This window comes from Thalassophryne amazonica, chromosome 16, assembly GCF_902500255.1.
Source record: "Thalassophryne amazonica chromosome 16, fThaAma1.1, whole genome shotgun sequence".
Taxonomy (NCBI): Eukaryota; Metazoa; Chordata; class Actinopteri; order Batrachoidiformes; family Batrachoididae; genus Thalassophryne; species Thalassophryne amazonica.
This window is the reverse complement of record NC_047118.1, coordinates 56,804,878-57,093,235: the sequence shown is the minus strand read 5'-3', so window position 1 is coordinate 57,093,235 and position 288,358 is coordinate 56,804,878. Positions and strand designations below refer to the sequence as shown.

At 40.8% G+C, this 288,358-nt stretch overlaps 3 protein-coding genes across 12 annotated transcripts in view; all 3 read left to right on the top strand.

Moving 5' to 3' along the window:
- The first annotated feature begins 87,905 nt into the window (after nt 1-87,905).
- Nucleotides 87,906-219,927, top strand: LOC117528273 (protein tweety homolog 2-like). The gene is made up of 15 exons (XM_034190881.1): nt 87,906-88,233; nt 104,379-104,551; nt 127,912-128,023; nt 134,653-134,873; nt 146,323-146,433; nt 189,744-189,816; nt 199,555-199,624; nt 199,723-199,778; nt 204,930-205,022; nt 205,112-205,199; nt 205,662-205,665; nt 209,632-209,775; nt 209,926-210,111; nt 210,188-210,266; nt 219,408-219,927. Exons 1-15 carry the CDS (start codon nt 88,105-88,107, stop codon nt 219,486-219,488), a joined length of 1,620 nt encoding a protein of 539 aa, XP_034046772.1. The 5' UTR covers nt 87,906-88,104; the 3' UTR covers nt 219,489-219,927.
- Nucleotides 219,928-232,230: 12,303 nt separating this feature from the next.
- On the top strand, nt 232,231-244,700 carry LOC117528531 (charged multivesicular body protein 6-like). 4 transcript variants are annotated; one of them, XM_034191167.1, is made up of 8 exons: nt 232,239-232,437; nt 233,393-233,502; nt 233,976-234,063; nt 235,195-235,281; nt 235,610-235,675; nt 236,295-236,375; nt 244,243-244,318; nt 244,415-244,700. In XM_034191167.1, exons 1-8 carry the CDS (start codon nt 232,354-232,356, stop codon nt 244,462-244,464), a joined length of 642 nt encoding a protein of 213 aa, XP_034047058.1. In that variant the 5' UTR covers nt 232,239-232,353; the 3' UTR covers nt 244,465-244,700. The 4 variants fall into 4 exon arrangements, with proteins under 4 accessions (XP_034047060.1, XP_034047058.1, XP_034047059.1 ...); XM_034191168.1 differs by having other exon boundaries at nt 232,244-232,432; nt 244,415-244,464; XM_034191170.1 differs by having other exon boundaries at nt 232,246-232,391.
- Nucleotides 244,701-260,799: 16,099 nt separating this feature from the next.
- The window catches only part of baiap2a (BAR/IMD domain containing adaptor protein 2a), a 243,980-nt gene continuing 216,421 nt past the window's right edge, over nt 260,800-288,358 (top strand). For 5 of the 7 annotated variants that reach the window (XM_034191131.1, XM_034191134.1, XM_034191129.1 and 2 more), the window contains exon 1: nt 260,800-261,025. In XM_034191131.1, coding sequence (XP_034047022.1) covers nt 260,954-261,025 — 72 coding nt within the window. In that variant the 5' untranslated portion in view covers nt 260,800-260,953. Of the gene's footprint in view, nt 261,026-282,964; nt 283,172-288,358 lie in introns of those variants that run through there. The other 2 variants (XM_034191132.1, XM_034191128.1) reach the window with 1 other exon arrangement.

Below are 288,358 nucleotides of genomic sequence, written 5' to 3'. Positions count from 1 at the left end.
TAAGTCTTCAATTTCTATGCCATATGTCAGAACAAGATCTAAAGTGCAGTTAAAATGGTGGGTGGGCTCATTTACATTTTGAGCGAAGCCAACTGAATCTAATAATAGATTAAATGCAGTGTTGAGGCTGTCATTCTCAGCATCCATGTGGATGTTAAAATCACCCACTATAATTATCTTATCTGAGCTAAGCACTAAGTCAGACAAATGGTCTGAAAATTCACAGAGAACCTCACAGTAACGACCAGGTGGACGATAGATAATAACAAATAAAACTGGTTTTTGAGACTTCCAATTTGGATGGACAAGCTTTCAAATGAATTAAAGCTCTGTCTGGGTCTTTGATTAATTAATAAGCTGGAGTGGAAGATTGCTGCTAATCCTCCTCCTCAACCCGTGCTTCGAGCATTCTGACAGTTAGTGTGACTCGGGGGTGTTGACTCATTTAAACTAACATAATCATCCTGCTGTAACCAGGTTTCTGTAAGGCAGAATAAATCAATATGTTGATCAATTATTATATCATTTACTAACAGGGACTTAGAAGAGAGAGAGCTAATATTTAATAAACCACATTTAACTGTTTTAATCTGTGGTGCAGTGTGTTACAATAGTGTGTTGTTTATTCTTTTTGATCCAGGTTCAAAATTCACACACTTCAGAACAAAGCTTGGCACCGGCACCACCCACCGCCCATGTCCAGAATGTGTATTACATATTTAATTATGTTCACTACAGTAAAATGATTTCAAATCTGCACAGACTGAGGTTTTATGAGATGCCATGATTTGCAGAAAAAACAAACTTAAATATGGGCAAAATATTGAATGTGATCTGGCTTGACAAAAAAACAAACAACCACAAAACAAAACACATAACACACTGCACAGTAAATTCATCCCAGTGACAAGTGATGTAATCCAATTATTAAACGTTTAATCAGAAATGAATGGTTACATTTACACTTTGTCCCACAGTGCTAAAGTGTCTGACAGCAGATTGCAGGTACCGTATGAAGGGCCCCTTCGCACATAACACGATTTACGTGGACTACCGCACAAAGGAGGAATTGCATGCCAATTGTGAAAAAACGGAGCTGCCTCCACCGCGTACACCTATTGCTACAACTATTTGCACACAGCAGCAGCTGAAAGACAGAGTGTGCCCTGTGAGAGCCCATTTGATCCCGATCGCGGCAGGTGTCGGCCAAATTCCAGGTGACACACACGAACATTTAACAGCGCTCGTTTGGCACTTAGAAAATGTGTGGCCATTCATGCTGTTAGCACAAAAACAGTCAGCAGACAATCACTTTCGAGCTGGATATGAAATTTGTCTAAGTGCTCCCACGAGTGTGGCTTTGCAAAAAGCAACACACATGTGGCGTGCATGTGTACCGCATGTGTGCGCGTGTGTCACTCCCCCGAAACGTATGTGGTGTACGTGTGGTTTGCCCCCCTCCACCCCCCAACACATGTGGCGTGTATGTGGTTTGCCCCCCCACTCCCCCCAACACATGTGGCGTGCCGGGGGGGCACACTTGCATAAAATCCTGATATGTATGCTGCCCAGACATTATCACATGGGGGCTGGACAGCCAGGTCAGAGCACACAAAGCACAGCGAGGTGCCTGTCAGCTGCTGACGAGAGACTCACTGACAGCTCACATAACACAGACACAGAGTGACACATTGGTGTATGCGCTGGACGGACAGGGGGTGTGGCTGCCGACAGCCGCAGCTGTTAAGTTCTCTGGTTCTGGACATCCTACCTGGAGAACATGTACAGTATTTGGACGGACATGAACTGTCCACTGTGATGCGCGTGTGTCTGCTTGCTGTCCTACATAAAACATATTTCAATTTCAATTTATTTTCCTTTATATAGCGCCAAATCACAAGAGAGTTGCCTCAAGGCACTTCCCACAGGTAAGGTCTAACCTTACCAACCCCCAGAGCAACAGTGGTAAGGAAAAACTCCCTCTGAGGAAGAAACCTCAAGCAGACCAGACTCAAAGGGGTGACCCTCTGCTTGGGCCATGCTACAAACATAAATTACAGAAACAATTCACAGAACAATTCACGGACGAATATACAAGAATTGCTGTTGGTGCACAGGACAGGAGGGTCGCCAACACAAATTCAACACCCATCTCTGGATAGAGCTACACCTTAAACAGAGAAAAAACAGAATCAGGCATCAGAAAGACAAAAAATACTGTATAATTTGCCAGCATTAATCAACAAGAAAAAGAGAAGAAATACTAAGTTGATCGCCAGCCGCTCGCCCTAAGCTTCACTAAAAGACCCAGAATTTAGGTAAAGTTGAGGCTGCAGCCCGCTCCAATTACTAATAAGATGAATTAAAAGAGTAAAAAGCGTAAAATAAAACTGTACCAGTATGCTAGCCATATGAAAGGGAAAAGAAGTGAGTCTGGACTTGAAAGTCTCCACAGAATCTGATTGTTTTATTGACGCAGGGAGACTATTCCAGAGAACAGGGGTACAATAAGAGAAAGCTCTGTGACCCGCAGACTTCTTATTCACCCTAGGGACACAAAGTAGTCCTGCACCCTGAGAACGTAAAGCCCGGGCCGGTACGTAAGGTTTAATTAGGTCAGCTAGGTAGGGAGGTGCCAGTCCATGAATAATTTTATAGGTTAGTAGTAGAACCTTAAAATCTGATCTCACTGGGACAGGAAGCCAGTGAAGAGATGCCAAAATGGGTGTAATGTGGTCGAACTTTCTGCTTTGTGTCAAAAGTCTGGCTGCAGCATTTTGAACCAATTGGAGAGTCCTAATACTAGACTGCAGTAAACCAGAAAATAGAACATTGCAGTAGTCCAATCTAGAAGAGATGAACGCATGGATCAGGGTCTCAGCATCAGCATCCAACTTCTCACTGCTGCAAGGCAATCTTCTAAAGATTTTATGTGAACGAGATTACCAGCAGTTATCGGCATATATAACTGAGTATCATCTGCATAGCAGTGAAAGGTAATCCCAAAATGTCGCAATATGTGCCCAAGGGGTGCTATATAAAGGGAGAAAAGCAGGGGGCCTAAGACAGACCCCTGTGGAACCCCAAATTTCATGTCACTAAGGTTAGAGGTAGTGTTACTGTACAAAACACAGTGAGAATGACTGGTCAAGTATGACGTCAGCGATGCAAGGGCACTCCCAGTAATCCCCAAATAATTTTCCAGCCTATCAAGTAGAATATGAAGATCCACTGTATCAAATGCAGCACTGAGATCTAACAGCAACAGAACCGTAGTGGTGTCCGAATCCATTGTAAGCAGAAGATCATTCATCACTTTAGTGAGAGCCATCTCTGTGGAATGAGATTTTCTAAAAGCAGACTGCAGTGGCTCAAAGAGATTATTCTCAGTAAAATAGTCTACGAGCTGCTGTGACACCACTTTTTCCAGACTTTTAGAGCAAAATGATAGATTTGATATCAGCCAATAGTTTTTCAATACACTAAGGTTAAGATTAGGTTTCTTAAGTCATGGTTTAATCAATGCAGATTTGAAACATTTAGGAACAGATCCAGAAGTTAAAGAAAGATTAATAATTTCCAGCACAATCAGCCCAAGAGTGGACCACAGGTCCTTAAACAGTTTTGTTGGTATAGGATCAAATAAACAGGTTGTGCTTTTTGTTGACGTTACGAGTTTTGTCAGCATGCCTAGAGAGATACTATCAAATTCTGTAAATCTAGGTAATACCTCATATATCACTGTTGCAACCAGCTGCGCACACATTGCCAGGCTGCCCAAGGTGATATGGACTGTCAGATCATAATATGCAGTGGGTGATATGAATATCATGTCAGCCACGTGAGCTCTGTTCCACATGATGCGGTGTGTCCTGCGGCATGCTGTCCACAAGACACGCATGTCAGGCTCGACACACCGGACCAGTAGATGTGGACATGATAAGCGTGCACTGCTGCATTCATGTCATTTCATGACTGTCATTTCAGACGGTTCATACTTGTATTGTCTCCTTGATAAGAGGGATTCAATAAAATGCAGCACAAAAGTGTGGCTTTGTTTTTTAAATACGTCCATTTCCTTGTTGATTTCAGGCATTTTTCCGCACCTTTTACAGACCAGCAATGGTAGCGCAGTGGTAAAGTTTCTGGCTGGCAATCAGAGCTTTTGCAAATTGCAGGTTTGAATCCCATGTTTGGCATGTATTATTTTATTTTTTTCACAGCAGCTGCGCAATGTGGTTACACATGCTCCAGCTGCTCACACTGTGTTCCCACTGTGACAGTTTTGTGTACGCTCGTGCATGACACCATCACATGCACAAAACCATTGCAGCGGGATCGTTCACACCTGCCCGTCGGCTCATTGTTTTCGTGGTTCACTCATACGAGCTGTTCTGCCATGATTCACCCTGATTTGTAGGGTGTGTGAAGGGGCCCTAAGATTTGAAGCATTTTCAAAAACCGAACTTGACCAAACTATGATGTCTAAACAAAGGTGTGAACTGAACAGTGATGTAGATAGATAGATAGATAGATAGATAGATAGATAGATAGATAGATAGATAGATAGATAGATAGATAGATAGATAGATAGATAGATAGATAGATAGATCGATCGATCGATCGATCCCGCAAATCCACAGTGCACAGATTAGCTTATGTTGTTCTCTGATGTGAGCAATAAAACAGCCTCTTTTGTGTTTCCTCCTACTCAGTGACACATGTAAGTGAAATACCTGTTAAATACTTTTCAGACAAAAATAACTTTCTTTTATGGTCCTGGATCTAGTAAAATTATTAAAAGGGTCATACTGTGCCAAATCACTTTTTATCTTTCTTTTACATTGTCATGTGCTTGATGGTTAATGTTCAACATCTCCGTCACACAGATATTCTCCTGATATTTGCAGAATTTATTACTTATTTATGGCTATATGACAAAGATTTCTAACATTTCATTATTAAACCCTTTTGACAAAGAAATGTAACTAAGACTTGATGATTGACAGTATAAACTTGACTTTTGATAAAAAATTACTGCAAATATAGCCAACAACCAATCAAGGTATGTCATGCTGTCTTCATTGGCAGTCACTGTGTTGTATCGCTCAGCATTTGCATAAATTAAACTTCTTATCTATTTTGACCCCACCTAAATAGCATCAGTGTGTCTCTTATCACTGTAAAACCCCCATTCTGATTGTGAATAAATGGCAGCTGGTTGCTTTGCATCTGTCTCTTGTAGCTAATGTGACCAAGGGGTGATGGGGTCCCAGCTGTACTTGAACACACTGTAAACATCTGCTGGACAAATTATGTAATTGTGATATGCAAGACACAACCCAGGATCCCTTTGCAGGATGCAGTGATTTAAAAAGGTATTTAATGCTTATTACGTGATGTTTTTTTTCTGCATTGTTTTTGTAAGTTTTCATATCAGCTACAATCACGCTGATACAATATGTTCATGAAAGGCTCATACCTGCAGATATATATATATATATATATATATATATATATATATATATATATATATATATATATATATATATATATATATATATATATAAAACGTGAAAACATGAAGAATGTAAACTGAGAAAAAGAAGAGGTCATGTCAGTGAGACAAGCAGGTTGTATCATTATGTTCTCCTCATTTGCCATGTGACCATGGAGTTGATCTCTGCAGTGGTAGCCAAACACATATGTGCACATGCATAGATATAAACAAAAAAATTGTTTCCCTCTTCCTGATTGCAACCCCTTTGTTTTCTAAATCTAAATTGTAGCTCCAAACACAAAAACAGTCTGTGTTTCTGAAGCACACCAAATCAATCTCTCCCGCTCACCATCTCCTTAACCGCCAAATAAAAGCGTATGGCCAGAAAAGCCCCAGAAGGTAAAGTACCCAATGAAAAATTCTGCTGCCTGCAATCTATGACCTTGTGCTTGAACAGAGCCTTAATTTTCTGTGACTAATGGAATGACAAGAGATTAAGTGTTCCATGTTGTGCAGTGAGATTAAAAAAAAAAAAAAAAATTTTTTCAAAAAATGGTCATTTAATTTCCACAGGACAAAGTGGTGTGCAACGACAACTTATGATGTGTCAGTTCCTTCAGCGTGACTTCATATGCAGTGTTCTCATCACAACCGGGAACCAATGAGCACCAGCTGTACATACCATTGATCTGCATTCTCTGCAAAGAATTCGCAATTTGCATTTTAACAATCTTATCAATTAAGCCCACTGAGGTGCATCAGCACTTTTCACAGTTCATATCTACTGTGGAACACTGTAGAAAAAAAGTCTCAGTGTGTGACCTTTCGAGCCAAACACAACACATGAAACTGAAGATTGCAGCTGTCAGGTGTGCAGATACAAATTAACACAGCGTTGGATTTAGAATTTGGATTCCTGGGGCCCCATGAGGTTAAAAACTTTGGAGTTCCATTCAATCACTGAATTTTGATGGTCAAATGTGAAGTACACCTGAATACAACTCCTTTATCTTCCCTGCATGGTAAATACAGTTTATGGTTGTTGATTTTTCTTACAGCAAATTTTTAGTTTGTCCTTTGTTTTGTTTTGTTTTTTGTTTTGTTTTTGTTTTTGCAAAGAAATTGCAGGAATAAGTGAAAGTTGCAAAAATTGTTGCAATGATTATTATTATTTTTCACACAATGCAGTGAGACATTTTATTGATTTTTTTTTTTTTTTTTTTTTTTTTTTTTTAGTATACTGCATTGTGAATGTTTTACTCACTAATATCAGTATTGGCCATCAAAAAATCCATACTCTACTGCATACACATTCGACTCCCAAAGCCAGCCACAGAAAGACAGAAGGAAGAAGGTTTTGCTGGGTGTGTCCATGTTTAAAAAAAATCATCAAATTTTTTTTTTATCTCATTAAGAGTTTTGCTTAAGTGAAAGCAGTTATATTCTCTGACCCCATGCTCTCTGTCTCATCACTTCTTCACTCGCTCTGACTGAAACATTCTCCCTGCAGCCATGAAAAAAAATTAAGTTTCCAGTGTTGAAGCTAAGCTATGTGCAGTGCTCTTGCAGTGAGGACTGCTCTAAACAGAACCTGCACTGGACTTTATATAGAGTTCATTTCATGTCCCCAGGATGCTATGTGTATGTAAAGTCTGCCATTTTTATGTTCATTGTTTTTTTTGTTGTTTTTTTTTTTGTTTGTTTTTGTTTTGTTTTGTTTTTTCTTTTTTCTTTTCCTGTAAAGAGGGATGGTGTTAAATTGAACTCTGGTAATACAAAAGAGTATCAGACAAAAAGAAATAGACATTATTTGTCATTAAACCTTTATTTATTGAGAGCGAGATCTCTTTAACAAGGGCGAGTTTGTCAAGAAAGGCAGCAGCACACGTCATAGCAGACAAAATAAAATAAACATCAAGGTAATGATTTAAAATAAATAAAATACAAGCAATTAACAAATTAAACACAATCATTTCTGACTCTGAATCTATATATAAGTTTAAAAAAAAAGTTTAAATTTTAAAAACACAGGCACTGTTCAAAAGATTTCCATTCTAGACTTCTTAAAAGAGATTGGATAGCATTCAGAGCAATAAACACTGACAGTCGCAATTCAGTTTGGAGGGCATTCCAAGCAGAAAAACGAAAAAGCCTTCCTTCCTCTTTCAGTCGAAACACAATGTACACAAAAGCACATGTCATTCGAGCATAACGCATAGCAGCCTTTCAGATCTTTGAAGAAAATCAGATCATTCGGAACTAATCCAATAGCCTTGGAAATCAGAGTCATCCAGTGTGTATATCACCTTATATTCAAAGTGGTTGATGAGACGGCTACAACCAGTGATGAATCTCAGAGCACAATGGTACTGCGGGGTCAAGGACTATAGACAACTGGTTGAAACACACATATGCACAACATGACCATAATCCAGTACAGGCAAGAAGGTAGCAGTTATCAGGAGCTTCCAAGCTCCAAGGGAGAAACATGACTTGTTTCTATAAAAGAACCGAGCTTCACACTTAATTTACAGATCAAGTGTTTAAGATTAACTTCAGAAGAAAGCTCTATATCAATAATTAGTCCCTGATACTTGTAATTGGTGACAAGCTCAAGAATTTAACCTCAGACAATTTCAATTAATGATATATTCTCTGAGGAAACAGGTGACTTTAAGAAAAACATTATTTTGGATTTTTCAGTATTTAAGATCAGTTTGAATTTTTCCAGACAGCTCTGCACCACATCAAAGGCAGACTGCAAGAATTCAAATGCCTGTGAAATTGAATTTGAACAACAATAAATTACAGTGTCATCGCCATACATATGATGGAAGGCATTTGGTACCTTGAGGAACACCTTTTGTGACCTCAAGAAAAGTGGAACTAATGCCAGTCATCTGAATGTACTGCAAGTAATCTGCAAACCAAAAGATGGAGTGTGTGGAGATATCATTTTTGTAGAGAGTTTCTAACAAGAAAATATGATCTACAGTATCAAATGTTTTTGAAAGATCAAGAAACATTGTAACACAATCCAGTGTTTAGAATCCAATGCCTCAAACACATCATTTAAAACTTTTAAAATAGCACGAAAAGGTCGGTACACAGGTAAGCAAATCAGCAACGGTATCCAAAACATGAGATAAGGTCAAGGTAAAAAAAAAAAATGGCAATAGGTTCAGTACATGACAAAATAAGATCAAGAACTATGGCAAAAAGAACCAGAACAAAGACACAAAGGAACAATGAACTGGCAAAGGTGTGTGGAAAAGCAGAGGGTTTAAATAACAAGAGTGATTAGCGAAATGAGACACGGGTACAGGAACACAACCAGGAAGAGGGCATGGCAAACAAAAGGGACAAGACACACCCAGATCCCAACCACCAGACAAGATAGTGCAGTCAGAAAACACCAAGCAAAACAGACACCAAGAAAACCTTAACATGAGCTCAAAGAAAATATATGAATCCCCACATGACACAAACCACCCACCTGACAAATATCAGCAAAGAGAGATATTCAGGTCCACTCGAAAATAGATTATGCAAGAAAACCTCCTCCTTAAAATGTTCACTATCACTTTTAAGTAAAATGCGTGATTTTGTTTTGGAGAGTGTGGCATTCCTGACCACTGCAATCACACAGTGGTCACTTCGATCATTCCCAAATACCCCAACATCAGAATACTTGTGGGGGGCATTTGTCATTAATAAATCGAGGAGTGATGATCGAGAGGGATATGTAGGGATATGTAGGGCTTAGTTGGACGAGTTATCTGAGGCTGAAGACAATCAATCAAGGGACAATCAATCAAGGTTTAGGTCCCCCACTAGCACAAGGTCACTAGAGCTTAGCACTGAGATACAATTATTTAAAGAACTTAGAACTTCACAACAGGCCGAGGGGGACCTGTAACAGCCCATGACTGTGAGTGAATGTCTCTGCTGAAATTCAAATTTCAATGCCAAAAATTCAAACTGTTGCCTAATAGTTCTGATGAAAGAAGCGTCACATTAAACTTCTTTATACAAATGGCTAAACCTCTGCCTTTCCAGGGTAGACAGCCAGCAGAATTCAGAAAAGTGCTTCAAAAAAATTTTTTTTCGGCATTTTTTGTTACAAGCAGGCATCTATGCTAGATCAAGTCCTTATATACAACCCCTGGCAAAAATTATGGAATCACCGGCCTCGGAGGATGTTCATTCAGTTGTTTAATTTTGTAGAAAAAAAGCAGATCACAGACATGACACAAAACTAAAGTCATTTCAATGGCAACTTTCTGGCTTTAAGAAACACTATAAGAAATCAAGAAAAAAAGATTGTGGCAGTCAGTAACGGTTACTTTTTTAGACCAAGCAGAGGAAAAAAAATATGGAATCACTCAATTCTGAGGAAAAAATTATGGAATCACCCTGTAAATTTTCATCCCCAAAACTAACACCTGCATCATATCAGATCTGCTCGTTAGTCTGCATCTAAAAAGGAGTGAACACACCTTGGAGAGCTGTTGCACCAAGTGGACTGACATGAATCATGGCTCCAACACGAGAGATGTCAATTGAAACAAAGGAGAGGATTATCAAACTCTTAAAAGAGGGTAAATCATCACGCAATGTTGCAAAAGATGTTGGTTGTTCACAGTCAGCTGTGTCTAAACTCTGGACCAAATACAAACAACATGGGAAGGTTGTTAAAGGCAAACATACTGGTAGACCAAGGAAGACATCAAAGCATCAAGACAGAAAACTTAAAGCAATATGTCTCAAAAATCGAAAAATGTACAACAAAACAAATGAGGAACGAATGGGAGGAAACTGGAGTCAACGTCTGTGACCGAACTGTAAGAAACCGCCTAAAGGAAATGGGATTTACATACAGAAAAGCTAAACGAAAGGCATCATTAACACCTAAACAGAAAAAAACAAGGTTACAATGGGCTAAGGAAAAGCAATTGTGAACTGTGGATGACTGGATGAAAGTCATATTCAGTGATGAATCTCGAATCTACATTGGGCAAGGTGATGATGCTGGAACTTTTGTTTGGTGCCTTTCCAATGAGATTTATGAAGATGACTGCCTGAAGAGAACATGTAAATTTCCACAGTCACTGATGATATGGGGCTGCATGTCAGGTAAAGGCACTGGGGAGATGGCTGTCATTACATCATCAATAAATGCACAAGTTTATGTTGATATTTTGGACAATTGAAAGGATGTTTGGGGATGATGAAATCATTTTTCAAGATGATAATGCAACTTGCCATAGAGCAAAAACTGCAAAAACATTCCTTGCAAAAAGACACATAGAGTCAATGTCAATGAGCAGATCTAATTTGATGCAAGTGTTAATTTGGGGGATGAAAATTTACAGGGTGATTCCATAATTTTTTCCTCAGAATTGAGTGATTCCATATTTTTTTCCTCTGCTTGGTCTAAAAAAGTAACTGTTACTGACTGCCACAATCTTTTTTTCTTGATTTCTTATAGTGTTTCTTAAAGCCAGAAAGTTGCCATTTGAAATGACTTTAGTTTTGTGTCATGTCTGTGATCTGCTTTTTTTCTACAAAATTAAACAACTGAATGAACATCCTCTGAGGCCGGTGATTCCATAATTTTTGCCAGGGGTTGTAGTAAGATTTCACATCAGGGGCGATGCCAAAAATAAAAATCTTTCTTTGGCCATTTTTGGGCCAAAAACCCCCATTTGTGGGTCAGAATTAAAAAAATGGTCCAGTCCTTTTGATATGCATATCAAATTACTCATCTTGACGACTAGAGTTCAAAAATATATAGTTTGACCTATTTTTGACCTTGCGTTACGTCACAATGACCGAAAATGTTATGTTATGATGGTCCGATTATGACAATTTTGGTGTCTAATTATATGTTTTCTTGCACAAGAAAACCAATAAGACAACTTACATAGACCATTATGCCAGTCTTAGCTATGAAAATACAATTATGTCAGATAAGATGGGTCTATTGATTAACTTTATCCAACTTCAAAATGGTTATGACATCAAAAATGATCATAATTGGCCTCTTTTACATCAAGCACATTAATTAAATATAAAAATTGCATAAGTATGTTTTTTGTGAATATAAAGAAAATCAGAATACAAAAGCAAAGAAGACAGAAACATTTTAGAGTACACTATGGCTAATTTATTAAAATCATTTTTTATGATTCATTGTTTCCATTACACAACATACGAGGTCTATTAGAAAAGTATCCGACCTTATTATTTTTTTCAAAAACCATATGGATTTGAATCACGTGTGATTACATCAGACATGCTTGAACCCTCGTGGGCATGTGAGAGTTTTTTCACGCCTGTCGGTTACGTCATTCGCCTGTGGGCAGTCTTTGAGTGAGGAGTCGCCCACCCTCTCGTCGATTTTTTCATTGTTTAGGAATGGCTCAGAGACTGCTGCTTTGTTTGATCAAACAGTGGAATGTCCGCATAAAGTCCTATTGCTGACCTCTTCTGAATCTTCTCTGTTCTCTCACGACGTCCTGGGTGAATTAAGCCTTAAATTAGGATGTTTTCAGGTCGAAACAGGCCGACGACGGCGCCTGGAAGCGCTGCGCGACGTCCCGCTCCATGGGAAGTCTTTACAGCAACAGAAACACCCCATAATCTCTCATCAGCCATTAAACTTTCCACCAAAAACCAGCTAATTTTCTCGAATAGTGTCCACTCGGATATTCCTCACAGGTCCACAAAAAATTTTGATAAAGTAACGCGCAGTCTCGAGCAGCGTGTGAAAGGAATTCAGCCGAGAGGGCTGGACCACATATCACTCAAGGCCTGCCCACAGGGAAATGACATCACCGACATGCGTGAAAAAACTCACGCATGCGCACGAGGGTTCAAGCATGACTGGTGTAATCGCACATCATTCAAATCCATCTAGTTAAAAAAAATAAATAAAAGTGTCGGTTTCTTATCTAATAGACCTCGTACACTCGATACCTCAAGTATCAGAACCATTAAAAATAAGTTCAATACACCCACTGACATTATTTTTGTTGTTGTTGTTATTAGTACTAAATTGACAAATTTTAGTTACCTTAAAGGGGCATTCCATAAAAAAATTTAACTGATTACCACCCATGTTATGGAAAAACATATATTAATATGATTTTGGTAAAACTATGATTTGATGTGATTGACATAATTTGAAGTATATTTGGGTGTAAATAGAGGGGGGAAAGGGTACAAACAACAACCAAAACAAGACATCTTAGGGCAAAAAATATCAATTTTCTTAGAATCACATTTTCTGATTCATTGTTAACTTTACACATCATAATTTGCAAGTTCAAGCATCAGAGCCATGAGCTATAAATTGTGTTGTTAATGTAAGTTCCAAGAGGTACCTTTTTTCTCTTGTAATAAATGTAGATCCAAAACTGCATAATTCTGAAATTAGATTACAAATAAACGCATAAACTGAAAATATTGCATTTTAAGTGTTTTGTTGTGTTAGCTACTTAAAGCAATCAATCTGGGTTTAAACAGCCTTCTGTATGACACACAGGCACTCATGCAACGCTGACCACTCTTAAAGCACTTACAGGCTTCCTTCTTGCATTCAACATACCCCATTTTAATTTTTAGTCGTGAAATGATGTAGGTAATATAGTATTAAAATACGATTTCTGTAGTATATAATGTTTGCAATTATTACCGTAGTTATAAATAGACTGCACAAAAGTAAGTCAGTAAGCTTATGGAATGTGATACTTGCCAATTATATACCTTGAAGCTATCCAGATGGCCATGTGCTTGGAGCAACCTTGACTTGAAATACCACATAACCTACATTTTCCTATTGAGTTCCACTTTACTTTTCTATATGCAACAACATATTACTGGAAATTAGCAAAATATGTGAAACTTACCTAACAACAGCTACAAAAGGTTGACTTTTATCTCCTCAAACTTCTGAGCAATGGGAGAAAGTTCTTTTCATATGCAAATGTTTACATCCAGCCTGTACCCCTCCTGTCACCCATGCATCATGCTGCTTCTTGTATGGAAAGCCACATGGAACATGTTTTACATTTTAATTGACAAAAAAGTTTTGTAGTTTCAGAACTATGCACATTGCTAGAGAAGCATCTGACGTCTTGCATCATGAAGATGTCCAGGATATCTGGGATCAACCATGAGGCCTCACAGGGGGCATTCTACCAGACGACGACTGACAGGATGACACAGGTAACCGCTGTCACTGGAGACCACCAGCTGACCATCTGGATGGCACCAAACTGTTGGGTGCGGAGTGGAGCAGCTCCCAGTCTGACAATGTGGACAGCCTTGTTGGGCAGAGCTCAAGCTGTACATTTTTCCCTCAGATAAAATAGTATTTAGCGTAAAACAGAAATCATCACTATTGACAGAATTGATTGAGTTAATTTTGCAAAATCAATATAAACACAGAAAGGTGAATATATCAATGACACATGGATGACACAATTAAACATAAAGGCTTATTTCCATTGTGGGCCATGTGAGGCTAAAACATGACAACACTGAGGAGCTCGATTAAACATGTAAAGCTTGCAAAGACATTATAATCTCTTCAATTAATGTAAGTAGCAATAACTGTATAGTTTATATATAATAATTTACACTGGGATACCAATGAAATAAAGTACAAATTGAACAGAGAACAATAAGGTCTTAATAAATAAAAATAAATAGCAGCTGTATCCCTGTAGAAGTGTAGATGACAACACATTTAGCACCAAGTTTCAGACAAGAAAACAACAACAAATAGCAACGAGATTCACCAGGTCATCATTGTAAATAAGAATTTTTTTTCTTAATAACTTACCTGGTTAAATAAAGGTTAAATCAAAATCAAAATTTGGACTAGAAAATACTGGACGAGAAGATAAGCTCATCTTTTGGACCAGAAATCACATAAAAAAAATAAAAACAAATAAAAGGGTGGCATTCCTCTTCCCTTCAATGACTGAATAAAATGTACTTTATCTGTCTTTTAAAACTTGCCTTGTTGCTAATCGACTGCAAGATCTATATTTTATACAACCCCAATTCCAGTGGAGTTGGGACATTATGTGAAATGTAAATAAAAACAGAATACAATGATTTGCAAACCCTCTTAAACCTATATTCAATTGAATACACCACAAAGACAAGATATTTAATGTTCAAACTGATAAACCTTTTGTGCAAATATTCACTCATTTTGAAATGGATGCCTGCAACACATTTCAAAAAAGCTGGGACAGTGGTATGTTTACCACTGTGTTACATCACCTTTCCTTCTAACAACACTCAAGAAGCGTTTGGAAACTGCCTGCAGTCCAGACGTGTTGCCCATTGAAAATGTGTGGCGCATTATGAAGCGCAAAATACAACAACGGAGACCCCGGACTGTTGAACAACTGAAGTCGTACATCAAGTAAGAATGGGAAAGAATTCCACCTACAAAGCTTCAACAATTAGTGTCCTCAGTTCCCAAACGCTTATTGAGTGTTGTTAGAAGGAAAGGTGATGTAACACAGTGGTAAACATACCGCTGTCCCAGCTTTTTTGAAATGTGTTGCAGGCATCCATTTCAAAATGAGCAAATATTTGCACAAAAACAACAAAGTTTATGAGTTTGAACATGAAATATCTTGTATTTGTGGTGTATTCAATTAAATATTAAAGTTGAAGAGGATTTGCAAATCATTGTATTCTGTTTTTATTTACATTTTACACGACATCCCAACTTAACTGGAATTGGGGTTGATCTGAATAGTTCCAGACGTGGGGGATATGTGGGTTATATCTCAACCTTTCATCCTAACCGGTTGTTTGCAAACCTTTGCAGCAATAACAGTTCAGCACTGACGATGCGTCTTCATTTTGAGAGCAGAGTGACTTTGTGAGCGATTATCGGGGCAGCTACAAAACGTAAGGATTTGTAAATTATTCAGATTAACTGATCAAAATATATGTTAATCTTTAACCTTATTTTGTGATGTTTGATACCATTGATTCCCAGTAGAATATTGGATCTGTGAATGAAGCTCTGGCTGCAGAGCAAAAGGCCAGAAGTTAAGAACCTCAAGTCCTCTTGCGCATGCACTGCACAACCTCAGCCCCCAAGAATAGAAGTTAGCATTCCATCTCTCTGCTTCTATGACAGTACCAACCCACGCAAAAACACACGAGAATACAAGAGATAAAAAAATGAAGTACATTATTGCTATCTGTAAAATAATATTGTGAGTAAAAATAAAATAAACAATACGGAGAAGTTCGTGTTGTGTTTTGGTCTATCTCTCGGCAACCAGCAGCCAAGAGAGTCCTGCCACCGACAGCTAGCAAACGTCGTCAACCGGAAGGCCAGCAGGCTCCAGCAGCTACAGTTAGCGTGCTCCAGTGGCTCCACAGGCAGAAGACCAAAGGCACCACAGAACCCACAGACAGCGGATGATCCGGCAGCCCACAGACACGATCCCAGAAGGATCCAGCCCAGGATCCACAGCAACACCTCAGGAAACCAACGTGGTTCATAAAATGTTAAAAAGATTTTTAAAAGTGTCCAATAAAAACACACTGATAGATCAGTCTGATCACATAAAAAAAAACCAAAACCCAGTTAAAATAACCAAGACTGAGAATAAAACAAACACTGTTGTGTGCTTGCGAAACATATCCAAGAATAAAAGCAATTGTTGGCAAATACTGTATTAAAGGAATAGATAGATAAATGAACATTTTATGGTGCTATTTGTGAAGTTGAATTTAGTTGAATTTTGACTGTGGAATACTGGTGCAGCTAACATAAATGAGACATGCAGTCCAACACAGAAAACACCAAAATGAAGAAGCTGACTATGACAGAGCATAGTTATTTCTGAATGTAACTTGTCCATTATTGTTGATTCCGATGTTACAGTGATTCCTTGATGTAGAATATCAAATTATTGACATTTATCTGAGTAAAGCGGGGTGACTCTCTGCACTTAAATAATCCATCTCTTGCTGATTGTCTGAACATTTTTTTTTCCTTGTGTGACAACCAACAAAAGCTGAAAAGTTTAAACTATTGACGGCAAATGCAATTGTGTTATGCAGTTGGCACATTCACAGCCAGAGGTGGCAGAATTTTTCCATCAACTTCTTATTCAAGACAGTGGAACATCTGGTTTAACACTGCCTGCTTGCAGGCAGCGTGAATCAGAATCAGACTACTTTATTAATCCCAGAGGGAAATTGAATGAAATGCAGCATGAGGGATGTTGGGTGTATTAATCCAAGACATAATAAATGAAGCCCAAATGGCACCAGACCTGAGTGAATGTGAAGTCATAAATAAAGATGATGAACAGAGAAAAAAAAACAGAAAGAGACTAAGAGACTAAGACTGTCATTGCAAGAATTAAGCAAATGACATCATGAACACAAGCATGAATCCCCCTTCAATTTAATCACTTAAATCATCAGCAAAGATCAGGACCCAAACATTCCTTAAGAGTTCTATCTGGTGCAAAGATCTTAAGATATCAGGCCAAATAGATCAGCCAGGTCAAAAAGATAGACTGACACTTTCCAGTGTAGCCAGAAATTGAAACTGTGCTTAGCAAAGGCTATGCAAAATCAGAGATTATTGATGCTGTAATATTTTTACTTCAGTTTTCATCACTCATGGACAGTGATGCCGGTAACGCGTTACTCTAATCTGACCACTTTTTTTAGTAACGAGTAATCTAACGCGTTAATCTTTCCAAATCAGTAATCAGATTAAAGTTACTTCTCCATGTCACTGTGCGTTACTATTATTTTTCATTGTGGGTCGATAACAGCATTAAACTTGGTCCGTGGGCAGGAGGTCGGGGTTCGACTGAACTGCCCACTTTAAGCGAGCTGTGAGCTTTTAATCCGCGGTTTTTTGCAGCTGCTCGACTCGTCCTCACCTCTTAAAGCACGGTGATCAGCACACCTGCACTGAGCTTTACAAAGACATTTTTATACTTTTTTCCTCCTTTATTTAGAATTCTGAGCTGAGCCGCTCTGTATCTGGTCATTAAAAACAGCTGATCCTCCGCGACGCGTCAACAACTAACACTATTTTCCACTCAAATGCACCTAAACTCTCTTTCTGAGGACCACATGATGTGAAAACGCAATAAAACTTTCTTACCTGTAAATCTGGTCATGTTTTCTGCATAAATAAATGTTATCCATTCTTTGTGCTCAAACGCCAAAGCAGGGGCGAATCCAGATGGAATGGGGGCGTGGGGCAAGGATGTGCCCCCCTCACAACACCCCTAGATTAAAGGTGCAATTTTGAAGCCGTTTTTTACTACAACTAATATTGCTTAAAATAATAATAATTTCGACAAGTAAAATGTTTAGAGAGAATTTAAATGTTAGAAAAATGTTAGAATTTAATAGTTACCTTTATAAACAATGTAGGCTCGAAATTGCAAGTTTTACTGTTACAGTGCTGTCAACAGTTAAATATGAGGTCAAGAAAGACGTCTTTATTTTACTTTTTATAAAACAAGTATTTATTTTCATTGAAGTCAAGAAAGGGTGACTATAAAGTGAGTTTTGGCAAAACAGGTATCATTGTCATGTTGAGGTGGCAGAGGGTTGTTGTCGGCAGCTGGGAAAAGTAACTAAAAAAGTAACTAGTAATCTAACTTAGTTACTTTTACAATTGAGTAATCAGTAAAGTAACTAAGTTACTTTTACAATTGAGTAATCAGTAAAGTAACTAAGTTACTTTTTCAAAGTAACTGTGGCAACACTGCTCATGGACAATATTCATCCAGAAAGGAATTAATCAAAGAGAGAAGGCATCCACCATACATGTAAGTGATATCATTTTATAAATACGCTGTTTTGGAATGTTCCATATCCCTGCTGTTCATTTCCCAGTAGGTGGCACTACTGCACTGCACATCACATATTTTTCTTAATTTTCTTTTACCTTCTTCTAAACATGGGCACCATGGTGGATTAGTGGTTAGCATTGTTGCCTCACAGCAAGAAGGTCATGGGATCAATTCCCACCTGGGACCTTTCTGTATGGAGTTTGCATGCTCTCCCCATGTTTGCGTGGGTTCCCTCCGGGTGCTCTGGCTTTCTCCCACATCCAAAGACATGCAGGTTAGGTGGATTGGAAACTTTAAATTGCCCATGTGTGTGTGTGTGTGTGTGTGTGTGTGTGGTGTGTGTGTGTGTGTGTGTGTGTGTGTGTGTGTGTGTGTGTGTGTGTGTGTGTTTGCCTATATGTGGCCCTATGACAGACTAGCATCCTGTCCAGGGTGTACCCCACCTCATGCCCTGTGAGTGCTGGGATAGGCTCCAGCACCCCGCAGCCAGATGTTGGATACGCAGTTGAGTGAGTGTTTTAAACATTTTTTCATATATTACAGTACTTTTGTGATCTGAAGACTTTCTTAAACCCATGTCTAACACTGAAACACCTCATCTGTAAGAAAAAAGTATATATTCACTTCAGGTTTGAAGAAGTTTTTTTATATTAATATATCTTTTGCACAGTATCCCAGACAAAAAAATATGGCTAGTGTGCAGGAAGATGAGATTGTTCTGAACATTTTGATATGCAATACATAGACATTATACTATATGGAAATACCTTAACTCACTCGATGCCATTGACTCTAAAATGCGTCTTTTCCAATAGTAACTCCCGCGCCAAAGACGTGTCATCGAGCCAATTTCTTTTCTTCTCTTTTCTTTTCTTGTGGTATGTTTGTTGTTGACATGGACATAGAACTCAATTTTCTATGAGTCTTGACAAAACACTCAAATGCTGAAGAAATCCTGGCACTGGGATGTTCTGACCTTTGAAAATGGCTGGCACTCAATGAGTTATAAGAGTAATTACTGAAGATTTGGTAAAACTGAGAATGCCCCTGGACCCCAGAACATTAAAGTTGAGGTTAAGTTCAATTATGAGTGACTGTCAGAAAGTTTTTTTTATCCCCACATACGCCAACAACATAATAATTTAACATGTTCTTAAGCGTAATTACTTAGCACCATGAATTAAAGTTGCTTGTGTTTTAAACTAATATTATTTATTACCATGTACTATTACATGGATTATCATGTAAGAAAATAAATGTCACAGGTACAATGCAGTCAGTGTGTGTTTGACATGCTGGGGAGTGTGGCATCTTCATAGTGGAATCGTCCACCTGCCAAATCCTACTATGGATTAAAGATAGTATATTTTTAACTAATATATGATGTCTCACCTTTGGTTTCTTTATTACATGTGCTTTAGTAAAGCAGCACCCCCTATCACCACATCAGCATATTTAAGAAGAGACAAATCCAGGACTGTGGACCCTTGGCCAAGGCATGCGTTCTGTGAGTGCAATCTAGTTTTTTTATGCAAATAATGAATCTTTAAGAATGCAATGGTAAGAATATTTTCATTCACAGAAAAATGGAATGTTCCCTTCAACTTGCCTTTATCTTTTTGGTAAAAGCCAGTTGAAGGGAACACTCCATCTTGCAATGGTTAAATAAAATATTCTTTCATTCCAACATGAAAAACATTTATTTTATATGACACCTAAATAGATCATTTGATGTTTTACTGAACATTTGACAGGTGAACAATTATTCACATCTGCTTTCCTTAGTACAGTGAAAAATCATGATAGGAACGTAACGCATTGTTCATTTGACAACACTTCTACAGCTCCAAGAGATGGCCCCCAGAATTGCGTAAGCTTCTAATCAGCTTACTGTGTACTGGGTTTAGTTTCCTTGTATTTTAATTTTGATTTAACCAGGTTAGTCCCATTGAGATCTCTTTTACAAAGGAGACCTGGGCATTTATAAATTTTCCAATCCACCTAACCTGCATGTCTTTAAATGTGGGAGGAACCCAATGCACCCAGAGGAAACCCAAGCAAACACAAGGAGAACATGCAACTCCACACAGAAAGGTCTCAGGTGGGAATCGATACCATGACTTTCTTGCTGTGAGGCAACATTGCTAACCACTAAGCCACCGTGCTGCCCAAATCATGGCTGCATTATGAAAAGGAACTGGAGTCATTCAATGAAGTGAAATACACAGACCCAAAATGAGCAGTAAAGGGAACCAAAATGCATGAAAAATTATGTCAGTCAATTTTTTCTCGACAATGAGGGAAATAATCAATGCCACGTGACATACAGTCCACCAATTAAATTAAATGTAAGTGTTCTGTAATATCTAACATGGCACATGGGCTAGTTTAACTTCTGGGCTGCACATTAAACCCTTAGAAGGTTAAATCAGTTGCAAACAAACTTTACAAGCACCACAACTTTGGAAATGGGAATTATGGATTCCATAGTCTGAAGTGGATGAAAGTCTTGAACTTCTGGATGGGGCACCAGTTCAACGCAGGTTACTTCCCCAGGCAAGATTGGTAGCAACTTCCATCTGTGTGGACTGAGACAATGCAGATGAAGTGTCTTGTCCAAGGACACAAACAGGAAGTGTGACCGGGACTCAAACCCAGGTCTGCGTATTGGTAGATGGTTACTTTGAAACAAAATATAAAGTTATTTCAGTGGTGATGAAATCCATAATTTACATCAGGTGAAAGCTTTTACAGCACCACCAATTTTGTGTTTTTTGAGAGAAAACTTCTATGCTCAATCTTCTATACTCATACCTTCATAGAATTGATTTATTTTTATTTATTGCGTGATTGTCCAACCAGGTTTTCTGAGCCAGTTGCCTTGTTGAGTCATTCAAGTTTGACTCTGGAGTGTTCAATGCCCACACTGAAAAAAAAGTGAAATGTCTGTGTCATTCACTGAAAGTGGATTTTTATATTAGTCTAATTAAAAAATCATGGTTTCTTTCATATATCTGCTTTTAAAAGTTTACACAGAACTAAATACTGATATATATAAAACCCCTGGCAATAATTATGGAATCACCGGCCTCGGAGGATGTTCATTCAGTTGTTTAATTTTGGAAAAAAAAGCAGATCACAGACATGACACAAAACTAAAGTCATTTCAAATGGCAACTTTCTGGCTTTAAGAAACACTATAAGAAATCAGGAAAAATAATTGTGGCAGTCAGTAACGGTTACTTTTTTAGACCAAGCAGAGGGAAAAAAATATGGACTCACTCAATTCTGAGGAATAAATTATGGAATCACGCTGTAAATTTTCATCCGCAAAACTAACACCTGCATCATATCAGATCTGCTCGTTAGTTTGCATCTAAAAGGAGTGATCACACCTTGGAGAGCTGTTGCACCAAGTGGACTGACATGAATCATGGCTCCAACACCAGAAATGTCAATTGAAACAAAGGAGAGGATTATCAAACTCTTGAAAGAGGGTAAATCATCACGCAATGTTGCAAAACATGTTGGTTGTTCACAGTCAGCTGTGTCTAAACTCTGGACCAAATACAAACAACATGGGAAGGTTGTTAAAGGCAAACATACTGGTAGACCAAGGAAGACATCAAAGCGTCAAGACAGAAAACTTAAAGCAATATGTCTCAAAAATCGAAAATGCACAACAAAACAAATGAGGAACGAATGGGAGGAAACTGGAGTCAACGTCTGTGACCGAACTGTAAGAAACCGCCTAAAGGAAATGGGACATACAGAAATACATACAGAAATGGATGAAAGTCATATTCAGTGATGAATTTCGAATCTGCATTGGGCAAGGTGATGATGCTGGAACTTTTGTTTGTTGCCGTTCCAATGAGATTTATAAAGATGACTGCCTGAAGAGAACATGTAAATTTCCACAGTCATTGATGATATGGGGCTGCATGTCAGGTAAAGGCACTAGGGAGATGGCTGTCATTACATCATCAATAAATGCACAAGTTTAAGTTGATATTTTGGACACTTTTCTTATCCCATCAATTGAAAGGATGTTTGGGGATGATGAAATCATTTTTCAAGATGATAATGTGTCTTGCCATAGAGCAAAAACTGTGAAAACATTCCTTGCAAAAAAGACACATAGGGTCAATGTCATGGCCAGCAAATAGTCCGGATCTTAATCCAATTGAAAATCTTTGGTGGAAGTTGAATAAAATGGTCCATGACAAGGCTCCAACCTGCTAAGCTGATCTGGCAACAGCAATCAGAGAAAGTTGGAGCCAGATTGATGAAGAGTACTGTTTGTCACTCATTAAGTCTATGCCTCAGAGACTGCAAGCTGTTATAAAAGCCAGAGGTGGTGCAACAAAATACTAGCGATGTGTTGGAGCATTCTTTTGTTTTTCATGATTCCATAATTTTTTCCTCAGAATTGAGTGATTCCATATTTTTTTTCCCTATGCTTGGTCTAAAAAAGTAACCGTTACTGACTGCCACAATTTTTTTTCCTGATTTCTTATAGTGTTTCTTAAAGCCAGAAAGTTGCCATTTGAAATGACTTTAGTTTTGTGTCATGTCTGTGATCTGCTTTTTTTCTACAAAATTAAACAACTGAATGAACATCCTCCGAGGCCGGTGATTCCATAATTTTTGCCAGGGGTTGTATATATATATATATGTAAACATGAACTAAATGTATCTGGAGACATTCGGTTTCTTAATTTCAAAAGTTAAGTTGCATCAGGTAAAAAAAAAAAAAAAAAAAGATACCAGGACAAGGAATTAGCTTATTCCAAAGCAAAAACTTAAATTTGATGTTACTTTAAAAGTTATGTTTTCCAAAAGTAAAACATGAAATTGTACCAAGTCAAAAAAGCGCAATGTCTTTAAGACAAAACTTTTGTCTTTGGCCAAAGAAATATTTCAATTTACACTAAATCAAAATTCTGAATTAAAATTAGAATTTGAGGAAAAACTAATTAATTTAGATGTAGCACTTTACAGTAATTTAGAAAAAGTTAATGCAAAGTTTTGTTTTTTCATTGCAGTATTAACTTGCCTTTGCCTTGCCTATTCCAAACCAAATGTTGTGTGTATGCTCTCCTCTGCCCCGTTAGTGTTTTTGGAGTGTTGGATGCGTCTTTGTCTGTATGTATTTGCCTGTTTCCTCGCCCTCATGCGGTTCTGTGATTCACCTGTCATTCATGTGTTGTGTATACACCTCTGAGCTGTCATGTGTATGGGTAATTGTGTGTCTGCTTTCCTGCCTCATGTCCGTGTCTGGTGTGAGAGTGTGCATGTGAGCACGCGCCCTCCTTCTGGTGTGTGCATTTGTGCATATCCTAGGTCCTACGCGTGTGAATGTGTGTGTCCTTCCTGTCATTTGTGTGGATGTGTGGATGTGGTAATTCATGTCTGCCTCTCGAGTGCCTGTCTGAGTCCTGGGTGTGGGTGTGTCATTCTTGTGGTCCCGTGTGTGTGTCTGTGTGCACCTGTCTTCCCACTTCCTGCATGTGTGTGCGTCATGCACATTACCTCCGTCTGTTCTCTTTATGTCTGCTGTCTGTGAATCCTTACCCTCCTTGGATCCTGGTCCTTACGTCTGTCTCTGTGTCCTCCATCCTTGGTTCTTCTTGTCTCTGTGGCTGTGGTTCTGCAGTGTCTATTGTTGTATGTCCGTGATTTGTCACCTGTTCACTGTGCAATTATTGTGATTTGCATTTTGCCTTTTGATTAGCCTTATCATCCAAGTCTGAGAGTTTATCATTTATCATATGGGTTTTTCTAAGCCATTATGTTTTCATGTTTCATGTTTCTTTCATCCTCACGTGTTCTTGCCACTTCCGTTCTGTTGTTAGTTTGCACCTGTGTCCCATTTTAGTTTTTGCATTTAAGCCACTCCTGTTTAGTTTTTGGTTCAAGGTTGACTGAGATATTGTTACGGTTTCTGATCGTCATTGTGAAATAGTGGTCTTTGCCCTAGTTCCCTCTGCGTATTCCTGATTGTAAGTACCTTGTGTTATTCATCACCCTTTTTCTTGTCAACTCTTTTTGGTTATCTCCTCACCATTGCACCCAAGACACTGTATTTTTGTTGGAACCCGCTCTGCACCTGTTTATACTTTTTTTTGCACACTGTTGGATAAGTAAAGCTTTTTTGGATTTTGTAAATTCAACCCTTTGTGTCCTGGCTGTCCTGCATACTCGGGGTCCGATACAGACTCAGCTCCCGTTGACCGCAACACCCAGTGAGACATCAAACCAAGCCATTCATCACTGTGCAATAGTTGTGCTGCAGCTTCTCTGGGTTCCCGCTGGGTTCTCTGCAGTACACTCACATGTAACACAAATCAGTTTTAACATGTCCTTATCTGTCACTCACAGCAGTTACCACGAGAATGAATCTGAGACCTTGTCCTCAGCAGATGTATTCAGGTTAATGGTTGTCAACTGTTTGGAATGCATCTCCAACTTGCAATCAAAAGCTCTACAACTTGATATAAATTAATTAAAAATATAAAAGCCAGGATGGTGGATTGCATAAGGAATCAGCCCCTTTGGCACAATACCTGTAAATAATCAGTTTAATTGCCAGTTTTCTTCAGACAAGTCAGGGTATGGATACATGAACATTTCCAAGTCACTGAATATGTCTTGAACTTTATTTACATCAATTATGAAGAAATACAAACAGTATGGAACTCTATGGTAAATCTGCATGGAGTAGACAGTTCTCTAAAACTGAGCGACTGTGCAAGAAGGAGAAGAGTGAGGAAAGCCACCAAGACACCAGACAACCCAAAAGAAGCTTCTGTGGCTGATTGGAGAAATTGTGCATAGCGCATGTTTTGCATTTTGTATCCCCAGTTATACAGCTTCATGATGAAGTGGTACAAAGGAGGATTTTCTTTCACCAAAACATTAAATCTAGGCTTGCATCACAGATGTACACAGTAAAATCACCAGTGTTAAATTAACACTGACATGTTAATTTTACACTGGTGATTTTACTGTGTACCTTCTGGCAAATTGTAGCTAAACTTTCAGGTCTTCTTTTTAAGAAAATCCTCCTCTATACCACCATGTAAGCGTTTGTGATAAATAAGCCATAGGAGATGGTAGTGTGCATGATGCTTCCCTCACACATTGCAACAGTTGTTATATGTGTTATACGTGATTGGAATGATATTTCAAAATTGTCGAAAGTAGTAATCACAGATGGTACATAATTTCTAAGTATTTGCAACTACAAATGAGATACTCTACTGTCAATGCTATATGTTTCTTGTCTTTATTTTCAACCATGAGCCACCTGCAGTGTGTAGACCTGATGAAAGCCCTACAGTTAATACTTTGCAGTTTATCAACAATTTTTGACCATTTCAATAATTCTGCAAAGTTACTTGGGATAGGCAACTTGCTGCTATTTATGGTGTGATTGTCCCAAATAATTGCAGGTTTTCTGTTGCCTGTGTGAGAGGGCCATTACATGTAACCCTACGGTCAGATTAGCTACAAGTGAGGGCCACAAGCAGTTAAGTGTTTATCACTTGAAGGCTTGACCGTGGTTACTTGACATTACTGTGCACAGTGTTTAATGATAGAATATAAAGGTTGTGGAAACCAAACACTATAATCATGTTTTTTCCTCCATGCTTGATGGAACCAAAGTTCACTTGAGTTGTTTCAGTCCAAGATCTTTGGAATGGACTGCATCTATATAGTGCTTTTCCATCTATATCAGAAGCTCAGAGTCCTTTACAGTAATGCCTCACTTTCACCCATTCACACACTCGCACACTGATGTCAGGGTGCTGCTATGCAAAGTGCTCACTACACACTGGGAGCAACTTGGGGATTCATGGCCTTGCCCAAGGGCCCTTAGTGATTTTCTGGCCATACGGGTTTTCAACCAAGGATCCTCTGGTCTCAAGGCTACTGTTTAACCACCAGACGATCACCTCCCCACAGCGGCATTCCTGTATTGCTAGTTAGCATTACAAAATAATATAAAGATGATAAACCATAAAGATGTCTTGTAAATAATTTCAGAGGTATTATCTGGTTACAAAAAGTTTTGTTAGTTTGTTTGTTTGTTTGTTTTTTACATTAAAACATATGTTGGCTTGGAGCTAATCTGATCATAGGGTAAAACTCAATGGGCCATTCTTTTCAAATAACAAACTTCGGAAGCCCCGTCACTGGTGGATGTGAGAACTGCACATTACACAGCCATGCAGTTGAGTAATTTTTAAATATATATTACTGACAGAGCAACTACTGCCATTGTGCATTTTAAAAGTAAGAAAAAAGAAGAAAGTTTGACCACATTACGCCCATTTTGGCATCTCTACACTGGCTTCCAGTTGCTGGAAGATCAGATTTTAAGGTACTGTTATTAGCTTATGAAATTGTTCATGGACTTGCACCTCCCTATCTGGCTGATCTGGTAAGCCCCTATGTACCAGCTCGGGCCCTGCGTTTGCAGGGTGCAGGACTTTTATGTGTTCCTAGGGTCAGGGTCGGACTGGGAACAAATTTTGGCCCTGGCATTTTTCCTCTGGACCAGCCCACTATTGGCCTGACGAATCCACCCCCAAACACGCACACCCACCCGTCCATACCGAACCCCCAATGAACAAATACTATACTCCTAAACACCATGAACACACACCTAAACACACACTTTCACTGTCATTTCACCTTGATCATAGTACAAAACGTGACCCGGCGCCACGAGGGGGCGTCCTGATAACATTAAAGGCAATTACATATTTTGACGAAATTACAAGTTTAAATGACTATATATATATATATATATATATATATATATATGTAAAACATCATGAGGTTTATGTCACAGAAATCCTACTTTACAATCACACTGCAGTCATTGTTAAATTATTTCCTTTTGCATTTATAATAAACACTTGTATTTATTTAGTGTTTGTTTTTCTGGTTGAAATAAGATATAAATAATAAATAAATAATCTACCAGACTTCAAAAAATATACAAGTTTCCATGTTATTTGTCTAAAAATAAATGTCTGAGGTTCCTTATGTTAAACAAGAAATTATCTAATCTGAAATAACAGGTGGTTTTAATACAGATGAAAGGTTTCTAAAGAACCATTTATTGATTTATTTACCTATTTTAATTACAAGTGTTCTAAACTTTTTTAACAGTAATCAGAAATTTTGAGGTAACAACAACAAAAAAAACATTTCCAATGATTTTTCTTCAGAAAACTGCTCTATAAATGAGCAGTCCTGTCACACGTTAATGTTTTGTACAGATCAGTGGTTTCTGCACCAATCGGATTGGTACAATCCATTTTGTAGAGATCAGTGGTTTCTGCCACGACTCTTCCATGTTTTGGCCCGACGCGTCGTTCCTATTGGACAATGCGAAGGTACATCACAGCTCAGAGTGTCGAACGTTGGCGCACCTCATCTCGACAGAACACCGGCTCTGTGGTATGCAGGAGATCAATTGAACGAGGGTCTATACGTTCAAATAATAATTAAAAAAAAAATACTGTCATCACTCCTCACTCTTGGTCAGTCTCTTACAACGGTGCAGCATAAATACACAAGCTTTCCAGGAGCGCACGTCTCCTCCGGTGTGCCCCCTTAGTATTTTTTTTTTTTCTGGCGCCGGGTCTGACAAAACGGAAGCAAATGCACACAAGCGGAAAAAAGTTTTTGTGTCTCCAAAGTGTGTGTGAGTGAGTGAGTGAGTGAGAGAGAGAGAGAGAGAGAGAGAGAGAGAGAGAGAGAGGTAATGTGTAACCACTGCTAGGATTCACACAGCAGCAAATTAAGGACCTGAAGTCTGTAGCTGTTGCATTTAAAGATTAACAAAAGTAAAGCACAGATTTTTTTTAATGAAAGACGTGCAGGCGGATTGCAGCGTCGGCTCGCAGCCGCCGCGACGCTCCGCCACAGGAAAAACACCTCTGTTGGAAGCCTTGAGGACAAGTTGGAACATCTCCAGCTGATAAACAATTTCTCATATACTCACTCCACTGAAAGCCATCAAAAGCCGCCTGGATTTTACAAATGGTTATCAACACGGAGGTGTTTTTCCTGTGCCGCCGCGCCGCGTCGGCTGCGTCCCGACGCGCGGACCCGTCCGCACGTCTTTCATTAAAAAAATCTCCTTTAACAGTGGAATATCCGGATAAAATGCTGAAACCGACTTCTTCTGAAACTTCTCTGTTCTCTCACGACGTCCTGGATCAATAGAGCCTGAAATGTGGAGGTTTTAAGCTTGAAACAGGCTGATGACGCTGCCTGAGAGCGCAGAGCGACATCTCGCACCGTGAAAAGTCCTTAAAGCGACAGAATCACCTCAAAATCTCTCATCAGCTGTTAAAATTTTCACTGAAAACCAGCTTAATTTTTCGAACCGTGTCCACTTCGATGTGTCTCACAGGTTTAGAAAAAATTTTGATCAAACAAAGTGCCAGTCTCTCAGCAACTTCTCAGACAAAGGAATTCCGACGAGGGGCTGGACGACTCCTCCCACAAGGAGTGCTCACAGGCGAATGACGTCACCAACAGGCGTGGAAAAACTCATGCATGCGCACGAGGGTGCAAGCATGTCTGACGTAAAAACATATGAATGAAATCCATATAGTTTTTGAAAAAAATAAAAAGGACCTATACTTTACGGACAGCCCTCGTATATATATATATATATATATATATATATATATATATATATATATATATATATATATATATATATATGGGTGCTTAAAATATTTTTAGGGGTGCTTGAGCACCCCTAAAAATAGGCTAACTCCGCCCCCGTGTAGCATTATTTGTGTATGTGCAAATACATGTATGTACACCCTTAATCCTTTGTTATATTTGTCGATAAAACAACCACAGCCAGATCTTTTTGATTAAATAAAAACAACAAGATGATAGAAAGTTCTAAAATACATCTTTGGGTAAGCAAATTACTGTGGTCGCATTACGGCATCTATGACTCACTTTGGTTGAAACACTAATCTGAAACACTAGACAAGACCTGTACCTATTTACAGGTGGGTGGACTGAGACAATGCAAATGAAGTGTCTTGTCTAAGGGCATAGACCACAGACAGGTAAAATGACCAGGAATTGAACCCTGGTCTACATATTGGTAGCCCATCTAAGTGAATCAATGTGACTATAACTTACACTTTCACTGAGTCAATGCTGCATTTAGGTTCTGACTTGTTCCTTCTGTATTATCGCTTATCATTTAGCAGAGTTCTACACTGGAAACAGACACAAACACAGCACAGTCTGAACCACGATAAGATCAAACTATTTCACAGACGGTAAATATGTATTATGAAAGGTTCAGCACAGTAATCTTATATCTTTCCAACCTTTGAAGATCAAACAAAGGAATTCATACCATTAGAGTTTCTGTTCACTGGTAGCCAGTTAAAAACTAAACTCTGCACTTTGTCTTAATAGCTCACTGTTACATCTTTACAAAGCCCAGATAAACAAACCAAATATTATTGCACAGAAGCAGCACCCTCTCCTTGTATTTGTATGCTTTGTTTGTTTCCACTCTGAGGACTCACAGATCAATACGAAGCTGTTGCAATTATTACCATCAGCAACCATTTGGAATGATGGGATTTGCTCCAAAGGCTGAAAAATAGACTCAGGCTCTATCATACGGTCGACTTTGCACTGCTGTAAGTCCGTAATTGGATAAATTGCAGTCTAAGAAAGCCATTTTCCTAGAGGGGAAAAAAGGACAAATGTGCCAATGTCAGTTTAGTCACAAATCTCACAAAAATCATTATTGCATGAAATAACCCTTATAGCCTCGGCAGCGGCAGATGAAATAATACTGTAATGATGACATCAAAGCTCCTGTTTTAAACTCACCATTTATTCATCATATCTGAGTTTCTTATTTAAATACATAACCACACACAGGGATTTAAGAAAGCAGACTAGAATAGATAGCACGGAGAAGTGACTGGAGGTGTAGCTCTCAGCAGCCCTTGGAACACTTCCTGAATACTTTGCACATTAAAGGCTTCACTTCAGCTCCAAAGCATTTGCACACAGTGCAAGAAGTCCACCCTCAACAAAACATGACTGGAGTTCAACGCGCCTTTTCTATTCTGTGAAAAGGAAATTGACAATCACTTACTGACCAATAGTGCACCAAACCCCTTTTTGTTGAGAGCTTTGTTCATCTGGGAACCAGTGATGAAATTTCCTCTGCGCTACATTCAACTTTATGCACTTTGGTCGATAATGTTTTTCAGGTGAAGACGGCTCAGAGAAACTTTATTCAGTAAGCTTGTAACCCTCCGGGCAGAGTAGGGAGAGGTTGAAAACATGGAGGACAGGTGATCTCAAACAGTAGCGTCGGTGATGTTAAGGCAGAGCTGCGGAATGACCAGATTGGACCCAAAAATGCAGAAAGCTGAGTGAGAGCAAAAACAGAGTAATAGTTGATTGGAGTAGTTAATACAGAATGGAATTTGAAATGTGCAGAGGTCGCTGGAAACAGATGGCATGGGCTGGAAGAGGACTGGAAGAAGATCTGGTAACTGGAACCAGGTGGCCACCCACAGAGCTGACTGGTAGTAGGTAACACTAAAAACAAGAGCACAAGGGTTACTGAGTCTAAGAGCACAGAGTAAAGTGACATGGAATATCTTACAAGACAGTGGGCCAGGTATCGATAATGATAACAGAGTTTCTGGTGAATGTGGAGTGAAAGAACCAGGGCTTAAATACAGGAGGCAATGATTGTAGACAGGTGTAGCTCCATGAGGCGGCACCTGTAGGAAAAACAGAAAGGGAGAGGGAGCAGAACACAGCATACACCAAGGCAGCATAACAGTACCCTCCCCAATAGGAGCCCCCAGGTGACCCACCAGGCCTGCCCGGGTGGCACAAAAGAAGTTCTGCAGGAGGTAGGGGTTCAGGATGAGGCACCGTGACACCCAGGAGCATTCTTCAGGCCCATAACCCTCCCAGTCCACCTATACTGGATCCCTCGGCACAGCAATGAATGTCCAGAATCGGCCGCTCTGTCCAGTCAGGAAGACCATCCACAAGATGTGTGGGAGAGGGGGGATTGGCCGGAGATCACAAAGGACTGGAACACATAGGTTTGATCTGTGAAACATGGAATGTAGAATGAATGCCAAGAGCCCAGGTCAGGCGCAGCCGAACGGCGATCCAGCTGAGAACAGTGTCCACAACATAAGGTCCAATACAGCTTGAGGCATGTTTCTGGGAGTAAGTCTGCAGAGGGACATCCTTGTCCTATAACCACACCTGCTGGCCTGGTCGGTATGGAGGGACAGGGGTATGACGTTGATCTGCGTGGTGTACAGTCCAGTCTCTTGTCCGGAGCAGAGCGGAATGGACTGTCTTCCACATCCACCGACAGTGCCGTAGGTGGGCCTGCACAGATGGAACAGATAGGTCTTTTTGCTGAGATGGAAATAGTGGTGGTTGATATCCAACAAAGCATTCAAATGCTGAAAGTCCAGTGGCTAAGCTGAGTTGCTTGTTGTGAGTGTATTCCACACGGCAGCTGATCACTCCATAATGTGCACTGAAAAAAGTGAAACAGTGCACTTTATTCAAAGTACTTATTTACATTGGTCTAATGGAAAATGGTGGTTTCCAGGTTAAATCTGCTGGAATCACTTTACAAAATCATAAATATACATTGTGAGAAACTAAAAAAAATTGCTGTAACAAATTACATCAATTTTTTTAAGTTGATCCAAAGTATCATTTTTTTAAGTGTGGGATGGGAAGATGTGGCACATTGGAGGTAGGACTCCAGGTCCTGGTTTACCTGTTTACCTGTTGGTCTGAGGATAGTAACCAGACAAGAGACTGACTGAGGCCCAAACCTCCAAGCAGAAGGTCTTCCACACTTAAGAATTGAATGGGGGTCCTTGGTCCGATACAATGTCCGATGGAATGCCATGCAGTTGGAATACATGGTGTACTAAGAGGTGGACAATAGCTGACCCCTGTCCGGGACCAACTGATGCCCAAAGTGGAAATTTTGCCACTGTGGCTCTTGGATTCCAGAAACAAACGTCATGTAAATCAGTTTATATACCTTTTCAAGAGGTTAATATAGGTCACTGGTGTCTTGCAAACAGACAGTAAAGCTTGTGGACAAAAATACCCCATTGAGACTCAGGGGATATGTCAGCACATTTTCTCATCTCTTAGGCAAAATTTTTATAAGCTTTGGAAAAGTCTAAGACTGTACCCTGGAAAATGTAGTGATAGATAGATAGATAGATAGATAGATAGATAGATAGATAGATAGATAGATAGATAGATAGATAGATAGATAGATAGATAGATAGATAGATAGATAGATAGATAGATAGATAGATAGATAGATAGATAGATAGATAGATAGATAGATAGATAGATAGATAGATAGATAGATAGATAGATAGATAGATAGATAGATAGATAGATAGATAGATAGATAGATAGATAGATAGATAGATAGATAGATAGATAGATAGATAGATAGATAGATAGATAGATAGATAGATAGATAGATAGATAGATAGATAGATAGAAGTCCATCTCCTCCAGATTGTTAACATTCATCAGTAAACCTGCTGATTCCTGTTCAGGGTCATTTTGTCACTCACTAAAATAAAGCAACATATATCATGAAATATGGTGGACTTTGATCCACAAGAAAAACCCAAAAAGCTACTTTATTTTGCCTATTTAATATCTCTAGACATGTCTGCTGCCTGCTGGATGGTCAGTGGATGTTGGATTGAAGATGGATTAGGAACAGGTGTGGTTGTCAGTTGGACTGTTATCTCACAAAAATGAACTAAATCAGAGAAATGAACTGTTACTTTCTCAGTGCAACCTGCCTGTGTCCTTGCACAAGACACTTAATCTACATTGTCTCAGCCCACCCACCTCTAAAATCAGTGTCAGCCTTAGTTGGGAAGTAATCTGTGATGGACTGGTGTCCCATCCAGGGGTAGTGATGGACTCATGTTCGTTTCACGACACGGAAACAGGAAATAAGCAGATTGCCAAACGGCCTATGAAGACTTACTTACTATCTTACTTAGTTTCTTTTTGTTTTACAGCAGTTATGTTGTAGATATAGATTGTCAGATAACAGTCATACCTCCACACAAAGGATTTGGTATGAATTTTGCAAAAAAAAAAAAAAGAGAGTGATGAGATGGTCAAGTGAAAGCAGTTGTGGTTTTCAGTAAGAGAGAAAGACAGCGTCTGGGCAGAAATTTAATAAATCAAGAAAGTAAACCAGTATTTTCTGGTTGTTTCACAGTGATTATGTTCTAAAATCCAAATAATACTGTTGTAATGCCACAATCCTAAATTTTGTATGAATATAGCTGACAGAGATACTTCTTCCTTCCCTCTCTGTGTAAACATGTGGGTGGTTTGGAAATTACAGGTAGCTTGAAATGAGACTGGTATTTTTTATTTATTTTTTTTTGTTTCAATTGCAAAGCCAAGGTCTGGTGGCCACCATGATTACCACTGTATCTACTTAGTTGTGATGTTGTCCCTGTATATATATATATATATATATATATATATATATATATACAGTGCATCCAGAAAGTATTCAAAGCCCTTCACTTTTTCCACATTTTGTTCTGTTACAGCCTTATTCCAAAATGGAGTAAATTTATTTTTCCCTCAACACCACATAATGACATGATTTTTTTTATTATTATTATTATTTTTGTAAATTTATTAAAAATATTTTTTTAAAAAGTAAGAAATCACATGTACATAAGTATTCACACCCTTTGCTCAATACGTTTGTTGATGCACCTTTGGCAGCAATTACAGCCTCAAGTCTTCTTGAATATGATGCCACAAACTTGGTACACCTATCTTTGGGCAGTTTGACCATTCCTATTTGCAGCAGCTGTCAAGCTCCATCAGGTTGGATGGGTAGCGTTGGTGCACAAACATTTTCCGGTCTCTCCAGAGATGTACAATTGGATAAAGGTCTGGGCTCTGGCTGGGTCACTCAAGGACATTCACAGAGTTGTCCTGAAGCCGCTCCTTTGATATCTTTGCTGTGTGCTTTGAGTCATTGTCCTGCCAAAGTGCTCTGGAGCAGGTTCTGATCCAGGATGTCTCTGTACATTGCTGCATGCATCTTTCCCTCAATCCTGACTCATCTCCCAGTTCCTGCAGCTGAAAAACATTCCCACAACATGATGCTGCCACCACCATGCTTCACTGTGGAGATGGTGCCTGGTTTCCTCCAAACATGACACCTGGCATTTACAACAAAGAGTTCCATCTTTGTCTCGTCAAACGAGAGAATTTTGTTTCTCGTGGTCTGAGAGTCTTTCAGGTGCCTTTTGGCGAACTCCAGGTGGGCTGCCATGTGCCTTTGACTAAGGAGTGGCTTCCGTCTGGCCACTCTACCATACAGGCCCGATTGGTAGACTGGCGCAGAGGTGATTGTCCTTCTGGAAGGTTCTCCTCTCTCCACAGAGGAATGCTGGAGCTCTGACAGAGTGACCATCAGGTTCTTGGTCACCTCCCTGACTAAGGCCCTTCTTTTCCGATCACTCAGTTTAGACATGCAGCCAGCTCTAGAAATAGTCCTGGTGGATCTGAACTTCTTCCATTTATGGATGATGGAGGCCACTGTGCTCACTGGGACCTTCAAAGCAGCAGAAATGTTTCTGTGCCCTTCCCCAGATTTGTGGTACTGTCTTGTTGGTCTACAGACAATTTCTTTGACTTCATGCGTAGCTGAGGACAGGGTGCGTCAATGTCTATTTGACTGGTTTCATAATGAGATAAAAAATATATTTTTTGGGTTCTCCCATTTTGCTCAGGGTCATCATAGCAGATCTGCATTAATCTGCTTGTTGATTTTGCATGAGTTACCCTTCTTGACACAACTCCAAGTGTACATGGACAATGAGGTTTGCATGGGTGGCTTCAAACTGTTGACCTTCTTTTGGGTCCACTTCCCTGTGCAAGATCCATTGTACAGATGCGTCAGTGCTGAGGACCATGCAAAGGAGTCACTGAAACTTTGACTTGTTTTAAGCATCTCTCTGTGCCAGGAAAAGTGCTTGCAAGGATTATTATTAACATGCTTCAGTACAGGTTACTTACTGCTCAATGACTGTTCAACAGTCTGGCTTCACCTCCAAGAAGTCCACCATCAACCACATCCTAGCTCTGCAAGTACTCTCTGAATACAAGCTTGAATACTGACAGTGCTTTAATTGTTCATGCTGCTCTATGGAACATCCTGAGAATTTGTAGGCTCCCCAAGAAGTTGTTAAACATAACCTAAAGCAGGCAAGTTTCCTACGGTCCATGTCCATGAATATGATCCAATGTTCAGGTGCCTCAGTGCTAAGGACAGTGGTAACTGGAAAAGCCAAGACAACGCCCCCATGTCACCCAGCTGCTGTGAATAGATGTCTAATTTTGGGAAGTGGGGATGGTGTGGTGTTGTGCCTGGATGTGTGCCAAACAGGAGATGGGGGGGGGGGCACATGCTTCAAGGCCTGATCTGACCTGAGATATACAGTAATCCAAAATAAATAACATTACAATATTTTATGATACTTGGCATCTAATTACATTTTCAGGAGATGTCTTTACTGGAATGGGAATGGGACGTACGCTGGTCAGCCTTCTGCTATCCACATCAGCAACTAATTACTGTAGGCTCGTAAACAATTAGGGTTATTTAATATGTTGATGAAGGCTGCAGAAGCCCAGGTAAGAAAAATCATTATAGCAGCTCTTTCCTGCATGGAGACTCCTCAGGGAATAATATCCACAGACTCTGTGTTCAATCTGATTTAGAGTTCAGAGAAAGATAGATTAGTCTGCTTGTTCCCTCCAGCTTTTATTTAATTATTTTTGGATCACCTGCAGCAATTTGACATTTAATTTTTCTTTCACCATCCAATCATTGATCAAAGAAATTAAACATGTATATGCAACGTTTTATGAATCTACCAATGCAGTCGTTACTGGACCGGATGCTGCAATCGTAACATGCATCTATAGAATCAGTAAGACCCAGAGTATTTCAAAGTGGCAATATCACTCAGATTGCTGCATTGATATTACACTTTAATGTAATCTCAGGAGCCACTGAGCAGCCCGGTTTGATTGGATAATACCGGCACATTGAGCTCTCAGGGAGAAATCTTCATTCATATGTATAAATCACTCAAAATAGAGCAAGGGGATTTCAGTCACAAATCCCACCCGAAAAAAAAAAAAGCAATAACCATGAAGGAGGAAAAGTCAACACATTTTCACATTCCACTGAGTAGTAACTATTACGGGAGCTTCTTCAGGATGGTGCAAACAAAAAGTGGAGTATAACTCTTTTTTCCCCCCCATCTCTTTTAGTCCAAAACACAGGTGTGAAAGCATCAAAAATCAACCAATCATGCCTGATTGTCACGGAGACAGTCAATCACGAGGTAAAATGTGCTTGCTGATGATACTTCAGAAGATGAGGAGGCAAAAACAGCCGGTTTCCCCTTCAAACTGCAAATTCTCAAAGCATTCCACACATTTCTTATTCTGGTCATGATTCCCGACATCGCGGGAGGTTTTACAACCAAAAAAAAAAACAGTCAGATTGGTCTTTTCTGTAACCTGAGTCACAGACGTGACAAATCTCAAAAGTGGCACCAGGTGAAATGTGGCCACTTACCCCAGTTGGAGGTTGGAGTTTCACCTGGCGCTGGAGGTTTATTTGGGTCAAAATGTAAAATTCATTCGATCCCCACACGTCGTCTAACATTACAAAAGAGTTGTTGGAAATACTGCTGACCTTGAGACTTTCACTACACCCGCTTTTACTTCTAAGTTGCAGTCTAAGTTACTTGACTTCAAAGCCCGCTTTGATATGTATGTTTTGTAATATCACCCCCAAACGGGCAACCCCAGAGACCGGTTCTGCTGAAAGACCCGAGAGATCTGATCTATAAGCCACAGTTCATTAAGATTAGATCTCACTTTACAGGCAGAATTATGCACAAAGGACCTTTCCCGATGAAGTAGGGGGGTGAGATTTCTTGCTTCGGTGCAGAACCAGAACACTCGACTGGTCTCACAGAAAAGTGCTGGGCTGCCACCTAATGGTTCAGGATCTTTATCTGAGGGAGTGCTGCATGAAAACTCTGCATATTTTGTCTGTTTTGGAGGAGACTTTTAATAAATGCTTTAACTGCACACATTCCAGCGGCAGTGCAGTATTTTACCTGCTGATTTACACAATCAGACTTGTGTAGTTTTGTTTAATTAAGGAACTAGCAGGAGAATGTGCTTGAATGCAGACAAATAAAATCCTCACTGGGAATTCAGACAGGTTTGTGGATTAATACTCACCCCCGCCATCGCCGCCGTACACTTTCACAGTGTATGCTTTCTAACATTTTGTGGTGCATTGCACAGACTTGCATTCATTCCAAGAAGACATATTTTAATATTAGAAACCTGCAATGTCTCTAACCCAGTAAGCCCACCAGATGCCTCATCAGTGAGGGATTACATGACCTCGGTCATAGCTGTAAGCTTATATTTAAAACTAGCTGTGGTACCCGGCGCTGCCCGGGTTAACCTGTTTTAGACATGACCCAAATGCCAATCATGTTAATCAAAACAGTTGCCCAACATTTGTTTTTGTAATGCTGATGTCTTATAATTATAATAGTTAATGGGCTAAAGTTTGTCCAGCAGAACTATAAGACTAACTAAGACAATAAGACAATAAGACTATAAGACAAACTAAGTGGCAATACTTGGTTAAAAGACAAATATGCAGTCCTTCATTGCAATCAAATTTATAATAAAATTACACACAAAAGGTAGATAACAGTAAATGTAAATATAAATGAATCAAAATTGAGGTAGTGGTGTATTTCAATGTTTTTACATTGCAATTTTACAAACATAAAATGAATGTATTCAGACAGGAAGGCAAACTGGGTTGTACAGGACCGTCAGGTGCTTAACAGTTGAGAACATAAAGTAGCTGTAGAAAGGGATTAAATAAACAGAGATGGCCAACACATATACAGGGCTGGAAATTTGAATCTGCCTGGTCATACCCACAACCTCAGCCTAAGCATGTTGTTGGTTGCTGAGTGTGCTGTGGCTGTGCTGTGCTGAGTGTGCTGTTGAAAGGGATTAAATAAACAGAGATGGCCAACACATACGAGGTCTGTTAGAAAAGTATCCGACCATTTTTTTTTTTTTTTGACTGAAAAGCCACCGAAAGCCGTCTGAATCTTCCAAATGGTTTCCACCTGGCTGTCACCCAGTTTCTGACAAAATTTGATTCAGTAGCGCTGCTCCAGTCATTCAGCCATTTTCCTTGCAATGAAAATCCGCTGAAAGCACGGCACACGTCTTCACACAAATGCTCCTTGCCAGCAAATGACGCAATTGACAGGCGTGAAAAAATTCACACATGTGCACGAAGGTTCAAGGTTGGCTCATGCAAGCACATGTGATTCAAATCCATCAGGTTTTTGCAAAAAAAAAAAAAAAAAAAGTCAGATACTTTTCTAACAGACCTCGTATACAGGGCTGGAAATTTGAATCTGCCTGGTCATACCCACAGCTGGTTATTTTGGGGGTAATTTTCAGTTCAACTTTAAAAAAATGGTACCAGTTTGTTCCCCATGTCATGAGGAGTCAGAATATATATTAGGGCTACATATTATAGTTTGGGAGTTTATCCGGGACAGACAGACAGACGTAGCCCTTTATGTATATAAATAGATTTAATAACAATAATAATTTTCCTTTGAAGAATGTCAGACTGTAAATGCATATCACAGCACTTGTTAGTTGGCTCAGTCATTCATCCTTCAAACTCGTCTCTCTGCTTAGGTTTTGGAGTGCACCCTGGTGGTTACGATGGATAAACCACTCATACTGCTCACTTGCATTGAACTCGTCCTATCACACAATAAACTTAATTTTATTGGAGAATTGAGATGAAAAACAATGCAAATGTAAAATAAGTGACATATTGCAGAATGTCGCACAGAACAACAAGAACAAACAGAGGTTTCTGACGTCCGTCAATCCGGATCTGAATCACCTCCAAAATTCAGTGGAGTCTTCCATGGCCTATCTATCAGTGGTGCAAATTTGGTGATAATCTGTGAAGTAGTTTTGATGTAATCCTTCAAAGCCTGTATGAAGTGAAAACTTGATCCAGAATTCCGCATCCAGATCCAGATCACCTCCAAAATTTAATGGAGTCTTCCGTGGCCTAATATGTGGCCATGGTTAAAATTGGTGAGAATCTGTGACGTAAGTTTGACATAATCCTTCAAAGCCTATATGAAGTGAAAACTTGATCCAGAATTCTGATCTGCATCCAGATCCAGATCACCTCCTAAATTTAATGGAGTCTTCCATGGCCTAATATGTGTCCGTGGTTAAAATTTGGTGAGAATCTGTGACGTAAGTTTGACGTAATCCTTCAAAGCCTATATAAAGTGAAACTTGATCCAGAATCCAGATCCAGATCACCTCCAAAATTTAATGGAGTCTTCCTTGGCCTAACATCTATCTGTGGTGAAACTTTTGTCAAAATCCGTGCAGTAGTTTTGACGAAATCAGTCAGACAGACACAGACAAATAAATAAATTAATTAATTAACGCTGATTATTTTATTACGTCAATGGCAGACAAAATTATGGAATGCCTGACAATTTCCCTCATAACGCTAATAATTCTGCTAAAAAAAACTGAAAGATGTGCTGACTGTAATGGCCTTTTATGCTTCTACTACTCAGTAACTCCATGGCCACGCAATCGCTTTAATGAAATCGTGAACCTTTCGAAGTTCTCCATCAGGGTTAATGCATTGGTGGCAATGAAATTCGCCACCAGAACAGTAGGGGGTGTATTGTTTTTTGTGAAGACTGGCCTACTATCTAATGACCTCTATGTTCATGAATGTCATTGATTGTGAAACAGGAAAAGTGAGATTCCAGAAATGATGTAATTAGCAAAACAATCACTCCCCATGCAGTTTCCGGGCAGTCTCTGCCATCCCAATGTGTAGTTACAAGTTTTGCAGGTGCACATCAGGGAATACAACAATACAGTGGGCACCGCATGGACAAGGAGTTGCGTATATGGAGCAGCATGAATTGGGTTTATCAACATGTGGAGGCTTATTAGAGGTGATCCAGAATAAATTCTGGAACTGAGGGGCCAGAAGAATTTTTAGCACATAGCAAGATTTAACTCAACCTCAGCCACATGGGGTGTGCAGCCAGTACATTCTGAGTGCCGGTCCCAAGCCTGGATAAATGAGGAGGGTTGCGTCAGGAAGGGCATCCGGCGTGAAACAAGCCAACCCAAATATGCAGACTAAGAATGGAATTTCCATACCGGATCGGTCGCGGCCCGGGTTAACAATGTCCGCCACCGGTGCTGTTGACCAACAGGGTGCTGGTGGAAATTGGGCTACTGCTGGGCGAAGACGGCGAAGAAGAGGAGGAGAACATTTCCACAAACAGCGGGAGAAGAAGAAAACTAGAAGGGTGGAAATGAGAGTGGGGACTTTGTATGTTGGTGGTATGACTGGTAAAGGGAGAGAACTAGCTGATATGATGGAGAGGAGAAAGGTAGACATATTGTGTGTGCAAGAGACCAAGTGGAAGGGAAGTTTGTACAAGTTGTTGTACCATGGTGAGGACAGGAAGAGAAATGGTGTTGGGGTCATTTTAAAGGAAGAGTATGTTAAAAGTCTGTTGGAGGTTAAGCGAGTGTCTGACAGGGTGATGAGTGTGAAGTTGGAAATTGAAGGGGTGATGATGAATATCATCAGTGCATATGCCCCACAGGTAGGTTGTGAGATGAAGGAGAAAGAAGATTTCTGGAGTGTGTTAGATGAGGTGGTGGAGAGTGTGCCCAAGCATGAAAGAGTGGTGATAGGAGCAGATGTCAATGGGCATGTTGGTGAAGGGAACAGAGGTGATGAGGAAGCAGTGGTGGGCACAGATAACCAAAAAATTTACTTCGATAACAGATAATCAGATAACTGAAAATTTATCTTTGATAAAGATAAACCAATGAACCACCCAAAAATGTATCGGAAGTTACAGATAACCGAAAAATTCCAATATTGTCTTTTGCACAATTGCAACTACTAGCAGAACAAATTAAGTTTTAATGCCACTATAGCTTCTACTAATATTAAAAGTAACAACAGACCCAAACAATAAGACCACACTTTTGCATTTGAACATTCCGCCCCTGCTGGAAGCTCTTGTTTACTACAGCACTCCTAGCACAGAGGCACCCTGAGATAAATTATTATAAATAAATTACAACGCGCCGGTCAGGCGGAGGTCTTGAAAAATAAAGTCATACTGACTTATGGTTTTGATTTATAAATAACATTAATACCGATAGAATAACTCCATTAATGTCAATTCTGTCATTTGTACAAAGTTAAAGTATAGCATATATCTTTTAATGTTAAATAATGCACTAATTCTGAGGTTTTGTAACAAACACAAACAGATCGCAAAGGATTCTGGGTAAAAGTGTCTCTGCTAAACACTGATTGGTTCAGTCATTCATTATGTAAACCAACACGTTAATGTGACGTCTGTCGTGTGTTGGTGTTTAAATGTGCTTTTGTAAAATATTCCAATTTTTTATTTGTAAAAACAGGCATTTTTACGGAGCCCTGGAAGTGTTATCACAAAATGTTTTGCATGTGGAGAGAATGTGCGCACATTTTATGATGTTGTAAAACGTGCTTTACATTGTGCGAGATGATTTTTCATGCAGGAATTTTTTGGACCAAGTTTCAGGTTAATTGCACGTCCTGCATGGTGTAGTGTTCATGGAGTAACAAGCTGCGTTCAACACCACCTCCTGATCGCCGATCGTATGGTCAAATGAAAATCAAACCTGTTTGATATTATTCTGGTTGGCCGTCGTGAACTTATCCTCCTGCTGCAGAGCTACAAGCGTCCAACCTCTTGCACTGTGCATGTGCAAACACCGCAGAGCTGTCTTGTAATGTTTTTTGCAAAGCCAAAAAGTTGATTTGACAACCAGACGCTTAGTACTTAGGGCGAATGCTGCCATGAACACTACTGGCCAGTAGATGGCAGCAGAGGTCTGAAAAACTTGCCAAAACAATATTCCAGATAATCAGTGTCTGGCGTCTGCTACATTTAAAATGTGTGGAATTTAACAAACGCAAATACAATAACGTCTATAAACCCAGAGAATATATTCACAAGAGTTTTAGGCACTAGAGTTTAATTCTGTTGTCCGTGGAGCCTGAACAGTGTCTGAAGTGCATTTGTCCTGTCATAACGTACTGAGATTACATCATCCTACCCATAATGCACTGCAGGCACAGCATGTGCTCACAAAATCTTAAAAATTAGCACATTACTTTAAAACTAAAACATATATCTGGTGTTTTCACTTTATAAAACTTCAGGCATGACAGTAATTTTAAATAACTTAAAATTTGAACCATAAGTTAAAAATGTATGCCTCTGGATGACATGGGTGATATTGCCCACATATTAGTATGGTGTAAAAGAAAATGATTTTTTTTTTTTTTAATGACCAGTTGATCTTTGTCAGCAGAGGGTAGAGTGGTGTCTCCTGAAACTAGCTCACTTCTGTTTGCAGAGAGTAGAAGAACTACATGTCTCTTAACGAATCTTTCAATAGGTAGGTCTTAACTGATTCTAAATTTTATAAATGTATGCTGCTGTTCAGCTTGGTTTACTACGTTACTGGTCTAAAATTTATCGGACAACAATTCATCGGAAGATAATTAGTCCGATAATGTTTTTTATAGTTATCTAAAAAGATAAAATGATAATGAAAACATTATCTTCGATAATTATCTGTTATCGGATTATCGGAAGTGTGCCCACCACTGTGAGAAGTAATGGGTAGATATGGTATCAAGGATAGAAATGGGGAAGGACAGATGGTAGTTGATTTTTCAAAAAGAATGGAAATGGCTGTGGTGAATATCTACTTTAAGAAAATGGAGGAGCACAGGGTAACATATAAGAGTGAAGGAAGGTGCACACAGGTGGACTACATTCTTTATAGGAAATGCAAGCTAAAAGAAATCAGAGACTGTAAGGTGGTGGCAGGAGTGAGTCTCGTTAGACAGCATAGGATGGTTGTTTGTAGGATGACTTTAGAGGTAAAGAAGAAGAGAGGGAGAGCTCAACAAAGGATCAGATGGTGGAAGCTGAAGCAGGAAGACTGTTGTGTGAAATTTCGCGAGCAGGTGAGAGAAGCACTGGTTGGAGGGGAAACAATTTTGGACAACTGGAAAAGTACTGCAGATGTGGTGAGGGAGACAGCTAGGACAGTACTTTCTATGACATCTGGACAGTGGAAGGAAGACAAGGAGACTTGGTGGTGGAATGAAGAGGTCCAGAAAAGCATAAGGAGAAAGAGGTTGGCAAAAAAGTTTTGGGATAGTCAGAGAGATGAAGAAAATAGACAGGAGTACAAGGAGATGTGGTGTAAGGCAAAAAGCGAAGGAAAAGGCATATTGCGAGCTATACAAGAAGTTGAATAGTAAGGAAGGAGAAAAGGACTTGTACCGATTGGCCAGACAAAGGGACAGAGCTGGAAAGGATGTGCAGCAGGTTAGGGTGGTAAAAGATGCACATGGTATGTGCTGACAAGTGAGGAGTGTGTGCTGAGAAGGTGGAGGGAATATTTTGAAGAGCTGATGAATAAAGAAAATGAGCGAGAGAAAAGGCTGGATGATGTGGTGAGAGTAAATCAGGAAGTACAAGAGATTAGTAAGGAAGAAGTGAGGGCTGCTATGAAGAGGATGAAGAGTGGAAAGGCAGTTGGTCCAGATGGCATTCCAGTGGAGGCATGGAAATGTCTAGGAGAGATGGCAGTAGAGTTTCTAACCAGATTGTTTAATAAAATCTTGTGTGGAGTGGAGACGAAGTGTGCTGGTTCCTATTTTCAAGAACAAGGGTGATGTGCAGAGCTGCAATAACTACAGTGGCATATAGTTGTTCAGCCACAGCATGAAGTTATGGGAAAGAGTAGTATAAGCTAGGCTTAGAAAACAGGTGAAGACCTGTGAGCAGCAATATGGTTTCATGCCGAGAAAGAGCACTACAGATGCAATGTTTGCTCTGAGAATACTGTTGGAGAGGTACAGAGAAGGCCAGAAAGAGTTACATTGTGTGTTTGTGGACTTAGAAAAAGCTTATGATAGGGTGCCAAAGAAGAGGTGGTATTGTATGAGGAAGTCTGGAGTGGCAGAGAAGTATGTTAGGGTAGTGCAGGACATGTGACAGCGGTGAGATACGCAGTCGGAATGATAGACTCATTCGAGGTGGAGGTGGGATGACACCAAGGATCAGCTCTGAGTCCTTTCTTGTTTGCAGTGGTGATGGACAGGTTGACGGATGAGATCAGACAGGAGTCCCCATGGACTATGATGTTTGCAGATGACATTGTGATCTGTAGTGAGAGTCGAGAGCAAGTTGAGTCTAGTCTGGAGAGGTGGAGATATGCTTTGGAGAGAAGGGGAATGAAAGTCAGTAGAAGCAAGACTGAGTACATGTGTATGAATGAGAGGGAGCCCAGTGGAATAGTGCAGTTACAAGGAGAAGTGGTGAAAGTAGATGAGTTCAAATATTTGGGGTCAACTGTTCAAAGTAATGGAGAGTGTGGTAGAGAGGTGAAGAAGAGAGTGCAGGCAGGGTGGAGTGGATGGAGAAAGGTGGCAGGAGTGATTTGTAACCGAAGAATATCAGCAAGAGTGAAGGGGAAAATTTACAAGACAGTAGTGAGACCAGCTATGTTGTACGGTTTAGAGGCGGTGGCACTAACAAAAAGACGGGAGGCAGAGCTGGAGGTGGCAGTGCTGAAGATGTTGAAATTCTCTTTGGGAGTAACGAGAATGGACAAGATTAGGAATGAACATATCAGAGGGACAGCTCAGGTGGCACGGTTTGGAGACAAAGTCAAAGAGGCGAGATTGAGATGATTTGGACATGTGCAGAGGAGGGACCCAGGGTATATAGGGAGAAGGATGCTTAGGATGGAGCCACCACGCAGGAGGAGAAGAGGGAGGCCAAAGAGGAGGTTTATGGATGTGCTGAGAGAGGACATGCAGGTGGTTGGTGTGACAGAGGAAGATACAGAGGACAGGGTGAGATGGAAACGATTGATCTGCTGTGGCGACCCCTAACGGGAACAGCCGAAACACAAAGAAGAAGAAGAACTAAGATTTAACTCAAAAATTTGTGAGAGGATGTTGATGAAATTTGTTGAGCATATGAAAATGTCTAAGAAAATGTGAGATTTATTTTGAATTTGATGCAGAACATATTTTGGATCCAGAAGAAATTTGAAGCAATATGGTAAATAGTAAATGGACTGCATTTATATAGCACTTTTCCATCTGCATCAGATGCTCAAAGCGCTTTACAATTATGCCTCATATTCACCCATTCACAGAAACACACTCACATACCAATATGTGTCTTTGGCGGAGGTATGAGCTCTCCAAGTGTCTACTTGAATCTGCTGTGGCAACCCTGAATAAAATTAGAGAAGCAGCAAGAAATTACTTTTTGTTGTTAGTTTTACATTTTTTGTGATAGACCCAGTGGAAGTTGCTGTGTCAACGTTTTAAACAAGCCTTGGTGGCCACCATGCCTCGGTCTGGGAATTGCAACTGGAAAAGAAGTTTATTTCAACATACACGTTACTTCAACCATGACTGCTGCTAATTTCCATCATGCAAGTGATGAGAAAAAAATATATTCCCTGTAATAATCCCAGACATGTCAAGAAAAACAAAGTCGCATTTTGGATTGATTTGGCTCATCTATGTTGACCAAATTTTAATGAGTTCATCTTCGTGATGTGCTCTTTTAATTTGTAGATTTATAATATAACATTTTTTGTTTTGGGTTAAAATCAATAAATTATCTACCAAGCTGTTCATTTACTCCCTGCATTTTACGGGCTACATGCTTTCATTTTTTTCAGTGTCTATAGGAACAAATGAAAACTTGCTGATATAATTAATAACTAACTTAATTAAAGATGAAGAGACTGTGGTGGGATGAAGTTTAACAAAACTGTTGTGTGTTGGGGGGTTTGGCTGGACATTTTGGTGTTGTTTTCTTTTCTTTGCTCTCCAGGTGGTATGCAAACTGTTTTTTTCTGTGGAGAAGGTACTGGCAGAAGAGTCCTTCACCCTCATCAGCATTATTGGCTGCACTTGTGGAGGATGTTCACGTGCAGGCCTAATGACTTGCAGCACCTGTGGATGATGCTCAGTGCAAACTTAAAGACTTTCAGCTGAAGCAGATAATGAGATGGCGTTTCTGCATTTAAGCCATGAGTGATTCGAGCAGAATTGCCGGGAACTCGACCTTGTGACGTTCGTTTGTGAGACGCTGAGGACCGCGCCTGGGTTTGACACATCATGCCTGTGAAGGAGGACAGGTGAGGGACACATGCTGTCAGCACATATCAGAGGTGATGATTGTCTGAATAAGTGTTAACAGTAATTTGGTATTTTGTTACGCAGTATATTGAACATTGATGAGATTGTGCGTTTGCTTCTCACTGCCGTGGCGTACGGAATGATGATCCTCCACCTGTTGTGAGAAGCTGCTCCATTTACATAAAGCTTAAATTCAGACCTGAATGGTGTTGCTGATAGTGTGTGCCTCTGAAGGATATTTGTTGTAGCTGTTGACTTACCTCCCTTTTCCATCCTTCACAGAGTCAGTTTGTCGTATCCACCTGGGGGGTGTTCGGCGGTGAGTCTGGGTCCAGAAGCGCCGAGCTTTGATCCATTTGGGCGCTGGAGAGCGCGCCGTCCTTCACCTCGCCAGACAACCGCACATTTATGTTGTACACAAATTATTGCACAGGAGGGAAATAAATTTGTTTTGTTTTTGGAACCGCTTTCTGGTTATTTAGCACTGGGTTCAGTCAGACGCTGGTCCGCTCCTCAACCCACGTCTGCACATAACAAAAACACTTTATACTTTAAGAAATGCAAACCACTGAGATAACATGCACTAATACAGAATCAAATATAAATATAGCCTGAGAACGTCTGTCCATCTCTTTTATTTGACATTAAAACCTAACCTTGCAACCGGTGCCTGAGATTGAGCTCTGGAGTAGTCACATATTTATGCACGCTTTATGAGCAATAACATTTTGTGAAAGGTGACTTCATCAGTTTTTGAGAGCTGGATGTGCAAAATCCTCACAGGTTCCAAGCTCACAATGTCCTCTGTAGGTCTCCTGTTTTTAATTTCACTTATCACATGGTGCAGCAAAATAATCTGTCCTACAGAAACAACATATGCCAGAAGAGATAAGCAGGGAAATTCTATATTTTTCCTCATCATTGTGATACATTTTTCATTTTGCATCTATGTAAAGTCTTGTACCAACCGATCATGTAATAACGGGCATTAATGTAATACCTGCCAATAACGTTATAATTTTGGCCATTTTAAATGTAATAAAGCCATTAATGTAATAACATGCTAATAATGTCATAAGATTATTCCATTACTGGCAGGTATTACATTATTGGCCATTATTACATTATCGGTTGCAACAAGCCTCATTCACAACCTGCTGTATGTGGTACTACGGGCAGGGGCGTAGCACCAAATTCTGGGCCCTAGGTACTAGCCATATTGAAGACCCACCCCCACACACACACTGTTATGTTCTTTTTTATTAACGCAAACACCAAATTCCTAATGCGTAGTCAAACCAGGTCTAAATGATGTATACCTTACATCACACCTGGGAGTCAGAACCCTTTTTAAAGCTTTCAAGCTCACCTCTCTTTTCAAAGAATTTGTTTAGCAGCTGCTTTCCCTCATTTAGTTTTCTTTCCCTGTCCTTTTTTCTCTTCTTTTTTGAAATCCGGACTTTGATTTTTTTAGGAAAGACATATTTTATTTTAGCCTAAACACTAGGGCTGCAACTAACGATTATTTTACTAATCAGTTCATCGGTCGATTATTTTTTCAATTAATTGTTTTGGTTTTTTTTAACTTACATGTGAGTTTTGCCATTATTTCTTTAATTGAGTTATTATTAAAAGGCCTTTGTCACACAACATCAACGTTTGAGCTTGTAACAAAGTCAGAGCCGGCCCAAGCCTTTATGGGGCCTTAAGCAGAATTTCATTTGGGGGGCCCCCCTACCATCACCTCAGCACCAGATGCCTCATTATTCCATAGGCTACACTGTTATGTGTGTAACGTGCCCATAATCATTAGCATTATTTGTAATTATCTTACATCATACAGGTGTCATTCTTGTTTTTAACCTTAAAGGGGTAGCAAACTCATAAATATGTTTTAATTAACTTCTACATACAGAGTGATGTATAAGTATGGCTCATTAATTTAACTATTTGAAAGTAACAGCAGCAGGCAGGAGACTGCATTTATAGTAAACACGTTAAATAGTTTAATTTCTTTCAGATGTGCAATGGTGTGCAAAATTGTTCAATATCCAAATACAAATAGAATCAAATGACATTCACATTATCTTACAGAAAATTAAGTTGTAATCAAAATAAATACTTAAATAATAAATACAATACTTAAATAATCTCCAAAATGAACATAGAAATCCACAACATAACAGCAATGTGTGTGCATAGCAATGCACAAACATTGCACTGGGGGCTATTGCTTTAACTTTGGCCTGCAAACCATTGAGAGCTGAGCTACTTTTCCCCACCTTTTGCACCAAATTAATCTGAGGAGTTGATCTGCCCTGCTGTTTAAGTTTTTCTTCGTAAGGAAGACTATCAAATGTCAATCAAAAAGGGATTCAGCCTCAGACAGATCATCCAATCATCATGCAGAAGCTGAGCGTCCGGGCCAGCCGAGGCCAGCCCACTGCCCCATAGACCCCCAGACACGCTGAGCGTCCGATGGGCGGGACAAAGCCCAGCATTTATCCAATGACTCGTCTCGTTTCGCTGCATGCTTTGTGTCGCTATTGAAGTCTGTGGACGCTCATTCCATGTGCAGCCATCATGGAATGAATTAGAATGAATTTGTGCTGCCGTGATGAAAATGAGGCGCTTTTCGTCACAATATCGCAAACCAATACATTAATGTATATTTCGTGCTGCTGAAGCACGACTTGCCGTGAGACCAGGTTGGTCAGGCATACGTTTGGCATAGGCTGATATTCCCCACGCCTCATGCAAGTCAGGCATGCAGCCTGTATGTGACAAGTACCATGCCCATACTCTTTCACAAACTTTCCCCCAGATACCTGTGGCAGGGGTGCAGCCTGCCATTCGCTGTGACTTGTGTGTGTGGCCAACATACATGCAATGGGTTGAGAGTGAGGCTTAAGAAACTGTTTATCTTCTCCACCTACATCCTTGCAGATGTCATGTTTGTTTGTTCCATAACTGCATAGATGCATGGGCCAATTTGGACCAAACCTACTGTGGGTATGTAGGTTGACCTCAGAATTGTCCTGCCCCTCTGTGGACCATGGACACATCAGTGTGTCTAAGTGTACTTTATATCATGTTTCTATCAATAGATCAGCAACTGAACATAACAGAAACTTTATTTGACCACTTCTAGAAATGGCAAATTCTTTTCTGTAAAATCAGTCTCTCCTCGAGATGATATTTGTCAAACAGCCAATCTGAAGGTCACATGGCATGTCTCCTCTCTGTCCCTGTGAGAGGCTACACTCTGACTGCAGTGTCTGTTCGTGGGTATTCTAACTGAAACACAGCACATTGAAACCATTTTGACCTTTGACACACTGGGGTCAAAGGTCAAAATTCTGGTTTATCTGTCTGTTTTGTTTGTTCCGCTACTCCTTCAGAGCCCTTGGTCAAATTTGATTTTTCACACTGATGTCTACTAAACCTGGCACCATGTGGATGGAGTTCTGAAGATTCCCCGGTGAGGTTAAATTTGACAAAGGTGAAAAACTAAGTTCAAGGTCATTGGGATCGAAGCTCAAAATGAGGTTTCTCACTCAGATTTGTACTAAATCTAGCACACATGTAGAGGGGAGTTCTGGAATTGTTCAGGTGAAGTCACGTTTGCAAAAGATCAATCACTGGGATGAAGGTCATTGGGGTCGAAGGTCAAAATTTAAGGTTTTCACTTTGATCACATCTCTTCCAGGACTGTTTGTTCTTCATGTCACTGAACACTTCTGCTGTTACATTTTGGATTGTTGTTGCCACAGGTGGGTGATGACTGAAGATCCCAGTGCAGAGATAAAGGCTGGCTGTCGTAAAATATGTAACAATCTTTATTGTTAGAGTGCAGCGGCCGGTACACAGAAATCAGTTAAATCACACAACAGTGTCCATGTGGGCATATGGCTCATGGATGAAGCAAAAACACAGCACAAGGTCAAAGTACAGAGAGCAATCCGAGTACTGGCAACAGTGTCCGATAATTGACAGGCAATCTCAAAAACAAACTCGGTGAAATAAGTATGACAACAAGAAGTCAAGCGCGATGAAACACTAGATTCTACGGGTGAGAAGGGAGCAAAAAAGCCATTCAGGCCAGATCAGTGGTCTTCCCGATGGTACTGCATGAAGAATAAATATCTATTTATTTCTCTAAAGTCACGAGACCATTTATTCCAAATCCCCAACTCACTTTGCAGAACACTGCAGCCAACAACACTGAACAATGGACATTGATAAGTACATTCTGGACTCCCATGCCATTCCAGCAGGGGGTGGTAATTTCAACTCAGTTTATTTCATTTATATAGCACCAAATCAAAACCAAGTTGCTTCAAGGTGCTTCACACAAGTAAGGTTGAACCTTATCAACCCCAAGAGCAATCACACAGGCGACAGTGGTAAGGAAAAACTCCCTCTAATGATTTGAGGAAGAAACCTCAAGCAGACCAGACTCAAAGGGGTGACCCTCTGCTAGACCATGCGACTGGCAGAATTGACAATACAAATATACTGGAAATTTTGGGAGTCCATGCTGGTGGACAGGACGGGAGGCCTGCAGAAGAAGACACCCACTCCCATCTCTGGATGGAGCCGCACCTCAAACAGAGAGAAAAAAACAGAATCAGGCATCAGAAAGACAACAAATACAGTATAATTTGTCAGCATTAAGCAACAAGAAAAACAAGAAATACTAAGGTAAGACACAGACTTTAGATAAAGTTGAGACCGCGGCTCGCTCCATTTCCTAATAAAATGAATTTAAAAGAGTAAAAAGCATAGTAACATACTATGCCAGTATGCCAGCCATATGAACGGGAAAATAAGTGCGTCTTAAGTCTGGACTTGAAAGTCTCTACAGAATCTGACTGTTTTATTGACGCAGGGAGATTATGCCACAGAACAGCGGTATGATAAGAGAAAGCTCTGTGACCCGCAGACTTCTTATTCACACTAGGGACATAAAGTAGTCCTGCACCCTGACAACGCAAAGCCTGGGCCGGTACGTAAGGTTTAATTAGGTCACCTAGGTAGGGAGGTGCAAGTCCGTAAACAATTTTATAGACTAGTAGCAGAACCTTAAAATCTGATTTCACTGGGACAGGAAGCCAGTGAAGGGATGCCTAAATGGGTGTAATGTTGTCAAACTTTCTGCTTCCTGCCAAAAGTCTGACAGCAGCATTTTGAACCAATTGGAGAGCCCTAATGCTAGACTGTGGTGAACCAGAAAATAGAACATTGCAGCAGACCAACCTAGAAGACACAAACACATGAATCAGGATCATCAGCATCAGCCATAGACTGGATGGGACGAATCTTCACTATATTTCACAGGCAGAAGAAAGCAGTCCTCGTAATATCCCTAACGTGTAGGTCAAAGGAAAACATAGGATCAAAAATTACCCCAAGGTTCCTCACTTTGTCAGTGTGATGTATGATACACGAACCTAGCTAAGCACCAGCTGGTCAAATTGTTGGCAATGTCTCAATGGACCAAGAACCATCTATATACGAGTATTAAAGGTTTGTATGATTTTATTTTGTAAGTTCAGTGTAAGTACATAATGTAATTGCAAATGTGTTAAAATACATGGGTGACTCAAGAAAGAGAAAACACTTATTTCCATTGCAGTCCAATTAAAAAGCTAATGACAAAATAGAAGAAATAACAAAACAAAATAATAATAATAACTGGATTGTTGCCCGTGGGGATCCACAAGCTCCAGATTGGGTCATATTTCCATAATAGGTAGCTGACATTTTTCAAGGGCAGTAATAAATTGTGCAAAGTTTCTATAATGAGTTGGAATGATGTGTGAGTCCAGAGTGTTTTATAACCTTATATCTCAACAATTTTTGAAAAACTCAACCCTTTTATTTACTGTTAATTACATATTTTTTTTAATGGTAATTTACTGTCTTAATTTATTTAGAAATTGTTTAGGGTCTTGTTATCATTGTTAATACACACTATTATTATTATTATTATTATTATTATTATTATTATTATTATTAACAGCGGTACAAAAATATGGTTTTTTCTGGGTATAGGGAGGAGGAAGGGTAATGAGGGTTAGGGTGTTTTTGTTTTTTCCTTCGGCTTGTAAATATATAGTATTTTGTATGTAAGTAGGTATGTGAAGGTGTATATTTATGTTTGTGTATATATATGTGTATATATGTATATGTGTATGTATGTTGATGTGTGTATGTATATATATATGTGTATGTATATGTATATATATATATATATATTGATATCGATTTAGGTGTGTAGGAATCTATGTGTATATGTGGCAAAGGGTATTACTGGTTGTGGGGAAGAAGGGGTAGGGATAAATAAGCTGATGCTTCACCCTACCCCTTTTCGGACATGTTGGGTACACAGTAGGAACTTTTTTGTTGTTGTCTTTACTGATCTATCTTGTAATTGTTGTTGTATCAAATGTTCGAAATAAACAGTTTTCATTCATTCAGTTTTCATTCATTCATTCATTATTATTATTATTATTACTTTATTTTTACTTCTGTTTTGTCATTTTATTTTTAAATGGACCACAATAGAAATAAGTGTTTTCACTTTATTGTGTCATCCATGTATTTTAACGTATTTATAATTATACTGTGTACTTAAGTTGAACTTTGGAGCCGGTCTGCTCTGTGTTAGCCTGATCCCATCAGATCTCAGGAGCTAAGCAGTGCAGCATCTGGTTAGTACTTGGATGGGAGACCTCTTTGGAACACCAGCGGCTCTGTGTGTGTTTCTCCGGGTGAAACTGGAGTTGCATCAGGAAGGACATCCAGCATAAATCTTGTGCCAAGTACCAATACAGATCTGGCTGTATCCACTGTGGCGACCCTGAACAAAGGGGAGCAGCCGAATGACAACACACCACACACTTAAATTCAACTTACTAAATAAAATCATGTGCACAAACACACACGCACTCACACACTTTTTTTAATATATAGATGATTTACTGCCCCCAGAATGTAAATATCAATGTCCATTGTTAAGTGTTGTTGGATAATATATGTAGCTTCTCTAAAAATATGAGTCCTATCAATATTCAGTTTTGGCCGCGTTCATCATTGACCCAAAATACATAAGCATACCAAACGGCAAATGTCAGCTTTCAATACTTTGTGCATGATCAAAATTGCAGACACACACAGCTTTTCTGCAATCTGCTGTAAGCAGATGCTTTTAGTTTGACAGACAGAGATTGTGGTGGAAATGCAATACACATTTCACTCATGGTACCAACATGACGCTTAAGTCACTCATGGTAACAGCAACAGAACACTTAACTAAAGTGACTAAACCAACTGAACTACAAAAACACAATAAATCAATAACACTAACAACACTGTCAAACTGACATAAACCACAATAACAACATTTAAAATGTCCATTGTTTGCTGGTTAGGTAATATTGCTAATTTCTCAAAAAACAATTTTTGTCCTATCAGCTTTTCGTTTTTGCAGCGTTCATCCTTTACCCAAAATACATAAGTGTACCAAACGGCATATGTTAGCTCTCCCCAGTTTTTGTGTGATTTAAGCCAATACACGTTTGCACACGCACACAGAGGCCACTTGGCTTTTATGATATTGATAATACTAATAATAACAATAATAATATTAATAATAATGATAATTATAATAGTGTGTATATGATAACAAGAACCTAAACAATTTCAAACAACATTAAAGGGCCTTTCACACTGAATACGTCAGATGTGTCAAATGCGTCAAAAATAGGTCTAAAAAGCATTATTTTCAATGAGACGCGTTGCTTTTTAGATGCGTCAGAAACGTCGCGTCAAAAGCCGAGCTAAACCGATGCTTCTGACGGGAGCGCGTTTTGCCGCTTGTCAGCAGGCTGACGCAGTCAAAGTTCAATCCAATCCAACTTTCGATGCTTTGAGCTGTGACGTACCTTTGCGTTGTCCAATAGGAACGACGCCTTGGGCCAAAACACGGAAGACTAGTGGCAGAAACCACTGATCTCTACAAAATGGCTCGGTGTCGAAACCACTGATCTCTACAAAACGGATTTGTGCAGAAACCACTGATCTGTGCAAAACATACTTGTCACAGGACTGCTCATTTATGGAGCAGTTTTCTGAAGAAAAATCCTTCGAAATGTTTTTTGTTGTTGTTTGTTACCTCAGAATTTCTGATTACTGTTTAAAAAGTTTAGAACACTTGTAATTAAAATAGCTAAATAAATCAATAAATGGTTCTTTAGAAACCTTTCACCTGTAAATTAAAACCACCTGTCATCAGATCAAAACCATCAGATTAGATAATTTCTTGTTTAACATAAGGAACCTCGGACATTTATTTTTAGACAAAATAATATGGAAATTTGTACATTTTTTTAAAGCCTGGTAGATTATTTATATCTCATTTCAACCAGAAAAACAGACACTGTAAATAAATACAAATGTTTATTATAAATGCAACAGGAAATAATTTAACAATGACTGCAGTGTGATTGTAAAGTAGGATTTCTGTGACATAAACCTCATGATGAATTTTTTTTAATGGTCATTTCAACTTGTAATTTCGCCAAAATATGTAACTGCCTTTAATGTTGTTAACAGGACAGAGTCATTTCTAAAATATGAATTTGAGCGCAATAAGTGGAGAGCTTCTACCTGTGCAAATGTCTTTGGACTTTGATTTGTGGACATTTTTAATGATCCGTTCATTTATTGTTAAAATATAAAATGAAACAGCTTTTTAAAAAATTATAAAATAGTTGCTGTTGAAAGAGCCTTTTATTTAGAAGCAGGTGATGTTATGCTGGATTCTCTGGACCAGATGAAGGTCTCTTCTGCAGCTTTGAACTCTGGTGGTGTTGCTGAAGATACTTTTGTCCTATTTTGAAGAGCAGAGATGTTTTCTTTCGACTGGACTTCCTGGCGTTTAGCTCCTCAATGGAAGTTTGGTTGTCTGCACAGCAAATGTTCCTGACTGGGACAAATAAAAATATTTATTTAAATATAACGAAATACTAAACAGTTTATATATATATAAAAAAAAAGGGGGGAAAACGGGAAAAAAGAATGGGAAAAAACGCCCGAAAAAATAAGTTATTTAAAGTTGAGCTTTTGTGGTGTCTGAAAAAAGCTGTAGCTTTATTTGGTAAAAATAAAAAAGAATGAACCATTTACAAATTAAAGCGTTCACTCAGATCAATTGTGCTAAAAGGCTAAGCTAACGTTAGCAGATCATTAAACCTTCACAGCAGTTCAGTAAACGTCACGTTTTATTTTTACATTATTCTTACCTCAATAAAGCTGCAGAACTAAACTCCGTTGGGCAAACTGGGACTTCGCATATATCCAAAAAGTGGGAGATTTCGGACTGAGTTCAGTTTGCGCCATCACCCCGGCTGCCTGCCTCGGTCTGCCCAGGGATGATGCCTGAAGGCCGGCTTCTCCGTGCGGGTCGGCTCGTTGTCGCGGTTCGATCGATATCCCACCAAGTCGTCAGTCCTCCCTCGGTCGGCGTCACTCCGAAAAGTAGCTGAAAAAAAGCTTCTTCCAGTAGGGTGATGGGAGAATTGTTCTACTGCTGTTTTTTTAAAGCTTTTTTTGTGGTTCAGGCGACCCAAATTCAAGATGGCGATCACTGAACTTTTTTCAGGTTGTGGAAACAGCCAGAGTGTGACGTGGCAATCTCCACCCCCTGGCCGCTTCCAAAGCAATGCGTCTGACGTCATGCATCGGATGCGTCGAATGCGTTTTTAACACGGATTGGGATGCGTTGACAGATTGGCCTGAAGTATTCAGTGTGAAAAGCCCATAAGACAGTAAATTAAATTTTAAAATTATGTAATTAACAAGAAATAAAAGGGATGAGTTCTTCTTCTAAAAACTATTGAGGTCTAAACTATTGAGGTCTAAGGTCTAATGTTCTAAAAACATTCTGTACTCACACGCCATTCCAATTCATTACAGAAACTTTGCATAATTTATTACCGCCCTTGAACGATATCAGCTACTTATTCTATAAACACTACCCAATCTAGAGCCTGTGGATCCCCACGGGGAACACACTAGTTGCTGTATAACTCACCATCTCTTTGGCATAAACTGCCTACTGAAACAGTTCCCAATTTTGACTCATCAGTCCAAAAAAAACCTGCTGATATTTTTGGCCACCTCATGTGTGTTTTTGTGCAAAGAGGAGTCTCTTTTCCTTGCTCCAGGTGTCTTGGCATTCTGAAGGACTTGCTGTCAAATTACTAGGATGCACTCAAGGCTCCACAAACAAAAGATTTTGGGAACCTGATGCCAAATAACTGTCACAGACCCCAGGTGTTATTCAGTGTTATCAATTGTGTTGTTAACCCTCTTAACCCGTCTGTTGTTGATATGATTGCCGGTATTAGCTCTAATATTATGCCATCTGATTACAGCCCATCTGTTCAGTCTGGATGCTCAGCTGTCCTCACTCAGTTTGAGCCAGAATCATCCCCTCATTTGACAGAGTTAGACATACATCTTATCAAACCTTGACCCTGATAGTGCTTTTCATTTTTCAGCCTGTTTAGAAAAACTGCCATTTATGTCTGAAAGCTTGATGGTTATTCTCCATCAGTGACAAGATTTTCTGGTGGAAAATGACATTTTAGATGAATTTCCAGTCTGGTTTTAGATCGCACTACAACAATGAATCATACTTATTTTACCCTGTACACAGGCAAATCAGGGCATTGTATTTACGTGTGTGTGTGTGTGTGTGTGTGTGTGTGTGTGTGTGTGTGTGTGTGTGTGTGTGTGTGTGTGTGTGTGTGTGTGTGTGTGTGTGTGTGTGTGTGTGTGTGTGTGTGTGTGTGTGTGTGTGTGTGTGTGTAAGATGCTGCTGATCTTGGTAGTTTTTACTTCCTCTTCTTTAACTGGTGGGATTCCTCAAGAGTCTGTCCTTGATCTTACCCAGTGAACACAAGACGTAATTTAAATGTTGATTTTGGGTTGAAAACTGATTGATATCCGTCTGATCGTCTTTTCACCCACTTTTAAACCAGTAAAAATTTGGCTACATTATCGACGTGTCACAAAATGCAAATTTCTTTCATCAAATGGGTGATTCGTTCAGTTGAAGCTTTAACCAGAGCTGATACAAATTTTTGTGGTGAAATTTCTCCAAATCCATTTTTCAGTGGTCGGTGAAATCTCCTTTACAAAAAGATGTCTTTTCAATGCATTTAATGTTTGACATAAAACAGCACAAATACAGACTGTTGGCTGTGCGCGGTCAAAAAGACGTCTCCAGAACGCTGTAATGTGAACAGATTTAGGGGTCATTTTCAAATAGGAATTTACATTTATCATTATCATGCGCATGCACAAATGTGGAGGTTTTTCGGTAATTAGTATATTTGCTCTGTGCTCATTGACTGTAGGATCGTAGTTCGGAACAGTGTAACAAAGAGACCTGTAACATGAATAAGCCGAAGAAATGTGAGATTTTATGATAAAAGCACACTCAGTAAGTGCTTTTACTACTGTCTCTCAACAAAACAAGCCAGAAATGAGTACTGTTGCTTTTTTTTATTTTTTTTTATGCCAGTCACAGTGTGAATGAGGCTTTATGTCTGCTACGTTAATGTTGACATGTTAATGCTGACTGAGCATGACTTATTGATCACAAATACCCCCAAACTAATTTCACTACATGTTCTCAGGTGATGTTTGGTCGTTAGTGAAACTGGCTTCATAACTGGCTGTTTGTGCAGCCTGTAATATTTCAATTTTAGACAGTACTGGAAGCTAACTGATGTGCTAACAAAAACTCTATGATTGCATATGCTGTATTTTTTGTGGTGTTGTGCTTTTTTAGTTGCTGTAGTTTCTTCTATTTTTGAGAACCACAGTGGAAAAAAGTAAATTGGTTTTGTTATCTTTGTCAAATTGTGTTATGTATACATGTAATATTGCTAAATAAATACATACAAATGTATTAACTATACAAATGTTTATACTTTATCTGTATGTTAAACTACAATTACAGGAACTGCAGTTATGTTGAAAAACTTCAATCTTTCATGGTAGTATAATGTCCACCACATCAAACCTATTCCTCCATCCAGAGGGACAAAGTGAAACAATGCATTTATAACATAAAACATGTGCAATTTGTTCATATTAAAGGTGTTATGTCCAACATGCAGTCCCTGCAGATGTCAATATTTGCTCATATATATATATATATATTTGAATCCAGGTCACGGCACCATTGTAGCGGTTGCACTCTGCATTGTGTTGTGATGACTCCACCCATTCACTTCCCTCAGGACGCAAACTCACAATCCCTGGCATGGGAGTCGGACTCTCTAACCAGAAGGCTCTGGCCTTGTATCCAGAGAATCCTTTTGAGCTGTTGGGAGTGAGGTTTACTAACTACATATGCACAGTGACACCTGCTGACCTCCGTTAATATATACACTCAACAAAAATATAAACGCAACACTTTTGGTTTTGCTCCCATTTTGTATGAGATGAACTCAAACATCTAAAACTTTTTCCACATACACAATATCATCATTTCCCTGAAATATTGTTCACAAACCAGTCTAAATCTGTGATAATCCATCCCACCTCACAGGTGTGCCATACCAAGATGCTGATTAGACACCATGATTAGTGCACAGGTGTGCCTTAGACTGCCCACAATAAAAGGCCACTCTGAAAGGTGCAGTTTTGTTTTATTGGGGGGGATACCAGTCAGTATCTGGTGTGACCACCATTTGCCTCATGCAGTGCAACACATCTCCTTCGCATAGAGTTGATCAGGTTGTCAATTGTGGCCTGTGGAATGTTGGTCCACTCCTCTTCAATGGCTGTGTGAAGTTGTTGGATATTGGCAGGAACTGGTACACGCTGTCGTATACGCCGGTCCAGAGCATCCCAAACATGCTCAATGGGTGACATGTCCGGTGAGTATGCCGGCCATGCAAGAACTGGGACATTTTCAGCTTCCAAGAATTGTGTACAGATCCTTGCAACATGGGGCTGTGCATTATCCTGCTGCAACATGAGGTGATGTTCTTGGATGTATGGCACAACAATGGGCCTCAGGATCTCGTCACGGTATCTCTGTGCATTCAAAATGCCATCAATAAAATGCACCTGTGTTCTTCGTCCATAACAGACGCCTGCCCATACCATAACCCCACCGCCACCATGGGCCACTCGATCCACAACATTGACATCAGAAAACTGCTCACCCACACGATGCCACACACGCTGTCTGCCATCTGCCCTGGACAGTGTGAACGGGGATTCATCTGTGAAGAGAACACCTCTCCAACGTGCCAAATGCCAGCGAATGTGAGCATTTGCCCACTCAAGTCGGTTACGACGACGAACTGGAGTCAGGTCGAGACCCCGATGAGGACGACGAGCATGCAGATGAGCTTCCCTGAGACGGTTTCTGACAGTTTGTGCAGAAATTCTTTGGTTATGCAAACCGATTGTTTCAGCAGCTGTCCGAGTGGCTGGTCTCAGACGATCTTGGAGGTGAACATGCTGGATGTGGAGGTCCTGGGCTGGTGTGGTTACACGTGGTCTGCGGTTGTGAGGCTGGTTGGATGTACTGCCAAATTCTCTGAAACACCATTGGAGATGGCTTATGGTAGAGAAATGAACATTCAATACACGAGCAACAGCTCTGGTTGACATTCCTGCTGTCAGCATGCCAATAGCACGCTCCCTCAAATCTTGCGACATCTGTGGCATTGTGCTGTGTGATAAAACTGCACCTTTCAGAGTGGCCTTTCATTGTGGGCAGTCTAAGGCACACCTGTGCACTAATCATGGTGTCTAATCAGCATCTTGATATGGCACACCTGTGAGGTGGGATGGATTATCTCAGCAAAGGAGAAGTGCTCACTATCACAGATTTAGACTGGTTTGTGAACAATATTTGAGGGAAATGGTGATATTGTGTATGTGGAAAAAGTTTTAGATCTTTGAGTTCATCTCATACAAAATGGGAGCAAAACCAAAAGTGTTGCGTTTATATTTTTGTTGAGTGTATATATATATATATATATATATATATATATATATATATATATATATATATATATATATATATCAGGGAGTAATACTGTCTGGAGCACAGCATGAACTTGGATTCCATCTCTGTGTTTGTCTGATCCACACCAATTTGTGATTTGTCTGCAGTATGTGTAGAAGCTGCCAAAATGTCAAAAGAACAGTACATCTTCCAAAGAGAAAATTAAAACCTTTGATGAACTGAAGACTGCAGACCAGAGGATGTCTTCCATCCATTTTCTAAGTTCAGGGTCATGAGGTGCTGGAGCCCATCTCAGTGGTCCAGAGGATACACATCCACTTTTATATTAATCAATAAAAAAATAAAAAAATTCTTTAAGGTTTTTCAAATAAAACACATAATATGCATCATATTTTAAATCAGTTAGTCTGGACAGGGTACAAGGTGTGCAGAGGTGGGGGTGTAAAACTCTTTTCTTTGGTTGCATCTTGCTGTATGTATGTATATCTATCACAGGATGCATATTTTTTTTCCAAAAATAGTTACAAATGAACCTTAAAGTAAATTTAAGGTCATCCACTGACAGTTGTTGACAAACCTTGGTGTGGTGAGTATATACTCAAAATTAATAAGCTTTAATTTGATTGTTTTTTGCAATATACAGTAAAACCTAAATATGTCCTCTTAATTAAACTTGTATGTCCTAAATTGATGCTTTTATTGACCTCACTATATAATGAAAAAAAAAATCAATTTCTCAACATTATTTTGTGTAATGTTTCCCTGATTGGTATGACAATCATTTTATAACCTGCACTGTCAATTACAGTAATCATGGTATGATCAAGAAAGTCTTCATTTACAAATTACAATGACACAATTTGTGTGTGTGTGTGTATACACATTTGAAATTCAAAGGTATGCGGATATGTTGCATTGATGTCAATTAATTATTTAGATGTTTTGAAGAAAACTGTTGTAAGAATTTGGCATGTAGCTTTGCGAACACAAGTAGCATTGCTTATTTTCTATATATATATTGCAACTGTTGTAGATTTTATTTCTTGGTAATTTTGTAAAAAGATTTAAAATTCAACTCTACCCAACTGGGGCAATTCAAAGACAATAGTCATGTTGTATGGAAGTAAATCTGTGCCATCAGTTTGAAATTGAATTTTTAAGGTTGAATTTTTTTAGTATCAAAATTTTTAAGGTTGAATTTTTTTTCGCATCAAAATCAGAGTTTGAAGTTGAATTTTATGAGGTTGAATTTGTTTAGCATCAAAATATTCAGCCTCAAAAAATTCAACCTAAAAAAAAAAATCAACCTAAAATTCAACTTAAAAAAAAAATTCAACCTCAAAAATATAACCTAAAAAAAATTCAACCTCAAAAATACAACCTAAAAAAAAAAAAATTCAACCTAAAAAAATAGAAAAGCAGGGAGAAGCAATCGATCCCTGACTCAAGCATCCAACATTCAGCCAGTCACGTTTTGCTCCATTGGTCATGTGACACTGACGCCAAATCGGAGGAAGGAGGAGGAGGCATGATAGACACTGGGGGGAAGACAAAGTGGGCGTGATGGAGCTTTGGTGAGTGTTTACGTTTTCCTGCTATTTGTGTTTGTGAAATTCACCAATAGACACATTCACTCATGAACCGGATTAATGCAGTGGCATGTGTGCAAATTGCATTAGCAAGTAGCTAGCAATGTGTGAGAAATGATTTGATCCACCAACATGAATAGCATTTTTTGCTTAATGATTACCTTATCGGTCCTTTTGTTCACATTACATAGGAGCGGTTGTTGTTTTTGAGGGTGTTTATCGCGGAAGTGATCGCTGCTTCAAGGTGATAGAAGCTTGAAGCAGTGCTGCGACCCACTGCTTCGGTGGGTCTCTGGTTCATTGCTAATCAGAAGCGGCAGATCCACAAATTCTTCATTAACCTCCTTCAAAGTCATTTAAAGATGGCACTTTTGTGTGGATTAAAGTCACTGAGACGCTTGTCTTGTTGCGCGCAAGAAACAAGAATCGTCCGTCTGCAAACGCTCCGCAGCTGTCTGCCGAGTAAAGATTGAAAGATAGATTTATCACCATTTTAAATCAAATGACACCTGTGTCCAAACGCTGTAGTACAAATCACAAACTACAACCGACCAAAGCCAGTTTTTTTTTTTTTTGTCCCCTCCACCAAAAATAAATGTCTTCTTTTCTTTTTAAATTACATCCTGATGTGCATGCAGCTGGCTGCAAGAGCTCTGAGGCAATGGAGTCACATTTGTGTCATTAAAACCTGAAATGAAATGCTTTTGACAAAACCTACAGATTTTGTTTATTTCTATTTTTGTCCAGAGATCAAGGATCCATCATGTCAAGATTTTATTTTTTTATGTCCAGAGATCTTGGATCCAGGGACCAATTTCATATTTCTTTAAGACTCAATAAAATGTTGACATAGAAAACCTGTAAAGCCTACTTTTAGTACACAGAAAATCCACAAGAGGTATTGATAAGGGAATCGATAAAGAATTGGATCGATAAGCGGAATCGATAATGGCATCGATATCAATAAGATCTTATCAGTACCCACCCTTAATGAGCATACGCAAACCCAAAGCAGCGAGTATGATGACTGAAAGTACATTAAACCGTGACAGTGTTAAAGGCCTTTTACATTGCACGCGTTCAGGGTGTTAAACGAGATGCGGATTGCTCTTTAAAAAAAACACTCTTTTCAATGAGAAGTGTCGCATTTTTGACACGTCATGGCGCGACGGTCGCGTTTCTTGTCATCAAACAAAATTATCAGTCAAACTTCAATCCATTCCAACATTCACCGCTTTGCACTGACGTAGCGGCACACTGTCCAATAGAAATGAGGTATCAAGCCAAAACACAGAAGACTACAGTGCAGAAATGTGTCCCAGAACTGCTAATTTATATACTTTTCTGAAGAAAATCCTTACGTTTTTTTTACCATAAGGTTTTCTGATTACTGTACATTCTGAAGTTAAAAAAAATCATTTCTTACATTATAAAACTTGTAATTAAAATAGTTTTGAGTTAGAATTTTTTTTGAGAAGCCTTTGTTCATCTGTAAATTAAAACTAACTTGTTTCAGATAAGATGACTTCTTGATTAACATTACAAGGAACCTTGGATATTTATTTTTAGACAAAACAGCATGAAAATGAATGTGTACATTCATGTTTGAGGAGTTGTTTTGGTGACAAATGCACATTGCTAAGTTTCTAAAATAATGTGACAAAATTAAAATGCTTCACTTTTTCCCAATTTGTGCCCACATTAACAACAAAAGCGTCCAGTAAATTGTATCAATTTCCATGTGATAATTTATTTTTCTAGAAACATAAAATGGGGAGTCTGCAGGCCAAGTTTTTTTTTTTAACTCACTCACCAGGGGAATGCAGCATAATAAATATTTAAATTGAATTATTCTTTACCTGTTTCACTTTTCAAACTTGCTTTTTAGATAAAATGTTATGGGTTCTCTTCTCCACCTTTTTAGCATTTACAGGTAATAGGGCGCATCATGAGGCAAATCAAACAACAGACGGGGTCTTAAGGAAACCCCAATGTGGACTCTAATAACCCAAAGACCTGACACAGTGGCCTTGCTCTTTGCTCAAGATGCAGCAAGAAGTATTAGCGCAGCGCTGAGGTCTATTTTTCTGCTCTTCAGAATCACATTCATTGTCATTGCACAGTAAAACAGCACAACAAAATTTGCTTGTGCATCCTCAAAAACAATGGTCACACTCACACATAACTTACCCACACATTACAGATGAAGCATCTTGAAGTGTTGCATCTGTAGTAAATATTATGGTTCATACATGGACAGCATCTATTACTGTCTGTGTAAAAGAAAAACTATCTCATGCTATTTTTTTCTTTTTTTAATCCATGTGCTTCTTCAGCGTATAACATGGCCTCGTGAGGAAGACAGCGATGACTGTTCCGTGGAAACCAGATGCCGCATGTCAAGCTATCTACTTCAGTTCACAGCTAATGGTAGGTTTATTTGGTTTAACTGATCTTCTAATCAGTTGATAATTATTGAGCCTGATGACTAACTTTTATCCATTTGAATCTACTCCATAGTAACACCAGTTGAACTGACCAGCCTCGTCAAATTCTGGACTGGATGCGAGGTTCTCCTTCAAAGTCTCTCAGGTGAAGTCATCAATGGCCGCTATCCCACAGCTTCCACCTGCTTTGAGACCATTCGCATCCCAGGGCATTACAAGGATTACACATCCTTTAAAAATGACATCCTGTCCTGTATTGGCACTTGCCACACAGGATTTGGTGTTGTGTGACATCTGGGTCTGTGTTTACACTCAGTAGTTCAGTAAAATGTTGACATGTTAAACTATTCAAGTTATCAAAAGATGGGTTTACACTTGTTTTATTTTCAGTGTTAGACAGTTGAAGGTTCTTAATGTACAGGCTGGTTTTGCAGTTTAATCTGTTCCTTTAAAACAAAATAAATCTCTGCACTCAAAGTGTATTTAAAATGGACTCTACTTGAGTACTGATTACTGAATGGAATGAATGCCTGCAAAAAAATAAACACGCAAATTCAAATCTGAAGTCTTTCTGAGTCTCAGAGATCCACAAACTGCTCACAAAACTGAACAGTGGTAATGTAAATATCGATACCAAAGGACTGAGATGCAGCTCTAGGGTTGACTGCATTTTTTTAAAGCTGTCAGTTGTCTTTCAGTGAGTGGGCACACACTGTGTGGAACCACAGTGCTTAACAGGTCATCACAAGGAAGTCCACTGTTCTCCCAGTCAATGTCAGGAATGTCCATACCCTAAAAACAGAGAACATATTTAATTGCATGTAGTAACAGGAGGCACAGTTTGTGCTCTTAGCTTCTAATTCAATACCTCAAATGTGAACCAAATAATTTATTCAAATCACATTTGATGTACCTCTGTGTTCTCTGGTGCTGGAACTGGGTAATGTGTGCAACCCAACTCCCACAGTTGGTTTGGGGTCATGGCTCTCTGTTCGCAGCGGATGGTTGTCCCAACCACCGTGAAATGTGTCCAGGTCAGCATCGTGGGAGGAACACAAAGTGGCAGCAGAAAATGTGTGTATCATTGGCGATGCTGAGGTAGCCCTCTTCTTCAAGGTAGTGGAGGACATCATAGTAGATGCACGTTACAGCTGCCCACAGGTCTCTCCACAGCTGCTCAAACCTAGAAAATTTTCATTTAGATACATTTTTTTTTTTTTTTGATCAACATGAGTGCATAACAAATTTTAAATATCCATCCTATTTTAACAGTTAAAACCGTGCCTCTGATTTTCTTCATTTTCTATTTATACATAACCCAATGTGTTTACAATTACATCTGGTCTTACATACTGGATGTCATTAAAGCCTATGCAAATGTGATAAATAATAGTCCAGAATATTGCTCGTTCTGAGTTGTATGCTAACATACAACTGTGACATGGTATCAGTGAGGTGGCAAATTTCAGTTAGCAGCATCTACTGAACAAACCTTTGGTTCTGAACACTCTTCCCAGATATAAAGCTGCTCCTTCCAGTGCCACGGATTGTCAACATGAAGCGTGCAACATCCACATTTTCAGCTCTGTGATCTCCACGTACTCTGATGGAGACACAAAACATTAATTCTAAATTCACTTTAACCACTTGGTAGACAAAATGTCAAAACATCTGTTTAAAATGAAGGACATAATTTGAGGGGAACACTATCATTTGAAAAACTAGAGACTCAAACTTCTATAAAAAAAACACAAAAAAAACACTTTCTGTAAAAAAAAAAAAAAAAAAAAAATCATTTGGAATAACTGTCCCAAAAATATTAAATATAGTCTGCTTTAAAATACTTTATAAAAATAATATAACTTCTCTTAATTGTCCATACTGTAAAGTTTACTAATTTCATATTATTTCTTTTGGATTGTGCACTATTATTTAGCTTGAGAAGAGAAATTTCAATACATTGATTAATTCCAAATGTCTTGTTTTGTTCTTTTGTATCTGTTGATATATAAGTTTACGTCAGTTTGAAGCAGAAAAGAAGCTCTCAGCTGACACCAAACACCAAAGGAGAAAGCAGGCTGCTTCACAACGACCAACGCCAGACAAAGTCTTTGTCTGCCTGCACTGCTCCAGACACTGCAGATCCCAGACTGGACTTCAGTCACAACAGACCGGTGTAACTGCAACAACAGGACCTCTTCCCACTGATATTCAGATTGAAATAAATATATATATATATATAAAATGTAATAGTAAAAGGGTAGGTGTATATAAGCTTTTGCTTCTGCCTGCACCCATTCAGCCACATGTGCTAATTGGGAAGGAGGAAAAAAAAAATTTGTGAAAAGGAGTTGTATGCCAAAATAAACTCATGCAAAATGAAACGTGATTGTAAATTTGCTAAAAGACAAAAGTACTTGTGGCAGAAAACCTGTCCTAATTCTTCACACTAACATGACTTGCTTATCAGAGAATAAATCATTAAAAGTGACAGCCAACATTTTTTGTTTTTGCGTCTTCTCTCACTTCCATGTCCATGACAAGCAGATAGGCTCCATTCTTTCCGCTGTGCACCCAGGAATAAGTGACAAAACTTGCCAGGCACTGGATAGGTTGGCTCAAAAAAGGGTGTCAATGGGTATAGCTAGCCTGCCTCAGCCTACAGTCATCAGATAAACTCTTCAGCAACTCTAAACGATCTTCTTGTTGTGACTGTTTTGTTTTTCTTTTGTTTGTTTTTTGTTTTTTTTTACTAAATGAACGACTCACAACTGCCAATCGGTTCTCATTGTTCACTTTAGAGCTATTCAAATGAGTTGACTTGTTCGTGAACATCACATCACTCGTACAAACCACCGGGGAAGTAGGTCAACAAAACAAAGCCTCTGTTTATGAGTAGAAGAAGATAATATGATGACAGGAGAAGATAACGTAACACAATGCAGTAAAAAAAAGAAAAAAGACAAGCACACAGGACTGTTTAGAGTTGCTGAATGGTTGATGACTGTAGGCAGAGTCAGGCTAGCTATACCCATTGACTCCTAGTATTTGAACTAAGCTAAACAGCAGTGGGCAAGCTTTGGCCGCATTACTGTTTCTGGATGCACAGCGGAAAGAATCGTGTCTGTCTGCTTATCATGGAGTCAGCGGTGAGGGAAGACACCAAAAGGAAAAAAAAAAAGTTGTATTGCTTTAAGAGGGAGAGGAATTCAGATTTTAAGTATTCCAAGTAAAGTTTTGTTGATGTTTGTTTTTTCCCCTGAAGGGAATCTTTTAGATATAATAATTTAATAAATGTTACTTTTCACCACTGCTAGAACTATTACAGTTAGGAAGTCCTGGTTTAATAATCATTCACCTGAGAGGACAGCCCAAACCTCAACAGATTTATGGAAGAATGCCAGGGTGGTTGATGCAAGGTTGTTGGAGGCTGCTCCAAGATACATGATCTGCAACGCAAACGCAATTACACCTAAGAGGCACTTACTGGAATACAATTTACTGGAAGCTTTTGTTGTTAATGTGGGCACAAATTGGAAAAAAGTGAAACATTTTAATTTTGTCACATTATTTTAAAAACTTAGCAATGTGCATTTGTCACCAAAACATAACTCCTCAAACATGAATGTACACATTCATTTTCATGCCATTTTGTCTAAAAATAAATATCCAAGGTTCCTTGTAATGTTAATCAAGAGGTCATATCTGAAACAAGTTACAAGCCTCATTTCTATTGGACAGCGCGCAACTACGTCAGTGCAAAGCGGTGAAAGTTGGATTGGGTTGAATTTTGACTGTTGCTGTTTGATGACAAGAAACGCGACCGTTGCGCCATGACGTGTCAAAAATGCGACACTTCTCATGGAAAAGAGTGTTTTTTTTTTAAGAGCAATCCGCATCTCGTTTAACACCCTGAATGCGTGCAATGTAAAAGGCCTTTAACACTGTCACGGTTTAATGTGCTTTCAGTCATCATACTCGCTGCTTTGGGTTTGCGTATGCTCATTAAGGGTGGGTACTGATAAGATCTTATTGATATCGATGCCATTATCGATTCCGCTTATTGATCCAATTCTTTATCGATTCCCTTATCAATACCGCTTCTGAATTTTCTGTGTACTAAAAGTAGGCTTTACAGGTTTTCTATGTCAACAACATTTTATTGAGTCTTAAATAAATATGAAATTGGTCCCTGGATCCAAGATCTCTGGACATAAAAAAATAAATAAAATAAAATCTTGACATGATGGCTCCTTGATCTCTGGACAAAAATAGAAATAAACAAAATCTGTAGGTTTTGTCAAAAGCATTTCCTTTCAGGTTTTAATGACAAATGTGACTCCATTGCCTCAGAGCTCTTGCAGCCAGCTGCGTGCACATCAGGATGTAATTTAAAAGAAGACATTTATTTTTGGTGGAGGGGACAAAAAAAAAAAAAACTGGCTTTGGTCGGTTGTAGTTTGCGATTTGTACTACAGCGTTTGGACACAGGTGTCATTTGATTTAAAACGGTGATAAATCTATCTTTCAATCTTTACTCGGCAGACAGCTGCGGAGCGTTTGCAGACAGACGATTCTTGTTTCAAGACAAGCGTCCCAGTTAGTGACTTTAATCCACACAAAAGTGCCATCTTTAAATGACTTTGAAGGAGGTTAATGAAGAATTTGCGGATTTGCCGCTTCTGATTAGCAACGAACCAGAGACCCACCGAAGCAGTGGGTCGCAGCACTGCTTGAAGCTTCAATCACTTTGAAGCAGCGACCACTTCTGTGATAAACACCCTCAAAAACAACAACCGCTCCGGCGTAATGTGAACTGAAGGACTGATAAGGGAATCATTAAGCAAATAAAGGCTATTCATGTCGGAGGATCAAACCATTTGTCACACACTATTAGCGCTACTTGGAGAAGCAACGAAGCAATGGGTCGAAGCATTGCTTCAAGCTTCAACCACTTTGAACAGCGGCTCTGAAATCAACATAGAGAAACGACCACTTTAGCGATAAACACCCTCAAAAACAACAGCTGCTCCTATGTAATGTGAACCAAAGGACCGATAAGGTAATCATTAAGCAAAAAATGCTATTCATGTTGGTGGATGGAATCATTTCTCACACATTGCTAGCTACTTGCTAATGCAATTTGCACACATGCCACTGCATTAACCCAGTTCATGAGTGAATGTGTCTATTGGTGAATTTCACAAACACAAATAGCAGGAAAACGTAAACACTCACCAAAGCTCCATCACGCCCACATGTTGTCTTCCTCCAGTGTCCATAATGCCTCCCTCTCCTTCTCCTCCTTCTTCTTCCTCCGATTTGGTGTCAGTGTCACATGACCAGTGGAGCAAAACGTGACTGGCTGAATGTTGGATGCTTGAGTCAGGGATCGATTGCTTCTCCCTGCTTTTCTATTTTTTTTTTTTTTTTTAGGTTGAATTTTTTTTTTTTTTTTTTTTTTTTTTTAGGTTGAATTTTTTTTAGGTTGTATTTTTGAGGTTGAATTTTTTTTTTTTTTAGGTTGAATTTTTTTGAGGCTGAATATTTTGATGCTAAACAAATTCAACCTTAAAAATTCAATTTCAAACTCTGATGGCACAGATTTACTTCCATAATGTTGTATTTAAATTATTGCTTAAATAAATTTATTATATCCTGTATGGTGTGCATTATTTATTTATTTAATGGTCCTTTTGTAAACTATTATGATTATATATGTGATATCTGATGGTGGTGTAATTGTCTGTCAACAGCCAGAGCGATGTTTCAAAGTGTAGTTTGTGTGTTAGTAGGCTTGCCCAAAAATAGTTGTGGTCGTGAATTAAAACTATAAAATGGAGGATTTTAATGTTGAACAGTTGTTTTAAAATGGTTATATGAAAATATGTGAAAACTCGCTCAAAGTGAAAGTTTATTTACGTCTATTTATCGATGTTGAATAAACACCAGTTTTAAATGTGGTTTTCACTGCCAGCTTTAAATGATAAACGTGGACAGGCCTTGCTAGCTAGGCTTTATAATTTTAGCACTATTCAAAATCACTGTTAAAAACGGTCTAAATCCAAATGTTGATGAAAAGTTTACAAATAGATAAACAAACTTTCAATTTGGAACCATTCTTGAACGTCTTTTCAACAGTGGGCATAGACTTTTCTGTGTTTTTAAAGTAAAATGCTAACTGGGTATGCTATTTTCTTAATACAGGCTTCCACGCAGGAGTACAAGGAGATGAAAATAAATACTTTTCAGTTCAAATGTGTGAGAAGGATTTTAAGAATCAGATTGCCTGCCAGAAGAAGAAATAACCAGAATGTCAAGTGTCAAGAGAATTAGTGACTGCATGGTGGCATTAGGATGGCAGCCAGAGGGAAAGAGAGCAGGAAGGAGACCCAAAATGAAATGCTGGTGGACAGTTATAGCAGTGAGAAGAAAAACAGAATGTTTGCGCTTTTAGTCTGATTGTGATTTTGGTTCCCTCTTTTATTTTGGTCTATCCTTGTTTCTTTTTGTTAATTTACATTTCCTGTTCTGCCACCTGTTCACATCTGGGTGATTGACCCAGTGTTTGTCCTACTGCCTCCCTTTATATTTAAAACCATTGGTTTAGTCTCTCTGTGCCAGATTGTCTTTGTTGTATGCATTGCTTTCTCGTGCCCATTCATCCTTCTGCTTTGCCAGCTATGACCAATTTTTGCTCTCTGTGTTTTGTGAATTTTCTTTGGATGCCATCCAGGATTTGTTTGCTGTGTTGGGCTGAGTCTTACTGTACAAACATTTTCCTGTGCCTTGTTTCTTTATCCCTTTTGGATCACCCTGTGGACAGTCACCTGGATAGATGGATTCCTTTATTGAAACTGTACTGTACTGAACCTGTGCTTGATTAAAGACTTTATGTTTGACTGACTCCAGTGTCTTTTGGGGAATTCACTGCATTTGGGTCCCAGTTTGTGTCTTTCCTCTCACACAGGGTGTAGCAACCTGGACAAAGCATGAACACCAGCTAAAGACAGGGAAGCCTGGATAAAGAATATTATGGTCTTATGTGTCCACTTGAATGACAAGTAGTGAAGATGATGATGACGACGTCAATGACGACTACGACGACAACGATGATATGCATCTTTCTGTCTCTTTTTGTATGTCATGTACACTACAATTTACGTGGTGGAAGTAACATCAGCCTGCTCGGCCAGCTCATTCATTCCACACCATGCCACGTGCTCAGACGGTGGCCGGTCCTCATGTGATCGTGCCGGTATGTACAGTAGTGTTCAGAATAATAGTAGTGCTATGTGACTAAAAAGATTAATCCAGGTTTTGAGTATATTTCTTATTGTTACATGGGAAACAAGGTACCAGTAGATTAGTAGAGTAGATTATCACAAATCCAACAAGACCAAGCATTCATGATATGCACACTCTTAAGGCTATGAAATTGGGCTATTAGTAAAAAGAAGTAGAAAAGGGGGTGTTCACAATAATAGTAGCATCTGCTGTTGACGCTACAAACTCAAAACTATTATGTTCAAACTGCTTTATTAGCAATCCTGTGAATCACTAAACTAGTATTTAGTTGTATAACAACAGTTTTCATGATTCTTCACATCTGCAAGGCATTAATTTTGTTGGTTTGGAACCAAGATTTTGCTTGTTTACTAGTGTGCTTGGGGTCATTGTCTTGTTGAAACACCCATTTCAAGGACACGTCCTCTTCAGCATAAGGCAACATGACCTCTTCAAGTATTTTGACATATCCAAACTGATCCATGATACCTGATATGCGATATATAGGCCCAACACCATAGTAGGAGAAACATGCCCATATCATGATGCTTGCACCACCATGCTTCACTGTCTTCACTGTGAACTGTGGCTTGAATTCAGAGTTTGGGGGTCGTCTCACAAACTGTCTGTGGCCCTTGGACCCAAAAAGAACAATTTTACTCTCATCAGTCCACAAAATATTCCTCCATTTCTCTTTAGGCCAGCTGATGTGTTCTTTGGCAAATTGTAACCTCTTCTGCACGTCTTTTATTTAACAGAGGGAGTTTGTGGGGGATTCATGCAAATAAATTAGCTTTACACAGGCATCTTCTAACTGTCACAGCACTTACAGGCAGTGGTGGGCACACTTCCGATAACAGATAATTATCGAAGATAATGTTTTCATTATCGGATTATCTTTTTAGATAAATTTAGAAACCATCATCGGACTAATTATCTTCCGATGAATTACCACCGATAACATACTAAACTAAGCTAACAGTGAAAAACTTTTTAAAACTGTTAAAACCTACCTGTTAAAAGTTTCCTAATAGGCATGTTGTTCTACCCTCTATCACCTGTAAGCAAAGGAGGAACTGGTGACCAAAAAAAAAAGTCATTTCTTTTAACACCATACTAATGTAATCGCAATGTCACCAAGTCATCCAGAGGCATACGTTTAACTTATGGTTCAAATTTTAGACAAGTTATTTAAAATTATTGTCATGTCTGAAGTTTATAAAGTGAAAATATCAGATAATGTTTTCATTTTAAGTAATGTGCTAATTTTTAAGGTTTTGTGAGCACATGCTGTGCAGGCAGCAAATGCATTATGGGTAGCATAAGGTAATCTCAGACGTTCATGACAGGACAAATGCATTTCAGACACTCTGTTCAGGGTCCACAGATAACAGCATTAACTCTAGGCCTAAAACTCTCGTGGAATAGATTCTCTGGGTTTATAGATGTTAGTGTATTTGTGTTTGTTAAATTCCACGCATCTTAAATGTAGCAGACACGGATTATCTGGAATTTGTTTTTTTTTCAAGGCCGCTACTGCCATCTACTGGCCAGGAGTGTTCATGACAGATTAAACGTCTGGGTCCATGGCTGCTCTCAAAGTTTGGTATTGTCCATTGTCCAGGCGCTTTTGTTGTGGGCATAATATGTTAACTTTGTATTCTAAAACTACGGTTAGAAGTAATTCCGACTCCTTATCGGTCCACACGAACGAGGTTGGCGCCATGTTTTTAGTTTTTGGGAAGTGACGACAAGAGAATAAGGCTCCTGATTGGATAGAATTTTAATCAGTACCGCCACCCAAAGGTTTGGCAGACTAATTACAACACATTTATATGGTTCGATGTGGATGGATTTTTTTTTTAAACGACGTAGTGTGGATGAAGTTTTTTCGCCAAACTGAAAGGGTAAGATATTCTGTTTTACAAATACCCGACAACGTGTGTACGAGGTCTGTCCATAAAGTATCGTACCTTTTTATTTTTTTCAAAAACTATATGGATTTCATTCATATGTTTTTACGTCAGACATGCTTGAACCCTCGTGCGCATGCGTGAGTTTTTCCACGCCTGTCGGTGACGTCATTTGCCTGTGAGCACGCCTTGTGGAAGGAGTGGTCCCGCCCCCTCGTCGGATTTTCATTGTCTGGAAATGGCGGAATGAAAAGGACTTTTTTTCCATCAGAATTTTTTCAGAAGCTGTTAGAGACTGGCACCTGGAAACCATTCGAAAAATTTATCTGGCTTTCAGTGAAAATTTTACGGGCTTCACAGAGAATAAGGACTTTAACTACAGGTTTAAGGACCCCTTTAAAGGACGGTCGGTGTGCCGCGCTGTGAGCTGTGACGATGCGGCACAAACCACTGGATCATTTCTAAGCTGATGGCTCTGTGGATACGAGACCGTCGTGTGCTCTTTCTCTGGTTATCACAAGACCTGGACATCAGCCATTTTCCAGCAGATTTCACTTTTAACAAGAGATTTTGTCATGGAAAGCTGCGCGGAGGCTTCGCGCGTCACGACCGATTCGCTGATGAAGCGAGACAAAGGAACACCTCCGTTTCGGAGTGTTAGAGGACAAGTTGGGACATGTCTATCTCGGCTTTCAGTGCTTACCAGTCGAGTGAGTATAAAAGAACTTGTGGAGAGCTGGACAGGTGAAGATCTGTGAGCAGCAATATGGTTTCATGCTGAGAAAGAGCACTACAGATGCAATGTTTGCTCTGAGAATACTGTTGGAAAAGTACAGAGAAGGACAGAAAGAGTTACATTGTGTGTTTGTGGACTTACAAAAAGCTTATGATAGGGTGCCAAGAGAAGAGTTGTGGCATTGTATGAGGAAGTCTGGAGTGGCGGAGAAGTATGTTAGGGTAGTGCAGGACATGTACAAGAATAGTGTGACAGTGGTGAGATGCGCAGTTGGAATGACAGACTCATTCAAGGTGGAGGTGGGATTACACCAAGGATCAGCTCTGAGTCCTTTCTTGTTTGCAGTGGTGATGGACAGGTTGACAAATGAGATCAGACAGGAGTCCCCATGGACTATGATGTTTGCAGATGACATTGTGATCTGTAGTGAGAGTAGAGAGCAAGTTGAGTCTAGTCTGGAGAAGTGGAGATATGCTTTGGAGAGAAGGGGAATGTGAAAGTCAGTAGAAGCAAGACTGAGTACATGTGTGTGAATGAGAGGGAGCCCAGTGGAATAGTGCAGTTACAAGGAGTAGAAGTGGTGAAAGTAGATGAGTTTAAATATTTGGGGTCAACTGTTCAAAGTAATGGAGAGTGTGGTAGAGAGGTGAAGAAGAGAGTGCAGGCAGGGTGGAGTGGGTGGAGAAAGGTGGCAGGAGTGATTTGTAACCGAAGAATATCAGCAAGAGTGAAGGGGAAAGTTTACAAAACAGTAGTGAGACCAGCTATGTTGTATGGTTTAGAGACAGTGGCACTAACAAAAAGACAGCAGGCAGAGCTGGAGGTGGCAGAGCTGAAGATGTTGAGATTCTCTTTGGGAGTGACAAGAATGGACAAGATTAGGAATGAACATATCAGAGGGACAGCTCAGGTGGGACGGTTTGGAGACAAAGTCAGAGAGGCGAGATTGAGATGGTTTGGACATGTGCAGAGGAGGGACCCAGGGTATATAGGGAGAAGGATGCTGAGGAGAAGAGGGAGACCAAAGAGGAGGTTCATGGATGTGCTGAGAGAGGACATGCAGGTGGTTGGTGTGACAGAGGAAGATACAGAGGACAGGGTGAGATGGAAACGATTGATCTGCTGTGGCGACCCCTAACGGGAACAGCCGAAAGACGAAGAAGACTTACTAATATTGAGTGCACATTTTACAACATCATAAAAGTTTTAAAACATGCAATTGCGATGACACTTCCAGGGCTCCATACAAATGCCTGTTTTTACAAATAAAAATGGAATATTTTACAAAAGCACATTTATCTTTAAACCAACACACGTCACATTAACGTGTTGGTTTACATAATGGATTACTGAACCAATCACTGTTTAGCACTTTTACCCAGAATGCTTTGCGGTCTGTGTTTGTTACAAAACCTCAGAATTTGTGCCTTATTCAACATTAAAAGATATATGTTATATTTTAACTTTGTACAAATGACAGAATTAGTGGAGTTATTCTATCAGTATTTTCAAAAAACCATAAGTTAGTATGACTTTATTTTTCAAGACCTCCGCCTGACCGGAGTGTTGAAATTGGTAGAGACCTAGCCTTATGGCTGCTGTTGGTGTGTCTCTGTGGTGGGAATGCTGGTTCCAGTAGGGGCAGAATGTTGAAAGAAAAATGATTATGATTAGTAAAGCATTGATTTTGTGGGTGTTCTCAGGATTTGTGTGTGCTGCTTCCTGCAGGGGGCAGCATGGTCATATATTCTTGTTTATTCTTTAGGTCTTTTACCGCTTAGAATGCTTTCAAAAGCGATCGTGTTAAAAATCAATTTCAGCTCTTTAGTAACTGCAAATGTCTCATAGACAACACCGGAATTTATCGGTTATCGATTATCTGTAACTTCCGATACATTTTTGGGTGGTTTATCGGTTTATCTTTATCAAAGATAACTTTTCAGTTATCTTATTATCTGTTATCGAAGTTAATTTTTTGGTTATCTATGCCCACCACTGCTTACAGGTAACTCCAGACTGTCTTTGATCATCCTGGAAACTGATCAGTGGGTGAGCCTTTGCCATTCTGGTTATTCTTCTAACCATTTTGATGGTTGTTTTCTGTTTTCTTCTACGCGTCTGTTTTTTTTTTTTTTTTGTCCATTTTAAAGCATTGGAGATCATTGTAGATGAACAGCCTATCATTTTTTGCACCTGCGTATACGTTTTCCCCTCTACAATCAACTTTTTAATCAAACTACGCTGTTCTTCTGAACAATGTCTTGAATGTCCCATTTTCCTCAGGCTTTCAAAGAGAAAAGCATGTTCAACAGGTGCTGGCTTCATCCTTACATAGGGGACACCTGATTCACACCTGTTTGTTCAACAAAATTGAAGAACTCACTGACTGAATGCCACACTACTATTATTGTGAACACCCCCTTTTCTACTTTTTACTAATAGCCCAATTTCATAGCCTTAAGAGTGTGCATATCATGAATGCTTGGTCTTGTTGGATTTGTGAGAATCTACTGAATCTACTGGTACCTTGTTTCCCATGTAACAATAAGAAATATACTGAAAACCTGGATTAATCTTTTTAGTCACATAGCACTACTATTATTCTGAACACTACTGGAATTATCAGCATGTCATGAGGGCATGAGCGCCCACCCTCACATATGCATTGCGTGTTCACCAGCTGAGTTGCAGTACACACCGGTCAGCTGTTTCAGCAGTGCTGGACAGCGACCGGACTCCAGGATCCTCAGCCACAGCTGACATTGTGACATTGTGAGACATTGTGGAATTCATGGTGTATGTGTGTGTGAGTGTGTGAGGGAGGAACACCCTCCACAAGCCGTTTGTGTGTGTGTGTGGGGCGGGGGGCGAGTTAACCACAGTCACGCCCATGTGTGTTGCTTGGTTATGCCACACTCGTGTTGCACTTAGACAACATTCACAGATAGGTCGAATGTGATTGCCTGCTGTTTAGGCTTATGCTGGGAGTGCGAATAGCCCCGCCTTTTCTAAGTGTCCAGTGAGCAGTGTTAGATGTTAGTATGAGACACCTGGAATTTGGCCGACACTTGCCGAGAGAGAAGTCGAATGGGCTCTCGCACAGGGCTTGCTGTCTTTCAGCCGCTGGTGTGCGTGAATGGTTGTAGCGACAGCTGTACAAGGCATTTGAGGCAGCTCTGATTTTTCACAAGTGCCATTTGACTCCTCCTTCGTGTGCCATTCTGCCTCAATCATGTTATGTGTGAAGGGGCCCTAATGGATTGCTTCAACTTCACTGTAAACTCTTCATGTTGCACAATCTCTGTCTTGCTTGTGTATGTATGGTGGAGGGAAGTGGGATATACCTTTCTAGACATATTGCTATTATATAGAGCTATTGCTTTTATCAGTATATATGTATAGACAGACAGAAAGAATATTGCTTTTTACCCAAGGCCAAAATATGGCCATCGGGTATTGCAAAAACGTTGCGTTTGTCCCTCCATCTGTCTCTGCTCAGCATAAGCCCCTATTCCTATTACTGCCAAGGTCTTCAAATTCACAGGGAGCATTCTTGGGACACAGACCTTGGACAAGTTCAAAGATGGCTAACCTTGACCAAATCTAAGGGGTCAAAAGGTCACATTCTTTCTATACACTCAGCATGAGTCCAGTCCTATTACTGCCTGGGTCTTCAAATTAACAAGGACCATTCTTGGGACACAAACCTCCGACAAGTTCAAAGATGACTAACCTTGACTTATTTTAAGAGCTCAAAAGGTCATATTCTGCTTCCTATTTTTATGCTCATACAGCCGAGGGTTTTTTTAGCATCACATTATGTTTTATAGATATATTCAGGGGTGCACATAACTGGTACTCATGGTGCTCGTCTGTGCTAAACATCGATGCACAGCAGAGGGAAACACTTTTCCTACAATCTGTCATTGCTTTCCTCGTATGAAGCACTTCCCTTGTATTTTCTGTTGTGCATCATTTATTTTTGGCATGCACAAGCACCATGAGTACTAGTTATGTGCATGCCTGGATATATTTTTTTTATGTACATACATATAGATTATATATTATTTTTCAGTGTATATACACAACATGTTTCTTTTATTTTGGGTTTTTTTGTTTGTTGTCTGAATGCACCGTTAGGACCTCTAACAAATTTAATTTTACTCTGTGCAATGACAATAATGAATTCTCGCACACACACTCATTTTCAACCTCTTATTCAAGATTGGGTTGTGGAGGGCTGGAGCCTATCCCAGCAGTCAAAGGGAATGAGGCCATTTAAAGTTCCCAATCCACCTAACCTGCATGTCTTTGGATGTGGGAGGAAGCTGGAGCACCTGGACGGGAATCTGCACAAACATGGGGAGAACATGCAAACTGTTCTGCTGGAGGTTTCCTGTTAAAAGGGAGTTTTTTCCTTCCCACTGTCACCATGTGCTTGCTCATAGGGGGTCGTTTTGACCGGTGGGGTTTTTCTGTAATTATTGTATGGCTTTTGCCTTACAATGTAAGGCGTCTTGGGGCAACTGTTTGTTGTGATTTGGCGCTATATAAATAAAACTGATTTGATTTGGCTCACAGAAAGGCCACAGGTGGGAATGGATCCCATGACCTTGTCGCTGTGAGGCAGCAGTGTTAACCACCATTCCACCGTGCTGCCCAATAAGGAATTCTGATTCTGAGAAGTTTTCAAATTTTCTTTGGCTGAATGATGAGAAAACTGACATTTTCATGGTGGGTCTCTGATTACATCAGTACTTACCTCAGCCGTTCGGCATCTTATAAAAGCCTTCAGCAATAAATCTGGCTGTGATCTCTGATAACATGTTTAAATTTGACACACAGATCAGCTCAGTTGTGAAGGGTAGCTTCTGTTAACTGAACATCATAAAGCTTTAGTTTGGATTAAAAAACATGAAGTGGATGTGATTTATTCATGTCACGCCTCATTTTTTTTTTTTTTTTTCTTTCTTCATATTGATGCCAATCAGCGTTTGAACCTATGACTGCATAGGTTCAAATGCTGATTGGCACTCCAATCACTGGAGAGTTCTCCAGTGCCAAACCTGACTGTGTCTGTATGCAGAGCACAGTCAGATTTGATAATCATGCAGCATGTTTCGTGTCACCTGCTCAGAGTATTCAGACCCAGAGCACAGTGGAGGCCCTCTGTCCATGAAGGTGCATCAAAGCTTCCAAAGACGTACCACAGCGGAAGGAATATCAAGATGCGATATCGAGATGGTTACACTTACAAAGGAAAGTGCCATCTAGTCGTTGAAGATAAAAATGGTCTGGTGGCAAAAGCCATATTTTCATTTATGCTTTGTTGACAGTTTGACAAATTTCTCCAATTCATATGCGCTTTTTTTCCGCAGGATATTTTTATAATCAGTCCTGTCTGAAAATGCAGCTACACTGAGTGTACTGTCTTGGCCACATCTCCATTTTCTGAAGAACAGAGACAAGAATAATTCCCAAATTAAATTTAAAGTCTTTGCTGAAAAGCACCACAATTTAATTTGAAATTCCTGAGGTGAAAACAGTACCTTGAATGTGTGTTCTTATCTCAAAGTATTTAAAAAGATGGACCACAACTAAAAACAGTTCTATTTTTTTACACGCTCACTCGATTCAGCTGTAAATAATCCCCAATAAGGAATGGAGGGTTGTACTTAGTGCTCACATTCATTTGACTTAAATTCAAACATGCAGGCAATTAAAATAATAAAATCCTTGCTGAGTTACAAATATGTGACGTTTCTGTGAAGGCTCTCAGTTGCAGGGGAGGTGATGGTCTAGTGGTCAAGGTGTTGGGCTTGAGTCCAGAAGTTCATGGGTTCAAATCCCCACCTGACTGGAAAATCACTAAGGGCCCTTGGGCAAGGCCTTTAATCCCCTATTGCTCCTGGTGTGTAGTGAGCGCCTTGTATGGCAGCACCCTGACATCGGGGTGAATGTGAGGCATAATTGTAAAGCGCTTTGAACATCTGATTCAGATGGAAAAGCGCTATATAAATGCAGTCCATTTGCCATTTATTTGTCCAGGTGGTTTCCATAGTAGAGAAGCTTGAATCTTTGACTGGACTGGGTTGCTTGACGCGAGGACGTTTCGCTTCAAATCACAGAAGCTTCCTCAGCTAAATTCTTGCTCTGGTAGTCTGACAACTGTCTGACCCTTGTCGAGAAGAACAAACAGAAGCCACCGAAGCTGGAGTTTTAAACCTAACCAGACGCCTCCTACCAAGAGGCAGACTGCTATTGGCTAGTGACTAAACAATTGCTTTAATTAGCACCTATTGTGCTCTAGATAGCACCCTCCTAATGACAGGGTAGCTGTCCTTCATAACGATGGGACTGACGCCTCTCCTGATGGCGTGAATGATTCATTACCATGAACAAAAGACTGAAACTGCTTTGATCTGAGTACATATTGACTAAGTAACCTTTACACAAAAGGCTATACCAGCACTGCAGAGAGGGTGCCACGGGACCTCAGTCTGCAGTTCATCTCCACCTTAAAGACACTAACCACACATTTGAGGACAAGGAAGTTAAAATCTTAGCCAGAGAGAAAAAATGGTTTGAGAGAGGGGTGAAAGAGGCATTCTATGTGAAACAGTTGAAACCCAGCCTTAACCGGGGAGGGGGTCTGAGACACGCTTTGTCCCCTGTTTACAATGGGGTACTCAGGTCAAAGCTTTCAGTCTTTTGTTCATGGTAATGAGTCATTCACGCCATCAGGAGAGGCGTCAGTCCCATCGTTATGAAGGACAGCTACCCTGTCATTAGGAGGGTGCTAACTAGAGCACAATAGGTGCTAATTAAAGCAATTGTTTAGCCACTAGCCAACAGCAGTCTGCCTCTTGGTAGGAGGCGTCTGATTAGGTTTAAATCTCCAGCTTCGGTGGCTTCTGTTTGTTCTTCTCGACAAGGGTCAGACAGAAGTCAGACTACCAGAGCAAGAATTTTAGCTGAGGAAGCTTCTGCGATTTGAAGTGAAACGTCCTTGCGTCAAGCAACCCAGTCCAGTCAAAGATTCAAGCTTCTCTACTTTGGAAATCATGTGACGCAATCTTAGCAACAAGCAGCTGTGGTCACCAGAGCTCGGCTTTAAGAATGAAATAAACTGACAAATAAGTTCATTTCAAGCAACACGTAACTTCAAATCCATAGAATTCCTTCAAGGAAAGAAGGAAGAAGTGTCTGCTTCAGCTAAATTCATATACTTTCCATGGGGTTGTGTTCAGAATTTGACATATCTCATGAATGAAATAACATATTTCAATCATTCCAGTTTCTCTATGTGTTTCTTAGTATTCTGAAAGACATGTTATTCATTAAATCATTGTAGGTGTGTATGTAACTAATCAGGGATTGAACAGTGAATTGCATAAGCTGAAATGTATAACGCAAGTTTCCGTCCACTAAATGTATTGTATTTTATATTGTAACAATGAATGAAAAATAAATATTGTCATATTAAAATGAAAATGGATCTTTTTTTTTTTTTTTTTTGTAGTTTATTACTGCACAATGCCTTTGTACCTGTTCTGTGAGAGAAAATTAAATGTTAATTGATGCTGAAAAAGTCTTATGTCATATGAATATTTACACATTCTAATAATTTTTAGAGACACAAAAAGGTCTCTTGAGAGGCAATTCATGGCAAAATCAGGTGCAGGATAAAAAAATAAAAAAAAAAACCTCTTAACAGACCCAGTATTCATTGACATCCATCAACACTGGTCAACACAATTTTTCTTGCATGGAATTTTTCAACAGATTTTGGGTCATTTAGGGGTGTTGAATCGGAATCTGGACTTAGTTTTTGCCAGTCAACATCATGTTTTGAGATATGAAAACATATTTCTCGCATCAAGCATTGAAGCAAAAACTGCAGTCTCACACACCTCTTCGGTGCCATAAACGATATTACAGCTCTTGTTCACATTTCATGGACCTGGTTTAAAAACTATACTTTTGAAGCTGCTTTTGTGCATCATTAGTGGAGTCAAACCCGTGAGTGAATGAGCAACTTTTGTGTAATCCATCAGTACAGAACATGCAGATTGCAAAAAAAAAAACATGATGTGATAGAGGAAATCTGAGCTCAGATTCGGATTCACCCCCACCCCCCAGAAAATACCCTAAATCAGTTCTCAAAGTCCATGCAAGAACATTTTATTAATTTTTTTGTTGGTTTTGTTGACCAGTGTAGTCTTCAGAGCTATGGAGAGCAGAATTTTGTTTGAAATTTGGTCGCCATCTTTGATTTTCTCACAATTCATCAGAAAAATTGGAAGAACATCCTCAATGTGAAGGTTTACTCTTGTATCATCACTACATATCTTCACTGCACTGCATGTCATTTTATTAGGAGACATGACAATTGCATATATTGTTTTTTACTAAAAAAAAAAAAAAGAGGAGATGGACTGAATTTATCTACAAGGTACATTTTCCAGAGAAAAACAATACCCTGGAGGAATCCCAAATAATGTTAAAAACCACAGTGTTACACTCTCAAAGCACAAATTAAGTCTGTTAGAGTTGATCAAAATGGTTTAACTATACATCTTTTAATTAGTTTTTTCCAAAGCCAAGGCTTTAACTTTACTTCATAGTGGAGTCGAGCGGAGAAGGACTTTATTTCACCAAATCAGATTAAATCATCATGAAGCTGTATAACTGGTTATACAAAATGCAAAATACGAGGTCTGTGATGAAAAAAAGCGGTCATTTTTATTTTTTTCAAAAAATAAATGGATTGATTCATATGTTTTACGTCAGACATGCTTGAACCCTCATGCACATGCGTGAGTTTTTTCACGCGTGTTGTGACGTCATTCGCCTGTGGGCAGGCCTTGAGTGAGGAGTGCTCCACCCCGCCCGTCGGAATTCTCTTTGTCTGAATAGCCCTGCAGACGGCGCGCGTTGCTTTATCAACATTTTTTCTGGACTGTGAGGAAATATCCGAGTGGACACTATTAGAAAAGTTTAACGGCTGATGAGAGATTATGGGGTGTTTCTGTCGCTGTAAGGACTTCCCACGGAGCGGACGTCGCGCAGCACTTCCAGGCGCCGTCGTCGGCCTGTTTTGACCTGAAAACATCCTATTTAGGCTTAATGCACCCAGGACGTCGTGAGAGAACGAGAAGATTCAGAAAGGCCGGCATGAGGACTTTATTGCGGACATTCCACTGTTTAAGGACATTGTGTAATGAAAGACTTGCGCGCAAAGTCGCCGAGTCGTTTCCATGACAACTCGGCGAATCTGTGTGTGCCGCGACAGGAAAACACCTCCGGTTGAAAACCATTTGTAAAATTCAGGTGGCTTTGATGGCTTTCAACAAGTGAGTAACTGAGAAATTGTTTAAACAGCTTGGGCATGTTCCAACTTGCCCGTTAAGGTTTCCAACGGAGGTGTTTTTCCTGTCGCGACCCCCCGCGGTCGGGTCCGGCCCGACATGCGACTCTGCCCGCACGTTCTTTCATTATAAAATGTCCGTTAACAATGGAATGTCCGAATAAACTCCTCATGCCGACTTCTTCTGAAAGTTCTCTGTTCTCTGACGACTTCCTGGGTCAACAGAGCCTGAAATGTGGAAGTTTTCAACTTGAAACGGCGAGACGCTGCCGCCTCGAAGCGCAGATCGCCATCAGGCGCCGTGGGCCGTCCTTACGGCGACACTACCAGACCAAAATCTCTCATCAGCCATTAAAATTTTTAACGAAAACCAGCTGAATTTATCGAATGGTGTCCACTCAGTTGTGCCTTACAGTTTTGAAAAAATTTTGATCAAACAAAGCAGCAGTCTCTGAGCCATTCCTAAACAATGAAAAAAATCGACGAGAGGGTGGGCGACTCCTCACTCAAAGACTGCCCACAGGCGAATGACGTAACCGACAGGCGTAAAAAAACTCTTGCATGCCCACGAGGGTTCAAGCATGTCTGATGTAATCACACGTGATTCAAATCCATATGGTTTTTGAAAAAAAAAATAAGGTCCGTTACTTTTATCACAGACCTCGTATGCACTATGCACAATTTCTCCAATCACAGCCATAGAAGCCTGTAACTTCTTCTGGGTTGCCTGGGTGTCTTGGTGGCTTTCCTCACTCGTCTCCTTCTTGCACAGTCATCCAGTTTTTGATAACTCTACTCCACGCAGATTTACCATAGAGTACCATACTGCTTGTATTTCTTCTTAATTGATGTAAATAACGTCCAAGACATATTCAGTGACTTGGAAATGTTCATGTATTCATCTCCTGACTTCTCTGAAGAAAACAGGCAATAAAACTGATTATTTACAGGTATTATGCCAAAGGGGCTGATTACTTATGCAACCCATCATGTTGGTTTTTTATATTTTAATTAATTTATATCAAATTGTATAAATTTGCTTGAGCTTGAGTTTAAGGAAAATAATTTAATGTGTTTTTAATCTTAATTCATTTTATTCTGCCTTTTAAATTATGTTTGTGAAGCGCCTTGAGGTGACTAGTCGTGATTTGGCGCTATATAAATTAATCAATTAGATTTGAAATTTAAATTTGATTTGATTTTTTTGAGTTTTAGAATTTTTTTATATTGAGAAGCCTGATTTACTTTTTGTATTTGAAATGGCATAAACAAATTAAAATGTGTGAAATACCAAGGGGCTGAATACTTTTGCAAGGCACCGCATTTGTTTTGCACGGAATAGTCCAGTGTTACAGACTGAATGTGCATGCTCAGCAGTGCGTAAATCTCAAACAATTAAGTATGAAGTCCCACTTCTGAAATCGGATTGGGTGGGCAAAGCGTTATTCCATTTGTGACAGTATAGTGTGAAGCATTTGTTACTGACCAGAAAGATCTCACTGTTCTGATTGTCACATCTGCGACACCTTTAAGGGACTTTGTCCAACCTCCTTTGGGCATATTATGAACATTTGGCACAGTGTTATCCATAGATTCAGCCATGTCCATATTGTTTACGTGGCACATGAATCTCAGAGAACTACTCTAACACATTCCACATGAGCGACTTCCGGAGTACTTATCACAAATGTGCCAAACAATGTAAGAACAGACTATAGGGATACTTCCCATGACGTCATTAATCTGGTCACATGGCTTTGTTGTTTGTTGTTTTCCAGGCAATGCACGGTTGCATAATAATGCCAGTCAGCTGCTGTGTTATTAACACCACCAATCTTTTCCTGAAGGGTTCAGGGATACGTTTCCTGAGGATTCCTGATCGGGAACCAAAAAGGTCTACGTGGATCACTGCAATTCAATGCAACTGCACGCCCTCGGCTACTCCCTTCTTGTCGGGTAAATTGCAACTCGCAAGTACATTTAAATCATTTCTTTGTTCTATATTTCCTTATTTTACTGCTCAGAAATGTCAAAGGAATAATTTTCTATTTTTGTTTGGCACACCAATTCAGTAAAGTTGCTCACATTCCATCGAGCAGTAATTTATTTACAAAATCCAAAATACTCTTATCATAACCTGAACAAATAATAATATTACGTACTTCACCTTCACATATTTGATTCTTTTTACTTTTAAATAGGTTCTTTAAAAAAAATATTGTGGCATCATTTTGCATTTATTTACAAATGAATATTTATACATGGATCAGGTTGCTTGAAGTTTAAATACCCGTTTCACACTGTTCAGTTCCACGTACCTCAATAAATGTGTGCTGCATTTAAATGCTGGTGTAAAACTGGGATATCTGGCTTTTGATGGATTCATGTGTAATTTGGAAGTTGGACAGAAATTTTTATTAATTAATGTCTAAACAGACAGACGAGCACATCATCCCCTTGAACAGACCAGATGCAAAGACCTGCATTGCAGGTTAGCTAAGAGAAATACCTTGCTTTTGCTGTACTATAGGTTTTGAACATATTCAGAGACCAATGAATCACTTCCTGGACTCGAAGAAGCCATGCTTTCTCTTTTGTGACATCTATTTACACGCATTCTTACCAACCGGGTCAATGCGCATGCTTGGATGTGATGTCAATGTTTGTAGGTACATGATGTCACTGTAGGCAAAAAAAATACCTGTGTTCCTAATTTCTCTTTGCGACATGCCCACAAAGTGGTAAGAGAGGAAGGAGACAACCCCTCGCAGAATTTATTTTTGTTGCCTGTGGGACATTTTTGATTTCTTCTTAGACTGACTTTAGATAGATAGATATGATTTCCTTTAAATCTCCATTTTAAACTGCATTTTTCTCCTTTTAAAAAAAAAAAAATACTTACTGGGTTTTGCATCTGAACTCTTCATATATATGTCGCTTTTCTGAGTGAGAGGCATAAAGGGGATTCTGCACCACCATCACTAAAACCGCTTCTCTTACATTTTCTAACAGACTTAAGTGAAGAACTGTAGATGCCAACCTTTTGAGTGGATCTCATTATTGTTCACCTCAGTGCGCCTCCTTGTCCACAAGAGGTCAGACATTAACAGCAGAAGTTGTCGTGCTTAAAAAGCTCTTAGTTTAAAAACAAAAATAAAACCATGAAAGTGTAACGCCAATAAAAAAAAAGTACTTTAGAGTTCATTCAGGTTTTAGTCTTAACTTAGGCTACTCATGTTTTGTTTCAGGAAAATGTAACTCAGTGTTTGGTTCAACAGAAATATGCATAAAAAATAGTCATGGTCACATCAGAGTCTTTCTGTAGGTTTAACTTTTTTTAATACTTTGATATTTTAAGCGCATTGCTGTTTTCTCTTTGAACAGAAGGTCTTTAAATTATTCCTGGCTTAATTAAGTTCTTCCTTCTGGCCTGGCACAGTCTGCTTTACCAAAGTGGGCTGAAGTTGGAATCGTCATTGGCTCCGGTCCCTCAGATCCAAACAGTCCGCAACGAGCTGCAGCTGCGCCTTTTCAGAACATTGCCGCGCCCCAAGCACAGGGAGCTGTCCAATCTATGCACAACTATGGAAACAGGACTCCGCAACTGTCAACCTTGTTTTGGAGGTATAATGGCAGAAGAAACAGTACTCTGATGATCTATAAACCCTCGACTGTTTTCTTTTTTCTTTCACCAAACGTGGGGATATTTCAGGTGTGAAAGTGAAGCGCGCTGGGTTGGTGACTTTCTCGGCGCAGTAATGGCTACTGCAAGACTTAATTACGTCGCTCCGTGGTGGTCGTACTGGCTGCACAGTTTCCCTCACATCACTTTGTTTTTCCAGTCGACGGACGAAACGTTCAAACCGGAGGAAGCGAGCTATCAGCAGGTTGGTAACCGTGCGTAAAAGCGCACGGAAGGAAGTCCGTCTGATAGAAAATCGGCACTTGAACCAGTGACTATTAGAAAAAATGAAGTTAAACAGAATCTGAACTGACTTCAAAGTCAGTGCAGCTTGTTTTAAGGCTCACGTGATGACACGTGACTTCTGATAATTTGAAAAAGTCGCAGCTGTGTGTATGCGTTTGAACGCACAGATGCATGGGTGTGCATTTTACCTTTCGAAGTCTGTTCTTATTCTTTGATATTGTCCAGTCAATACAAAAGTCAAAATTCCAAGGTGATTGTTTATATAAACCTAAATTGACAAGATTTGGTTAAATTCTGCTCCGGATCCAGTTTTACTATTAGATTTTATTAAATTACGTTTCTATAGTGATTTAAAGGTTAAAAAAATCATTGCACATTTTTTAATGTTTTGAATTGTTTTATTGAATTACTATTTTGTGAAGCACTTTGTATGGTTTGAAATGCTATACAAATAATTTATTATTATTATTATTATCATGTACATGTCACTGACATGAATGAGCGAAGCTCTTCTGCATCTCACCATGTCATTTAGGTTCTTCACTTTTTTCAGTAAATGCTTTAGGGAAGCATTAGCATGGCTAAAAGCTTTCAGCTTCTGGGGGGCTCCCAGTTTAAATGTTTAAACAGTCTTAAAAAAAAAAACAGTAATAATACCACACTCATTTTGCACTCATCATAAGGTTCAGATACTGTGCCCTCCAGTATTAGAAAACAGTATTTCACACATTTTAGTTTGTTTATGCCTTTTCAAATACAAGAAATACAAACAAATATAAAAAATAAAAAAAAATCTAAAATTATCTTAAGTGCTTATTATCTTAAGTGAAAATAAGTGCTTTAAGACGCACTTATTTTCCCTTTCATATGGCTAGCATACTGGTACAGTTTTGTTTTACACTTTTTACTCTTTTAATTCATTTATTAGTAATTGGAGCGGGCTGCGGCCTCAACTTTACCTAAATTCTGGGTCTTTTAGTGAAGTTTAGGGCTAGTGGCCAGTGATCACCTTAGTATGTCTCTGTTTTTCTTGTTGTTCTGGCAAATTATACAGTATTTTTTGTCTTTCTGATGCCTGATTCTGTTTTTTCTCTCTGTTTAAGGTGCAGCTCCATCCAGAGATGGGAGTTGTGTTCGTGTTGGCGATCCTCCTGTCTTATGCGCCAATAGCATTTATATTTGTCCGTGAATTGTTCTGTAATTTATGTTTGTAGCATGGCCCAAGCAGAGGATCACCCCTTTGAGTGTGGTCTGCTTGAGGTTTCTTCCTCAGAGGGAGTTTTGCCTTACCACTGTTGCTCTGGGGGTTGGTAAGGTTAGACCTTACCTGTGTGAAGCGCTTTGAGGCAACTCTGTTTTGATTTGGCGCTATATAAATGAAAATAAACTGAAATTGAAATCTTCCTCAAACTCGAACTGAAAGCAAATCTCGAAAACTTGATAATACCTGTAAATAATAATCAGTTTTAATGCCAGTTTTCTTCAGACAAGTCAGGGGATGGAAACATGAACATTTCCAACTCACTGAATATGTCTTGGACTTTATTTACATCAATTATGAAGAAATACAAAGGTTTCTTTGATCAAAACATCAAATCTTGGGTTGCATCTCAGATGAACTTTCTAGCAAATTGTAGCTGAACTTTCCGGTGTTCTTTTTAAGAAAATCCTCTACACCACTTCATCAGGAATCTGGATTTTATATTTTTAATTAATTTATATCAAGTTGTAGAGATTTGCTTTCAGTTTGAGTTTAAGGTTGATAATTTTAGGGAAAAAAATTGTATTTGAAATGGAACATTAAAATGTCTGAAATACCAAGTGTTCCAATACTTTTGAGGGCAACTGAGGAACAGTGAGGAGGAGCATCTTACATCTCATATATAGTACAGCAGATAAGAGAATATTTAGAGTGGAATCCTGCAAATGGTGATGCAAACATAAAATTTGGCACAAATACTCCATAGACATTAGCTCTTAAAAAAAAAAAAAAAAAAACTGATTGGCCAATTGAATTTTCAATAGGCAGCCAGGTAGGGGTCAACTGAAGAATTACACAGAGGTCAAAATTAAAAGATGCTCCAATCCTATTGAAAACTACACCACATTATTTGCCTGATCACAAAAATTCCAAAAAGGTATCGTTTGGACAATCTGTGACTGAATGTTATGGAGTTATGAGGTAAAAGGAGCACAAATCTGTTGATGTTTGATTCTGTCATTTGTAAAGCCATGTTCTATCAGTCTGAGCCTGTGACACGCTCCTGTTTAGAAAAAGTGGTGTGTTGTATGAAGTCTGTTGGCTCAGCCAATGATCCTATTCCTCCATGGCTGCTCAAAGAAGTGTTTCCCACAGTGGCTTCTTCTGTCCTAGATTGTGTCAATGGAAGCTTGATAATGCCTGCTAGCCTGAAGCATGCTAGTGCATCCTAGTGATGTAGCCAACTTTCAGCCTATTTCCAAACTACCATTTCTATCTAAAGTGTTCTTTCAATCTGGTTTTAAGAATTTTCACAGTACTGAGTCAGCTTTGATGAGGGTTTTTAACGACATGCTGGTGTCCACTGATTGTGGTCACACTGTTGTTTTGGTGTTGTTGGATCTGACCACTGCGTTTGACACAGTGGATCATGAGATGCTCCTGGATCGCCTTAATAATGTGGTCGGCATTCAGAGCTATGCTCTAGAATGGTTCAGATCCTACTTAACAGATAGGAGTTTCTGTGTAAGACTTGGAGATTTTGTTTCCTCCACAGCTCCCCTGTCATGTGGTGTGCCACAAGGGTCCATTCTTGGGCCACTTTTTTTTTCATTGTATTTGCTTCTGCTGGGATCAGTTTTTCATAGATTTGGGGTGTCATTTCACTTCTATGCTGATGACAGCCAAATCTGTGTGCCTCTGAAGCATGAGATTGCTTTAGTGCCAATCAACTTTTAGAGTGCATTGAGAACATTAAAGACTGGATGTCTGCAAACTTTCTACTCTTTAATGAAAAGAAAACTGAAGTTCTTCTGGTCGGGCCAATAAATCAGGTAGTTGTGATTCAATAAACCTTGGACCATTGACACAGTGTATTAAATCTACTGTTTATAACCTTGGTGTGAGAATGGACAGAGATTTTAAACTTGATAAACAAATCAGTGCTGTTGCGAAGGCAAATTTCTTTCACTTGAGGCAGCAAGTTAAGATAAAGCCCTCACTTTCAAGGCATCACTTGGAGATTTTAATCCATGCTTTGTTATGACTCAGCTGGACTATTGTAATGCACTGTGTGTCGGTATTAGACAGGCCTCACTTGCACGGCTGCAGGTGGTTCAGAACGCTGCAGCCTGTCTTTTAACTGGATCCCGGAAGTATGACCATATGTCACCCATTCTTTCTTCCCTTCACTGGCTGCCAGTTCATTATCGTATTGATTTTAAAATTTTATTGTTTGTTTTTAAATGTCTCAATGATCTTACCCCACAGTATCTGTCTGACCTGCTCATGTCTTATTCCCCCCACATTCTTTTAAGTCACGAGATCAAGCGCTGCTTGTAGTTCCTCAGACCAAGCTGAAGCTTTTTCTGTTGTTGGTCCCAGATTGTGGAATGACCTGCCTGTCTGTATCAGGCAGGCGGATTCACCTCTAGTCTTTAAATCTCACCTTAAAACATATTTGTTTTCTTTGGCATTGATGAGAGGGTTGATGATTTTACTGTTTTAAAGACTTATATTGTTGCCGCTGTTGTTTACCATGTAATTATTTTATTTATTGATGTCTTTGTTGTACAGCACTTTGGTCAACCTTGTTGTTTTTAAATGTGCTCTACAAATAAATTGGATTGGATAGAATGGTGACAGAGGACAGTTTCAGTTTGTACAGGGGTCAAAAGTTACAGTTGCTCCAATTTTGGTAAAAAAAAAAAAGTGATGCAAATTATTGGTTAAATTAGTTAGTTTTAAAAGGCAATAGTTTGCATCATGTGTCATGCTTAATTCATGTTACAGGGTAACATACAACCCCTGGCAAAAATTATGGAATCACCCTGTAAATTTTCATCCCCCAAATTAACACCTGCATGAAATCAGATCTGCTCATTGACATTGACCCTATGTGTCTTTTTGCAAGGAATGTTTTTGCAGTTTTTGCTCTATGGCAAGATGCATTATCATCTTGAAAAATGATTTCATCATCCCCAAACATCCTTTCAATTGTCCAAAATATCAACATAAACTTGTGCATTTATTGATGATGTAATGACAGCCATCTCCCCAGTGCCTTTACCTGACATGCAGCCCCATATCATCAATGACTGTGGAAATTTACATGTTCTCTTCAGGCAGTCATCTTTATAAATCTCATTGGAACGGCACCAAACAAAACTTCCAGCATCATCACCTTGCCCACTGCAGATTCGAGATTCATCACTGAATATGACTTTCATCCAGTCATCCACAGTCCACAATTGCTTTTCCTTAGCCCATTGTAACCTTGTTTTTTTATGTTTAGGTGTTAATGATGCCTTTCGTTTAGCTTTTCTGTATGTAAATCCCATTTCCTTTAGGCGGTTTCTTACAGTTCGGTCACAGACGTTGACTCCAGTTTCCTCCCATTCGTTCCTCATTTGTTTTGTTGTGCATTTTCCATTTTTGAGACATATTGCTTTAAGTTTTCGGTCTTGACGCTTTGATGTCTAAGGCAGTCTAAGGCACACCTGTGCACTAATCATGGTGTCTAATCAGCATCTTGATATGGCACACCTGTGAGGTGGGATGGATTATCTCAGCAAAGGAGAAGTGCTCACTATCACAGATTTAGACTGGTTTGTGAACAATATTTGAGGGAAATGGTGATATTGTGTATGTGGAAAAAGTTTTAGATCTTTGAGTTCATCTCATACAAAATGGGAGCAAAACCAAAAGTGTTGCGTTTATATTTTTGTTGAGTGTATTTTAAGTAATTATATTTTGGAGAATTTCAGATAGATTAGAAAGGATTTAGCTACAGGGATTGTGCTTGTTGTTGTTGATATTATTATTAAATATACATTTTTTGTGAATTTATAGGCACAAAATGTGTTCATATGTTATGCACTGCATTATGGTGGAAACTTACAAAAGGGAATCTAGTCTCCATTTTTTAGCCCCTATTCTTAACTCCATCCTCTAAAAAGAAGGTCCTGATCCAATCCTGTTTATCTCTGAAAGTGTTGAGGGCAGCGTTTTTGCTATTAACCTAAACATCAGCACTGATTAGTTGAGAGCTCATACATCATCATCATGGCTTAGCTGACACACAAACAGGCCAATGTTGGAGGAGAAAAATATTTTGTCCATTGATGAAGCAATACTTCATCACCAAGTAGCATAAATCTACTGGAAAAGCATTCAGATTTCAAAAAGGCTAGGAAATCATACAAGCAATGGAAAAACAACACAGCTAACAACAACTGAATCAGGATGAAGGTTGCTCTCTATTTCTTGGCACAATTATTTATTTTTCTTCACTACTGAATGTTGAAAAGTGTTGTCACAACTCTTATTTTCACCAGGTTCTGTTTTCTAGTTTTACTTGTTTGACATGAAACAATCTATTTATAATCACTTGAGCACACCAAATCAGATGGAAAACCAGGCAAGTAAATATGTTTTATTATGTGAGCAAAATGAATCTGCTTCATTGATCCCATGGCAGACCATATATGATATGGATGCTGTGGAAATTAGCTCTGTTAAACGGCTGGATGATATGGAGAAAGGTAGTTATGGTTTCAGGCTAAAAACAGGATTTTAAATATCAAATGTAAATTTTCTGTTTGTAAATTTATAGTGGAGCTACTGAAATTATTAGCAGGGCTGCAGCCCCCCCTCAAACCTCCAACTTAGAGCCGCCTGTGGTCATGAAAATTCAGTAAGGTATATCTTATATATTATATTCCAATTCTAAGGTGGAACTATGCTAGTATATAAAGGTATATCTAAAAAGGAAGAGTAAAATAGGAGAGTAGAAAAGAGTAGACTAGAGCCACTTAGGTGCCTGGTCTTGAGAACCAGGGATGGTAGGTTGCATTTGAGGCAAAGGTCAGTCTCCATAGAAGTGAAGCATTTCCACATATCGTCCTGTCAAGTAACAAACATATATTTTGTGTGGAGTAATCAATTAGGTCCTTTGTGCTGCTTTTTGTCTTTGAGATCTGTCATGAATGAAGGACACTGTATCTCGCCATCCTGGTGTTGAGGTCACTTTGGGTCACGGTATCCCAAAGGTGTGACATATAGAGGAGTCCTGTGAGGGGTGACGAGGCTCTTGTTGGTGTCCCACAAGTCTGACTTCTCCTCTGAAACCTGAAAAATACTCTTTGTGAGACATGATACCTGATTATGTGGTGGGAGAAGTATTGCAGTTGTAGACATTGAGAATGGTGTCTGCACTCGGGCCAACTTTTTACAAACATCTTTGTGGGATAATGGAGTATCACTGACCTCTAAGTCAATAATGGAGTTGTTTTTTTTCTTCCCCTGCCTGTTCCTTCATTGCATGCATCCTTTGCTTTGTTACTTTATGGCAGCTGCAGGGAACTGAAGTGTCTCCGCATCTAATTACAAAACAATGGAGCAGAAAATTAGAGCACAGAGCGAAACTGGCAGCATTGTGTTTATCAAGAGCCTGAACTGAGTCGTAGTGACGGCAAATAAAAGCTGAGAATCTGATTGGAGTCGCTGCAGACTGTTCAGACTGTGACAGCTCTGCATTCTCATACATGAAAAAATTGTTGGAACAAATGTTTGTGAATATATCATTACATGCATCATCATTATGTTGTGAAATATAATGTGTGAAAATTACATTTCTGTGTAACTAGATTGACACATTAATTTAAGTTTGTACATAACGTGGTTATGGGAATAATCTGTCAAAATAAGTAAATAAATTTAAAAAATCACAATTGCCTTCCAGTTTGCAAAACATTCATCAATATGTCAGTGAAATAATCTCTCTCAATTTCTTTAACTACCAATATTTCACTGCTGTCACTCTACTGCAATGATTTATTACAACATAAAAATATTCCCACTCTGATTTTTATGTTTATGTCGTTTTAACATCAATTTAAATTCTTAAAAAATGTTAAAATTCACACTGTTTAATGTTACAAAAGAACAAGTGTTGTTACTTAAATGATCAAAGTCACAGTAAACTTAAATACTTTGTGAATTTTCTGCCTCCAAGTCAACGTTTAGTTAGCAATAATGGCCTTCCTAGATGTAGCGTGTTTTGCTATTACAGGGGGATATTGTTACATTAAACACCGTAATGTTGGCCAGAATTGGCACTAGCATATGCAATCATGTGTTTACAGGTTTGTGGTTAGCATTAGCACACAGTATGTGGCAACTACTAACTATTAAAGATGTGGCTCGCATTAATCATGATTAGCGCAACTACACATGCTCATGCTAACTACGAACACTTGTCTACTTACCCGAATGCTGTCAACAGCTAGTTTTTTGTTTAACATGCCCTGCCAGTAGTCATATGTGCCACTCTGATGTTTATACATCAGAGTATAAACTGGTTACATAAACAGCATCTTTAGATTTATAAGTGTTTATTTCTTGCTGACATTTAGAAAATATGTGAGAAACATATTAGATTTATTCAGAAATTAGATGTTTCCAGGGTGTTGGACTGGGGGGGGGGGGGGGGGGTAAAGGGTACTATGTACCCTGGGCCCAGAGCATTGGGGGGGGGGGGGCACAAAAAACTGGCATTAAATACATTTTTGTGTTGCGTGTTATTAATGTCCATACAATTCATGTTGTAAAATAATATAATTAGAATAAATGTATAAATGTTGCAAAACATAATTCTGCTCTAACAATAATATTGAAAGATCTCTGAGGGCCATTCCCACCCCTGCACAATTGTACAATGGTTTAGTCCAGACGCGCAGATGACACCCCCCCCCCCCCCCCACCACCACCACCACCACACACACACACACACACACACACACACACATCCCAAATGGGATCTGACAGAAGAGGAGGTGTTTAGTAGTGCTGAAACAACTAATCGATTATTAAAATAGTTGTCAACTAATTTAGTCATCAATTAGTTGTTAAATAACTTTGTTTTACCGCAAATGTTTCGTTTCTTCCATATAAATCAACCGTTCCTGCAGCGTGGCTTTGCTTTGAACCTTGAACCAATCAAAGCTGCTTCGATCTCGTGCTTTGTTGATTCAGTGTTTTATTTCGCTTAATCTTAATTTTTCCCCACTAAAACCCCAAAGACCATATGTCTGTGAGTAACATTTACTTTTTTATCTTAATCTGACCTGTTATGGTCTTCTGAAACAGTTGACAGATGTACGAGGTCTGTGATAAAAGTAACGGACCTTATTATTTTTTTCAAAAACCATATGGATTTGAATCACGTGTGATTACATCAGACATGCTTGAACCCTCATGGGCATGCGAGAGTTTTTTCACGCCTGTCGGTTACGTCATTCGCCTGTGGGCAGTCTTTGAGTGAGGAGTCGTCCACCCTCTCGTCGATTTTTTTCATTGTTTAGGAATGGCTCAGAGACTGCTTCTTTGTTTGATCAAAATTTTTTCAAAACTGTAAGGCACAACTGAGTGGACACCATTCGATAAATTCAGCTGGTTTTCGGTAAAAATTTTAACGGCTGATGAGAGATTTTGGTCTGGTAGTGTCGCTTTAAGGACAGCCCACGGTGCCTGACGGTGATCTGCGCTTCGAGGCGGCAGCGTCTCGCCGTTTCAAGTTGAAAACTTCCACATTTCAGGCTCTGTTGACCCAGTAAGTCGTCAGAGAACAGAGAACTTTCAGAAGAAGTCGGCATGAGGAGTTTATTCGGACATTCCATTGTTAACGGACAATTTGTAATGAAAGAACGTGCGGGCAGAGTCGCATGTCGGGCCGGACCCGACCGCGGGGGGTCGCGACAGGAAAAACACCTCCGTTGGAAACCTTAACGGGCAAGTTGGAACATGCCCAAGCTGTTAAACACATTTGTTTTCTGTATAATAATTCATGGCTCAGCGTTTGTTGTCGTAAAAGAGTCAAATGTATTACAAATTGTAATATTTTATTCATTTATTTGTATTTATATATTAATAATAATAATAGAAACAACAACAATAATAGTAATAATAACTAATAATGCCACAATACAGTTTTAGAGAAATGGACAAAAAGAATCTGATAAAACAAAACAGAAAATTTAAACCAACTAACAATGAACATAAATAAATATAGAAATAACTGTTTCCTGTGAACACCTAGTGACTCTTAAACCTCCACTTCATCCCTGTTTTATTTAAGTTTAATGACAATTTGTTTTGGTCAAACCACATCTAAGCTGTGTTTTTACACAAGAAAAAAATAAAACGCAGTGAACTGCACATTTGTGTCTTTTTTCATGAAAATATCTTATTAAATATAACCAAGGTTCGGTAGGATTACGTTGAAAGAATACATGTGGATTACATGTATGTATGTACATACATTTGGATTACTTGTAATCTGATTACTTTTGTATTACATTTCAACGTAATCCTACCCAACCCTGAATATAACATATTAGACTTTCGTCAGGCCTTTAAAATACTTGTGTGGACTCTTGCTGTAATATATTGTCAGTGGTTGATATAGTTGCTGTAGGCATCTAAACCTGATAGAAATCTCTTTGTGGTGTGTCGGTGATGTATGTATGTGCAAAATAAAACAAAACACTACTCCAGGTATGTTTTTGACCGGAATTTAACATAACTTTGTTACAAGGTCAAACGTTGATGTTGTGTGACAAAGGCCTTTTAATAATAACTCACTTAAATAATGGCAAAACTCACATGTAAGTTAAAAAAAAAAAAACGATTAATTGAAAAAATAATCGACCAATGAACTGATTAGTAAAATAATCATTAGTTGCAGCCCTAATGTTTAGGCTGAAATAAAACATGTCTTTCCTAAAAAATCAAAGTCTGGATTTCAAAAAAGAAGAAAAAAAAGGACAGGGAAAGAAAACCAAATGAGGGATGGATGTTTCTGTGCATTTTACACCATAATGGATTATTTTGTTTGAGCGAGCAGCCAGCTGACATCACTGTGCCTCTCTACTCTGATAGACTGTCGTCGTGTGCTTCCCAGCATCCCTCATGCCAGTCAGGGAATGCCCACATGTGATCTATGATGTCGGTCTCCATCTTAGACTGTATGGGTCGCTACTGAATGCAGTTTAAGGTTGTCTGTTCAATGGAATTTTTTTCCCTTCAAGGTAACTATTTATTAGACAATTTAAAGGCTAATAAATAAAATTATAGTGGTGCCAAAGAAAATTAATTTCATGACTTAAATCTTAAAAAAATAATAAATAAATAAAATAAAGGCCATACACTTTTAATCTCTTTATCTGGACTATGGTGTTCTGGAGACTTTTTTTTTTTAGCTACACTGGTGTAGATTTGTATTAATATTAAAGGATTAGGTCTGTATGGGAAAAATATCAGACCGAGGTATTGACAGTATGTACTGAGTGATAGCAAGGTCCGTGTGAAAAAGCTGAGCTTTCAATCTGTGTGGTACAGGTGGGCAGATCGATCCTAATATTGATAATATTGATACCAACGCTGGTATTGATATTGAACAATCCTCATGTAAAAAGATCGATACTCAAGCTTTTTTTCTCTCTGCACGCACTGACTGCTGCGCACACAGATTCATCAAAGTCCACTCTCTGTCTGTAAGAGCAGTGCTGCGCTGTGTCACACAACATGGAGCAGCGCACCCTCCCCCCTCTGCTGTTTTGTTGTTGTGCCGTGGCTCAGCGGCGCCAGCCAACAGCCATGCAGGTAGGCTCAGCCTGGCCCGTCCACTCAGCGCTCACCTCGAGTCAGCCCTCTACCTCAGGAGATTTTGTTTTAAGTTGTGTTGAGTGATATTTTTTTAAACAAAAATGTTGATTGTGATAATAAAGTACTTTGTTGTCACGTACAATGTTTGGCGAAATTCTATCCTACGACTTTTGGATCCTTTGGATCTATGAAGCTTAAATATGAAAAAGTATCGGTATTGATATCGGCGATACTGGGCCTGCATTTACTTGGTATCAGATCAATACCAAAATTCCCAGCATCGCCCAACTCTACTGTGTGTTTTTTTTTTTTTTTTTTCCCGATGCTGTTTAGAGATTTATGGAATACATTCATGTCTGACTTGGCTTTTCTAATAGTGTTTTTAGCTTTCTGGTTTGTAACGAATGTGATACACGTTCCGGACCGATTGTCATGGTAACTAGTCTGATATGGGAAAATATCAGACCACAAATCAGCCAATCAGAGTGCATGTAGCATCACAGCCATATAATAAGTGGAGTTACTGTTTTGCTAAAAATGTCAATCTTCCCTGAATTCTATGAATGCTTCTGGAATGAACAATTTTCCTGGTGAATTTTTATTTATTTATTTTTTTTTGCTGTTGCATTCTGGACCGATTGTCATGGTAACTGGTCTGATATTGGAAAATATCAGACTGGAAATCAGCCAATCAGACTGCATGTAGCGTCACAGCAATATAATAAGTGGAGTTATTATTTTGCTAAAAATGTCAATCTTCACTGAATTCTATGAATTCTTCTGGAATTAAGAATTTTCCTGGTGGATTTTTGCCTGTTTTGTTGGTCTTGTTACGCTTACAAGCTCCCTGTGTAATGCTAGCACGTTGTTCTGTCGCTATCATTGTTCACAGTCAGAATGATGAAGTGCAGAGTTTGACTTTTGCAAAACACAGCTTTGTTACAAAAAAAAACGTGTGCGTGCATTTTTTTGTTTGTCATAAACCTACAAAACCTTGTAATGTGCGTGCGTTTTTTTTTTTTTTGTCATAAACCTACAAAACCTTGTAATGTGCATGCGTTTTTGTTTTGTTTTTTGTCATAAACCTACAAAACCTTGTAACAGTATAATGAATACTTTTTACAAGTAATGTGTAAGGAAATGTAGACTTTAAAAAAAAACAAAAAACAAAATGTCAGTTCCCTAAATGCACAATCACAGCAGACAAACAATCCTTCTTCTTTGTCTTTCGGCTGTTCCCGTTAGGGGTCACCACAGCAGATCAAACGTTTCCATCTCACCCTGTCCTCTGTATCTTCCTCTGTCACACCAACCACCTGCATGTCCTCCCTCAGCACATCCATGAACCTCCTCTTTGGTCTCCCTCTTCTCCTCCTGCCTGGTGGCTCCATCCTCAGCATCCTTCTCCCTATATACCCTGGGTCCCTCCTCTGCACATGTCCAAACCATCTCAATCTCGCCTCTCTGACTTTGTCTCCAAACCGTCCCACCTGAGCTGTCCCTCTGATATGTTCATTCCTAATCTTGTCCATTCTTGTCACTCCCAAAGAGAATCTCAACATCTTCAGCTCTGCCACCTCCAGCTCTGCCTGCTGTCTTTTTGTTAGTGCCACTGTCTCTAAACCATACAACATAGCTGGTCTCACTACTGTTTTGTAAACTTTCCCCTTCACTCTTGCTGATATTCTTCGGTCACAAATCACTCCTGCCACCTTTCTCCACCCACTCCACCCTGCCTGCACTCTCTTCTTCACCTCTCTACCACACTCTCCATTACTTTGAACAGTTGACCCCAAATATTTAAACTCATCTACTTTCACCAGTAGATTTCACTACTTTCTACTCCTTGTAACTGCACTATTCCACTGGGCTCCCTCTCATTCACACACATGTACTCAGTCTTGCTTCTACTGACTTTCATTCCCCTTCTCTCCAAAGCATATCTCCACTTCTCCAGACTAGAATCAACTTGCTCTCTACTCTCACTACAGATCACAATGTCATCTGCAAACATCATAGTCCATGGGGACTCCTGTCTGATCTCATCTGTCAACCTGTCCATCACCACTGCAAACAAGAAAGGACTCAGAGCTGATCCTTGGTGTAATCCCACCTCCACGTTGAATGAGTCTGTCATTCCGACTGGGCATCTCACAGCTGTCACACTATTCTTGTACATGTCCTGCACTACCCTAACATACTTCTCTGCCACTCCAGACTTCCTCATACAATGCCGCAACTCTTCTCTTGGCACCCTATCATAAGCTTTATCTAAGTCCACAAACACACAATGTAACTCTTTCTGTCCTTCTCTGTACTTTTCCAACAGTATTCTCAGAGCAAACATTGCATCTGTAGTGCTCTTTCTTGGCATGAAACCATATTGCTGCTCACAGATCTTCACCTGTTTTCTAAGCCTAGCTTCTACTACTCTTTCCCATAACTTCAGGCTGTGGCTGATCAGCTTTATGCCTCTATAGTTACTGCAGCTCTGCACATCACCCTTGTTCTTGAAAATAGGAACCAGCACACTTCGTCTCCACTCCTCAGGCATCCTCTCACTTTCCAAGATTTTATTAAACAATCTGGTTAGAAACTCTACTGCCTTCTCTCCTAGACATTTCCAGGCCTCCATTGGAATGTCATCTGGACCAACTGCCTTTCCACTCTTATTCCTCTTCATAGCAGCCCTCACTTCTTCCTTGCTAATCTCTTTTACTTCCTGATTTACTCTCACCACATCATCCAGCCTTTTCTCTCGCTCATTTTCTTTATTCATCAACTCTTCAAAATATTCCCTCCACCTTCTCAGCACACACTCCTCACTTGTCAGCACATTACCATGTGCATCTTTTACCACCCTAACCTGCTGCACATCCTTTCCAGCTCTGTCCCTTTGTCTGGCCAATCGGTACAAGTCCTTTTCTCCTTCCTTACTATTCAACTTCTTGTACAGCTCGCAATATGCCTTTTCCTTTGCTTTTGCCACTTCTCTTCTCGCCTTACGCCGCATCTCCTTGTACTCCTGTCTACTTTCTTCATCTCTCCAACTATCCCAAAACGTTTTCGCCAACCTCTTTCTCCTTATGCTTTCCTGGACCTCTTCATTCCACGACCAAGTCTCCTTGTCTTCCTTCCACTGTCCAGATGTCATACCCAGTACTGCCATAGCTGTCTCCCTCACCACATCTGCAGTACTTTTCCAGTTGTTCAAAACTGCTTCCCCTCCAACTAGTGCTTCTCTCACCTGCTCGCTAAATTTCACACAACAGTCTTCCTCCTTCAGCTTCCACCATCTGATCCTTTGTTGAGCTCTCATTCTCTTCTTCTTCTTTACCTCTAAAGTCATCCTACAAACAACCATCCTATGCTGTCTAGTGACACTCTCTCCTGCTACCACCTTACAGTCTGTGATTTCTTTTAGCTTGCATCTCCTATAAAGAATGTAGTCCACCTGTGTGCACCTTCCTCCACTCTTATATGTTACCCTGTGCTCCTCCCTTTTCTTAAAGTAGGTATTCACCACAGCCATTTCCATCCTTTTTGCAAAATCAGCTACCATCTGTCCTTCCCCATTCCTATCCTTGATACCATATCTACCCATTACTTCCTCATCACCTCTGTTCCCTTCACCAACATGCCCATTGAAGTCTGCTCCTATCACTGCTCTTTCATGCTTGGGCACACTCTCCACCACCTCATCTAACACACTCCAGAAATCTTCTTTCTCCTTCATCTCACAACCTACCTGTGGGGCATATGCACTGATGATATTCATCATCACCCCTTCAATTTCCAACTTCACACTCATCACCCTGTCAGACACTCGCTTAACTTCCAACACACTTTTAACATACTCTTCCTTTAAAATGACCCCAACACCATTTCTCTTCCTGTCCTCACCATGGTACAACAACTTGTACCCACCGGCGATGCTCCTGCTCTTACTTCCCTTCCACTTGGTCTCTTGCACACACAATATGTCTACCTTTCTCCTCTCCATCATATCAGCCAGCTCTCTCCCTTTACCAGTCATACTACCAACATTCAAAGTCCCCACTCTCATTTCCACCCTTCTAGTTTTCTTCTTCTCCCGCTGTTCGTGGCAACGTTTTCCTCCTCTTCTTCGTCGTCTTCGCCCAGCAGTAGCCCAATTTCCACCGGCACCCTGTTGGGCAATAGCACCGGTGGCGGACGTTGTTAACCCGGGCCGCGACCGATCCGGTATGGGAATTCGATTCTGAGTCTGCATAGTTGGGTTGGCTTGTTTTACGCCGGATGCCCTTCCTGACGCAACCCTCCTCATTTATCCAGGCTTGGGACCGGCACTCAGAAAGTACTGGCTGCACACCAGTTTTTTTGTTGTTGTTTTTTTTTTTTTTTTTTTTTTTTTGGAGCGTGAAACCAGGACTGTGTCACTTTAATATGTTGTAATAAAAATTTAAAGGACCATAAAAAAACAAAGCTCTTCGCATTTTCAAATGAAAAACTGTGACATACTCAGTTCATAGCATATCTGTAGAGTTAAAACTCTGATTTCCTCTCATTTCTCTCCATCAGTTCAGTCCTCTGTCTTCTCTTGATCTTTAAGGCTTGAAATGTTTTCTGTACACCCAGAAATCACAAGACTGGACTGAAAGCCATTCTGTCACATGATGCTCTCCTCCCACGTGTGCGTTGCATCTGTTCTGTTTTCCTCCCTGTCTCAGTTCGGTCCTCTGAAGACAAATAGCAAGGTTTTCCGCTGGCTGTCGTTTTTGTGTTCACTTTGCTTTATGTCTTCAGAGACAGTGTTGTTTTCTTTGATGCTGCCAGTGCGTTGGGTCAGCAGCTCACACACTCCAAACATAAAAGACCACATATACTGTGGCATGAAAAATTTTAAGCACCCTTGAGTTTTTGCACATTCTCAGATTATTCTTTTTTTATTACTTCAAATATTTGTTAAAATCAATAATTAAATTGTGCTTCTCCATGTTAAAATTTCTAAAATGATGCTTTATAACAGAATGAAAACAAATATCTGCGGAATGATCCAAATTAAATAAAAATATCAAAGCCAAAATAAAGGAATTCAAAATGTTTTTTGAATTTTTGTGATTTAAATGTGTACATCTGTCTGACATAATCCGAAAATGTCCAATGAATAGAAATTTCTTCTTTGTCGCAGTTACGTACAGACGGAAAATTTTCAGGTGGACACATTTCTGATGATTTCCCTTTACTGTCTTCTGTCTCAGTCTCTAATACTTCTAGCATGTGCTGGTGCCGTGGGTCTGTTTCTCAGCCTGCTGGTTCTGACAGTGTACCTCGTCTGCCTGTGCTGCTGCCACAGAGACGTCGACGAGGACGTCAAGAGACCTAATACCTGCTGTGTGACCTGGTCGGCCATCATCACCGGTGTCATCATGTGGTTAGTATGAATGTGCTGTTTTTATTAATTCGACTTCAAATGTGTCTGTTAGCAGCACTTACAGTAAGCAAGCCTGTTTGTGATGGTGCTTTTCCCCAAATTTTGCAGTGTGAAGTAAATATGAGTCGATGGCTTTTTCTGGATGGAATGCCAGTCCAACGTAGGTTATTTCCCCAGCCAAGACTGGTACCCACATACAGCTGTATTGAGTGACACAATGCATATGAACTGTTTTGTCCAAGAACACAGACAGATAACATGAAAATTCAGTAGGTATATCTTATATATTATATTCCAATTCTAAGGTGAAACTGTGCTAGTATACTAAGGTATATCTAAATATCTAAAAAGGAAGAGTAAAATAGAAGAGTAGAAAAGAGTAGAGTAGAGCCACTTAGGTGCCTGGTCTTGAGAACCAGGGATAGTAGATTGAAAAGCTTTTTTATCCCATGGGAACCCTCCCTACCCATCTAAGCAGCTCAAGAAAAAGTATATATATAATAATAATCAATAAGCCATAAGAAAGTTATAGTTATAACTGAGAATTAAAAAATAAGGGTAATAAACAACATATACAAAAAATATGTGTACTATATAAAGTATATATATAATAATCAATAAGCCATAAGAAAGATAAGACATATATATATATATATATATATATATATATATATATATATATATATATATATATATATATATATAAATAACTGAGAATTAAATAATAAGGGTAATAAACAACATATACAAAAAATGTGTATTATATAATATACAAGAGTAGGTTTTAAAACCTAAATATTAATACAGGAGAAGATTGTAGTATAGGTATTTTAGTATGTAGACTATCAGTAAACATAAATTATAGTTAGTACGCTAAGCTATAAATCTGGTATTGTTGTGTGGGCTGCCAGAAGAGGAGGTACTGCTGGCCCACCACCAGAAGGCGCCCTGCCTGAAGTGCGGGCTTCAGGCACGAGAGGGCGCTGCCGCCTCAGGAACAAGCCGTGGTGACAGCTGTCACCCATCATCCGTGACAGCTGTCACTAATCAACACATCTGGTATAAAAGCAGGAAGACACCTCCACCAAACTGCCGAGATATCATCTTCATCTGGAGGTAATATCCTCAGCCTTTTGTAAATCTGTTTATTGTGAGTGTTTGCAGGAGAACCGGTCGTTTTTGAGGAGGCTGTGCAAGACGGCGCTCCTTTTCAGCTGAGACCGCTGCAACGCGCTGAGTGAGAGGTGGAGGTGGCATTCCCACCAGTGTTACTGGGTGTTCACACACCCACCCTTTGACTGTCTTTTGCTTTCTGCCAGCAGTACCAGATCCGACACGCCGGGAAGGTGGCCACCTGGGGACTCCGGGACTTGGCGGCTCCAGTATTCCTCGGGTTCAGGTGGCGGTGGAAATCGTGTGGTTCCGGTTCGTTTCCAGACGGGCGTCTCCTATCATCGAGCCTGCCCACACGACACCTTTTATTAATTGACTGTTGCACATTCTGATTCTGCTGTGTTTGGTTGTGACATTCACACCAGTAAAGTGTTATAATTTGACTCCTTCCATTGTCCGTTCATTTACGCCCCCTGTTGTGGGTCCGTGTCACTACACTTTCCCAACAGGATATCTCGGCCAGCGTCATGGACTCCGAGGGGCGTCACCAGGTTGTTGAACAACCAATGGGAGAGCAGGGAGCGCAGGCATCTGCAGGAGGCGTGATTGGTGAGCTACAGCATATTCTCACCGCCTTTATGGCTCGAATGGATCAAATAGCCGAGCAAAACATCCTCCTGAACCGCAGGGTGGAGGCTCTCTCCGCGCAAGTGGCGGCGAGCGCTCAGGGCGCTGCTGCAGCTCCTCCTCCTGTCGATCCTGTGCTAGATATTAATGTTCCAGTGGTGGTCCAACAACCCCTCCCACCATCCCCTGAAGCATACATAAGCCCTCCTGAGCCGTACGGAGGTTGTGTGGAGACGTGCGCGGACTTTCTTATGCAGTGTTCGCTCGTCTTCGCACAACGTCCCGTCATGTACGCGTCAGACGCAAGCAAAATAGCTTATGTGATCACTCTGCTTCGGGGAGAGGCACGCGCTTGGGCTACAGTGCTTTGGGAGCAAAATTCACGGCTCCTTCATACGTACACTGGGTTTGTGAGGGAGTTCAGAACTGTGTTTGATCACCCTAACAGGGGAGAGACCGCTTCAACTGTGCTGCTGTCGATGAGACAGGGACCCCGGAGCGCAGCCGCTTATGCAGTCGACTTCCGCATCGCGGCTGCGAGGTCCGGCTGGAATAACGCTGCGCTCCGCGCCGCCTTTGTAAACGGACTGTCGTCAGTCCTAAAGGAGCACCTAGTGGCCAAGGATGAACCGCGGGACTTAGATGGGCTTATTGATCTCGTTATACGGTTAGACAATCGGTTGGAGGAACGCCGTCGGGAACGAGACGAAGGACGTGGCCGGGCGCGCGCCGTCCCTCTTCCTTCCGGGTCCGAGAAGGGTCCGCCCTTCCCACGCTCCCTGGCCTCTACGTCCCATGGGGCGACAGCTCCCCCTGCTGACGAAGCTATGGACACGAGCAGGGCCACATTTAGCCCACCTAATAGACAGAGGAGGTTTCCACGCGGGGCGTGTTTTGTTTGTGGCTCAATGGAGCATCAATTGAGCGATTGCCCCGAACGGTTAAACACCAACGCCCGCCCCTAGAGACTGGGCTTAGGGTGGGCCAAAAACTTCACGTGGCACACACACATATTGCCGCATGACTCCCAGTTACAATCCTTAGTGGGGATTTAACCCTTCAGGCCCCAGCACTGGTAGACACAGGGTCAGAAGGGAATCTGTTGGACAGCAGATGGGCCAGGGAGGTAGGGCTCCCTCTGGTGGCGCTACCTACACCATTGCAGGTGCGAGCACTAGATGGCACCCTACTCCCTTTACTCACACACAAGACACCACCAGTAACTCTGGTAGTGTCAGGGAATCATAGGGAGGAGATTGAGTTTTTTGTGACTCCTTCTACCTCCCGTGTGATTCTGGGGTTCCCCTGGATGTTGAAACACAATCCCCGGATTGATTGGCCATCCGGGGTGGTGGTACAGTGGAGTGAAACCTGCCATCGGAGGTGTTTGGGATCCTCGGTTCCTCCCGGTTCCCAGGCGAAGGAGCAGGTCCAAGTACCCCCCAATCTGTCGGCGGTGCCGGTTGAGTACCACGATCTTGCTGACGTTTTAGCAAGGATCGGGCACTCACTCTTCCCCCGCACCGTCCATATGATTGTGCCATCGATTTGTTGCCAGGCGTGGAGTTCCCGTCCAGCAGGCTGTACAACCTCTCCCGACCTGAGCGCGAATCGATGGAGACCTACATCCGGGACTCCTTAGCTGCCGGGCTGATCCGTAACTCCACCTCTCCGATGGGAGCGGGTTTCTTTTTCGTGGGAAAAAAAAGATGGCGGTCTTCGTCCATGCATTGATTATCGGGGGCTGAACGAGATCACGGTTCGCAACCGATACCCGTTGCCTTTGTTGGATTCAGTGTTCACCCCCCTGCATGGAGCCAAAATCTTCACAAAGTTGGATCTTAGGAACGCATACCACCTAGTTCGGATCCGGAAGGGAGACGAATGGAAGACGGCATTTAACACCCCGTTAGGTCATTTTGAGTACCTGGTCATGCCGTTCGGCCTCACTAACGCCCCCGCGACGTTCCAAGCTTTGGTTAATGACGTCTTGCGGGACTTCCTGCACCGATTTGTCTTCGTATATCTGGATGATATACTCATCTTTTCTCCAGACCCTGAGACCCATGTGTGGCATGTACGTCAGGTCCTGCAGCGGTTGTTGGAGAACCGGTTGTTCGTGAAGGGCGAGAAGTGTGAGTTTCACCGCACTTCTTTGTCCTTCCTGGGGTTTATCATCTCCTCCAACTCCGTCGCCCCGGATCCGGCCAAGGTCGCAGTGGTGAGAGACTGGCCCCAACCGACAAGCCGTAGGAAGCTGCAACAGTTCCTCGGCTTCGCAAATTTCTACAGGAGGTTCATTAAGGGGTATAGTCAGGTTGTTAGCCCCCTGACGGCCCTGACCTCACCAAAAGTTCCCTTCACCTGGTCGGATCGGTGCGAAGCCGCGTTTAGGGAGTTGAAACGCCGGTTCTCGACTGCACCGATCTTGGTGCAGCCCGATCCTGGTCGCCAGTTCGTGGTTGAAGTGGACGCCTCTGACTCGGGGATAGGAGCCGTGCTGTCCCAGAGCGGAGAAACCGATAAGGTTCTTCACCCGTGTGCCTATCTTTCCCGCAGGTTGACCCCAGCAGAGCGGAACTATGACGTGGGCAATCGAGAGCTCCTTGCGGTGAAAGAGGCCCTTGAGGAGTGGAGACACCTGCTGGAGGGAGCGTCAGTGCCTTTCACGGTTTTCACTGACCACCGGAACCTGGAGTATATCAGGACCGCCAAGCGACTGAACCCCAGGCAAGCCCGCTGGTCACTGTTTTTCGGCTGTTTTGACTTCCGGATCACCTACCGCCCCGGGACCAAAAACCAAAGATCGGATGCCCTGTCCCGGGTGCATGAACAGGAAGTCAAGACCGAGCTGTCGGATCCACCGGAACCCATTCTCCCGGAGTCCACTATCGTGGCTGCTCTGACCTGGGATGTGGAGAAGACCGTCCAGGAGGCCCTGGCACGGAGCCCGGATCCCGGAACAGGACCGATGAACAGATTATACGTCCCACCAGAGGCCAGGGCTGCCGTCCTGGACGTCTGTCACGGGTCCAAACTCTCCTGCCACCCAGGGATGCGTAGGACCGTGGCAGTGGTCCGGCAGCGCTTCTGGTGGGCGTCCCTGGAGACTGATGTCCGGGCTTACATCCAGGCCTGCACCACCTGCGCCAGGGGCAAGGCTGACCACCAGAAGGCACAGGGACTTCTACAGCCACTTCCTGTGCCTCACCGCCCCTGGTCCCACATCGGTCTGGATTTTGTCACGGGCCTCCCGCCGTCGCGGGGGCACACCACCATCCTCACGATAGTGGACTGTTTCTCCAAGGCGGCCCACTTCGTGGCCCTCCCGAAGCTCCCGTCGGCCCAGGAGACGGCGGATCTCCTCGTCCACCATGTTGTCCGGCTGCATGGGATACCAACAGACATCGTTTCGGATCACGGTCCCCAGTTCTCCTCGCAGGTGTGGAGAAGTTTCTGCCGGGAACTGGGGGCCACTGTAAGCCTCTCGTCTGGGTATCACCCGCAGACTAATGGACAGGTCGAACGGGCCAACCAGGAGTTGGAGCAGGCCCTCAGGTGCACGACCTCCGCACACCCGACGGCTTGGAGTGAACATCTGGCCTGGATCGAGTACGCTCATAACAGCCAGGTGTCCTCTGCCACCGGCCTCTCCCCATTCGAGGTGTGTCTGGGGTACCAGCCCCCTTTGTTTCCTGTGGTGGAGGGAGAGGTCGGTGTGCCCTCGGTCCAGGCCCACCTGCGGAGATGCCGTCGGGTGTGGCGCACCGCCCGTTCGGCCTTGTTGAGGGCCCGGACGAGGGCTAAAGCCCATGCAGACCGTCGACAGTCCCCGGCCCCTACTTACCAGCCCGGGCAGGAGGTGTGGCTTTCCACCAAGGACATTCCTCTCCAGGTCAAGTCCCCCAAATTGAAGGACCGCTTCATTGGACCCTTCCCCATCCTCAAGGTCCTCAGTCCTACCGCAGTGAGGCTCCAACTCCCGGCCTCACTGCGGATCCATCCCGTCTTTCATGTCTCCAGGGTAAAACCGCATCACACCTCACCCCTCTGTGCACCCGGTCCGGCGCCGCCTCCTGCCCGTATTATCGACGGGGAGCCGGCTTGGACAGTTCGCCGGCTTTTGGACGTCCGTCGAATGGGCCAGGGTTTCCAGTATTTGGTGGACTGGGAGGGGTATGGACCCGAAGAACACTTCTGGGTGAAGAGGAGCTTCATCCTGGACCCGGCCCTCCTGGCCGATTTCTATCGTCGCCACCCGGACAAGCCTGTTGTGTGGGGTCCTGTTGTGTGGGCTGCTGGCCCACCACCAGAAGGCGCCCTGCCTGAAGTGCGGGCTTCAGGCACGAGAGGGCGCTGCCACCTCAGGAACAAGCCGTGGTGACAGCTGTCACCCATCATCCGTGACAGCTGTCACTAATCAACACATCTGGTATAAAAGCAGGAAGACACCTCCACCAAACTGCCGAGATATCATCTTCATCTGGAGGTAATATCCTCAGCCTTTTGTAAATCTGTTTATTGTGAGTGTTTGCAGGAGAACCGGTCGTTTTTGAGGAGGCTGTGCAAGACGGCGCTCCTTTTCAGCTGAGACCGCTGCAACGCGCTGAGTGAGAGGTGGAGGTGGCATTCCCACCAGTGTTACTGGGTGTTCACACACCCACCCTTTGACTGTCTTTTGCTTTCTGCCAGCAGTACCAGATCCGACACGCCGGGAAGGTGGCCACCTGGGGACTCCGGGACTTGGCGGCTCCAGTATTCCTCGGGTTCAGGTGGCGGTGGAAATTGTGTGGTTCCGGTTCGTTTCCAGACGGGCGTCTCCTATCGTCGAGCCTGCCCACACGACACCTTTTATTAATTGACTGTTGCACATTCTGATTCTGCTGTGTTTGGTTGTGACATTCACACCAGTAAAGTGTTATAATTTGACTCCTTCCATTGTCCGTTCATTTACGCCCCCTGTTGTGGGTCCGTGTCACTACACTTTCCCAACAGGTATTTTATTATAGAAACAGAAGCTATGGTGTAATGTGTATTGGTATCTATCTAAAGTAACTCTGCTAGCATACTACAGGAAAATAAAAAGCATAATCTATATAATGGAAACCTAAGAACTTAGGTACTATATGTTGATATCTTTTAAAGAACACATAAACTGATGAATAATTGAAAATCTACACCATGTAAAATAAAATTGTAAATAATGAAAATAAGCTAGTTATAGTTAGAAGAGCTAAATTAGCCATTAATAAGCCTACCGTACCTAGTAAGCTAACAAGATAAACAAAAACGGTAATAAGTATATAAAGTATAATAGCGTAGTTAAACCTACAATAATGGTATTAACAAATACATATAAAAATAAATGTGGACAAAAGTATGAATAAACATGGGTTATCAAACAGAAAAGAACCAACTATATTGTAAGCTACGATAAACTGTTAGGTATAACTAATAGTACCCCACTCCTTCAATTATTCCATAAATATAATAATATTAAAAGGGAGGGGGGAACAAGAAAAAGTAAAGCGTGTAGAAATGTATATGGAGACATGATATGAGTACCTAGTGAAAGGATATAAAGGTGGAATATTCCCGGCTAAAGAGAGCTCAACATGACCTGGAATTGAACCCAGTTGTACTTACTAGGAGCCCAATGCCTCAAATGTCATTTCCAACATCCTCACAACTACAGACCATGTGGAACCACAGCAGGCCAGGACCACCACATCTGGCTTTATTGCCCAATAAAAACCTTTATTCAAAACTGACAACACATTTTTAGTGAACTTTTATTGTGGTCAATGCATGTGCACCATCTGCACAGTAATCATGCTGCTTAATCAGAATCTTGATATGCACATGCCACTTTTTTAAGCAAAATTGTAACTCTGGGTGTGTGTTGGGGTGGGTGGCCCTGTAAAAAAAAACTGTTGTTTTTACAGGAAAACGCTGGCAGCTGTGGTTGCCAGGGAATTCCTATAAAAAAAAAAAATACAGCAGCACAGTAGATAACTTTACAGACATAATATGTAAATGGATTTACAGTGAATGAACCACGGCTGACTCACATTAAAAAAAAAATGTTAAATCTACAAAAAAAGAGAGCCTAGTCTGAGTATCGTATTGCATTAAAATTAAAAGAAACAAAGCATGCAAGGATTATGACTGAACAGAAGTACTTAGACTAGCGATAACAATTTCTTATAGGCCTACTCCCTAGCCTGCTCTGCAAGCTGCAAATAGCCTACCTGTAGCCTATAGGCCTACCCGAATTTGCATTGTTTCATCAATCATGTTAAAGTTAGGCTACAGCATAAACTTGTAAAGTGACTTACATATAATTCTTGTATTTTTAAAAACAACTGACTAAAACTATAGGTTTTACAATGTTTGCATGTCAATTTACCACAAATGTTTTGTATTGAGTATTACAGTATTTCTCAGTTTTTGTTACAAATACTTGTAGTTTCAACAAATACATTTGATTAGAATCACATATTGTTGTTGTACATCTAACAAAAACATTCTGTTTAATAGTTTACAAAAGTCCACTGTGATTGAAACAAAAAAATATGTGTTTTTGGGTTTACAATATTTTTCTGTAGTGATTTTACATTGTTTTTATGTAAATTTCACTTTTTACAGTGTGGGGTTAAAGCACACTCTAAATCCCACTGCTCACAATGGAGGCACTCTGCTCATGCTAGGTGGCCCATTAGCATTGCAATATGTGATGCTAGCCAGTTTTCTTAACGTCAAAGAGAATAGACTACCAAGAGTACGACACTATGAGGCATTTCACTCAATAGCCACTGGCGGCGCTGTGACAGCGCTGCCGCCATCTTGGACTGCTGATGATAACACCAGCATTCACGACAGTGTAATTAAACTTTATTTATTTATTTATTTATTTTTGTCATGATGGATCATTATTGGGGTTATTTAAATCAAGAGCAGAATAATGAAGACAGAATGGATAGCCGTGGTGAATGCTGGGAGCGTTTTGACGAATAAAATAATTCCAGAAAAGACTGTCAGCTTGTAAAATAAGTGATTTATTTTCTGGTCGTTGGCGGCTGAGAAACACACCTGGAGCGCAAACAGAGGGACATCTTTAAAAAACACTGCAGTTATTCACACAATGTGGAATTAAATCAATTCCAGACGTCTTCCAGACAGATAGAATTTTGAGGTGAAACAACTCCAACAGGTAAATTAAAACTTTCATATCCACCTAACCTGCATGTCTTTGGATGTGGGAGGAAGCCAGAGCATCCAGAGGGAACCCATACAAACATGGGGAGAACATGCAAACCCCACACAGAAAGGCCACAAGAGGAAATCGATCTCATGACCTTCTTGCTGTGAGGCAACATACTTTTAATATATACTAAGCCACCATGCCGCCCTTGTAACATGCTTCTCAGTATTTTTCCAATAATTGCTCAAAGGAAAGACTGATTCAACAGATTATAGCCAAATTTATTGGCTGTAATCACAATAAAGTACATTTTATCAACTCAAATTTCATACATATTATGAAGAAACCTGCTGAAATAGTTATGTGAGAGATTTTATGTACTTTATTAATTTTATAAATTTACATATTTTAAAGAGGGACTGGCTCAAAAATAGTTCTTATTTTATCTGATAAAACATTAAAACAGATTTCTCACCTTTATGAGGTTTTGTTGTTGTTTTTGATAATTAACAAATTGCTAAAATTAAAAATTGTAAAGAACGCATCTGATTGGTCAGAAATTTTCATGACGTGTGTGGGGACCAAGCTCCTGCCTTAATGTATCCAAATTGAATTCTATGTGCAGCAAAGGGAGAATGTCGATCAAATAGATTGAGAAAAGTTTCACCGTTCAGGTGCAGTCAGCGCGATTGTCACAAACAGACTCTGTGTGTGGGTACATTTTAGCCGGCTGTTTATACACTTGTCTGAAAATAGAGTCTGACTCACTCACTTATAGAAGCAGCCAGTAATGTGACATCAACTCAAAAACCTGTTGAAAAATACTGCAATCCAAATATTATTTGACTTTAGTAAGTGTGTAAACATGGTGTGAGCCACAGCCAAAGTCTTAATGTTACCTGTTATGCCATTTCAGACAGATTCATCATTACAGCCTGATGAAAATTTATCCACATAACGTGTCCATATTGTGGATAATGACATCTGACAATAGTTCCTTGTTGTGACCGAAGATACGAGGTCTGTTAGAAAACTATCCGACCTTTTTATTTTTAAAAAACTATATGGATTTGAATCATGTGCGCTTGCATCAGCCAAGCTTGAACCTTCGTGTGCATGCGTGAGTTTTTTCACGCCTGTCAGTTGCGTCATTCGCCTGTGAGCACACTTTGAGTGAGCAGTGGTCCACCCCCCCTCGTCGGATTTTCATTGCGAGGAAAATGTCTGAACAATTTGGAGCTTTGCTGCATCAGATTTTTCCAGAAACTGTGAGAGACAGCCAGGTGGACACCATTCAGAAGATTCAGACGGCTTTCAGGGACGATTCTATGGGGATCACACAGATTAAGGAGTGTTACAACCGGTTTAAAGATGGCGCACAATGGCGGAGGGCACACCGCACTCCGAGCGGCGATCGACCAGATCATTTCCAAACTGAACGCTGTGTTGATCCGGGACGTCGTCTGACTACCAGAGAAATGGCAGAAGAGGTGGACATACCACTTTTTCGGCACATTCCACTGTTACAGGAGTTTTTGTCATGGAAAGAGGAGCGGAGGAATTTGCCACGGAGCTGCTAATGGCGCGGGACAAAAGCACCTCCGTGTTGGTCTCACAGGACATGTTGTAACATGCTCAGCTCTTCCACCATTCGGAAGATTCAGACAGCTTTTGGTGGCTTTTCAGTCATGTGACTATCCGAGAAATTGTGGACGAGCTGGACATGCCACATGTCCTGTGAGGCTTCATCACGGCCTTGCTTTTTGTTCTCCATTAGCGGCTCCGTCCCGACGCGCAAATTCCTCCGCACGTCTTTTCATGATTAAAAACTCCTGTAACAGTGGAATGTGCCAAAAAAGTGCTATGTGCACATCTTCTGCCATTTCTGTAGTAGTCAGACGACGTCCCGGATCAACACAGCGTTCACTTTGGAAATGATCTGGTCATTTTCTGCCTGTCAATCACCGCTCGGCGCGCCCCATAGAATCGTCCCTGAAAGCCATCTGAATCTTCCGAATGGTTTCCACCTGGCTGTCTCTCACAGTTTCTGGAAAAATTTGATGCAGCAAAGCTCCAAATCATTCAGACATTTTCCTCACAATGAAAATCCGACGAGGGGGGTGGACCACTGCTCACTCAAAGTGTGCTCACAGGCGAATGATGCAACCGACAGGCGTGAAAAAACTCACGCATGCGCACGAAGGTTCAAGCTTGGCTGATGCAAGCGCACATGATTCAAATCCATATAGATTTTGCAAAAAATAAAAAGGTCGGACAGTTTTCTAACAGACCTCATACGTAGCATTTTAAAAGAAGTCCCTCTGTGTTTTCAGCCTGAAGCAGAGAACGCCAGTGTTTTGTTCCACAACAAGAAAATTAAGTTTTTAAACGTTAAAGAATCACACCTAAAATAAAATCTAAAAAATGTTAAATTACTCTTTTTGTGGTCCGGTTAATAAGTGGAAGAAGTGTAGAGCTTATGGCTTCCAGCTGTATAAAACACATTACCCCACACACTTGCGTCACATCACGGTTTTGAATGCAGCACCTCTAGTGACGATTTATTTTTACCGAATATGTTTAACACGATAATTATTAATAGAAAATGCTGATTGAGAATGATACTGTTATACCAAAAATTTTACAAGAGGCCCCTTTTAAGTACTTTTATTTTGGGGAATTTCTACTCTATAGAGTGAATTTACCCATGGAGATTGTGCTAGTGTGCATGGAAGACTTTGATCTTTTACTTGGAAAAATTGTGAGAAAAATGAAAATATTGCACTTATATTTCTCTCTTTGATCTCAAATTTAAGTGGGTTACTCTTGCTCATGGTTTAACTGATTAACGGATCTAATACTGAAAGGAATAAAACTCCAAGTTCTCTATCAGGCTTGATTGAATTTGTCCACAAATGTGCATAAACCTGTGACTTTTATCCAGATGTTTTTAATTTTATTCTGTGTCCATGTGCAACAAAAGAGCTGCTGTGATGTGTGTGTGTGTGTGTGTGTGTGTGTGTGTGTGTGTGTGTGTGTGTGTGTGTGTGTGTGTGTGTGTGTGTGTGTGTGTGTGTGTGTTGTGTGTGTGTGTGTGTGTGTGTGTGTGTGTTGGTGTGTTGTGTGTGTGTGTGTGTGTTAGAGAGAGAGAGAGACACTGTGCAGAAATCCCAGTGCTGTATACTGTGCCCTCGTCTCTTTTGCAAGCCCTTCCCACAGCATAGAAAATAAAGTGCAGCACGCAGCGTTCAATTAGATAATCAACACTGTAAATTACAGCGTTCTTGGGTTGACGAGCACAGCTGTGCCACCTTCTGCCCTGCTCCTTCGACACATTTGAATTGCTAATAACTGGTTTATATGATGATTTACAGATTGTGAAAAGGAAATTATGGTATTTTTTATTAACTATTCAATCATTGGCTGGGTTTGATGTTCATGAGTGCTTTGAAATGCATATCATCTAATTAGAAATGGGTTTTTAAGTGGCACGGATCAAAAACAGTGCTTTCTGAAACATGGATATATAAATGTTCTTGTCCATTGAAACAATGTCTAATTGTTCACCAAGAATGATGTCTCAATGTGCTGCAGAGCCGCTTCATGTCCCTGGATTACTGTTACAGACCGCAGGAGAGTCAGCGGGTTAAAGTTAGGATAAAAGAGAAATATAATATCTCAGTGATGGCTGTAATATCTCCATCTCTGCAGCATCATTGCACTTATCGTTACCCTGTGCAACAGCTAAGTGGCAATGGTAGAGTGTTGTGTAAGAATTTTATTTACTCTGTCTGTGGACAAGATGCCTCAAAAACAGTAGAACTGATTTCCTTCAAACTTGGTGGATTATTACTTGGATTGATATCTAGAGGCCATTCATTTTTGGAGTACTTTGGTCAGAAGTACAGGAAAATGTGGTTTGAAAAATTATTATTATTATTATCATTATTAATATTATAATAGCCAAGTGGCCTCTGTGTGCATGCATGTGTATGGTTTTGATCACACAGAAACTAAGGAGAGCTGACATTTGCTGTTTGGTATACATATGTATTTTGGGTCAAGGGTGAGCGCTGTGAAAACAGAAAGTTGATAGGACAAATAGTTTTGGAGTGATTATCAATTTTAGCTAACCAATAAACAATGGACATTGTACTGCAATGCACTGTGGGAGTTCAGGGTTTGGGGGTTTTAAATAATATTGTGGTTCATGTTTGTTTAACAGTGTTATTATTAGTTAGTGTTATTGATTTATTGTTTTTGTAGTTCAATTGGTTTAGTCAGTTTTGATAATTATCATGCAGACATTACCATGAGTGAAAAGAGTATTGCCTTTGATGTCTTCTACCACGGTGTAAAAATTAAAAGCACCTGCTTGTAACAGAATGCAGAAAAATACAAAGCTCTGCATGCATGCGACTTGGGACAGGGATAAGGATGAATGGCGCCAAAGGGGAATATTAATAGGACTAATATTTTTAGAGAAACTATGGATATTTGCTAACATTGCTAATTACATTCTGCACTAACACACCATTCCAGCAAGGGATGGTAAATCATCTTTATATTAAAAGCGTGCATGTGTGCTTGTGAGATTTTATTTAGTAAGTTCAATGTAAGTACATAATGTAAAATTAGTTAAAAATACATAGATGACACAAGAAAGTGAAAACAGTGTGGTCCATTTAAAAGTCAAATGACAAAATAGAAGTAAAAATAAAATAATAATAATAATAATAATCGTGTGTATATAACAACAACCTAAACAATTTATAAATACTTTAAGACCGTAAATTGACATTAAAAAAATTACATAATTAACAGGAAATGGAAGGGTAGAGTTCCTCTTCTAAATATTGTTGAGGTCAAAGGTTCTAAAAACATTCTGGACCCACACATCCATTCTGGACCCACACCTTGGTCTAGTGGTGATGGTCTAGTGGTTAAGTGTTGGACTTGAGACCAGAGAGTCCTCTGTTCAAATCCCAGCCTGACCAGAAAAATCACTAAGGGCCCTTGGGCAAGGTCCTTAACCCTCTAGTTGCTCCCGGTATGTAGTGGGCACCTTGCATGGCAGCAACCTCACATCAGGGTGAATGTGAGGCTTTGAGCGTCTGATGCAGATGGAAAAGCACTATATAAATGCAGTCCATTTACCATTTAATTTAATTCATTATACAAGCTTTACTCCATTTATTACCACTATTGAAAAAATATCAGCTATAAACATTACCCAATCTAGAGCCCACAGGCAACACGCTAGTTATTATATGTATATTTTTATATATATCAATAACCAATATGCCTAGATGGATGACCTAGAGCATATATCGATAAGCAAAATACTTGTGATTTATTGGTATGAATAACTTCATAATAAAGTCGTACAGAAGTCATATGAAAAAGTCATAGATAGCATATATATATATATATATATAAAATTTAAATCTCCCTTTCCCTCTAAATGTAGCATAACTTTTTGTGATAAGAGCCAAATGCTTACGCAAACATGATGATTGTTTGCTGTTGCACGTTGGAGTTTCACTTCCTGTCTTTGCTCCGATGTCCTGTGATGAAATATGACTGATAGCTTCCTGCCTTGATGTGGTGTCAATGACAGCATTGCTATTTGACCTTTTGCAGTGTGTGACCTCACTTCAATCGCTGATGTTGGTGTAGTCTACAGCAGTGGGCGTGGCTTAGCTATACTCTCAGTGGTGTTGATGTGCACATCCGTGCTCTAGCTGTTCTGATGGGAACTCGGAGTTCTTGCATAAATCAAAGATTTACATTGAACTCCAAAACTAAAAATGAAAAAGATACGATTAAGGAAAAATAGTTGGATAAGAGGTGAGAGTTCGATTGAATCTAATCTAAAGATTTTAGATTAGATTCAGTAGAACTTTATTGATCCCTTGGGAAGACGCCCTCAGGGAAATTGAGGTTTGAGCAGCATTGTATTGCAGCACACAGGGTAAGAAGCACACAGAGCATCAAAAGTGAAATAAAAAAAAACTGACTTTTAAATTTAATTTATGGACAGAGATTAACAAGTTTGCTGACAAGCATGTCACAAAAACAGCGGTTATCAGTCTTCAGTTAAAAGATAAATAAATCAATAAACAAAAGTGGATCAAAGGTTAGAATGTAAGATATTCTACAGAGAAATATATAAAATAATCAATAACCGTGAGACTCCGGAAGCCACAAAATATAATCGAAAATTAGTTTTACTTGCAAAAGGTCAGTCATGGTGTGACAGTAAGATGATCCCTGTGTATCTTATACTCTATAAACTGCTTTTTTGTGTAAGGTGTGAGGGTGTGTGATCACAAGCTTTATGTTAATGAACATTACTTAAGGTTTACTCATTATTAGTCTGACCAGCTATTATCATAACATATAGCCTATATATATATATATGAAAAGTATTTATTTATTTATCTTTTAATATTATTACGCTGGTCAACATGATTTTTCATGCAAGGCTTTTTCAAAGGATTTTGGGTAATTTGGGGGCACTGAGTCTGAATCTGGTGATAGTTTTTGCCAGTCACGTTTTGGAGAAACATATTTCTCTTCTCAAGCATTGAAGCAAAAGCTGTAGTCTCATCCTCCTCTTTGACAAAATAAATATTACGGTTCTTGTTCACGTGAACCTAGTTTAAAACTAGAAGCACTCAGAGAGTGCAAACCTCCGCCAAGGCCACAGGGTCACTGACGCCATAACATCTACACGCCGTGGAATCATTGAACCTAAAAAAGTCTAACAATGATGTTTGCTCAGTAGTAAAAAGTTTCATCTGCTGTGACTGGATAGCTTGTATCCTTAGCGCTTGGCATCACAATTTATTGCAACTTGCACCTTTCCCAGAAGCTACTGTCATCTGAGCACTGATAATGATATTGCATGTGCTTATAGACAAAAACAAATAAGAGACAAAATTCAATTTTTTTTTATTCAACTAAACTGCAAATATATGAATTTTTCAACATTTAGGAAACACTTCTCTAAACAAGGCCGTAGGGTCACTGACCCTAAAGAGATTCCCTCCTTGGCACAGTGATCTATTCAACAATTCAGTGTTACAACCAAAACTATGATACATACACTTTTATTTCCTTTATATATGACATCCTTGACCATGAAAACATACCACTAGAACTTGGAATCACTTTTATGTCTTTATTAGTTCAAAAGTTATTGTATAAAAACGATTTTTTGGTAATGGCGGTTTTCTTCTGGATCTAGCTCCATAACATTTGAAGCTACATCAAATCTGATGACACCTTACTGAATCAGTACAGATTCAGCTACAATTTGGTGTTAGTTGTGCATCTCTAGCTTCATTTGTCACCTCACACTGATACATTTTCCATTTTCCCTATATTTTTGCATATTCTGGATCACCAGATCTGGACTCCGGATCCGATCATCACCAAACTTTGTTGTTTGATAGAACATTTGACTATGTTACAACCTAATTGTTTTCAAGCCTTTCTGCCTTGTCTTTGTGGAGTTAGAAACTAGAATGTCAAAATTCCCCCATCCCGCAATGGTGAAGAATCCTTTAAAAAATTCCTGGATCCGGATCGTGATCCCGATCACCACTAAAATTTAGTCTTGTTCCTCTTGTCATTTCCAACTACTCCACAAAATTTCATCAAAATCCGTTCAAAACCTTTTGAGTTATCTTGGTGACAAACAGACAGACAAACAAACAAATGCTGTTGTGTGGGCCGCTGAAGAGGAGGTACTGCTGGCCCACCACCACCAGAGGGCGCCCTGCCTGGAGTGCGGGCTCCAGGCACCAGAGGGCGCCGCCGCCTCACGGGAGCAGCCTCGGTGACAGCTGTCACCCATCACCTGAGACAGCTGACGGCAATCATCAGTGGGGTATATCAGCAGGACGGCATCTCCACCTCATTGCCGAGATATCGTTTTTACCGGAGAGGTAACGTATTGAAGCTAACAGAGTGTATCTTTTTGGATTGAGCTAGTTATTTGGATTACTGTTCCAACGAGAGGTGGAGGTAACTTTCCTGCTGTTCGGAGTCCTGGGTGCAAACGCGCCCCCATCTGACTGTACTTTGTTTCCTCGCCAGCAGTACCAGGTCCGACACGCGGAGGCAGTGGCCACCTGGGAGTTCGGGACTTGGCGGCTCCAGTATTCCCGGGGTCCTGTGGCGGAGGAAGCCGTGTGGTTCCGGTCTTACCTTGGAGAGGCGTCTCCTATCTTCGAGCCTGCCCACACGACACTTTTGTGAATTGACTGTTGTCCATTTCTGTGATTGGTTGTATTCGTTGTGCACATTCACAACAGTAAAGCGTTGTTATTTGACTTACTCCATTGTCCGTTCATTTGCGCCCCCTGTTGTGGGTCTGTGTTCCTACACTTTCCCAACAGGATATCTCAGCCAGCGTCATGGATCCCGAGGGGCGTCAACCGGCTGTTGAACGGCCAATGGAAGAACAAGGCGCACAGGCGTCCGCAGGAGGGGTAATCGGTGAGTTGCAGCGGATCCTCACCGCTTTCACGACTCGGTAGATTTGATGACCGAGCAGAACGTCCTCCTGAACCGCAGGGTGGAGGCTCTCGCCGCGCAGGTGGGAAGCGCGCCCTCCCGTAGACCTGTGCTTAACAACGACGTTCCACTGGTTGTCCAACGACCCCTCCCACCTTCCCCTGAAGCATACATAAGCCCCCCAGGCCGTACGGAGGCTGGTGGAACCGTGCGCGGATTTTCTTATGCAGTGTTCGCTCGCTTTCGCACAGCGTCCCGTCATGTACGCGACTGACGCTAGCAAAGTAGCTTATTGGATAAATCTGCTTCGTGGTGAGGCACGCGCTGGGCTACAGCGCTCTGGGAGCAAAGTTCACGGCTCCTTCTGACATATGATGGGTTTGTGAGGGAGCTCAGAAGGGTGTTCGATCACCCTAATAGAGGAGAGACCGCTTCAGCCGTGCTGCTGTCAATGAGACAGGGGCGCCGGAGCGCAGCTGCCTATGCAGTCGACTTCCGCATCGCGGGCTGCGAGGTCCGGCTGGAATAGCGCTGCCCTCCGCGCCGCCTTCGTAAACGGACTGTCATTGGTCCTCAAGGAGCACCTGGTGGCTAAGGACGAACCACGGGATTTAGATGGGCTTATCGATCTTGTTATACGTTTAGGACAATCGGTTTAAATGAGCGCCGTCGGGAACGAGACGAGGGCGTGGCCAGGCACGCGTCGTCCCTCTCCCTTCGGTTACGACCGCGTTCAGCCCTCCCCACGCTCCACGGCCCCTGCGCTCCGTGCGGTTACAGCCCCCCCTGCTGACGAAGCTATGGACACGAGTAGGCAAACATTTAGGGCACCGGTCACACAAGGAGGCTGGCCCGCGGGGCGTGTTTTGTTTGTGGCTCGATTGAGCATCAAGTAAGGGACTGCCCCGAGCGGTTAAACACCAACGCCCGCCCCTAGGAAACTGGGCTAGGGGTGGGCCGCGACGTTCACGTGGGACACACCCACATCGCCACACGACTCCCAGTTACAATCCTTTATGAGGATTTAACCCTGAAGCGCCCCAGCACTGGTGGACACGGGCTCAGAAGGGAATTTGCTAGATAGCAAATGGGCTAAGGAGATAGGCTCCCTCTGGTGGCGCTTACCTCGCCTGTGCAGGTACGGGCGCTAGATGGCTCCCTACTCCCTCCAATCACTCACAAGACACCACCAGTAACTCTGGTGGTGTCGGGGAATCACCGGGAGGAAATCGAGTTTTTCGTGACTCCGGCCACCTCCCGTGTGATTTTAGGTTTTCCCTGGATGTTGAAACACAATCCCCGGATCGATTGGCCGTCCGGGGTAGTGGTTCAGTGGAGCGAGACCTGCCATCGGGTATGTTTAGGTTCCTCGGTCCTCCCGGTTCCCAGGCCAGGGAGGAGGTCAGAGCCCCGCCCAATCTAGGGACGGTGCCGGTGCAGTACCATGACCTTGCGGAGGTGTTCAGCAAGGATCTGGCACTCACCCTTCCCCCGCACCGCCCGTATGATTGTGCCATTGATTTGGTTCCAGGCGTTGAGTTCCCGTCCAGTAGGCTGTACAACCTCTCACGACCTGAACGCGAATCAATGGAGACCTACATCCGGGACTCTTTGGCTGCTGGGTTGATCCGGAATTCCACCTCCCCGATGGGTGCGGGTTTCTTTTTTGTGGGGAAAAAGGATGGCGGATTACGTCCATGCATCGATTACAGGGGGCTGAATGAAATCACGGTTCATAACCGATACCCCTTACCCTTGTTGGATTCGGTGTTCACGCCCCTGCATGGAGCCAAGATATTCACCAAGCTTGATCTTAGGAATGCGTATCACCTGGTTCGGATCCGGAAGGGAGACGAGTGGAAGACGGCATTTAACACCCCGTTAGGTCATTTGAGTACCTGGTCATGCCGTTCGGTCTTACAAATGCTCCCGCGACGTTCCAAGCATTGGTTAATGATGTCTTGCGGACTTCCTGCACCGATTCGTCTTCGTGTATTTAGACGACATACTCATCTTTTCTCCGGATCCTGAGACCCATGTCCGACATGTACGTCAGGTCCTGCAGCGGTTATGGAGAACCGGCTGTTTGTTAAGGGCGAGAAGTGTGAGTTTCCACCGCACCTCTTTGTCCTTCCTGGGTTCATCATCTCCCCCAACTCCGTCGCTCCTGATCCGACCAAGGTTGCGGCGGTGAGAGACTGGCCCCAACCCACAAGCCGTAGGAAGCTGCAACAGTTCCTCGGCTTTGCGAATTTCTACAGGAGGTTCATTAAGGGCTACAGTCAGGTTGTTAGCCCCCTGACAGCCCTGACCTCACCAAAAGTCCCCTTCACCTGGTCGGATCGTTGCGGTGCCGCGTTCAAGGAGTTGAAACGGCGCTTCTCGTCTGCACCCGTTCTGGTGCAGCCCGATCCTAGTCGCCAGTTAGTGGTTGAAGTGGATGCCTCGGACTCAGGGATAGGAGCTGTGCTGTCCCAGAGTGGGAAGACCGATAAGGTCCTTCACCCGTGTGCCTATTTTTCCCGCAGGTTGACCCCGGCTGAACGGAACTATGACATCGGCAACCGAGAACTCCTTGCGGTGAAAGAGGCTCTTGAAGAGTGGAGACATCTGTTGGAGGGAACGTCCATGCCATTCACGGTTTTCACTGACCACCGGAACCTGGAATATATCAGGACCGCCAAGCGGCTGAATCCCAGGCAAGCCCGCTGGTCACTGTTCTTCGGCCGTTTTGACTTCCGCATCACCTACCGGCCCGGGACCAAGAACCAGAAATCGGATGCCTTGTCCCGGTACACGAAGACGAGGTCAAAACCGGAGTTGTCGGATCCACCGGAACCCATCATCCCGGAGTCCACTATCGTGGCCACCCTCACCTGGGACGTAGAGAGAACCGTCCGGGAGGCCCTGGCACGAAGCCCGGACCCCGGGACTGGACCAAAGAACAGACTTTACGTCCCACCAGAGGCAAGGGCTGCAGTCCTGGACTTCTGTCACGGCTCTAAGCTCTCCTGTCATCCAGGGGTGCGAAGAACCGTGGCAGTTGTCCGGCAGCGCTTCTGGTGGGCGTCCCTGGAGGCCGACGTCCGGGACTATATCCAGGCCTGTACCACCTGCGCCAGGGGCAAGGCCGACCATCGCAAGGCTCCGGGACTGCTACAGCCGCTGCCCGTGCCTCATCGCCCCTGGTCCCACATCGGCCTGGATTTTGTCACGGGCCTCCCACCGTCCCAGGGAAACACCGTCATCCTCACGATAGTGGACCGATTCTCCAAGGCGGCCCACTTCGTGGCCCTCCCGAAGCTCCCAACGGCCCAGGAGACAGCGGACCTCCTGGTCCACCACGTCGTCCGCCTGCATGGAATACCATCAGACATCGTCTCCAATCGCGGTCCCCAGTTCTCCTCGCATGTCTGGAGGAGCTTTTGCCGGGAACTGGGGGCCACGGTCAGTCTCTCATCCGGGTATCACCCCCAGACCAACGGGCAAGCAGAGCGGGCCAATCAAGAAATGGAGCAAACGCTACGTTGTGTGACAGCCGCGCACCCGGCGGCCTGGAGTACTCATCTGGCCTGGATCGAGTACGCCCACAACAGTCAAGTGTCATCAGCCCTCTTCCCGGTGGTTGAGGGAGAGGTCGGTGTGCCCTCGGTCCAGGCCCACCTGCGGAAGTGCCGTCGGGTGTGGCGTGCCGCCCGTTCTGCTTTGTTGAGGGCCCGGATGAGGGCGAAGACCCATGCAGACCGGCGGCGGACCCCGGCCCCTACGTATCGCCCCGGGCAGGAAGTGTGGTTGTCCACCAAGGACATTCCACTGCAAGTGGCCTCCCCAAAACTGCAAGACAGGTACATAGGTCCGTTTAAGATTCTCAAGGTCATCAATCCCGCCGCAGTGAGGCTTCGGCTTCCAGCCTCACTGCGGATCCATCCAGTATTCCTTGTGTCAAAAATCAAGCCCCATCACACCTCGCCCCTCTGTACACCCGGTCCGGCGCCACCTCCTGCCCGGATCATCGATGGCGAGCCGGCTTGGACAGTGCGCCGGTTGTTGGACGTCCGACGGATGGGCCGGGGCTTTCAATATCTGGTGGACTGGGAGGGGTACGGCCCTGAAGAACGCTCCTGGGTGAAGAGGAGCTTCATCCTGGACCCGGCCCTCCTGGCCGACTTCTACCGTCGCCACCCGGACAAGCCCGGTCGGGCACCAGGAGGCGCCCGTTGAGGGGGGGGGTCCTGTTGTGTGGGCCACTGAAGAGGAGGTACTGCTGGCCCACCACCACCAGAGGGCGCCCTGCCTGGAGTGCGGGCTCCAGGCACCAGAGGGCGCCGCCGCCTCACGGGAGCAGCCTCGGTGACAGCTGTCACCCATCACCTGAGACAGCTGACGGCAATCATCAGTGGGGTATATCAGCAGGACGGCATCTCCACCTCATTGCCGAGATATCGTTTTTACCGGAGAGGTAACGTATTGAAGCTAACAGAGTGTATCTTTTTGGATTGAGCTAGTTATTTGGATTACTGTTCCAACGAGAGGTGGAGGTAACTTTCCTGCTGTTCGGAGTCCTGGGTGCAAACGCGCCCCCATCTGACTGTACTTTGTTTCCTCGCCAGCAGTACCAGGTCCGACACGCGGAGGCAGTGGCCACCTGGGAGTTCGGGACTTGGCGGCTCCAGTATTCCCGGGTCCTGTGGCGGAGGAAGCCGTGTGGTTCCGGTCTTACCTTGGAGAGGCGTCTCCTATCTTCGAGCCTGCCCACACGACACTTTTGTGAATTGACTGTTGTCCATTTCTGTGATTGGTTGTATTCGTTGTGCACATTCACAACAGTAAAGCGTTGTTATTTGACTTACTCCACTGTCCGTTCATTTGCGCCCCCTGTTGTGGGTCCGTGTTCCTACACTTTCCCAACAAATGCGACCGAAATGTAACCTCCTTGGTGGAGGTGACTATGCTTTAGCGGCTGCTTTTGTGCATGATTATCAAACTCGTGAGTGAATGAGCAATTTTTGCATAATCCATCAATACGGAACATGCAGATTGCAAAAAAAAAAAAAAAGTGATGTGATGACGGGAATCTGAACTCAGATTCAGCACCCCATAATTACCCTAAACCAGTTCTCAAAGTCCATACAAGATGTCTTTGCTTTGTGTGTGTGCGCGTGTGTGCGCAGACTGCAATGGTACCAAACGTATGGAACCGAATTTGTACGGTAAATGGAACCAAATTACACTCTAAATGCAATGCAACACAAATGGGACGAATGATCCATGTCACATGACATACAAAGCACCAGTCAAATGACAATGATCCACTTAGCTGTTATATAAATGACAATGAACTGTATTTTGAAACAACAGAATTGAGTCGGCAGGTTATTTTTATTTTTTCCTACACATTTAGAGTTGGGTCCATGATGTAGTTGGACAAAGTTAAAACAACTCACATATGAAATTGTACCTAAACATAAGCCATTATTTCTGTTTTTGTGAAACCAGTTTGAAATGTTATTCTCCGGAAATGCAAAAATCTTACCTTTGCCTAATTATGTTCAGTTTTTAATTTGTTTAATTTTCATTTCACATTGTGTTATGTTTTTGTCATGTTTATTTCAGATAGGTCGGGCAACATTCAATTTGCCTTTGTTCAGTTTTATTCATTTCATTGTGCTATTTCTGTTCCATTGTTTTGAGTACAGTGCATTGCAGAAATGATCCTTTGCTGGTACAATTCACTCATTTAAACAAATCCTTGGTGTCTCCCGACTGAGAAATACTCCACAAGTTTGTGTTGTTTTTGATCATCTCATGCGGTGCAAGAACAAAATGTATCTTAATTAAACAAACTGAGTGTTAATCACACATTCATTTATCTGATGTCTCCTTACCGCAGTTCTGCTGTAGGACTGGGTTTCTGTGGAAACAGTGAGACAAATGATGGGGTGTACCAGCTGACCTACTCGTTGTACAATGCCAATCACACTCTGGGCAGCATCAACAATCTGGTAAGAGAAGCATGCCAAGCTCCATCCTGCACAATCATTATGCACACTGAGTGTCGTACATCCCTGCAGCTGGTGATATCAGCTGCAATTTTCCAGCTGAATGCATGAGTGAAATGTGTGAATGCTGTGGGTGGGGGGAGTCTGTTCATTTTGCTGTCAAGTCTGCCTCCAGCCTGTAAATAAATATCAAGGTTTGTGTTTTTATGTTGACCTGTGAAGGCACTGTATTTATGGCTTACTGGCTCTGTGATCATGGAAATGACGGTTTACAACTGAGCTCTGCTATTAGAGTCGTGTGCTTCACTCACTGCAGGGGTCCGAATCCCCTTTGTGCCATAGAGAAATCGCATCAGACTTCCTCAATAGGAGTTCTGCCTGTATGGCGACTTCTGACCTGCATTCGGGCAAATAATTTGGGAGGCTTAGAGGGGGGAGGGACAGGAAAGCATGGGAGTGCATGAGTGCATCTCCTTGGTAGAAGCGGTAATCACAGTGAGGATTAAATGACTCCCATGTGTGTTGCATTAATGGATGTTAAGCCTCTCTTCTTTCTCTGTAGTGCTATCAGTTCTGATAATGCCTGTCCATCCATGTCGGGGTCAAACCTATAAAGACCTTATTTCCTGAATGGACGTGAAACCAATGATAAGTATCCCCAGATTTATGCCATTCAAACCGCTTTGTTCAAGCAAAATGGTTGAGGAAGTGCAGCAGATAATTGAAATAATCCTTCAGTTGGTGATAGAAGCAACCAATTTGGCACAAATACTCCTTAGATATTACTCATTTGAAAAAAAACTGACCACTTAAATTTTCAATAGGCAGCCAGGTAGGGGTGAATTGAAAAATGACACAGGGGTCAAAATTTTAAAATGCTCCAATCATATTGAAAACTACACCACATTATTTGTCTTCTCATAAAGATTCTAAAAAGGTATAGTTTAGACCAGGGGTTTTCAAAGTGTGGGAGAGTGAGCCCCCCTCAGAGAATAAATGAATAGCTGCCCCCCACGACACACATATACACACAATTTCAACATCTTCGCGTGTTTCTTTTTTATTCTTCTACACGTTAAACACATTTTAAATATATTTATGTGTTTTTAAGGAACTGTCTATGCATTTACACATTTTACAAAGATTTTGCAAAGATTTTAAACATGTTTTTAAAGAACTTTCTGTTCTTTCTCACATTTTACACCCTTTTCAAACATTTGAAATGTGATTTTAAAAACTTTATATTCTTCTACTTTTACCTTTTCTCATATTCTAAACATTGTTTTTTTTTTAACATTAAAACATCTCTGACATAAGTAACACATTTTAACATAAATAATATTAATTAAACTTTTATACATATCTAGTCTCACTTCTTCATAGTGTGAGCAATGAGTCTTGGTCTTTGACGCGAATAGGCGACTGATGTGAGGATGCACTGTGGAGTGGAGCAAATGAACATCGTCCTCTACTTTCTTTTTTGGTTTCCCCAAACTCTGTCTTCTCACTGGTAGATTTACGCACTAAAAATGTATCCATTTTGCTCTTGGCATGTTGGCTAACACTGTTTTCTTTTTCCTTTTTTCCGCTGCTTTTTTGTTAATATATTTATAGTTATTTTTTTGCCCCCCACCCCCCCTGAAGAACTATGGCACCCCCCAGGGGGAGCATGCCCCCCAGTTTGAAACCATTGGTTTAGAGTATCTATGACTGAATGTTCTGGAGTTATGGGGTAAAAACACCAAGTATGGTGACAATGGACAATTTCAGTTAATACAGGGGTCAAAAGTTAAAGTTGCTCCAATGTTGGTAAAAAGTGATGCAAATTATTGGTTGAGCTAATAGAATTAATGAATTGAATAGTTTTGACTGTGTTGAATGCCTGGTCTCCAAAGTAAAGGTCAAACAAGGTCAACGTCCATTGGATTCTGCGACATGTGACCTATGTTGACCCATAATGTTATAATTAAGCATGACAGATGGTATAAAACTATTCCTTTTAAAAACCCTATTAACTCAACAAATAATTTGCATTTTGAGAAACCAACATTTCTCAAATGCATGATGTTTTGACTCACTGGGTGCAATGTTGAGAAATGTTGGTTTCTCAGAATGAAGAACTGCACCCTATTTTTTTCTGGGTCAGGCTTAAAACTTCACAATCGCCCCTCATATCTCTACAGTTTATCTCAGAGTGATCGCAACCAACATCATGTAGCTTCTTTATTTTACAGGTTTTCATAGTGAGACCCTATTAGCCAAACTTTTTAAAGACATACATCGCATTCGGAAAGTACTGACAGCGCTTCACTTTTTACAATGAAATACATCAATATTTTCATGATTCTTTATTTATTTAGAATAGTCAGCTCATTTGACATTTTATTTACTAGTGATATGCACTTTAAGCATTTCTGTTGCAAAAACTATAGAACTGAGTTCTGCGTGAGAGTGTAAATGAAGCTGTTAAAATGGGCTACAGCTGTCACTGCTATCAGAAACCAAAGAGAAAGAAAACCAACAATTACTCATTCGCTCATCTTCAACCGCACTTTAGTAAGATTGCATCTGAAAGCTGTCTTGTCATTCTTGGAAGAAAATAATCGGTATTTTCTGCAGTCGGGAGTGTTATAATTTGTTCCTCACTGTGTTGATTTGTAACTGTCAGCATATTGTTTTATGTGTATAGGGCATCCGGAAAGTATTCACAGTGCTTCACTTTGTACACATGGAGTAACTTCATTTTTTCCCTCAAAATTCTACACACAACACCCCATAATGACAACATGAAAAAAAGGCTGCAATACAACAAAATGTGGACAAAGTGAAGTGCTGTGAATACTTTTTGGACGTACTGTACATACACAGAATAATTCTATTCTGTGTAATGAGTTCATTTGCAATTAGTAGAGATGCTTTGTTGTGATCTGAGCTTGAATCTTTTTTAAATGAAAAACAGGATCATCTACACTCAACAAAAATATAAACCCAACACTTTTGGTTTTGCTCCCATTTTGTATGAGATGAACTCAAAGATCTAAAGTAGGTGTGTGTCTGTGTGTGTGTGTGTGTGTGTGTGTGTATGTATATATGGATGATTCTTTAACTACGGGCACTATTGGCCTTGTAAATGTAATTTCCACCACACCATTGCCTTACAATATAAAGCGCCTTGGGGCAACTGTTTGTTGTGATTTGGCGCTATATACATGTGCTCTGATGTCACTGTTAATCTCCATAGAAACTACCCAAACAATCTTTCATAGAAACTGTTTAAAGGGACATTGCAGTGTTGTGGTGGAAATTACGGCAATAGTGTGGGACGACTACATTTTGTTTAAAAAAATAACAGTTGTATGACATTGAATACCCCAATTATGTTTTGATTATTTTACTGATATTTTATTCAGAGATATTTTAAAACATTAGAAAAAACGTTTCTTTACCATTCATTTTTATCATTGAAGATCAAAAGTCTGGGTGTGGGACAAGCACAAAACGGCAATATTTGCATATAATGATGCTGAAAAAAGGTGAAAAAGTCATCATAGACTACTAGAACAAATTTCTTAACACACTTTCATTGTAAAGATAACTATAAAAGTGTGAAATTTCCCCTTTTTTCTGTTTTTCATACAATATGATCAAAGGACATAATAAGTGCCCGTAGTCTAAGAATCACCCGTGTGTGTGTGTGTGTGTGTGTGTGTGTGTGTGTGTGTGTGTGTGTGTGTGTGTGTGTGTGTGTGTGTGTGTGTGTGTGTGTGTGTGTATATATATATATATATATATATGTGTGTATAAATATATGTGTGTGTGTGTGTGTGTGTGTGTGTGTGTGTGTGTGTGTGTGTGTGTGTGTGTGTGTGTGTGTGTATATATATATATATGTGTGTATAAATATATGTGTGTGTGTGTGTGTGTGTGTGTGTGTATATATATATATATACGAGGGCTGTCAATAAAGTAACGGTCCTTTTTATTTTTTTCAAAAACTATATGGATTTCATTCATATGTTTTTACGTCAGACATGCTTGAACCCTCGTGCGCATGCGTGAGTTTTTCCACGCCTGTCGGTGACGTCATTCGCCTGTGAGAGAAGTTTCAGAAGAATTCGGTTTCAGCATTTTATCCGGATATTCCACTGTTAAAGGAGATTTTTTTAATGAAAGACGTGCGGACGGGTCCGCGCGTCGGGACGCAGCCGACGCGGTGCGGCGGCACAGGAAAAACACCTCCGTGTTGATAACCATTTGTAAAATCCAGGCGGCTTTTGATGGCTTTCAGTGGAGTGAGTATATGAGAAATTGTTTAACAGCAGGACATGTTCCAACTTGTCCTTAAGGCTTCCAGCAGAGGTGTTTTTCCTGTGGAGGAGCATCGCGGCGGCTGCGAGCCGACGCGCGGACCCATCCGCACGTCTTTCATTAAAAAAATCTCCTTTAACAGTGGAATATCCGGATAAAATGCTGAAACCGACTTCTTCTGAAACTTCTCTGTTCTCTCACGACGTCCTGGATCAATAGAGCCTGAAATGTGGAGGTTTTCAGCTTGAACAGGCTGATGACGCCGCCTGAGAGCGCTGAGCGACGTCTCACACCGTGGGAAGTCCTTAAAGCGACAGAATCACCTCAAAATCTCTCATCAGCCGTTAAAACTTTCACTGAAAACCAGCTTAATTTTTCGAACCGTGTCCACTTCGATGTGTCTCACAGGTTTAGAAAAAATTTTGATCAAACAAAGCGCCAGTCTCTCAGCAACTTCTCAGACAAAGGAATTCCGATGAGGGGCTGGACGACTCCTCCCACAAGGAGTGCTCACAGGTAAATGACGTCACCGACAGGCGTGGAAAAACTCACGCATGCGCACGAGGGTTCAAGCATGTCTGACGTAAAAACATATGAATGAAATTCATATAGTTTTTGAAAAAAATAAAAAGGACCGTAACTTTATTGACAGCCCTCGTATATATATATATATATATATATATATATATATATATATATATATATATATATATATATATATATATATATATATATATATATATATATATATATATATATATATATGTATGTGTGTGTATGTATGTGTGTGTGTGTCAACTGCTTCCACAAACTTATTTAACTGGTAAAAGCTCATTGTTACAATGAATTTCATGTTTCCCACCTAACCAGGTTTTGGTTGACTGGTTAACATAACTAGATCAGTTAATATACAGTAACCGTTTTTTGGAGTGTAGCTCAGATGTGACATTTTTTCCATTTTGCCTCTGTACACCATCAACAATATAGATGAAATTAATAAAGATGCTTTTGTATTGTCAAATTACAATCAGAGCAAGTTTTTTTTCACAGTGAGCTAAAATATGGCCAGATTTTGCTGTCATTGTGCCATAGTCCTATTATTATAGAATTTGCCCTTTTGTACTGTACAGTCCGTCTGTTTTCATAGACCATATGTAAATGGACAAACTAAATAATCAAATTGTTGTCGGCCTCAAGTCTCCCATGTGCTCTCTGTCAAACTGCACCTGATGTTTTTTTTTTTTTTTGCATGATATCTTAAGAATGCCATATCTGTTTTTCATCAAAATTGGCAGGAAATTTGGTCTTATGGATACAAAGACGTGACTTAATTTTGGCTGACATCAGTCATGGATCAAGGTTAGATGTCAAAGTTCCAGCCCCGTGTTAAAATATATGTATAAAAATGATTGATGGAAATAAGTTCATATCATTTATTCTTCATGAGCTTTACTGTGTAAAACCCCATGTAACACTTTTTCTACATACATGATACTTTAGAAAGTGGGTGTGGCCGAACTTTTGTTCCATATAACTGATGTCAATGGCCATGTTATGGTATTAGAAGTCATTAACATTAGATAACAGATTTCTGTCTGTGTATGAATTGAACATTCTCTCAGTAAAATATAGCACACTGATGCTTGGAGCAGTAGACTTCCCTCAAACCAACACCTTAATCGTGTTGATCCTGCAGCTCCCAAAACTGTGTGCAACAAACAACCTGCAAATTATGCATGACATCTTTTCTCAGTATGCAATGAGACCAATCGTAGGTTTTGCTTTTCGTGCAGATTTTTAAAGTGTCTGCTGCAGTGGTTCAAGTCATCATGGTTGTGATTCTCAGTGAACATCAGTTGGGCCAAGAAACAATTTTTCTCTGTCAGCAGTAGGCTAAAATTGGCCCGTTCGTAGCTCCAGTGATTCTGTGAAAGTGAGCATACTTCCTCCTTCACAATGTTTTTCTTCAAACGTGAAAGTAAAATGTATTTCTTGTACATCGCTGTACCTCCCGCTACTCTGTTCTCAGTATCAAAGACCCGTGTAATAACCCGTCTCCTCGGTGTTATCAGTATTCCACTCTAACATTGTTTATCTGAATAAAACACGCTTGAAGAGAAAAGTTAATATTTTCTCAAGGGAATGTTCTTTTGGTTCTTTCACCTTTCTCTCCATTTCCAAACTTCTTTTTTATGAATAGCTCTATTTTTATGTCTTTATTTATGTTCCCGTTTTCTCTCTCATTCCTCTTGACCTTCTCTCCTTTTTGATGCCTTCAATGTTTTCTTGACTCATCTATTACATTTTTTTTTTTTTTTTTTAAGGTTGCAGGATCTTTGGGCAACATGCAAACTGGTCTCAAACAGCACTTGGAGCGTTTGGATGAGATCTTTGCTACAAAGCCAGATTACATCCAAGCACTGCATTTCATGCAGCAGATGGCGACAAACATCATCCGCCAACTGTCGGCTCTGCCGGACATCAGCAAAGCCAACATTGACTTGGCTGCAACAGCCGACCAAACAGCATTCATCGAGTATTACAGGTGGGTGGATTTTAAATGGCCAGTAACACAGCGGGCAGAATTGTTGAGGGGTCGCATGAACACTGCAACATGCAAAATTGGAAGATTTCCTGTGTTTGATGACTGCGAGTCCATATTTAGCTTCTCAGATTGCCTTAGAATGCAAGAAAAAAGGCTTTATAATTGTAAAATTTTGTAGGGGGACATGCCACCAATCCCTGCTGGTAGGGTTGTACCTTTGGCCCACCCAACCAAGACCTGATCTGAAACTAGATTCACCCTGGTCCCTGAAGGAGTTTGGTAGCCAATATCTAGTAGCTCTCTGTTCATGTCTGTATCCTTGTACAAAACACTTCATCTGCACCATCTCAGTCCACCGGGCTGTTATTGTGTCCCAGCTTTAAATGAGGACATAACCTCTGTCAGATGAATGTCTTATCCTAGGTCAAATCATAGACTCACATGCTTCCTGCTACGGAATCTAATGTTAAGCACAGACAAAGACCTATATAAGACCACTGGCTATACACTAATGGGCCTGTCGCACCTTGACAGTTTAGCCAACATATCCCGATTTATGAAAAATTTGGCGAATATGCTGGCTATATCGCATATGCAGCTGTCACACCATGATGATTTAGTCAGCGTATGCCGACAGCCCCATTTCCACTGAGCGGTCCGAGTCGGTATGGTATTGTCAAAAGTCTTGCTTGGCTTGAGTTTCCATCACCAGCAGTACAGTTTTGTCTGGTAGGTGGAACATGTAGATATTGACATGCATGTCATCGAGCTCGTGTCCGCTTTTGTGCGACCTCGCCCTTTCACACGGCATTCAAACAGCGTAATTGAACCTTTTTTTGTCTTGGTGGATCATGGGATTTATTTTCATTGCATGCAAATGCTGCAGCCGACTGACACCTGTGGCAAAAGCTGATGTGAATTAATGAGGCACTGTAACTCTTTTTTATTAGTAGCTAGCTTTTACATAATATATGAACATGAGCTTTTGAAAAAAGTGGAAATTAGCTTTGCGTTAATGGATGTTAGCCTGCATGCTAACATCTGCTAAATGTCTTTTAAATTACTTCAGAGGTGTTATTAGGTGTCAAAAAGCAGCATTTTCAGTTTTAGAAATGTTTATTTCTCACTAGCGTTTAGATAGTATATGAACACGAGCTTTTGAAAAGACTGGAAGTTAGCTTTGATATATTTTAAATCACTTCAGAGGTATTATTAGCTGCCAAAAACAGCATTTTTCAGTTTTAGAAGTGTTTATTGCTCACTAGCTTTTACATAGTATATGAAGTTACCTTTGACATCCGGAAGTTACCTTTGACATCCGGAAGTTAGCTTTGGCATCTTTTAAATCACTTCAGAGGTATTATTAGGTGCCAGAAACAGCGTTTTCAGCTTTAGAAGTGTTTATTTCTCACTAGCTTTTATATAATGTATGACAAATAGGTTATATTTACACACAAACAAAACAATTTGCAGCTAGCAACCAGACTGTGATGTCACGGTGCAGCTCTACTCTGCTTGGCTCTCACCCCCCACCACTTATAAACTAAGTGGAAAAGATTGAAACAGAATGTGAAGTTTTAACCTCTGAAAATGCCTCTTAAAATAGGTCAAGGTTAGCCATTTTTGAACTTGTCCAAGGTCTGTCTCCCAAGAATTTTCCCTGTTAATCTGAACACTGTGGCAGTAATAGAACTGGATTTATGGTGAGCACAGATGGGCAGACGGACGCAGAGTCTTTGCAATACCCGATGGCCATATTGGATGGCCTCTGTAATGAAATGTTACTGACAATAACGCCAAGGAAGCACAAGCTAGCCACTCCCCAGGAACGCCCGTTAAGCAACAAACGGGAACTGCTCATTTGTGGCTAATCTGACCATAGGATGAGCACTCTTTTAATTTTGTCTGTGTGCATGAAGTCAGATCAAGAGCAGACACAGACCATAGTGGATTCTGTTGATCTCTGCAGAATGCAGACCGGAAAAGCCGTTTTCAGTGGTTATCTAATAAATGAAATGTGATATTGAGCTTATTTGCTGCTGTAGTGCTTTTACTCTGCACAGCAGACTGGCTGCTACACCATAAATGCTCTTTTTAATACTTGTGGCCGATTGCTCTGATTCATGACGGGGATTTTTTCATTTTCTTTTTTAACACTCTTTTCAAAGGAACATCAAGTGCAAGTCACAAGAATATTTTAGATAAATTTGAAGTCATTTGGAAAGACGAATAAAGACAAATTTTCTGGTCGTGTGTTTGCTTCTGCAAAATCTAAAGATAACATTAATCACAGGCGGTTAATTTGTCTTGGGGATCTCGCGATGATGTCATCTCATCAATTACACCACATTAACTCATTCCTGTTTCCATCTGTTGCACTTGTGATAAAAGGAAAATTGTGAAATATATACAACTGTTCCAGTTAACTGATTCCAAATAGCTTATTTTAATTACACTTTAACTGCCTCTTTAAATATGTTGGTGTTTGTCACACTGTGTTGTTCTGCTGAGCATAAAAGCAGTTTTCTTGTTTCATCATGAATCTGACGTTTCCAAAACAAAATGACATTGTCGGATAATGCAGTGGTTTGTTTAATTGAAAATTGTGTTTAATGAAGTTAGCTTTAAATCTTGTCTCTTGAAACTACAGTCTGTAAGATTTAATGTCATCTGGTAGTGAGTTTAAAGACTGAATTATGCCGTTGCTTGTCTCTATTTTGTTACCCTGCATGTTTTTGCTTCTTTGGTGAAGGGAATTCCTGCTACCTTAATTACCTTCTCTTGTGATCAGCAACATGTACGGTACCAGTCAAAAGCGTGGACAAAGTTTGGAAAGTGTGTCCAAAATTTTTGGTATGATTAGATTAGATAAAACTTTATTAGTCCCTTTGGAAGACTCTCTCAGGGTAATTGCTGTATAACTGGTCATACAAAATACAAAACATGCACTATGCACAATTTCTCCAATCACAGACAGAGAAGCCTATAACTTCTTCTGGGTTGTCTGGGTGTCTTGGTGGCTTTCCTCACTCTTCTCCTTGCATAGTCACTCAGTTTTTGAGAACTGTCTCCTCCACACAGATTTACTATAGAGTGTTATACTGTTTGTATTTCTTCATAACTGATGTAAATAAAGTTCAAGACATAGTCAGTGACTTGTAAATGTTGATGTATCCATCCCCTGACTTGTCTGAAAAAAACTGGCAATAAAATAGATTATTTACAAGTATTATACCAAAGAGTCCCATTACTTATGCAACCCATGATCTTGGCTTTTATGTCTTTAATTAATTTATATCAAGTTGTAGAGATTTGCTTTCAGCTTGAGTCTATACCAAGGGACTGAATACTTTTGCAAGCCACTGTATATAGTGCCAAACTGCAACAAAGCTGCCTCAAGGCGCTTCACACAAGTAAGGTCTAACCTTACCAACCCCTACAGCAAGCACACAGGCGACAGTGGTAAGGAAAAACTCCCTCTGATTTGAGGAAGAAACCTCAAGCAGACCAGTCTCAAAGGGGTGACCCTGTGCTAATGACAAAATTGACAATACAAATATACAGGAAATTTTGGGAGTACATGCTGGTGTACAGGACAGGACGACTAAAAATAAGTCAGCCAGCTGAGTTTTCTTCCTCAATCCCACAGCAATATGCACAAAATGTAATAAAGTTAGTGACGGACATTATCACTAAATACTATTATAAATATGTAAGTCTGCTATCTTCAATTAACTTATTACGTCCTGAGTGTATTTACACGTACTGTGATGTCGCTCCAGATTCAGTCAGCAAAGAACAACAGCACACCAGGTGGTGTTTACAAGCGCCAAAAACATCAAATTTTCTCCTTGTACCGCTGCAATTCAGCACCAGAAAGATACCTGGTATGTTCGCTTACTCCACTATCAGGTTCATACATAATGAGTTTATCTCTAAAGCCCCGTTTACACATACATGGTTTTGTCGGCAGGTAGTACGTAGACTGAAGTTCGCAGTAGTTCCGGCTGTTTTCACGGTGGAAAGGGGCGGAGCATTTCGCCGGCATTTTGACCACTGTACTATCCACAAAAGCGGCAGATAAAACACCGCTAAATCTGCCGCATAAAGCGGCGATTTGATGCCGTAGCATCCGCCACACGTCAGGCAACGGGGGTTAATACCCAGTTCTATCCTTTACAATCGCAGGTTAAGACACGCATGAGAACGGCAGTGTTCTGCTGCTGAAAACGGCGATTAAAAAGTATCAAACGCCATTGTTCACGTTGTCTCTGTCGTCACGCGAATTCTCCAGGAGTGCTCCCGGAATTATTCGACATGTTGAATAATTTTTTTGACAATTCCCGGTGAAGCTGGAACTAAGCCATGCCCCCTAGCGCCGGCGTTAACAACGGCGTTTGATCCCTAAGATGGCCCGGAGGAGCCAAAAACTCTTCCGGGACGCTTCCGGGAGCTCTTACCGTCTATGTGTAAACGGGGCTTAAGGTTGTCCCACATTTTGCAGTATGTATGTTGTTTCTTGTGTAAATAATCCTGGAAGCCCTACACATGACCGGGAGCACGGCGATGGGGAATAGCTGGGAAGTGGCCGGGTCACATGACTGCAAGGGGTGTATACCAATTGTTCAAGATTGACAAAGATGGATCAAGACGTTACTATGATGCTTTAAAACATGACCCTTTGACAAAACGTACCAAAACATTTGGTGTTCGGGATTAAATGGGAAGGGATGGTGCCTTGTGGTCTAGCCTACAATAGAAACCAGTAGATGGTCTACAAGCAACCATCGATTCCTCTTCTTTAGTCTTCAGTTTTCTGTCCCTTTTGGGCTACTGTATAAACATGGTGGTGCAACTAGCCTGACAACCGGCCCTGAACTGGGCCAGATACTGGCTTCCATTTTGGAGTGGGAATTCCCACTCCAAACGACCAATAGGCGAACAGTGCTCGCGCCACATCAAAGTGAGATTGACGTCACCGTCTCGGCCACCAACTAATCACAGGCCAGGAGAGAGAGGCCAGAATCTGGCTCAGTTCTGGCTGGTTGTCAGGCTGTGGTGAAACATGGGGACTTCCGTCTTATATCAGTGAGCTCTCCATCTCTGTTCCACCACACGGCCCCACCTGCTAAATTGTTTCCATGCTGATACTTGGTCTGCTTTTGGACCACTGTTGCCAGTTTGTGCAGACTGACACTAATCTCTTCTGTGGTGATTGGATTTCATGCAAGCATTGGGATATGAACAGCCTGTGGCAGAGCTTTATTGATGAATATCAAATTGTTGTAGCCAAAATGAATAATGCCACTGCTTTGTTTTCCAACTTTATGGCTTCTCTGCATGATTCTGTGCTTAGTGAAACACTTCTAACAGTGTTGTTAATTCAAATAAATTTATGCATGAGCTCTTTGGTGTTCTTTTTTTTTTTTTAAACCAGTCCACAGGAATGGCCATTCTGCAGCATCCCATTTACTAAATCCGCTTATTCCACTTATGGGTCACAATGGGGCTGGATTCATTCCCTGTGGTCTTTTGGGGAGAGGCGGAGTCCACCCTGGACTGACCGTCTGTCTACCACAGAGCCGACACATAGAGACAAACAAAAACATTAACACTCTCAATTTAAAATCACCAACTCAACTAACCTGCACCAATCTGGGTATTCTTTGAGTTTTTATAGTATTAGCAAATCATGTTCTGTAATGTGCTTATTTATATTACATTACCACAAATTTCCCACATCAGGCACAAGTCATTATCAAGTGTTCTGCTATTTGAGTCGGTGTGTTTGTAAGTTTGTCTCCACAGAACAAAAGCCCGTGAGAAAACCACTTGTTTTGTTGGCCCAGTATTTCAAAAATCCACAAAAATGAGCAAATTGTATTTTTTTTCTCTCTCTCTATAAACTAGGCAATAATACCCATGGGCATGAAGACATTAAGGCCTATGGCATATAGATTGCCTAAGTATACCATCAATAAGGATGTAGTCACTTTGTTCAGGATAGAATTTGTTGATAAATGACACAGTTCATTGTCTGGTCAAAATCTGACCTTTGACTCCAAAGACCATGACCTTGCACCTTAAAGATTGGCTTTTGGATGATCTTGGCCAAGCAATTCTGAAATCTTCCAACATATGCGTGTTATGTTTAATGCAAATCTGGATGAAAAACAAATTCTTTAATCTTAACCAAAATAAACCCATTAAGGGCAGTTCTAAGTGACTTTCATCCACTTACCAAGGTTGGTACCACTTGGCCATAAGACCTGGTACACTTACGCCAACAAACACACAGACAGGTTTGACCTTGAGTTTGACCCGATCATTGACCTTTTGTAAATTTGACCTTGCCCAGGTAGTTCCAGAATCACCTACATGTGTGTGCCAGGTTTGGTGAAAATCAGTTCAAATAAAAATCCTGACTTTTGACCCCAGTTACCTTGACCTTTGCTCCTTTAAGGGCAATTCCAAGGCCGATTTTCATACACATACCAATTTTAGTGGAAATGGGCCAAAGGATCTGACAGCAGTGACCAACAGACAAATGCAAGAAGCAAACAGACAAATGTTGCTCAAATTATAGCATCATTACGTAACACGGTTAGGACTAAAATGGCATAGTTTTCTGTCAGTTGATGAATCTTAATATAAGTAGTAGAATTTGAAGCATGCACAGTATAAAGCTTTGAAGTCAGAAGATTGTACATGTAAAATGCACAAACTGGTTGACAAGATGCTGAAAAAATTAGGTGGTAGCATTTTATTTTTTCTCTAACCTCAAAGAAATGACTCATTGTATGAACTCAGTTCAATTATGTGCAGGATTTCCATCTAATAAATATATGTAGCCCCAACTCAAATAAAGCACATCCATGCCAGATAACTTAATTTAATTTATTTGGGACTACATATATTTATTAGATGGAAATCCAATCCAGTGAGTCAGTTTTTGAGTGTATTCTATGCAGTTTACAATGTATATTGTATTTCTCCGTGTTTATTCTGGTGGCTTGTTATCTCTAAGTTTTTACCCTGGCTTCTATACCCTGTAAAACTCCATAAGTTAGTTGAACTCAAACCATTTGAGGAAACCGATTGCCTTAAACCATTTGAGTTTGCCAACTTAAATAAAATAATTTTGAAAAATGTAATTGTTAAAGTTTTAGTAACTTAACAATTTATAGTTAATTAAATTTATGTAAATCTAATTTATGTTTTTCAATAAAAAAGTGACCTAATTTCTGCCTAAAAAATTTGCATTACATTTTGGATTAGATTTTTTGATGCATTCTTTGGTTTACTACTTGTTGACTCTGCGTTGTGTTGTTATGACTCCACCCATTTATTCCCATCAGGACGCGAACTCATGATCTCCAGCATGGAAGTCAGACTCTCTAAGCAAAAGGCTAAAACCCAGGGCTCTGGCCTTGTGACCAGATAATTCTTTTGAGCTGTTGGGAGTGAGGTTTACTAACTACATGTGCACAGCGACACCTGCTGGCCTCCGTTACATAAACTCAATTAAAATGAGTGAATGGAATGCACTGGAAATACATCACCAATACTTAAATGTCCCAAAACTTTAAACGCACTTAAAGGAACTGAGTTGTTATGACAACAATTCATTTTTGAGTTAGTTTAATTAATGGAAATGAGTGACTATAACTTTTTCAAAGTTTGAGTTACATTAACTTAATTATTGTATTAACCCTCTGGGGCCGACGCCGTTGTATACAACAGCTGGGACCAAGCTTTACTAAATTATAAATAACTTTTTAATGATATGAGATAGAAACTTACTTTTTTGCTGAAAAGTTAACTCCGCGGACTTTGAGCCACTGTCGGCCATCTTTGTACTCCTCATAGAAGCTGTGTGATGATGTGCGCAATGTGAGTGTCCAATCGGAATTGGTTCACCGTCACATGGTTTTCCAAAATCCAATTGTATGGCAGATTTACCTCACGTGATAACCAAAGATCGTTTTCAGGAGTGATAGCTTACTAGTTGGTCTGTTTGAATTGGCTCCTCCAGTGCGCCCTGCACCATTATGCACAATGAAAGTGAAAGCAGATGGAGAGCCTTGCATGACAATCTCACGTGCTCAAACAGAGTGTGTAACTATCAGGATTGCTCCACTAGTTTGCATTTGAATGTTACTAGATTATTCTGTGGCTCTCTCCCTCTGGCGTAAAACACTGTTTACCATATCAATGATCAATCAATCAATCAATCAATTTTTTTTTATATAGCGCCAAATCACAACAAACAGTTGCCCCAAGGCGCCTTATATTGTAAGGCAAGGCCATACAATAATTATGTAAAACCCCAACGGTCAAAACGACCCCCTGTGAGCAAGCACTTGGCTACAGTGGGAAGAAAAAAGTCCCTTTTAACAGGAAGAAACCTCCAGCAGAACCAGGCTCAGGGAGGGGCAGTCTTCTGCTGGGACTGGTTGGGGCTGAGGGAGAGAACCAGGAAAAAGACATGCTGTGGAGGGGAGCAGAGATCGATCACTAATGATTAAATGCAGAGTGATGCATACAGAGCAAAAAGAGAAAGAAACAGTGCATCATGGGAACCCCCCCAGCAGTCTACGTCTATAGCAGCATAACTAAGGGATGGTTCAGGGTCACCTGATCCAGCCCTAACTATAAGCTTTAGCAAAAAGGAAAGTTTTAAGCCTAATCTTAAAAGTAGAGAGGATGTCTGTCTCCCTGATCTGAATTGGGAGCTGGTTCCACAGGAGAGGAGCCTGAAAGCTGAAGGCTCTGCCTCCCATTCTACTCTTACAAACCCTAGGAACTACAAGTAAGCCTGCAGTCTGAGAGCGAAGCGCTCTATTGGGGTGATATGGTACTACGAGGTCCCTAAGATAAGATGGGACCTGATTATTCAAAACCTTATAAGTAAGAAGAAGAATTTTAAATTCTATTCTAGAATTAACAGGAAGCCAATGAAGAGAGGCCAATATGGGTGAGATATGCTCTCTCCTTCTAGTCCCTGTTAGTACTCTAGCTGCAGCATTTTGAATTAACTGAAGGCTTTTTAGGGAACTTTTAGGACAACCTGATAATAATGAATTACAATAGTCCAGCCTAGAGGAAATAAATGCATGAATTAGTTTTTCAGCATCACTCTGAGACAAGACCTTTCTAATTTTAGAGATATTGCGTAAATGCAAAAAAGCAGTCCTACATATTTGTTTAATATGCGCTTTGAATGACATATCCTGATCAAAAATGACTCCAAGATTTCTCACAGTATTACTAGAGGTCAGGGTAATGCCATCCAGAGTAAGGATCTGGTTAGACACCATGTTTCTAAGATTTGTGGGGCCAAGTACAATAACTTCAGTTTTATCTGAGTTTAAAAGCAGGAAATTAGAGGTCATCCATGTCTTTATGTCTGTAAGACAATCCTGCAGTTTAGCTAATTGGTGTGTGTCCTCTGGCTTCATGGATAGATAAAGTTGGGTATCATCTGCGTAACAATGAAAATTTAAGCAATACCGTCTAATAATACTGCCTAAGGGAAGCATGTATAAAGTGAATAAAATTGGTCCTAGCACAGAACCTTGTGGAACTCCATAATTAACTTTAGTCTGTGAAGAAGATTCCCCATTTACATGAACAAATTGTAATCTATTAGACAAATATGATTCAAACCACCGCAGCGCAGTGCCTTTAATACCTATGGCATGCTCTAATCTCTGTAATAAAATTTTATGGTCAACAGTATCAAAAGCAGCACTGAGGTCTAACAGAACAAGCACAGAGATGAGTCCACTGTCCGAGGCCATAAGAAGATCATTTGTAACCTTCACTAATGCTGTTTCTGTACTATGATGAATTCTAAAACCTGACTGAAACTCTTCAAATAGACCATTCCTCTGCAGATTATCAGTTAGCTGTTTTACAACTACCCTTTCAAGAATTTTTGAGAGAAAAGGAAGGTTGGAGATTGGCCTATAATTAGCTAAGATAGCTGGGTCAAGTGATGGCTTTTTAAGTAATGGTTTAATTACTGCCACCTTAAAAGCCTGTGGTACATAGCCAACTAACAAAGATAGATTGATCATATTTGATATTGATTGATTTTAATGATGTGAGGGAGAGGGGCTGCTCCTCAGACTGGAGCCAAAGTGTGAAATGAAAGCTACTTGCAGAGTCAGACAGAAGGCTCCAAAACACAGCAGAAATAGAAATTTGTGATGTGACCTTTGTGTAATAGCAGACAGAAATTGCTTTGAGATGAAGACAAACAAAAATGCATAGACCATTTTGTATATATTGTTCAAACTATGCATTTGTGTTTATTGTTTGAACATTTTTGTTGTACAGTCTTTCACACAAGACCTCAAATTACCTTTATAAAGTGCCAAAACAGTTGTTCATTATAGTTTGCTGTGTGTTTTGAATAAATGTGTGTGGAAAATTATTTTCCTCTTTACTTTTTCCTTTGTTATTTCTGATTGTAAACTTTTATTACATTTATAAAACACAACAAAAGCATATATATTATGAAAGAACAGGTTGTCCTGAAAAAAGAGACATAAAACTTGATTGTGGGATGCAGGGAGAGCTGTTAACAGCAATAATAAAACATTTATGCCAGGCGAGTGAACCGTCCAAAAAATGCCCTCGGACCCCAGAGGGTTAAAATGGAGTGTTCGGTTTAACAGTGTACCCTGTTTTCAGCTACTCTGCCTGACTGCTTGCAAAATCACTGTTACCACTGCTACTGTGGCTTTGCAAATGCAGGACTAATACCGATTCTTACTTTTCCAACATGTTAAATAAAAAATGTGTTCATTAATCACAATAAGAATCAATTATGAAGACAAGTCTTGGCTATAGCGTAATACCAAAGCAGATCTGTTGGTCGAATGTTCCCAAAACTATATTCTGAGTGACTGGAAAGCCAATTGTGAGTTCCTAAAGTTGCCACAAGGAGGAGTGATTTCCCACCCAGTGTATCCCAGTTTTTAGAGGTTCGTTACCGTTTATCTACCTATGCATGGTGTATATGAATTATTTATAATTTAAATGTAGTTAATTACTATTTTGGTGACTCACAAAGAGGAATATTCCTATTGCAAATCCGAGATGGGTGGGTCAGGCTGATGCGTTACTATGGCCTTGTGGAGTTAAAAATGAGTCATAAGCACACCCGCATACGCAAGTCTAGAATGACTGCAGGTTATTTCTCTGAAGGACATGTTCAAAAACCTGAAAAATTAATGTCCATGGATTTGTGCTGTTGAATTATTTAGGTAGCAGGCTGGAAATTACCTGTAACAGATGGACTCCAAGTGTGAGGCAAACTTACAGCGCACACATGCATCATATATTCAACATATGTTGGTCATGCACTTTCTGGGAACTGGACATATGTATAAATTATTCCGTCTTTTAAGTGTTGTGTTGATGTCCTCTTTTCCTGTAGATGGCTGACTTATCTGCTGGTGCTGATCCTGGATCTGGTCGTCTGCTTGGCCATGTGCTTGGGGATGGTCAAGCACTCTCGATGCCTGTTCATTACGTGGGTACTCTGTTTGTGGAGCATTTTCTTTTTATCTTGTTCCTGAGGTTACTTTTTTTGGCCAGATCACAGGCAGAAAGCCAGCCTCTCTGGCAACACACACTGTAGATCAGAGGTCTTAAACTAGCAACAGCGGGCCAAATTCGTCAATTTGTGGCCCACGGCATGCTTTATAATCTATAATTAAATAAACCCTCTGCAATAATTTTGTGTTCCATCCGTGATCCTCAGATGATATTTTTTTTTCTTGACATGCTTGCTTGTAGCTGTAATGTTTCAGTCTTACAATTCCCTTGACCTATCACGAACATCTGTGTTGAGCTTACTGAATTACAAGCTGCACCAAAGCTTCAAAAAGGAGGCATTATCTTGTGTTCACACAGCAGCTGCAGAACTTTACAGTTGGACGTACAGCATATCCAGAAAGTATTCACAGTGCTTCACTTTTTCCACATTTTATGTTACAGCCTATTCCAAAATGGAGTAAATTCATTATTTTCCCTCAAAATTGTACGCACAACACCCCATAATGATGGTAAATGGACTGCATTTATATAGCGCTTTTCCATCTGCATCAAGGCGCTTTACACTCAAGGACATTCACAGAGTTGTCCTGAAGCCACTCCTTTGATATCTTGGCTGTGTGTTTAGGGTCATTGTCATGTTGAAAGATGAACCGTCACCCCAGTCTGAGATCAAGAGCATTTTGAAGCAGGTTTTCATTCAAGATGTCTGTACATTCCGTCTCTGTCTCATCAGACCAGAAAAGTTTGCTTCTCATGGTCTGAGAGTCCTTGAGGTGCCTCTTGGCAAACTCCAGGTGGGCTGCCATGTGCATTTTACTAAGGAGTGGCTTCCGTCTGGTCACTCTACCATACAGGCCTGATTGCTGGATTGCTGGAGAGATGGTTGTCCTTGTCAAAAGTTCTCCTCTCTCCACAGAGGAATGCTGGAGCTCTGACGGAGTGACCATCAGGTTCTTGGTCATCTTCCTGACTAAGGCCCTTCTCCCCCGATTGTTTAGTTAGACGGGTGGCCAGCTTAGGAAGAGTCCTGGTGCACCTAAATGTCTTCCATTTATGGATGATGGAGGCCACCGTGGCAATTGGGACTTTCAAAGCAGTTAAGCTCTAGAAACATCTCAAAGATGATTAGTGAAAACAGGACGCACCTGAGCTCAATTTTGAACTTCATGGCAAAGGCTGTGAATTCTGTGCTACACTACTGCTACTGCTGCTACTACTACACTAAACTATGGGTAATAACCAAAAGAACAAGGTGGAAGAAATAAGATTCCTCTGCCAGGTATCTGGGCTTACACTCAAGGATAGGGTGAGAAGCTTGAATATCCAGGGGGAACTCTGTTTAATATCCAGGGCATCTGTTAAGGATGCGTCCGATTGTCTCCCTGGGGAGGTCTTCAAGGCACGTCCATCTGGGAGGAAGCTCCAGGATATGCTGGAGAGATTATATTTCCCAGCTGGCTTGGGAATGCCTAGGGATTTCTGTGGGAAGAGTTTGAGTATGTGGCAAGAGGGTAGGGAAGTGTGGGATGAGCTGCCTACTGCCACCATGACCTAGAGCGGATATGTGGCAGAAAATTAATTAAACAAGCACACAGGTGACAGTGGTAAGGAAAAACTCCCTCTGAGGAAGAAACCTCAAGCAGACCAGACTCACAGGGGTGACACTCTGCTTGGGCCATGGTACTGACAAAACTCTGTCAGGTAACGTACGTCCAGTGATCATTATTTACAGGCCTCAGTAAAGCTGCCATTCAGTGTGAACAGTCTGGTTTCCAACCCAAGAAGCCAACCTATGACCTCATCTTAGTTTCTGAGAGCTTACTGAATGTATGGATTGTGGGGCTCAGTAACTTAGGTGCCCTTTTGTTTTGTGAGGACTTTTGGACAATACTGAAATCTTTGTACTTTCAATGGGTGCTTTGATTGTGTCATGTGAAGAGCTGGAGTTTCTGGGTTGGCAATTCTCCTGGAGTAAAACAAAGAATCAGCATTTTAATAAATACTGAGACCTGCTGTCAGAGGTGTATATGAATGCAATGAAACGTTTTGACAGATTCACTCATCTCAACAGTCACATTTATATCCCTGGATCCTTAGGCATTGAGATTGGGAGATGTGATCCCTGGACACAGGTGTCTGTCAATGCAGATACTTTTGCAGGAGAATGAAGGTCCAACTCTTTACGGTGTTGGTGCTTCCAGCTGCTGTATGGTTGTGAGACTTGGATGCTAACCAGTGATGTAAAGTGACAATTACATGTTTTAAGGGATCTCGACAAAGGATCACTGGGTACCATTTGAATGACTCTGTGTCAAACATTTACTTCCGTAGATACAGACAAGGTGTAAGGAAAAGTCACTTTGGAAATGTTGGCACACTTTGCTGATCTTGTATGCATTTGTATTATCACTGAAGACCCCAGCAACTGCTGTGATAGATACTTTCAGGGGGTAGGGGGTGGAGTAGTTGTCTGTTTGGTTTACTGTCATGCAGGATCCAGGGACTGTTCTGTGGTGTGGTGGATGTGGCATCAGTATATGGTCCCAGACCTGACCTGACCTCTCTGTTAAAAGGTTGGACATGTGCATCATTGTCCAGAAGCAGACAGTTTCACTTTGCATCCAGCAGCAAAAAAAATGACACAGAACAGTAGAGTACAAGTGCCACCTGATGGGGTCATGCTGTAAATGCCTGCCTAAAATGATCAATGAACAAACACCAAAGCATAGAAGGCCTTTTTTTTCCCTTCTTCTTCTGCTTTTTCTTTTCTCCAAGAGGAGATCCAGTCAGAATATACTGACATGGTCTACTTATAGTTTCATGGAACCGCTTGAAGATAATGCATTCGATCCTCATCTACCGCAGACATTCGCCCCCATCATCTCCTTCATGCCTGTTTTTGTTTGTTGTCCAACCTGTATTAGATTTAGGCCTCAGCCTTTGAGATTGAGAGATGCCTGAGAAGAGCTTATGGAGTCATGAGTTCACTGGACAAAGGTGTTGAGTGACGCCAACATCTTTGCAGGAGATTTGCATGGATTTGAGATTTGGATGCAAAACCAGTGACCTAAAGCGAGACTGGTATGCCTTTAGTACCAGGTCTCCTTCCACGGATCCTTGGGTACCATTTGAATAACGTTGTGGTCATCAGTGTTATGGACCACATTGGCTGGAGAAAGCACATCACCTGGCTGCAGCACGTAGATGGTTATTGTAGAGATGTGGCGATGGACCTGGTGGTTGCCATCCAGCACCATGGTGGTTCAGTGGTACAGCACGGCACCAGTGCATGTCCCCAGATTTGACTCGACTTTTAGTGTTTCTACACAAGTTGTTATCGCACTGCAGGTCTCAGCCATGTTTGTTTACACTGCCACAACTGTCCCTTTCAAATAAGCCAAATTATCTCAAATCTAGCCAAATTGTCTGTATTAAGCAAAAAAAAATCTGCCAATGGGGTCAGAAAAATTTACTTGGTTAGAATTCTCAAAACGAGCAAAATATCTAGACACTGAATAATCAAAATGTACCTTCAAACTGAAAACATATTTTGAGATTAGCCTCTGTCTTACAATTTTGGTTGCTTGGATAATTTGAAAATCCATTACATTCCTTGTTTTTGGTTAAATACAGCTTGATATTAGCTGGAAACACATATTAAGAAAAAGTGAGATACATTTTGCCAAAATAAGGCATTTTTTCTTATGTAAAAAAATGCTTAAGATTATTTTTCTATTGAGACAAAAATTAAGTCAGATTTTCTTCAAACAAGTCTTTACTTTCTTAGATATCAGTTTTTACAGTGTACAAAAGTTAGATTAAAAACCTTTTTTATAATATGACCCATTTATGAGAGCTTTGAGGCAAACCTTATCTGCAATGCGTGCATAACAAAACTGCACCTAAACAGAATAAAACCAATATTTTGTTGCTAAAAGTAATAAAATGAACAGGAAGAGGAAGGACTGAGTTGGTCAACAGTTTTTCCTTCAGTGTAGTTCAGCAGTATGAGTTTTATGCTCGTGATCTCTCCTCACGTCACTCTGATGGGCTTCCTAATGTGTATTGATTTCCTGAGCAGTCTGCTCTCTTAACTAATTATTAAGTGCTCTCAGGCTACTTTATTGCTGCTTTCGAGAAGATCCAAGGCCTGGGTAGTGCGCCGAGATCTTCTGCAGCCTTTACGTTCGTCAGGGGGCTAGTCGGCCTTTTTATCTCACGCTAAAGCTCAGCACTTGCTCCAGCTTATGACATGTGTCCACTGCCAAAGTGTGGGAATCGTGTGGGAACCTTTTTTTTTTTTTCTCTTTTCATGACCTATCCAATCTGTGTCCTGCAGATCAAATGATGATCCTTTACGCTCGGTGTCGGCTGTCAACACATCAGTCCTCTGAGACGATTGACAGGAGGAAAAAGACTTTGAGTGTTAAATGTTGTCATGATTGGCAGGCGGGCTAACCAATGAAAAAACTCTTCACATTCAGAGGAGAAGAAATGATGTACAGCAGAGGTCAAGTTTTCCCAAATTCGAAAGAAGTTGCATTCTCCATCTTATGGGGAATTAAAAAGCGTATTTTTCATGTCACCAATTTTTTTATGTATTTTCTAAAAGAAGTCCTTATTACGTCCGCCAAGGACATAATAAAATCATCAGCGTTGTCTGTTTGTCTTTTACATCAAAAATACTGCAAGGATTTTCACCAAATTCTCAACACACTTGCTGTTAGGCCTTGCAAGACTCCATTAAATTCTGGAGGTGATCTGGATCCGTATCCTGGATCTAGATTTCTCTTTCTATATACTAGGGGAGCTACGACCACTACCTTTGCGCGCCCCACAGGACTGAACCAAACCAACTTTTTAGGTTCCTTAGATGACCCCAAAACACAATCAGGATGTTCCCAAAAAAACTGGCCTCAAGCCAGTTATCCAAGATAGGGTCCACGATGGCCGCCAAAATAGGTTTTTGCAGGTCACAGCAAACTCATTTGTACCTAAACTAAATTCATTCATGGGTTTACAATTCAAAATGGCGTCCAAAATGACCACCAATAGACCCTTATCATTAAAATACATAGTAGGAATAAACAATAGACTTAATAATGACAGAAATCATTGGTGTTTAAGTGGAAAAAAAAAGAACTATTTGGCGGCCATCTTGGACCCCATCTTCGATAACTGGCTTGAGGCCAGTTTTATTTTTGGGAATATCCTGATTGTGTTTGGGGTCATCTAAGGAACCTAAAAAAGTTGGTTTGGTTCAGTCCTGGGGGGGGACAACAGACAGTTCATTGAAGGCTTAAAACAGGAATGGTCACAGTTCTGGAATAATGTTCACAGTCTAGGAAATAAGGTTGCTTTCAGGAATCGTTCACAGTTCATGAATATCTTCAGAGGTCAAAGGTCAGGTGCTGCGCGTCTTGTGACGCAATTCCAAATTAAGCATAACTTGACTTTAGAAACAACTTGGAAATTTCTTAGTAGTTCAATATTAGAGTTCATACAGTTCTGGGAAACAGTTCTTGGTACTAGTTCTTGGAACAGTTCAGGAGCCAGTTCTTAATCATGCACAGTCACAAACAGGAGTAGCGTGAGAACAGGATCTCAGACATGCAGGAACTGCACTGAAGCGGACTGAGCCGGAGAGTTCCAAAGTGACGTTGTGCTTGATGGTGGCGTGGGAGCCAGGAGCATATGCGACATGGGAGCCGTGCACGAGGGCATCTGGAAACACCAAAATCATCAACGAGCTCTAATTTGGAATTAGAGTTGGCCAGGTTACCTTGAAATGAGCTGTGGAGAGCTCAGACGTCAGTGCATGGAAGCGGCAGGAAAGACAAGGTCAAGGTCATGGAAGCTTCACAATCAGGATGCAATCAATCAATCATTCAATCAATCAATTTTTTATATAGCGCCAAATCACAACAACAGTTGCCCCAAGGCACTTATATTGTAAGGCAAGGCCATACAATAATTATGTAAAACCCCAACGGTCAAAACGACCCCCTGTGAGCAAGCACTTGGCTACAGTGGGAAGGAAAACTCCCTTTTAACAGGAAGAAACCTCCAGCAGAACCAGGCTCCAGCAGAACCAGGCTCAGGGAGGGGCAGTCTTCTGCTAGGACTGGTTGGGGCTGAGGGAGAGAACCAGGAAAAAGACATGCTGTGGAGGGGAGCAGAGATCGATCACTAATGATTAAATGCAGAGTGGTGCATACAGAGCAAAAAGAGAAGAAACAGTGCATCATGGAAACCCCCCAGCAGTCTACGTCTATAGCAGCATAACTAAGGGATGGTTCAGGGTCACCTGATCCACCCCTAACTATAGGTTTAGCAAAAAGGAAAGTTTTAAGCCTAATCTTAAAAGTAGAGAGGGTGTCTGTCTCCCTGATCTGAATTGGGAGCTGGTTCCACAGGAGAGGAGCCTGAAAGCTGAAGGCTCTGCCTCCCATTCTACTCTTACAAACCCTAGGAACTACAAGTAAGCCTGCAGTCTGAGAGCGAAGCGCTCTATTGGGGTGATATGGTACTACGAGGTCCCTAAGATAAGATGGGACCTGATTATTCAAAACCTTATAAGTAAGAAGAAGAATTTTAAATTCTATTCTAGAATTAACAGGAAGCCAATGAAGAGAGGCCAATATGGGTGAGATATGCTCTCTCCTTCTAGTCCCCGTCAGTACTCTAGCTGCAGCATTTTGAATTAACTGAAGGCTTTTTAGGGAACTTTTAGGACAACCTGATAATAATGAATTACAATAGTCCAGCCTAGAGGAAATAATGCATGAATTAGTTTTTCAGCATCACTCTGAGACAAGACCTTTCTGATTTTAGAGATATTGCGTAAATGCAAAAAGCAGTCCTACATATTTGTTTAATATGCGCTTTGAATGACATATCCTGATCAAAAATGACTCCAAGATTTCTCACAGTATTACTAGAGGTCAGGGTAATGCCATCCAGAGTAAGGATCTGGGTTAGACACCATGTTTCTAAGATTTGTGGGGCCAAGTACAATAACTTCAGTTTTATCTGAGTTTAAAAGCAGGAAATTAGAGGTCATCCATGTCTTTATGTCTGTAAGACAATCCTGCAGTTTAGCTAATTGGTGTGTTTCCTCTGGCTTCATGGATAGATAAAGCTGGGTATCATCTGCGTAACAATGAAAATTTAAGCAATGCAAGATCTGACGTAAATCATAGTAGAATCTGGCAGTGAATGAGCTGAAAGCCTGGGTTTAAGTAACCCGCTGCTGGTGAGCCCCTCATGAACGTCAGGTGTGTGTCTTTGTTCCTCGCTCTGCCGTGTGGCACCTGGAGGGAAAACAGACAACTACACACAAGATTAAAACAAAAGGTTGATCACAAGACAAAAGGTTGGTCACAACAATATAGGCTTTTAAATATTATATCAAAACTACCTTCACGGATTCTCACCAAATTTGCAGCACAGATAGATATTAGGCCATGGAAGACTCCACTGAGTTTTAGAGCTGATCTGGAGCCGGATTCTGGATCAGGATTTGAATTTGTATGTTTCACTTTGTCGGACTTTGAGGATTACGTCAAAAATACTTAAAGGACTTTCACCAAATTTTCACCACACACTGGTGTTAGGCCTTGGAAGACTCCATTAAAGGACACGTCACATGTTTTTTTAACGTCCCAGTTAGCAAGACAACATAAAAGTACTCTTGATTGTAAGTATCTCTGCACACATGCTAATAATTAGTGGTCACTGATGTATTTTATTCCTCTCACTCTGAGCGTTAGCAGGTGCATACCAGAAAACATCTCCCTGTGCAATTCCCTGCATTTTTTGGCGTGTGACACACATTTTAGAAAGAGCAGAAAAATCTTGATGGCTGTCAGACGGAGGCAAATGAATCTGCTCTGTCCGAAAACAAAGCTTCTGAGCTTTTGTTCAAAAGTGATGGCTTGTATTTACAGAGGATTCACAGATATGACACACTTCACCCGAAACTCTTAACTTTATCAGAGTGTCGGATTTTGGAACCTAAAGTGTGGTGATGTGCTGTTTTTGTGGATTCTGGTTTACTGAAGCTGTGCACATGGACGTCGGTGCATGACTCTGTTTTTAACAGACTTCCTGACACACAGATGGATTTGTTACATTGTAAAAAGTCAGAATTCATTATTTCCAGGAGTTAATGGCCTTTACATGCCACAATCGTGAGAGAACTAAAGGCGCAGCAGCAGCCAGCAATTGTGCATGCATGGGGGCTTTGATCATGTGGCATTATATTTGGAAATAAATCTACCTACCTCTGGGTGAGTCTGGCATGTTAAGGATTTTACCCCTTTTTTGTTTTGTGTCAGTCTTTTTGTTTTTACTTTGAGTGTGAATTTGGAGCTGGTGTGTGTGGGTGTATGCATGCTGTGCAACTGATGAGAGGCTCCTGCCACTGTGAATGTCTTCACAACATTTTTTTCCCTGGCAGCAGATGCATTTTTTTAGATTTTATTGATAACAACATAATTAATCGTGCACAACGCTGATCCTGCAGCAAAGATTGTTATTGACAGGCTGCATTTATGACTAATTGCCACAGGTGCACTGAATCTTCTCAGGGCTGCTGCTTTTGCTGTAACTACATCAAAATTAACAGTTATCACTTCAAAATGAGTCATTACAACACGACATCACACTTATGTAAACTTTGGAATTAATCTGTGCCTCAGTTCTTAACATTAGCAGCTACAGTAGTGTTCAGAATAATAGTAGTGCTATGTGACTAAAAAGATTAATCCAGGTTTTGAGTATATTTCTTATTGTTACATGGGAAACAAGGTACCAGTAGATTCAGTAGATTCTCACAAATCCAACAAGACCAAGCATTCATGATATGCACACTCTTAAGGCTATGAAATTGGGCTATTAGTAAAAAAAAGTAGAAAAGGGGGTGTTCAAAATTATAGTAGTGTGGCATTCAGTCAGTGAGTTTGTCAATTTTGTGGAACAAACAGGTGTGAATCAGGTGTCCCCTATTTATGGATGAAGCCAGCACCTGTTGAACATGCTTTTTCTCTTTGAAAGCCTGAGGAAAATGGGACGTTTGACATTGTTCAGAAGAACAGCGTAGTTTGAATTAAAAAGTTGATTGGAGAGGGAAAACTTATACGCAGGTGCAAAAAATTATAGGCTGTTCATCTACAATGATCTCCAATGCTTTAAAATGGACAAAACAAACAGAGACGCGTGGAAGAAACGGAACACAACCATCAAATGGATAGAAGAATAACCAGAATGGCAAAGGCTCACCCATTGATCAGCTCCAGGATGATCAAAGACAGTCTGAAGTTACCTGTAAGTGCTGTGACAGTTAGAAGACGCCTGTGTGAAGCTAATTTATTTGCAAGAATCCCCCGCAAAGTCCCTCTGTTAAATAAAAGACATGCAGAAGAGGTTACAATTTGCCAAAGAACACATCAACTGGCCTAAAGAGAATGGAGGAATATTTTGTGGACTGATGAGAGTAAAATTGTTCTTTTGGGTCCAGGGCCACAGACAGTTTGTGAGACGACCCCCAAACTCTGAATTCAAGCCACAGTTCACAGTGAAGACAATGAAGCATAGTGGTGCAAGCATCATGATATGGGCATGTTTCTCCTACTATGGTGTTGGGCCTATAATTCCATGACCAGGTATCATGGATCAGTTTGGATATGTCAGAATACTTGAAGAGGTTCATGTTTCCTTATGCTAAGAGGTCATGCCCTTGAAATGGGTGTTTCAACAAAGACAATGACCCCAAGCACACTAGTAACGAGCAAAATCTTGGTTCTAAACCAACAAAATTAATGCCTCGCAGATGTGAAGAATCATGAAAAAACTGTGGTTATACAATTAAATACTAATTTAGTGATTCACAGGATTGCTAAAAAAAGCAGTTTGAACATAATAGTTTTGAGTTTGTAGCATCAACAACAGATGCTACTATTATTGTGAGCACCCCCTTTTCTACTTTTTTTACTAATAGCCCAATTTCGATGCCTTAAGAGTGTGCATATCATGAATGCTTGGTCTTGTTGGATTTGTGAGAATCTACTGAATCTACTGGTACCTTGTTTCCCATGTAACAATAATACTCAAAACCTGGATTAATCTTTTTAGTCACATAGCACTACTATTATTCTGAACACTACTGTACATTCCATTGAAGTGCACGCTGGGAAGCTTCTAATAGCTACGTCACTTGTTGGAAACACATGAGTACACACAGTACTTTTTCAGAAGTCTCCGTAGTTTGTTGTGAATGCTTTATATACTTTGAAACCGGTCACGGGAGTGCACAAAGTAATCCCGAAGGATTGTTGTGATTTTGGTGTGACATGTCCTTTAAATTTTGGAGGTGATCTGCATTCTGGATCAGGGTTTCATTTTATAGACTTTTAAGGATTACATCAAAACTACTTCCATGGATACGACATCACGATGTAAAGCCAAGATCAGGAAGACACTGTTTTGTTTCAGCTTGTGAATTAAATATCTGATTGCAACATCTGGATAAGTGGGACCATTCTGGATCAGTATGCAATTATTGGATTGTGTTGTGGAATTCGGATTCAGGTAAAGTCCGGGTCACGATGTGAATCACATATCTTTTATTTTGAGTCCTCATCAACCCTTGGTGGATGTCAGAAATCTTTGATTGCGCTTGTTCTTACTGCAATTTGGCCTAAGTGATGATGTTTTATATTAACGTTCCATACTTTAACCAGAAAGTAGATAAATATACTTAGTAAGTTTTTTTCTTCTTGTGTTTTGCAGTGTTTGGTTTGGCCATTTTTGGACTTTGAAAACTGTCTTTTTGTGAAGTTAAAATTTTACACAAAGTGTGATTTCAGCTGTGGCTCAGTTCTACTCATCCCTCCAAGTTCCAGATGAGGGCTATAAGATGGTAGAGTTTGTTGTAATAATTCTTAAATTTGTAATTTGTAATTTTGGCATTATTACTGTAATCATAAATTTAAAAAAAGTAAAAACCAAGAGGCTTCTCGAACCTCACTACTTGTCACCAAACTGCATGAAATGATCTTGAAAAACATGAAGAAATGTGACTGATACAGATGCTCAAATCACTTTACAATGATGCCTCACATACATAGATACATTTATTACATGTAAGGTGCTCAACTACACACTGGTAGCAATTTAGGAATTGATGCTGCATTACATGGACCTCAGAAGCCATAAATCACAGCAGGGAATGACATCTTAAGAGGGTAAATGCGTTCCATTTTCCATACAGCACCGCAAGTTGGAAAAAAAGCCGGATACCTTCAAGATGTTGGAGTATAGAGTGCTACAAAACTGTGGCCCACCAGAGACATGGAAGAGAACACATGGTACACAAGTTACAGTACATTAGTGTTTTAATTTACTGCTCGGTTTGTAATGTGCGTTTGCCAGTGTTTGTGGCACCAGCTGATAAACAACACATACGTGGCATTTCATGCATAGAAATACCACAACGCCATGTCCACAGGCAGCAGTAGGGCACAATTTATTAAATTGGACAAAAAGACATAAGTGCTAAACACAGGAGTACACTACAGCTTTCACTGTTGTTGTCCCCGCCATCTGAACTTGGGATATGTGGGATTTGAATGCATTAGGGATTGGAATTCTGTCTTCAGAGGCCATTCCTGGGGGTGCATAACTGAGGAATGTCCAACCTTTGAGTATAAATGGAATCCACCGTAAGTACCTTAATTCAATCCAATTTATTTCATTTATATAGCGCCAAATCACAACAAAGCTGCCTCTAGGCACTTCACACAAGTAAGATCTAACCTTACCAACCCCTAGAGCAAGCACACAGGTGACAGTGGTAAGAAAAAAACTCCCTCTGATGATTGAGGAAGAAACCTCAAGCAGACCAGACTCAAAGGGGTGACCCTCTGCTTGGGCCATGGCTACTGACACAATTGGCAATACAAATATACAGGAATTCATGCTGGTCCATTCTGGTATACATGACTGGAGGCTTTCGGAAGAAGACACCCACTCCCAGTTCTAGATGGAGCCACACCTCAGAGAGAAAAAGCAGAATCAGGCAGCAGAAAGACAACAAATACGGCATAATTTGTCAGCATTAAGCAAGAAAAACAGAAGAAAAATGGAAAAAATACTAAGGTGATCGCCGGTCCATTAGCCCTAAGCTTCACTAAAAGAGCCCAGAATTTAGAAAAAGTTGAGGCTGTGACCCACTCTGTTTCCATATAAAATGAATTTAAAAGGGTAAAAACGCATAGTAGCATACTCTGCTAGTCATACGAAAGGGAAAATAAGTGCATCTTAACTCGGACTTCAATGTCTCTACAGAATCTGACTGTGTGATGCAGGGAGATCATTCCACAAAGCAGGTGCACGATAAGAGAAAGCTCTATGACCTGCAGACTTTTCATTCACCCTAGGGACACAAAGTAGTTGTAACTCAAGGATTTTCTGTCTGATAAGGAATCAAATCAGGATCCTCTGGTCTTGAGCACAGTGCTTTAACCTCTAGAGCATCGCCTCCACTCAGTGGAATGCTAGATGGAAGCTTTTCTCTGAAGAATGGTGAAACTGATGAGGGGTGTGCAATCTGTGACAGTATCTTAGTGGAACACATCTGTTTAAGTCCAGTGCTAACGAGGGGGTTTCAGGGAGGAGTTAATTTATCTTCATATAATTGAAATTCAGCACATTCCTCTCATCTACAGTGCACACTGTTAATTGGGCAGCTGTCATCAGACGGAAGGAGAACAATTCCCAGCAAACGATAAAAGAAATAAATCACAGTAACTGAGTAAAAGCATCAGTGGCTGAGGAAAGTGTTTTGTTTGTGTGCTTGTGTTGAAGTATCACATCTCTCTTTGTGTCCGTTCTCCTCCAGGATTATTGCTTTTGCAGGCTGTGTCTGATCCTGAGTTGGGCCTCACTGGGAGTGAGCACGGCTACTGCTGTGGTGAGAAATACACGCTTTTCATTACAAATGTTCTTTTAAGAATTATGTTCACACAGTGTTATCTCCTGACCTCTGGAGGTGCTGTAATTGGCAAGTTGTTGATTGTGCCTCCACAGTTAAAGAGGAATTCTGGGATTTTACACATAAGCCCCATGTATAACCCCAGTCCCAATGAAGTTGAGACGTTGTGTAAAATGTAAATAAAAACAGAATACAATGATTTGCAAATCCTCTTCAACCTATACTTAATTGAATACACCACATATACAAGATATTTAATATTCAAACTGATACAACTTTTATTGTTTTTGTGCAAATATTTGCTCATTTTGAAATGGCTGTAACACGTTTCAAAAAAAGCTGGGACAGTGGTATATTTACCACTGTGCTACATCACCTTTCCTTCTAACAACACTCAATAAGCATTGGAAACTGAGGACACTAATTGTTGAACCTTTGTAGGTTGGAATTCTTTCACGTTGTTGCTTGATGTACGACTTTAGTTGTTCAACATTACTGGGGTCCTCCGTTGCCGTATTTGCTCTTCATAATGCGCCACACATGTTCAATGGGCAACAGGTCTGGACTGCAGGCAGGCCAGTCTCGTACCTGTGCTCTTTACTACGAAGCCACACTGTTGTAACACGTGCAGAATGTGGCTTGGCGTTGTCTTGCTGAAATAAGCAGGTACGTCTCCAAAACCTGGATGTACCTTCAGGCAAGGGCGAAGGTCACGGGCATTCAGTGTTGGTTTTCTGTCTTGCTGCTTATGTGTAGAAAGTTCTCCAGATTCTCTGAATCTTCGGATTATATTATGGACTGTAGATAATGGAATCCCTAAATTCCTTGTAATTGAACGTTGAGAAACATTGTTCTTAAACTGTTGGACTATTTTTTCACAGCAGTTGTTCACAAGTGGTGATCCTCACCCCATCTTTGCTTGTGAACGGCTGAGCCTTTAGGGGATGCCGCCTTTATACCCAGTCATGACACTCACCTGTTTCCAATTAACCTGTTCACCTGTGGAATGTTACAGACAGGTGTTCTTTGAGTATTCATCAACTTTACCAGTCTTTTGTAGCCAACTGTCCCAGCTTTTCTGAAATGTGTTTGCAGGCATCCATTTCAAAATGAACACAAAAACACAAAAGTCTATCAGTTTGAACATTAAATATCTTGTCTTTGTGGTGTATTCATTGAATATAGGTGACCGAGGATTTGCAAATCATTGTATTCTGTTTTTATTTACATTTCACACAACGTCCCAACTCATTGGAATTGGGGTTGTATCCTGTGCATCTGGTAAACCAGGATACTGTTTCAACGGTATGTGGTGCTGTGCATGTGTGTTTGTGACAAGAAAACTCAAAAACAGGTGGATGACTTTCCTTTAAAACTTTGTGGAAATATTACTCAGATAGCTAGAGGCCAATTTGATTCTAGAGTAGATTAGACAAAGGTAAAAGAAAACAAAACTCTCATTTCATTTCAGTGGGGCTTTATTGACATGGAACATACGTTTACATTGTCAAAGCAGGTGCTACATAGAGCAAAAAATAAAAATTAAAGAAGATGTACATAGAGTTAACAATATTCTACAGTAAATAAATGTGTAAACCGGAGATATGGTATTGAAATAATTGTAAATCTCTGACTCTTTGTTAAGCATTTCACTTTTTTCCACATTTTATGTTACAGCCTTTTTCCAAAATGGAGTCAATTCATTTTTCCCCTCGTAATTCTACTCACACACCCCATAATGAGAACATGAAAAAAACTTTAAAAACATTTTTTTTTTGTTTTTGCTAATTTATTAAAAATAAAAAACTAAGTAATCACATGTACATAAGTATTCATAGCCTTTGCCATGAAGCTCAATTGAGCTCAGGTGCATCCTGTTCCTGATCAAACTGGAGATGTTTCTACAGCTTAATTACAGTCCATTCAGGGTAAATTCAGTTGATTGGATGTGATTTGGAAAGGCACACACCTGTCTACATACATGTATTGAACTGTATGTAGACACGGACGGTTTGGTGCATGAATTGTACACAGACTACACTGAATGACTGTACGGTGTATTTGTTTCCACAAGTACACTTCAGCAGGTGCGCTGGTTCTGTCCCTCTGATTTCCTGCCAGTTGAAGTAACAGCATGGCGTTATTCCACTCAGAAACTTCAGAAATGTACCTTTTTCTTACAAAATATGAAACTGAAAACAAAAGTGTACCGATCTGCATTTGTATTGAGTTGCTATGAAATCGGAACGCATTTGAGTGTTGATGGACAACACCGCCAGCTTATGACAATAGTTGGTTTTTATAATCAGTGTAAAATGTCATGAATGAAATAGCTGTTGAACAGCAACACTGCATACAGTGATTTCAGATCAGTACAGAGTGAGGTTTTATGACATGCCATCATTTGGAGCCGCCTGTAGCGCATCGTACACCTGTGCACACAAGCAGCAGAAATACAGAGTGTTTCCTGTGAGAGCCCGTTCAATCCCTCTCGCGGGAGATGTCAGCCAAATTCAACGTGACACACAAGAACATCTAATACTGCTTGCGGAGCAATTAGGAAATGTGTGGCCATTCGCACTGTTAGCACAAAAACAGTGAGCAAACAAACACTTTCGAGCTGGATGTACCCCTGGCAATAATTATGGAATCACCGGCCTCGGAGGATGTTCATTCAGTTGTTTAATTTTGTAGAAAAAAAGCAGATCACAGACATGACACAAAACTAAAGTCATTTCAAATGGCAACTTTCTGGCTTTAAGAAACACTATAAGAAATCAGGAAAAAAAATTGTGGCAGTCAGTAACAGTTACTTTTGTAGACCAAGCAGAGGGAAAAAAAATATGGACTCACTCAATTCTGAGGAATAATTATGGAATCACCCTGTAAATTTTCATCCCCAAAACTAACACCTGCATCAAATCAGATCTGCTCATTAGTCTGCATCTAAAAGGAGTGAACACCTTGGAGAGCTGTTGCACCAAGTGGACTGACATGAATCATGGCTCCAACACGAGAGATGTCAATTGAAACAAAGGAGAGGATTATCAAACTCTTAAAAGAGAGTAAATCATCACGCAATGTTGCAAAAGATGTTGGTTGTTCACAGTCAGCTGTGTCTAAACTCTGGACCAAATACTGGTAGACCAAGGAAGACATCAAAGTGTCAAGACAGAAAACTTAAAGCAATATGTCTCAAAAATCAAAAATTCACAACAAAACAAATGAGGAACGAATGGGAGGAAACTGGAGTCAACGTCTGTGACCAAACTGTAAGAAACCACCTAAAGGAAATGGGATTTACATACAGAAAAGCTAAACGAAAGCCATCATTAACACCTAAACAGAAAAAAACAAGGTTACAATGGGCTAAGGAAAAGCAATCATGGACTGTGGATGACTGGATGAAAGTCATATTCAGTGATGAATCTCGAATCTGCATTGGGCAAGGTGATGATGCTGGAACTTTTGTTTGGTGCCGTTCCAATGAGATTTATAAGATGACTGCCTGAAGAGAACATGTAAATTTCCACAGTCATTGATGATATGGGGCTGCATGTCAGGTAAAGGCACTGGGGAGATGGCTGTCATTACATTATCAATAAATGCACAGGTTTACGTTGATATTTTGGACATTTTTCTTATCCCATCAATTGAAAAGATGTTTGGGGATGATGAAATCATTTTTCAAGATAATAATGCATCTTGCCATAGAGCAAAAACTGTGAAAACATTCCTTGCAAAAAACACATAGGGTCAATGTCATGGCCTGCAAATAGTCCAGATCTTAATCCAATTGAAAATCTTTGGTGGAAGTTGAAGAAAATGGTCCATGACAAGGCTCCAACCTGCAAAGCTGATCTGGCAACAGCAATCAGAGAAAGTTAAAGCCAGATTGATGAAGAGTACTGTTTGTCACTCATTAAGTCCATGCCTCAGAGACTACAAGCTGTTATAAAAGCCAGAGGTGGTGCAACAAAATACTAGTGATGTGTTGGTGAGTTCTTTTGTTTTTCATGATTCCATAATTTTTTCCTTAGAATTGAGTGATTCCATATTTTTTTCCCTCTGCTTGGTCTAAAAAAGTAACCGTTACTGACTGCCACAATTTTTTTTCCTGATTTCTTATAGTGTTTCTTAAAGCCAGAAAGTTGCCATTTGAAATGACTTTAGTTTTGTGTCATGTCTGTGATCTGCTTTTTTTCTACAAAATTAAACAACTGAATGAACATCCTCCGAGGTCGGTGATTCCATAATTTTTGCCAGAGGTTGTAGAATTTGTGTAAGTGCTCCCAGGACTGTGGAGCACTGTGGTGTGCCCTGTAATGGGCACGGCTAACCAAAACGTTAGCTTCAATAACCATTAATCCGCTAACTGAAAAGTTAACTTCTATAAAGCTAAACTGATAAATCCCTAAAAATTTAGCGGAAGTTACAAATAAAAACTAAACCGATAACTTTCAGTATTGAATTTAGTACACGGCAGCTACTGACACAACAAGTCAGCGTTTCTGTCTCAGATCAGCCTTCTCTCAACAAAAGAAACCTGGTTGTCAGAGAGAAAGGAAAGAGGGGAAAAAAAATTATTTCTCTTCACACCATACAGGTCAGCTGGTCATTTCAATGGAGTCTTGCACAGGGAGACAGTTTTGACTTATGGTTATAATTTTAAACAAACTAATTCCGGACAAGTTATTGAAATTAACATCATGTCTGTCATTTTACAAAGTGAAAATATCAGCTATGTGTTTTGTGTTTGGTACATTATGGTTGGCTGGTCGGTATAACATTGAAATGTGTGGTGGGTTTTACAAATAAATCTGTGTTTGTAATATGTCATATTTTTCATTTGTAAAAAAGGGAATTAACTGAAATTTCAGTTTAAGTGATTCATCACTTTTAGCGAATGTGTGGCACATGGCCAGCAACATGAAGCCTTGCCTAGTCCCTACTGTTGCCAGGACATGCTCTGGGATTGTGCATATTTACAAAAAGAAAAAAATATATATGGTGCAGCGGAACAAGTAAGACTTTATTTCAAAGGCTCGAGCATCCCATGTATATATTTACCCATAGCCTGTGAAAATATATACATTTTCATGTGTGGCACTCAGTTCTGATCTGAATAACATGAACATGATCATTTTGTTTGTTTCTAATCTGGGCCAGTTGGATATGAAGGCCTTGATCCTTGATGTGTCTTGATGTGAGAATGTTTATACTAGTTCATTTAAAGACATTAGTGTTGTAGTCTGTGTTTAAAATAAAACAGACCTGCAATAAAGTCTGATTCTGGACTCTTTGAGCCAGTGATGTGAATGCAAAAATACATATAATCTGTTCTCTATGGATCGTTTTTTATGTATATGAATGTCTATACCTACATATATATGTATATGTGTGTGTGTGTGTGTATATATATATATGTATATATATATATATATATATATATATACAGTGTTGCCACAGTTACTTTGAAAAAGTAATCCAATTACTGATTACGCCTTGAAAAAGTAACTTAGTTACTTTACTGATTACTCAATTGTAAAAGTAACTAAGTTAGATTACTAGTTACTTTTTTAGTTACTTTCCCCAGCTGCCGACAACAACCCACCTCAACATGACAATGATACCTGTTTTGCCAAAACTTTGTTTATAGTCACCCTTTCTTAACTTCAATGAAAATAAATACTTGTTTTATAAAAAGTAAAATAAAGACCTCTTTCTTGACCTCATACGAGGGCTGTCAATAAAGTATAGGTCCTTTTTATTTTTTTCAAAAACTATATGGATTTCATTCATATGTTTTTACGTCAGACATGCTTGAACCCTCGTGCGCATGCGTGAGTTTTTCCACGCCTGTCGGTGACGTCATTCGCCTGTGAGCACTCCTTGTGGGAGGAGTCGTCCAGCCCCTCGTCGGAATTCCTTTGTCTGAGAAGTTGCTGAGAGACTGGCGCTTTGTTTGATCAAAATTTTTTCTAAACCTGTGAGACACATCGAAGTGGACACGGTTCGAAAAATTAAGCTGGTTTTCGGTGAAAATTTTAACGGCTGATGAGAGATTTTGAGGTGATACTGTCGCTTTAAGGACTTCCCACGGAGCGAGACGTCGCGCAGCGCTCTCAGGCGCCGTCGTCAGCCTGTTTCAAGCTGAAAACCTCCACATTTCAGGCTCTATTGATCCAGGACGTCATGAGAGAACAGAGAAGTTTCAGAAGAAGTCGGTTTCAGCATTTTATCCGGATATTCCACTGTTAAGAGATTTTTTTAATGAAAGATGTGCGGGCGGATTGCAGCGTTGGCTCGCAGCCGCCGCGACACTCCGCCACAGGAAAAACACCTCCGTTGGAAGCCTTAAGGACAAGTTGGAACATGTCCAGCTGTTAAACAATTTCTCATATACTCACTCCACTGAAAGCCATCAAAAGCCGCCTGGATTTTACAAATGGTTATCAACACGGAGGTGTTTTTCCTGTGCCGCCACACCACGCCAGCTGCGTCCCGACGCACGGACCCGTCCGCATGTCTTTCATTAAAAAAATCTCCTTTAACAGTGGAATATCCGGATACAATGCTGAAACCGACTTCTTCTGAAACTTCTCTGTTCTCTCACGACGTCCTGGATCAATATGAAATGTGGAGGTTTTCAGCTTGAAACAGGCTGACGACAGCGCCTGGGAGCGCTCCAAGACGTCTCGCTCCGTGGGAAGTCCTTAAAGCAACAGTATCACCTCAAAATCTCTCATCAGCCGTTAAAATTTTCACCGAAAACCAGCTTAATTTTTCGAACCGTGTCCACTTCGATGTGTCTCACAGGTTTAGAAAAAATTTTGATCAAACAAAGCGCCAGTCTCTCAGCAACTTCTCAGACAAAGGAATTCCGCCGAGGGGCTGGACGGCTCCTCCCACAAGGAGTGCTCACAGGCAAATGACGTCACCGACAGGCGTGGAAAAACTCACGCATGCGCACGAGGGTTCAAGCATGTCTGACGTAAAAACATATGAATGAAATCCATATAGTTTTTGAAAAAAATAAAAAGGACCTATACTGTATTGACAGCACTGTAACAGTAAAACTTGCAATTTCAAACCTACATTGTTTATAAATGTAACTATTAATTCATTCTAGCATTTTTCTAACATTTAAATTCTCTCTAAATATTTTACTTGTCGAAATTATATTATTTTAAGTAGTATTAGTAGTTGTAGTAAAAAAAAGGCTTCAAAACTGGACCTTTAATCCAGGGGTGTGGGGAGGGGGGGGCACATCCCTCCCCCCACGCCCCCATTCCATCTGGATTCGCCCCTGCTTTGGCGTTTGGGCACAAAGAATGGATAATATTTATTTATGCAGAAAACATGAACAGATTTACAGGTAAGAAAGTTTTTGCATTTTCACATCATGTGGTCCTCAGAAAGAGAGTTTAGGTGCATTTGAGTGGAAAATAGTGTTAGTTGTTGACGCGTCACGGAGGATCAGCTGTTTTTAATGACCAGATACAGAGTGGCTCAGCTCACAATTCTAAATAAAGGAGGAAAAAAGTAGAAAAATGTCTTTGTAAAGCTCAGTGCAGGTGTGCTGATCACCGCGCTTTAAGAGGTGAGGACGAGTCGAGCAGCTGCAAAAAACCGTGGATGAAAAGCTCACTTAAAGTGGGCAGTTCAGTCGAACCCCGAACTCCTGCCCATGGACCAAGTTTAATGCTGCTATAGACCCACAATGAAAATAATAGTAACGCACAGTGACATGGAGAAGTAACTTTCTGATTACTGATTTGGAAAGATTAACGCGTTAGATTACTCGTTACTAAAAAAAGTGCTCAGATTAGAGTAACGCGTTACCAGCATCACTGTATACGAGGTCTATTAGAAAAGTATCCGACCTTATTATTTTTTTCAAAAACCATATGGATTTGAATCACGTGTGATTACATCAGACATGCTTGAACCCTCGTGGGCATGCAAGAGTTTTTCACGCCTGTCGGTTACGTCATTCGCCTGTGGGCAGTCTTTGAGTGAGGAGTCATCCACCCTCTCGTCGATTTTTTCATTGTTTAGGAATGGCTCAGAGACTGCTGCTTTGTTTGATCAAAATTTTTTCAAAACTGTAAGGCACAACTGAGTGGACACCATTCGATAAATTCAGCTGGTTTTCGGTAAAAATTTTAACGGCTGATGAGAGATTTTGGTCTGGTAGTGTCGCCGTAAGGACGGCCCATGGTGCCTGATGGCGATCTGTGCTTCGAGGCGGCAGCATCTCGCCGTTTCAAGTTGAAAACTTCCACATTTCAGGCTCTGTTGACCCAGTAAGTCGTCAGAGAACAGAGAACTTTCAGAAGAAGTCGGCATGAGGAGTTTATTCGGACATTCCATTGTTAACGGACATTTTGTAATGAAAGAACGTGCGGGTAGAGTCGCATGTCGGGCCGGACCCAACCACGGGGGTCGCAACAGGAAAAACACCTCCGTTGGAAACCTTAACGGACAAGTTGGAACATGCCCAAGCTGTTAAACAATTTCTCAGTTACTCACTTGTTGAAAGCCATCAAAAGCCGCCTGAATTTTACAAATGGTTTTCAACACGGAGGTGTTTTTCTTGTCGCGGCACACACAGATATATATATATATATATATATAATTTTTTTCAAAAACCATATGGATTTGAATCACGTGTGACTGCGTCAGACAAGCTTGAACCCTCGTGCGCATGTGTGAGTTTTTCCACGCCTGTCGGTTGCGTCATTCGCCTGTGAGCAGGCTTTGAGTGAGGAGTGGTCCAGCCCCCTCGTCGTTGTTTCATTGTCAGGAAATGGCGGAATGATTTGGGCTTTTTTTCCATCAGAATTTTTTCAGAAACTGTTAGAGACTGGCAGTTGGAAACTATTAGAAAAATTTATCTGGCTTTCGGTGAAATGTTACAGGCTTGGTAGAGAATAAGGAGTGTTACTGTCGCTTTAAGGACGGCCCCCAGCGGCTGTGGGGCGTGCCGCGCTCCGAAGCCGCCATCGACAGGCTGAACGACCATTTCATTTCTAAACGGATGGCTGTCTGGATCCGTGACCATCGTGTGCCATTTCTCTGGTTATCACAAGAGCTGGACATCAACCATTTTCCAGCAGATTTCACTTTTAATAAGAGATTTTGTCATGGAAAGCAGAGCGGAGGCTTCGCGCGTCACGATGGATTCGCTACTGGAGCGAGACAAAACCACCTCCGTTTTGGTCTCACAGGACGGCTTTGAGATGGCGTTCAGACAGCTGTCGGTGGTTTATCCATCGTGTGATTATCCGAGAAATTGTGGATGTGCCTGTACATGCCAGAACATGTCCCGTGAGGCTTCATCACGGCGTTGCTTTGCGCCATGCGGCACCGCCGCGACGTGCGAAGCCTCCGCTCCTCTTTCCATGAGAAAAACTCCTGTAACAGTGGAATGTGCCGTTCATTTCCAAACTGGACGCTGTGTTTTATCTGGGACGTCATCTGACTAGCACAGGAATTGTGAAAAGACGTGGACATCAGCACTTTTTCGGCACATTGAGACAGACGTGCGGAGGAATTCCGTGCGTCGCGGCGGTGCCGCATGGCGCACAGCAATATATATATATATATATATTAAAACCTTGAATAGTGAAGTGTTTATAGTGTGTTCTTGTTTCCTTCCAGGGTATCAGTGACTTTTGTGTGTCTCCAGACAAGTTCATTGTTAACCAAACCAGTAATTTCCTCAGTGAAGGTAATTTATCTCCACAACTACCGCGGCACACTTTGGCGTGATTTTATTCACCGTACTCATCTCTTTTTTCCATCTCTTCCTGTGTTTCGTGTCCTGCAGGTGTTACACATTATTATTTGTTCTGCAGTCCAAATCTACCAAATCCTTTCCAACAGGTAAAATTCTATGGTTTCTGTGTGCAACTGCTTGTTGGCGGCGATGTGATGCCGTAGCATCCGCCACACGTCAGGCAACGGGGGTTAATACCCAGTTCTATCCTTTACAATCGCAGGTTAAGACACGCATGAGAACGGCAGTGTTCTGCTGCTGAAAACGGCGATTAAAAAGTATCAAACGCCATTGTTCACGTTGTCTCTGTCGTCACGCGAATTCTCCAGGAGTGCTCCCGGAATTATTCGACATGTTGAATAATTTTTTTGACAATTCCCGGTGAAGCTGGAACTAAGCCATGCCCCCTAGCGCCGCGTTAACAACGGCGTTTGATCCCTAAGATGGCCCGGAGGAGCCAAAAACTCTTCCGGGACGCTTCCGGGAGCTCTTACCGTCTATGTGTAAACGGGGCTTAAGGTTGTCCCACATTTTGCAGTATGTATGTTGTTTCTTGTGTAAATAATCCTGGAAGCCCTACACATGACCGGGAGCACGGCGATGGGGAATAGCTGGGAAGTGGCCGGGTCACATGACTGCAAGGGGTATACCAATTGTTCAAGATTGACAAAGATGGATCAAGACGTTACTATGATGCTTTAAAACATGACCCTTTGACAAACGTACCAAAACATTTGGTGTTCGGGATTAAATGGGAAGGGATGGTGCCTTGTGGTCTAGCCTACAATAGAAACCAGTAGATGGTCTACAAGCAACCATCGATTCCTCTTCTTTAGTCTTCAGTTTTCTGTCCCTTTTGGGCTACTGTATAAACATGGTGGTGCAACTAGCCTGACAACCGGCCCTGAACTGGGCCAGATACTGGCTTCCATTTTGGAGTGGGAATTCCCACTCCAAAACGACCAATAGGCGAACAGTGCTCGCGCCACATCAAAGTGAGATTGACGTCACCGTCTCGGCCACCAACTAATCACAGGCCAGGAGAGAGAGGCCAGAATCTGGCTCAGTTCTGGCTGGTTGTCAGGCTGTGGTGAAACATGGGGACTTCCGTCTTAATCAGTGAGCTCTCCATCTCTGTTCCACCACACGGCCCCACCTGCTAAATTGTTTCCATGCTGATACTTGGTCTGCTTTGGACCACTGTTGCCAGTTTGTGCAGACTGACACTAATCTCTTCTGTGGTGATTGGATTTCATGCAAGCATTGGGATATGAACAGCCTGTGGCAGAGCTTTATTGATGAATATCAAATTGTTGTAGCCAAAATGAATAATGCCACTGCTTTGTTTTCCAACTTTATGGCTTCTCTGCATGATTCTGTGCTTAGTGAAACACTTCTAACAGTGTTGTTAATTCAAATAAATTTATGCATGAGCTCTTTGGTGTTCTTTTTTTTTTTTAAACCAGTCCACAGGAATGGCCATTCTGCAGCATCCCATTTACTAAATCCGCTTATTCCACTTATGGGTCACAATGGGGCTGGATTCATTCCCTGTGGTCTTTTGGGGAGAGGCGGAGTCCACCCTGGACTGACCGTCTGTCTACCACAGAGCCGACACATAGAGACAAACAAAAACATTAACACTCTCAATTTAAAATCACCAACTCAACTAACCTGCACCAATCTGGGTATTCTTTGAGTTTTTATAGTATTAGCAAATCATGTTCTGTAATGTGCTTATTTATATACATTACCACAAATTTCCCACATCAGGCACAAGTCATTATCAAGTGTTCTGCTATTTGAGTCGGTGTGTTTGTAAGTTTGTCTCCACAGAACAAAAGCCCGTGAGAAAACCACTTGTTTTGTTGGCCCAGTATTTCAAAAATCCACAAAAATGAGCAAATTGTATTTTTTTCTCTCTCTCTATAAACTAGGCAATAATACCCATGGGCATGAAGACATTAAGGCCTATGGCATATAGATTGCCTAAGTATACCATCAATAAGGATGTAGTCACTCTTGTTCAGGATAGAATTTGTTGATAAATGACACAGTTCATTGGCTGGTCAAGAATCTGACCGTTGACTCCAAAGACCATGACCTTGCACCTTAAGATGGCTTTTGGATGGACTTGGCAAGCATTCTGAATCTTCCAACATATGCGTGTTATGTTTAATGCAAATCTGATGAAAACAAATTCTTTAATCTTAACCAAAATAACCCATTAAGGGCAGTTCTAAGTGACTTTCATCCACTTACCAAGGTTGGTACCACTTGGCCATAAAGACCTGGTACACTTACGCCAACAAACACACAGACAGGTTTGACCTTGAGTTTGACCCGATCATTGACCTTTGTAAATTTGACCTTGCCCAGGTAGTTCCAGAATCACCTACATGTGTGTGCCAGGTTGGTGAAAATCAGTTCAAATAAAATCCTGACTTTTGACCCCAGTTACCTTGACCTTTGCTCCTTTAAGGGCAATTCCAAGGCCGATTTCATACACATACCAATTTTAGTGGAAATGGGCCAAAGGATCTGACAGCAGTGACCACAGACAAATGCAAGAAGCAAACAGACAAATGTTGCTCAAATTATAGCATCATTACGTAACACGGTTAGGACTAAAATGGCATAGTTTTCTGTCAGTTGATGAATCTTAATATAAGTAGTAGAATTTGAAGCTATGCACAGTATAAAGCTTTGAAGTCAGAAGATTGTACATGTAAAATGCACAAACTGGTTGACAAGATGCTGAAAAAATTAGGTGGTAGCAGTTTATTTTTTCTCTAACCTCAAAGAAATGACTCATTGTATGAACTCAGTTCAATTATGTGCAGGATTTCCATCTAATAAATATATGTAGCCCCAACTCAAATAAGCACATCCATGCCAGATAACTTATTTAATTTATTTGGACTACATATATTATTAGATGGAAATCCAATCCAGTGAGTCAGTTTTTGAGTGTATTCTATGCAGTTTACAATGTATATTGTATTCTCCGTGTTTATTCTGGTGGCTTGTTATCTCTAAGTTTTTACCCTGGCTTCTATACCCTGTAAAACTCCATAAGTTAGTTGACTCAAACCATTTGAGGAAACCGATTGCCTTAAACCATTTGAGTTTGCCACTTAAATAAAATAATTTTGAAAAAATGTAATTGTTAAGTTTTAGTAACTTAACAATTTATAGTTAATTAAATTTATGTAAATCTAATTTATGTTTTTCAATAAAAAGTGACCTAATTCTGCCTAAAAAATTGCATTACATTTTGGATTAGATTTTTTGATGCATTCTTTGGTTTACTACTTGTTGACCTCTGCGTTGTGTTGTTATGACTCCACCCATTTATTCCCATCAGGACGCGAACTCATGATCTCCAGCATGGAAGTCAGACTCTCTAAGCAAAAGGCTAAAACCCAGGGCTCTGGCCTTGTGACCAGATAATTCTTTTGAGCTGTTGGGAGTGAGGTTTACTAACTACATGTGCACAGCGACACCTGCTGGCCTCCGTTACATAAACTCAATTAAAATGAGTGAATGGAATGCACTGGAAATACATCACCAATACTTAAATTGTCCCAAAACTTTAAACGCACTTAAAGGAACTGAGTTGTTATGACAACAATTCATTTTTGAGTTAGTTTAATTAATGGAAATGAGTGACTATAACTTTTTCAAAGTTGAGTACATTAACTTAATTATTGTATTAACCCTCTGGGGCCGACGCCGTTGTATACAACAGCTGGGACCAAGCTTTACTAAATTATAAATAACTTTTTAATGATATGAGATAGAAACTTACTTTTTTGCTGAAAAGTTAACTCCGCGGACTTTGAGCCACTGTCGGCCATCTTTGTACTCCTCATAGAAGCTGTGTGATGATGTGCGCAATGTGAGTGTCCAATCGGAATTGGTTCACCGTCACATGGTTTTCCAAAATCCAATTGTATGGCAGATTTACCTCACGTGATAAACCAAAGATCGTTTTCAGGAGTGATAGCTTACTAGTTGGTCTGTTTGAATTGGCTCCTCCAGTGCGCCCTGCACCATTATGCACAATGAAAGTGAAAGCAGATGGAGAGCCTTGCATGACAATCTCACGTGCTCAAACAGAGTGTGTAACTATCAGGATTGCTCCACTAGTTTGCATTTGAATGTTACTAGATTATTCTGTGGCTCTCTCCCTCTGGCGTAAAACACTGTTTACCATATCAATGATCAATCAATCAATCAATCAATTTTTTTTATATAGCGCCAAATCACAACAAACAGTTGCCCCAAGGCGCCTTATATTGTAAGGCAAGGCCATACAATAATTATGTAAAACCCCAACGGTCAAAACGACCCCCTGTGAGCAAGCACTTGGCTACAGTGGGAAGAAAAAAGTCCCTTTTAACAGGAAGAAACCTCCAGCAGAACCAGGCTCAGGGAGGGGCAGTCTTCTGCTGGGACTGGTTGGGGCTGAGGGAGAGAACCAGGAAAAAGACATGCTGTGGAGGGGAGCAGAGATCGATCACTAATGATTAAATGCAGAGTGATGCATACAGAGCAAAAAGAGAAAGAAACAGTGCATCATGGGAACCCCCCAGCAGTCTACCGTCTATAGCAGCATAACTAAGGGATGGTTCAGGGTCACCTGATCCAGCCCTAACTATAAGCTTTAGCAAAAAGGAAAGTTTTAAGCCTAATCTTAAAAGTAGAGAGGATGTCTGTCTCCCTGATCTGAATTGGGAGCTGGTTCCACAGGAGAGGAGCCTGAAAGCTGAAGGCTCTGCCTCCCATTCTACTCTTACAAACCCTAGGAACTACAAGTAAGCCTGCAGTCTGAGAGCGAAGCGCTCTATTGGGGTGATATGGTACTACGAGGTCCCTAAGATAAGATGGGACCTGATTATTCAAAACCTTATAAGTAAGAAGAAGAATTTTAAATTCTATTCTAGAATTAACAGGAAGCCAATGAAGAGAGGCCAATATGGGTGAGATATGCTCTCTCCTTCTAGTCCCTGTTAGTACTCTAGCTGCAGCATTTTGAATTAACTGAAGGCTTTTTAGGGAACTTTTAGGACAACCTGATAATAATGAATTACAATAGTCCAGCCTAGAGGAAATAAATGCATGAATTAGTTTTTCAGCATCACTCTGAGACAAGACCTTTCTAATTTTAGAGATATTGCGTAAATGCAAAAAAGCAGTCCTACATATTTGTTTAATATGCGCTTTGAATGACATATCCTGATCAAAAATGACTCCAAGATTTCTCACAGTATTACTAGAGGTCAGGGTAATGCCATCCAGAGTAAGGATCTGGTTAGACACCATGTTTCTAAGATTTGTGGGGCCAAGTACAATAACTTCAGTTTTATCTGAGTTTAAAAGCAGGAAATTAGAGGTCATCCATGTCTTTATGTCTGTAAGACAATCCTGCAGTTTAGCTAATTGGTGTGTGTCCTCTGGCTTCATGGATAGATAAAGTTGGGTATCATCTGCGTAACAATGAAAATTTAAGCAATACCGTCTAATAATACTGCCTAAGGGAAGCATGTATAAAGTGAATAAAATTGGTCCTAGCACAGAACCTTGTGGAACTCCATAATTAACTTTAGTCTGTGAAGAAGATTCCCCATTTACATGAACAAATTGTAATCTATTAGACAAATATGATTCAAACCACCGCAGCGCAGTGCCTTTAATACCTATGGCATGCTCTAATCTCTGTAATAAAATTTATGGTCAACAGTATCAAAAGCAGCACTGAGGTCTAACAGAACAAGCACAGAGATGAGTCCACTGTCCGAGGCCATAAGAAGATCATTTGTAACCTTCACTAATGCTGTTTCTGTACTATGATGAATTCTAAAACCTGACTGAAACTCTTCAAATAGACCATTCCTCTGCAGATTATCAGTTAGCTGTTTACAACTACCCTTTCAAGAATTTTTGAGAGAAAAGGAAGGTTGGAGATTGGCCTATAATTAGCTAAGATAGCTGGGTCAAGTGATGGCTTTTTAAGTAATGGTTTAATTACTGCCACCTTAAAAGCCTGTGGTACATAGCCAACTAACAAAGATAGATTGATCATATTTGATATTGATTGATTTTAATGATGTGAGGGAGAGGGGCTGCTCCTCAGACTGGAGCCAAAGTGTGAAATGAAAGCTACTTGCAGAGTCAGACAGAAGGCTCCAAAACACAGCAGAAATAGAAATTTGTGATGTGACCTTTGTGTAATAGCAGACAGAAATTGCTTTGAGATGAAGACAAACAAAAATGCATAGACCATTTTGTATATATTGTTCAAACTATGCATTTGTGTTTATTGTTTGAACATTTTTGTTGTACAGTCTTTCACACAAGACCTCAAATTACCTTTATAAAGTGCCAAAACAGTTGTTCATTATAGTTTGCTGTGTGTTTTGAATAAATGTGTGTGGAAAATTATTTTCCTCTTTACTTTTTCCTTTGTTATTTCTGATTGTAAACTTTTATTACATTTATAAAACACAACAAAAGCATATATATTATGAAAGAACAGGTTGTCCTGAAAAAAGAGACATAAAACTTGATTGTGGGATGCAGGGAGAGCTGTTAACAGCAATAATAAAACATTTATGCCAGGCGAGTGAACCGTCCAAAAAATGCCCTCGGACCCCAGAGGGTTAAAATGGAGTGTTCGGTTTAACAGTGTACCCTGTTTTCAGCTACTCTGCCTGACTGCTTGCAAAATCACTGTTACCACTGCTACTGTGGCTTTGCAAATGCAGGACTAATACCGATTCTTACTTTTTCCAACATGTTAAATAAAAAATGTGTTCATTAATCACAATAATAATCAATTATGAAGACAAGTCTTGGCTATAGCGTAATACCAAAGCAGATCTGTTGGTCGAATGTTCCCAAAACTATATTCTGAGTGACTGGAAAGCCAATTGTGAGTTCCTAAAGTTGCCACAAGGAGGAGTGATTTCCCACCCAGTGTATCCCAGTTTTTAGAGGTTCGTTACCGTTTATCTACCTATGCATGGTGTATATGAATTATTTATAATTTAAATGTAGTTAATTACTATTTTGGTGACTCACAAAGAGGAATATTCCTATTGCAAATCCGAGATGGGTGGGTCAGGCTGATGCGTTACTATTGGCCTTGTGGAGTTAAAAATGAGTCATAAGCACACCCGCATACGCAAGTCTAGAATGACTGCAGGTTATTTCTCTGAAGGACATGTTCAAAAACCTGAAAAATTAATGTCCATGGATTTGTGCTGTTGAATTATTTAGGTAGCAGGCTGGAAATTACCTGTAACAGATGGACTCCAAGTGTGAGGCAAACTTACAGCGCACACATGCATCATATATTCAACATATGTTGGTCATGCACTTTCTGGGAACTGGACATATGTATAAATTATTCCGTCTTTTAAGTGTTGTGTTGATGTCCTCTTTTCCTGTAGATGGCTGACTTATCTGCTGGTGCTGATCCTGGATCTGGTCGTCTGCTTGGCCATGTGCTTGGGGATGGTCAAGCACTCTCGATGCCTGTTCATTACGTGGGTACTCTGTTTGTGGAGCATTTTCTTTTTATCTTGTTCCTGAGGTTACTTTTTTTGGCCAGATCACAGGCAGAAAGCCAGCCTCTCTGGCAACACACACTGTAGATCAGAGGTCTTAAACTAGCAACAGCGGGCCAAATTCGTCAATTTGTGGCCCACGGCATGCTTTATAATCTATAATTAAATAAACCCTCTGCAATAATTTTGTGTTCCATCCGTGATCCTCAGATGATATTTTTTTTTTCTTGACATGCTTGCTTGTAGCTGTAATGTTTCAGTCTTACAATTCCCTTGACCTATCACGAACATCTGTGTTGAGCTTACTGAATTACAAGCTGCACCAAAGCTTCAAAAAGGAGGCATTATCTTGTGTTCACACAGCAGCTGCAGAACTTTACAGTTGGACGTACAGCATATCCAGAAAGTATTCACAGTGCTTCACTTTTTCCACATTTTATGTTACAGCCTTATTCCAAAATGGAGTAAATTCATTATTTTCCCTCAAAATTGTACGCACAACACCCCATAATGATGGTAAATGGACTGCATTTATATAGCGCTTTTCCATCTGCATCAAGGCGCTTTACACTCAAGGACATTCACAGAGTTGTCCTGAAGCCACTCCTTTGATATCTTGGCTGTGTGTTTAGGGTCATTGTCATGTTGAAAGATGAACCGTCACCCCAGTCTGAGATCAAGAGCATTTTGAAGCAGGTTTTCATTCAAGATGTCTGTACATTCCGTCTCTGTCTCATCAGACCAGAAAAGTTTGCTTCTCATGGTCTGAGAGTCCTTGAGGTGCCTCTTGGCAAACTCCAGGTGGGCTGCCATGTGCATTTTACTAAGGAGTGGCTTCCGTCTGGTCACTCTACCATACAGGCCTGATTGCTGGATTGCTGGAGAGATGGTTGTCCTTGTCAAAAGTTCTCCTCTCTCCACAGAGGAATGCTGGAGCTCTGACGGAGTGACCATCAGGTTCTTGGTCATCTTCCTGACTAAGGCCCTTCTCCCCCGATTGTTTAGTTTAGACGGGTGGCCAGCTTTAGGAAGAGTCCTGGTGCACCTAAATGTCTTCCATTTATGGATGATGGAGGCCACCGTGGCAATTGGGACTTTCAAAGCAGTTAAGCTCTAGAAACATCTCAAAGATGATTAGTGAAAACAGGACGCACCTGAGCTCAATTTTGAACTTCATGGCAAAGGCTGTGAATTCTGTGCTACACTACTGCTACTGCTGCTACTACTACACTAAACTATGGGTAATAACCAAAAGAACAAGGTGGAAGAAATAAGATTCCTCTGCCAGGTATCTGGGCTTACACTCAAGGATAGGGTGAGAAGCTTGAATATCCAGGGGGAACTCTGTTTAATATCCAGGGCATCTGTTAAGGATGCGTCCGATTGTCTCCCTGGGGAGGTCTTCAAGGCACGTCCATCTGGGAGGAAGCTCCAGGATATGCTGGAGAGATTATATTTCCCAGCTGGCTTGGGAATGCCTAGGGATTTCTGTGGGAAGAGTTTGAGTATGTGGCAGAGGGTAGGGAAGTGTGGGATGAGCTGCCTACTGCCACCATGACCTAGAGCGGATATGTGGCAGAAAATTAATTAAACAAGCACACAGGTGACAGTGGTAAGGAAAAACTCCCTCTGAGGAAGAAACCTCAAGCAGACCAGACTCACAGGGGTGACACTCTGCTTGGGCCATGGTACTGACAAAACTCTGTCAGGTAACGTACGTCCAGTGATCATTATTTACAGGCCTCAGTAAAGCTGCCATTCAGTGTGAACAGTCTGGTTTCCAACCCAAGAAGCCAACCTATGACCTCATCTTAGTTTCTGAGAGCTTACTGAATGTATGGATTGTGGGGCTCAGTAACTTAGGTGCCCTTTTGTTTTGTGAGGACTTTTTGGACAATACTGAAATCTTTGTACTTTCAATGGGTGCTTTGATTGTGTCATGTGAAGAGCTGGAGTTTCTGGGTTGGCAATTCTCCTGGAGTAAAACAAAGAATCAGCATTTTAATAAATACTGAGACCTGCTGTCAGAGGTGTATATGAATGCAATGAAACGTTTTGACAGATTCACTCATCTCAACAGTCACATTTATATCCCTGGATCCTTAGGCATTGAGATTGGGAGATGTGATCCCTGGACACAGGTGTCTGTCAATGCAGATACTTTTGCAGGAGAATGAAGGTCCAACTCTTTACGGTGTTGGTGCTTCCAGCTGCTGTATGGTTGTGAGACTTGGATGCTAACCAGTGATGTAAAGTGACAATTACATGTTTTAAGGGATCTCGACAAAGGATCACTGGGTACCATTTGAATGACTCTGTGTCAAACATTTACTTCCGTAGATACAGACAAGGTGTAAGGAAAAGTCACTTTGGAAATGTTGGCACACTTTGCTGATCTTGTATGCATTTGTATTATCACTGAAGACCCCCAGCAACTGCTGTGATAGATACTTTTCAGGGGGTAGGGGTGGAGTAGTTGTCTGTTTGGTTTACTGTCATGCAGGATCCAGGACTGTTCTGTGGTGTGGTGGATGTGGCATCAGTATATGGTCCCAGACCTGACCTGACCTCTCTGTTAAAAGGTTGGACATGTGCATCATTGTCCAGAAGCAGACAGTTTCACTTTGCATCCAGCAGCAAAAAAAATGACACAGAACAGTAGAGTACAAGTGCCACCTGATGGGGTCATGCTGTAAATGCCTGCCTAAAATGATCAATGAACAAACACCAAAGCATAGAAGGCCTTTTTTTTCCCTTCTTCTTCTGCTTTTTCTTTTCTCCAAGAGGAGATCCAGTCAGAATATACTGACATGGTCTACTTATAGTTTCATGGAACCGCTTGAAGATAATGCATTCGATCCTCATCTACCGCAGACATTCGCCCCCATCATCTCCTTCATGCCTGTTTTTGTTTGTTGTCCAACCTGTATTAGATTTAGGCCTCAGCCTTTGAGATTGAGAGATGCCTGAGAAGAGCTTATGGAGTCATGAGTTCACTGGACAAAGGTGTTGAGTGACGCCAACATCTTTGCAGGAGATTTGCATGGATTTGAGATTTGGATGCAAACCAGTGACCTAAAGCGAGACTGGATGCCTTTAGTACCAGGTCTCTTCCACGGATCCTTGGGTACCATTTGAATAACGTTGTGTCATCAGTGTTATGGACCACATTGGCTGGAGAAAGCACATCACCTGGCTGCAGCACGTAGATGGTTATTTTAGAGATGTGGCGATGGACCTGGTGGTTGCCATCCAGCACCCATGGTGGTTCAGTGGTACAGCACGGCACCAGTGCATGTCCCCAGATTTGACTCGACTTTTAGTGTTTCTACACAAGTTGTTATCGCACTGCAGGTCTCAGCCATGTTTGTTTACACTGCCACAACTGTCCCTTTCAAAATAAGCCAAATTATCTCAAATCTAGCCAAATTGTCTTGTATTAAGCAAAAAAAAATCTGCCAATGGGGTCAGAAAAATTTACTTGGTTAGAATTCTCAAAACGAGCAAAATATCTAGACACTGAATAATCAAAATGTACCTTCAAACTGAAAACATATTTTGAGATTAGCCTCTGTCTTACAATTTTGTTGCTTGGATAATTTGAAATCCATTACATTCCTTGTTTTTGGTTAAATACAGCTTGATATTAGCTGGAAACACATATTAAGAAAAAGTGAGATACATTTTGCCAAAATAAGGCATTTTTTCTTATGTAAAAAAATGCTTAAGATTATTTTTCTATTGAGACAAAAATTAAGTCAGATTTTCTTCAAACAAGTCTTTACTTTCTTAGATATCAGTTTTTACAGTGTACAAAAGTTAGATTAAAAACCTTTTTTTATAATATGACCCATTTATGAGAGCTTTGAGGCAAACCTTATCTGCAATGCGTGCATAACAAAACTGCACCTAAACAGAATAAAAACCAATATTTTGTTGCTAAAAGTAATAAAATGAACAGGAAGAGGAAGGACTGAGTTGGTCAACAGTTTTTCCTTCAGTGTAGTTCAGCCAGTATGAGTTTTATGCTCGTGATCTCTCCTCACGTCACTCTGATGGGCTTCCTAATGTGTATTGATTTCCTGAGCAGTCTGCTCTCTTAACTAATTATTAAGTGCTCTCAGGCTACTTTATTGCTGCTTTCGAGAAGATCCAAGGCCTGGGTAGTGCGCCGAGATCTTCTGCAGCCTTTACGTTCGTCAGGGGGCTAGTCGGCCTTTTTATCTCACGCTAAAGCTCAGCACTTGCTCCAGCTTATGACATGTGTCCACTGCCAAAGTGTGGGAATCGTGTGGGAACCTTTTTTTTTTTTTCTCTTTTCATGACCTATCCAATCTGTGTCCTGCAGATCAAATGATGATCCTTTACGCTCGGTGTCGGCTGTCAACACATCAGTCCTCTGAGACGATTGACAGGAGGAAAAGACTTTGAGTGTTAAATGTTGTCATGATTGGCAGGCGGGCTAACCAATGAAAAAACTCTTCACATTCAGAGGAGAAGAAATGATGTACAGCAGAGTCAAGTTTTCCCAAATTCGAAAGAAGTTGCATTCTCCAGTCTTATGGGGAATTAAAAAAGCGTATTTTTCATGTCACCAATTTTTTTATGTATTTTCTAAAAGAAGTCCTTATTACGTCCGCCAAGGACATAATAAAATCATCAGCGTTGTCTGTTTGTCTTTTACATCAAAAATACTGCAAGGATTTTCACCAAATTCTCAACACACATTGCTGTTAGGCCTTGCAAGACTCCATTAAATTCTGGAGGTGATCTGGATCCGTATCCTGGATCTAGATTTCTCTTTCTATATACTAGGGGAGCTACGACCACTACCTTTGCGCGCCCCACAGGACTGAACCAAACCAACTTTTTTAGGTTCCTTAGATGACCCCAAAACACAATCAGGATGTTCCCAAAAAAACTGGCCTCAAGCCAGTTATCCAAGATAGGGTCCACGATGGCCGCCAAAATAGGTTTTTTGCAGGTCACAGCAAACTCATTTGTACCTAAACTAAATTCATTCATGGGTTTACAATTCAAAATGGCGTCCAAAATGACCACCAATAGACCCTTATCATTAAAATACATAGTAGGAATAAACAATAGACTTAATAATGACAGAAATCATTGGTGTTTAAGTGGAAAAAAAAAGAACTATTTTGGCGGCCATCTTGGACCCCATCTTCGATAACTGGCTTGAGGCCAGTTTTTATTTTTGGGAATATCCTGATTGTGTTTTGGGGTCATCTAAGGAACCTAAAAAAGTTGGTTTGGTTCAGTCCTGGGGGGGGACAACAGACAGTTCATTGAAGGCTTAAAACAGGAATGGTCACAGTTCTGGAAATAATGTTCACAGTCTAGGAAATAAGGTTTGCTTTCAGGAATCGTTCACAGTTCATGAATATCTTCAGAGGTCAAAGGTCAGGTGCTGCGCGTCTTGTGACGCAATTCCAAATTAAGCATAACTTGACTTTAGAAACAACTTGGAAATTTCTTAGTAGTTCAATATTAGAGTTCATACAGTTCTGGGAAACAGTTCTTGGTACTAGTTCTTGGAACAGTTCAAGGAGCCAGTTCTTAATCATGCACAGTCACAAACAGGAGTAGCGTGAGAACAGGATCTCAGACATGCAGGAACTGCACTGAAGCGTGACTGAGCCGGAGAGTTCCAAAGTGACGTTGTGCTTGATGGTGGCGTGGGAGCCAGGAGCATATGCGACATGGGAGCCGTGCACGAGGGCATCTGGAAACACCAAAATCATCAACGAGCTCTAATTTGGAAATTAGAGTTGGCCAGGTTACCTTGAAATGAGCTGTGGAGAGCTCAGACGTCAGTGCATGGAAGCGGCAGGAAAGACAAGGTCAAGGTCATGGAAGCTTCACAATCAGGATGCAATCAATCAATCAATTCAATCAATCAATTTTTTTATATAGCGCCAAATCACAACAAACAGTTGCCCCAAGGCACTTTATATTGTAAGGCAAGGCCATACAATAATTATGTAAAACCCCAACGGTCAAAACGACCCCCTGTGAGCAAGCACTTGGCTACAGTGGGAAGGAAAAACTCCCTTTTAACAGGAAGAAACCTCCAGCAGAACCAGGCTCCAGCAGAACCAGGCTCAGGGAGGGGCAGTCTTCTGCTAGGACTGGTTGGGGCTGAGGGAGAGAACCAGGAAAAAGACATGCTGTGGAGGGGAGCAGAGATCGATCACTAATGATTAAATGCAGAGTGGTGCATACAGAGCAAAAAGAGAAAGAAACAGTGCATCATGGAAACCCCCCAGCAGTCTACGTCTATAGCAGCATAACTAAGGGATGGTTCAGGGTCACCTGATCCAGCCCTAACTATAAGGTTTAGCAAAAAGGAAAGTTTTAAGCCTAATCTTAAAAGTAGAGAGGGTGTCTGTCTCCCTGATCTGAATTGGGAGCTGGTTCCACAGGAGAGGAGCCTGAAAGCTGAAGGCTCTGCCTCCCATTCTACTCTTACAAACCCTAGGAACTACAAGTAAGCCTGCAGTCTGAGAGCGAAGCGCTCTATTGGGGTGATATGGTACTACGAGGTCCCTAAGATAAGATGGGACCTGATTATTCAAAACCTTATAAGTAAGAAGAAGAATTTTAAATTCTATTCTAGAATTAACAGGAAGCCAATGAAGAGAGGCCAATATGGGTGAGATATGCTCTCTCCTTCTAGTCCCCGTCAGTACTCTAGCTGCAGCATTTTGAATTAACTGAAGGCTTTTTAGGGAACTTTTAGGACAACCTGATAATAATGAATTACAATAGTCCAGCCTAGAGGAAATAAATGCATGAATTAGTTTTTCAGCATCACTCTGAGACAAGACCTTTCTGATTTTAGAGATATTGCGTAAATGCAAAAAAGCAGTCCTACATATTTGTTTAATATGCGCTTTGAATGACATATCCTGATCAAAAATGACTCCAAGATTTCTCACAGTATTACTAGAGGTCAGGGTAATGCCATCCAGAGTAAGGATCTGGTTAGACACCATGTTTCTAAGATTTGTGGGGCCAAGTACAATAACTTCAGTTTTATCTGAGTTTAAAAGCAGGAAATTAGAGGTCATCCATGTCTTTATGTCTGTAAGACAATCCTGCAGTTTAGCTAATTGGTGTGTTTCCTCTGGCTTCATGGATAGATAAAGCTGGGTATCATCTGCGTAACAATGAAAATTTAAGCAATGCAAGAATCTGACGTAAATCATAGTAGAATCTGGCAGTGAATGAGCTGAAAGCCTGGGTTTAAGTAACCCGCTGCTGGTGAGCCCCTCATGAACGTCAGGTGTGTGTCTTTGTTCCTCGGCTCTGCCGTGTGGCACCTGGAGGGAAAACAGACAAACTACACACAAGATTAAAACAAAAGGTTGATCACAAGACAAAAGGTTGGTCACAACAATATAGGCTTTTAAATATTATATCAAAACTACCTTCACGGATTCTCACCAAATTTGCAGCACAGATAGATATTAGGCCATGGAAGACTCCACTGAGTTTTAGAGCTGATCTGGAGCCGGATTCTGGATCAGGATTTGAATTTGTATGTTTCACTTTGTCGGACTTTGAGGATTACGTCAAAAATACTTAAAGGACTTTCACCAAATTTTCACCACACACTGGTGTTAGGCCTTGGAAGACTCCATTAAAGGACACGTCACATGTTTTTTTTAACGTCCCAGTTAGCAAGACAACATAAAAGTACTCTTGATTGTAAGTATCTCTGCACACATGCTAATAATTAGTGGTCACTGATGTATTTTATTCCTCTCACTCTGAGCGTTAGCAGGTGCATTACCAGAAAACATCTCCCTGTGCAATTCCCTGCATTTTTTGGCGTGTGACACACATTTTAGAAAGAGCAGAAAAATCTTGATGGCTGTCAGACGGAGGCAAATGAATCTGCTCTGTCCGAAAACAAAGCTTCTGAGCTTTTGTTCAAAAGTGATGGCTTGTATTTACAGAGGATTCACAGATATGACACACTTCACCCCGAAACTCTTAACTTTATCAGAGTGTCGGATTTTGGAACCTAAAGTGTGGTGATGTGCTGTTTTTGTGGATTCTGGTTTACTGAAGCTGTGCACATGGACGTCGGTGCATGACTCTGTTTTTAACAGACTTCCTGACACACAGATGGATTTGTTACATTGTAAAAAGTCAGAATTCATTATTTCCAGGAGTTAATGGCCTTTACATGCCACAATCGTGAGAGAACTAAAGGCGCAGCAGCAGCCAGCAATTGTGCATGCATGGGGGCTTTGATCATGTGGCATTTATATTTGGAAATAAATCTACCTACCTCTGGGTGAGTCTGGCATGTTAAGGATTTTACCCCTTTTTTTGTTTTGTGTCAGTCTTTTTGTTTTTACTTTGAGTGTGAATTTGGAGCTGGTGTGTGTGGGTGTATGCATGCTGTGCAACTGATGAGAGGCTCCTGCCACTGTGAATGTCTTCACAACATTTTTTTCCCTGGCAGCAGATGCATTTTTTTAGATTTTATTGATAACAACATAATTAATCGTGCACAACGCTGATCCTGCAGCAAAGATTGTTATTGACAGGCTGCATTTATGACTAATTGCCACAGGTGCACTGAATCTTCTCAGGGCTGCTGCTTTTGCTGTAACTACATCAAAATTAACAGTTATCACTTCAAAATGAGTCATTACAACACGACATCACACTTATGTAAACTTTGGAATTAATCTGTGCCTCAGTTCTTAACATTAGCAGCTACAGTAGTGTTCAGAATAATAGTAGTGCTATGTGACTAAAAAGATTAATCCAGGTTTTGAGTATATTTCTTATTGTTACATGGGAAACAAGGTACCAGTAGATTCAGTAGATTCTCACAAATCCAACAAGACCAAGCATTCATGATATGCACACTCTTAAGGCTATGAAATTGGGCTATTAGTAAAAAAAAGTAGAAAAGGGGGTGTTCAAAATTATAGTAGTGTGGCATTCAGTCAGTGAGTTTGTCAATTTTGTGGAACAAACAGGTGTGAATCAGGTGTCCCCTATTTAAGGATGAAGCCAGCACCTGTTGAACATGCTTTTCTCTTTGAAAGCCTGAGGAAAATGGGACGTTTAAGACATTGTTCAGAAGAACAGCGTAGTTTGATTAAAAAGTTGATTGGAGAGGGGAAAACTTATACGCAGGTGCAAAAAATTATAGGCTGTTCATCTACAATGATCTCCAATGCTTTAAAATGGACAAAACAAACAGAGACGCGTGGAAGAAACGGAACACAACCATCAAAATGGATAGAAGAATAACCAGAATGGCAAAGGCTCACCCATTGATCAGCTCCAGGATGATCAAAGACAGTCTGAAGTTACCTGTAAGTGCTGTGACAGTTAGAAGACGCCTGTGTGAAGCTAATTTATTTGCAAGAATCCCCCGCAAAGTCCCTCTGTTAAATAAAAGACATGCAGAAGAGGTTACAATTTGCCAAAGAACACATCAACTGGCCTAAAGAGAAATGGAGGAATATTTTGTGGACTGATGAGAGTAAAATTGTTCTTTTTGGGTCCAAGGGCCACAGACAGTTTGTGAGACGACCCCCAAACTCTGAATTCAAGCCACAGTTCACAGTGAAGACAATGAAGCATAGTGGTGCAAGCATCATGATATGGGCATGTTTCTCCTACTATGGTGTTGGGCCTATAATTCGCATACCAGGTATCATGGATCAGTTTGGATATGTCAGAATACTTGAAGAGGTCATGTTTCCTTATGCTAAAGAGGTCATGCCCTTGAAATGGGTGTTTCAACAAGACAATGACCCCAAGCACACTAGTAAACGAGCAAAATCTTGGTTCTAAACCAACAAAATTAATGCCTCGCAGATGTGAAGAAATCATGAAAAACTGTGGTTATACAATTAAATACTAATTTAGTGATTCACAGGATTGCTAAAAAAGCAGTTTGAACATAATAGTTTTGAGTTTGTAGCATCAACAACAGATGCTACTATTATTGTGAGCACCCCCTTTTCTACTTTTTTTACTAATAGCCCAATTTCGATGCCTTAAGAGTGTGCATATCATGAATGCTTGGTCTTGTTGGATTTGTGAGAATCTACTGAATCTACTGGTACCTTGTTTCCCATGTAACAATAATACTCAAAACCTGGATTAATCTTTTTAGTCACATAGCACTACTATTATTCTGAACACTACTGTACATTCCATTGAAGTGCACGCTGGGAAGCTTCTAATAGCTACGTCACTTGTTGGAAACACATGAGTACACACAAGTACTTTTTCAGAAGTCTCCGTAGTTTGTTGTGAATGCTTTATACTTTGAAACCGGTCACGGGAGTGCACAAAGTAATCCCGAAGGATTGTTGTGATTTTGGTGTGACATGTCCTTTAAATTTTGGAGGTGATCTGCATTCTGGATCAGGGTTTCATTTTATAGACTTTTAAGGATTACATCAAAACTACTTCATGGATACGACATCACGATGTAAAGCCAAGATCAGGAAGACACTGTTTTGTTTCAGCTTGTGAATTAAATATCTGATTGCAACATCTTGATAAGTGGGACCATTCTGGATCAGTATGCAATTATTGGATTGTGTTGTGGAATTCGGATTCAGGTAAAGTCCGGGTCACGATGTGAATCACATATCTTTTATTTTGAGTCCTCATCAACCCTTGGTGGATGTCAGAAATCTTTGATTGCGCTTGTTCTTACTGCAATTTGGCCTAAGTGATGATGTTTTATATTAACGTTCCATACTTTAACCAGAAAGTAGATAAATATACTTAGTAAGTTTTTTTCTTCTTGTGTTTTTGCAGTGTTTGGTTTTGGCCATTTTTGGACTTTGAAAACTGTCTTTTTGTGAAGTTAAAATTTTACACAAAGTGTGATTTCAGCTGTGGCTCAGTTCTACTCATCCCTCCAAGTTCCAGATGAGGGCTATAAGATGGTAGAGTTTGTTGTAATAATTCTTAAATTTGTAATTTGTAATTTTGGCATTATTACTGTAATCATAAATTTAAAAAAAGTAAAAACCAAGAGGCTTCTCGAACCTCACTACTTGTCACCAAACTGCATGAAATGATCTTGAAAAAACATGAAGAAATGTGACTGATACAGATGCTCAAATCACTTTACAATGATGCCTCACATACATAGATACATGTATTACATGTAAGGTGCTCAACTACACACTGGTAGCAATTTAGGAATTGATGCTGCATTACATGGACCTCAGAAGCCATAAATCACAGCAGGGAATGACATCTTAAGAGGTAAATGCGTTCCATTTTCCATACAGCACCGCAAGTTGGAAAAAAAGCCGGATACCTTCAAGATGTTGGAGTATAGAGTGCTACAAAAACTGTGGCCCACCAGAGACATGGAAGAGAACACATGGTACACAAGTTACAGTACATTAGTGTTTTAATTTACTGCTCGGTTTGTAATGTGCGTTTGCCAGTGTTTGTGGCACCAGCTGATAAACAACACATTACGTGGCATTTCATGCATAGAAATACCACAACGCCATGTCCACAGGCAGCAGTAGGGCACAATTTATTAAATTGGACAAAAAAGACATAAGTGCTAAACACAGGAGTACACTACAGCTTTCACTGTTGTTGTCCCCGCCATCTGAACTTGGGATATGTGGGATTTGAATGCATTAGGGATTGGAATTCTGTCTTCAGAGGCCATTCCTGGGGGTGCATAACTGAGGAATTCCAACCTTTGAGTATAAATGGAATCCACCGTAAGTACCTTAATTCAATTCAATTTATTTCATTTATATAGCGCCAAATCACAACAAAGCTGCCTCTAGGCACTTCACACAAGTAAGATCTAACCTTACCAACCCCTAGAGCAAGCACACAGGTGACAGTGGTAAGAAAAAAACTCCCTCTGATGATTTGAGGAAGAAACCTCAAGCAGACCAGACTCAAAGGGGTGACCCTCTGCTTGGGCCATGCTACTGACACAATTGGCAATACAAATATACAGGAAATTTCATGCTGGTCCATTCTGGTATACATGACTGGAGGCTTTCGGAAGAAGACACCCACTCCCAGTTCTAGATGGAGCCACACCTCAGAGAGAAAAAGCAGAATCAGGCAGCAGAAAGACAACAAATACGGCATAATTTGTCAGCATTAAGCAAGAAAAACAGAAGAAAAATGGAAAAAATACTAAGGTGATCGCCGGTCATTAGCCCTAAGCTTCACTAAAAGAGCCCAGAATTTAGAAAAAGTTGAGGCTGTGACCCACTCTGTTTCCATATAAAATGAATTTAAAAGGGTAAAACGCATAGTAGCATACTATGCTAGTCATACGAAAGGGAAAATAAGTGCATCTTAACTCTGGACTTCAATGTCTCTACAGAATCTGACTGTGTGATGCAGGGAGATCATTCCACAAAGCAGGTGCACGATAAGAGAAAGCTCTATGACCTGCAGACTTTTCATTCACCCTAGGGACACAAAGTAGTTGTAACTCAAGGATTTTTCTGTCTGATAAGGAATCAAATCAGGATCCTCTGGTCTTGAGCACAGTGCTTTAACCTCTAGAGCATCGCCTCCACGTCAGTGGAATGCTAGATGGAAGCTTTTCTCTGAAGAATGGTGAAACTGATGAGGGTGTGCAATCTGTGACAGTATCTTAGTGGAACACATCTGTTTAAGTCCAGTGCTAACGAGGGGGTTTCAGGGAGGAGTTAATTTATCTTCATAATAATTTGAAATTCAGCACATTCCTCTCATCTACAGTGCACACTGTTAATTGGGCAGCTGTCATCAGACGGAAGGAGAACAATTCCCAGCAAACGATAAAAGAAATAAATCACAGTAACTGAGTAAAAGCATCAGTGGCTGAGGAAAGTGTTTTGTTTGTGTGCTTGTGTTGAAGTATCACATCTCTCTTTGTGTCCGTTCTCCTCCAGGATTATTGCTTTTGCAGTGCTGTGTCTGATCCTGAGTTGGGCCTCACTGGGAGTGAGCACGGCTACTGCTGTGGTGAGAAATACACGCTTTTCATTACAAATGTTCTTTTAAGAATTATTTTCACACAGTGTTATCTCCTGACCTCTGGAGGTGCTGTAATTGGCAAGTTGTTGATTTGTGCCTCCACAGTTAAAGAGGAATTCTGGGATTTTACAACATAAGCCCCATGTATAACCCCAGTCCCAATGAAGTTGAGACGTTGTGTAAAATGTAAATAAAAACAGAATACAATGATTTGCAAATCCTCTTCAACCTATACTTAATTGAATACACCACATATACAAGATATTTAATATTCAAACTGATAAACTTTTATTGTTTTTGTGCAAATATTTGCTCATTTTGAAATGGCTGTAACACGTTTCAAAAAAGCTGGGACAGTGGTATATTTACCACTGTGCTACATCACCTTTCCTTCTAACAACACTCAATAAGCATTTGGAAACTGAGGACACTAATTGTTGAACCTTTGTAGGTGGAATTCTTTCACGTTGTTGCTTGATGTACGACTTTAGTTGTTCAACATTACGGGGTCTCCGTTGCCGTATTTTGCTCTTCATAATGCGCCACACATGTTCAATGGGCAACAGGTCTGGACTGCAGGCAGGCCAGTCTCGTACCTGTGCTCTTTTACTACGAAGCCACACTGTTGTAACACGTGCAGAATGTGGCTTGGCGTTGTCTTGCTGAAATAAGCAGGTACGTCTCCAAAACCTGGATGTACCTTTCAGCAAGGTCGAAGGTCACGGGCATTCAGTGTTGGTTTTCTGTCTTGCTGCTTATGTGTAGAAAGTTCTCCAGATTCTCTGAATCTTCGGATTATATTATGGACTGTAGATAATGGAATCCCTAAATTCCTTGTAATTGAACGTTGAGAAACATTGTTCTTAAACTGTTGGACTATTTTTTTCACGCAGTTGTTCACAAAGTGGTGATCCTCACCCCATCTTTGCTTGTGAACGGCTGAGCCTTTAGGGGATGCTCCTTTTATACCCAGTCATGACACTCACCTGTTTCCAATTAACCTGTTCACCTGTGGAATGTTACAGACAGGTGTTCTTTGAGTATTCATCAACTTTACCAGTCTTTTGTAGCCACTGTCCCAGCTTTTCTGAAATGTGTTGCAGGCATCCATTTCAAAATGAACACAAAAACACAAAAGTCTATCAGTTTGAACATTAAATATCTTGTCTTTGTGGTGTATTCAATTGAATATAGGTTGACGAGGATTTGCAAATCATTGTATTCTGTTTTTATTTACATTTCACACAACGTCCCAACTTCATTGGAATTGGGGTTGTATCCTGTGCATCGGTAAACCAGGATACTGTTTTCAACGGTATGTGTGCTGTGCATGTGTGTTTGTGGACAAGAAAACTCAAAAACAGGTGGATGACTTTCCTTTAAACTTTGTGGAAATATTACTCAGATAGCTAGAGGCAATTTGATTCTAGAGTAGATTAGACAAAGGTAAAAGAAAACAAAACTCTCATTTCATTTCAGTGGGGCTTTATTGACATGGGAAACATACGTTTACATTGTCAAAGCAGGTGCTACATAGAGCAAAAAATAAAAATTAAGAAGATGTACATAGAGTTAACAATATTCTACAGTAAATAAATGTGTAAACAGGAGATATGGTATTGAAATAATTGTAAATCTCTGACTCTTTGTTAAGCATTTCACTTTTTCCACATTTTATGTTACAGCCTTTTTCCAAAATGGAGTCAATTCATTTTTCCCCTCGTAATTCTACTCACAACACCCCATAATGATAACATGAAAAAAACTTTAAAAACATTTTTTTTTTTTTTTTTGCTAATTTATTAAAAATAAAAAACTAAGTAATCACATGTACATAAGTATTCATAGCCTTTGCCATGAAGCTCAAATTGAGCTCAGGTGCATCCTGTTCCTGATCAAACTGGAGATGTTTCTACAGCTTAATTACAGTCCATTCAGGGTAAATTCAGTTGATTGGATGTGATTTGGAAAGGCACACACCTGTCTACATACATGTATTGAACTGTATGTAGACACGGGACGGTTTGGTGCATGAATTGTACACAGACTACACTGAATGACTGTACGGTGTATTTGTTTCCAAAAGTACACTTCAGCAGGTGCGCTGGTTCTGTCCCTCTGATTTCCTGCCAGTTGAAGTAACAGCATGGCGTTATTCCACTCAGAAACTTCAGAAATGTACCTTTTTCTTACAAAATATGAAACTGAAAACAAAAGTGTACCGATCTGCATTTGTATTGAGTTGCTATGAAATCGGAACGCATTTGAGTGTTGATGGACAACACCGCCAGCTTATGACAATAGTTGGTTTTATATAAATCAGTGTAAAATGTCATGAATGAAATAGCTGTTGAACAGCAACACTGCATACAGTGATTTCAGATCAGTACAGAGTGAGGTTTTATGACATGCCATCATTTGGAGCCGCCTGTAGCGCATCGTACACCTGTGCACACAAGCAGCAGAAATACAGAGTGTTTCCTGTGAGAGCCCGTTCAATCCCTCTCGCGGGAGATGTCAGCCAAATTCAACGTGACACACAAGAACATCTAATACTGCTTGCGGAGCAATTAGGAAATGTGTGGCCATTCGCACTGTTAGCACAAAAACAGTGAGCAAACAAACACTTTCGAGCTGGATGTACCCCTGGCAATAATTATGGAATCACCGGCCTCGGAGGATGTTCATTCAGTTGTTTAATTTTGTAGAAAAAAAGCAGATCACAGACATGACACAAAACTAAAGTCATTTCAAATGGCAACTTTCTGGCTTTAAGAAACACTATAAGAAATCAGGAAAAAAAATTGTGGCAGTCAGTAACAGTTACTTTTGTAGACCAAGCAGAGGGAAAAAAAATATGGACTCACTCAATTCTGAGGAATAAATTATGGAATCACCCTGTAAATTTTCATCCCCAAAACTAACACCTGCATCAAATCAGATCTGCTCATTAGTCTGCATCTAAAAAGGAGTGAACACACCTTGGAGAGCTGTTGCACCAAGTGGACTGACATGAATCATGGCTCCAACACGAGAGATGTCAATTGAAACAAAGGAGAGGATTATCAAACTCTTAAAAGAGAGTAAATCATCACGCAATGTTGCAAAAGATGTTGGTTGTTCACAGTCAGCTGTGTCTAAACTCTGGACCAAATACTGGTAGACCAAGGAAGACATCAAAGTGTCAAGACAGAAAACTTAAAGCAATATGTCTCAAAAATCAAAAATTCACAACAAAACAAATGAGGAACGAATGGGAGGAAACTGGAGTCAACGTCTGTGACCAAACTGTAAGAAACCACCTAAAGGAAATGGGATTTACATACAGAAAAGCTAAACGAAAGCCATCATTAACACCTAAACAGAAAAAAACAAGGTTACAATGGGCTAAGGAAAAGCAATCATGGACTGTGGATGACTGGATGAAAGTCATATTCAGTGATGAATCTCGAATCTGCATTGGGCAAGGTGATGATGCTGGAACTTTTGTTTGGTGCCGTTCCAATGAGATTTATAAAGATGACTGCCTGAAGAGAACATGTAAATTTCCACAGTCATTGATGATATGGGGCTGCATGTCAGGTAAAGGCACTGGGGAGATGGCTGTCATTACATTATCAATAAATGCACAGGTTTACGTTGATATTTTGGACATTTTTCTTATCCCATCAATTGAAAAGATGTTTGGGGATGATGAAATCATTTTTCAAGATAATAATGCATCTTGCCATAGAGCAAAAACTGTGAAAACATTCCTTGCAAAAAAACACATAGGGTCAATGTCATGGCCTGCAAATAGTCCAGATCTTAATCCAATTGAAAATCTTTGGTGGAAGTTGAAGAAAATGGTCCATGACAAGGCTCCAACCTGCAAAGCTGATCTGGCAACAGCAATCAGAGAAAGTTAAAGCCAGATTGATGAAGAGTACTGTTTGTCACTCATTAAGTCCATGCCTCAGAGACTACAAGCTGTTATAAAAGCCAGAGGTGGTGCAACAAAATACTAGTGATGTGTTGGTGAGTTCTTTTGTTTTTCATGATTCCATAATTTTTTCCTTAGAATTGAGTGATTCCATATTTTTTTCCCTCTGCTTGGTCTAAAAAAGTAACCGTTACTGACTGCCACAATTTTTTTTCCTGATTTCTTATAGTGTTTCTTAAAGCCAGAAAGTTGCCATTTGAAATGACTTTAGTTTTGTGTCATGTCTGTGATCTGCTTTTTTTCTACAAAATTAAACAACTGAATGAACATCCTCCGAGGTCGGTGATTCCATAATTTTTGCCAGAGGTTGTAGAATTTGTGTAAGTGCTCCCAGGACTGTGGAGCACTGTGGTGTGCCCTGTAATGGGCACGGCTAACCAAAACGTTAGCTTCAATAACCATTAATCCGCTAACTGAAAAGTTAACTTCTATAAAGCTAAACTGATAAATCCCTAAAAATTTAGCGGAAGTTACAAATAAAAACTAAACCGATAACTTTCAGTATTGAATTTAGTACACGGCAGCTACTGACACAACAAGTCAGCGTTTCTGTCTCAGATCAGCCTTCTCTCAACAAAAGAAACCTGGTTGTCAGAGAGAAAGGAAAGAGGGGAAAAAAAATTATTTCTCTTCACACCATACAGGTCAGCTGGTCATTTCAATGGAGTCTTGCACAGGGAGACAGTTTTGACTTATGGTTATAATTTTAAACAAACTAATTCCGGACAAGTTATTGAAATTAACATCATGTCTGTCATTTTACAAAGTGAAAATATCAGCTATGTGTTTTGTGTTTGGTACATTATGGTTGGCTGGTCGGTATAACATTGAAATGTGTGGTGGGTTTTACAAATAAATCTGTGTTTGTAAATATGTCATATTTTTCATTTGTAAAAAAAGGGAATTAACTGAAATTTCAGTTTAAGTGATTCATCACTTTTAGCGAATGTGTGGCACATGGCCAGCAACATGAAGCCTTGCCTAGTCCCTACTGTTGCCAGGACATGCTCTGGGATTGTGCATATTTACAAAAAGAAAAAAATATATATGGTGCAGCGGAACAAGTAAGACTTTATTTCAAAGGCTCGAGCATCCCATGTATATATTTACCCATAGCCTGTGAAAATATATACATTTTCATGTGTGGCACTCAGTTCTGATCTGAATAACATGAACATGATCATTTTGTTTGTTTCTAATCTGGGCCAGTTGGATATGAAGGCCTTGATCCTTGATGTGTCTTGATGTGAGAATGTTTATACTAGTTCATTTAAAGACATTAGTGTTTGTAGTCTGTGTTTAAAATAAAACAGACCTGCAATAAAGTCTGATTCTGGACTCTTTGAGCCAGTGATGTGAATGCAAAAATACATATATAATCTGTTCTCTATGGATCGTTTTTTATGTATATGAATGTCTATACCTACATATATATACTGTATATGTGTGTGTGTGTGTGTGTATATATATATATATATATATATATATATATATATATATATATATACAGTGTTGCCACAGTTACTTTGAAAAAGTAATCCAATTACTGATTACGCCTTGAAAAAGTAACTTAGTTACTTTACTGATTACTCAATTGTAAAAGTAACTAAGTTAGATTACTAGTTACTTTTTTAGTTACTTTCCCCAGCTGCCGACAACAACCCACCTCAACATGACAATGATACCTGTTTTGCCAAAACTTTGTTTATAGTCACCCTTTCTTAACTTCAATGAAAATAAATACTTGTTTTATAAAAAGTAAAATAAAGACCTCTTTCTTGACCTCATACGAGGGCTGTCAATAAAGTATAGGTCCTTTTTATTTTTTTCAAAAACTATATGGATTTCATTCATATGTTTTTACGTCAGACATGCTTGAACCCTCGTGCGCATGCGTGAGTTTTTCCACGCCTGTCGGTGACGTCATTCGCCTGTGAGCACTCCTTGTGGGAGGAGTCGTCCAGCCCCTCGTCGGAATTCCTTTGTCTGAGAAGTTGCTGAGAGACTGGCGCTTTGTTTGATCAAAATTTTTTCTAAACCTGTGAGACACATCGAAGTGGACACGGTTCGAAAAATTAAGCTGGTTTTCGGTGAAAATTTTAACGGCTGATGAGAGATTTTGAGGTGATACTGTCGCTTTAAGGACTTCCCACGGAGCGAGACGTCGCGCAGCGCTCTCAGGCGCCGTCGTCAGCCTGTTTCAAGCTGAAAACCTCCACATTTCAGGCTCTATTGATCCAGGACGTCATGAGAGAACAGAGAAGTTTCAGAAGAAGTCGGTTTCAGCATTTTATCCGGATATTCCACTGTTAAGAGATTTTTTTAATGAAAGATGTGCGGGCGGATTGCAGCGTTGGCTCGCAGCCGCCGCGACACTCCGCCACAGGAAAAACACCTCCGTTGGAAGCCTTAAGGACAAGTTGGAACATGTCCAGCTGTTAAACAATTTCTCATATACTCACTCCACTGAAAGCCATCAAAAGCCGCCTGGATTTTACAAATGGTTATCAACACGGAGGTGTTTTTCCTGTGCCGCCACACCACGCCAGCTGCGTCCCGACGCACGGACCCGTCCGCATGTCTTTCATTAAAAAAATCTCCTTTAACAGTGGAATATCCGGATACAATGCTGAAACCGACTTCTTCTGAAACTTCTCTGTTCTCTCACGACGTCCTGGATCAATATGAAATGTGGAGGTTTTCAGCTTGAAACAGGCTGACGACAGCGCCTGGGAGCGCTCCAAGACGTCTCGCTCCGTGGGAAGTCCTTAAAGCAACAGTATCACCTCAAAATCTCTCATCAGCCGTTAAAATTTTCACCGAAAACCAGCTTAATTTTTCGAACCGTGTCCACTTCGATGTGTCTCACAGGTTTAGAAAAAATTTTGATCAAACAAAGCGCCAGTCTCTCAGCAACTTCTCAGACAAAGGAATTCCGCCGAGGGGCTGGACGGCTCCTCCCACAAGGAGTGCTCACAGGCAAATGACGTCACCGACAGGCGTGGAAAAACTCACGCATGCGCACGAGGGTTCAAGCATGTCTGACGTAAAAACATATGAATGAAATCCATATAGTTTTTGAAAAAAATAAAAAGGACCTATACTGTATTGACAGCACTGTAACAGTAAAACTTGCAATTTCAAACCTACATTGTTTATAAATGTAACTATTAAATTCATTCTAGCATTTTTCTAACATTTAAATTCTCTCTAAATATTTTACTTGTCGAAATTAATATTATTTTAAGTAGTATTAGTAGTTGTAGTAAAAAAAAGGCTTCAAAACTGGACCTTTAATCCAGGGGTGTTGTGGGGAGGGGGGGGCACATCCCTCCCCCCACGCCCCCATTCCATCTGGATTCGCCCCTGCTTTGGCGTTTGGGCACAAAGAATGGATAATATTTATTTATGCAGAAAACATGAACAGATTTACAGGTAAGAAAGTTTTATTGCATTTTCACATCATGTGGTCCTCAGAAAGAGAGTTTAGGTGCATTTGAGTGGAAAATAGTGTTAGTTGTTGACGCGTCACGGAGGATCAGCTGTTTTTAATGACCAGATACAGAGTGGCTCAGCTCACAATTCTAAATAAAGGAGGAAAAAAGTAGAAAAATGTCTTTGTAAAGCTCAGTGCAGGTGTGCTGATCACCGCGCTTTAAGAGGTGAGGACGAGTCGAGCAGCTGCAAAAAACCGTGGATGAAAAGCTCACAGCTCGCTTAAAGTGGGCAGTTCAGTCGAACCCCGAACTCCTGCCCATGGACCAAGTTTAATGCTGCTATAGACCCACAATGAAAAATAATAGTAACGCACAGTGACATGGAGAAGTAACTTTAATCTGATTACTGATTTGGAAAGATTAACGCGTTAGATTACTCGTTACTAAAAAAAGTGCTCAGATTAGAGTAACGCGTTACCAGCATCACTGTATACGAGGTCTATTAGAAAAGTATCCGACCTTATTATTTTTTTCAAAAACCATATGGATTTGAATCACGTGTGATTACATCAGACATGCTTGAACCCTCGTGGGCATGCAAGAGTTTTTCACGCCTGTCGGTTACGTCATTCGCCTGTGGGCAGTCTTTGAGTGAGGAGTCATCCACCCTCTCGTCGATTTTTTCATTGTTTAGGAATGGCTCAGAGACTGCTGCTTTGTTTGATCAAAATTTTTTCAAAACTGTAAGGCACAACTGAGTGGACACCATTCGATAAATTCAGCTGGTTTTCGGTAAAAATTTTAACGGCTGATGAGAGATTTTGGTCTGGTAGTGTCGCCGTAAGGACGGCCCATGGTGCCTGATGGCGATCTGTGCTTCGAGGCGGCAGCATCTCGCCGTTTCAAGTTGAAAACTTCCACATTTCAGGCTCTGTTGACCCAGTAAGTCGTCAGAGAACAGAGAACTTTCAGAAGAAGTCGGCATGAGGAGTTTATTCGGACATTCCATTGTTAACGGACATTTTGTAATGAAAGAACGTGCGGGTAGAGTCGCATGTCGGGCCGGACCCAACCACGGGGGTCGCAACAGGAAAAACACCTCCGTTGGAAACCTTAACGGACAAGTTGGAACATGCCCAAGCTGTTAAACAATTTCTCAGTTACTCACTTGTTGAAAGCCATCAAAAGCCGCCTGAATTTTACAAATGGTTTTCAACACGGAGGTGTTTTTCTTGTCGCGGCACACACAGATATATATATATATATATATATATAATTTTTTTCAAAAACCATATGGATTTGAATCACGTGTGACTGCGTCAGACAAGCTTGAACCCTCGTGCGCATGTGTGAGTTTTTCCACGCCTGTCGGTTGCGTCATTCGCCTGTGAGCAGGCTTTGAGTGAGGAGTGGTCCAGCCCCCTCGTCGTTGTTTCATTGTCAGGAAATGGCGGAATGATTTGGGCTTTTTTTCCATCAGAATTTTTTCAGAAACTGTTAGAGACTGGCAGTTGGAAACTATTAGAAAAATTTATCTGGCTTTCGGTGAAAATGTTACAGGCTTGGTAGAGAATAAGGAGTGTTACTGTCGCTTTAAGGACGGCCCCCAGCGGCTGTGGGGCGTGCCGCGCTCCGAAGCCGCCATCGACAGGCTGAACGACCATTTCATTTCTAAACGGATGGCTGTCTGGATCCGTGACCATCGTGTGCCATTTCTCTGGTTATCACAAGAGCTGGACATCAACCATTTTCCAGCAGATTTCACTTTTAATAAGAGATTTTGTCATGGAAAGCAGAGCGGAGGCTTCGCGCGTCACGATGGATTCGCTACTGGAGCGAGACAAAACCACCTCCGTTTTGGTCTCACAGGACGGCTTTGAGATGGCGTTCAGACAGCTGTCGGTGGTTTATCCATCGTGTGATTATCCGAGAAATTGTGGATGTGCCTGTACATGCCAGAACATGTCCCGTGAGGCTTCATCACGGCGTTGCTTTGCGCCATGCGGCACCGCCGCGACGTGCGAAGCCTCCGCTCCTCTTTCCATGAGAAAAACTCCTGTAACAGTGGAATGTGCCGTTCATTTCCAAACTGGACGCTGTGTTTTATCTGGGACGTCATCTGACTAGCACAGGAATTGTGAAAAGACGTGGACATCAGCACTTTTTCGGCACATTGAGACAGACGTGCGGAGGAATTCCGTGCGTCGCGGCGGTGCCGCATGGCGCACAGCAATATATATATATATATATATATATTAAAAACCTTGAATAGTGAAGTGTTTATAGTGTGTTCTTGTTTCCTTCCAGGGTATCAGTGACTTTTGTGTGTCTCCAGACAAGTTCATTGTTAACCAAACCAGTAATTTCCTCAGTGAAGGTAATTTATCTCCACAACTACCGCGGCACACTTTGGCGTGATTTTATTCACCGTACTCATCTCTTTTTCCATCTCTTCCTGTGTTTCGTGTCCTGCAGGTGTTACACATTATTATTTGTTCTGCAGTCCAAATCTACCAAATCCTTTCCAACAGGTAAAATTCTATGGTTTCTGTGTGTGCAACTGCTTGTTGTCTGCCACATAAAGTTCATCACTATTTCTGATAATAGTTTTTCCTCGATGTCAAGCATTGTGATCCTTATCAAACCTTAATCTGTTCTATTTTTTAGCTAAATACTAATATAATTACTTATCAAAGATTATCTCCAAAAAGAAATTCTGCCATGGCTTATCATGTGTGTAATTGCTGCTTTCGGGGTAAACTCACTGAAATCACTGATAATTAATTTTTTTATTATTATTACGCATAGAGATAACTGTTATTTCTGTGGACCTGCCTGCAAACGGTACACTGCATATTTATTTTCAGAGCAGAACATTTTTTTTGCATGTTGAAATTAACACGGGATTTTTTTTCATTATTTATTGATTTAAGAGACTGTAAAATGAGAGGACTGCATACTTCCACACTCCATCTTTCAATGCTCGCTAAATCAATAAGCTTGAAGGGCACTTGATAAGACTGATCATCCCTGAATTTTCCATGAGTGGCTCAGTCTTTTGACAAAATATCAACAGAGTGCCATGCCTGTACCTTACTGTATGTTTGAGGAGGTGATGGTCTAGTGGTTAAGCGTGGGCCTTGAGACCAGAGGATCCTTAGTTCAAATCCCAGCCTGACCGGGAAAATCACTAAGGGCCCTTGGGCAAGGTCCTTAATCCTAGTTGCTCCCGGTGTGTAGTTGAGCGCCTCGTATGGCAGCCCCCTGACATTGGGGTGAATGTGAGGCATTATTGTAAAGCACTTTGAGTGTCTGATGCAGATGGAAAAGCGCTATGTAAATGCAGTCCATTTGATACCGATTTATGCATATTATTACGTCCCCAGAGACGTATAAAATCATGTTTATTTATTTATTTAGTTGTCTGTCCGTCTGTCTCTCTGTTAGCACGGTGGATTAGAGGTTAGCACTGGTCCCTCACAGCAAGAAAGTCGTGGGATCGATTCACGGCCCTTCTGTGTGGAGTTTGCATGTTCTCCCCGTGTCTGGGTGGGTTTCCTCTGGGCACCCCGGTTTCCTCCCACAATCAAAAACATTCTTATTTCGGGTCTGCTCCGTTCTCTGCCCCTGACCAGTGCAGCATCTGTCTTTCTGGAGTTGGTCCCCAGGCGCCGGACTGTGGCTGCCCACTTCTCCTAGTGGTTGGATTGTGTCTAACTGTAATTAGGATGGGTTAAATGCAAAGGACAAATTTTGTATGTGCAATGACAATAAAGGCTCTATTCTATTATATTTTGATTTGATTTAACCTTTATTTAACCAGGTAAGTTCTATTCTATTCTAAGATTACGTCAAAACTACTGCATGGATTTTGATGAAATTTTCACCACTTATAGATATTAGACCAAGGAAGACTCCAATAAATTTTGGAGGTGATCCAGACTCTGGATCAAGTTTCACTTTATATTGGCTTTGAAGGATTACTGTTGGCAGGATTATGTCAAAACTATTGCAAGGATTTTGACGGAATTTTCAACACAGATACGTATTAGGCCATGGAAGGCTCCATTAAGTTTTGGAAGTGATCCAGTGTCACAGACTGAATGGTGCTCCCCCCCTAAAAATTGGTCCACCCTGACTTCACTGTGGATGCATAATTTGGGACCACAGCAGCTCAGTCTCTACACCCAAAGCGGTCAAAGGGAATGATGTGATTATTTACCATCATATGACAAAGTTTCTGTGTAGGCTGTCAGTTGTCCAGGTGGTTTCCATAGTAGAGAAGCTTGAATCTTCAACTGGACTGGGTTGCTTGACGCGAAGACGTTTCGCTTCAAATCGCAGAAGCTTCCTCAGCTAAAATTCTTGCTCTGGTAGTCTGACTTCTGTCTTGACTCTTGTAGAGAAGAATAAACAGAAGCCACAAAAGCTGGAGTTTTAAACCTAACCAGACCCCTCCTAAGGAGAGGCCGACTGCTATAGGCTAGTGACTAAACAACAGCTCTAATTAGCACCTATTGTGCTCTAGTTAGCACCCTCCTAATGACAGGGCAGCTGTCCCTCCTAATGATGGAACGGACGCCTCTCCTGATGGCTCCCTTGATGACTCACCTGATGACGTGAATGACTCATTACCATGAACAAAAGACTGAAACTGCTTTGTCCTGAGTACCCCATTGTAAACAGGGGACAAAGCGTGTCTCAGACCCCCTCCCTGGTTAAGGCTGAGTTTCAACTGTTTCACATAGAATGCCTCCTTGACTCCTCTCTCAAACCATTTCTTCTCTCTAGCTAAGATTTTAACTTCCTTGTCCTCAAACGTGTGGTTAGTGTCTATAAGGTGGAGATGAACTGCAGACTGAGGTCCACTGGCGCCCTCTCTGCGGTGCTGGTATAGCCTTTTGTGTAAAGGTTGCTTAGTCTCACCTATGTAGTGTTTGTTACAGTTTTCCTGACATCTGATAGAGTACACTACATTGCTGTGTTTGTAACTAGGGATCCTGTCCTTAGGGTGAACTAATTTCTGTCTCAAGGTGTTAACCGGTTTAAAGTAAACTGGGATTTTGTGCTGTCTGAAGATCCTCTGTAGTTTTTCCCCTACTCCTGCTAAATAAGGGAGAGACACTCCTCTTCTTCTTGTCTCCTGTCTATCTGGTCTCTTTGTTCTCTGGGACTTCTGCACTTTGTCCAGGGACCATCGTGGGTACCCACATACTGGGCCTCATGTATCAACGTTGTGTACGGCGATATTTGAGCGTATATGGGGTGTGCGCCAAAACGGCTGCGCCACTTGGCATTTATCAATGTGGTCGTTGGCGTACGCTGCACTGAAAATATACACCAGGTCAAGAGGTGGCGTAAATTATACACCAAAATGAACCAGCGCTGGAATCCACATAAAAATGAAGATGATCAACATGATAAACAGTGCCATTATACAAATCAATGCATATGTTACATAAATAACACTTTCCTGATTATACTACATAATAATCAATACAAATCCCGCCTTTGCGGGATTGTTATGGAGCACGATCCATGGTCACAGCACTGACTGCAAAGACAGCGCTGCTCGCCTTTTTCTCCAGACTTCGAGCCTGGAGCCAGAGCAGCGCTGAGCTTAACTTCATGTGGTGTGATCGTTTTAGACAATGAAATTGATAATTACAACTGTAGTGTTGTTATTCCCTTCAACCGTGCTGCAATCAGGTTTTGTCGTCTCCATTCGTTTGTTACAATAAAATAAATAAATACATTTTAAAAATAAAGAAATCTGAAAAATTAGGCGTGTCTTATTAATTGAGCGAGCAAATATCCACATGTCAAGAATTATTGACATGTGAAAAGAGAATACAGTGGTCCCTCGCTATAACGCCGTTCACCTGTCGTGGCCTCGAAGTCTTGCGGAGTATTTAGTCCAATTTTGCATGTCTTTTTTTTTTTTACAGTGTTCTGTGTTCTGCGTATCTGTTTATAAGAATCTTGTCACACGGACACAGACACCTGCAGCCAGGTGTGAGTGGAAAAAGGCGCGACATCAGGATGCAGAGTCCCGATCTGTGAAATACTGGTGAGTCACTATTAATAATTTCTTATGTGTCCGACCTCGTTCGTTGATCGTTAAAATGAATTTGTTAGTTCTATAAGCCATCATAATTATTTATAGGAAAACGTTCTATTTTTATTTCTCAAACAAATGTTTGGGCCTGAAAACAGGTTGGTCTTATTTTTCTACTAAGGTTTGAACTTTGAGAGTGTTTACACATGAGAGAAAAGTGAGAAAATGTTCATGCCTGATTGACAAAGTGTATAAACTGTGTAGTGAGGGGTTTTACAGTTTTGAAACGTCTATAATAATTGTAAAAAATAACGCTGACTACGTCGCGGTTTCGCGTATTTCGGGTTATTTTTTATAACGTAACTCCAGCGATTAATGAGGGACCACTATAACACTTTATTGATTATATACTACAAAACAATTGTACGACGGCCGCTTTGACGCTCTTTTGGCACGCGTCGTGATTGGTGGAGTTCTTTTTCATTGCCGTCTCCCGGCTTCCATGTCGTAAAATGAGGGTGTGTCTGAAGCGGAGTCTGAATATTTATGGGTGTGTTTATTATAATTACAATTGTTTTCACCCACCGCATTTATCAAGATCACGTCAGGCGTATGCCGGAAATGGGCAGGTGCGCACTGCTTGATACATGTCACGGTGACTTTGGTGTATTTCAAGTTTACGCCGTAAATTTACACCACAAGTGCGCAACATTGATACATGAGGCCCACTGTGAGGGCTTTCCGGACAAGTTGTTGTTCTTTAGCCCTTCCCTCTGCAGTTAAACTTGCTCAATGAAATAAGTTCAGTTAATTTCCAGTTTTTTTGCAACATGATCCATGTAGACAGAGCCAAGTAAACAAAAGCCCTTTTTCCCAGTTCTGTGCAGGCAAATGGAACAGAGAGCAACAAATGATTATTTGAAGGCAAAGAATAAGAATCAACACAATCCTTAGGCTCAAACTGCTGGTGACTCTGGTACTGGCACATTCCGATCTAATGGCTGCATTCACATAAGAAAAGGTGGCCTAACCAGACCCCAAGAGGCAGACAGACACACACACACGGAGAACTGAAAACTATGCCTCTGCATGTGGTACCACTGCATCCTGGGGTAAAAGTTGCTCCATCTCACTGGGAAAATAAATATAAAGAAATAAAAATCCACAGCTGGATCTCAGTCAGCACCAGAACCTCTTCCTCATTATTCTACCATGTTTGTGGAGATTGTCTGAAAATCTTGCAAGTAATCCTGCTAAGAACCAGGCAAATACGAGAGATCACATAACCGCTTTGGTAGTAATGGTTTTTTTAAAAACCACACGGGGTTCTTCTAGCAAAGGCCATATCGGGATTACAGTGGCGTTTATTAAATAGGTAAAGATAAGCGCGTCCCTGATGGCCTCGCTGATGTAAATATTGTTCTTTGAGAATCGGTGGGAATAAGGAGGGCAGACAGTTATGTAGTGGGGGAAAGACAGTTGGCGGGTTGGATGATAATCTGTCTGAAAAAAATGCTTCCTGTATTAAACACGGTGTAAATCCTTACTTAACAGCAAGTCACTTGCCAACAATGTGCTGACCAAAAAAAAAAAAAATTGTCATTGTGGCTGATTGTTTTCACAGTCTTTGACAATCTACCAGCGTTCTCTGACAACTATGCAAATCCAGGTCCAGGGCTTGCTGCAATTTACAGTGCCGATATTTCCCACTGCCCAGGTAAGTAGATGGTTTCCAGACCGTTAAACCTGGTTATAGAAGGGTGTCTGTAACAGTTTCCTTTCTTTGTAATGTGCCTTGTTATACAGAGAGACCTTTTGGGAATCCAGCGATTGTTGAACTCCACTGAGTTCAATCTACACCAGCTAACAGCCTTGCTGGACTGCCGAGGGCTACGTAAGGTAAGGTCACACTCCTGCCAGTAGACGTTTTAATGAGGCTGCTTTGTAGTTTCACTCAGAACCCCTTAGAGGGCCGCTGTCAGTCATTTCCAAACTTCTCTTTATATTCTGGGGATTTTGAAAAAACTCTATTCAACACATCACATTTCTAGATGATTACAAATCATTAAGATTTCCAGTATTTAAAATGAAAATTGTGCATGAAAAATTGTGACTAGAGAGTCAGTACTTTGGTTTCCCAGATTGTCTTGGAATACAGGAAAATATAATGCAATGGTAAAATACCCTCAGCCGTATGAGCATAAAAATAGGAAACAGAATGTGCCCTTTTGACCTCTTAAACTAGGTCAAGGTCAGCCATCTTTGAACTCGTCCAAGGTCTGTGTCCCAAGAATGGTCCCTATGAATTTGAAGACCCTGGCAGTAATAGGACTGGACTTATGTTGAGCACAGAGAGACAGGTGGAAGGACGGATGCAAAATCTTCGTGATACCCAATGGCCATATTTTGGCCTCGGGTAAAAATGCTATAGCTGTGTCATAAAGCAAGAAGCTAGATCCAGCCCTGCACTGTGATAGGATTTGGGCTACCAGTATGTAGACCAAGGATTGAGTCCTGGTTGTGCTACTTGTGTTCTTGGACAAGACACTTAATCTGCATTGTCCCAGTCCACCCTGGTGTAAATTGATACCTGCTTTGGCTGGGAAAGCAGTCTGTGGTGGGCTGGTGTCCCATCTGCTCCTCGCTAAAGTATCCAGGGATCAACACTGGCACCTGTGAGCCTGGCCTCTTCGTGTTTTCTTGGAGATCAGTATGAAACCTAACTGGCAGATGAAACTATAACCTCCTTGATGGAGACAGCTGTGCCTTTGTAAGTGTGACACACTGTGCACAGATTAGATCTGTTAGGTGGGGAGATAGCACGATGCCCTACATGTCAAATCCAAGCCAGATTTAGCCATTTATGATTGGGGGGGCAACATTCAAAATGTCAGCAGGGTGATGGATTGATGGAGGATGGAGGAGGGGTCACTATACTTCTGTTTGCTTTAAATGAATACTGGCTGTAGTTCAGTGGGTCACTTCGCACTCTATCAGTTTCAGTTTATTTAGTTTATGTAGTACCAAATCACAACAAAGCTGCCTCAAGGCACTTCACACAAGTAAGATCTAACCTTACCAACCCATAGAGCAAGCACACATGTGATGGTGGTAAGAAAAAATCCCTCTGATGATATTGAGGAAGAAACCTTAAGCAGACCAGACTCAGAAGGGTGACCTGCTGGTCAGGCCATTCTAACAGTTACAAGATTTTTCAAAGTTTTACAAAACAGAAAATAACACAACAAAAGATGAATTTGATGAGAAGTCCATGCAGGCATCCAGTCCACAGGCAGGGGTCATCCATCATGCCATTCAGTGGGCCTGTGCCCACGACAGACTCTGTTCCACGTCCGTTTCAGAAATTATGCAGTCTTCAAATCCAGCACGAGATGTCATCCACACCTCGGACAGAGAGAAAGAAAGTGGAATCGGTCAGCCAGAAAAACTACACCTAAGGTAAAATTCAGTGGCATTAAGCAACTGGAAAGCAGACAAAAATACTAAAGTGATCACCAGTCGCTAGCCCTAAGCTTCACTAAAAGATCCAGAATTTAGATCAAGTTGAGGCCACGACCCACTCAGTTTACTAATAAAATTAATTTAAAAGGACAGTATGCACAGTACCGTACTCTGCCAGTATGCTAGCCATATGAAAGGGAGACTAAATGCGTCTTAAGTCTGGATTTGAAAGTCTCTACAGAATCTGATTGTTTGATTGCTGTATGGAGATCATTCCACAAAACAGGTGCAGAGAAAGCTCTGACCCACAGACTTTTTATTCACCCTAGGGACACAAAGTAGTTCAGCACCCTGAGAATGCAGAGCCCAGGCCGGTACATAGGGTTTCAGTAGGCCAGTTAAGTAGGGAGGCACTCGTCCATGAAAAATTTTATAGGTTAATAGCAGAACCTTATACAACCTTAATAGCAAAACTCTATGCATCTTACAAGTAAATCAACCAATGCATTTCCAGCATGCACACCATCAGATTGACATCAGGCTGTCAGATAACATGAAGACAACATTTAGTGCTGCAACACCAGCCTGACAATCTGCGCTGTTATTCTGTCACGTTTGTGTTATCACATTCTGCACTCACATTTACCCCTGACATCAAAAGAAAAAATAAGGTGAGAGATGACATTTCCTGAGCTTTTTATGCCCTGAATTATTAGAATGATTTCCTCTTTCACACTAAACCAACCTTCCAATTCTAATGTGAAATATTTAACTTAATAAATCTTTTTCAAATGATCAAATGGGCAAAAATGTAAGCTCATTGCACGGTATCAAATTTCTGAATTAAACGTTGGGGACATTTGCAGGTTTGCACTTAAGGCCGGCTGTGCCATGAACATCAGGAGTTAATGCCACGGAACACATCTGGCATAAAATGTGCCAAATCTCATGTGGAACCATAAAGCTTCATGGTAGAGTGGTATAGCAGGGGTGGAGCTAGATTCTTCTGGGGCACAAGGGGTTGGGGGGGTGGGGGCTTGTGACTCGGTTGTGTTTTCCCCCTATAAAATAAAATTAAACTTATAGCCTTTTTCCAGCATTGTCAGGCAGTCTTGGAAGCTACATACTGACTATCTAGTGATCGTCTTTAATATACAATTTTTATATTTTAAACACTGGAAGTCTTCGAATTCTGCATGCAGCAGTGTTTACCAATCAGCCTTTGTCTATCCAAGACCTTTGCCATATTTTATCACAACCATAGACACGATATACTACGTAGACACCTCATAACTTGCTGCAACGAAAGTCAGCGTTGCCTCCATATTGGATGGGTCTCTTCACAACAGGCTTGCACCAGAGTCAACCGGAGTCAATGGAGAGTGAGCAACTTTGTCGGTATTTTTTGCTGTGTCTGTTTGCAATAACTGGCGCAGTATAGAAAACCAGATTGCGTGGGATTACCTTTCATGAATAGGATTGAACAATAATTTTGGTTATTTTACCATTTGTAATATTATGTCATGGTAACAAACGGTACTTACGTGTAATGTTATTACAGCAGGAACTGGTACACTCTGTCATTAGCTGTGTTTCCATCCAACTAGTATCGCAACTCAAGCGAATTTTTGTTAATGTGGTAAAAGGGAGAGTGCATTTGTGCGCATTTCCATCCATTTATGTGGTTTTTGTTTCACAATTCTTTGGTATTCAATGGTGTGTGTATTTCACAAAGTAAGACTGCACCACATTGCAAAATTAACTCCACTGGAGTTATACAGTGCCAGCACACGCAAGAAGCTGTGCAACACAATTCTTTCTCAACGCTTTTAGCTCTCCAGTCCCAGTGAAAAGCCTGAGAAGGTAGTTTAAGACCCTGGAATGACCTGGAACTTTCTTTTCCTGGCCTTGAAAAAAATGTTCATCTTTGTAACAAATATTAAAGCAAAAATCCGCACAGCCTAAGCACTCCCATGCAAAAAAAAAAAAAAAAAAAAAGGTGTGTCTAATAAACGTTTTTTTGTTTGTTTGCTTGCTTTTGCATGGGAGCGCTGAGGCCGTGCGGATTTTTGCTTTAATATTTGTCTTACCTTGATCCAGCACGGCGTTTTACACATCTTGGATGTGTGTGTCTTTTTGATTCTTCTTTGTAACAAAACCAGGTGAGCAAAGCAGAGGAAGTGATGCCCCGTGTGTGTGTGTGTGTGTGTGTGTGTGTGTGTGTGTGTGTGTGTGTGTGTGTGTGTGTGTGTGTGTGTGTGTGTGTGTGTGTGTGTGTGTGTGTGTGTGTGTGTGTGTGTGTGTGTGTGTGTGAGAGAGAGAAATAAATTCAAATGAACAATCCAAACATGTTTCTTTATTAAATTAGAAAATTAATTTATACATTTATCTATATGCCATACCATATGTCTTTGTTAAAGAGCATAAGACAAAGTCTTTCATTCACTTTCATTTCACTCCATTAAATTTTGGAGGTGAACCTGATCCGGATTCTGACTCAGGATTTCATTTATAGGCTTTTAAGGATTATGTCAAAACTACTTTGTGGATTCTCACCAAATTTGCACCACAGATACATATTCAGCCACGAAGACTCCATGAAATTTTGGAGGTGATTCCGGATCCGGATTGGTGGATGTCAGAAATCTCTGATTGCTCTTGTTTTTAATATAATCCCCATATTCCAATAAAACTGTAGCAGATTTTCCTTTATAAGTTCACTGCTGTTAACCAGTTGTCTAAATGGCTGTGTCTCTGTTAGTGTATGTATTTCTGAAAACTGAACTTTTGTTCATTGAAAAAAAAACAAAAAAACAAATATTCAGCAGTGAGTCTGCTCTGGACTGTTGCATCTGTCCCACTAGGACTACCCTGGATGCTCTAATAGGGCTTTGCTATGACGGGGTGGAAGGGCTCCTCTACCTCTGCTTGTTTTCCCTAATGGCTGCCTGCGCACTCACCGCCATGTTATGCGTGATCTTCCGTGTGTGGACACTAATGGGCAGCAGGTCAGCACCAAGTGAACCCCCCACCCCGCTCCTCCCTTATTCCATTACAGACTCCCCACAATGCACTTGTGCACAGTGTTAATGCAGGAACTTCCTCTGAATGTGCCTATTGCCATTGGATATGTGGGTGTAATCTTCTTTTCCCACCAGGGACAGAGAATATGACGACGTGGATGAAGAAGACCCGTTCAACCCTCAAGCACAGGAGATACCCTACGATCCTAGGAGGTCCAACATCCACAGTTTCTGTAGTCACAGCAGCAGCCTAGGCAGCCAAAGCAGTCTTCCTCCACCTCCACAGTCTGCCTCCAACCTCACGCCGCCTCCTGAATACATGTGAGAACAGCAGATGAGTAAATTTGTACTTGAGTGCAGCACATCTTCTAAGCCTTTCATGTGTGTTCTCTCGCAGGAATCAGTCCATGCTGTTTGGAGGGAATCCGCGGTACGAGAACATGCCTCTGATAGGGAGAGGATCCCCGCCTCCGTCGGTGCGTTGGCCGTATGAGGCCCTAGTGTCTCTTGTGTGATAAAGATGAACTCTGCTGACCTCAACACTGCTACAGCACATGAACAAAGCAGCACACTGTCTCACTCTATCAGTGCCAAATCAGGGCACCTTACATGTGATGGAAGACTGCCCTCTGCTGGCAAATGGCTGAAGTGCATTCATTATTATCATGATTCCTGCACCCTCCTGCCATGCGGATGATGTTGAGAGGTTCTAAGTTCTAACTTTACCTCCACAGGTAAAGACAGGGGGCTCGTAACTAGAATTGCAGAAATTAAAGCAGAGATTTGAAGTTGGCTGCCTGAGGGATGGAGAGGGGTCTGTGAGGCAGAGGTTCAATTCCTATTTATTTTTTTATTACATTTGACCCTCATGACAATTTCCCTTCTGGGATGCACATATGTTGCTTGGAAGGCTGAAGCAATGACTTGTTATTGCTTGAAACATCAAATATTTTTTACCCTGCCACCAAGGTTGTTGATTTAAAGTGGCTGATTTTAAAAAATCTTTGCTGAAATTTTGAAGGAGGGGTGGGGCATAAGCAGAACTTCAGAATCTTGATGTGGACCTGGATCCAGGAACTTTTGTTTTAGCCACATTGGAACATTTTTCATTAGTTCCTCATAGAGTCCCTTGATTGAGGAGAGTAACGTCAACTCAGAATATGGCGCCATTTGGTTCCAACTGCGCTGAACTACTGAATGAACCTTTATGTTTTCAACATTTTTTTTTTTAAATCATTTAACCACATACAGCAACACATCCAGGTACAGGTGCTATCAAAATGAATATAAAAATAATTAAGCTATCAAATTGACATAAATTTACAGTTTATGATGATTTAGTTAATTAATTTAAAGACTGATTTATGCAGCTGCAGCTCTGTAACGCTGTGTCTTGCAGTGACGTGCGTGACAGTTTTAAAGTTCTCCGTCACTGGATTATACTTTATTATGGATTAATTTGACCCTCAAAAAGCTTTTCTTTCTACAATCATCACCTCCAATTCAAAGGTAAGATGTACATTTTCCTCTTTTTCAGACTTTGTGTTGTAAAGTTGCAGACTTTTCTGATCCATTTTTAATCAGCATTCCCACTGCAAAAACTATTGTAATTTGATGGCAGATGAAGCAGTAAAAGCAGAAAAGTGTCAAATCACAGCATTTTGTGTCTGATTTAACAGGTGCACTTCAGGCTGCAGGTCCGAGTCTGAAACGGTGTGAATTGGTCGGGCTTTTAATCATGGAAATGACTCCGGTTCCACATGCGAGAGGTTTTAATGTAAATATATTGTGATCGGACGGGACATTTTATCAGATGTGAGCAAAAAATCTGTTATACAAAATCTGTTCTATACGGTGTTTATTACATGGAAAACAGTACAAAAACTTTGGGACTTTTGTTGTCCAATGACTGTGAATATCTGGTTTATACGACGACGGTTTAGGTGTAGGTGAGTTTTACTGCACATGGGACTGAACAATAAATTTACCTCTCAAAACTTTGATGCAGAAGTTGCTTCCATCCCACACGGCTGACTTTATTTTCCCAAATTTTTCTTCTGTTCGGATCTGAAGGGAGTCTATACATCTTGAAGCCCTTGTTGTCTGTTTGTGCATCCAAATGCACAGCAACCCGTCATTTTCAGTGAATAAATAAATAAAATAGCAGATTAACAGCGAACGCTATTTTTGATGGCACCACAAGTCACGTCACCGTTTTTTTTTTTTCCCGACTCATCATGTCGTTACTCTCTCAATCAAGGGACTCTAGTTCCTCATGGTCTGTGATGGATTACCAATTTATAGAGTGAGGTTTGATTCCAGATGTGTGCGTTACCTGTTTTTGTCATTGACAAGACAGTTCATCTGCATTGTCCAAGTCCATCCAGCTGTAAATGGGTTCCAGCCTTGGCTGGGGAAGTAATTGGTGTCCCATGCGGGGTTAGTTGTAGATGCTCATCCACTTCAAAGTTTGGTGTCTGTGAATAAGCTCCGGCCCAGTGGGCCTTTACAGAACCAAGCCCCAACTTCTAGCTGCCAAAAATGCAGCCTACCCAGAAGAAGAAATAGTTGTAGTTCCTCCACTTGAGGCTGGCTACAAAAGTGAGCAGATTCCCATAGAAGCCTATGTCAACTGATCAGTTAAACATATATTAAAGAATGAATTTATGACTAATTAGGGCGTGGTTGCTTTGAGTGACAGGTAGTGTGTGCCGTCGAGCTGAATCCAGAGCTCCATTACCACAGGCTGCTAGCTCTTGTGAGCGACCATGTCTGTCTTTTCTCTAGATTTTATTACAAACATCTGTAATAATATGGCTTGCTGTGCAGTTAATTGTCCTAAAGGATCATGCAAGAAGTCTGCGCTCCAGTATTTCTGTCGAGTAAAATTTCTTACTGTTATTTTTGTTTTTAATTTTTGATGTTAGCAGTGTGAGCACTTTTAGCAGCTATTGGAACTTTGGTGATCGTTAGGTCTGGTTAATCCACAATTTCAGAGAAAATAAGGCAGTTATAATTTTTAACACCGATGTCCAAACCACCCATTATGAAAAACATCGCCCAGTCCCCAAAAATATGCTTTATTAAAACACTAAAATCAAAGATAGCTTGTTAACTTTAGCTGGTTTGGTAACTCATTTGTCCCGTCCAGGTCATGCAGGGTCTCGCCCAGGCTCCACTTTACCCACTAAGGGCATGGCTGGGACATAGGCAGAGCAAGCACTGCCAACATGGCAACACTTGAACACATAGAGCACCACTTTTACAGCAACGGGTCTTCTGGGTCTCTTCAGAAAACTTAAACATGACATCACAGAGGGTTTGCCCAACGTATATACAGTCTATGTACAGAACTTACAGTTTAAAAAAATAATAATAAAAAAATAAATAAATAAAAACTTGCATGTAGATTCATAGACCTGGGTTTGAATCCAGGTCATGCAACCTGTCTGGCCACAGATAAGACACTTCTTCTGTGTTGTTCCAGTCCTATGAGCCGTAACTGGGCACTGGCCTTGATGTGCTAGACTAGCATCCTGTCCAGGGAGAATCAGACTCTCATCTGCTTCATGCTACAGAATCCAGACATAAATCAGCCTCAGCACATTCTTCTATGTGTCTGTCTCTTGTTGTATTAGCAGAAATAATTAAATCCAGGATCAAGATATTGAACAAAATTAAGTCCTATAACAATATTTCCACCAGCTACCTCAAAATAATTCATTACTTTGCATAATCTACTAACAGATAACAAGATTGTAACTGATTTTGTTCAGTTTTACATGTTTGAGGTTTTCTACTCCTCAAGAAAGTTGGAGTAATATATCCTGAGCTGGGAGAAGGGACATTTCAGGATTAGATGATTGTTCAGGCTGCACCGTCCATCAACTCTACCCCCCTAAACCCCTTTAAATCTTTGTGACAAGAACGCTGGGAGCACTATCAGTGTCCGTGATATATGATCAATTTGGTTTTGTAATATTGCATTCAATATCTTTGGAATTAAAGAGTGTTTGATGACTTGAAATCAGTACAATTATTCATTTTCATGGGATTCATTGATTCCTTCTTTATGTTCTCTAATGCCATATACCAACACAGTGCAGAGTAGCTACCTAAACTATGTAAGTGAGATAGAGTATCTCGTCAATAGTTTTACATCCTCATTGAAGACAACTTTGGATGCTGTAGCTCCTCTAAAAAAGATGAGCTTTAAATCAGAAGTGCCTGACTCCGTGGTATAACTCACAAACTCGTAGCTTAAAGCAGATAACCCGTAAGTTGGAGAGGAAATGGCGTCTCACTAATTTAGAAGATCTTCACTTAGCCTGGAAAAAGAGTCTGTTGCTCTATAAAAAAGCCCTCCGTAAAGCTAGGACATCTTTCTACTCATCACTAATTGAAGAAAATAAGAACAACCCCAGGTTTCTTTCAGCACTGTAGCAGGCTGACAAAGAGTCAGAGCTCTATTGAGCCGAGTATTCCATTAACTTTAACTAGTAATGACTTCATGACTTTCTTTGCTAACAAAATTTTAACTATTAGAGAAAAAATTACTCATAACCATCCAAAGACGTATCGTTATCTTTGGCTGCTTTCAGTGATGCCGGTATTTGGTTAGACGCTTTCTCTCCGATTGTTCTGTCTGATTTATTTTCATTAGTTACTTCATCCAAACCATCAACATGTTTATTAGACCCATTCCTACCAGGCTGCTCAAGGAAGCCCTACCATATTTAATGCTTCGATCTTAAATATGATCAATCTATCTTGTTAGTTGGCTATGTACCACAGGCTTTTAAGGTGGCAGTAATTAAACCATTACTTAAAAAGCCATCACTTGACCCAGCTATCTTAGCTAATTATAGGCCAATCTCAACCTTCCTTTTCTCTCAAAAATTCTTGAAAGGGTAGTTGTAAAACAGCTAACTGATCATCTGCAGAGGAATGGTCTATTTGAAGAGTTTCAGTCAGGTTTTAGAATTCATCATAGTACAGAAACAGCATTAGTGAAGGTTACAAATGATCTTCTTATGGCCTCGGACAGTGGACTCATCTCTGTGCTTGTTCTGTTAGACCTCAGTGCTGCTTTTGATACTGTTGACCATAAAATTAGAGATTAGAGCATGCCATAGGTATTAAAGGCACTGCGCTGCGGTGGTTTGAATCATATTTGTCTAATAGATTACAATTTGTTCATGTAAATGGGGAATCTTCTTCACAGACCTAAAGTTAATTATGGAGTTCCACAGGTTCTGTGCTAGGACCAATTTTATTCACTTTATACATGCTTCCCTTAGGCAGTATTATTAGACGGTATTGCTTAAATTTTCATTGTTACGCAGATGATACCCAGCTTTATCTATCCATGAAGCCAGAGGACACACACCAATTAGCTAAACTGCAGGATTGTCTTACAGACATAAAGACATGGATGACCTCTAATTTCTGCTTTTAAACTCAGATAAAACTGAAGTTATTGTACTTGGCCCACAAATCTTAGAAACATGGTGTCTAACCAGATCCTTACTCTGGATGGCATTACCCTGACCTCTAGTAATACTGTGAGAAATCTTGGAGTCATTTTTGATCAGGATATGTCATTCAAAGCGCATATTAAACAAATATGTAGGACTGCTTTTTTTGCATTTACGCAATATCTCTAAAATCAGAAGGTTTGTCTCAGAGTGATGCTGAAAAACTAATTCATGCATTTATTTCCTCTAGGCTGGACTATTGTAATTCATTATTAGCAGGTTTGTCCTAAAGTTCCCTAAAAAGCCTTCAGTTAATTCAAAATGCTGCAGCTAGAGTACTGACGGGGACTGAAGGAGAGAGCATATCTCACCCATATTGGCCTCTCTTCATTGGCTTCCTGTTAATTCTAGAATAGAATTTAAAATTCTTCTTCTTACTTATAAGGTTTTGAATAATCAGGTCCCATCTTATCTTAGGGACCTCGTAGTACCATATCACCCCAATAGAGCGCTTCGCTCTCAGACTGCCGGCTTACTTGTAGTTCCTAGGGTTTGTAAGAGTAGAATGGGAGGCAGAGCCTTCAGCTTTCAGGCTCCTCTCCTGTGGAACCAGCTCCCAATTCAGATCAGGGAGACAGACACCCTCTCTACTTTTAAGATTAGGCTTAAAACTTCCTTTTTGCTAACCTTATAGTTAGGGCTGGATCAGGTGACCCTGAACCATCCCTTAGTTATGCTGCTATAGATGTAGACTGCTGGGGGGTTCCCATGATGCACTGTTCTTTCTCTTTTTGCTCTGTATGCACCACTCTGCATTTAATCATTAGTGATCGATCTCTGCTCCCTCCACAGCATGTCTTTTTCCTGGTTCTCTCCCTCAGCCCCAACCAGTCCCAGCAGAAGACTGCCCCCTCCCTGAGCCTGGTTCTGCTGGAGGTTTCTTCCTGTTAAAAGGGAGTTTTTCCTTCCCACTGTAGCCAAGTGCTTGCTCCAGGGGGTCGTTTGACCGTTGGGGTTTTACATAATTATTGTATGGCCTGCCTTACAATATAGAGCGCCTTGGGCAACTGTTTGTTGTGATTTGGCGCTATATAAAAAATTGATTGATTGATTGATTGATTGATTATTTTGCCGGGGACGATGACCTGAACGCTCCATTTGTTTGTCCATTGTGTACCTGCATTATTATTCTTGCTCTTGCATTTTATGCATGGGACATGACCAATGTAGGTGTTGGATACAACAGGACTCTCTGCTCATTCTCACACGGGTTATGTAGTCTAAATCTAACGTGCGTTTGCACTCTGGATCACAATGACATTAATCTCTTTACTAAATTTTTCTGCCTTATTTAGGTTCTGTAGACGTGTTTTTCAACACATCTCGCATTGAACATACTTGAAACTTTTTTGAAGGTCATATTGCCCAATTATTATTATTTTTAATCCTCCGGGTGCAATTAAATATAGTTTGGGTTGATGGTAAACACTATGAAAAAAAATATGTGATTACACAGTAGAAACTATCAATTATGTCCGAAAAACTCATTTTTATACTTCAATTGCATATCTTTTGAAAGTCCATAGGCCTCATCTTACAATGGGTTATTGTGTCATTGCTGAGTTCCAGCTGACCCAGTTGGCATTATCATGGCTCACACAGAAATGTGTTTAGGTTTGTCTGCTGGTGTATTGCTATTGTGAGGGAGCAGAAACAGATTGCGCCATAGGCCGCCACAACCACCCTGGGTTAAAGTTGAGAATGGACTTTTTCTGCTGTTTCTAGGAAAAACCACATTCCTGCCATATTTACAGGGTTATAATGCGTGAACACACAGGGATACACACTATTGCATCAAACTACCACAAAAAGTGAACTGAAAGACAATTTTATTAAATAAATGGATGGTGAACCACTAATGGAAAAATACAAACTTTAATAACCATGCTTGGTATCAAATTTTTACTCCCCGGGCCTTCTTTTAAACGATGAAAGCTCTGCTAAAGTTTGTAGCATTTTACTACAAGTGTATGGACGAGGAGGGGTCATAACTACCACTTGGGGGGGGGCGGGGGCAATGCTTACTATCTACATATATTTTTATATATAAGCTATGTTTCTCCAGAGTTCATATCGGCATAATAGCAATCAATATCATGTAGCGTCTTGATTTTACAGCCTTTCAAAGTGACCCGTATCAACCCAAATTTTATGTTAATGAAATAAAATTAGCATTTACATACAATGCTAAATGAAACACTAAATATCTTTTAAATCTCAAGCTAAATACCATATTTAATGTTCAATTTTATACGCGCGCACACACACACACACACACACACACACACACACACACACTAAATCCAATATGGCTGCCAATAACCAAGATGGAAGCTAAAAATATACCAAATGCATTCTTCTGTTTTCCCAAGGAGATGCCTTTTACAGTCTTCAATACTATGTATGTTGAGTGCTTGTAATTTTGTTTCAACAAAATGCAAATTAAACAGTGAAGGAGATGACAAAACATTTTATTTTGACCTTTTCAGCATTTAAAACAATTATCACAGAACAATTTTACATATTTAACATCAACCATGACATTAAGTATGATTAGAATACTGTTTAAGATTGTATTTGTCATTTGAATGTGTTTATATGTGGGAAAAAAAAAACAGAAATTAAATTTTTTGTCATGAGGGGTCCCTGAAAGGCTGGGAAATCAGAAGCTACACAATGTTGCTATCATGTGAGAGATGGCTTAGAGATATGTAGCTTTCAGAAAATGTTTTTGCATTTGCTCCCCCAAGTGCTAGTTACGACCTGTCCTAGCCCATAACTATTCATAAATGCCACTAACTTAGCATATTCAATCATGCTAGTTATGAATGATTCTCAGACTGCATATGACAACTGTTACATTAACCACGCCAGCTTCATCCACAATATTAGACACGTGCTTAACTGGAGACATTAGCTGCTTTCGTGTTTGCTTTAGTGCGGTCCGTCATGAGTCAAAATATGGCCCGCTAACCTAATGATGCCAGGTGCTACATTCTGCATTGGGATTGCCAATTAAATTTGGGGAGAAACTTTAATCACTTTTATCACTTCGCTATCTCTCAGGTAATTTGCCTACAGTTTTTAATCTATTTTTACCTGAGACCAAAAAATGGCCACGGGTATTGCAAAGGCCTTGCATCCGTCTGTTTGTGCTCAGCATAGGTCCAGTCCATATTAGTGCCAGGGTCTTCCAATTCACAGGGAACATTCTTGGACAGAGAACTTGGACAAGTTCAAAGATGGTTGACCTGACCTATTTTAAGAGGTCAAAGGTCACATTCTGTTTCCTATTTTTATGCTCATACAGCCTAGGTAATTTTAGCATGCATTATGTTTAAGACTCCCACTGACATGATTTAGACTTTTCCCTTGTTGAAACACCTTAGAACAACCTATATTGTGATTTGGGGCTATATAAATTAACAGAATTAAATGAAACTTTATTAGCTTCCTATAACACAACAGGCACAGAACAGTCAGTTGTATTAACTGCAGGAGGTGGTGTTTTGTGGGTTTGTTTTTGATTATTTGTAGCAAATCAGTTTTCTCTTTGACACACAGTTTTATCACTTTGCAGAATATTAAGTAGTTTATTTATTGCAACTAACCTTTTTTTGTGCTCACTCTTTTACTCAGACTTTTAGAAATCGTAAGTTTTATGTTGTCTAACTATTTGAACTTTTATGATTTCGTTCCTCTCCTTTAAACCCGCTGTGGGTTCACCTCTGATATGTTACTGTCCAGAATGTTTGGCCCCATAACACAAAGTCCAAAGTTTTCCCAAAAGCTCTGTACCTCTGCTGTTTGACCTTTGACCTTCAGGCATTGTTGCATCAGTGTCAAAGTGAGTGCATTTTATGCCATGACCCTCTTGCCCCTCTTTGTGCTGCGTACCTCCTGAATTATGCCGTCACATAAAACTCCATCCTTCATTTCACATCCTCTTAGTTAACAAGCAATTCCTCACCATTGACTCAAACCATCACATTTTTGTTGTGCACTCTGAAGCCTGAATATATTCTGGCTGCTGTTGTTAATATGCAAATGCACTCATGTTTCATATCATTTTTCTTGCAGTATTCGCCCAGTATGAGGACGGTCTATCTGTCAATGACTGATGCCCAGATCCGCCAGTACGGGACAGGCTTCCAGGTGTAACCCGCTACCTCCTGCACACCTCTAAAGGATGCTGGGACTCCGGTTTCTTACCAAGACACCAGTCTTCTTTGTATAATCCTGTTTAGAGGAACCTCAACCTTCTTTCCCAAAACAAGACATGAAACCAGGCCTTTAAAAGAAGTTGACTCGCGAACAAACAGTCACTCGAAACTGATGTCATCATCCTGATGTGGAAGTGCTGTAGCTCGGATGAGTGAAATTATACAAGCCATACCAATAGCTTTTGTTGTGATTGTTTGCTGTGTTTTGCAGGTCTGTATGAATGTGATCAGCAATGCTTGTATTTTGATGTGAAACGGAATATTTGCATATTCATGCTAATTTCCATCAAGTCTCTGGCAGTATTTCATTCATGCATACAGGCCTTTGTCTTATTGTTGAGTTCCATAAAATAAAATGCCATATTTCCATCTTTTGACAATAGACCTGTCAGTGAAGCCCATCTTTAATATTCTAGTTTTTGTTTCTTTGTTTGTTTGTTTTTTTTTTGGGGGGGGGGGGGGGGGGGGGGATTTATCAAATTCAATCAAATTTAAAATTATTTCTAATTTCATTAACTCATTTCACAGGGTTTTATTTGTTTAAAGGGCTTTTATACATTTGAAGTAAGCTAATGCTTGCCTTTCTTTTTGGGGGGTGGGGCGTATCGGCCGTTAACCCTATGTCGTAGCACGGCATCCATCGTAGTCATCGGCATCATCTGTTATTGCGATATCTCAAACTGTCTCACGTTTTTCTAATTTGGCAAGGGCGCCAATATGGGTCATTGACATTGTTCCTGTCTCAGAATTATTTGTAGATTCGTTTGTTTGGAAATGGTGGCCATTTTTAATGCCAAAAATAGCCATTTTGAGCACTTAAAGGCAACTTCTCAAAAATTAACTTTTTTTCCTAATTTGTCAAGGGCATAACATGGATTGTGACATATTTACGTCAAAAATTATAGTCATCGATTCGTTTGTCTGGAAATGGTGGCCATTTTTATGCCGAAACAGCCATTTTGGGTATTTGGACCCAATTTTCTCAAATCTGTCCAATAACTTTTGTTTTAATTTAACAAAGGCACAATATTGGTCACTGACAATCGGTCTGTGCCAACATTATTTGCGCAGATTCGTTACCTTGGAAATGGCAGTCATTTTATGCAGACAATGGCCCATTCTGCCTTTGGCTTTAATTGAGCCGGTAACCCACTGGGCTCTTGGCACTCTATTTTTATGCTTTTTTTGTTTTTTTTAGATTTTAGTTGGTAGGTAAAATACCCCTGTAGATGCTGAGGTTTTGCATCCTGAAACAATGTTACCTCTCGATTAAATTACCTATTTATTATGTACATGTTGCACCCTTATTTGTAATACAATGTTTAGAAAATGAATGATTGAACATGCATATTGCTTCATATGGAAAGGAGTTGCTGGGCCCCTCTCCCCCTACAAAACTAGGTGGCGTTGGAACATTATAAAGCTGTAATACTCTTTCCTACTGGATGTGCATGTCACAAAGTACAAAACTATCTCACAAAACAAAGTTCAGACAAGACTCAGGGACAACTGTAATGCATGTCTAAAATGAAGCTGTTTCAAGCCTGATTTTACTTGGAGCAGCACAATTCGACATGCACACATTTTGTGAGACTTTGAAGCTATTAGCAACGAAGCATGACACATGGTCCAAACTCTTTCTCTTAAAATCCATCCATCCATCCATTTTCTTCCGCTTTATCCGGAGTCGGGTCGCGGGGGGCAGCAGCTCAAGCAAGCCGCCCAGACCTCCCAATCCACACACACCTCCCCCGGCTCCTCCGGGGGAACCCCAAGGCTGTTCCCAAGCCAGCCGAGAGATGTAGTCCCTCCAGCGTGTCCTGGGTCTTCCCCGGGGCCTCCTCCCAGTGGGACGTCTAGTCCAGCGAGGCGACTAGGGGGCATCCGGAAAAGATGCCCGAGCCACCTCAACTGACTCCTTTTGACGTGGAGGAGCAGCGGCTCAACTCCGAGCTCCTCCCGAGTGACTGAGCTCCTCACCCTATCTCTAAGGGAGCGCCCAGCCACCCTGAGGAGGAAACTCATCTCGGCCGCTTGTACTCGCGATCTCGTTCTTTCAGTCATGAGCCAAATCTCATGCCATAGGTGAGGATCGGAACGTAGATCGATCGGTAAATCGAGAGCTTTGCCCCCTACTCAGCTCTCTCTTCACCACGACGGTCCGATACAGCGACACACATCACTGCAGATGCTGCACCAATCTGTCTATCGATCTCACGCTCTATCTGTCCCTCACTCGTGAACAAGACCCCAAGATACTTAACTCCTCCACTTGAGGCAAGGACACTCCACTGACTGAAGAGGGCAAAGCACCCTTTTTCCAGTCGAGAAACCATGGCCTCGGATTTGGAGGTGCTGATTTTCATCCCGGACGCTTCACACTCGGCTGCAAACCGCCCCCAGTGCACGCTGTGAAGGTCCTGATTTGACGAAGCCAACAGAACCACATCGTCCACAAACAGCAGAGATGAGATTCTGTGGTTCCCAAACCAGACCCCCTCTACACCCTGGCTGCGCCTAGAAATTCTGTCCATAAAAATAATGAACAGAACCGGTGATAAAGGGCAGCCCTGGCGGAGGCCAACGTGCACTGGAAACAGGTTTGACTTACTACCGGCAATGTGAACCAAGCTCCTGCTGCGGTCGTACAGGGACCGGATAACCCTTAATAAAGGACCTAGGACCCGAACTCCCAGAGCTCTCCCACAGGGTGCCCCGAGGGACACGGTCGAACGCCTTCTCCAGATCCACAAAACACATGTGGACTGGTGGGCAAACTCCCATGAACCCTCGAGCACCCGATGGAGCGTGTAGAGCTGGTCCAGTGTGCCGCAACCAGGACGAAAACCACACTGCTCCTCCTGAAACCGAGGTTCGATCATCGGTCGAATTCTCCTCTCCAGTACTCTGGAATAGACCTTACCGGGGAGGCTGAGGAGTGTGATCCCCCTATAGTTGGAACACACCCTCCGGTCCCCCTTCTTAAACAGAGGGACCACCACCCCGGTCTGCCAATCCAGAGGCACTGTCCCCGATCGCCACGCGATGTTGCAGAGGTGTGTCAGCCAAGACAGCCCCACAACATCCAGAGACTTAAGGTACTCAGGACAGATTTCATCCACCCCAGGAGCCTTGCCACTGAGGAGCTTTCTAACCACCTCGGTGACTTTGGCCTGGGTAATGGATGACTCCGCCTCTGAGTCCCCAGTCTCTGCTTCCTCTTCGGAAGACGTGACGATGGGATTGAGGAGATCCTCGAAGTACTCCTTCCACTGCCTGACAACATCCCCAGTCAGGGTCAACAGCTCCCCACCTGCACCATAAACAGTGCTGCTGGAGAGCTGCTTCCGCCTCCTGAGGTGTCGGACGGTTTGCCAGAATCTCTTCGAGGCCGACTGATAGTCCTCCTCCATAGCCTCCCCGAACTCCTCCCAGACCCGAGTTTTTGCCTCTGCAACCGCGCGGGCTGTGGCACGCTTGGCCTGCCGGTACCTGTCAGCTGCCTCTGGGGTCCCACCTACCAACGAAGATAAGTAGGACTCCTTCTTCAGCTGACGGCATCCCTTACTTCCCGTGTCCACCACCGGGTTCGGGGATTGCCGCGCGACAGGCACCAGAGACCTTGCGACCACAGCTACGAGCAGCCGCATCGACAATGGAGGTGGAGAACATGGTCCACTCGGACTCCATGTCTCCAACCTCCCCCGGGATCTGGGAGAAGCTCTCCCGGAGGTGGGAGTTGAAGACCTCGCTGACTTAAAATCCAATTAACCAATAATTTGCATCACTTTATTTTTTTTTTTTTACCAAAATTAGAGCAACTTTAACTTTTGACCTCTGTACAAACTGAAATTGACCTTTGTTACTATTCTTGCTGTTTTTACCCCATAACATTCAGTCACAGTAAATTATACATTTGTAGAATCCTTGTGATCAGACAAATAATGTGGTATAGTTTAACATGATTGGAGCATTTTTTTTTTTTGATCCCTGTGTAACTGTTCAGTTGACCCCTACCTGGCCTCCTATTAAAAATTCAAGTGGCCATTTTTTAAAGAGTAATGTCTGAGTATTTGTGTTGAATTTACTGCTTGTATCACCATTTGCAGGATTCCTCTGTAAATATTCTGCTATCTGCTGCACCAGAAGAGTGATAAATGAATAACTTGGATAAATATATGAAGAAACACAATAAATGCAGTTACTGCAGTAAATTTGTGAACTGATCCAACACAAAATGTAGCAGTGACTGACTGTGATGGTTAAAACAATATTTACAGACTGAAATGGTCTACAAAGTGCAAAAATCAAATTATAGACTTGGAAAAATAACACTATGTAACACAATTTTGTTCCTGGCTTCTAAGTGTTATATTTCAACTGCTTATGTCTAAGTCTATGGAAAAATGACTACATTCAGCACAAACTGTGATTTTATTTTATTTTTTACGTTCTAGAAGTTCTAAAAGTTTCTTGAATTTCTAGATAATTCTGGAAACTTCTATAAAATCTGGACAGTTCTAGCAGTTAAAGAATATTCTAGAAAACTACTCAGTAGTAGTGAAGGCGAATCGAGAATATTCTTGAAAACAGACAAATTTCAAAATCATTTGTCCTGATCACAGAAGCAAAGTTTCTGTGGAATAACAGCTATTTTCTATTTATTTAAGGCATAACAGGTTAGGGAAAACACACTGTGTACCCAGGAACAAAACAAAATAAAAATTTGTTACATAGTGTTATCAATAGCTTGATGAAAGAGGAATCCTGTCACCAAAGTAACTTCACACATGGCAAGTCTCTGGTTAACTGCAGACCTCAAGTTTGAAAAATGCACTTTTGGAAAGATTTGAGATTTTTATTACTAAAATACTGAAACACTTTTACCCCAGCTAACAGCTAACGTTATAGTGTTACCCTATGGTTCTCACAAGGTCATGAATGTCAGTGGTTTTTAACATTGTGAGGATGTTGTCAGAATGTTTGAATCCATCCTTAGAAGAATTTTTTTCTGAAGTATATCAAATGGGAAAATTATATATATATATATATATATATATACAGTAGTGTTCAGAATAATAAAATTAACAAAATTAAAGCAAATAACTCGAAGGGAAATTTTTCAATTGTTCAGCCTTAGTAGAATTGTATGTTATATTTTATAGACAAATTTAGCTAGACAGACAGACAGACAGATGGACATACAGATCAAATTATAGATATTAGTTCTGCATATCTTATATTTTCAATATAATGGATTCTATGCTTAAATACGAGCCAATCTATTTCCTTTAGAAATGTGTGTGTGTGGTTAATATATATATATATATATATATATATATATATATATATATATATATCATATATAGTAGTGTTCAGATATAAGTAGTGCTATGTGACTAAAAAGATAATCCAGTTTATCATGTGTATAACTTTTCCCCTCTCCAATCAACTTTTTTAATCAAACTACGCAAGTTCTTCTGAAACCAATGTCTTGAACGTCCCATTTTCCTCAGGCTTTCAAAGAGGGAAAAGCCATGTTAACATAGGGGACACCTGATTCACACCTGTTTGTTCCACAAAATTGACAAACCTCACTGACTGAATGCCACACTACTATTATTGTGAACACCCCCCTTTTTCTACTTTTTTTTACTAATAGCCCAATTTCATAGTCTTAAAGAGTGTGCATATCATCAATGCTTGGTGTTGTTGGATTTGTGAGAATCTACTGAATCTACTGGTACCTTGTTTCCCATGTAACAATAAGAAATATACTCAAAACCTGGATTAATCTTTTTAGTCACATAGCACTACTATTATTCTGAACACTACTGTATACACACTCAACAAAAATATAAACGCAACACTTTTGGTTTTGCTCCCATTTTGTATGAGATGAACTCAAAGATCTAAAAGTTTTTCCACATACACAATATCACCATTTCCCTCAAATATTGTTCACAAACCAGTCGAAATCTGTGATAGTGAGCACTTCTCCTTTGCTGAGATAATCCATCCCACCTCACAGGTGTGCCATACCAAGATGCTGATTAGACACCATGATTAGTGCACAGGTGTGCCTTAGACTGCCCACAATAAAAGGCCACTCTGAAAGGTGCAGTTTTGTTTTATTGGGGGGGGGGGGACCAGTCAGTATCTGGTGTGACCACCATTTGCCTCATGCAGTGCAACACATCTCCTTTGCATAGAGTTGATCAGGTTGTCAATTGTGGCCTGTGGAATGTTGGTCCACTCCTCTTCAATGGCTGTGCGAAGTTGCTGGATATTGGCAGGAACTGGTACACGCTGTCGTATACGCCGGTCCAGAGCATCCCAAACATGCTCATGGGTGACATGTCTGGTGAGTATGCCGGCCATGCAAGAACTGGGACATTTTCAGCTTCCAAGAATTGTGTACAGATCCTTGCAACATGGGGCCGTGCATTATCCTGCTGCAACATGAGGTGATGTTCTTGGATGTATGGCACAACAATGGGCCTCAGGATCTCGTCACGGTATCTCTGTGCATTCAAAATGCTATCAATAAATGCACCTGTGTTCTATATATATATATATACACACACATTTCTAAAAGGAAATAGACTGGCTCTTATTTAAGCATGAAATCCATTATATTGAAAATCTAAGATATGCAGGAACTAATATCTATAATTTGATCTGTATGTCCATCTGTCTGTCTGTCTAGCTAAATTGGCTGGCTGGCTGTCTTTTCTTTCTTCCTTGCTATGTAAATTGCTTACTTTCTTATGATTAATTGAAAACTTTCAAATTTATTGTAAATTTGTGTTGTTTTATACATTTCTTAGTAACGTCCCAGGAACGATGTTGGAATGTTTCAGTTCTCTTTACCGTGAAATTATATGTATGTGGGCCTGTGAATTATTCTTCAAAATTACCCAGTCCAAGATCAAATCGCTATAGACATTTGACTTTATATTTGATATTTTTGTGTTCTCTTGTAACACACTGGAGCTTTTTTCGCTTTTTATAAAGGCCTTTAACAAGTGCGCTGCAGCGACACCATGCGAGCAATGGGAGAACTTTAGGCGTTGAAACCAGCATGCTACCTGTAAGTTTACACATGGCACATGCACATGAAATCAAACAGCGGCTGCAAGGATAAATGCTGTCATAATTGCCGTCTTTCTACCTATATTATTGGAACCAACAAAACTAAGTATGTATCTATGTATATTTAATATGTAGACGCATGATGTAGCATCAATGTACAGATCATGTGAAAACATCCGCCCTGAGAATCAAGCCGCATGAAACCGGGAATCAAGACAGCGCAGCGGCGTGGTACAGGAGGCGAGGTATGGCCATGCCAATTATTGATGGGGCTCAGATCATAGAACACACGTGTAAAATATGTAGAATTGACCTGTATTTTCGTAGTATACAGATTTAGTGTATTGGTGCTCACGATTTCATGACGAAAACAGATTGTTGCCTGTTCAGCACCATGTTTCACACACAAAGAATCTTCCACTCGGGGCTTGCACTCAATGTAGATCTAGGTCACGGTCGTTTATAGGGACGGTAGAGGCCATGGCGCTTGCATGTGAAAAGCTGGTCGACCCATATTTACTGCTTATTTTTGTTTGCTATTTTAAAATAATATGCCATTTCACAGTTACATGCGTGGGAGAGCCTATAGCACTTCCGGGTTAACAGTCAAGTATTATTATTTCTCTTTACAGGAGCTGCTTTGTGCTCGACCACTTCACAGCATGCAGATGGAGGTGCTGCAGATGGGCGTAATGGCCACAGCGAGCACTGTTAAAGCTAAGACTGTATAGTGCACATGCAGAACTCTGGAGGAGTGGGGATGGGGATTGATTATGTTGGATGTGTTTAAAATAAGCTAGTTGATGGAGTGGATGTACTTATACTAGATATTAAAATTTTGATTTGGTAAATGTGTCTTCCTTGCTTATTTAAGCACAGTTCCAGAAATATTTGAGGGCACTTCTAGAGGCAAAAGACTTGAAATACTTGGATTGATGGAGCTATTTTTTTTTTAATTGGGGTACATTGCAAACAAATGGTTACAGTACACTTAAGTGTAGAAAAAATAATTCTGGTGCTAATAATGGATGTAGAGTAAATAATATTTAGTGTTGTGTGACATCTCCTGCCCCACACGAATATTTCTGGAACTACCAATTGTCTATTTTCTTAACATCAATCCCAAACATTATGTACCAGCTTTCACGTAGTGGCCTTGGACTTTATCAACCTCTTTAAGCACATGGCTAAGATACTGTCATTGGATTGTTTATACTACACAAGGAAGCAAAATATATTTGTAACATATGATATAGGATTTCCATCATCAATCTAGTTCTGCACAGATATTTCCTCAAGGTTACATAAAGCTTGACCCCAACGTTCAATGCAATGCTAGAATAAGGTTCAAGTCAAGAGCATCCACACAGGAACATCCGTAACCTTGCAAGAACATACCTATCACGTTCTCCTAGGATTATCCTAATGTTTCTTGTAATGTTCCCATAACATATTTAGTAACACTGAGAGGATGTCAAAAAACCATCCATAAGAATGTTCTCCAAACGTTTTCCTCAACATTCTGGGAACATTTTTTGTTACCTGGGACTGTAATTACAGTGCATCCAGAAAGCATTCACAGAAATTTTTCCACAATGTATTATGTTACAGCCTTATTCCAAAATTCTACGCACAATACCCCTTAATGACTGTGATTTTTTTTTTTCAAATTTATTTTCTCTGTGGAGAGAGGAGAATCTTCCAGAAGGACAACCACCTCTGCAGCAATCTACCAATCAGACCTGCATGGTAGAGTGGCCAGATGGAAGCCACTCTTTAGTAAAAGGTACATGGCAGCCCACCTGGGTTTGGCAAAAAGCACCTGAAGGACTCTCAGTCCATGAGAAACAAAATTCTGTAGTCTGATGAGACAAAGATTGAACTCTTTGGTGTGAATGCAGGTGTCATGTTTGGAGGAAACCAGGCACCATCCCTACTGTGAAGCATGTTGGTGGCAGCATCTTGCTGTGGGGATGTTTTTCAGCAGCAGGAACTGGAAGACTAGTCAGGATTGAGGGAAAGATGAATGCAGCAATGTAAAGAGACATCCTGGATGAAAACTTGCTCCAGAGCACTCTTGACCTCAGACTGAGGTGATGGTTCTTCTTTCAGCAGGACAAAGACCCTAAGCACACAGCCAAGATATTAAAGGAGTGGCTTTAGGACAACTCTGTGAATGTCCTTAAGAGGCCCAGCCAGAGCCAAGACCTGAATCTGATTAAACATCTCTGGAGAGATCTGAAAATGGCTGTGCACCGACGCTCCCCATCCAACCTGATGGAGCTTGAGAGGTGCTGCAACGAGAAATGGGCAAAACTACCCAAAGATAGATGCGCCAAGCTTGTGGCATCATATTTAAGACTTGAGGCTGTAATTGCTGCCAAAAGGGCATCAACAAAGTACTGAGAAAAGGCAGTGAAAACTTAGGTATATGTGATTTCTTCGTTTTATATACATATATATATATATGTATGTATGTATATAAATTTGTAAAAAATTCAAAAAAAAAATTTTTCATGTCATTGTGGAGTGTTTTGAGTCAAATGTTGAAGGTTAAAAAAACAACAACAACAAAAAAAAAACACAGAAGGTTCCACTTTTTCCACATTTTGTTTTGTTGCAGCCTTATTCACCTTATTCAGGAAGTCAGGGTGGGCGGCATCATTTTGTTAAGCAACTTAAGAGTTAAAGGTGTGTCTCAATGAAAAACATGCAGCATTTGTAAAGTCTGATAAAGTGGAACTACAAAACAAACGGAGAGAATTCAGAGCCAAGTTGCAGAAAGCAAAGCTTAATTTCAAAACCAAAGTGGAAAATAGGTTCTGCACAGGAAATCCCCGCCAGGCCTGGAAAGGCCTAAATAAAACGATGGGTCAGTCCAAAAAAGCTCAGATGGGACATTGCATTGCTGAGGACAATCTTAGATTTGTAAATGACCTGAATCAGTTTTATAGTCGCTTCGACTCAGCAGATGCTAAAGACAAAGCGCTTTCGGTCTGTGCAGATGTGCCAAGGGATCGAGTTTTCCAATTATCAGAGGAGCATGTTGGACACTGTCTGTCTCGAATCAAGCCTCACAAGGCACCAGGTCCAGACCATTTGGGTGGGCGTGTTTTGAAGGTGTGTTCCGCCCAGCTCAGTGGGCCCTTGACAGCTCTGTTCCAATTCTTACTCAATACCCATACTGTTCCAGAATCTTGGAAAAAATCGATCATTAAGCCATTGCCTAAAAAGCCTGGATCTACAATCTTAAATGACTTTCGTCCCATCGCACTCACCTCAGTGCTCACAAAACGTATGGAGAGGGTGGTGAGCAAACATCTCATCACAGCTGTAAAGACTCAGCTTGACCCCCCTACAATTTGCCTATAGGCCTCTCAGGGGGACAGAGGATGCTACACTGACCCTGATTAACACTGTGGCCAGTCATCTACAACAGAAGGATTCATCTGTACGGATTTTATTCATTGATTTGACTTCTGCTTTTAATACAATGAAGACTGACATACTGTTGGGAAAGCTCTCCTCTTTGGGGGTGAATGGAGGACTGATACACTGGTTGAGAGACTTTTTGATCGATCGACCGCAGAGGGTCCACTTGAATGGAGCCGTGTCAAATGAGACTATGATCAGTACAGGTGCACCGCAGGGAAGTGTTTTGTCACCTGTGTTGTTTTCTCTGTATATTAATGCCTTACAGGTAAAAGACAATAATGTTAAACTTTTTAAATATGCTGATGACATGGCGATTGTGGTTCTTTTTAAAAAGAATGCTACCTGCACCTATGAGGCTCAAGTGCATATGGTTGAACAGTGGTGTAGGCAGCATTCACTGATTATCAATGAAAATAAGACTAAGGAGCTAATCCTGAGTGACTCTGGTCCTACTCAGTCCTTGTCTTATCTCTGACCAGCCAGTTGAGGTTGTGAGCAGCTTTAAGTACTTAGTTACCCTCATAGATAACAAGCTCAGTTTTTCACAAAATGTGGATGAGAGTTATAAGAAAGCTAACCAGAGACTATTCCTGATTAGGAAACTCAGGGGCTTTGGTGTGAGCTCACAGACTCTTCAGAAAGTCTATGTTAGTCTCATTGAAAGTGTTCTTGTGCTCAATATAACGGTATGGTTTTGGTATCTCACAGTTGTAAATAAGAACCAACTGAACAAAATTGTTAAAAAATGCAGCGAAGGTGATTGGTCAGGAGCAAAAGTCACTGGATGTTCTTTACCAGGCAGCTGCAGAGAATGACGAAATCCATCATCAGTGACAAGGACCATCCTTTGTTTGAGGAGTTTGAACTGATGCCCTTTGGGTGCCGTTACTGAATGCCTTTTGCAACAAAGAAGGCCTATAAGGGGTCATTTGTGCCTAATGCAGTCAGTCTACTGAACAGGTGAAGTTATGCAGCACATGAAATTTGGATGATTTTTTTATGAAACCATTATTTATTGTAATTTTATCTATTGTATATTAACTGTCATGTTTTGCGATTGTCTAAAGTTTTTTGTGGTGAACCAAAGACAAGTTTCCACTGAGGTGGACAATAAAGTTTAATCTAACTTCCGGTTTGTCACTGATTATCTCCGTGGGAACACAGTACAGTAAAGTGTCCGAACATGAGCAGCATTAATTGTTCAGTTCGTTAGTGCCACAACAACTGGAAGAAGAGGAAACTATCACTTTCAGAACGATGTTTTGAACAAAGCAGGACCAGCATTTAACTTGTTCCCTCCTCCATTGAAAGACGCGGATCTCCGGTGCTCGCTAAAGGCGCTGAATTTGAAAAATCCACCCAGACGTCCCTTTTTATTTTATGGAGAAAAAAAAAAACCCACACCACTGGATTTTTACCCAGAGAAATGATTGGACTATAACGCTCCATTGAAGAAGCCACGGGGATGCTAGTGAGACAAACGGGTAAGCTGTTTGTAGCATTAGCTGCTATCTTATTTACTCATTTTCTGGTGTTTGATACAACCAAACACTGCATGAAATAATACCATACGTATATTAACATTACGTAATCTTGGCATACTTGTCGGGTAGTATTTTAATTTGATTGTACTTTTATATGAGCTTCAGCGGCGCTGTGCGCGAAGCTCGTAGTTCCTCATAGCGAAACTGTCCACGCCGAGTGACAACACAAAGTAGTTAAAAATAATCGAGGGCCACTTTTTCATGTCGTCTTCCCACTCTGTTATGACCCGTGGGTGAGCCAGAGTCGATCCCTTTGAGCTTTTCAAAAAGGTTTTTGTTTCTATCCATGTAATATCTTCCGTTGTTCTGTATTGAAAACACCGCTCACCGGAAGTCCTAATCCAAAACGGAAATGCCGCTGCTGTAAAAGTGGGCGGGGCTGAATAAGGTGAATAGCTCGAGCGAATCAGAGAGGATCACGGGAAATCCGTGGTGTACTTTAACCAAATTGCATTAACGCATTACACATATTTTTTTTAAATATCCAAGTGTGTGCAGTATTGTTTATTTCCAAAATTTGTAAAGTATGCAGCAAGAATCATTAGATGACATTTCGCTCGCATATTAATTTTAATTTCGTGTGGAGAACTTTGTCCTCTCTCGCTTGCAGTAGCTCAGGCAGTACAACTATGGCTGACTATTGTAGGTAGCTTGCTAGCCGATGTGGGCTTTAAATATGATGGCAAAGTGTTTAAAAAGAAGTGACATTTTGTCTGCTGACGGAGGAGAATGTGGCTGAACAATGGGAAACATTTTTGGCCGAAAGAGTCGACCTTCTCGGGTAACCGAACAAGACAAAGCTATTTTGGTAAGGTCCGTTATTAGGAAGCGTCGGATTACCGCTGCTAATAACGATAACGAATTTGACTGTAGACATTGTTGTAAACGCAACCTAGTTTTGGTGTTTTAAGCAGAAAAAAGGCACTGATTTGACAAGGACCACATCAGACGGTTCTGCTCCACGTTTAAAGCTTTATTTAAAAAAATACAGATTGATCATTCATTTATTAGTGTGATATACTGTACAGTAGTACATTAAAAACACACATCATGCATGAATAGAAATTTAAAAGTTGTCCAAATATATAAACGTAGTCAGAAATAAAAAAAATAAAAATTCACTAATACGAAAGCATCAGAAATATAAAATTGACCTAAATATATTTTTAATGAAGCATCTGGTGAGAAAATGGTAAATGGACTGCATTTATATTGCGCTTTTCCATCTGCATCAGATGCTCAAAGCGCTTTACAGTTATGCCTCACATTCACCCCGATGTCAGGGGTGAAATCACGTGACTTGATTAAAAACGCCATATGCATTAACTTGTTAAATATTAAGCTATGTTTCTGATTAAAATTGTTAAATAATATATTTAAAAAACTGATACCTGTTAAAGTAACCAACACAACGTGTTATGGGGCTGAGCTTGAAACATTTGCTCATAAATATGTTTATTAATTTAGTTTAATAACGTAATTCTGCATGATAATTGTGTATTGAATTATGTTTCAGTCTTATTTATTGTTGAAAAATGGTGTGTTGAAGGATTAATTGATTATTAAAGATAATTGACAGGTCAAAAAATAAATCGAAAATTAACTGGTATCTCTCATAATTGTATGTTACATGGACAGCAATGTTGAACTGCTGTTTTGTAATTTCTTGTAATGCATAGTATCTATTTTTTTAATAAATGGCATTGCTCACCTTGCATTTATTTCTTGACAAAAGGTGTGTGTCATTTTTCTTTACCATTTTCCCTAGCAACTAAAGCAACAGAGAGATAAGTTGAAGCAGTACCAGAAAAGAGTAATGTTACAACTGGAGAAAGAGCGGCTTCTGGCCAAGCAGTTACTAAAAGATGGCAGGAAAGAGTAAGTAGTCACTTTATTATACTGTAGGTAGGCTGCAGAAGAGTAGCCAACTTTTGGTTTTCTACTCGCTTACTCCAATCAAGGGTCCCCAGAGACGGGTGGGGGGTTGAGGGGGTGGTTAGTGGTACTGAAAGGGAAAAGTGTGGTAGGAAAAGTAGTTCTAGCAACAGGGATGAATGCAACATAGAAAAAAATTGTCAAGTAAAGCCAATTCAAGAAATTGGGGGAACATCAGTGGTATCAACGTCCAAGAGTCTGGAGGAAGAAAATAGAGGCACAGAATTAAAGTTGTTTGAGGTCCAGTTGAGTCTAGAATATATATATATATATATATATATATATATATATATATATATATATATATATATATATATATATATATATATATAGTCTTTATCTGAAATTGCTGATAAAAATTATTAAGCTACACCTGTATATTAATGCTTTGCCAATATGTTCTTTTTTTCTCACAGAAAGGCACTTCTGCTTCTTAAGAAGAAGATATATCAGTATCGGTTACTCGACAAGACTGAAAGTCAGATCTCAAACCTTGAGTGCATGGTAAGATATTTTGGATTTTTTATTTTTTTATTTTTCAGTTTTCTTTTAATTTATTTTGCATTTGCATGTTACATTCCTATTTAAGTCTAAATTAATGTGTGTGTGCGCGCACGCGCACACACACATACGTCTTCAACTACTTATCCAAGATCATGGGCAACAACTCCAGTTGGGGACCCCAAACTTCCCTTTTCCAGGCCACATTAACCATTTCTTACTGGTAGATCCCGAGCCTTTCCCATGTCAGTGTGGAGATATAATCTCTTCGCTTAGTCCAGGGTCTTCTTCTGGGTCTCCTGGACGTGCCTGGAACACCGTGCCAGTTAAGCGCCAAGGTGGGTATCTTTACCAGATACAGGAACCACCTCATTTGGCTCCTTTCAACGCGAAGGAGCAGCGTCTCTACTCTGAGCTCCTTACAAATGACTGAGCTTCTCACCCTATTGCTAAGGGAGACACCAGCCACCCTCCTGATGAAACCCATTTTGGCCACTTGTACCTGCAGTCTAGTTTTTTCTGTCATGGCCCAACCCTCATGGCCACAGGTGAGAGTAAGAACGAAGACTGACCAGTAGATCGAGAGCATTGCTTTTTGTCTCAGCTCCCTTTTTGTCACAACAGTATGGTAAAGCAAATGTAACACTGTTCCTGCTGCGCCAACTCTCAGGCTAATCTCACACTCCATTCTCCCCCCACTCGTAAACAAGACCCCAAGGTATTTGAAGTCCTTCACTTGGGGCAAGACCTCATTCCCTACCTGGAGTAGGCAGTCCATCAGTTTCCTGCTGAGAACCATGTCCTCAAATTTAAAGGTGCTGATCCTCATGCCAGCCGCTCCACACTTGGCTGCAAACCAACCCAGTGAGTGCTGGGTGGGTTCATATCATTTGCAAAAAGCAGTGATAAGACCCTGAGCCCACCAAACTGAAGAGTGAAAGCTTGTCTCGGCTGATTAAAAAAAAAAATAAATTCTTCTACAAAGCCTGCCCTAAATCTATTGAGCAAAAACTACTCCCATTCTTCTCAACAGCACACATAAATAGTTTGAAAACTTGAAAGTAGCTTAGTGAGTTTTTTGTGCTTGTATTAAATATATGTATATTCTTTCCGTGTTCAAATGTGTGTCATAAGGTCCAAGATATTGAGTTTATGCAAATTGAGATGAAAGTCATCGAGGGGTTAAAGGTCGGCAACAATTGTCTGAAGAGCATGCACGAGGTAGATAACGTTCATGTATTTTTCCATTAATAAGTTTGTTTCTTGCATTCGTGTGACTGTAACACCCATTTAAGCTTCTGCTGTACAGTTACACGTCTGTTCTTTTTCAACAATGGCTTTTCATTGTCAGACTTTTCAATGATGTATGCTTCAGTTCTGTGATCCGTGACTGAGAATTGAGCAATCCAGCAAGTGTATGGCTTGTGTTAACGTAGCTGGCGCACATTGTTTGAAGATTAAAGGATTAAGAGGCAAAGCCTTGACTATAGCCGTGTGACTGCTGCACAACTTGGGCATGTGTAATGTGAGCTGCTTTTTCTCATTTCAGATCATGTCTATAGAAGATGTGGAGAGAATCATGGATGAGACCCAAGAATCTATTGATTATCAACGGGTAAATGACGTTGGGTGCAGTGTCCTTTTAGTTGCAGAATTTGACAAATTCTGACAGTTGAAAACAAGTGAAGAGCAAATTTCAGGTCAGTTGTTTTGTGATTGATACTACTTGGCCATTAAAATGATAATCTGCAGCAAAAGCACGTGTATAAATAAAAAACAAGGATAATATTCAGAAGAAAACAGCTGTGTACTGAAAAATACATTACATTCAACTGCAAAGAACTGACTTTTATAACAAATCTTTTATCTTCATGTTGTCATTTTCACTCTCAAAAGTGCAGTTTCGGGGGGGATAAATGAACCTCCAATCTTCTGTTTGATGGAAATAAATTGGCATTTGCTGTTTTTTAGTTATTGTGGAGAGACTCATTCATTCATAACTGAAGTGTATTAAGTACATTTCAAGGCTTTTCCAAAGCTGAAGAATAGCTACACATTAATTTTGCTTAAACGTTTTTTGTTGTTTGTTTAAACACCACTGGCCCTTGAAAGAAATCTGGAGAAATGTTCAGAAATGTGATGACTGCCATCAAGAATACAAGTTCAGCACTTCCACTCAGTCAGCAAACCTGGAGTGTCGGCGTTCTGTCAGCTTACATTTCTTGCTCCTACAGCAGATAGATGAAATGCTGGCTGGAGCCCTGACAGAGGAGGACGAGGATGCTGTTTTAGCAGAGCTGGAAGCCATCACTCAGGTGGGTGCTAAGCGGCTTGTTTGACCTTTATTAGTCCAGAGAGCGCTTGCTGAGCGTGCACAAAACTCTTGCTGCAGTGACTGGCTACTTAGTGTTCCTGCTACAGCAGTGCTGAGGTTTAAAGCTGTCATTCAGAGTTTACCAGGATGGAAATTTCACACCAGAACTCAGCATTTTACAGCTGTGACCTCACGCTGATATTTGAATGAAGGAATAGATGGAAAGAGATCTGGAAGAATGTTCGGAAAAAAAGAAGTTCAGTGTCGTCCCATAGCCTGATGAGCGTAGAGGCGGGGATGTTAAAATCCCGCTATTTCTAGGGCACAGAATATGAAGGGTGGTGCTTATCTCCTCTCCCTTTGCTGCTGGGGTGACACTTTTTCAATCATCGGTCTGAGTGGGATTTGAACTAGTGATTTTCTGCAACATAGTCAGTTGCTCTAACTGCTATTATTTTCTTTTGTCATGTGATTATTACTGTAAATGACACACTCACTGTAAATAAAGTTCATTCATTGATTCTTTCTGTATACATGCTGACCTGATCAAGGGTTATGGTATTAATAACTGTATTACAGTAACAGTATTAATAATAATAATAGGAACTGACTTGTTTTCCTACTGTGTATTTTTTATGATGAGGCCAAATATGTTATTCTTCTGACTTGTTTTTTTTTTAATTGTATTTTATATCAGAGCAAATATTATTATTTGGTATAGAAGTTTTAAAAAAGGTAATAAAATAGCACGTCTAGCTACCAGAAGGCTGTGAAGGAGGCAAAAGCTCAATATCTGTCTCATATTATTTCCAGCAGTTGTCTTCATCCCAGAGTGTTATTTCAGACTATAAACTCAGTTGTAAATGCATGTACCTCTATTTTGGCTGAGAGGGGTTTTTCCCATTATGATGGGTGACCTCTCCTCATCAAATGCGCCTTTATTGTGAAGTGCCATGGGGTTCTATTCTTGGCCCTATTCTATTTTCATTGCATATGTTGCCTTTGGGGTCAGTTATAGCCCAGCACAACATGTCCTTTCATTGTTATGCAGATGATCTGCAAATCTGTCAACCTATGAGGACGAATGGAAGTGATGTATTAACTTCCTTATTCAATTGTATTAATGTTGTAAAGCAGTGACTGTCCCAAAATTTCCTTTGCCTGAATGTTAGTAAAACAGAGACTATTTTGCTTGGACATTCTGATATGCCAAATGTACTGTCAAACTTTGGTGTTCTGGCTAATTATGTGAGACCAGCTGTCACGAATTTGGGAGCTGTTTGAGATTCGATCAAACTGATAAACTCTGTTGTCAAGTCATTTTTTTCCACCTACACCTTCTGGGTAAAGGCCTAGTTAGAAAAATAATGAAGCCTAACTGCTGATTTCCATTGCATTTGTCATGAACAAGCCATTATTTTATTTATCACCATCCATATTTATCTGTGAGTTGCCTATAGTCTCTTTGACAGGTACTGAAAATTTCATGGAAAAATTCCACACGGTTCCAGAGAGATGCACGGAATTTAACCTAAAAATAGCACTTTGTTCATCAATTTTGTATGACATTGATATTTATCATTATCATTTAAAGTTGAATGTTAAAGAAATAACCTTGTATTTTGTCAGTTTGTTTGTTTGTTTGTGCTTCATACTAACACACATTAATACATTTTTGTAAAGGTAGAAATGTCATTTCCTAGCAAAAACATCATGTTTCTAAAGCAAGGTAAAACTGTTGCAAGCGTAACGCTGAGAATAAGTCCTTGATTTATTTGTGTCAAAACCTTAGCTATATCTCCTACTCTGCTTCAATAGAATAATTATATTACTTGTTCAATAATACCAGGAACTAATGGACAGAATTTCTTTGTTTCAGGCTTCTGCAGACTAAAGAAGATACCTCCAACTGTTGTCGCAAGCGTTGCGCTCCAGCACATTATAGTATATACAGTAGTGTTCAGAATAATAGTAGTGCTATGACTAAAAAGATTAATCCAGGTTTTGAGTATATTTCTTATTGTTACATGGGAAACAAGGTACCAGTAGATTTAGTAGATTCTCACAAATCCAACAAGACCAAGCATTCATGATATGCACACTCTTAAGGCTATGAAATTGGGCTATTAGTAAAAACAAGTAAAAAAAAAAAAAAGGGGGTGTTCACAATAATAGTAGTGTGGCATTCAGTCAGTGAGTTTGTCAGTTTTGTGGAACAAACAAGTGTGAATCAGGTGTCCCCTATTTAAGGATGAAGCCAGCACCTGTTGAACATGCTTTTCTCTTTGAAAGCCTGAGGAAAATGGAACGTTCAAGACATTGTTCAGAAGAACAGCATAGTTTGATTAAAAAGTTGATTGGAGAGGGGAAAATGTATATGCAGGTGCAAAAAATTATAGGCTGTTCATCTACAGTGATCTCCAATGCTTTAAAATGGCCAAAAAAAAAAAAAAAACAGACGTGTGGAAGAAAACGGAAAACAACCATCAAATTGGATAGAAAAATAACCAGAATGGCAAAGGCTCACCCATTGATCAGCTCCACGATGATCAAAGACAGTCTGGAGTTACCTGTAAGTGCTGTGACAGTTAGAAGACACCTGTGTGAAGATAATTTACACTCAACAAAAATATAAACGCAACACTTTTGGTTTTGCTCCCATTTTGTATGAGTTGAACTCAAAGATCTAAAACTTTTTCCACATACACAATATCACCATTTCCCTCAAATATTGTTCACAAACCAGTCTAAATCTGTGATAGTGAGCACTTCTCCTTTGCTGAGATAATCCATCCCATCTCACAGGTGTGCCATATCAAGATGCTGATTAGACACTATGATTAGTGCACAGATGTGCCTTAGACTGCCCACAATAAAAGGCCACTCTGAAAGGTGCAGTTTTATCACACAGCACAATGCCACAGATGTCGCAAGATTTGAGGGAGCATGCAATTGGCATGCTGACAGTAGGAATGTCAACCAGAGCTGTTGCTCGTGTATTGGATGTTCATTTCTCTATCATAAGCCATCTCCAAAGGCGTTTCAGAGAATTTGGCAGTACATCCAACCAGCCTCACAACCGCAGACCACGTGTAACCACACCAGTCCAGGACCTCCACATCCAGCATGTTCACCTCCAAGATCGTCTGAGACCAGCCACTCGGACAGCTGCTGAAACAATCGGTTTGCATAACCAAAGAATTTCCGCACAAACTGTCAGAAACCGTCTCAGGGAAGCTCATCTGCATGCCCGTTGTCCTCATCGGGGTCTCGACCTGACTCCAGTTCGTCGTCGTAACCGACTTGAGTGGGCAAATGCTCACATTCGCTGGCGTTTGGCACGTTGGAGAGGTGTTCTCCTCACGGATGAATCCCGGTTCACACTGTTCATGGCAGATGGCACACAGCGTGTGTGGCGTCGTGTGGGTGAGCGGTTTTCTGATGTCAGTGTTGTGGATCGAGTGGCCCATGGTGGCGGTGGGGTTATGGTATGGGCAGGCGTCTGTTATAGACGAACACAGGTGCATTTTATTGATGGCATTTTGAATGCACAGAGATACCGTGATAAGATCCTGAGGCCCATTGTTGTGCCATACATCCAAGAACATCACCTCATGTTGCAGCAGGATAATGCACGGCCCCATGTTGCAAGGATCTGTACACAATTCTTGGAAGCTGAAAATGTCCCAGTTCTTGCATGGCCGGCATACTCACCGGACATGTCACCCATTGATCATGTTTGGGATGCTCTGGACCGGCGTATATGATAGCGTGTACCAGTTCCTGCCAATATCCAGCAACTTTGCACAGCCATTGAAGAGGAGTGGACCAACATTCCACAGGCCACAATTGACAACCTGATCAACTCTATGCGAAGGAGATGTGTTGCACTGCATGATGCAAATGGTGGTCACACCAGATACTGACTGGTATCCCCCCCCAATAAAACAAAACTGCACCTTTCAGAGTGGCCTTTTATTGTGGACAGTCTAAGGCACACCTGTGCACTAATCATGGTGTCTAATCAGCATCTTGATATGGCACACCTGTGAGGTGGGATGGATTATCTCAGCAAAGGAGAAGTGCTCACTATCACAGATTTAGACTGGTTTGTGAACAATATTTGAGGGAAATGGTGATATTGTATATGTGGAAAAAGTTTCAGATCTTTGAGTTCATCTCATACAAAATGGGAGCAAAACCAAAAGTGTTGCGTTTATATTTTTGTTGAGTGTATTTGCAAGAATCCCCCGCAAAGTCCCTCTGTTAAATAAAAGACGTGCAGAAGCTGTTACAATTTGCCAAAGAACATCAACTGGCCTAAAGAGAAATGGAGGAATATTTTGTGGACTGATGAGAGTAAAATTGTTCTTTTTGGGTCCAAGGGCCGCAGACAGGTTGTCAGACGACTCCCAAACTCTGAATTCAAGCCACAGTTCACAGTGAAGACAGTGAAGCATGGTGGTGCAAGCATTGTGATATGGGCATGTTTCTCCTACTATGGTGTTGGGCCTATATATCGCATACCAGGTATCATGGATCAGTTTGGATATGTCAAAATACTTGAAGAGGTCATCCCTTGAAATGGGTGTTTCAACAAGACAATGACCCCAAGCACGCTTGTAAATGAGCAAAATCTTGGTTCCAAACCAACAAAATTAATGCGTCGCAGATGTGAAGAAATCATGAAAAACTGTGGTTATACAACTAAATACTAGTTTAGTGATTCACAGGATTGCTAAAAAAGCAATTTGAACATAATAGTTTTGAGTTTGTAGCATCAACAGCAGATGCTACTATTATTGTGAACACCCCCTTTTCTACTTTTTTTTTTTACTAATAGCCCAATTTCATAGCCTTAAGAGTGTGCATATCATGAATGCTTGGTCTTGTTGGATTTGTGAGAATCTACTGAATCTACTGATACCTTGTTTCCCATGTAACAATAAGAAATATACTCAAAACCTGGATTAATCTTTTTAGTCACATAGCACTACTATTATTCTGAACACTACTGTATGCACTGATACTTTCTAGCAATGACTGAACTGAGACCAATAAAAATATTGAAACTGATTATATAACCATACCTAGAATGATAACATTTCACAAAAAAGACCACTTTTAAATTTTGATGGTTATGTCACACTTTGGCTTCATTATTTTTGATCTAGGCCTAAAGTATAGCCCTTTCTCAGTCAATGTAATCTTCAGATGGCCATTCGTGCTTTCATCTGCTCCAGACTTGATTGCTATAATGCACGTTAAACCAGTGTTAATCAGTCTTCTCTTGCACGCCTCCAACTTGTGCAAAATGCTGCTGCTCATCTTTTAACAAACACTTTCAGATGTGAGCATATTACACCTGTACTTTACTCACTCCACTGGCTTCCAGTTAATTTTAGAGTTGATTTTAATGTTTGCTTTAAAGCTGTTAATGGCCTCGCATCTTCCTACTTGTCTGAAAATTTCACTCTCCACACTTCCAGTAGGAAATTATGGATGTCTAGTCAGCTTCACTTGTTCCGAGGTTAAAATAAAAACTCTGGGGTGATGGTGCTTTTGCAGTAGCTGGCCCCAGACTGTGGAACAAGCTACCTCTTGAGTTACGTACTGCAACCCCTGGAAAAAATTATGGAATCACCGACCTCGGAGGATGTTCATTCAGTTGTTTAATTTTGTAGAAAAAAAGCAGATCACAGACATGACACAAAATTAAACTCATTTCAAATGGCAACTTTCTGGCTTTAAGAAACACTATAAGAAATCAGGAAAAAAAAAATGTGGCAGTCAGTAACGGTTACTTTTTAGACCAAGCAGAGGGAAAAAAAATACGGAATCACTCAATTCTGAGGAAAAAATTATGGAATCATGAAAAACAAAAGAATGCTCCAACACATCACTAGTATTTTGTTGAACCACCTCTGGCTTTTATAACAGCTTGCAGTCTGAGGCATGGACTTAATGAGTGACAAACAGTACTCTTCATCAATCTGGCTCCAACTTTCTCTGATTGCTGTTGCCAGATCAGCTTTGCAGTTTGGAGCCTTGTCATGGACCATTTTCTTCAACTTCCACCAAAGATTTTCAATTGGATTAAGATCCGGACTGTTTGCAGGCCATGACATTGACCCTATGTGTCTTTTTGCAAGGAATGTTTTCACAGTTTTTGCTCTATGGCAAGATGCATTATCATCTTGAAAAATGATTTCATCATCCCCAAACATCCTTTCAATTGATGGGATAAGAAAAGTGTCCAAAATATTAACGTAAACTTGATTGAGGATGTAATGACAGCCATCTCCCCAGTGCCTTTACCTGACATGCAGCACCATATCATCAATGACTGCCTGAAGAGAACATCTATATTTCCACAGTCATCTTTATAAATCTCATTGTAACGGCACCAAACAAAAGTTCCAGCATCATCACCTTGCCCAATGCAGATTCGAGATTCATCACTGAATATGACTTTCATCCAGTCATCCACAGTCCATGATTGCTTTTCCTTAGCCCATTGTAACCTTGTTTTTTTCTGTTTAGGTGTTAATGATGGCTTTTGTTTAGCTTTTCTGTATGTAAATCCCATATCGTTTAGGCGGTTTCTTACAGTTCGGTCACAGATGTTAACTCCAGTTTCCTCCCATTCGTTCCTCATTTGTTTTTTGTGCATTTTCGATTTTTGAGACATATTGCTTTATGTTTTCTGTCTTGACGCTTTGATGTCTTCCTTGGTCTATCAGTATGTTTGCCTTTAACAACCTTCCCATGTTGTTTGTATTTGGTCCAGAGTTTAGACACAGCTGACTGTGAACAACCAACATCTTTTGCAACATTGCGTGATGATTTACCCTCTTTTAAGAGTTTGATAATCCTCTCCTTTGTTTTAATTGACATCTCTCGTGTTGGAGCCATGATTCATGTCAGTCCACTTGGTGCAACAGCTCTCCAAGGTGTGATCACTCCTTTTTAGATGCAGACTAACAAGCAGATCTGATTTGATGCAGGTGTTAGTTTTGGGGATGAAAATTTACAGGGTGATTCCATTATTTTTTCCTCAGAATTGAGTGAGTCCATATTTTTTTCCCCTCTGCTTGGTCTAAAAAAGCAACCGTTACTGACTGCCACCATTTTTTTTCTTGATTTCTTATAGTGTTTCTTAAATCCAGAAAGCTGCCATTTGAAATGAGTTTTGTGTCATGTCTGGGATCTGCTTTTTTTTCTACCATATTAAACAACTGAATGAACATCCTCCGAGGCCGGTGATTCCATAATTTTTGCCAGGGGTTGTATTCCTGACCTAGCACTTTTTAAATCAAACTCAAGACTTATCTATTAAAACTGGCTTTTAATACCTAGTGGTGCTGTCACTTTTTGTTTTTATGTGCCTTTTTAACTCTATTGTATGTTTGTTTTATTTTTGTGAAGTCTTGATCTTTTGATTTTACTGTAAAGCACTTTGGACGCCATCTGGCTGTTGTAAAGGGCTATATAAATAAATGTAGAATGATTGATTGATCAAAATAAAAGTCCAGGATCTGGATCCCTGCAGAAGATAAGTCATCTGTGCATTGAGACACTGTTGAATTGTTGTCCAGATTTGGCCTATGTTTGTCATACGTGGATTATGGTGTTAGCTGGATTAAGTTCTTGATCATTCTGATGGTAGGAGGCTTGGTAACGGCATCTAATTTATCTGACAGTTTTTACATAAACGAATCAACCAGATTAACAGATCCTGGATCACCTTGATGAATAGGGCCCTGGACAAAAATTAAATTTGTTGACAAGCAGTCGCATGGTACATGTTTTGCGTGTTGTGACGATTGTTTGTTTGGAATATCAGTTTGTTTCTTTTGCTGAAACAGGGAGAAGCTGTCACTCTGCCAGAGGTCCCCACTGAGCCGCTACCAGAGGTCTCAGAGGCAGCTCAAGCTGAACCAGGTGATGTTAAACCACTACAATGACAAAATAGAATTGTTGGACCAATGTAATAAAGTGCTTCATCTGATAAAACTATTTTGCTTGTGTGTTTTCTAGAGAGGAAAGAAGCAAGAAACAAGCCTGATGGAGAGATGCTGGCAGTTTAACAGTCCAGCAGTGGGGTGGATGTCCAGTGCAAACGTCTCCGTGCACATGCTGTGTTTACTTGGTGGACTTTTTTGTTGTAAGGAGAGTTCTGTTTCTGCAGGCATGAGTTCACATTTGTTCATTTAGTGTGCTGGCCCTGATTTGACTTGAATTTAGCCGAACAGTGTTATGCGGTTATTCCAACAAACTGAGCAACAACGTTTTTAGATGTTTTACATAATAAACTCAGCAGTGGCAACAGTGTTTTCATGGGGGTTTTTTTCCTCCTTCAATGTGTAAACTACCCAGAAGAGGGCGCCCTGTGTTAGCTGATTTTTTTTTTTTTTTTTTTTACCTTGGCCCTTACTATCAGTGAAATGTGCTGTTTTTATCAGTAGAAAGTATTGTTGATTATATGTGGGGAAATGCTTAGACAAGCCAGACAGTATTTGTGTACTGAAAACAGACTATCACAAATTTACATCATTACATAACAAATGTTTATGCTATAAAATAACAGAAAACAATGGAGTTCATGGTGAAACTGGCTTTTATTTCTCCAGTCTGATTGAATCATCTGGGTGTAGATGGTAAACAAAAGAAATAATTTGAAAATCTGTTATTCATTGACCAGATAATAGATATTGACATTATTTGAGGGTAAAAACAAAAAAAAAATTTTGCAACATCAAAAAGGCAGTGTTGTCTCGATTACATAAAACCATATCCTATAGTACACAATGGTGGTTGAGAGAAGCCAAAAAACTGGCAAATCAATCAATCAATCAATTTTTTTATATAGCGCCAAATCACAACAAACAGTTGCCCCAAGGCGCTTTATATTGTAAGGCAAGGCCATACAATAATTATGTAAAACCCCAACGGTCAAAACGACCCCCTGTGAGCAAGCACTTGGCTACAGTGGGAAGGAAAAACTCCCTTTTAACAGGAAGAAACCTCCAGCAGAACCAGGCTCAGGGAGGGGCAGTCTTCTGCTGGAACTGGTTGGGGCTGAGGCAGAGAACCAGGAAAAAGACATGCTGTGGAGGGGAGCAGAGATCGATCACTAATGATTAAATGCAGAGTGGTGCATACAGAGCAAAAAGAGAAAGAAGCAGTGCATCATGGGAACCCCCCAGCAGTCTACGTCTATAGCAGCATAACTAAGGGATGGTTCAGGGTCACCTGATCCAGCCCTAACTATAAGCTTTAGCAAAAAGGAAAGTTTTAAGCCTAATCTTAAAAGTAGAGAGGGTGTCTGTCTCCCTGATCTGAATTGGGAGCTGGTTCCACAGGAGAGGAGCCTGAAAGCCGAAGGCTCTGCCTCCCATTCTACTCTTACAAACCCTAGGAACTACAAGTAAGCCTGCAGTCTGAGAGCAAAGCGCTCTATTGGGGTGATATGGTACTACGAGGTCCCTAAGATAAGATGGGACCTGATTATTCAAAACCTTATAAGTAAGAAGAAGAATTTTAAATTCTATTCTAGAATTAACAGGAAGCCAATGAAGAGAGGCCAATATGGGTGAGATATGCTCTCTCCTTCTAGTCCCCGTCAGTACTCTAGCTGCAGCATTTTGAATTAACTGAAGGCTTTTTAGGGAACTTTTAGGACAACCTGCTAATAATGAATTACAATAGTCCAGCCTAGAGGAAATAAATGCATGAATTAGTTTTTCAGCATCACTCTGAGACAAGACCTTTCTGATTTTAGAGATATTGCGTAAATGCAAAAAAGCAGTCCTACATATTTGTTTAATATGCGCTTTGAATGACATATCCTGATCAAAAATGACTCCAAGATTTCTCACAGTATTACTAGAGGTCAGGGTAATGCCATCCAGAGTAAGGATCTGGTTAGACACCATGTTTCTAAGATTTGTGGGGCCAAGTACAATAACTTCAGTTTTATCTGAGTTTAAAAGCAGGAAATTAGAGGTCATCCATGTCTTTATGTCTGTAAGACAATCCTGCAGTTTAGCTAATTGGTGTGTGTCCTCTGGCTTCATGGATAGATAAAGCTGGGTATCATCTGCGTAACAATGAAAATTTAAGCAATACCGTCTAATAATACTGCCTAAGGGAAGCATGTATAAAGTGAATAAAATTGGTCCTAGCACAGAACCTTGTGGAACTCCATAATTAACTTTAGTCTGTGAAGAAGATTCCCCATTTACATGAACAAATTGTAATCTATTAGACAAATATGATTCAAACCACCGCAGCGCAGTGCCTTTAATACCTATGGCATGCTCTAATCTCTGTAATAAAATTTTATGGTCAACAGTATCAAAAGCAGCACTGAGGTCTAACAGAACAAGCACAGAGATGAGTCCACTGTCCGAGGCCATAAGAAGATCATTTGTAACCTTCACTAATGCTGTTTCTGTACTATGATGAATTCTAAAACCTGACTGAAACTCTTCAAATAGACCATTCCTCTGCAGATGATCAGTTAGCTGTTTTACAACTACCCTTTCAAGAATTTTTGAGAGAAAAGGAAGGTTGGAGATTGGCCTATAATTAGCTAAGATAGCTGGGTCAAGTGATGGCTTTTTAAGTAATGGTTTAATTACTGCCACCTTAAAAGCCTGTGGTACATAGCCAACTAACAAAGATAGATTGATCATATTTAAGATCGAAGCATTAAATAATGGTAGGGCTTCCTTGAGCAGCCTGGTAGGAATGGGGTCTAATAAACATGTTGATGGTTTGGATGAAGTAACTAATGAAAATAACTCAGACAGAACAATCGGAGAGAAAGAGTCTAACCAAATACCGGCATCACTGAAAGCAGCCAAAGATAACGATACGTCTTTGGGATGGTTATGAGTAATTTTTTCTCTAATAGTTAAAATTTTGTTGGCAAAGAAAGTCATGAAGTCATTACTAGTTAAAGTTAATGGAATACTCAGCTCAATAGAGCTCTGACTCTTTGTCAGCCTGGCTACAGTGCTGAAAAGAAACCTGGGGTTGTTCTTATTTTCTTCAATTAGTGATGAGTAGAAAGATGTCCTAGCTTTACGGAGGGCTTTTTTATAGAGCAACAGACTCTTTTTCCAGGCTAAGTGAATATCTTCTAAATTAGTGAGACGCCATTTCCTCTCCAACTTACGGGTTATCTGCTTTAAGCTACGAGTTTGTGAGTTATACCACGGAGTCAGACACTTCTGATTTAAAGCTCTCTTTTTCAGAGGAGCTACAGCATCCAAAGTTGTCTTCAATGAGGATGTAAAACTATTGACGAGATACTCAATCTCCCTTACAGAGTTTAGGTAGCTACTCTGCACTGTGTTGGTATATGGCATTAGAGAACATAAAGAAGGAATCATATCCTTAAACCTAGTTACAGTGCTTTCTGAAAGACTTCTAGTGTAATGAAACTTATTCCCCACTGCTGGGTAGTCCATCAGAGTAAATGTAAATGTTATTAAGAAATGATCAGACAGAAGGGAGTTTTCAGGGAATACTGTTAAGTCTTCTATTTCCATACCATAAGTCAGAACAAGATCTAAGATATGATTAAAGTGGTGGGTGGACTCATTTACTTTTTGAGCAAAGCCAATAGAGTCTAATAATAGATTAAATGCAGTGTTGAGGCTGTCATTCTCAGCATCTGTGTGGATGTTAAAATCGCCCACTATAATTATCTTATCTGAGCTAAGCACTAAGTCAGACAAAAGGTCTGAAAATTCACAGAGAAACTCACAGTAACGACCAGGTGGACGATAGATAATAACAAATAAAACTGGTTTTTGGGACTTCCAATTTGGATGGACAAGACTAAGAGATAACCCGTAAGTTGGAGAGGAAATGGCGTCTCACTAATTTAGAAGATCTTCACTTAGCCTGGAAAAAGAGTCTGTTGCTCTATAAAAAAAGCCCTCCATAAAGCTAGGACATCTTTCTACTCATCACTAATTGAAGAAAATAAGAACAACCCCAGGTTTCTTTTCAGCACTGTAGCCAGGCTGACAAAGAGTCAGAGCTCTATTGAGCTGAGTATTCCATTAACTTTAACTAGTAATGACTTCATGACTTTCTTTGCTAACAAAATTTTAACTATTAGAGAAAAAATTACTCATAACCATCCCAAAGACGTATCGTTATCTTTGGCTGCTTTCAGTGATGCCGGTATTTGGTTAGACTCATTCTCTCCGATTGTTCTGTCTGAGTTATTTTCATTAGTTACTTCATCCAAACCATCAACATGTTTATTAGACCCCATTCCTACCAGGCTGCTCAAGGAAGCCCTACCATTATTTAATGCTTCGATCTTAAATATGATCAATCTATCTTTGTTAGTTGGCTATGTACCACAGGCTTTTAAGGTGGCAGTAATTAAACCATTACTTAAAAAGCCATCACTTGACCCAGCTATCTTAGCTAATTATAGGCCAATCTCCAACCTTCCTTTTCTCTCAAAAATTCTTGAAAGGGTAGTTGTAAAACAGCTAACTGATCATCTGCAGAGGAATGGTCTATTTGAAGAGTTTCAGTCAGGTTTTAGAATTCATCATAGTACAGAAACAGCATTAGTGAAGGTTACAAATGATCTTCTTATGGCCTCGGACAGTGGACTCATCTCTGTGCTTGTTCTGTTAGACCTCAGTGGTGCTTTTGATACTGTTGACCATAAAATTTTATTACAGAGATTAGAGCATGCCATAGGTATTAAAGGCACTGCGCTGCGGTGGTTTGAATCATATTTGTCTAATAGATTACAATTTGTTCATGTACATGGGGAATCTTCTTCACAGACTAGGGTTAATTATGGAGTTCCACAAGGTTCTGTGCTAGGACCAATTTTATTCACTTTATACATGCTTCCCTTAGGTAGTATTATTAGACGGTATTGCTTAAATTTTCATTGTTACGCAGATGATACCCAGCTTTATCTATCCATGAAGCCACACACACCAATTAGCTAAACTGCAGGATTGTCTTACAGACATAAAGACATGGATGACCTCTAATTTCCTGCTTTTAAACTCAGATAAAACTGAAGTTATTGTACTTGGCCCCACAAATCTTAGAAACATGGTGTCTAACCAGATCCTTACTCTGGATGGCATTGCCCTGGCCTCTAGTAATACTGTGAGAAATCTTGGAGTCATTTTTGATCAGGATATGTCATTCAAAGCGCATATTAAACAAATATGTAGGACTGCTTTTTTGCATTTACGCAATATCTCTAAAATCAGAAAGGTCTTGTCTCAGAGTGATGCTGAAAAACTAATTCATGCATTTATTTCCTCTAGGCTGGACTATTGTAATTCATTATTATCAGGTTGTCCTAAAAGTTCCCTAAAAAGCCTTCAGTTAATTCAAAATGCTGCAGCTAGAGTACTGACGGGGACTAGAAGGAGAGAGCATATCTCACCCATATTGGCCTCTCTTCATTGGCTTCCTGTTAATTCTAGAATAGAATTTAAAATTCTTCTTCTTACTTATAAGGTTTTGAATAATCAGGTCCCATCTTATCTTAGGGACCTCGTAGTACCATATCACCCCAATAGAGCGCTTCGCTCTCAGACTGCAGGCTTACTTGTAGTTCCTAGGGTTTGTAAGAGTAGAATGGGAGGCAGAGCCTTCAGCTTTCAGGCTCCTCTCCTGTGGAACCAGCTCCCAATTCAGATCAGGGAGACAGACACCCTCTCTACTTTTAAGATTAGGCTTAAAACTTTCCTTTTTGCTAAAGCTTATAGTTAGGGCTGGATCGGGTGACCCTGAACCATCCCTTAGTTATGCTGCTATAGATGTAGACTGCTGGGGGGTTCCCATGATGCACTGTTTCTTTCTCTTTTTGCTCTGTATGCACCACTCTGCATTTAATCATTAGTGATCGATCTCTGCTCCCCTCCACAGCATGTCTTTTTCCTGGTTCTCTCCCTCAGCCCCAACCAGTCCCAGCAGAAGACTGCCCCTCCCTGAGCCTGGTTCTGCTGGAGGTTTCTTCCTGTTAAAAGGGAGTTTTTCCTTCCCACTGTAGCCAAGTGCTTGCTCACAGGGGGTCGTTTTGACCGTTGGGGTTTTACATAATTATTGTATGGGCTTGCCTTACAATATAAAGCGCCTTGGGGCAACTGTTGTTGTGATTTGGCGCTATATAAAAAAAAAATTGATTGATTGATTGATTGAACATTGCATTTTTATAGCAATCTCTGCAATCTCCTTAACAGCAGTATTGACCGTAGGTGTGCATGAATGTCTTTGTCTATATATGGCCCTGTGATGGACTGGCGTCCTGTCCAGAGTGTACTCTGCCTGTCGCCCTGCGACTGCTGGGACACAACACATGCAAAGACACAGATGAACTGCAAATAACCATAACACAACGGGAGTAGTAATAACTCAAAAAGAGGTTTTGGTCAAGAGGACATTTACTGAGGGATGGTTCAGTGTGTCACAGGGCTCTTGCCTTTATCTGTCTGGTCGGCTGAGAAGAGTGCATTATTTTACTTTATTGATGATTTAACTTTTAAGCTTGCTACATTTTCCATATTTGCAATGCACTGAACAGTTGAAGTCAGAAAAAGTCTTCTGGGCAAAAACCTCTGTGTTGTTAGTTCTTCCATTGTGTTGTGGAGCTTTGCAATGTGTCTGTTTTTGCATGCATTCTGTGAATTTGCAACAGACATCTTTTTTCCCCAACGGTTTCCAGCGGATCCTGAAAAGTCTTAAAAGTCACTGAATTTCTTAATCTCAAAATAAGTCCTTACCTGGTTTTAAAATGTCTTAAATCAGTCTTTGTAATGTCTTAAAGATGCCAAGATGAGGGAAATAGGATTTTATTCATGGTTTCTTCTTCGGCGAGCTTTAAAAAAAACATTTACAGAGATTTTGAAGGGAGAAAGAACATGGGAATGCTAGGCCACACCACAGAGGCTAATATGAGTACTAGAGTCCGCAGTCCCAGTGCTGCCTACGAAACATGAATGTCCCTTTGTGGACAGTGACATGACACCTCATAACCGGGCAAAATATTGATAAAGTACCCGGATGTTAATGCGTTTTCAATGCGGATACGTGAGTGAAGACACAAGGAGAAAACTTGGAAAATATGTGTTAAAATGATGTTCTGACCTGGATATCGAGCCAGTAAAATTACTTTACATTAAATTATGTAAGGAAAGTATTAAACTTACCCTGACACCCACACATTCCCAAATATTAGTGTTGAAAGTTACACGGATCTGATCTGTTCCAGATGCGATAAATCAGCAGCTCAGCTGCTGAGACGTGCTGCTGCTGCTGTGTTCAGCACTGCATGACTCAATCCATTATAATACATTTGGGTGATTCTTAGACTACGGGCACTTATTATGTCCTTTGATCATATTGTATGAAAAACAGAAAAAGGGGAAATTTCACACTTTTATAGTTATCTTTACAATGAAAGTGTGTTAAGAAATTTGTTCTAGTAGTCTATGATGACTTTTTCACCTTTTTTCAGCATCATTATATGCAAATATTGCCGTTTTGTGCTTGTCCCACACCCAGACTTTTGATCTTCAATGATAAAAATGAATGGTAAAGAAACGTTTTTTGTAATGCTTTAAAATATCTCTGAATAAAATATCAGTAAAATAATCAAAACATAATTGGGGTATTCAATGTCATACAACTGTTGTGATTTTTTAAAACAAAATGTAGTTGTCCCACACTATTGCTGTAATTTCCACCACAATAATGTCCCTTTAAACAGTTTGTATGAAAGATTGTTTGGTAGTTTCTATGGAGATAAACAGTGACATCAGAGCACATGTATATAGCGCCAAATCACAACAAACAGTTGCCCCAAGGTGCTTTATATTGTAAGGCAATGGTGTGGTGGAAATTACATTTACAAGGCCAATAGTGCCCGTAGTTAAAGAATCACCCATATATACACTCAACAAAAATATAAACGCAACACTTTTGTTTTTGCTCCCATTTTGTATGAGATGAACTCAAAGATCTAAAACTTTTTCCACATACACAATATCACCATTTCCCTCAAATATTGTTCACAAACCAGTCTAAATCTGTGATAGTGAGCACTTCTCCTTTGCTGAGATAATCCATCCCACCTCACAGGTGTGCCATATCAAGATGCTGATTAGACACCATGATTAGTGCACAGGTGTGCCTTAGACTGTCCACAATAAAAGGCCACTCTGAAAGGTGCAGTTTTATCACACAGCACAATGCCACAGATGTCGCAAGATTTGAGGGAGTGTGCAATTGGCATGCTGACAGCAGGAATGTCAACCAGAGCTGTTGCTCGTGTATTGAATGTTCATTTCTCTACCATAAGCCGTCTCCAAAGGCGTTTCAGAGAATTTGGCAGTACATCCAACCAGCCTCACAACTGAAGACCACGTGTAACCACACCAGCCCAGGACCTCCACATCCAGCATGTTCACCTCCAAGATCGTCTGAGACCAGTCACTCGGACAGCTGCTGAAACAATCGGTTTGCATAACCAAAGAATTTCTGCACAAACTGTCAGAAACCGTCTCAGGGAAGCTCATCTGCATGCTCGTCGTCCTCATTGGGGTCTCGACCTGACTCCAGTTCGTCGTCGCAACTTCGCACAGCCATTGAAGAGGAGTGGACCAACATTCCACAGGCCACAATTGACAACCTGATCAACTCTATGCGAAGGAGATGTGTTGCACTGCATGAGGCAAATGGTGGTCACACCAGATACTGACTGGTATCCCCCCACCAATAAAACAAAACTGCACCTTTCAGAGTGGCCTTTTATTGTGGACAGTCTAAGGCACACCTGTGCACTAATCATGGTGTCTAATCAGCATCTTGATATGGCACACCTGTGAGGTGGGATGGATTATCTCAGCAAAGGAGAAGTGCTCACTATCACAGATTTAGACTGGTTTGTGACCAATATTTGAGGGAAATGGTGATATTGTGTATGAGGAAAAAGTTTTAGATCTTTGAGTTCATCTCATACAAAATGGGAGCAAAACCAAAAGTGTTGCGTTCATATTTTTGTTGAGTATATATAGTGTATATTTTTACACAATTATCCTTTACTGACTGAGTTTCATTCATGAAGTCAGTGGTGTGGGTGCACATCTCTGTGTGAGGCTGTGACTGTGAGTGGCACAGTGTGGGTCATTATAATCTGTGAGCAGTGACTCAGTTATTTAAGGCGCAAAAAAAAAATATTGTCGAACAATTTTAATCACTAATGACAAGTATTTTAACTAGACATCGCTCTAGCAGGGGAAAATATCAACTAGACATAAGTGAAGAGTGAATGGTCTGTTTTGTCGGATCACACAGGCATGGTAGGCAACATATACCTGTTTATCGACCAAATGTCACAGACAAAGTGACAAGAATAACCAAAACCACTTACTTATGGAAGGAAATGTTGTCTCCCTTCTTCCTCTGTTTGTGGCATTGCCAACATGCACAGCTTTCCACCATATTCCACCTGTTTCTTGACAAGACTGAGCGTCAATGTGTGCGGCCCACTCAGTTGCCCGGATCTAAAATGGTGACCACGCCTCCTTGCTGGGACACAGCTCAGTGCGACTGCGAACTCTAGTACTTATATTAGCCTCTGTGGGCCACACACTTCTCATGCCATCATGGAAGCGCTGAGGAGGCTGAAACTGTACACATTAGCAAATCCACCGTGCAGTCCAAACTTATTGCCATATGATTTCCGTCTTTTCTCCAAAAGGAAGGAAGACCCTCGTGGAAATCACTACGACACTGATGATGAAATTCAAACAGCAGTCAGGAGCTAGTTGCAGAAACAGAAGGTGGAGTTTTTCCCTGACAGGTTCACGAAACTTTTTTATCATTGGCAGAAATGTATTTAGTTATCTGCGGACTACCGTATTTTTCAGCATATAAGTTGCGGGGTTTTTTTTTACTAGTTTGGGAGGCCCTGTGACTTATACTTTGGCACGACTTATATAGGGAAAACTCACAAGTTTGTTATTTATATTAATAATTATCATGACTATATAGAACTTTCCTAATAATCAAAGCATGAAACAAAATAAACTCCAATAATAAAAGAATAAGTGCCAGTAATAAAAAAAAATTACACTACAACAATACACAAAAATCCCACATCAAAGAGCTCATAATACAGAAAAAAGGTGTGACTTATAGTCTGGTGTGACTTAAATGTTTGTTTTTTGTTTTTTTTGCATTTTTGCATTCAGATGTCTTTTTGGAGCCCATTGACATTACAACATGGGGAGGGGGGCGTGCGTCAAAATTTACAAATCAGTATCTTGTGTGGTTTCTGGTTACATCCAGCAGTCCGGTGCATCTCCTGCACATGAATTTCACAAGGCGGTCCATTGTCACCTGAAATATTGTCCCACTCTTAGGGAGGAACTGGATATCCTGAGCTGATCCTGAGCTGGGTTGTGGTCCATTGGTCATTGTCCGAAATTGTCAAAATTGACATCTCATATGGCTGATGATGTTGACATTACACTTTGCATCAACAGCTCCAGTCGACATCCCAGCACTAAGCACACCAATGGCACGCTCCCTCATGACTTCTTATGTGTAGCGTTGTAATGTCTGACATTTCAGAACATTTTTGGGGTGGCCTTGTATCATCCCCAGTACAAGAATTGTCTGAGTATTGGCCATGTTCTTTCAAAAGTGCTACAACATGCCACACCTGTCTGGAGGGAGCAATGTCTCAAAAAGGGAGTGGCAAACCGTTGCACATGTCCAAACACATTTGTGCTTTAAAAACAATAGGAATCAACCTATTTTACTCATTGAAAAAAAAAAAAAGGGGGGGGGGGGGGGAATCTGTTACCAAACTGCACTATACACACACACTTTACCATTGTTGGTCTTAAATTTCATTCAGACTGGGATAAAAAAAAGGCTTAAAACACCTAAATATATTTTGCCTTAAACTATGGAAACACTATCAAATTTAGTTGTTTGTGCTGTAGGTTATATTTGTGATCTGTTTGCAAGAATTTTTTTTTTTATGGACATACCTGTTGTTCAATTGATGCAGGAAGCCCCCCGTGTTTGTTTTTTATGCTTGTGCTCGTGATGACTTAATTTGGAAGTCTTGTGACCTTTCTCAGCCACCGTACTACAGTCTAATTTGACACCAGCAGGCTTTTATTTTAAGTAAACAAATTACAGGACAAACTCAGGGTTAAATAGGGTTATGGTTATTGGTGTTTTTTGGGGAGATGACAACATTTGTAAGTAATTGTTATATGCACAATGCACATTTCCTCTAAATTGGGATAATAATAAGGTTTGTGTACCTGCATTAAACTATATGAACCTTTGGGCTTCAACTTTTTTTCTCATGCCATTAAATGGAACTTTTCCAACTCTCTGAATGTTTCTCAACGTTTAAAACCTGGTTGGAGTGTATAAATATATATATCTTCAAAAACTGTGTGTGATAAAGGAGACGAGTGAGGGAAGCCACCAGGACACCTACAGCAACTGATGGTCTCAGAGGTTTCTGTGGCTTTTGTTACTCCACCAGATTCACAGCTTCATGGCAGAATAGAACTGAAAAGGATTTTCATCAGAAATTTCAGCTACAGTTTGCCAGAAGGCAAAGGGAAACTCTAGCCTAGATTTGATCTGTCTTCTTTTAAAAAATATATATAGATTCTATTCCACTCCACCATGAAGATGTGACCATTTGTGCAACAAACAAAAATTGCTGTGTGCACAGTCTCTCCACTAACAGCCAGAGAATCTATCAGTCCTTCAGGGTTGTCATGGTGGTTTTGATGGCTTCCCTCTCTTGTCTCCAAGCACACTCACTCTGTTTTTGAAAATGGTCTATTCTAGGAAGAAGAACCATACATTTTCATGCCATTTCTATTTCTTGATTGATTTTGGTGAACTTCTGGAGTTATCCTCTGACTTGTCTGAAGAAAGATGGCTGTAAAAAAAATTTATCAGAGAACCCCCCTCCCTTTTTCTTCTTCAATAGATGCAAAAAAAAAACCAAAACAAATGCAAGCATGTAAAGGCTCAAGGCTTCACATTCATTCAAACATCACTGTACAGCTGCGGTTGAACAGCATGTCTCTGTATTCTCCCATTTTATTGAGAGCTGGAAATATTGCTTTCAGGTTATAATTGGGAGGAAAATGCAGCTTAACACTGGTAGGATAATCAGCAGGAGCATAGCTCAGGTACTGCAATAATCATCCAACAGTGCAGAGCAGCCTGTATTCTGACTTTTATCCATGTCAGGCCCATGTGACATCACAAAGCAAGAATGCTATATGGTGAGATACAAAACCACTCGCATTTTGAACAGAAGATAATAAAAAATAAAATTAAATCACAACCTCATTTAGCCAACTATTCTTTTAGTTGAAGAATTGTGCCACAAAATTAATAAATTATGAACCAAAAGCCACTTTTTAAGTGTTTAGCATCCACAAACACACCTCCCCCTCCTTTGTCTGTTGGATGAAGGAATTAGTCTGTATTGAAGGTTCACTTTACTTGTAATATTTAAAAAAATTATTAAGGTGCTGCAGATTGGAAGGTCACAGTAAATGTGTTTATGATAATTGGTTGCACAGTTACAGTGCATCCAGAAAGTATTTACAGCACTTCACTTTTTCCACATTTTGTCATGTTATAGCCTTATTCCAAAATGGATTAAATGCATTTTTTTTTCCTCAGAATTCTACTCACAACACCCCATAATGACAACATGAATAACTTTTTTTGAAATTTTTCTAAATTTGTTGAAAATAAAAAATAAAAACTAAGAAATCACGCGAACATAAGTATTCACACCCTTTGCTCAATACCTTTGGCAGCAATTACAGCCTCAAGTCTTTTTGAATATGATGCCACAAGCTTGGCACACCTATCTTTGGGCAGTTTTGCTCATTCCTCTTTGCAGCACCTCTCAAGCTCCATCAGGTTGGGTGGGGAGTGTTGGTGCACAGACATTTTCAGATCTCTCCAGAGATGTTTAATCAGATTCAGGTCTGGGCTCTGGCTGGGCCACTCAAGGACATTCACAGAGTTGTCCTGAAGCAACTCCTTTGATATTTTGGCTGTGTGCTGAGGGTCACTGTCCTGCTGAATGATGAACTGTCGCCCCAGTCTGAGTTCAAGAGCGCTCTGGAGCAGGTTTTCATCCAGGATGTCTCTGTACATTGCTGCATTCATCTTTCCTTCAATCCTGACTAGTCTCCAAGTTCCTGCCACTGCGAAACATCCCAACAGCATGATGCTGTCACCACCATGCTTCACTGGTTTCGTCCGAACTTGACACCTGGCATTCAAAGAGTTCAATCTTTCTCTTATCATACCAGAGAATTTTGTTTCTCATGGTCAGAGAATCCATCAGGTGCCTTTGGGCAAACTCCAGGCGGACTGCCAGGTGCCTTTTGCTAAGGAGTGGTTTCCGTCTGGCTACTCTACCATACAAGCCTGATTGGTGGATTGCTGCAGAGACGGTTGTCCTTCTGCAAGGTTCTCCTCTCGCCACAGAGGATTGCTGGAGCTCTGACAGAGTGGCCATCAGGTTCTTGGTCACCTCCCTGACTAAGGCCGTTCTCCCCCAATCGCTCAGTTTAGACAGGCAGCCAGCTCTAGAAAGATTCCTGGTGGATGAGAACTTCTTCCATTTACGGATGATGGAGGCCACTGTGCTCACTGGGACCTTCAGAGCAGTAGAAATGTTTCTGTACCCTTCCTCAGATTTGTGCCTCAAGACAATCCTGTCTCAGAGGTCTACAGACAATTCCTTTGACTTCATGTGTTGTGTGTGGGCCGCCAGAAGAGGAGGTACTGCTGGCCCACCACCAGTGGGCGCTCTGCCTGAAGTGCAGGCTTCAGGCGAGAGGGCGCTGCCGCCATGGACACAGCCGGGGGTGACAGCTGTCACTCATTACCTCTTGACAGCTGTCACCCATCTACTCAACAGCATCTCACTCCATAAAGACCAGACGTCATCTCCACCTCGTTGCCGAGATATCATACTTCATTGGAGGTAATATCCTCAGCCGTTTTGCAATATTGTTTGTATATTGTGAGTGTTTGCAGGAGTACCGGTACCGCTGTCAGTGGAAGCTGAGAGAGCGCTAGAAGGCACTCTTTTCCCTGAGGAATCTTCAGTACTCTGCAAGTTATTGTGTGAGAGGTGGAGGTGGCATTCCCACCGTTATTGTTACTGGGTGTACACACACCCACACTTGACTGTCTTTGTTCTTCGCCAGCAGTACCAGATCCGACAGTCGGGGACGGTGATCACCTGGGAATTCGGGACTTGGCGGCTCCAGTATTCACCAGGTTCTGTGGCGGCGGAAATCGTGTGGTTCCGACTCTTCTCAGGACAGACGTCTTCTATCCTCGAGCCTGCCCACACGTCACCTTTGTGTATTGACTGTTGTGATATTCTGAGATTGTATGTTCGTTGTGCACATTCACAACATTAAATTGTTATATTTTGGCTCATCTATTGACCGTTCATTTGCGCCCCCTGTTGTGGGTCCGTGTCACTACACTTTCCCAACATCATGCTTGGTTTGTGCTCTGACATGCACTGTCAACTGTGGGACCTTATATGTAGACAGGTGTGTGCCTTTCCAAATCATGTCCAATCAACTGAATTTACCCCAGGTGGATTCCAGTTAAGCTGTAGAAACATCTCAAGGATCAGTGGAAACAGGATCCACCTGAGCTCAATTTTGAGCTTCATGGCAAAGGCTATGATTTATTTTTTCTTTTTTTTTTTTCCAAATTGTTTTTAATTAATTTACAAGAGACCTCAAAACCTTTTTCCACATTTTCATTATGGGGTATTGTGTGTATAATTTTGAGGAAAAAAAATTTTTCATCCATTTTGGAATAACGCTGTAATGTCACAAAATGTGGGAAAAGTGAAGCACTGTGAATAGTTTCCAGATGCACTATAGTTGCAGCTTTCTGTATGTTAAATTAACATTTAACATACACAAATTAACACAAATTTCTTATTGAAAAAAAATCTATAATTTTGCAGACTTGCTCGAAAATTATAGTGTATTTCTACAACAAAAACTGTTTGCAGGCCAAGGATTTAAAAAAATATAAATAATGCAATGATTCAAATGGTTAATAGACTGTATTTACTATATAAGAACTTTACATTGATGGCTCACATTCGCCAGTGTCAGGATGCTGCCATGCAAGGCAATCAGTTGCACGCCGGGAGTAACTGGAACAATTGATAACCTTGCCCAAGGGTCCTTAATGATTTAGCAGTTTGGTGGGGATTTGAACTGAGGGCCCTCGAGTCTCAAGCCCTTCGCTTAACTCAGTAGTGTCCAAAGACATTCCAGAAAGGGCCAAGAGGGTGCAGGTTTTCTTTGCAACCACTGATTCCACCAGGTGGTTTCACTGACTTGTCCCGATGCTTAAAGTGATGTTAATCAGTTATTTGCAGGGGTTGTGTTCGCATTACCACCTGAATCTAATTTTATATTTCTTAGCACAAATGAAAACTCACATGAGAATATATTTCCTGTGTTCATGAAAATCAAATCTTGGTGCACGTGTGCTTGTGACTCAAATCAGATGAAGTAAAAAACAACAGCAACAAGCAACAACAACAAAAAACAAAAACTGATTTGCTATGTTTGTACTGCTCAGAAAAGATCACATTTGTGTAACATTCTGTAGGGGGAAAACATTCAATTTAGGTCACTTTAACTGGTAATGTGAATGTGGCTATGGCAGTGGTGGACCTTTGTTATGAATTTTTTTGCATGCCAGTATATGAAAATAAACATCAGGTCAATAAATGTGAACGACTGACTGTGAGAAAAAAAGTGTTAGCAATAAATACATTTATCAAAAATAAAAGGTGATTTCAGAGGATGTTCCCCTGTAGTGTCATTGGAACCATTGTGGTCACAAATTTGTTTGGTCTTTGGCTATTTCCACTGGAATGATCAAACAGCATATTTGTAGCCTTACGAAACAAGCAACAAAAATAAACAAACAAACAAAAAAGGTCTTCTGCAATGTGTTAACTGTTTGAATGTAGTTAATATATAGTTATGTATAATTCATATGTAAACCGTACTCACAGAAAAAAAAAACTGATGTAGCAGGTCACTTCAACCTATAATGTGAATATAGCTTCAGGAACGAAAGTGCATCTTTAGAGGCTTTCAAGTATGAAAATAATAATTACATTGTGAGGCTGCCTGCACATATTACCATGGGTTACCTTACAAAGCATCACTATTTTAAAAACAAGGGAAAAGAACCGCGATGGCAGTAGATAATGAGAAAACGGAGCTTTGTTTGAGTCCGTGAAGGCAGCACGAGCGCCGCCTGTCATCCGCGGACACAGAAGGTGTGTTCAGTTGGAGTGGGGTTTCGGGAGTGTGGCGTCGTCTCGCTCTCACAGGCGGGTGCTTTGGCGTTTTCTTCACCCCCGCCTATTTAAGTCGCTTATTTAACCGGTTACCTTTTTCGCTTGGATAAACTTTTCAAGGAAAAATATCGTTTATGGTCCTGGCTGAAGATCTGACGATGTCTCGCACCGACGAGGTTCACCGTTTGACGGAGAATGTCTACAAGGTACCGTTCAGTTCTTAAGCAAAAAAAAAAGTTTGGAGCAGTTTGTAATGAAATATCTAAACTTTTTTTTACGGATACATGTGGGACGGATATTATTATTATTATTATTATTATTGACAGTGGGGGAATGCTCTTCGAGGCTTCTTAGTTTGTGCGATACAAAGAGACGCCAAAGTCTGTGTTGATTACTTAATCAGTTAACATTGATCGCACCTCCACACAGCTGCGCACATTTTCCAGGTTTGTCCAGAAGAACACTCAGTTCTTACGTAAAGGCTGAATAAAATCTTGCACAAACGTATACTAGAATCCCGCACATGTTCCAAACCACATAGTGTATATAAAATGGGGCAAACTTGCGTTTTTGTTTGTTTATAGTTTTTGCACTTCTGCAGCTGGCTAACATTTCTGGAAGGGTGTTGGAGGCATCTGGTGTTGGAAGAATTGTCTCAGCTGCCTAGCAACCTGGCAAACGATTGTGCTTTTTTTTTTTTTTTTTTTTTTTGCATGGATTGGGGTTGTTTAATTTTTTTTGAAATGCATCAGTTTTGGAGTTTGAACCATACTTGCCTTCCTGGACCACAACATTGGGCACATTTGGAAATCTTGTGTTGTTGAGTTCTCTCATGATGTAGGTTCAGTTCTGTAATATATATATGGCAGGGGTGGTAGCCAAGTGGTTAATGCGCTTGGTTTCAGTGCAGAAGGTTCCGGGTTCAAATCCCACCCCTGACTTGCGTCAGGAAGGGCATCCAGCGTAAAACCTGTGCCAATTCAACATGCAGATCCACCTTGGATTTGCTGTGGCGACTCAGAGTGCAAACAAGGGAGCAGACGAAGGGACTTACACACACAAATATATATAAACAAATATATATATATATATAAACAAATATATATATATATAAACAAATATATATATATATGGTGGTAACTAAGGGCTTTCCCAGCAGTCAAAGCACTAAATAAAATAAATGTGAAGACTAAAAGTACGCCACAATAATCCCAAAATTAAAGAGCTGATAATGCAGGAAAAAAAAAAACATGATTTTGTAACTTCCAAACTGTTTGGCAACCTAGACCCTAACTGTAACCCTAAGACCTTTCAGATTTTCAGGTTGTTGGGTAGCTAAGGCAGTTTTGGAGCCTTATTCTGACACTAGAAGCCCTTCTAGAAATGGTCACATTTAGGAATTAAAAGATAAAAATCCCACTTTATGCAAACTGCACAGTACAGTGGCACTACCACTGCTTGGCGCAGTCGGGCAGATGGCTCCCAACACAATGGATTACTACAGAGGATTTGAGTAAATGCTGATTCATCCTTGGAATATTAACTCCAATCCACATACAGATTCTGAACAACACTGCCATTTGATAGATTTTTTTTTTTTTTATTTCATTCCTGCAAGTCACTTCATGATTGGGTGAAAATGTGCTAAAACTTTTTACATCCCTGCATGTGGGACTCATCTCAGCCTTTATTTATAAAGCACTTTTAAAACGACAGCAGTCGACCAAAGTGCTGTACATAATTTTAAAAAATGGGCACCAAGTTAGCCCCAATTGTAAATAAATTAATTAAAAATAACAATGAAATTACAACAGGCAATAACACATATAAAAGCTAAAGTAAAATAAAGAGAAAAAGTAGTAGGAAATAATTTTATTTTATTTATATAGCGCAAAATCACAACAAAACTGCCTCAGGTGCAATGCATAAGTAAGGTCTAACCTTACCAACCCCTACAGCAAGCACACAGGCAACAGCGGTAAGGAAAAACTCCCTCTGATGATATTGAGGAAGAAACCTCAAGCAGACCAGACTCAAAAGGTTGACCCTCTGCTTGGGCCATGCTACCTAAAGACTGCAAATAAGGTAAATTTGTCAGCATTAAGCAACAGGAAAACAGAAGAAATACTAAGGTGGAGGCCCCGGGAAGACCCAGGACATGCTGGAGGGACTATGTCTCGCAGCTGGCTTGGGAATGCCTCCGGGTTCCTCCGGAGGAGCTGGGGGAGGTGTGTGTGGATTGGGAGGTCTGGGCGGCTTTGCTTGAGCTGTTGCCTCCGCGACCCTACTCCGGATAAAGCGGAAGAAAATGGATGGATGGATGGAAGGTTAGCACTCATCCAAGATTTGACCTCACTCATACAATCCAATAATGGCTGCATTGCGTCGGTGCCTAATGACCTTAGTGTCACGTATATTTGGACATCATCGGCAAAGCAATAGAAAGATATTTGTTATTTTTGAAAGATACCGCCGAGAGGCACCATCTACAAAAGGAAAAGAATAGGACCTAGAATGGAGCCTTGAGGGACTCCACGGGTCAGTGGAGTCACAGCTGAAGAAAAGTGGCCCCGCTGCACAGAAACACTCCACTCTGTGAGGTAAGAACTGATCCATGGGAAAGCAGAGCCTGTAATCCCCAGACACTGCTTGAGATGATGCAGCAGAATCACGTGTTCCACTGTGTCAAAGGCAGGTGACAAGTCTAAAAGCATCAGGATGGCAGGACTACCTGAGTCAGCAGCTAAAAATCAAATAATTAAAAACTCTCAGTAGAGCAGTTTCGGTGCTATGTCTGGGTTCAAAGCCAGACTGAAACTTTTCATAAAGTTTATGCTGGGCTAAAAATGACTGCAACAGGATGTAGACCACTCTCTCCAGCACCTTAGATAAAAAGGGGAGTTGAGATATAGGCCTAAAATTAGAAAGGATGGAAGAATAGCCATTTTTCTTTAGAATTAAAGGTTTCACCACAGCATGTTTAAACACTAAGGCACACGTGTTAACCAGCAACAAAATAGTGGCTCCCACAGAATCAAAAACTTCTCTGAGGAGACAAGGAGGAATAATATCTAAAGAACAATTTGTAGGGCGCAGATGATTGATTACGTCAGAAAGCTGGGAGAAGGACAAAGGCTTGAACTGATCGAGGGCAACAGAACAGAGAAAAATCAACACCTGAATGAGTTGGTCTAAGGGCAGACAGTTTTGTGATTTAAAAAAAAAATTGTAAAAAAATTATTAGAGTGTAGGCGTTGGCACAAGAGGGGAGACATTACTGGGATTAATAAGAGAGTTCAAGACATTGAACAGGACCTGAGGCTTATGGCAATTATTTCTGACTAAAGTAGAGAAATGGGTTGCTTTGACAGCTTTGTGATAAGCAAACATACAGCCATGAAGAATTTGTCCAGATACAATGAGATTATTTCCATTTTCTCTCAGCGCGTCTACATGCGCGTCTGAGTGCGTGCGTTGGCTCATTTAACCACAGCTGTGGGCATGGTTTAGAGCTCCTTGGCTTAAGAGGAGCGACACGGTCCAAGATTTCCATGCATGTGGAGTTAAAGACTGACAAAATCTCATCGGCACTGAGACCACATTTTCCATCAAGTGTGCACAAAAAAGAAGAATCATTAGAAACAGTGGAAAACTCTGTGGCAGTTGAAGGTTTAATTGTGCACTGGAGGCACTCGGGGGCAGGTGGTTTATCCACCGAATACAGCACAGGTAGCTGATCGGAAATACAGATTTGCACAGATTTCCTTAATAGAGACAGATAAACCATAAGACAACACAAGATCTAAAATAAGCCCCTTTTTATGTCGGGACAGACGCACACTGGGTAAAATTAAAGGACTCAATCAGTCCTTGACCAGAGGACAGGATTCACAACAGACATGCATATTAAAATCACCAGAGATTAAAATATGATCGTATTTCACCACGATCCCGGACAGAAAGTCCACAAACTCACTTATAAAGTCCTTATTATATTTCAGTGGATGATAAACAATGGCACAAAGGACGGGAAATGACAGATTCAGTTCAAAAAACTGCAGCTCAAAGCTGCTATGACTCAATGCAGGCTGAGACAAATGGCACTGAAGTTCAGCTTTAAACACAGAGGCTGCGCCGCCACTATCCGTGGAGCGGGGCCAGCTAAAGAATGAACAATTGGGGCAGGACTTCAGAAAATGGCGTATGGTCACCGGCATGGATCCACGTCTCCATCACACACATGATATCCGGTTTGCGGGAGGTGAAGAAGTTTTTAGCAGGGCTATGCTCAAGCTCTGCTCTGAGCCAGCTGATGACGCAGCGCGTCTCAGCTGGTGGAGGTTGCCGGCCTAAAGCTGACAGCGAAGCGGGAGCAGAAGGTCCAGCCACCAGTACAAGCAGGGACGACGACTTCGGGAAAATGGGGCGGATCCACCACCAAATCAAATGCTGGGCAGAAAGTCCGAATCCAAGGCGAGAATCAGCCAAAAAGGCTAAGAAGTAAGCCTCAAGTCTGAGCGCACCAGCACATTTTCCCTGTCTTCTAAGCCGCTTTCTTCAGTGGGGGGGATGGTAGACAAGACAGCCGGTTTAGATGTTCCATGTCGGTATCCCGAACACCTGCAGAGTGTTACCTCTGACCATGCCCCCTTCGGAGAAAGACACCGGGCAGTCGGCGCAGGTGATGAGGAACGTCCACCAGCACAGGACAAAGTGTTTGCCGAACAAACAGTGAACCATCCAACGACAGTAAAGCCTCAGATGAAGCTTTAATTTTAAAGAGAATTTGGCAATCATAAACCAGCACAGCAGACACATCTCGATAGGTGTAAAAAAAGCAATTAAGCAGAGTAAACGCAAACAAAACTGTAAGAGAGCAGGGCAGAAGGCTTTCCAACATGGGTGCCATCATTTCCCTCCTGGTCTGCTCATTCTCAGCAGACCTTGAGGAGGGAAACCACTTAGTGCTAACCAGTAAAGCCCCGGTCACAACCCACCGTACGTTTTCTGCGGATGCCACGGCCACTACGTTTTTGTGAAAATGTACAGAGGCAGTAGCAAGAGGAGGGAGGGAGTACGTTCAACGCACGTCTCTAACAATAAAGAGAGTTGACAAAGCAGTGTGTGTGGGGTCGCTTTTCTTTTTTATGAGCGGGACCGGAGCGGCAGGTGTTTTTCGCCGTCGGCGATGCATGAGCATGTCCAGCCTGCAGCGGTAAGTTGTGTTTACTTGCCTCAAAGTTACAGCTAGTTAACAGACTGAAGCTGTGGAGTGCGTGTTGCTGACGTTTGGAAATAAAGTCCAAGTTCAAGTGAGAAGCTGCGTTGTGCATCCAAGTCTGTCGGCCACCGTAGTATGTGGTGAGTGCCGTAATCGGTACTGCCTACGTACAGATTTGGTTAATTCAATAGTAATTGAATGAAAATTTGCCGCTTTGAATCCGTACTGAGGCAGTACTCACAACATGCGTCATCTGTACTGCTGGTGAATCCGCAGCCTGACCGCAGCGAAAGTTTGCATGCACTAAAACCTCTACGGCGTGTCTGCGTGCTCCTAAATTCGTACTGAGGCAGTACTTATGAAGTACGGATCTCCAAATTTAGCCCACGTTTTTGCAAGTAGACTGCACGCACGTGCAAGTACGGCGGGTTGTGACCACGGCTTTAGTCACAGCACACGGTGGCTTATTGGTTAGCACTATTGCCTCACATCAAGAAGGGCTTTCTGTGTGGAGTTTGCATGTTCTCCCTGTGTTTGCGTGGGTTTCCTCCAGGTGCTCCGGTTTCCTGGTTGGTTAGGTGAATTGGAAAATTTATCAATGTCCAGGTCTCCCTTGCAAAAGAGGTCTTGATCTCAATGTGGGACTAACCTGGTTAAATAAAGATTAAATTAAAAATGTGGAAAGTTTAAAAAAAATTGGGGTGGGGGTCAGGTTTCACATTCAGGTGATGATCAACACCAAAGTATTGTGGATTCTTGCTTTTTAAATATCATTCCACCAAGCTTTGTGAAGCTTTGCTGAAAGCATTTTGAGGAATGAGTCACATTGACAAATGTCATATGTTACTATACTCAACAAAAATGTAAACGCAACACTTTTGGTTTTGCTCCCATTTTGTATGAGATGAACTCAAAGATCTAAAACTTTTTCCACATACACAGTATCACCATTTCCCTCAAATATTGTTCACAAACCAGTCTAAATCTGTGATAGTGAGCACTTCTCCTTTGCTGAGATAATCCATCCCACCTCACAGGTGTGCCATATCAAGATGCTGATTAGACACCATGATTAGTGCACAGGTGTGCCTTAGACTGTCCACAATAAAAGGCCACTCTGAAAGGTGCAGTTTTGTTTTATTGGGGGGGGATACCAGTCAGTATCTGGTGTGACCACCATTTGCCTCATGCAGTGCAACACATCTCCTTTGCATCATCCGTGAAGAGAACACCTCTCCAACATGCCAAACGCCAGCGAATGTGAGCATTTGCCCACTCAAGTTGGTTACAACGACGAACTAGAGTCAGGTCGAGACCCCGATGAGGACGACGAGCATGCAGATGAGCTTCCCAGAGACGGTTTCTGACAGTTTGTGCAGAAATTCTTTGGTTATGCAAACCGATTGTTTCAGCAGCTGTCCAAGTGGCTGGTCTCAGACGATCTTGGAGGTGAACATGCTGGATGTGGAGGTCCTGGGCTGGTGTGGTTACACATGGTCTGCGGTTATGAGGCTGGTTGGATGTACTGCCAAATTCTCTGAAACGACTTTGGAGACGGCTTATGGTAGAGAAATGAACATTCAATACACGAGCAACAGCTCTGGTTGACATTCCTGCTGTCAGCATGCCAATTGCACGCTCCCTCAAATCTTGTGACATCTGTGGCATTGTGCTGTGTGATAAAACTGCACCTTTCAGAGTGGCCTTTTATTGTGCACTAATCATAGTGTCTAATCAGCATCTTGGTATGGCACAGCTGTGAGGTGCGATGGATTATCTCAGCAAAGGAGAAGTGCTCACTATCACAGATTTAGACTGGTTTGTGAACAATATTTGAGAGAAATGGTGATATTGTGTATGTGGAAAAAGTTTTAGATCTTTGAGTTCATCTCATACAAAATGGGAGCAAAACCAAAAGTGTTGTGTTTATATTTTTGTTGAGTGTATATTCAGTAAAACAAACAAACTGAACCAGAACTCCTATTTGTATCCCAATCAGCACCCAAATGTTTCTCTTGGTAAATTTGATCCTGACATATTTTACAGCGACTTGAGGAAATTGAGCCAGACCGATAATATCTGTTCATGAGCGTATTGGTTATTTTTACAGATATGAAAACATTTATGTTACTGACTAAGGGATGTAGAAAAACACTTTTAGGTTTTGAAAGTGGTGTCATTACACAGTTTGTCCAACAGAGGTTGCGCTGATGGTATTGTTTGTCTATCCAGCATGGCCGGGACCCTCTTTCCCCCTTGGCCAAATTAGCTACAAGAGACAAAGGCAAAGCAACTAGCTGCCAAAACAGACGAGACATCTATTTTAAACAAATGCTGAGTGCATTTGGTTTCAGTGTGGAAGGTTCCCAGTGCAAATCCCACACATACTCCATGTAATATGGAGTTGCGTCAGGAAGGGCATTGGGCGTAAAACTTGCACCAGTTCAACATGCAGATCCACCTTGGATTTGCTGTGACAACCCCGCGTGCAAACAAAGGAACAGCCGAAGGGATGTGACATGGTGACTGCCAATCAGAATAAAGACAGCATGATGCATGTTGGTTGATTGCTGGTTATATTTCTTGATATTTATAGTGAAGTTCATGTTTAAACTGTAAAACATCAAGCCTCAATCACATTTCTTTGCCATCTTGGGTTGATAAGGAAATGTTGGGAATCATTACTTTTTTATTATTATTATTTAAAAAAAAATTCCCTATACTTGTATCTCTCGTACCCCCAAACATAAAAATTCTGTCAGTCATTCTCAAATTAAAACATTACATAATTCCCTTCTCACAAAAGCTTATAGTCCAATTCAATTTATTAAACTTATAGAGCGCCAAATCACAAGAGCGTCATCTCAAGGCACTTCACATAAACTCCCCCGCTATAAAAAACAAAACAAATTCAATTAAAAAAAATTAAATAGCATGATGAAAAGGTTAAAAATGATTTAAAAAGGTAAAAAAAAAGAATAAAAGCATAGTAAACAATATATTAATCATATAAAAAAGCAAACAAACGCTTCTTCAAATATGACTCAAAAGTCTCCACAGAGTCTCACTGCCTCACTAAAACAGGGAGATCATTCCACAGGACTGGGGCATGATAGGAGAAAGCTCTATGTTCCATGGACTTTTTATTCACCCTAGGGACACAGAGCAATCCTGCATTCTGAGTGCAGAGCCTGGGCCGGTACGTAGGGCTCAAGTAGATCTGCCAAGTAGGGTGGTGCCAGTCCATGAACAACTTTATAGGCCAGTAGCAGGACCTTAAAATCTGATCTCGCAGAGACAGGCAGCCAGTGAAGAGACAGCAAAATGGGAGTAATGTGGTCAAACCTTCTTCTTCGTGTCAAGAGTCTGGCAGCGGCATTTTGAAGCAATTGAAGACCCCCTGATTCTGGACTGCAGCAACCCAGAAAATAAACCATTGCAATAATCCAATCTAGAGGAAACGAATGCATGTATCAGGGTCTCAGCATCAGCCATAGACAAGATAGGATGGATAGTCCAGAATTCATATCCTAAATATAATTATTCCTTCCTATATGATGATCTCATCTCACCACGTTTTACTAAAATCATCTTAAAATGAGTTGAGCAGTTCCGGCAACAAACTGTTGTGTGGGCCGCTGAAGAGGAGGTACTGCTGGCCCACCACCACCAGAGGGCGCCCTGCCTGGAGTGCGGGCTCCAGGCACCAGAGGGCGCTGCCGCATCATGGGAGTAATCTGGGTGACAGCTGTCACCCATCACCAAACACAGCTGTTTCCACTCAGCACCGAGGTATATCAGGAGGACGGCGTCTCCACCTCAGTGCCGAGATATCACCTAAGACCAAGGTAGTATTCTCTGCAGGTATACTTTGCATTATTACTTAAGACTGTCAAAACTGTTTTCAGGACTGGTGACTACTAAGAACCTTAGTCCTTGGATAAGTACTCACCTTCCTGCTGAACTTTGTCAAGAGGTGGAGACGGCTTCTCCCCTCTCTGTAACTGGGTGCGTTCATCCACTCCTGTGTGTTGTTGCTCTCTCCTGCCAGCAGTACCGGATCCGACGAGCGGAGGCAGTGGCCACATGGGAAGTCGGGACTTGGCGGTTCCAGTATTTCCAGGGTTCGGTGCAGAGGAGATCTGGGTGGTTCCGGTTCGACTGAGACGGACGTCTCCTACCTTCGAGCCTGCCCACACGACACCAGCGGATTCGACCCTAAATTGTGTTTGTTGTATTACTCTTGCTTGTTCAGTAGTAAATCTTGTTATTTACTTTCTCCATTGTCCGTTCATTGCGCCCCCTGTTGTGGGTCCGTGTTCCAACACTTTCACAACACAAACGGACAGTTGTAATCAAACAACCTCCTTAGCAGAGGTAATAATTAACATTTTACCGAACATTGGCACCATGCTTGAAGTGACTCACTCAAACTGTTCCCATAAACATATTCCAGTCCTCCAGCTGTTCTTTTGGGTATCTGTTGGATTTATTGATAGAGCTTTCAGGTTTCTGGGATTTCTGCAGTGTTTTTGCTGCAATGGTTGTCCTGCATTCCATGTTTGGTCTTTTTAGCAGCTGGGAAGGTTTGGGAGCTGTTGCAACATGAGTGCAAATATTTGCCCTATAGGGATTTCGACCTTAAAACCAGTTCTGCATAAAAAGGTGAACTTTGCATACACGTCTTGATTGCATGTGATCAAATGCTTCTCTTTGTCAGCCTTTTAGTTTGTCTTATGGAATGTTAACAAAACCTGACGTTATGAAGATACCACACCCAGCGACCACATTGTGATCTTTCAATCCAGTTTCTGTTGTGATTAGATCCCAGTTGCCTAATGCTCCATTCAAGGAAGTCTCTGATTATTTTACTGCATTTGCACATAATGGCCCTTAAATAGTGTTCTGCTTTTGGCTGCCCTTGGAACCTCAGCCATATTAGCTTTTCTTTAACAAGAGGCCAAAGCAGCGAGCCAGGAGGAGGGCGTCTATATCAAGGGTCAAATGAGCAGAGTTGCTCACTGTGGCTTCTTTTGGAGCCAATGAGTGATGTAGATCAACGTGCTTTTTCTGATGGTTTTGTGCTCTTCAGGTGTTCTGTCATCTTTTATGCTAATTTTTGAATTCCAACCACAGCTACTGACCGGGGTCTGCCTGGCCAAGAGGGACAAATAAGCAATCAAAGAACAAAAGTAGAAAACAGGAGTGTGTACCCCTACTAAAGCCAAGCACTCCTCAATCCACAACATAATAAATGTAAAGTGTACATGGGGTGTGGTCCCACAGTGGTAGTGCCCTCGTCTCCCAACAAGAAGGTCCCTGGTTTAAAGGTACCTGTGCTCCAGTCTCCATGTTCATCTGGAGTTATGTCAGGAAGAGCAACTGGCATTAAACTTGTGCCAATAAACCCTTGTGGTCTGGACATGTCCATCTTGGTGTCACCTGGTGATTCATGGATGATCCACTGTTGTAACCACAAACAAAAGTGGAAGCGGCCAACAAAAACTCCTCGTCAGCTATGCAGTATTAATCATAGAGTGTGTGTGTGTGTGTGTGTGTGTGTGTGTGTGTGTGTGTGTGTGTGTGTGTGTGTGTGTGTGTGTGTGTGTGTGTGTGTGTGGAAAGAGCCTGCGTGAAGTCATTCATTGGTTTTCTATAGACTCGGAACAGCTGAAATGAGATCCTTGTCTGTGCTTTGCCATGATGTTGAGAGCCCCGCCCACACTGATTCACAATGAACTTATTAATACATAAAGGGGAGGGGCGTGGTGGCTCTACATGTTGAGAAAAGCCTGAACATGCCCCTCTTTGAGTCCAAAGCACCAGTTAACAAGCTGGTTCAGGTGTTTATTAAATCATATTTTTGGGGACTGTGTGGTGGTTCTAACAATTTACTTTGATGTAGATATTAAAAGTTATGAACCACATAGTTCCTCAGTAATTGTACATTAAATGGACCTAACAAAACAGGAAACTGACAGCTGCTAAAAGTGCCAATGCTGTTAGCATACAACATTTCAATAAGACAGGAGTTTCAGTCAGTGAGAATATTGCAACAGAGATGTCTTAAATGATCTGTTAAGACATTTTACTGCACAACAAGCTGTATTGTTCTAGGTTTTGTAATAAAATACTCCAAACACACATGGCAACAAAACACTGAGTGGGTCTGCATCGAGTTAACAGAGTTATGATCGGAGGCTACGAGAGGAGTCGTCACTGGGCTCAGCCCCTGTCACTCAAAGCAACCACGCCCAGAACTTTATGAATTACATTTTCTTAAACTAAGAAGTTAGAGAAATTCTCCTCCCCCCGTACAGTTGTCATGGAGGAGGAAACTATCTAGTGAAATCAAAAACTTTACCAGGCTGTAAACGTATTTATTTCTGCCCTAAATTTGGACATTTTAAAATGGTTTTATTTGAGAATGTGCTCTGTTTGGAGCCAGCCTCAAGCAGCCAGTCTAGAAACGGCACTTCAGGGTTAGGGTCAAAGTACGTGTTGTCGAGTGTTGCCGCTTGGTATTGACGTGAGCCAAATTGGCCGGGACAAGTATAAAAGCTGTTCGGACAGTGGGTGCTCTTAATCTGTCTGAGTCTGAGGATCTTGAATTTAAAGTGGTGAAATTCTTTATATTCTCTGCATTGCTAATGTGGAACTCAACTGGAAGAATGACTTTATATTTATGCGTCCAATCAGTGCAACTTCTTGATCGGCTTTCTTCACGAATCTCGGAATGCTCTTTCAGTGAAAAGTGAGAACACATACTGTGTGGAGAAAGATTATGTTGTTTTGCCCCTGTCTTAAAGTAACCCTAATGATGTACTTTTTATTATTACACTGATTGCACAACTTTGTTTTGTAGCCACTACGACTGGGAGTGAAGCATGCTGGGGGTCATTCTGAACTGGGAGGGAAGAGCTGGGGTTATGTTTTTGCAAGAGGAAATACCTTTTGTGCCTGTTGATTAAAGGAATTATGTGCGCCAGAGAGTTTGAGATGGCCACTCGCCCTCCCTTCGCGCACACACTAGAAAAGAGGGGGCAGAGCCATGCTCCGATAGAGTCTGCTGCGGGTTTCGTACGAATTGCCCAGCCGGTTGACAAGCGCACTCTACCGAAAGGTCTTGGCTCTCCACCTTAAAGGCGTCACGGTAAGAGAGAAGAGATATTTTATGCGCTGCAACCACTTGTGTTTGATGTAACTGCTTTTGTGGGGAATAAATATACGCCTGTTTGTTCTAGCAAAATGCAGTCTGTGTGATCATTTCTGTGTGCCGATCTGACCGAACCTTGTTTCAAAACACATACGATCGTGTGCTTTTTAAAATATTAATGGAGCGTGTGCTTGTAGCATCTCTTGGAAGATTGAATGTGGCACTAATGTTTTCATATTAATGAACATTATGTGATAAAGCCTCATTAAATAGATGGTTCACTTTATTGAGCCTCCTGGCTTTCATTACTTTAAACCTGATTTAAGAGCTCACTTGTAATGACTGACATCTACTGGTCAAATAATGCTCTGAACAATTACTGTGATATTACAAACTTGATGCCGCATAGCACAATGCCTGTAGACATGGTAGCAGACCATGTTGTGCATCACCCAATTGGGCAGTGCAGTCTTGTTTGAGGGTGAGCGCTGAAGGGGTAAAATATGATGCATATGATGTAATTTCTCTACTTCCTGGGACAGAAATAGAACACTTTCTCTGAGTTTTTGGGCAGATTACACGCAAAGTGAAAATGCAAAGAAAAAGTGATGATGCGTGGAAAGTGGACATGTGTTGCAGTTTTTTTTTTTTTTTTTATATGACCCAGAACTCAAACGTGTCGAGGCAGTAGTGCAGCGTTAGAGAACACAGCCACTCTGGTTAGCTGTGTACGCTAACACTTACGGACACCACATCTCACATTTGCCTTGTCTTCCCTTCTCCAGTGAGAACCGAAAAAAGTGCACTTTTTCCGACTGCTTCGGTGATTGCAGCCAAAAACAAATCACTTTCCCTTGTGAAGTTATGCTGTGCATTTATTACGCAACGGGAGTGACTGTCCCCATAAGTGATCAAGTCCCGCAATATCACGCAGGGTCAAACGAGACTGCGCTACCCTATTCTCTGCCCTTGGTTAGCCCTACACACTCTTACTGGGGAATCCCTAGGTGTTCCTAAGCCAGATGGGGGATGTAATCCCTCCAGCATGTCTTGGTCTTCTCAAAGCCTCCCTCCAGTTGGACGTGCCTGGAAGACCTCCATAGGGAGTTGACCGGAACCATCAATAGAACCATATCATAAAGCAGGGGTGCTATTCTGAGGTTGTCAATTGAGATGTCTCTGACTGTGCCTTGAAATCTCACTCTCTCATCTTCAGCTGCTTAGTCTAATTAAGGGTCGTGGGGGGCTGGAGCACTATGCCAGCAGTCATAGTGCGTGAGGCGGGGTACACCCTGGACAACACGCCAGTCTGTCGCAGGGCCAAATACAGTCAAACACATTCACACCTGCACGCACACCTATGGACAATTTAAGTTTCACATCCAACTAACCTGCGTGTCTTTGGATGTGGGAGGAACCCACGCAAACGCCACACAAAAGGGCCACAGGCGGGAATCAAACCCATGACCTTCTCGCTGTGAGGCAACAGTGCTAACCACCAAGCCACCGTGCTGCTCACCTTGTAATCTTGTCCATGAAAATCACAAACAGGATTGGTCGCAATGGACAATGATCCCTTCAATATCTTTAAATCCCTCTTAAGAGCTTTTGTTTCTCTGGTGTCATTTTATGGGCTTGCTCAGAGACCTGTAGTTACGTCAGGCGTCACAGTGAGATTTCCAACATTTAGATATCTGGGCTCGACAATAGCACTGGTCCGATGGCCCGGCGGCCTTTTTTACACGTTCCGGGCCACCACGGGCCAGTGAAGTTCATATTTCACTGGTCCGTACGGGCCAGTAAGAATTAACATCACTTTGGCCAAATTTATTAGTCTAATGCCGCGTTCACACCGGGCGCGATCACACGCTATAAATTCACGGGGGTCGCGTGGCGACGGACGTGCCTCCTTCACCCGGTGTGTCGCTCTGCTTTTGCTGCGAAAATTCGCCCCGGTGCTCCTCGCTCTTTCCCAAAAAACTGTCATATTTGTGTTAGAAACCAGTCACCATTTGTTTTATTATACATCTGAGTACTTAATAAGTAAAATAATCTACACAGACGATTCGCACGCGCTGCGCACGTCAATAAAAAGAGAAAGAAACTCCACTCCCGCTGCTGTGGGGCTGCTGCTTGCTCCAAAAACTCTTGTCATAATTGTGAAATAAAGGACAAAAGACATAAGTCCTGCTCACAGGCTGCTACCAGAGACAGGACATGTTGCGCCACTTTGCGATGTTCCGAACATTGCAAAGTGCAGACAAACTTCGTCTGCAGGAGCATCTTCTGATGTGGCGCAAATTTCGCTTCAACATCGACGCATCATTTTCGTTTACGCAAGATCGATCGCAGTGAATATTATGAATTTTCTTGAAACCTCCTGCCCCTGGGCAGAAACCAGCGAAGCAAAGGAAAGAACAGCTATCACCCTCAAACAAGCACAGAAGAGGAAGGCTACTGATGCTGAATATGAGAAGAAAAGGGTGAGGAAACTTGGCAAGCTTCCTGGAAGAAAAGATGGCCATGGCTGCAGTGTGATGAGGAGAGTGAGGTTCTCTTCTGTGGAACTTGTAGGGCCATGCCAGAATATGCTGACAAGTGTAATATATCAAGTCCTGGTAGACAGTGTGGTATGATTTCATACGCCAGTTTAAAAGTCCAATCTGTATGCCCTTGTGGAAATCCCACGGTGACAACATTAGCAAGGGAGCTTGGTATGAAATTTAACATTTAATTTTGTAAATGATCAAGAAATTTATTTTTGTATTAATGTCTGAGTGTTGAAAAAATTCATATCAGTTACCTACCGACATTTTTTCAAAGTTGACTCACTTTAAGGTTTTATCATGTAGTATAAGAATATGTGTTTTCAAGTGTTTTTGCATTAAGGAAACAATTATAATGTCTGAGTGTTGATTTAAAAAATTCATATCGGTTACCCCCTGGTTCGGCACGGGCGTGAAAGTATGGGCCAGTGATATTTTCATCTGGACCAGTAACTTTCAAATTCTACTGGCCCTGTGGGCCAGTGCATAAATTGCCTTATTGTCAAGCCCTGGATATATAGATGTGGCCCTTCGATGGCAAGCTTTCATACCTTTATAAGGCCTCCAGGATGCCTGTTTGGAAAAACATGGTTTTGAACTTATTAGTGTGGGTACATCAGACTAGGATCCTGAACCTGTCTATGGAGGGTATGCTTCTTATTCATCCAGCTCTGGTGCTCTGCCTCTGGGTGGAAGCGCTTCATCGGATCGCTGACAGCTCGGTTCACTGATGGGCATTAGACAGTCCCTGCTCCTCCCAGGGGATCTGACCTACTGCCAAAGCTGAGAAGTCATGGAGAACATTGTATTCACTGCTTGTTAGGAGTCACTCCCCGTGATTCTTCCTCCTCCTCCGGGCTGCTTCACACTATTTACTTATTACGTGTTTACTTATTTAAAGTGATTGTGCACACCATATTCACTCGTTTACGTTATACTCTGCCTTACAGGTGCTTGAAATTCACACTTGGACACACTGTTGTAAAATGCAGTGTTACACTTTTTAAATGCATACTGTAGGTTCGCATGTGTTATGCGATGTGTCATTTTGATTTACTTTGCAGCCTTGCTTGCAGAATTGTTGCCGTGTTCTTTATTAAATTTTGAAGTGGTTTTGCAGTGGCAGTGAGGGGGAAAGTTTGCCCAAGTGAGAAGAAGTAAACAAGCTGCAGACTTGTCAAACCTGCTCTCGCTGCAGAGCTTTTAAGAGGAGCAGGAATGTCTCTGATATTTGGAACAGTTTGTCCTCACATTGTTTCAAGGCCTGACGGATATCCTGAGCTGATCCTGAGCTGGGTTGTGGTCCATTGGTCATTGTCCGAAATTGTCAAAATTGACATCTCATATGGCTGATGATGTTGACATTACACTTTGCATCAACAGCTCCAGTCGACATCCCAGCACTAAGCACACCAATGGCACGCTCCCTCATGACTTCTTATGTGTAGCGTTGTAATGTCTGACATTTCAGAACATTTTTGGGGTGGCCTTGTATCATCCCCAGTACAAGAATTGTCTGAGTATTGGCCATGTTCTTTCAAAAGTGCTACAACATGCCACACCTGTCTGGAGGGAGCAATGTCTCAAAAAGGGAGTGGCAAACCGTTGCACATGTCCAAACACATTTGTGCTTTAAAAACAATAGGAATCAACCTATTTTACTCATTGAAAAAAAAAAAAGGGGGGGGGGGGGGGGAATCTGTTACCAAACTGCACTATACACACACACTTTACCATTGTTGGTCTTAAATTTCATTCAGACTGGGATAAAAAAAAGGCTTAAAACACCTAAATATTTTGCCTTAAACTATGGAAACACTATCAATTTAGTTGTTTGTGCTGTAGGTTATATTTGTGATCTGTTTGCAAGAATTTTTTTTTTTTATGGACATACCTGTTGTTCAATTGATGCAGGAAGCCCCCCGTGTTTGTTTTTTATGCTTGTGCTCGTGATGACTTAATTTGGAAGTCTTGTGACCTTTCTCAGCCACCGTACTACAGTCTAATTTGACACCAGCAGGCTTTTATTTTAAGTAAACAAATTACAGGACAAACTCAGGGTTAAATAGGGTTATGGTTATTGGTGTTTTTTGGGGAGATGACAACATTTGTAAGTAATTGTTATATGCACAATGCACATTTCCTCTAAATTGGGATAATAATAGGTTTGTGTACCTGCATTAAACTATATGAACCTTTGGGCTTCAACTTTTTTTCTCATGCCATTAAATGGAACTTTTCCAACTCTCTGAATGTTTCTCAACGTTTAAAACCTGGTTGGAGTGTATAAATATATATCTTCAAAAACTGTGTGTGATAAAGGAGACGAGTGAGGGAAGCCACCAGGACACCTACAGCAACTGATGGTCTCAGAGGTTTCTGTGGCTTTTGTTACTCCACCAGATTCACAGCTTCATGGCAGAATAGAACTGAAAAGGATTTTCATCAGAAATTTCAGCTACAGTTTGCCAGAAGGCAAAGGGAAACTCTAGCCTAGATTTGATCTGTCTTCTTTTAAAAAATATATATAGATTCTATTCCACTCCACCATGAAGATGTGACCATTTGTGCAACAAACAAAAATTGCTGTGTGCACAGTCTCTCCACTAACAGCCAGAGAATCTATCAGTCCTTCAGGGTTGTCATGGTGGTTTTGATGGCTTCCCTCTCTTGTCTCCAAGCACACTCACTCTGTTTTTGAAAATGGTCTATTCTAGGAAGAAGAACCATACATTTTCATGCCATTTCTATTTCTTGATTGATTTTGGTGAACTTCTGGAGTTATCCTCTGACTTGTCTGAAGAAAGATGGCTGTAAAAAAAATTTATCAGAGAACCCCCCTCCCTTTTTCTTCTTCAATAGATGCAAAAAAAAAACCAAAACAAATGCAAGCATGTAAAGGCTCAAGGCTTCACATTCATTCAAACATCACTGTACAGCTGCGGTTGAACAGCATGTCTCTGTATTCTCCCATTTTATTGAGAGCTGGAAATATTGCTTTCAGGTTATAATTGGGAGGAAAATGCAGCTTAACACTGGTAGGATAATCAGCAGGAGCATAGCTCAGGTACTGCAATAATCCCAACAGTGCAGAGCAGCCTGTATTCTGACTTTTCCATGTCAGGCCCATGTGACATCACAAAGCAAGAATGCTATATGGTGAGATACAAAACCACTCGCATTTTGAACAGAAGATAATAAAAAATAAAATTAAATCACAACCTCATTTAGCCAACTATTCTTTTAGTTGAAGAATTGTGCCACAAAATTAATAAATTATGAACCAAAAGCCACTTTTTAAGTGTTTAGCATCCACAAACACACCTCCCCCTCCTTTGTCTGTTGGATGAAGGAATTAGTCTGTATTGAAGGTTCACTTTACTTGTAATATTTAAAAAAATTATTAAGGTGCTGCAGATTGGAAGGTCACAGTAAATGTGTTTATGATAATTGGTTGCACAGTTACAGTGCATCCAGAAAGTATTTACAGCACTTCACTTTTTCCACATTTTGTCATGTTATAGCCTTATTCCAAAATGGATTAAATGCATTTTTTTTCCTCAGAATTCTACTCACAACACCCCATAATGACAACATGAATAACTTTTTTTGAAATTTTTCTAAATTTGTTGAAAATAAAAAATAAAAACTAAGAAATCACGCGAACATAAGTATTCACACCCTTTGCTCAATACCTTTGGCAGCAATTACAGCCTCAAGTCTTTTTGAATATGATGCCACAAGCTTGGCACACCTATCTTTGGGCAGTTTTGCTCATTCCTCTTTGCAGCACCTCTCAAGCTCCATCAGGTTGGGTGGGGAGTGTTGGTGCACAGACATTTTCAGATCTCTCCAGAGATGTTTAATCAGATTCAGGTCTGGGCTCTGGCTGGGCCACTCAAGGACATTCACAGAGTTGTCCTGAAGCAACTCCTTTGATATTTTGGCTGTGTGCTGAGGGTCACTGTCCTGCTGAATGTGAACTGTCGCCCCAGTCTGAGTTCAAGAGCGCTCTGGAGCAGGTTTTCATCCAGGATGTCTCTGTACATTGCTGCATTCATCTTTCCTTCAATCCTGACTAGTCTCCAAGTTCCTGCCACTGCGAAACATCCCAACAGCATGATGCTGTCACCACCATGCTTCACTGGTTTCGTCCGAACTTGACACCTGGCATTCAAAGAGTTCAATCTTTCTCTTATCATACCAGAGAATTTTGTTTCTCATGGTCAGAGAATCCATCAGGTGCCTTTGGGCAAACTCCAGGCGGACTGCCAGGTGCCTTTTGCTAAGGAGTGGTTTCCGTCTGGCTACTCTACCATACAAGCCTGATTGGTGGATTGCTGCAGAGACGGTTGTCCTTCTGCAAGGTTCTCCTCTCGCCACAGAGGATTGCTGGAGCTCTGACAGAGTGGCCATCAGGTTCTTGGTCACCTCCCTGACTAAGGCCGTTCTCCCCCAATCGCTCAGTTTAGACAGGCAGCCAGCTCTAGAAAGATTCCTGGTGGATGAGAACTTCTTCCATTTACGGATGATGGAGGCCACTGTGCTCACTGGGACCTTCAGAGCAGTAGAAATGTTTCTGTACCCTTCCTCAGATTTGTGCCTCAAGACAATCCTGTCTCAGAGGTCTACAGACAATTCCTTTGACTTCATGTGTTGTGTGTGGGCCGCCAGAAGAGGAGGTACTGCTGGCCCACCACCAGTGGGCGCTCTGCCTGAAGTGCAGGCTTCAGGCGAGAGGGCGCTGCCGCCATGGACACAGCCGGGGTGACAGCTGTCACTCATTACCTCTTGACAGCTGTCACCCATCTACTCAACAGCATCTCACTCCATAAAGACCAGACGTCATCTCCACCTCGTTGCCGAGATATCATACTTCATTGGAGGTAATATCCTCAGCCGTTTTGCAATATTGTTTGTATATTGTGAGTGTTTGCAGGAGTACCGGTACCGCTGTCAGTGGAAGCTGAGAGAGCGCTAGAAGGCACTCTTTTCCCTGAGGAATCTTCAGTACTCTGCAAGTTATTGTGTGAGAGGTGGAGGTGGCATTCCCACCGTTATTGTTACTGGGTGTACACACACCCACACTTGACTGTCTTTGTTCTTCGCCAGCAGTACCAGATCCGACAGTCGGGACGGTGATCACCTGGGAATTCGGGACTTGGCGGCTCCAGTATTCACCAGGTTCTGTGGCGGCGGAAATCGTGTGGTTCCGACTCTTCTCAGGACAGACGTCTTCTATCCTCGAGCCTGCCCACACGTCACCTTTGTGTATTGACTGTTATATTCTGAGATTGTATGTTCGTTGTGCACATTCACAACATTAAATTGTTATATTTTGGCTCATCTATTGACCGTTCATTTGCGCCCCCTGTTGTGGGTCCGTGTCACTACACTTTCCCAACATCATGCTTGGTTTGTGCTCTGACATGCACTGTCAACTGTGGGACCTTATATGTAGACAGGTGTGTGCCTTTCCAAATCATGTCCAATCAACTGAATTTACCCCAGGTGGACTCCAGTTAAGCTGTAGAAACATCTCAAGGATCAGTGGAAACAGGATCCACCTGAGCTCAATTTTGAGCTTCATGGCAAAGGCTATGATTTATTTTTTCTTTTTTTTTTCCTCAAGACCTCAAAACCTTTTTCCACATTTTCATTATGGGGTATTGTGTGTATAATTTTGAGGAAAAAAAAATTTTCATCCATTTTGGAATAACGCTGTAATGTCACAAAATGTGGGAAAAGTGAAGCACTGTGAATAGTTTCCAGATGCACTATAGTTGCAGCTTTCTGTATGTTAAATTAACATTTAACATACACAAATTAACACAAATTTCTTATTGAAAAAAAATCTATAATTTTGCAGACTTGCTTGAAAATTATAGTGTATTTCTACAACAAAAACTGTTTGCAGGCCAAGGATTTAAAAAAATATAAATAATGCAATGATTCAAATGGTTAATAGACTGTATTTACTATATAAGAACTTTACATTGATGGCTCACATTCGCCAGTGTCAGGATGCTGCCATGCAAGGCAATCAGTTGCACGCCGGGAGTAACTGGAACAATTGATAACCTTGCCCAAGGGTCCTTAATGATTTAGCAGTTTGGTGGGGATTTGAACTGAGGGCCCTCGAGTCTCAAGCCCTTCGCTTAACTCAGTAGTGTCCAAAGACATTCCAGAAAGGGCCAAGAGGGTGCAGGTTTTCTTTGCAACCACTGATTCCACCAGGTGGTTTCACTGACTTGTCCCGATGCTTAAAGTGATGTTAATCAGTTATTTGCAGGGGTTGTGTTCGCATTACCACCTGAATCTAATTTATATTTCTTAGCACAAATGAAAACTCACATGAGAATATATTTCCTGTGTTCATGAAAATCAAATCTTGGTGCACGTGTGCTTGTGACTCAAATCAGATGAAGTAAAAAACAACAGCAACAAGCAACAACAAAAAACAAAAACAGATTTGCTATGTTTGTACTGCTCAGAAAAGATCACATTTGTGTAACATTCTGTAGGGGGAAAACATTCAATTTAGGTCACTTTAACTGGTAATGTGAATGTGGCTATGGCAGTGGTGGACCTTTGTTATGAATTTTTTTGCATGCCAGTATATGAAAATAAACATCAGGTCAATAAATGTGAACGACTGACTGTGAGAAAAAAAGTGTTAGCAATAAATACATTTATCAAAAATAAAAGGTGATTTCAGAGGATGTTCCCCTGTAGTGTCATTGGAACCATTGTGGTCACAAATTTGTTTGGTCTTTGGCTATTTCCACAGGAATGATCAAACAGCATATTTGTAGCCTTACGAAACAAGCAACAAAAATAAACAAACAAAAAAAAGGTCTTCTGCAATGTGTTAACTGTTTGAATGTAGTTAATATATAGTTATGTATAATTCATATGTAAACCGTACTCACAGAAAAAAAAAACTGATGTAGCAGGTCACTTCAACCTATAATGTGAATATAGCTTCAGGAACGAAAGTGCATCTTTAGAGGCTTTCAAGTATGAAAATAATAATTACATTGTGAGGCTGCCTGCACATATTACCATGGGTTACCTTACAAAGCATCACTATTTTAAAAACAAGGGAAAAGAACCGCGATGGCAGTAGATAATGAGAAAACGGAGCTTTGTTTGAGTCCGTGAAGGCAGCACGAGCGCCGCCTGTCATCCGCGGACACAGAAGGTGTGTTCAGTTGGAGTGGGGTTTCGGGAGTGTGGCGTCGTCTCGCTCTCACAGGCGGGTGCTTTGGCGTTTTCTTCACCCCCGCCTATTTAAGTCGCTTATTTAACCGGTTACCTTTTTCGCTTGGATAAACTTTTCAAGGAAAAATCGTTTATGGTCCTGGCTGAAGATCTGACGATGTCTCGCACCGATGAGGTTCACCGTTTGACGGAGAATGTCTACAAGGTACCGTTCAGTTCTTAAGCAAAAAAAAAGTTTGGAGCAGTTTGTAATGAAATATCTAAACTTTTTTTTACGGATACATGTGGGACGGATATTATTATTATTATTATTATTATTATTGACAGTGGGGGAATGCTCTTCGAGGCTTCTTAGTTTGTGCGATACAAAGAGACGCCAAAGTCTGTGTTGATTACTTAATCAGTTAACATTGATCGCACCTCCACACAGCTGCGCACATTTTCCAGGTTTGTCCAGAGAACACTCAGTTTTACGTAAAGGCTGAATAAAATCTTGCACAAACGTATACTAGAATCCCGCACATGTTCCAAACCACATAGTGTATATAAAATGGGGCAAACTTGCGTTTTTGTTTGTTTAGTTTTTGCACTTCTGCAGCTGGCTAACATTTCTGGAAGGGTGTTGGAGGCATCTGGTGTTGGAAGAATTGTCTCAGCTGCCTAGCAACCTGGCAAACGATTGTGCTTTTTTTTTTTTTTTTTTTTTGCATGGATTGGGGTTGTTTAATTTTTTTTGAAATGCATCAGTTTTGGAGTTTGAACCATACTTGCCTTCCTGGACCACAACATTGGGCACATTTGGAAATCTTGTGTTGTTGAGTTCTCTCATGATGTAGGTTCAGTTCTGTAATATATATATGGCAGGGGTGGTAGCCAAGTGGTTAATGCGCTTGGTTTCAGTGCAGAAGGTTCCGGGTTCAAATCCCACCCCTGACTTGCGTCAGGAAGGGCATCCAGCGTAAAACCTGTGCCAATTCAACATGCAGATCCACCTTGGATTTGCTGTGGCGACTCAGAGTGCAAACAAGGGAGCAGACGAAGGGACTTACACACAATATATATAAACAATATATATATATATAAACAAATATATATATATAAAACAAATATATATATATGGTGGTAACTAAGGGCTTTCCCAGCAGTCAAAGCACTAAATAAAATAAATGTGAGACTAAAAGTACGCCACAATAATCCCAAAATTAAAGAGCTGATAATGCAGGAAAAAAAAAAACATGATTTTGTAACTTCCAAACTGTTTGGCAACCTAGACCCTAACTGTAACCCTAAGACCTTCAGATTTTCAGGTGTTGGGTAGCTAAGGCAGTTTTGGAGCCTTATTCTGCACTAGAAGCCCTTCTAGAAATGGTCACATTTAGGAATTAAAAGATAAAATCCCACTTTATGCAAACTGCACAGTACAGTGGCACTACCACTGCTTGGCGCAGTCGGGCAGATGGCTCCCAACACAATGGATTACTACAGAGGATTTGAGTAAATGCTGATTCATCCTTGGAATATTAACTCCAATCCACATACAGATTCTGAACAACACTGCCATTTGATAGATTTTTTTTTTTTTATTTCATTCCTGCAAGTCACTTCATGATTGGGTGAAAATGTGCTAAAACTTTTTACATCCCTGCATGTGGGACTATCTCAGCCTTATTTATAAAGCACTTTTAAAACGACAGCAGTCGACCAAAGTGCTGTACATAATTTTAAAAATGGGCACCAAGTTAGCCCCAATTGTAAATAAATTAATTAAAAATAACAATGAAATTACAACAGGCAATAACACATATAAAAGCTAAAGTAAAATAAGAGAAAAAGTAGTAGGAAATAATTTTATTTTATTTATATAGCGCAAAATCACAACAAAACTGCCTCAGGTGCAATGCATAAGTAAGGTCTAACCTTACCAACCCCTACAGCAAGCACACAGGCAACAGCGGTAAGGAAAAACCTCCCTCTGATGATATTGAGGAAGAAACCTCAAGCAGACCAGACTCAAAAGGTTGACCCTCTGCTTGGGCCATGCTACCTAAAGACTGCAAATAAGGTAAATTTGTCAGCATTAAGCAACAGGAAAACAGAAGAAATACTAAGGTGGAGGCCCCCGGGAAGACCCAGGACATGCTGGAGGGACTATGTCTCGCAGCTGGCTTGGGAATGCCTCCGGGTTCCTCCGGAGGAGCTGGGGGAGGTGTGTGTGGATTGGGAGGTCTGGGCGGCTTTGCTTGAGCTGTTGCCTCCGCGACCCTACTCCGGATAAAGCGGAAGAAAATGGATGGATGGATGGAAGGTTAGCACTCATCCAAGATTTGACCTCACTCATACAATCCAATAATGGCTGCATTGCGTCGGTGCCTAATGACCTTAGTGTCACGTATATTTGGACATCATCGGCAAAGGCAATAGAAGATATTTGTTATTTTTGAAAGATACGCCGAGAGGCACCATCTACAAAAGGAAAAGAATAGGACCTAGAATGGAGCCTTGAGGGACTCCACGGGTCAGTGGAGTCACAGCTGAAGAAAAGTGGCCCCGCTGCACAGAAACACTCCACTCTGTGAGGTAAGAACTGATCCATGGGAAAGCAGAGCCTGTAATCCCCAGACACTGCTTGAGATGATGCAGCAGAAATCAGTGTTCCACTGTGTCAAAGGCAGGTGACAAGTCTAAAAGCATCAGGATGGCAGGACTACCTGAGTCAGCAGCTAAAAATCAAATCATTAAAAACTCTCCGTAGAGCAGTTTCGGTGCTATGTCCTGGGTTCAAAGCCAGACTGAAACTTTTCATAAAGTTTATGGCTGGGCTAAAAATGACTGCAACAGGATGTAGACCACTCTCTCCAGCACCTTAGATAAAAAGGGGAGTTGAGATATAGGCCTAAAATTAGAAAGGATGGAAGAATAGCCATTTTTCCTTTAGAATTAAAGGTTTCACCACAGCATGTTAAACACTAAGGCACACGTGTTAACCAGCAACAAATAGTGGCTCCCACAGCAATCAAAAACTTCCTTGAGGAGACAAGGAGGCATAATATCTAAGAACAATTTGTAGGGCGCAGATGATTGATTACGTCAGAAAGCTGGGAGAAGGACAAAGGCTTGAACTGATCGAGGGCAACAGAACAGAGAAAAATCAACACCTGAATGAGTTGGTCTAAGGGCAGACAGTTTGTGATTTAAAAAAAAAATTGTAAAAAAATTATTAGAGTGTAGGCGTTGGCACAAGAGGGGAGACATTACTGGGATTAATAAGAGAGTTCAAGACATTGAACAGGACCTGAGGCTTATGGCAATTATTCTGACTAAGTAGAGAAATGTGGTTGCTTTGACAGCTTTTGTGATAAGCAAACATACAGCCATGAAGAATTTGTCCAGATTACAATGAGAATTATTTCCATTTTCTCTCAGCGCGTCTACATGCGCGGTCTGAGTGCGTGCGTTGGCTCATTAACCACAGCTGTGGGCATGGTTTAGAGCTCCTTGGCTTAAGAGGAGCGACACGGTTCCAAGATTTCCATGCATGTGGAGTTAAAGACTGACAAAATCTCATCGGCACTGAGACCACATTTTCCATCAAGTGTGCACAAAAAAGAAGAATCATTAGAAACAGTGGAAAACTCTGTGGCAGTTGAAGGTTTAATTGTGCACTGGAGGCACTCGGGGGCAGGTGGTTTATCCACCGAATACAGCACAGGTAGCTGATCGGAAATACAGATTTGCACAGATTTCCTTAATAGAGACAGATAAACCATAAGACAACACAAGATCTAAAATAAGCCCCTTTTTATGTCGGGACAGACGCACACTGGGTAAATTAAAGGACTCAATCAGTCCTTGACCAGAGGACAGGATTCACAACAGACATGCATATTAAAATCACCAGAGATTAAAATAGATCGTATTTCACCACGATCCCGGACAGAAAGTCCACAAACTCACTTATAAAGTCCTTATTATATTTCAGTGGATGATAAACAATGGCACAAAGGACGGGAATGACAGATTCAGTTCAAAAAAACTGCAGCTCAAGCTGCTATGACTCAAATGCAGGCTGAGACAAATGGCACTGAAGTTCAGCTTTAAACACAGAGGCTGCGCCGCCACTATCCGTGGAGCGGGGCCAGCTAAAGAATGAACAATTGGGGCAGGACTTCAGAAAATGGCGTATGGTCACCGGCATGGATCCACGTCTCCATCACACACATGATATCCGGTTTGCGGGAGGTGAAGAAGTTTTTAGCAGGGCTATGCTCAAGCTCTGCTCTGAGCCAGCTGATGACGCAGCGCGTCTCAGCTGGTGGAGGTTGCCGGCCTAAAGCTGACAGCGAAGCGGGAGCAGAAGGTCCAGCCACCAGTACAAGCAGGGACGACGACTTCGGGAAAATGGGGCGGATCCACCACCAATCAAATGCTGGGCAGAAGTCCGAATCCAAGGCGAGAATCAGCCAAAAAGGCTAAGAAGTAAGCCTCAAGTCTGAGCGCACCAGCACATTTTCCCTGTCTTCTAAGCCGCTTTCTTCAGTGGGGGGGATGGTAGACAAGACAGCCGGTTTAGATGTTCCATGTCGGTATCCCGAACACCTGCAGAGTGTTACCTCTGACCATGCCCCTTCGGAGAAAGACACCGGGCAGTCGGCGCAGGTGATGAGGAACGTCCACCAGCACAGGACAAAGTGTTTGCCGAACAAACAGTGAACCATCCAACGACAGTAAAGCCTCAGATGAAGCTTTAATTTTAAAGAGAATTTGGCAATCATAAACCAGCACAGCAGACACATCTCGATAGGTGTAAAAAAAGCAATTAAGCAGAGTAAACGCAACAAACTGTAAGAGAGCAGGGCAGAAGGCTTTCCAACATGGGTGCCATCATTTCCCTCCTGGTCTGCTCATTCTCAGCAGACCTTGAGGAGGGAAACCACTTAGTGCTAACCAGTAAAGCCCCGGTCACAACCCACCGTACGTTTTCTGCGGATGCCACGGCCACTACGTTTTTGTGAAAATGTACAGAGGCAGTAGCAAGAGGAGGGAGGGAGTACGTTCAACGCACGTCTCTAACAATAAAGAGAGTTGACAAAGCAGTGTGTGTGGGGTCGCTTTTCTTTTTTATGAGCGGGACGGAGCGGCAGGTGTTTTTCGCCGTCGGCGATGCATGAGCATGTCCAGCCTGCAGCGGTAAGTTGTGTTTACTTGCCTCAAAGTTACAGCTAGTTAACAGACTGAAGCTGTGGAGTGCGTGTTGCTGACGTTTGGAAATAAAGTCCAAGTTCAAGTGAGAAGCTGCGTTGTGCATCCAAGTCTGTCGGCCACCGTAGTATGTGGTGAGTGCCGTAATCGGTACTGCCTACGTACAGATTTGGTTAATTCAATAGTAATTGAA

Bases quoted from the DNA above. Each gene is read 5' to 3' on its own strand.
- LOC117528273 (XM_034190881.1), top strand. From the start codon at position 88,105: ATGGCTACTGCAAGACTTAATTACGTCGCTCCGTGGTGGTCGTACTGG. The intron at 199,779-204,929 runs GTAAAATTCTAT...TTGTTTTCACAG, and splicing joins TACCAAATCCTTTCCAACAG to TCTTTGACAATCTACCAGCG. The intron at 209,776-209,925 runs GTCAGCACCAAG...TTTTCCCACCAG, and splicing joins TGGACACTAATGGGCAGCAG to GGACAGAGAATATGACGACG.
- LOC117528531 (XM_034191167.1), top strand. From the start codon at position 232,354: ATGTGGCTGAACAATGGGAAACATTTTTGGCCGAAAGAGTCGACCTTC. The intron at 235,282-235,609 runs GTAGATAACGTT...TTCTCATTTCAG, and splicing joins GTCTGAAGAGCATGCACGAG to ATCATGTCTATAGAAGATGT. The intron at 244,319-244,414 runs GTGATGTTAAAC...TGTGTTTTCTAG, and splicing joins GGCAGCTCAAGCTGAACCAG to AGAGGAAAGAAGCAAGAAAC.